The 288,358-nt window shown below is 43.8% G+C and overlaps 3 protein-coding genes and 1 non-coding gene across 5 annotated transcripts; 2 read left to right on the top strand and 2 right to left on the bottom strand.

Moving 5' to 3' along the window:
- Positions 1–4,679: 4,679 nt before the first annotated feature.
- Positions 4,680–70,702, top strand: KDM1A (lysine demethylase 1A). Its single transcript, XM_070382852.1, is given in 21 exon segments — positions 4,680–5,174; positions 15,651–15,816; positions 30,085–30,144; positions 36,895–37,028; positions 40,173–40,251; positions 40,898–40,990; positions 42,249–42,355; positions 43,895–43,976; positions 47,053–47,147; positions 56,679–56,821; positions 57,198–57,288; positions 58,317–58,451; positions 59,143–59,216; positions 59,990–60,101; positions 64,195–64,327; positions 66,217–66,351; positions 66,354–66,403; positions 66,734–66,848; positions 68,394–68,521; positions 69,188–69,334; positions 70,197–70,702. Coding segments are annotated over 21 exon segments (2,619 nt in total). The 5' UTR covers positions 4,680–4,820; the 3' UTR covers positions 70,383–70,702.
- A 1,315-nt stretch (positions 70,703–72,017) lies between these two features.
- LUZP1 (leucine zipper protein 1) lies at positions 72,018–168,230 on the bottom strand. The gene is given in 6 exon segments (XM_070382851.1): positions 72,018–76,105; positions 77,763–78,769; positions 78,772–80,940; positions 102,690–102,793; positions 105,061–105,265; positions 168,115–168,230. Coding segments are annotated over 3 exon segments (3,213 nt in total). The 5' UTR covers positions 80,822–80,940; positions 102,690–102,793; positions 105,061–105,265; positions 168,115–168,230; the 3' UTR covers positions 72,018–75,949.
- A 25,677-nt stretch (positions 168,231–193,907) lies between these two features.
- Positions 193,908–217,193, bottom strand: HTR1D (5-hydroxytryptamine receptor 1D). Of its 2 annotated transcripts, none has more exons than XM_070379305.1 (2): positions 216,970–217,193; positions 193,908–196,654 (listed from the first exon to the last, which is right to left on the bottom strand). In XM_070379305.1, exon 2 carries the CDS (start codon positions 195,939–195,941, stop codon positions 194,808–194,810), a length of 1,134 nt encoding a protein of 377 aa, XP_070235406.1. In that variant the 5' UTR covers positions 195,942–196,654; positions 216,970–217,193; the 3' UTR covers positions 193,908–194,807. The 2 variants fall into 2 exon arrangements, 1 of the variants encoding a protein (XP_070235406.1); XR_011466021.1 differs by lacking the exon at positions 193,908–196,654 and adding an exon at positions 199,559–201,927.
- Positions 217,194–229,129: 11,936 nt separating this feature from the next.
- On the top strand, positions 229,130–229,202 carry TRNAV-CAC (transfer RNA valine (anticodon CAC)). The gene has a single exon. It is a non-coding gene; the product is annotated as a tRNA-Val (tRNA).
- Positions 229,203–288,358: the final 59,156 nt, after the last annotated feature.

The following is a 288,358-nucleotide window of genomic DNA, read 5'->3' on the forward strand; positions in this document are numbered from 1 at the left end:
GTCTGGAGGTTGTAAAGACCTCATCAGACCTACTCCCATAATTTACATTATAAGATAACAGAATTAGCCAGAAGGTTTAATCCAAAGACTGTCCTTAATCCTGTCCTCAGGCAGGATACATTATTGTTATATAATCCTAAGGAATGTGGAGAAAGAAAAAAAGTTTGTCCTTTCTTCCTCCTTGAGAATTCCAGACCCCTCTCTCCTTGGGGACCCCTAGATTTCCTATCAACCTGCCTAGGAAATGACTCTCTCACTACGATGCAGGAGACCTGGGTTCGATCTCTGGGTCAGGAAGATCCCCTGGAGAAAGAAATGGCAACCCACTCCAGTACTCTTGCCTGGAAAATCCCATGGATGGAAGAGCCTGGTAGGCTACAGTCTGTGGGGTCCCAAAGAGTTGGACACGACTGAGCAACTTCACCTTATACCTTATCTAAATAGTAACTTATATGCAGAGTACATCATGAGAAATGCTGGGCTGGATGAATCACAAGCTGGAATCAAGATTCTAGGAGGGAAAGATCAGTAACCTCAGATATGCAGATGACACCACCTTTATGGCAGAAAGTGAAGAAGAACTAAAGAGCCTCTTGATGAAAGTGAAAGAGGAGAGTAAAAAACTTGACTTAAAACTCAGCATTCAGAAAACTAAGATCATGGCATCTGGTCTCATCACTTCACGGCATCCCATCACTTCATGGCAAATAGGTGAGGAAAAAGTGGAAACAATGACAGACTTCATTTCTTGGGCTCCAAAATCACTGTGGACAGTGACTGCAGCCATGAAATTAAAAGACGCTTGCTCCTTGGAAGAAAAGCTATGACAAACCTAGACAGCATATTCAAAAAAGAAACATTATTTTGGAGACAAAGGTCCACCTAGTCAAAGCTATGGTTTTTCCAGTAGTCATGTATGGATGGGAGTGTGCGTGTGTGCTAAGCTGCTTCAGTCGTGTCTGACTCTTTTCGACCCTTTGGACTGTAGGCTCCTCTGTCCATGGGATTCTCCAGACAAGAGTACTGGAGTGGGTTGCCATTTCCTTGTCCTGGGGGTCTTCCCCACCCAAGGATCAAACCCGAGTCTCTCAGGTCTCCTGAACTGGCAGGTGGGTTGTTTACCACTAGCACCACCTGGGAAGAGAGCTGGACTATAAAGAAGGCTGAGCATTGAAGAATTGATGGTTTTGAACTGTGGTGTTGGAGAAGACTCTTGAGAGTCCCTTGGACTTCAAGGAGATCAAACCAATTAATCCTAAAAGAAATCAAACCAGAATATTCATTGGAAGGACTTGATGCTGAAGCTGAGGCTTCAATAACTTTGGCCACCTGATGTGAAGAGCCAACTCATTGGAAAGGATAGCAGGAGGAGAAGGGGACGACAGAGGATGAGATGGTTGGATGGCATCGCCGACTCAATGGACATGAGTTTGAGCAAACTCTGGGAGTTGGGGATGGACAGGGAAGCCTGGCGTGCTGCAGTCCATAGGGTCGCAAAGAGTCGGACAGGACTGAGCAACTGAAAAACAACAAGACATCTCAATAGTATGCTTATTCTGTTATTTCAGAATTTCTCAGTTTTGACATTATAAATGATAGTGGGGGTTAGACTGCTTGCCACTCAAAAGCCATTAAAGAGGCCAGGTTGGAAAGGAAAGTTTTGGATGCTGGCAAGAGGGGAATGTGGGGGGGTTGATGCCAGCCTGAGTGGGGTGGCTACATGTAGAAATAGCACAGTCATCTCTGACAGTCATCTTGAAATTGATCATCGGTGAAGTGACCAGTTTCATCTTGATTGTTTTAAGTACAATTAGTCTTCAGTTCTATGGTTGTTTTGTTCCCATTTCCTTGAGGCCAATTCTCAGAACTGTGGCAGCTTATGTCATGGTTATAATCTGGTCATTATGTAGTTAACTTCTTCCACCTAGTGGGAGTTTCAGAATCTTTAAGACAGCTCACAGGATATGGCCTCAGAGTATTATCTATAGCCTTTGGGAAGGAACTAAAGGTACTTACTTCATGGCAAATAGATGGGGAAACAGTGTGAGACTTTATTTTTTGGGCTCCAAAATCACTGCAGATGGTGACTGCAGCCATGAAATTAAAAGACGCTTACTCCTTGGAAGGAAAGTTATGACCAACCGAGATAGCATATTCAAAAGCAGAGACATTACTTTGCCAACAAAGGTCTGTCTAGTTAAGGCTATGGTTTTTCCTGTGGTCATGTATGGATGTGAGAGTTGGACTGTGAAGAAGGCTGAACACCGAAGACTTGATGCTTTTGAACTGTGGTGTTGGAGAAGACTCTTGAGAGTCCCTTGGACTGCAAGGAGATCCAACCAGTCCATTCTGAAGGAGATCAGCCCTGGGATTTCTTTGGAAGGAATGATGCTAAAGCTGAAACTCCAGTACTTTGGCCACCTCATGCGAAGAGCTGACTCATTGGAAAAGACTCTAATGCTGGGAGGGATTGGGGGCAGGAGAAGAAGGGGACGACAGAGGATGAGATGGCTGATGGCATCACTGACTCGATGGACGTGAGTCTGGGTGAACTCCGGGAGTTTGTGATGGACAGGGAGGCCTGGTGTGCTGCGATTCATGGGGTCGCAAAGAGTTGGACACGACTGAGCGACTGAACTGAACTGAAAGGTACTTGACTCTGCTTAATGACTACACTATTGTTATTTGGTCTCTTTTGACCATTTTCCTTTGTTTCTGCATTTACTCACTTCTCTGATTAAACTTGTTCTTTGGCTAAAGATTTTCCACAGACAAAAGGCAGGTAGAGGACAGGGAGGGTCTTACTCGGTTTCAACATTATATACTATCATTTTATGATGGATGATGGGAATTTAGCTTTGATACAGAACCTCATCCACCCCCATTCTGACTCTTCTATAACCTCTCTCACCCCCTCTCTCCTCCATAAACTTTCTCCTTTCTCCATTCTCTCAATATAATTCTATCCCTTTGGTTAAAATAATTTTCATTGTTCATGTTATTTTGGACATGTGTCGCTCATGGCTGAACCATGTGCTGTACTATGATTTTCTTTCTGGCAAAGCTTTAGTTTCCCTGAACTTAATTTTCCTGAAGTTGATTTTTTTCTATGTACTTAGTAAAAAAAAAAAAAAAAAAATCAACTTCTTTAACATACAATCAACATAAAATAAAATATACCTATTTTACATGTATAATTCAATGAGTTTTGACTCATGCATACACACTCCAGTCAAGATATAAACCATTTCCATCACTGCCAGCAAATTCTTTATGGCTCTTTTGAAGTCAAACCCCACCCTCATCCCAGGCAACCACTGATTAGATTCTATCACTAGAGGTCAGTTGGACTAGTTCTTGAACATCATGTAAGCAGAATCATTTTTTGAAAATTATACTTTGAAGACACAAACTTATAAGAAAAGCAATGATAACTCTGTGTCTTGATGGAAATAAGCTTGAAGAACACAAGGCCTGTTTCATTGTTAAGTCAGTGAAGTATTCCTGGAAGAATTAAAAGAACACACGACCTCCACCAAACAGCATATTAAAAAAGCAGAGACATTACTTTACCAATAAAGGTCCATATAGTCAAAGCTATGGTTTTTCCAGTAGTCATGTATGGATGTGAGAGTTGGACCATAAAGACAGTTGAGTGGTGAAGAACTGATGCTTTTAAACTGTGGTTTTGGAGAAGACTCGTGAGAGTCTCTTGGACTGCAAGGAGATCCAACCAGTCCATCCTAAAGAAAATCAGTCCTGAATATTCATTGGAAGGACTGATGCCAAAGCTCCAACTTTGGCCACCTGACGCGAAAAACTGACTCATTGGGAAAGATCTTGATGCTGGGAAAGATTGAAGGCAGGAAGAGAAGGGGACGACAGAGGATGGGATGGTTGGATGGCACCACCGAGCCAATGGACATGAGTTTGAGCAAGCTCCTGGAGTTGGTGATGGACAGGGAGGCCTGCAGTCCATGGGGTCACAGAGTCAGACACGACTGAGAGACTGAACTAACAATCTGGGCCGACATTAGAATTAACCTGGAGTGGAAAGCTGTCCTGTGCAATGGGGATGGGGAGCATAGGAGTGTGAGGAGGTGCAAGTGCTAAAGTGCAAATGTGGGCGGGGCGGGGGGGGGCGGTCCACATAGACGGAAGACTATGAGCAAAGTCCAGTAAGAAATGACAATTCCATTTGGACTCACTGTGGATTTCCTAACTTTTGTCCATTTTATTACCATGAAATTCATTTGCTCTCAAGATTTTGCCAGTCCATCCAAGCAGGACAATTATGACTAGTAAATAAGTTGATCTACCAGCTACATTTCAGTGTCTTCCCCTCACTAGACTGTAAACTCTTTGAAAGCAAGAACTTCATAATTAAACTCTTGTCGCGTAGTAAGCATATTAATACTAGTTGAACCAAAGAATGAGTAAATGAACGAATGAATTTATAAATACATGCAAGTCTCTGGAGGAAATGGTTGCCCTCGGATGTACGGTCTGGCCCAGAAGCCCTAGAACGAGAACCGTCCCGGGACAGATCCCCAAAGCTAAGGAGACGCTCTAGGAAAGCTTCGCGCAATTTGCCGTGGTGCCGCTCTAGCCTCTAGGACGGCACTCTATGGCAGCGGGAGGGCGGGGCCGGGGGCGTCCGGGGCCTTATTGTCCGGGCGCGGCGGGAGCGCGCGCAGCGCGTGCGTACGGGGCGGCGGTTGGCAGCGCGCGGACTGTGTGAAGTGAGGCGAGGCGGCTTCGGACCCACGGACCGACAGATCGGGCGGCCCCTACGGCCGTCAGCGGCCAGGCGGCCCGACATGTTGTCTGGGAAGAAGGCAGCGGCGGCGGCGGCTGCAGCGGCGGCGGCTGCGGCTGCCGGGTCGGAGGCCGGTGCGGGGGTAGCGGGTGGCGCGGAGAACGGCTCTGAGGTGGCCGCACCGCCCGCGGGCCTGTCCGGCCCTGGCGAGGCGGGGCCGGGGGCGGCTGGGGAGCGCACTCCCCGCAAGAAGGAGCCCCCGCGGGCCTCGCCCCCCGGCGGCCTGGCCGAGCCGCCGGGGTCCGCCGGGCCTCAAGCCGGGCCTACCGCCGTCCCTGGGTCTGCGACCCCCATGGAAACGGGAATCGCAGAGACGCCGGAGGGGCGACGGACCAGCCGGCGCAAGCGGGCGAAGGTGAGGCCCGACCCCCCACCCTCGACACAGAATCCCGGTGCCTAGCTCCCCTGAGTTTGTCCAGCCCGCGTTACCCCGCCCCCACCTCCGCGAGCCCGGGTCTTGGGCCTTGAGCCCCACGCCCACCCCGACCTCCGGTCGCCGACCTCCACCCACCTCCCGGCTGGCTGACTGGGTGGGGTGAGCGAAGGGAAGGTGTTTGCCTGTGGTGAACGCGTCTTTGTGCAGGGACCCGGCCGTCCCAGGAAAAGGGGCATCTCGGAGGGGAGTCTTTTCACTCATATACTTTTCGTCTACCTTTTCGTTTTCTTGACTGGGGGGGGAAAAAAATGGCTCCCTGACGTGGTGTTGTGGCTGGCCTTGTCGGGGACATTCATCCCTGTTTGTCCACAGACGTGTCTGGAAGCTGCTCGGCGATATTTATGTGTTTGAGCTGGGAGCACGTTGAGGCTGTAGGATGATGGTAAAGAAATTGTCTTTGCCGGAGAGATCGGGAGGGTGGGGGAAGGAACTTTTTTTTTTTTTTTTGAGCACTTTGCTTGGTGCTAGCGAGTTTTCCCCTTTTCATTCTATCAGTGATCTTTTGATGTGGATTTTTACAGATGAGGAAGCTGATTAATATCAATTAGTCAAGGCACTGTTACAAGGACAGTATATACAGACAATAGTTGCCTCACAATTCTGGATGCCAGATGCTGTGTTCAAAGCGTGACCAGCATTTTTATGTTTGTTAAAATAATAGTAACTGGCAGGTGTTGCTAGCCTCATTTCAGGAATGAGTAAGCTGAAACTCCCAGTTTAAGCAACTTGTCCAGAGTCAGAAAGCTAAGTAAGTGGTGGAACTGGAATGTAAACCCTACACTTAGAACAGGGTAGGGTATCATCAACCTCTGAAACAAAGGACCACATGGGACACCAGTGAGCAGGGCACTGGGGCAGTGCGAGAGCGCAGACTTCAGGCGTGGGCCTTTTCTGGGATTTCACGGTACAGTTGAAAAAACTGGAAATATATAGTTCTAAGTAACTAAATATGTAAATCGTAGCTTATGCCTATGATATCTATAATTTAAATGGGTGAGCCAGTTCAGTGTGCACGAGGAGCTTCTTGAGTATTGCCTATACTGAGAGCCCTCAGAATAGATTGCCCAGTTTTGAGAGCTCTCTCACCAAGAATACCCTGCCCTAGGGATGTCTTGAGGGGAGAGGAAGTTTTAACCAAAGCACAGGTTGGCAACTTCCAGCTCTGAAAAGAAATAGAGGGCAGAAGTCCAATTGGGTTTTGATTTTACTATTTCAACAGATAATGTGGCCAGAAAACCAGAAGATGAGATTAAAAAAAATTTTATTGAGGGAATTCACAAACAATAAATTTACCATTTTTGAGTCTATTCAGTGATTTTTATCATATTCACAAAGTTGGCAACCAGCACAACAGTCAATTTTAGGATGTTTCATCATCCCCTAAAGACACTTGTAACATTAGCAGGCACTCCCCATTCCTCCTTAACCCCAGCCCTTGGCAATAACTAATTTCTGTCACTGTGGATTTGCTGTTTTCTGGACATTTTATGTAAATGGAGGCATATTTGGCCTTTTGTGTCTGGCTTTACCATGTTTTCAGAGTTCATCCGTGTTGTAGTACTTCCATTCAGAACTTAATAGTTCACAGGCCAAATAATATTCCAGTGTAGGAGTATAGCACGTTTTGTTTATCCATTCATCATTTTATAGACATTTGGGGTGTTTCCACTTTTTGACTATTAAGAGTATAGCTGCTGTGAACATTTGTGAAGTTTTTTCTGTGAATTTTTTTTTTAATTTATTTTTGACTCTGCTGGGTCTTCGTTGCCACACATGGGCTTTCTCTAGTTGGCAGTGCCTGGGCTTCTTATTGTGGTGGCTTCTCTCTTGGAGCATGGTCTCTAGGTGTACGGCCTCAGTAGTGTGGTTCCAGGCTTAGTTGCTCCGAGGAATGTGGGATCTTCCTGGACCAGGGATTGAACCTGTGTGCTCTGCATTGGCAGATGGATTCTTAACTTCTGGACCACCAGGGAAGCCCTGTGTGAATGTTTTTGGTTCTCTTGGATTTGATACCTAGGAGTGGAACTAATGGGTTGTTTGGGATGCAACTTAGCAAGCATGGGTTGTTAACCTTTTGAGGAGCTGCCAAACAGTTTTCCATAGCAGCCTCATCATTTTACATTCCAGCTATCGATATTTGAGAGTCCTAATTTCTCCAATCCTGTTTACACTTGATATTGTCTTTTTATTTATAGCCATTCTAGTGGGTGTGAAGTGGTATCTCATTGTGGTTTTTTTAATATGTAAGCTAAAGATGTTGACTTGAGTATTTTCCCATATACTTATTGGCCATTTGTATATCTTTTTTGGTGAAAGTTGTCTTTCTATCATTGGCTCTTTTTCTGTTTGTTTCTTTATTTTTGGCTGTGTTGGGTATTCATTGCTGGAAGGGCTCTTCTCTAGTTGCAGCTAGCGGGGGCTACCTGATGCAAAGAACTGACTCATTTGAAAAGACCCTGATGCTGGGAAATATTGAAAGCAGGAGAAGAAGGGAACGACAGAGGATGAGATGGTTGGATGGCATCACCAACTCAATGGACGTGAGTTTGAGTAAACTCCAGGAATTGGTGAGGGACAGGGAGGCCTGTCGTGCAGCCCATGGGGATGCAGAGTCGGACACGACTGAGCAGCTGAACTGAACTGAGCGGGGCTGCTCTCTAGTTGTGGTGTACACGCTTCTCATTGCAGCAGCATCTCTTGTTGCAGAGCATGGGCTCTAGGGCACACAGGCTTCATTAGCTTCGGCACATGGGCTCAGTAATTGTGGCCCCCAGGCTCTAGAGCACAGGTCAGTAGTTGTGGCCCAGGGCTTAGTTGCTCCAGGGCATGTGGAATCTTCCAGGATTAGATTAGGGATTGAACCCGTGCATTCTGTGTTGGCAGGTGGATTTTTTTTTTTTCTGCTGAGAGCTTCCTGGTGGCTCAGACAATAAAGAATCTGTCTGCAGTGCAGGAGACCCAGGTTTGCTGGATCAGGAAGATCCCCTGGAGAAAGAAAAGACAACCTACTCCAGTTTTGTTGCCTGGAGAGTTCCATGGACAGAGGAGCCTGGACAGGACTGTAGTCCATGGGGTCACTAAGAGTTGGATGTGACTGAGTGACTAACACTTCTTTATCACTGAGCTACCAGGGAATCCCTCCTTGGCTCATCTTTAAATTGTGTTGTATTTTTATTGTTGAGTAGTTCGAGTTCTGTATATATGGTGATTACAAAAGTTTTAATTTTGGTTTCCAATTTATTAACATTTTTTCTTTTGTCCCTTTTGCTTCTAGTGTCCCATCTAAGGAACTGTTGCCTAATTCAGTGTCATAAAGATTTACTCCTGTGTTTTCTTCTAACAGTTTTATACTTTTAACTCTTTTAGGTCAATGATCATTTTGGAGTTAATTTTTGTAGATGGCTTTAGGTAGAAGTTCAACTTCATTCTTTTGCCTGTGTATATCTATTTGTCCCAACACAATTTGTTGAAGCTATTCTGTCTCCCTGTGGATGGTTGACACCCTTGTTGATTGACTATAAGTGTGAGTTTATTTTTGGACTCTCACTTCTATCCCATTGTTCTATATTTCTGTTCTTACACCAGCAACAGACTGACCTGATTACTGTAGGTTGACAATATGTTTTGAAATCAGGAAGTATGAGTTCTCCAACTTTATTCTTTTTCAAGATTGTTTTGGCCATTCTTTATCTCTTGCATTTCCATATAAATTTTAGGATCAATATGTCATTTCTGCAAAAAAGGCAGCTGAAATTCTGATTGGCATCACATTGAATCTGTAGATTAATTTGGGTCATGCTATAAGACTTCTGTCTTGTAATTCTCCTGTGTTTGTTTTAATTTTCCTTTGTGATTAGCTCTGAAGCTCCCAAAAGAAAAATGAGTTGTGTGTGTATTTGGAGAGCACCTAGAAAGTAAAGAACTGGGGAAGCTGACCTATGTATTCAGAGCTAGTCTTGGGAGCCAAAGAAAACAGACTTCAAGGGATAGAGTGTCCAAAAAGGGGTAAAATGTAAGCTGAGTCCAGTGTAAATAGGCCTTGCTTCAAGAGTTCTGAGGTTTATCCAGGGGATATATATCTGTATTTTTTGCATGGGAGTTTATTCAGTTTTTCTGGGAGATTTAAAAATTATATATACATAATATATAATTATATAAATAAGTAAATGTATATATAATTGTGTAATTGAAATTACACAGTTGTATTGTATTGGAAGGAATCCAGGCAACTGAAGTTCCCTGATGCTCAGGTTTCATTAGTTTCAGAGTAAATTTACCTCTGAATGTGTGTGCTAACATTATGGCAAACTAAGGTTTGAAATTGTTGGGTTGGACTGAGGCTTTGGGAACAACACACAGCTTAAGGAATGGCGTCCTTGAGCTGAGCCTTGAGAAAGGACAGAATTTTTTATAGTAGTCTGGAAAAGGATGAACTTCTGGAATTAACTCATCCTCCTGTGATTGATTCCCTTTCCTCAGGAAAATAAATCTATCTATAACATTATTAGGTTTATGTATAATGTAAACAAAATGCTTATTTCAGTGTCTGGCACCCAGTGATTAAGTGCTACGAGCTGAGAGAAGGAGGTGAGAAATGCTTGGAATATAATAGGAAGTGGTCTGAAAAGCAGACAGGAAATCCAGAGTGGACAACTGAATGTTGGAAACAGTGGGCAAAAGAATTTAATTGCAAATGAGATTTTTCTAGGAGCGAGATAAGTTAGAGGGATTGTAGTCGGAGTGTTGTATAGAGTTGGGTCTAGATTGTAGAGATCTGTACTGTGCAGTATGGTAGCCACTGGGCAATTGTGGCTATTGAGCGCTTAACATGTGGCTAGTAGATTGCTGCTGCTGCTAAGTCGCGTTAGTCGTGTCCAACTCTGTGTGACCCCATAGATGGCAGCCCACTAGGCTCCCCCGTCCCTGGGATTCTCCAGGCAAGAACACTGGAGTGGGTTGCCATTGCCTTCTCTGGCTAGTAGATTGAGGAAACTGAATTTTTAATTTTAATTTAATCCTAAGTAGCCACATGGTGAGGGGCTTCCCTGGTGGCTCAGTGGTAAAGAACCTACCTGCCAATGTAGGAGGTGCAGGTTCGATCCCTGGGTCAGAAAGATCCCCTGGAGAAGAAATGGCAACCTACTCCAGTATTCTTGCCTGGGAAATCCCATGGACAGAGGAGCCTGGTCACTACACTCTATGGGGTCATGAAAGTCAGACACTACTAAGCAACTAAACAGCAATAACAAGTGCTCAGTAGCCACGGTTAGTGCTACCTTATTGGAAGCACAGATGCACAACTTTACCATTATCACAGAAAATTCTACCAGACAATATTGCTAGATTATGAAGGGTAAGTACTATGAAAATTTAGAGAAGGGAAAGATATATTTGTGAGTGTGGAAGACTTAGGGAGTGGTTTGCAGAGGAGGTGTTCCTTGGTGAGGGTAGCTTTTAGGGAATTTAGGGATGATTTTGACTAGTATGTTAGAAAATGATTAGAGGTAAGTTTGACTAGCTAGAGCCAGAGAGTTCTTACGCTGCTATGACAGTTTGGGCATTCATCTGTTAAACTGTGTGAAATATAACATATTTGGAAAAATTAATCTGGCAGTTGTGTCCTTAGGTGAATTATAAGGAAAAACTGTTAAAACAAAAGATGAGCTTTAAGGTGATTGGGAAGTGAATGAATCACTGTTGTGAGGGTGTGGAGGAGAGAAGAGACTAGAGATGTAAATTTGAGAGTCATGGGTGTACAGGTAAAAACAAGTACCCTTCTGACTCATATCTGCCTCTTGGGGCATCTTTTGTCCTTGAGTATAAGTAGTTGTAGAACCTCTGAGGTTCTGTTGTTGTTCAGTCTCTCAGTCACGTCCAACTCTTTGTGATCCCATGGACTGCAGCACGCCAGGCTTCCCTGTCCTTCACCATTCCCAGAGCTTGTGCAAACTCATGTCCACTGAGTCGGTGATGTCATCCAATCATCTTGTCCTTTTCTGTCGGCCCCTTCTCCTCCTGCCTTCGATCTTTCCCAGCATCTGTATTTTCCAGTGAGTTGGCTACTTCCCATCAAGTGGCTAAAGTATTGGAGCATCATCCTAGCCCCTCCAGTGAGTATACAGGACTGATTTCCTTTAGAATGGACTGGTTGGATCTCCTTGCAGTCCAGGGGACTCTCAGGAGTCTTCTCCAACACCAGAGTTCAAAAGCATCAATTCTTCGGTGCTCAGCTTTTTTTATGGTCCAACTCTCACATACGTACATGCCTACTGGAAAAACCATAGCCTTGACTAGATGGACCTTTGTCCCCAAAGTAATGTTTCTGCTTTTTAATATGCTGTTTAGGTTTTGTCACAGCTTTTCTTCCAGGGAGCAAGGATCTTTTAATTTCATGGCTGCAGTCACCATCTGCAGTGATTTTGAAGCCCAGAAAAATAAAGTCTGTCACTGTTGCCAGTGTTTCCCCATCTATTTGCCATGAAGTGATGGGATCAGATGCCATGATCTTAGTTTTTTGAATGTTGAGTTTTAAGCCAGTTTTTTCACTCTCCTCTTTCACCTTCAGCAAGAAGCTCTTTAGTTCCTCTTTGCTTTCTGCCATAAGGGTGGTGTCATCTGCGTATCTGAGGTTATTGATATTTCTTCCAATAACCTTGTTTCCAGCTTGTTCTTCATCCAGCCCAGCATTTCACATAATGTACTCTACATACAAGTTAAATAAGCAGAGAATTTTACTTAAGGATAAAAGATTCCCAATCCTTTGTGTTCAGAGCATTCAGTCTTTTGAGTTGGTGCCGCTGGTAAAGAACCAAACTGCCAGTGCAGAAAACTTAAGAGATGCGGGTTTGATCCCTGGGTTGGGAAGATTCCCTGGAGGAGGGCATGGCAACCCACTCCAATAATCTTGCATGGAGAATCCCGTGAACAGAGGAGCCTGGCAGCCTATACTCCATGGAGTCGCACAGAGTCAGAAACAACTGAAGCCACTTAGCACAGCACACAAATGAGTCCCAATTGTTTGTGTTCACAGCATCCATTCTTTTTCTCAGGGTGACAGTTTTTATTTTTTAGAGTTTGTATGATTCTTTCAGATGGTTTTTAAACTTTTTTTAGCAAGTGGAAAAATCCTTTTTTACAAAATAGAATTTTATGTTGTTGACCAGTTGCTCAGTCGTGTCCGCTTCCCTGTCCTTCATTATCTCCCAGAGTTTTCTCAAACTCAAGTCCATTGAGTCAGTGATGCCATCCAACCACCTCATCCTCTGTCCCCTCTTTATCCTCCTGCCCTCAGTCTTTCCCAGCATCAGGCTCTTTTCCAGTGAGTTGGCTTTTCACATCAGGTGTCCAGAGTATCAGAACTTAACTTTAATCTTGTATTCTTTTTTCCTTCAAAGGGCTTGATGTCTTAGGCAAAAGCTGAACTACTGCAGTAGAGAGGATCTTACTGTTGGTCTTTGTCTCAGAATTTGCATATTGCCCAGTTCCATAGTAGGCCCTTGTTAAGTGATTATTCATTGAATGTTTTGGACTGATACACAGGGGGATTAAAGGGCTGAATTTTGGAGACAGAGGGGTCAAGCATTGTTGAGGGGTAAAAGGAGAAAGGAGGCTACATACTGTAAACATATATTACATTTTCTAACCCCTTCCCTCTCTGAAACTTTTTTCCCCTCCTTGCTGCTTTACCCATTACCCTGAGGTCTGTTCTGTAGTTTATCTCAGTCAAATAGGATAAAGTTTCAGTTCAGCTCAGTCAGTCAGTCGTGTCCAACTCTTTGCGACCCTATGGACCTCAGCACGCCAGGCCTCCCTATCCATCACCAACTCCCAGAGTCCACCCAAACCCATGTCCATCAAGTCGGTGATGCCATCCAACCATCTCATCATCTGTCATCCCCTTCTCCTCCTGCCCTCAATCTTTCCCAGCATCAGAGTCTTTTCATATGAGTCAGCTCTTCACATCAGGTGGCCAAAGTATTGTCAGCTTCAACACTCAGGACTGATTTCCTTTAGGATGGACTGGTTGGACCTCCTTGCTGTCCAAGAGACTCTCAAGAATCCAACACCGCAGTTCAAAAACATCAATTCTTCAGCCCTCAGCTTTATAGTCCAACTCTCACATCCATACATGACCACTGGAAAAACCATAGCCTTGACTAGATGGACCTTTGTTGGCAAAGTAATATCTCTGCTTTTTAATATGCTGTCTAGGTTGGTTATAACTTTCCTTCCAAGGAGTATGTGTCTTTTAATTTCATGGCTGCAGTCACCATCTGCAGTGATTTTGGAGCCCAGAAAAATAGTCAGCCGCTGTTTCCATTGTTTCCCCATCTATTTGCCATGAAGCGATGGAAGTGGATGCCATGATCTTAGTTTTCTGAATGTTGAGCTTTAAGCCAAGTATCTACATTTCTGGGAGATTTTATTGTAAAATCTCTATGAGATGTTTACCTGATCAAGTTTATTTTGTTTGCCACTAGAGTTTCAGCTTATTAAGGACAGAGAGACTCATTTACAATCATTTTCTCCATTGTGCCGTGTTCTCAATGTTTAGTGTTTGATAGATAAATTCATGTGTTAAATAAGATTCTTAGAGCACATCAAAACTGTTCAATTTATCCATAATTGTTTCCATTTTCTAATCCAATCCATGTTTTCAGTAAAACTCTTATGTCTACTCCCTTGGCTCTTGACTCCCCAAATCTGTGGTCATGTCATTTAAAAAAAAAATAATAGCAGCCAGCCATCTGGAGCTATTTCAGAGATATTTAAAAATTAAAATAGATTATACTCTCTCTGATCCACAAGATTTCGCATTTCAGAAGCCTAATAAGTTAGCTGTGTTTATGTGGAAGCCATGTTGTCCTTGCCCTGTCTCCACAGCCAGTAAGTTGTTTATTTTATTCATTTTGTCTTTTCATTGAATCCAGGATAGAGAGCTGTTGTTTCTGTGGCTTCTTGAAATCTTTATTGGGATGGGAGTCGAAATGATGATTTGACAGTGTTCCAAGGTGTTTTTCCTATTTCCTATGGAATAGTAATTGGAAGTACAGATTGGCATTAGACAGACTTGTTATTCTAGTTGACTATATTTTTGTCTGACTGAGGACTATTTTAGTCTTTTTTCAAAGCTATGGTTTTTCCAGTAGTCATGTATGGATGTGAGAGTTGGACTATAAAGAAAGCTGAGCGCCAAAGATTTGGTGCTTTTGAACTGTGGTGTTAGAGAAGAATCTTGAGAGTCCCTTGGACTGCAAGGAAATCAAACCAGTCCATCCTAAAGGAAATCAGTCCTGAATATTCATGGGAAGGACTGATGCTGAAGCTGAAACTCCAGTACTTTGGCCACCTTAAACTGACTCATCTGAAAAGACCCTGATGCTGGGAAAGATTGAAGGCAGAAGGAGAAGGGAACAACAGAGGATGAGATGGTTGGATGGCATCACCGACTTGATGGACATGAGTTTGAGCAAACTCCGGGAGTTGGTGATGGACAGAGAAGCCTGTTGTGCTGCAGTCCATGGGATCACAAAGAGTTGGATGCGACTGAGCTGAACAAGGTTGATGACTGTTTGTAATATCACATTACACATTTTAGCAGAGAGATAGATCGATAATAATCTTCGCTATCCTAAATTGCTCTGCCCCACAATAAAACATTCAGTAGGACTGCTTCCTCTTTCTACTTGTGACTGGATTTCCTCTTTATAACCAGTGTTAATTAGTAGTAAGGCTTGTAGTCTCCATTTCCCCATGACTTACTTCTTAGTTTGTGTTCATATGGATTCTTTGCTGTGATCATTCGACTCTCTTGAGTCACCAGTGTTTTGTTTCTTTAAGCATATGTACCTGTTTATTGTTTTTGACTGTTGCCATTTGCAGCTTTTATTCCCTGCCCACCATCCGCACCTCTGATTTGGTTTCTGAAATTCTTTTGCTGTTTTCCTATTTTTCCCTATTTCCTATGGAACAGTAGTTAGAAGTACACATTGGCATTGGACGGACTTGTTATTCTAGTTGACTGTATTTTTGTCTGACCGAGGACTATTTTAGTCTGTTGTTGAAACTTGCAGTATGTGAACATAACATATATGTACATACAAATGCACGCACAAACAGTTTGTAGTTGCAGAGAGCGTCAGAGTCGTTAATTTGAATTTCAGTACTATGATGTGAAAGTTAGTTTGGGCTAAATCTGAACTGACAAAAGATTGTTTCATGAGTGATTTTGTTTTAACGGTTACCTGTTAGGAGCTCACCTGTTCTTTGTTATTTGCTTATTTCCTTTTAAAATTGAAGATAGAAAGCAATTCACATTTACTTACAGTTCCAAATTGAGTTTCTGACTTTAGACGTCCACTGTATTTAGCTTTCCCTGGTATAATCTCCATATAGGTAGAGTATAGAGAGATGGATGAAAGTTTGGCCAACCTCTCAGAAGACGAGTATTATTCAGAAGAAGAGAGAAATGCTAAAGCGGAGAAGGAAAAGAAGCTTCCTCCACCACCCCCTCAAGCCCCACCTGAGGAAGAAAATGAAAGTGAGCCCGAGGAACCATCTGGTGAGTTGTAGTAACTAACCACAGTTTTGTTTTATCTTAGAAATAAGAATAAATGAATTTACTCTTATTCTGCAATGTTATTGATGTCTTTGGTTTATACTCTGATATTGGCCATGTGTATTTTAGTATGTGTATATGTGCATATACATGTTTACACACATACATATACATACGTAATGGTACTGACATTCTTTTTGTGTGCATTTGTACATATAGGAGGAAAGTAAAGAAGGAGGGTAAAAGGATAATGGCTATGTAAGGCAGTTGGAAAGTTGGAGAAAATGAACAATTGGAGAAAACATACAAAAGTCAAACCCAAAGAACCAAACCTCTCACTGGTAACTCTGATTCAGAATTTAGAGGTAGAATGGTTCAGAAATTATTCTAACTAAATTGTGCCACTTACTTTATGGTTAGATACTTTCTGATAAAACTGTCATGGTGTGTATCAGTTTTGAAGAGGGTCTTTCTGGTGAACGAATGTAAAATGTAGTCTAAAGTCAAAAAGAAAAGGCCTGAATGCCTGTCGTTTAGTTATTGAGCCCTGTACTCAAAAGAATGTGGTGAGAAAAGGCTATGAAGAGATTCTAAGGTCACAGTCTTCCTGTGACCTGGAAAGATTGCTGGAGTCTATGGTACTGTTTTCAGAGCTATAAACATCTTTAAAAATTCTCACTAACATCCCTTCATGAGTCCTGCTGAAGATACCCAGGCCAATCAGGAATGCCCTTTTGTTTTGCAAGACCAGCCAAAGTAGAATCTTAGTTAATATTTCATATCTTCTGCCTTTAAAGGCATTTCATTAACTCCTCTTGACTTTGGATTTTTACTAGTTCTTCTCTTTAAAATATTTTCTGTATTTCCAGTATCAGCTCCAGGCCCATTCACCTCACCAATTCTTTTAGTTCTGCACCTTTTAAAAATAAAGTACTTGTTTCAGATCCCATCTGTTGTATGTTGCATCACTTTCATAGGTACCCTGATTAAGACATACTATCTTTAAGAAATTTTATCATTTTTTTAGTTTTTTTGTGGTTGTTGCTGTTTTTCTCCTTTATTATGTTATATAAATACCCAGAAGTTACTGTATTTTTTTTAAAGGGATTAATACTGATGTATCACTTGAGAGTGTAACAAATCAGATATTAATTTAAACTTAGAACTTATCAAACAGGTTCTGAGGTTAAAATTCAAAAATAAAAATTTATAATTTATAATAATTGTAAGTACGTGTAATGAAAGTATACAATTTGAGTGCATTTAGAAAAAGATTCTGGGTTTAATTCTTCTTAAGAATCAAATTTTCTAAGAATGGTTTTCCTAAAACTTTCTTAAAATGACTTATCAATTACTTCCTAGGAGTGGCATATGGGAGTAATGTCCCTGTGGCAAATGTACCTCAGCAACACTGCCTCTCTTTTTGTTGATTTATTTTTCCTCTTCTTTCTAGTCTTTTACATTTAGCTCTCTCCCCTTCTTTCTGTCCTTACTCCCAACTCTCCCCTTGACTCTGCCCCTTTCTTCTATAACTTTCTTTGATTCTTGCCTTTCTTTTCTTCTGCCTTTGCTGTAGATTTGCTTATGCAACACGTGGTAATAATCAGATAATCTGATATCTCTGATACTGCCTCCCTCTCTTTTTCGTGTGGTTGTCAGTGTCTCCAGGAAGAAGCTGATTTACTGGTTAAGTTGATACACACTTAATCCTCTGAAAATTTTAAACCAAGTCTTAGGGTTTTCTTTCTTGTAAAAGAGGTTTTTTATTTTGCTTTCTTTTCCCATAAATGTCAGGTACTGTTTCTACAAAAAGTAAATATCTTAGCAAAGGGATTTAGGATCTGTGGAACTGTTGTTATGCCTTTATGTTCTAGTTCGTTTTAATCCAGTGGTTTAGTTTAAACAAGTCTTAAACTGTTTAATAATTTGGAGAAAGTTAAAGTTTATTTTCTCAAGTTTAGGGTATCTTCAGTGCTCAGAAGTTTGTTGATTACAGCCAAAACTTCTAACCATTTGTGCTTATGAAAGTAGTTATCTTTCCTCTAAAACAACTTAAATTTTTTAAAACATTGTAGGGTGAATTAGCAAAGTACTTTCCCTGGGAAAGTAGTGGTAACTTACTGGCCTGCAGAATTTAGAAATAGTTTGGGTCCTCATGGTGAATAATTAAATATTATCAGGGGAGTTCAAATACGTAGTAACTGTCCAGGTTTTCCAAATCTCGTGTCCTATCTGAACTAGTTCTGTCACTTAAGTTTTCATTCAGGAATGAGTGGTGGCTTTGTCCTATGGGTATCTTAAAATCTTGAGAGACAATGTGGGTTTGATTCTTTATATGTGTGTGTATATATATATCTATATATGAAGATTTGTTTACTTACCTTTAGCTGTGCTGGGTCTCTGTTGCTGAGTGCCATCTTTTCTAGTTGTGGTAAGCGGGACTGCCCTTCACTGTGATGCGTGGGCTTGTCATTGAGGTGGCTTCTCTGTTGCAGAGCACAGGCTTAGGGCATACTTCGGTAGTTGCGGCCCATGGGCTCTGTAGTTGTGGCTCCTGGGCTCTGGAGCGCTGGCTGAGTAGTTGTGGTGTGCCTGCTTAGTTGCCATGCAGCATGTGGGATCTTCCCAGAGCAGGGACCAAACTTGTGTCTCCTGCATTAGCAGGTGGATTCTTAACCACTGTGCCACCCAGAGAAGCCCTAGGTCTGGTTCTGTGCCAAATCTTTTCAGTCATTTTAGGTGATAACTAGATATTAACTTGGAGGAGGAAATGGCAGCCCCCTCCAGTATTCTTGCCTGGGAAATCCCATGGACAGAAGAGCCCGGTGAGCTACAGTCCATGGGGTCTCAAGTGTCGGACACAGCTTAGCTACTGCACAACAACAACAAGACGTTAACTTAGTCTCTTAAAATATAGCAGGTTTGAATACATTTCATTCTTACCAATTTTTAAACATGTTTAGAAAATTTGCTTTGCTTTCCATAGTGTTAATCTTTAGAATAAGCTATTTTGTTAATTATGAAATCACAATGTGATATTCTGAAGTCAGTGGGTCAAATGATTTGATTGGAGAAGATTCCTCTAGGAGAGTTCTAAGAGGAGGCTAGAAAGGGAGGTTGGAGCCTTGGGTACCAGGCTAAGGAATTTGAACTTAATGTCCTTTGAACTCTGGGAGGATGTGGTCAGAGGTAGTAGCACTGAGGTCTTTTGAGTAAAGGATGTTTACCAAAATACATGTTTTGGAAAAATCAACCTATCTGCTATTTAAAGGGGAAGTAAAGGAGTAAAGAGACTGGGATTGGAGAGATGATTTTTAGACTTTTTAGTAATTTAATTTACTGGATCTTGATCAGAAGAAAAATGCTGTCAATATCAAAGTTGAATTTCTGTAGAAATAAGAGGTTTGGGTTTTGGGAATTTCCTGGCAATCCAGTGGTTAGGACCCCACACTTTCACTGCCAGGGCCTGTGTTCGATCCCTGGCCAGGGAACTAAGATTCCGCAAGCATGTGCCATGTGCCCCTTCCCCCCAACCAAAAAAATAAAAGTTTGGGTTTTTTTATCTTTGAACTTACTTGGGAAAAAAGCTTTCTGTTCTGGGTTAAACATTGTTTGTAGATTTGTCACTTTTTAATTATAACTTAATGTGGCATGTAGTTCCGTGTAGTTACTTGGGTAAATGTATTTTTTGTACTAAATATTGCTGCTTATATTTAAAATTCACCTAATTTATTTTCTTAAAAATTTCCCATCTATTTTTACATTTGCTGTACACTTCTGAATATATTTTAACAAATGATGGTTTTATTTGGTTTTCTAGAACCTTTTCTATCAAGATAAAAGTGGTTTGTGTTTTGGGGAGTCATGGCAACTCAGCCTGAACAGGTTGTCTTTGGCATTGCATGTTTGGTTATTAGTGGTGTCACATAATAGTAGAGCTTTGATAAAATAGAGTGAAATCTCAGTGGGAGTTTACATACTGATTTAAAATAATTGCCCCTCTGTTAAAGTAGCTTTCTGTTGGAGAAAAGATTTCTTCCCCTTTTGAATCAATTGTTACCCTCTGTACCTTAGATTATTCCTCAGTGAGGTTTTACTATGTTAACTAATTTGCTAGCACTTTGTTTTTTATTTTCATACAAAAACATAATTTTTTTCCCCTTCACTGCTTTTCAGCAATTGAAATTTTCCAGGAAAATCTCACTAGTAGTTCCTGGATTTAAATTTTGTATTGGATTACTATTTAGGGACTCTGGTTTGAGATTACTGTTTAGGAACTCTTAACTCTTGAGGTTAGAGGTAGCTTAGTTGTATATAGCTTAAGACTTTTATTCCCCAAACCCAAACCCTTTTATGGAAACGTATTCTAAAATAAAATGAAATTTAAAATATGTTATTAAGTTGCCTGTCTTAAGATTTCTTCACAGTAATGAATTTCTCAATAGAAACATCAGAAGTATGTTTAAAATATATGTATGTGTGTGCATGTGTCTTTTGGGTACCATTTTTCCAGACTCAGTGCTACGCTAATACTCTGTAATGAAACTCGAAGGCTTCCTTCCATTAACCATTGTTTAACTCTTTAAATCAATTTTGTTAGATATTGTTTGCTGGTCAGTGACTACTCTAAATGACTGGGAAGAATCACTTTACCTCCTTGTTTAAGGATTCTGGTAAGAACAGGAAGGAAAGTATTTCTCTTTATTGTACCTGGTAATTTTGGAAGTGTGTGGTGTATGTGTTTGAAAGAGATGTAAGCTATTAAGCAAATTATAAAACATTGAGACACGAGAGACTGGTATGACAGTTTTGTGTAGTTTTAATAATTTGAGGACCTTGATCTTGTAATAATCATGCTGTAGATTGAAAGTATATTTTAAAAATCACACAAAAGGAGATGTAACCTTAAGTAGTAAAAATACCCAAAAAACCCCACTAAATTTATAGAAAATATACCAAATGTATCTTTATGGGTTGACGAATTTAGCTTAAAACTGAGTGAAATTTGATCACAAGTAATAATATAATGAAAATATCCATATGACAAAAGATTGATGACCAAATATTTGGTGAATTGCTTTATTTGGTTCAGCAAAAATCCAAAAGACAGAATCTTTTGGATCATGCTTTAGACCTTGATACAATTAAATTTGACCAGAGAAGAGCTGAAGATGGACCTTCCTTCAAAAGGAAAAATCAGTGGTCAGTCCCAATGTTTGTAAATGGTCCTTAGGTTTTTGTTCTTCTTTGTTTACAACATGCCCTGGCATCTTCTCTGTGAGGCAGTCACACTGATTGCAATCAGTAAAAGTGCTGGATTCAGCAGCATGGATAGTTACGGTCAGAGTTCAGGTGAATATTTTTGTTTTTCGTGCTATAAGTGCTCTCTACTGGCTTATCCCAGGCTTCTCTCTGTCCATGCCTACAAGTGCACAGCCCCCATACCCAGCAACAGACCCTCTTTTATAGATTTAATAGAAGTTGCTAGGAAATTCATTCCTGAAGAGTTGTATATGTTGCCATTTTGGCCTGTAGTGTCAACTAAGTGCCTGAAATCATTTGATTTTTCTTATCATATGACGTGTGATGCATACATTTAGAAAACAGACCTAGGATTAATTTTCTTGCCTTTTTTTTTTTTTTGTATAGCATCATTTCAGTGTTCTGATTTGGAACTATGCTCCAGAATAACTTACTAGAGATCTGGGGGAAAATGTCACAGCCTGAAAAGGTAATCTAGATCAATTCAACGAAATTTTTATATTTTGAGAGATGACTAAAAATGGACCAACGTGTATATTACTATCCAATACATGGTCCCCACTCTTAGATAATTTGTAGCTTGATATGAGATACAGCTGTATTATTGTCAGTGGCAAAATACCCTTAAGTGTTACATTATAGAATAAGAATTTGGAGAGAGAGGCAGAAAGGGTGGAAAGGAAGGAAGTCTTCAGATTCTTCTTTACTTACTGGAAGAATTAAAAAACAAACAAAGAAACCCAACAAGGAAGGGGATTGGTAGTATAAAGGAGAAAAATGTATTACAGAGACATTTTCTACACAAAATAAGATTCCCTCAAATGTGCAACTGCTCATTCTCTGTATTTTACATACATTAATTGTAAAACTATAATGTTTTATTCCAGGCATGGTGCTAGATTCTGAGGGTTCAAGGCTGAAGACTAAGTCGTACAAAAAATTCACAGTCCAGTTTAGGTTTATAGATATATTAATCGACAGTAATGAAGAAACAATACAGTAAAAGTGTATTCAAAGTTTGATGAGATCTCAGAAGTTGTTTTCAGATGTTTTTCCCAAAATTGGATTTTGGAAGTTGTACTTTAAACATAAAAGAATGAAATTAGGCTTTTATGAAGCAGTTTGAGAGCCTTGATTTTTAACTGTTTACTGCTTTTGGCTGATAAGAACCTTTGAATGAGATGCTACCAAGTTACATTTGGTGTTTTAGAGATTGTGCTGCTTTTCTTAATGACTGATTTTATTTTATTATTTTGCTTTATTTTCTATTAATGCAAAACAGTAATTTGTTTAGTTGAACAACTTTATTTTTATAATCTCCTTGTGTTCTTTTTGCTGCCATGGTTTATTTGGTGTGATCATGGATAATAGAAGAGCAGGATGGTTTGTGAGGATTTTGTCATCTGCAAAATGGGTCTTGATATGAGGATCAGATGAGAACATATGCACTCCACTTTTGTGTACAAACATCTTGAATTTATTAAACACAGAGTTGAACCAGGAATAAAGTGGATTGGTGGAGGTATTTTTATTGAAGTATAGGTGATTTACAATGTATTAATTACTGCTGCGCAGCAAAGTGATTGAGTTATACGTACAAATATATATATGTTTAGTTATATGTATATTCTTTATTTAGTATTCTTTTCCATTATGGTTTATCACAGGATATTGAATATAGTTCTCTATGCTATACGGTAGGACCTTATTGTTTATCCATTCTGTATATAACAGCTTACATCTGCTAACCCCAAGCTCTGAGTCCATCCCGCCCTGAAACCCCATTCCCTTGGCAACCACTAAGGCTGCCACAAAAACCACACTGTTCTCAGTGTCTGCGATTCTGTTCCATAGGTAGGTTCATTTGTGTTATAGTTTAGATTACACATATAAGCGATGTCATATGGTATTTGTCTTTCTGACTTGCTTCACTTAGTATGATAATCTCTAGTTGCATTGGATTGGCATTTTAATCAGGAGAAAACCAGGTGAGGTTATGGATTAGGTTGGCATATATATTCTGTCACTTTTGGAAACTGGGAAGTGTTTAGGCCCATTTTCAGTAATGTGAATAGATCTTTCTTTGCAAGATAGATCACTCTTTAAGCTTTCATATGTTAAATCATCAGAAGAATGGCAAATCTTGACAATGTAAACCTATGTATCAACTATTGAGATATAACATGTTAAATTTTGCCATATTTGCTGATCACAGAGGTTTTAAACATTTGAAAGTAGGATTGTTTTTACTTTTGCTATTTTTTTAGCATTTTCTGATATTTGAAGATAGAAGAGTACATATGATTAATTTATTTCTAAGAAGTTGTATGTTTTTCATAGTATTAGACTCAAATTATACTTCAGATGGAAGTATAATTTAATCTAATCATAACCCAGGAAGGTGCAGATAGCCAGAATTCTGAAAAACCTACCTGAGCAGGAAAAGGGAATTCTCCTATTGGGAAATACATTCATGGTTATCAGTTGTGTAAAGGTATAATGGTTCTTTTAATAGCCGGTCCAGAATAAAGTTCCATATTGGCCTTTTTAAAAGCAGGTAAATAACTATAAAAATAAGCTTTGTTTTTAACTACTCGGACATAGATTAAGCTTGGTAGTTGAGGAACATAGCATCCAAATTGTAGATTTTCCTTGCAACATTTTGAAAAGTAAACTACAAACCAAGATTTTGCAACAAAATAAGGAAAATCTGCTGTATGCAATGTGGAGGGAAATAACATGTGAAGAACTCAGTTCTTGCAATTGGTTTCTAAAAGCTTTGCTTTCATCCCTAGCTTGTAGGGCTTTTACTTTCTTCTATGTAGGATCCCTGCTGCTGAGCTTCTCAGTTGGTCCCACGTTTAAGTTCTGGAGCAAATCTGTGCTACACCTTTCCCAGTAGTACAGTGAAAAAATCCCAGGCAGGCTCCTACCTCAGGCAGCAGTTTTCTTGCTTTTCAGACTTTAAGGTTATCTATTCTTAGTTCATTAATTTAAATAACAGTGTAACCCTAGAATTGCTGCTCTAATTGGAGATTTCGTTTTGGTTAATTTTGTTGGAGAGTATTGATCAGTGTTTTGTGTGTGTGTTAGTCGCTCAGTCATGTCCAACCCCACGGACTGTAGCCTACCAGGCTTCTCTGTCCATGGAATTCTCCAGGCAGGAATACTGGAGTGGATTGCCATTCCTTTCTCCATCGGTCATTGTTCAGTTCAGTTCAGTTCAGTCGTTCAGTCGTGTCCAGCTCTTAGCGACCCCATGAATTGCAGCACGGCAGGCCTCCCTGTCCATCACCAACTCCCGGAGTTCACTTAAACTCATGTCCATCGAGTCAGTGATGCCATCCAGCCATCTCATCCTCTGTTGTCCCCTTTTCCTCCTGCCCCCAATCCCTCCCAGCATCAGAGTCTTTTTCCAATGAGTCAACTCTTCGCAGGAGGTAGACCCCAAAGTATTAGTTTCAGCTTCAGCATCAGTCCTTCCAAGAACACCCAGGACTGATCTCCTTTAGGATGGACTGGTTGGATCTCCTTGCAGTCCAAGGGACTCTCAAGAGTCTTCTCCAACACCACAGTTCAAAAGCATCAATTCTTCGGCGCTCAGCTTTCTTCACAGTCCAACTCTCACATCCATACATGACCACTGGAAAAAGGTGTTTTTAAATACCTTTGATGTACTTCAAAGGAACCCCTGAGGCTCCTTTAGGCTAATTTAGATCTACCTTTCTGAGCCCTTACATTTCTTTCAGCTGCTATAGATCATTTATTCTTCTGCTGAAAATCATAGTAGAAAAGTTAGCAGAAAATAGTATATACCATTTTTAAGCCACCTCTCACTAAAGCAAGGACAGAAAGGCAGCATGAAGTGGTTGGTGCTGGTCACCAATAACTCAATTTTTCTCAAATTTTTTTTTTTGTCATTTACATGGACCAGTTCCTCTTTGTGTCTTTCCTTATGAGATTAACATATAGCTGCTTCAGACTCTTTTACCTCCATGCTAATTTAAAATTTCTTAGTCCCATTCTCACTTGTGAGCTCGTCTTTAATTTCCCACCATCTTTAGAGTGAAGCGAAGTCGTTCAGTCGTATCCGACTCTTTGCGACCCCATGGACTGTAGCCTACCAGGCTCCTCCATCCATGGGATTTTCCAGGCAAGAGTACTGGAGTGGGTTGCCATTTCCTTCTCCAGAAGATCTTCCCCACCCAGGGATTGAGCCTGGGTCTTCTGCATTGTAGACAGACGCTTTACTGTCTGAGCCCATTTAATTTTACTAATTTTACTAATCTGTCTCCCAGATTTACTGTTTATACATTTTATTATTACTGAAGTCCATTCTCCTGAACTTTGGAAGCTTGCAGTCATCTTGAAATTCCCTTATCTCTTTCATCAAATCTCTTGAAAAGTCGTGTCTTCCTGTGCAGTTTCTTCAACTTGTTATATGCCTCATCCATTTTTACTGTCTCCTTTTTAATTTTAGTGGATTTTGCTTCATATCCAAATTATTTCAGTAGTCTTTCTATTGAATCTCCTTCATCTAGATCACCTTTCCCCTCTGATCTCTCTGGTACAAAGTGACCAGATTAGTTTAATTAAAATGTCACTTGTTTTATTGTTTTCTTGGTAAAAATCATACTGTTCTCCTGCATTACTAATAAGACCAAGTTTAAGTTTTGGCCCTGAAGTGGGTACATTTTTGCCTATCCTGTGTGTTTCCCACTGCTCTTTGAGATCATCTCCTTCATTAAGCAGCATGCTGTGTGCAGTTCTTTGCACATACCATATCTCTGCTTTTCTCCTTGCTTTTGTAAATGTTTCGGCCCATGCCAGTGGTTTCACTGCTCCCCCCACCCCCAGTCTCTCCAAATCTCTCTGGGTTTGTTCAGAAAAGCTTCAATGATTCCCCCAAGTCTGTACTTGTTTCCTCTTAAAAAATAAAAGTTTCTGGGTATTTTTTCATCTTTCCCCAAGTAGATCGTAAACCGTTTGAAAGTAGGCACTCAGGTCTTCCCGAGTAGTGTAGTTGTAAAGGATTTGCCTGCCAATGCAGGAGGCAGGAGAGACTCAGGTTGGATCCCTGGGTCAAGGATATCCCCTGGAGTAGGCTGGGAGGCTACAGTTCATGGGGTCACAAAGAGTTGGATACAACTGAGTGTGCCTGTGCCCGCGCGGGTGCATGCACGCGCGCGCGCACACACACACACACACACACTATTCTACCTTTGATTTTGTGCATGGCAGTTTTTGTTTGGGTTTTCAGTAAACATTAAATTTGTGAGGTTATTAAGAAATTCAACTTGAGTGTTAATATAGTAGACACTTGTGTATTCAAAGATGGTTTATTGAAAATTTTTTTTTTCCTTTGCTAGTTTGATTGAAGTCAATCCTTGGCAGTCATTTTTATTCTGTAAATTTTGTAAAATTTTGATTAATTGATTTTCTGTTTAAAAACGATTGCTTCCTCTAAGATTTAGAAGTTTGTCAAAATGTTTATAAAAATTATCAATGTGTTTCCAAGAAACTAGTCAAAATATGATGAATATGTTGTTTAGTATGTTAATGGGAACAATAATCCAGTAATTCTCACTTCCATGCCTGGCTAAATGAAAATATTTGGAAGCAACAGACTTCCTCTGAAGATGTTGTAAGAGTATGAATTTTAAATTAACAGTTTTGAATTAAGATGAGAGTTTGAATTAAGATGAAAAAATACTCAGTAGTGTGACTATAACTAAAATACTTCACTGTTTTTCAAGAATAACTTAACATATTTGCAGATTTACTAGAGGATGACTGAAAGACTGCTATGTAAAATAAACCGAAAAGATTTTCAACTTGGAGAAAATATGCACAAATAAACTGTGTTAAGAGTCTGTGCTTTAGACTTGAGAATTGTGTGTGTGTGTGGTGGAGGGAAGTGGGGTAAAAACAACAGGAAGTATTCTCATGCAGGAATACCAAATTAAGTTAATATTAAAAAGTTGCTTTGTGTAATTTTGTCTTCTGTTTTGGATTTGAGCTCATGGAAAACAAAAACCATATTTGCCTGATGTTCCATGTCTTTGTACCACTGTAAGAAGAAAAGTTCTAGGCCCGAAAGACCCAAAGAACAAATGAATACAGCATTTTACGTGTTGTAGTCAGAGACGCTACTTGGATGGAAAGTTAGCTACAAGCATTTTTCTGTGTGAAAGTGAAAGTGTTAGTCACTTAGTCATGTCCAACTCTTTGAGACCCCCTGGATTATAGACCACCAGGCTTCTCTGTCCATGGAATTCTCCAGGCAAGAATACTGGAGTGGGTTGCCATTTTCTTCTCTAGGGGAGCTTCCTGACCCAGGGATTGAACCTGGGTCCTCCTACTTTGCAGGCAGATTTTTTTTTTTTTACCATCTGAGCCACCAGGGAAGCCCCATTTTTGTGTGTATTTTCTTAATGAAATGATTAATACTCTGTTAAAAAATAAAGGAAATTAATATGTAATTATAAAACTGTTTCTTATGCCAATTGTATTGCATGATTCTGTGCTTTAAATATTATATAGCATTCTGGCAAAATGAATCTGAGAGCTAGTAAAGTGCAAAAAAAAAAAAAAAAAGATGAAGAATTGGCCTAGAATACCACTAATAAAGATGATGCTGTTTTCCACTGTCTTGGAGAAGTATTCACCATCACAATACTCATGAGTATATTGTGATTAGAGAGAAAACAGCAACCTTATCTTTACTTTCAAACAGGTTATCAGTGTTTGCCAAGAGATGTATTGTTCATTTACCTAATTTAAAGCACTTTTTGTTTTTCATCATTTCTTACATGTTTATATCACCTTCTGCTTGGTTTTTTCCTGTTTTTCTGCTTAAGTAATACCCCAGAGTTTCACTTCTTTTTTTTTTTTTGACTGCTGCTATAAGAGATACCTTTTAAAAATCTTTCTAGGATATTTTTTTCCTTGTTTCTCCTACAATTTTTTTTTTAATCAAAGAACAGTCTCAAAAAAAAAAAAGAAAACAGTGTCTTTATAAGAATTTTGTTAGTTACTCTTCAAAACCAGAAGACCAAAAAGATTGCCTTACCTTGTTGACCTTCTGAGTACGTAAGTCAGGGGTAAGAACTCCATATTTCTATGAAGTACCATTGATAGAAAAAATTGGTCAATAAAGTACATAGCATGTTGTATGACATGTAGTGGGAGAAGAAGGAAAATCATAGAAATAGGAAGGATTAAAATAATTAATACTTAATGGCAGGCTTGAAGGTGTTTTTTGTTTTTACTTATTAAGAAGTGATCAGATGCCATCATGACAAGAGATGGTTATTTTCATTCTTTGTTAAGCCAGAAACATAATTTGCGAAAGAGCTATATTATTATTTCTAATACCTAAATGTTCTTCTTGGAAATGATTTCATTGTTTTGAGCCCCTTTCCTCTCTTTTCTAAAATATAGTTTAATTTTCTGATCTAGTTTGGTTCTATTTTGGAACCAAACAAAATTATGACAATAATTTTTACTCAGAAACTTTTCAACTCTGAAAGTTTTTTAAATTAATTAATCTGTGTTTATTAAGAATGAGCATTTTTTTACTTAAACTTTAAAATATTAAATGTAGAGCTTGCATTTTCAAGATAGGTTTACAGATTGGATTTCATAATTGGAGTTATCTCTTCATACGTATAAGCCCTTTTTCAAAGGCTGTAAACAGTAGATCACACACCTTGTAACTTGTCTGAGAAGCATAATCCTCTGGAACCTAAAGGACACTCTTCATGCAAGAGCAATGTGAAATAATTTTAGAATGAGATTCTATTCTCCTTTGAAAGCAGATCATCTAGCAGCATATTATAACATTGTAAAAAATCATTTATGTCTGAATACCTTCATACACTTAAGATGAAAGTGTTACCACAGTCATAGGATCGTTCTTACAGTAAGGGGGTAATGTTAGTTGTATTTTCCTGCTCTCTCAACTCAAATGATGGAATACTCAGTCTGCTTTCTAGTTGAGATTCTTTTAAACTGTTGAATGAAGCTTGTCAAGTTTTAGATTTTTGGGGGATGGTGTCTCATATCTTCCAAAGATCACACTGGTTTTCCCATAGTGTATCAGGTGGCTGGAAGCTTAAGATGACCATTACATCTGTCTTGGTGATTGACTTTGGAAGAGTCTTGAAGATGATCTAACTTTCTCAGATTGAACTTTCAAGCTGTGATACTTTTCTTGAAGCTATTTGTACATTAATTAATACAGAAAATTTCTTAGCAGGCTTATTGTGTAGCTTGAGGTAGATGCTCCCCCACAATCTTCCCTGCTTCAGCCTTTCCCCTTGTGTCTCTCTACAGTACTTGGCATATAACTACAAGCTGTCTTATGTTGTGTTTTAAAGTTTTCTAAGGAAGCTCTGGCATGTTCCCATCTGGCACTGTGTAGTATGTATAGCGAATGAAACTTCTTGTGGAACTGAATCTTGTAGTTAATATCCTTTCTTTGAAGTCAAGGGAGAATTTCTCATTAAAATTACATCTTTTGCTTATTTTCTTATATATATATGTGTGTATATATATATATACTTTTTAGGTAGAAAGGTAAAGTTTAAGAGACATTGAGCGAATGCTGAATTGTTGCAACTCCAGATCCTAGAGCCCATACCACACCCACTCTCAGTCTAGCGATAAGTAGTAAGACATTTGGAAGCCCTTTTTCCCCATCCAGTCTTGACTGTTAAGACTGACATCAAGGATTTAGCAATGAGAAATACTATGTACTTTGTTCTGCTACCTTTCAACAAGAATCAGTATGCAAAGTTGACATTTCCTGACCAGAATTTGGAAGACTATAATGTGATTCCCTGGGCCTTGATTCCAGAAGAAAGAGCTCTCTGAATATGGGTTTACTAGTTGGTGGTGAAGTCATGAGTCACCAACTGTTAGGCCAGATATTATCCCAACTATATGTCCAGATATTATCTCAATTTATGGAGTAAGGTCCCTGAGTTCTCCTCTTTCCTTCCACAGGGCAAGCAGGAGGACTTCAAGACGACAGTTCTGGAGGGTATGGAGACGGCCAAGCATCAGGTGAGGGTGGCATTAGATGCTTGCCACTTAGCAAGAGCCGCCAAGTCAGGGATTGATGCTTGCTAGTGTCTTTGGCTGTGGTACCCACATTTTAGCCAGAAGCGCAAGGGAAGAACTATAAGCCACAGGATAGAGTAGTATAATAGAAAGTGTAGCCAGAACAAAGGCAAGCAAAATCTTTTGAAGTCCTCAGGCCGATCTCAGCCCTCCACTCTTCTTCATGTTTTTGAGGAGATGGCGGGTACTTTTCTCCCCAGCAGACTTTATAGTAACAGCAAACATGATATAAAACACAGCTTAGGAATCATGGGACCTTTACACAGAACTATAACTTAATAATACACAGAGAGGGGAAGCCATAGACTGAAAAATAAGATGGAAAGGCATTCTAAGATTAGTCAAAGGAATTATGTGGGCAAGTGACTCTTTAGAAATGATTGTTAAGTGGTATTGGATACAGTTTTTTCAACTAACATTATTACATAGTTAATTTTTCAGTTTTAAACATTTTGTTTCTCACATGAAAATTAATTTTTTAAAAAAAGTCTGCTCAAAGTGCTCTTTATTTTCAGACCAAACTATGAGATTTTTAACTTCTAGGGAAAAGTAAAGGGTTAAATGATTTATAGGGGCCCATTTGGAACAGTTAAAGTTTGTTCCAGGAATCCAAAGTAGAGTTGTCTGGATTTCATCCTTTACCTCTTAAAGGATGTTATTGTATATGCCAGTGCTCAAAACTATTTTGCATGTACATTTTAATAGACTTGGAATAGGTATCATTTTTGGAGTTTGTCACTTTTCAACTCTTAAATCTACTTCAAAATTATTACAATTTGTGTACAGCAGGTCCAGGGAATATTTGTATTTTACTCTCTTGGATCAAAGATACTTCAGTGGTAGTATCTAGGGGATCCAGAATGTTAGAAGTAGACTTCTTTAAATGCTGTCCAAAGAATTGAAGTTTGATAATCAGTACATGGTTGTCTTAGAGGAGTTAAAATTGTCATTTATCTGGCAGATGAATCTTCAACAATGCTTTTCATCAAATGATGCATGATTGGATCTTCCATGGAACTGCCGAGGAGCAGGGATAGCTTTTAGAACTTTTAATCTTGAAGAAATAGAGTTTTCTTGTTGCTTTTTGTTTTTACGTGAATAATTAATAAATTTACTCTTTCGCTTAAGAAAACAGTGTGTTGTATTGCTGAAAGTAAAAGCAGACTTCCATACAAAACTGGTGCTACTAATTTAATACTAGTAGAACATGAGCTTTAGGTGTTTCCAGGAATGGTGGTGACTATTCTGAACCCGTCAAGGTCTCTTTAGATCTTTATCTTGTACAGCTTGTTCAGAAGCATGCATTTGTGATATGATCAGTCTGAGTTAGAAAAGTATGCTTATAAGTAATCAGTGTTCTTCTCTTAACAAAACCATGTGACCTTCATGAGTATCTTGGGACCAGTATCATATCTTGACCTTAAAAAATCACATCAAGTTGGTATTTACATCCTAAACCTTAAAAGTTAGTGGGGAACTTGAGGTCATCTTACCTAGTTTTCTGCCTTCAAACATATGGTATTTGTATCACCCCTGTTTTATCATTTAGGTCCTGAAACACAAAGTTAAATGACTCGGCCGGGAATATACCAGCAGTGGAGGAGTCTTGTTTCTTATGCATATACTGTTCCTTACACTCTGCCTCATAGAATCATTTAAAGTGTGCATTTACCCTAAAAATTAAAAATCTAAAGCGTAAGAAATGCTCTCCTTTTTCTTCCTTTTTCTGTCTTTTTATTCTTTTATTTTTAAGCTATTAGTAGACTGGATATAGTGCATCAGGGCTTCCCTGATGGCTCAGACAGTAAAGAATATGCCTGCAGTGCAGGAGACCCAGGTTTGATCCCTGGGTCGGGAAAATCCCCTGGAGAAGGGCATGGCTACCCACTCCAGTATTCTTGCCTGGAAAATCCCATGGTCACAGGAGCCTTGCGGGCTACGGTCCATGGGGTTGAAGAGTCAGACCTGACTGACTAACACTAACATGTGGTGCCTCTGTAGTTACTAATTTTAGGAAGTTCATATGTACTTCTTAGCAGGCTCTTGTTTCCATCCTTTAGCTAGAAATCTAGTTATAGGTAAATTTTATCTACTTTAATGAAGGTGGGAAAGCCAAGAAACTCTCATGGAGTTCTTCTTTTCTTTTCTGTTGTCATATCTCTGTTACTTTATTCAAGATGCTGCCTGTGTTCTAACAGAATTGGGGGGAAATGGTTTCATGGAATGGAGGTCCTAGAGCCTCACTTCCCCCTCCCTTTTTCTGTCTAATTAATAGATCCACAAAGGTCTAAGTCATTCCCTTAAATATGTAACTACTTTTAGTTTGTTTTCAGAGAAAGTATGAGCCAGTCAGACCCTTAGACAGGGCAGTTAAGCTTTAGCATGACTGCATTTTGAAAGGTGATGCTGGGAATATCCTGTGTTGAAGTGGTAAGACAAACAGAGGGCAAGACTGGTATGTAGGCAACCTTGGGGCTTTTAAAAATGTTTTGAAACATTCTGAATTTCCAGAATACCAGGCTCTGTTAAGTACACACAGACACCAAAGTATAAAACTATTCCAGAGCCAAGTGTAAATTACTTGTGAATTGTGTGTACTACTGATACTTTTAATAATGATATTGTAAAGACAATTGTATTCTGTAAGATTCTCCCCATTAAAGGAGATAGCAGTCTGTTCATTTTGCAATATTTGTAAAAGAAAAAATGTTTTGATTTAGCTTCTGAGCAGTTTAATTTCCAAATTTTTTGTTTCTTTGGGGAAAAGTTAGATTTTTAAATCTTGTACTTTTCATCTTGATTTTGATAATGGTTTCCTTCTCTGAAATACTAGTCTCATCCTTAAAAGCTAGAAGGAAGGCAGTAATTACTGAGATTTTTAGTAATTTAGTAATTACTAAAGTAATTTTTAGTAATTTAGTCCGTTTTTCATGTTTTAAAACTTTAACTTTAAGAATAATTGGGTTGTTTTTTTTTTAGCTATTATGCAGAAGTTAGGGATGGAGAATATTGTTATTCCACATGTACATTAATGTTACAACTTTGGGCTTCTTTAATTCCTTTTGTTAAACTTTTGATGTTTGATCAAAAGATAATTTAAAACTCATGACTGATATAAAATTTGTTGTTACATTTTCTCCAGATTTCTCAAATTAGACAACTATATTAAAGTGATTTCTGTTGATAACACTTGGAATGAGAAACCATATATAATGTAAAATTTAGTGGGTCTCCCCCCGCCCATCCCCCCCCCCCCACACACACACATGGTTTTTCTGGCTGTCATGACAGTAGTATTTTGCAATGGCATTGATAGTCAGGGACCACTTATTAAACATATGTATAGAAGATATATAACTAAGAAAGAAAACTACCCTGTTTGGGGGAAGGAAAAGTAAAGTTTATAGAGTTCATTGGTTTTCTTGTTAATAGTATACACTCGTGAAATATACCAAGATATAACCTATATTTGGTTCAAATACTCAGGGTAATTGAGTAGATAATATTTCTTATAAATGTAACATGTTTTTAGACTTGGCTTTATTTTTCGTTTAGTTTATTTATTATGATTTCGGAATACAGGACTGGGGACTTGGAAGCTGTAAAGTATTGGAAACTTTCAGTTTACAGAAACTGTCAGTTTACTTCTGATAGTCACCATTTCTTCTTTTCATGCCTTGATTTCCTGCTCTACCCTCCACAGTATGGCCGTTATTCTTTGTTTTTTTCTTAGAGAATAATTTCCCTGAGAGTCTTTAATTTTAGGTTGTGATTCATTGACTATGAGGATTGTTAATTTGATCTAGTGTTGTGAATACATTATTTGTGCCCTCATTACTTACTGTGGATGAATGGGTTTTAATGTTTGTCTCCAAGAACAGCATTCCCTAATGTACAGTAGCATTGGGCATTTTTGCTTATCCTCTTGTTAATCATTGTTTTTTCTAAATCATGTTTAGACATCTTTACGGAAACAGTGCCTCAGTAGCTTAACTGTGGTTCTCTGAGCCCCACCTTGCCTGCTTTCTTCTCTTTGTTCTCCTGATCTCACCAATGCCTTTTCTTTAGTGTTGCTTTCATCATCAGTGCTTTCAACTTCTTGTTTTTTTGTGCTTTTAAATGATTAAATATGGATATCTGGTACCTATTTTATTACTTACATAATTACTTCAATGGTACTGAATTTTTAAACTCTTTAAATTGTGTCTTGATATGTGCAGAAGCTGATGGTTAAGTGTATATTTATAAGATCACCCTAGATAGAGAGCACCAAATCCTAACCCCTGGACTAGCAGGGGAAGATCATCTTAGAAATAAAAGTAAAATATATGAAATGTATTTCTTAGGACGTCTTATAAAGATGTACTTAACCCCCAGCTTATAAAAATTTCAATTTAATACCCAATTTAAGACTTACACTTGTTAAATAAATTATATATATGTATATGTAGTACTATCACTGACTTAGAGCCAGACATCCTGGAATGTGAAGTCAAGGGGGCCTTAGAAAGCATCACTATGAACAAAGCTAGTGGAGGTGATGGAATTCCAGTTGAGCTATTCCAAATCCTGAAAGGTGATGCAGTGAAAGTGCTGCGCTCAATATGCCAGCAAATTTGGAAAACTCAGCAGTGGCCACAGGACTGGAAAAGGTCAGTTTTCATTCCAGTCCCAAAGAAAGGCAATGCCAAAGAATGCTTAAACTACCGCACAATTGCACTCATCTCACACGCTAGTAAAGTAATGCTCAAAATTCTCCAAGCCAGGCTTCAGCAATATGTGAACTGTGAACTTCCAGATGTTCAAGCTGGTTTTAGAAAAGGCAGAGAACCAGAGATCAAATTGCCAACATCCGCTGGATCGTCGAAAAAGCAGGAGAGTTCCATAAAAACATTTATTTCTGCTTTATTGACTATGCCAAAGCCTTTGACTGTGTGGATCACAATAAACTGTGGACAATTCTGAAAGAGATGGGAATACCAGACCACCTGACCTGCCTCTTGAGAAACCTATATGCAGGTCAGGAAGCAACAGTTAGAACTAGACATGGAGCAACAGACTGGTTCCAAATAGGAAAAGGAGTACGTCAAGGCTGTATATTGTCACCCTGCTTATTTAACTTCTATGCAGAGTACATCATGAGAAACGCTGGGCTGGAAGAAGCACCAGCTGGAATCAAGATTGCTGGAAGAAATATCAATAACCTCAGATATGCAGATGACACCACCCTTATGGCAGAAGGTGAAGAGGAACTAAAAAGCCTCTTGATGAAAGTGAAAGAGGAGAGTGAAAAAGTTGGCTTAAAGCTCAACATTCAGAAAAGTAAGATCATGGCATCTGGTCCCATCACTTCATGGAAAACAGATGGGGAAACAGTGGAAACATGTCAGACTTTATTTTTTGAGGCTCCAAAATCACTGTAGATGAATGACTGCAGCCATGAAATTAAAAGACGCTTACTCCTTGGAAGGAAAGTTATGACCAACCTAGATAGCATATTCAAAAGCAGAGACATTCATTACTTTGCCAACAAAGGTCCGTCTAGTCAATGCTATGGTTTTTCCAGTGGTCATGTATGGATGTGAAGAGTTGGACTGTGAAGAAGGCTGAGCACCAAAGAATTGATGCTTTTGAACTGTGGAGTTGGAGAAGACTCTTGAGAGTCCCTTGGACTGCAAGGAGATCCAACCAGTCCATTCTGAAGGAGATCAGTCCTGGGTGTTCATTGGAAGAACTGATGCTAAAGCTGAAATTCCAGTACTTTGGCCACCTCATGCGAAGAGTTGACTCATTGGAAAAGACTCTGATGCTGGGAGGGATTGGGGGCAGGAAGAGAAGGGGACAACAGAGGATGAAATGGCTGGATGGCATCACCAACTCGATGGACGTGAGTCTGAGTGAACTCCAGGAGTTGGTGATAGACAGGGAGGCCTGGCGTTCTGCAATTCATGGGGTCACAAAGAGTCGGACACGACTGAGCGACTGAACTGAACTGACTAATATAGTATATGCAGTAACATATTTTACTTGCAGTTAGTAGTAAGGCATTTATAGTGTTTCTACCAGAAAAGATGGATTTCTTGCTTTCTTTTGTCTCTTCATTGTAGTCGCCTTCGTTTCTCTCACTGCTTGCCAGCAGTTGAACTATGAGAACTAGTGGATGGTGCTGTTGATGAGACCATATGTTCGTTATTAAATGTTAGATCCTCTTCATGTTCCCTGTTGTTGTCCTAAAAAAAGTATGTGATTGTGTTTTTCATTCCGTAGCCTCTTTTGCTTTCTTGTTAGTCTTTTCTCCTTTACTCTTGTTCTTTAGTTTTAAAATTTATTATATACTGTTAATAGTGCTAATTTTAGTTAAGAGTGTCCTCAAGTATTTTAAAGCTTTTTGTGGATGAAGAAAAGATTCTAAATGCCTTGTTACGTTTTTTAACGTATATTGTTTCTCTCATTAGTAAACTGATTTTAGGAATGTTAAGCTCAAAAGAATGACTACTTTTTAAGGGTGTTTCAGCTTTTGAGCAAATTGAAAGTTTGTTTTTTTTTTTTAAAAAGGAAGTGAGATCAGTCTGTGAACAAGCCAAAGCGCTACAGAAGTTCTTCAGGCAGAAAAGGAGTTTGAGGCATAATCATTATCCCTAGTTCTATATTCACTTGCACGTTTCCCAGAAACCCGTTGCTTTTTTTTGCTAGGTGTGGAGGGTGCAGCTTTCCAGAGTAGACTTCCTCATGACCGGATGACTTCTCAAGAAGCAGCCTGTTTTCCGGATATCATCAGTGGACCACAGCAGACCCAGAAGGTTTTTCTGTTCATTAGAAATCGCACAGTAAGTTTCCTTGTTAGTTTTTTCCCACCTGAATTCTAAAAGGTACATATTATTTTATATAGAATACAGGGGGGAAAGTAGAGAGGAAAGAATTTTTAAGTTACCTATAATACTATTATCCAGAGATAAACACTGTTAAAAATTAGTTTTTTTCCTCTAGGTATTTTTTTAAATGTATATAATTTTTCTTACAAAATTGAGATCCTCCTTCCATGCATTCTTTGGATTCTTTTCATTCTTCAGTAGCCTTATAAACACACAATAAGAATCTTTATAAGCTTTTTAAAAATATACTTTAAAAATAATCACTTTGTCTTTCCTTCTCAGCATAAGAGAAGCCCTTATTCTGTTCTGCTCATCTGGGTCATCATCTTCCTCTGGCTAAATGATTGTTTTTAATATCTGTGTAATATTTATTTGATAGGTGGGTCATACTTTTAACTGTTGGGCAGTTAAATGTCCATTTTACTTATTAAAGTGAAGCTCTGAACAGCTTTATACATTGTTGACTCTCATCTCTGATTATTTCCTTATGATAGAATTCTAGATAGAGTTCTAGAAGGAAAACTACTTTCTCAAAAAGTATGAACACTTTTTAAGATTTGATACATGTTGTCAGATTACTTCCCCGAGAACCTGACCCAGTTAATGCCCTCATTGAGTGAAAGTGAAAGTGTTAATTGTTCAGTCATGTCCAACGCTTTGCGACCCCATGGACCGTAACCCACCAGGCTCCTCTGTCCATGGGATTTTCCAGGCAAGAATACTGGAGTGGGTAGCTATTGCCTTCTTCAGGGGATCTTTTCAACACAGGGATCTGAACTCAGGTCTCCTTCATTGCAGGCAGATTTTATGGTCTGATTGATGATAATCTTTGCTGCTGTAGTAGGCCAAGATCATTTCATTTATCTTCCATTTCTTTGATTACTTAGACTGATGGCTTTTTCATATTTGTTAGTCATTCGTATTTCTTCTGTGAATTTTTCTTTTACATTCTTTATTCATCTGAAGTTTTTTTTTTTTTTAATTTGGCTGCCCTGGGGTCTTAGTTGGCCTGTGGGATCTAGTTCCCTGACTAGGAATCAAACCCAGGTACCCTGCTTTGGGAACACAGTCTTAGCCACTGGACCACCAGGGAAGTCCCATCAGAAATTCTTTAACTGTATACTGTCAGAACATATTTGTTAAACTCTGAAAGTGAAAATGTTAGTCACTTCAGTCGTGTCCAGCTCTTTGCGACCCCATGGACGTAGCCTGCCAGGCTCCTCTGTCCATGGAATTCTCAAGGCAAGAATACTGGAATTCTCAAGGCAAGAGCCATTCTTTTCTCCAGGGAATCTTCCCGACTCAGGGATTGAACCAGGGTCTGCTGCAATGCAGGCAGATTCTTTACCTGCTTGGCCGAGCCACCAGGGAAGCTCCATTAGTTATACTCTGGTGAAACAGAGTAGAAGAAATTCATGTTGAATTTCAGCTATTTTGGATATAGCTGAATAAATACTCAGAGATGTCTTTTTATTCACCACTAACATCTTTATTTTGACCATTAGATTGTAGAACTACTGCTAAATTTGGATTGTTAGATGCCATTTAGCTAGAGTGATTGGTAGGTTTGTGTAGTAGTGAATAAAGGTTCTTTTTGTGAAGAAAAAATTGGGTGATTTTTTAAAAAAGTGAATGGAAAAGTCCTAATGTGCATTTTTGAGGCTGATTTGTCTTATAATTGAATCAGCTTCTGTGTATAGCTTGTTAACATTTGTTCTAAGTAGATTTCAGACAAAATTGTCATTTTGTTGTTTCACCTGAGGGAAGTTTTCACTTTTACTTGAATTTCAGTGGTAGATTATAGCGATCTCTGTTTCCTCTGATTCATTCCCTGTGACAGAAGTCCAGATTTGGGGAAGGACTAAGCGCAGATTTAAAGTTGTGGTCTCTGGCTATAAAACAGAATTTAAGTTATTCTTTCCTATAAGAACTGTGTCACTTGTCTCATGTTAAATTGCATCCTTTGCTTCCAGATTTTAAAACCACAATTTTAGAATTATTCAACTAGAACCTGTAATGTGAGCTTTGTATTATAAGATGGAAGGAGGAAAAAGGCTTATGTTGAAGTTTGATGGGCTTGGGCCCACGGCATGATTGAGGAATTCCATTTTCCTTTTGACAGTAGCCACAGAGAAAAGCAGAGGGTCCATATGAATTTGGTCATATCTCTTTGTAACTGAATTTATTTACACATTAACTCCTTTGAAATTTGATGGAGCAGTATTTATTAACTTTTAGCTAAGATTTAAATATGATAGTATTCCACTGGTCTTGCCTTTTGTAGGTATGTATTCAATTTGAAGAGAATTCATGTTAGAGGCCATTGATTGTACCTTAATATTTGTCATTCCTCATTTTACTGCTTTTTCAGCAGTATTAGAAATAATTGACTCCTTTCTTAAATACACAGCTTCCTTAGCTTAACACAGTATTCTAGTTTTTCTGTTGTTTCCCTGGTTGTTGTCTTCTCTGAATGATTTGTAGGGTTGTCCTTAACAACAGGCCAACTATGTGAACTGGTTGGAAGTCCTTAAGGTCCTCTCCTCTCTCCCCTGTTCTTTCCTGCTAGGAACCCTTCTTCTGCACACTTGACTTCAGTTATTCCCATAAGCAAGAGGCTCTAAACCTCAACTCTCTGAACCCCAGCTGCGTATCTAGATGCCAGTCTTTCAGCTCCTCTTATTGTCTTTAAACTCAACTCATGATCTCTTATTTCAGTGTCCCTCATTCAGTAAATGGTATACCAATTCATTTAGTTGTGCAGGCTAATAACTGAGGAGTTATCTTTTGCACACACACGTCACCACATATCTAAATGATCATTTAATTTTGTATCAACTCAGTATCTCTGGAGATATCTAATCCAGGTTTAAATCCTTGTTGCTCCCAAGCTGAATGATTTTGACAAGTTACTTGGTAGGCCAAATATTTCCCAGCTTCTTTAATTATTCCCTCATTTGCCATGGTTTTGTGTTTCATTAGTTTCTTTGTCAGAAATAAAACCCTTACTGTTTCATTGAAAGGAAAACCCATATTTGAGGCAATCAAATAGTGTATGCCTATTTGTATGTAATACAATTTTCTGTCATTCAATTACAGTTGCAGTTGTGGTTGGATAATCCAAAGATTCAGCTGACATTTGAAGCTACTCTCCAACAATTAGAAGCGCCTTACAACAGTAAGTAGTATGTTCCATAGGACTGATCTTGAACTGGATTGTGAAAATTGATATTTTTTTGCAGAAGCTCATGGCTCCTTGATATTGAATTTGTTAATTAATTTTCATACATATATTCATTTTATTTCACGCCTGTGCTGTGCAAAAGTGAGCCTTTTAGCAAAACTGTTTTGTGTGTTTGTAATTGTTCTTCTGAATTTTTATTTGTGATGACAGGTGAATGAGTTCAAGAAATTGCTAATAATCTCTCTAGACCTGTGTTCCAGCTTTAATCCACAGAGCACTTTGGTGGCATTCAGTTGGCTGTATATTTGGCTTTTTCATTTGCCACTTGCCACCAATGGTGTTGTAAAGATTTTCCCAAAGTAAATGAGCATACTACTGCTATTTAAAGGGTTGGTTTTGTCCTTCATTTCATCTGTATTGGAATGTCATTCTTAAAAATTGAAGATTGTGTGATAGGCTTTTTGGACTACCACACAGACTTAACAGTTCTCAAAATCACTTTCCTAAAGGAGTCATATGACTTGAAGCTTATGGAAAAGATGAATAGAATGACTTCATGATGGAGAAATAAAGAAGAATCAGAGTTTTCCATTTAAAGTGCTAAAAAGATAAACATGTATTTAAATTCATTTTTCTGTAGGTGATACTGTGCTTGTCCACCGAGTTCACAGTTATTTAGAGCGTCATGGTCTTATCAACTTCGGCATCTATAAGAGGATAAAGCCCCTCCCAAGTAAGGACTGGCCAATGAATTTCATTGTTTTAGATTAGATTCCAGGAGGCTTTATTTTGATTTCTGATCCATATTTAGAGCCAGAATATTCCCAAGCTTATCTTCTTATAAGTTAAATTTAAACTAAAATCTCCTTATAAATATGAATTTCCTATAATTTCTGGTTTGATAAATACTTGGTAAAAGAGATGAATTTCCAATTTAAGAAAAAACAAAAACAGTTTATTAAAAATGAAAAATCAGTTATGAAAGTGGGAGGTTTGTTTTCTCTCATTGAGCAGTTCTTTAATGCAGTGATAGGGTTGCATTTTTATTTTTTTTTAATGCTGTTTACCCCTTTAATGGTGTCTGGATAATGTCTGCCAGGAGTCAGAAGATAGGGATAATCTGAGAATTAATACATCTATCTGTTTATTTGCACTTCCCTGGTGACTCAGATGGTAAAGAATCTGCCTGCAATGTGGGACACCTGGGTTCGATCCCTGGGTTGGGACAATCCTGTGGAGGAGGGCCTGGCAACCCACTCTAGTATTCTTGCCTGGTCCCTATAGACAGAGGAGCCTGGCAGCTACAGTCCATGGGGTTTCAAAGAGTCGGACACAACTGAGCAACTAAGCACACACATCTGTTTATAATACATTTATTTTTTTGCTTTAATAATTTTTTACAATGTATATTTTTATCTGGCTGTGCCTAGTCTTGGTTGTGGCCTGTGGGATCTTCAGTTGCAGCATTCGAACTCTTAGTTGTGGCACGTGGGGTCTAGTTCCCTGACCAGGCATCGAACTCTGCATTGAGAACACAGAGTTCCAACCACTGGACCACCAGAGAAGTCCCCTCTGCTTTAATAATTTTTAAGAAAAGGAAAGACTGCAGAAGTACAGCTTATAGAAAATAGCTTTAAGAATCAGTTGGTTGACTGCTCAAATTGTCCTAGTATAATTGTGAGGTAAATGTGGGAGATTATGCATAATAAGTTTACCAAGGATCACAGACACTGAAGCAAGCATGTGACTGAAGTAATGAGAAAGTAAATTTTAAGGTAAAGAATTCCATTTATAAATTTTAAACATTGAGTTAAAGTATAAGTCTCAGATATTTGTTAATTTGTATTCATATAGTTTTCCTATTTTGAAAATAACTAAATTATTTGTGAGACATCATAACGTAAAGAATTTAGAAATTTTCTTGATAAAAAAATGATAAAAATATTAAAACTGTAACAGTGTTTTAATTTTTGTTCATTTTTTATTTTCAGCTAAGAAGACAGGAAAGGTAATCATCATAGGCTCTGGGGTCTCAGGCTTGGCAGCAGCTCGTCAGTTACAGAGTTTTGGAATGGATGTCACACTTCTGGAAGCCAGGGTAAGAATTTTAGTTTGGGTTTAGAAGCCCAACCTGATGAAAATATGGTAAGGAAATTATCTGTGGTAAATTAAGGAATCATACAAATTGAACTAAACCAAATTGATTTAAATAATACTCAGAAGTATTTTGATGGTGTTAATAACTACATCGAATAAAGCATTTTTGACAATAAGACTTTGAAAAGGGCTCAGTGAGTATTTAGAGTTTATATAATCTATATAGCCCTCTAGTGTATATTTTCAGGTCATTGTTTCCTACAATTAGCAACTTTCAATTTGTGGGCTTTGTTGAAATACCCTTTATAGAATGCAGTTACTTTTAGTGGTGGCTGTATTCTGTTCGATAGTAAAGGGAGAGGAGTTGCTTCTCAGGCAGCAGCTGTCTTTTACAGCCTTGGTAAATCCAAGATTCTGGCTCTTTACCATTAGTCCAGAGAGAGGAATGGAAGCTGAAGGAGGACGAGGATGATGGCACAGAGTAGGAAAAAAGAGTATCCCAATAGGACATCACTGTTCAAATCATTTTCATGAGTAATGTTTGAGATTGAATTATCTTTCAGTGGCTTAAAGACCTCTGTGGGCTCCTGCCACTTAAAATAGCAACAACAAAACACTTCTCACATAACCTAAATCATCTAAAATTTTATAAAAGCTTTCAAAATGTTTTGTGCAGTACAATCGAAATTTAATTTTTTTTAATGTTCTTTTCAGATAGTATGGGGAAATCAAAATAAACAATTTGTGATAGTCTTACTAAAAATAATATTTTATTCCTTAATTGGAAAATATCTGTGTGCCTGTGTACCCTATGTACTGAGAATACAGTAAAGAATAATGGAGGGTCATTATGGTTCCTACCCATGTGTATAGGCTTTTGTCTTGTTTTGCTTTTTTTCATTCGTTGGTCTGGAGTTTACAGAGTACTCACGTAACTCATGACTGAGGTTTCGCTGCAGCTCAGTAAGATTTCCCTATATTTGAAAATCTCCAGTCAGCAAAGATAACACTTGGGCCTTTTTAGAAATGAGAGGTATTGTCAACGGTTCATGTTCAGTAGACACTGCCCTTGGGCATGAGGCTACATTGAAGAGGCCTTTCTCAGAGAAGTTGTCTATCAAATCAGTCACACCTGACTTTGACACTGGGGGACAAGAGTCAGAACACGGTGGTAGAAAAATGACCTTAAGTGTTGAAATTTGTGTGCAGGTGTTTTCTTTGTGGGTGGCCCTTGCTCAGCCTGTACAATAAGTGGTATTAGAGACATTGGGGTTGAGAGCTAAATAGTACCTATAACTGATATCTTCTGGCTATTAAATTTTTTCCTATCTCAGCACTTAATTCTGTTCCTTTTATGTGTCATTATCTCCCATTCCCTCAAATAGTTAAACTTCATTTCCTCTTTGAGCTAACATCATACTCCCATGTAAACTCTACACCTTTTTCTTTTTAAGTTATCAAAGAGGCCTGAGATGGTATTTTGCCAGGTTATTATGATTAAACTAGAATTAATTTTAGCCATTTAATTTTTAAAAAACAGGATCGTGTGGGTGGACGAGTTGCTACATTTCGCAAAGGAAACTATGTAGCTGACCTTGGAGCCATGGTAGTAACAGGTCTTGGTAAGTAGTTTAGTTTTGTGCTACGATTTCAGGGTCTGAGACTCATAAAATGGTTTAATCTTATAAAGTCATAGATTCAGTTTTTAAATACATTGGTTTGGATTCTGTTCTTAGTCTTACATGTATGTGCTCAGTCGCTCAGTCATGTCCAACTGTTTGTGACAACCTGGAAGGTTCTTCTGTCTATGGAGTTTTCCAGGCAAGAATAGTGGCCTGGGTTGCCATTTCCTTTCTCCAGGGGATCTTCCCCACCCAGAGATCAAACTTGTGTCTCTTGTGTCTCCTGCACTGGAAGGTGGATTCTTTACCACTACACAAGCTGGGAAGCCTGTTCTCAGTGTTAGTGAAAGGTAAATTGGCAAACAGTTCTCTGAAAAGATATATCAGTATGTGCATAATTTAAAATGTGTGTAGATTTTGCCCTGGCAGATCTAGTTCTAGGAAATTAACCTAAAGAAAATAGACAAGTGAACCATATTGTGTTCAAAACATTTTCAGTATGGGGTAACAATGTTAGAAACTGCAGATTAGAAGATTAAATTGTTATTCAGTGAGAACTCTCCAGCTGCTAAAAATTTGTAGCTCCATATTAACATGAAATTATGTTCACAATTTATTGCTAAGTTGAAAAATGATTATAAAACAGTGCATGTGTTATGATCCTTTTGTGTGTAATGTCTAATCTTACGCACATAAAATCTAGAAGGATCTGTCAGTTCATTCGCTCAGTCGTTGTCCGACTCTGCGACCCCATGAATCGCTGCACGCCAGGCCTCCCTGTCCGTCACCAACTCCCGGAGTTCACTCAGACTCACGTCCATCGAGTCAGTGATGCCATCCAGCCATCTCATCCTCTGTCGTCCCCTTCTCCTCCTGCCCCCAATCCCTCCCAGCCTCAGACTCTTTTCCAATGAGTCAACTCTTTGCATCAGGTGGCCAAAGTATTGGAGTTTCACCTTTAGCATCAGTCCTTCCAAAGAACACCCAGGACTGATCTCCTTTAGAATGTACTGGTTGGATCTCCTTGTAGTCCAAGGGACTCTCAAGAGTCTTCACCAGCTCCACAGTTCAAAAGCATCAGTTTTTTGGCGCTCAGCTTTATTCACAGTCCAACTCTCACATCCATACATGACCACTGGAAAAACTACAGCCTTGACTAGACGGACCTTTGTTGGCAAAGTAGTGTCTCTGCTTTTGAATATGCTATCTAGGTTGGTCATAACTTTCCTTCCAAGGAGTAAGCGTCTTTTAATTTCATGGCTGCAGTCATTCATCTACAGTGATTTTGGAGCCTCAAAAAATAAAGTCTGACACTGTTTCCACTGTTTCCCCATCTGTTTTCCATGAAGTGATGGGACCAGATGCCATGATCTTAGTTTTCTGAATGTTGAGCTTTAAGCCAACTTTTTCACTCTCCTCTTTCACTTTCATCAAGAGGCTTTTTAGTTCCTCTTCACCTTCTGCCATAAGGGTGGTGTCATCTGCATATCTGAGGTTATTGATATTTCTTCCAGCAATCTTGATTCCAGCTGGTGCTTCTTCCAGCCCAGCGTTTCTCATGATGTACTCTGCATAGAAGTTAAATAAGCAGGGTGACAATATACAGCCTTGACGTACTCCTTTTCCTATTTGGAACCAGTCTGTTGCTCCATGTCTAGTTCTAACTGTTGCTTCCTGACCTGCATATAGGTTTCTCAAGAGGCAGGTCAGGTGGTCTGGTATTTCCATCTCTTTCAGAATTGTCCACAGTTCATTGTGATCCACACAGTCAAAGGCTTTGGCATAGTCAGTAAAGCAAAAGTAGGTGTTTTTCTGGAACTCTCTTGCTTTTTCCATGATCCAGCAGATGTTGGCAATTTGATCTCTGGTTCCTCTGCCTTTTCTAAAACCAGCTTGAACATCTGGAAGTTCACGGTTCACATATTGCTGAAGCCTGGCTTAGAGAATTTTGAGCGTTACATTACTAGCGTGTGAGATGAGTGCAACTGTGCGGTAGTTTGAGCATTCTTTGGCATTGCCTTTCTTTGGGATTGGAATGAAAACTGACCTTTTCCAGTCCTGTGGCCACTGCTGAGTTTTCCAAATTTGCTGGCATATTGAGTGCAGCACTTTCACAGCATCATCTTTCAGGATTTGGAATAGCTCAACTGGAATTCCATCACCTCCACTAGCTTTGTTCATAGTGATACTTTCTAAGGCCCACTTGACTTCACATTCCAGGATGTCTGGCTCTAGGTGAGTAATCCCACCATCGTGATTACCTGGGTCGTGAAGATCTTTTTTTGTACAGTTCTTCTGTGTATTCTTGCCATCTCTTCTTAATATCTTCTGCTTCTGTTAGGTCCATACCATTTCTGTCCTTTATCGAGCTCATCTTTGTATGAAATGTTCCGTTGGTATCTCTGATTTTCTTGAAGAGATCTCTAGTCTTTCCCATTCTGTTGTTTTCCTCTATTTATTTGCATTGATTGCTGAGAAAGGCTTTCTTATCTCTCCTTGCTATTCTTTGGAACTCTGCATTCAGATGGGAATATCTTTCCTTTTTTCCTTTGCTTTTCCCTTCCCTTCTTTTCACAGCTATTTGTAAGGCCTCCCTAGACAGCCATTTTGCTTTTTTGCATTTCTTTTCCATGGGGATGGTCTTGATCCCTGTCTCCTGTACAATGTCACGAACCTCCGTCCATAGTTCATCAGGCACTCTATCAGATCTGGTCCCTTAAATCTGTTTCTCACTTCCACTGTATAGTCATAAGGGATTTAATTTAGGTCATACCTGAATGGTCTAGTGGTTTTCCCTAGTTTCTTCAATTTAAGTCTGAATTTGGCAATAAGGAGTTCATGGTCTGTAATGTTAACTAATTTTTGGTAATAGGTTCAGTGACTGAGCACACACGCACACACTGTTTTGCTTTCTTCTTTATGCTTATATGTTTGTTTTACTTTGGGCATTTTTTTGGTATTAATTCATGTACCCTAAGCTTTAATATTTTAAAATTTGAGTAAAAATATTTTTTCTTTGAAGTTTTTGTTGCCTTTTCATAAGGTATGTGAATTTAATTGTTGAAGTTTTTTCTAGGAGGGAATCCCATGGCTGTGGTCAGCAAACAAGTAAATATGGAACTGGCCAAGATCAAGCAAAAATGCCCACTTTATGAAGCGAATGGACAAGCTGTAAGTTGACAGCAAACAACTTTATGCAATTTCTTTGGTTCAGTTGAAAGCAATTTTGGGAAAATATGTGGATGAACATGCACACATACAAATATGAACTGAGGGTAGAAATAATGTGGCTTTATTCAGATTCTTAACTCTGAGCTATATAGGATGGAGTTATAACAGCTGCTTAGGTATTTAAATACTTAATGAAAGTTAGGCTAGCCAAGTGATTAATTTTTTTATTTGGCTGTGGCCACCTATACCCTAAGAGACCTGTAGAATGACCACCTGATTGTTCATTTCTTTGTGTTGTGCCTCCCATCATGTGCTTTAGCTTTGTGTGCTCTTCATGATTTCAGTTTTATGTTCATAGGATCAAGTTTCTGATGGGCTAATAGTGAATGGCAGTACTAAATTGATGCTTAGGTAGGTTAAAGTATTTGTTTATCAGAGGCATTTGTTGTTGTTGTTTAGTCACTAAGTCACATCCAACTTTTTGCAACCCAGGAGACTGTAGCCCACCAGTCCATGAAATTTCCCAGGCAGGAATACTGGAGTGGGTTGCCATTTCCTTCTCCAAGAGATTTTCCCAACTCAGGGATCGAATACACTGGGCACCAGGGAAGCCCAGATAGGAGCTTCCTATAGTTAGCATGGCAGTAACATGAAAGTGATGTTTAATATGGGAGAGTGGGAGTGTTTTAACAACTGCCTGATAGGTTATGTGTCAGTTCTAATTTTTTAGGGGTCTGTGAAACTCAAAAGTTTGTTTTCAGTGGAAGTTTGCCAGCTCCCCTGTTAGGAGTAAAAGAGACTGTAGTTCTCAGAATATAAACACATTATCACCTTTATATTTCAAGGAAGAAAAGGTTTGCTATGTATATGGCAGTGTAGCTACTGTTATTGAAAGTGGTAATATTCCAACTCTAGAATTTTTTGTCATAGGTCCTGTGGGACATCCTTGCCTTTTACTATCTACCTTTAGGAAAAGACTTTTTTATAGGGTTCATATCAGAGAAGTACAGACTTTCAGGGAATGCTTTGGTTCCCATCCCCACCATTCTGGATCCAAATTTACTTCTAGGGCTTTTCTGGGGGTGAGGGAAAAGGGCAAGCAGCCTTCTAACAATAAAATAGAAAAAGATGAAGTAGACGTTAATTCAGCAATTCTATAAACTTCTATTACTTGCAAAGATCTGTTAAAAAAAAAAAATGCAGAGATGAATAAGACAGTCCCTGCCATATAAGACCTACAGTCAGGTGGGACTTGTACACAAATTTTCAAACTTATATAAATGTAGAAAGAGTACTATAAAAGGCTCCCATTTTTCCAGTCTAGTTTCATCTATCCAGTCTTGTTGAGAGCGGAGGAAGTGACATGACCAGATAGATGTTTTAGGTGGATAGACAATAATATAGAGAATTGAATTGCGGAAGCAAGGTCTTTGAAGTTGATATTATATCCTCAAGAAGTAATGGAATCCAAGCCAAAGATTATCACTAGTCTTTGAGACACTATCTTTTTTTTTTTATTTTCCTGAATGTAGAACAGGTTCATTTAGTCTTTCTAACAGTAAAATGTGAGGTTTTTTCCCCTAGTAGAGATATCCAGAGGAATGGTCTGCTTTTGTGGTATTAGATAAGCTGTAAAACATTCTAGAAAACATTTGTTTCCAAATAAATGCCCTTCTCCAGGGGAATCGTCCCAACCCAGGGATCAAACACACGTCTTCTACAGGCAGATTCTTTACCATCTGAGCCACCAGGGAAGCCCATAGTATAGCAACATTCACTCAAATATGGCCTACAACCAGCTGCCAATTCATGAACTGTTGGTTACTGATATGGGATGAGAGAAATATCTTGTACCAGAATGTAAATAAACTGCATCCTTTTAACCACAGTGTTAGTTCAGATGGCTTTGGTAGCAGGACTTTTCTCAGTGAAAGAAATGTTGCTTTAGTTTATGTTCTGGCATAAGCTCCTTATCTCACCAGGACCAGCTCTTTGAGTAGCATTCTAGTAAACAGTTGTTAAGCTGGTGTGTGGTTTTCAGCATTTTGTTGTTATTCAGCTCTGATCTTTACAGGATTTTTCTTGGTTGGTTTGTATTTGGTAATGCAGCTAAATGGTAAGGAGGATTCTTCAGGCATTACTAAATTTGAGGAAGGAATTTCTTTGTAGCTTTGAGTTCTGCTTGCCCTGTTAATGTTTCTGTATCTTGCTGTTCCCAGTAATCTAGTTCAGAGGACGAATGGATACCTATTGACTAGCAGACTGGCTTTTGGCTTATAGCCAGATTAATTTATACTCATAGTCAGATATGTTTCATGGCTTTAGAAATCTAAGGAATCTCACTCGGTTGCTTCCTTTCCTCATTTTGCAGGGGAAGAATCTAAAGCACACACATGTGTTTGCCTGACGTCACCATAGTCAATAAATTGTAGAGTCAGGTCTCTTGTCTGGTGTTTTAGCTTTTTTTTTTTTTTAACTTAAAAAAAAAAAGGTTTTATTGGTATATAGTTGCTTTACAGTGTGGTGTTAGTTTCTGCTGTACAGCAGGGTGAATCGGCCACATGTGTGCATGTATCTCCTCTTTTGGATTTCCTTCCCAATTCGGTCACCACAGAGCACTGAGTAGAGTTCTCTTTGCTATACAGTTGGTTCTAACTAGTTACCTACTTTATACATAGTTGTGTCTATATGTCAATTCCAGGGTCCCAATCCATCCCACTTCCCCTGGTGTCTAATGCCGTTCTGCCTGGCTGAGAGCCCAGGGAAGTTTGGGGCAGGAGAGGTGTGCAGTTCTGTCAGTGTGACTGCATCAGCTGAGTCTCCTTCTTTTATTAAAAGAACTTTTTTTAATTGTTACTCTAAGGAGGCCCACCTAGAATACTCACTCAGCCATTGCTTTTTCTTTAGTAAACTGTTGTACAAAACGGGATGTGTTGCTCTATTCTCTCTGTATAGCATCAGTAGAAAAGAGGGTAATTAGATGGTTCTTTTGTTAGTACACAAAACTTAAGTACTTCATCCTATACAAGAGCAGCAGCAAACTCAGTTATAAATACCACTTGTAATATTGTCTTAAGGGCTTCCCTGGTGACTCAGTGGTAAAGAACCCACCTGACAATGCAGGAGTTGTAAGCTCAATCTATGAGTTGTGAAGATCCCCTGGAGAAGGAAATGGGAACCTACTCCAGTATTCTTGGCTGAGAAGTCCCATGGACAGAAGGACCCTGCAGGCTATAGTCCATGGGATTGCAAAGACTCAGACATGACTTAGTGAGTAAACAACAGTGTTGTCTTAGGAACATATTACCATATCCAGGCATTTTGCTGCTATAGGAGAAACATCATGTAGTAAGTAGTTTTTGTTACATTACCTTGTTATTGTTTTAATCACAGTCACAAGAATCCCTGAAAGAGCTTGCCTCTCCCTTCTCTCTGGTCTTACACTGGCAGCTAGGATGTTGAACTAATAGAAGTATCTTCCAAGCCTATAAAAACAGTCAGAGTTAATGAAGCAGCTGCCTTGCTCATTGTCATTATTAATTGATGATGGAGTCATACTCTGAATTATGCTGTAATTAGTTTTGAATGGATAAGGTTGGAAAATAGGGTAATTCATGTTTTCAGTAGCATTTTGGGAGTCACCAGTGGGAAGTCTGAAAACCTGGATTGTGGGGGAGACTAGAGAAATGGCTGAGTGTTTTCTGCATCTCCTATACACCAGCTAGTAACTCAGGGGCTTTAGATTCTTGTTTTGTTTTCAGCTGTTTTTGAGTCATGAGTGTGAGAGAGAGGGGTATGTGTGTGTTGTTATTATCAAGTGAGATCCAAAGGCTCAGTAACTACTTGGAGAAACAGATCCTGATTTTCTACTTGGGAATGGCTCAGAGGAAGAAAGATAACTCTTGAAAGGTAATGCATACCAGGCTTCTTATAAATACCACTGATTGGGTACACTCAGTACCTATCGTAACTTACCAGGTATCCAGTTGTGTTCATATAGAGTGGTGTCTAGGTTATTATAGTTTTGACACAGGTGTCTTGGCCTTTTCAGTTTTCATCCTTTTTGGAAACATCTTTGGTATCTTTAAGGCAGTCTTTCTCTACCCTTGAAAATCATGACTGCCAGTCTCCGCTTTTTATGTAAAAATCTCATGCCCTTCTTTAATGTTTTTGAAGTTGCAAAATAGTTATTTTTCTCTCAAATATAGTTACAATACTGACTTTACTTTTCCAAACTATATTAATTTATTCATTTAACAAGAATTTACTGAGCACGTATGTGCTAGGAATTGCTAGAGTGTACTCCTTAGACATGCCATGTGTTCCGTCTCCATATGGCTTAGTCCCTGCTCTAGGAAGGTCAGTTATTTACATCCCCTATTCTTAAGAGAGAACGGGAGGGAGGCAGCAGTCTCCATTTATAGAATCACATTGAATTTTATTGAGTTGGCCAAAAAGTTCATTTGGGTTTTTGTATGGTGTTACAGAAAAACCTGAATGAACTTTTTGGCCTACCCAATATTTAGATTACAGATATACCCCTTGCCTTATTCTCCCTTTAGGGTCAACAACTATCTTTCATTTCCCTTAGCTATTTCAGAATCTGAGTTGGAAACCCCTCAGATGTAAATTTGTTCTTCCACGATTTACCAAAGGAACCAGTGTTTCGTTTTGTAGTTACAGAAGTGCATGGAGATGGGAGAGGTGGAGACTGACTGTAACCTCTGTTGGCCGGATTTGGCCATTACAACTTTTTTCAGGGTGTTACTTTTTCCTGAGAATTTCTCTTGCTAAATGTCAGAACTTTTAAGTACCTGGAACCTAGGTGTACCTTAACCCCATTTTTGCTCTGCTGCTAGAGAACTTATGCAGACTGAAAGTGTGACAGATGGGCAGTGTTTTTGAAGACCTACCAAGCTTGTAATGATAGAATGCAACCAGAGATAGAACTAAGAGCTATCTTTTCTTTGCGATGACTTCTTGCAGAATCAGGGACCCTGTCCAAAAAGTTGCTTGGCTTTCCCAAAATTTATTCTGCATGGGCCAGTCACATGGTCTCCCCAACCCATGACCATGTTCAGGGATGCTCCGTATAATCTACAGGACCAAAACAGTCAGGATTATAATCCATTTACAGGAGTGAGACTCACCAAATTTTTCATCTGGAACCATTTATTTGGAGACTTTTGTAGAAAAATAAATGGTTTTGAAGAATCACAAAATCTGTTTCAAGTGATAGCATTTTTGTTTGATTCTTTGCTAGAAAACTGTATCAGTGATTCTTTCCCAAAAGAATACATGGTTTGTTGTTTTGTGTTCTCACTGTGGTGTAATAGAGAAATCCAGCTGCCAGCAGACATTTTGCTAATAACTCTGGTAGTCATTTGCTGAGTTCCTTTCTCAGAATGCAACTAAGAGTCTAGAATAGAATGCTCAAATTAAACTAAAATTATTGAGACTTGTATTTAAAGACTGCCAATATTTCAACATCCTTTCATAATTATTTGTGAAACTAACAGAGTTCAAGGGTTCTCACCAAAAGGAAAGAAATGACGTGAAACAGTATTTAAGGACTGCTTAAGGTAGTCAGTTGCTAAAATTCTTTCATTGTCTGAGTCAACTGGAACATAGGTAATTAGCTTAATTTTAGAAACAGATTCAAGGTTTAAATACATCAAACATTTTGGTTTTCTCCCAGTCAGTATTAATTTTCTAATGGACAAATATTTTATTTACTCTTTTCCAAATAATTTATTTAATTTCAAAGTGGAATTTTTAAATTAATGGGAAGACAGTCCAGGTATCAAAGGTATCCCTGGTCTCACTGCCAACATTCCAATAACTGCTTAACTAGCAGATAACGGATGGGGCCTTACTGCTGACTGGAACCCTGAGTCAGAGAGATGCACTAGGGCTGCAGTCGTGTCATTCTGGTGTCGGTCAGATGTGGCAGTGAGCTTTTGGTTTGCTGTTTGTTTGTTTGATTCTGTTGTTCTTGTTACTGTTCAGTGTTTTTCTTTTTCTCTTTTATTGAATTTTACTTTATTCTCTGCTTTCTGGCACCATCTCCCTTGACCTCCCTACCCTCCACCACCACCAAAAGTGCCTTTCTTCTGCCCATTTCTCTGCCTTGACTCTCCCGTTTTAGTCTCTGTACAGTCTGTTCCTTATTTCTCTGGTGGTTGCAGCTTCTGAGCTAACAATGCTTCTGTCATGCTATGTGTTTAAAGCCTTGATTTTACAGCTGTCTCACAAAACTAAACTTGACGTGGCTGTTGGGCTGTTATTTACAGTTTATTTCTCTCTCTGCTGCACTGGTTAAAAGGACACTGTCAAGGTATTTTTTTTTTCATAATTTTTCAAGTCATTTTCCTCACTGTTTACAATAACCCATTAAAAGCTTGAAACTTAAATCTTTCGCTTCCAGAGATCCTCTCCATCATACATTCACACTGGTTTGTTGTTGTAGAGTTGCGCCTATATGTTGGACTGGTGCCATTTGAGTTTTTGTCATTAAAAGCGCATGTAAAAAGTCAAGTTTTTTGTGGTGGCATGGGTGGGCTAAAGGGGAAAGTGTAATGAATCAAGTGGGCTGCTCAGCAAACAGAGGGAAGAAAAAAGGTCAAATTTGGTCCCTCTAACCTTGACAGTGTCCCTTTAAATATTTCTCTACCACACACCCTGGAACCCAGTTACTGAGCCTTGAAGTGCTGTGTACTTTTTCAGTATGAACTTCCCTATGTGACTGTCACTCTAGCTGTAAAGATTAAAGCTTGTCTAAAGCAAGCCACACAGTTGGCACTGGAAGAGCTTTAATCAGTACCATTTGCACACATATGTATTGGCACATTCTGCCCTATTATAGTGGCATATGTGATCTGGCCCCCCTTGCTGCTATAGCATCCTCTTGCTAGGCATTTTAGAAGCCATGTATAGAAATATCACCATTTGTACTCCAGGAAAAGCAGTCCTTCACATTGCATCTGTGATCAGTTAGGATTTCATAAATATGGAGGTTTCATATTGAAAATGTAATTGATTCCTTTTTAAAGGAGCACCAGATTTAGAGTTTTTAGAATCATCTTTTGTAACATCATTGAGGGAATTAACACCAAGCAAAATTTCAGCTTTGTTTTAAGCTTCTCTGTATATGACCTGTATACACCCTTATGCCAGAAAGTGAAGAGGAACTAAAAAGCCTCTTAATGAAAGTGAAAGAGGAGAGTGAAAAATTGGCTTAAAGCTCAACATTCAGAAAACTAAGATCATGGCATCTGGTCCCATCACTTCATGGGAAATAGGTGGGGAAACAGTGGCAGACTTTATTTTTGGGGGCTCCAAAATCACTCCAGATGGTGATTGCAGCCATGAAATTAAAAGATGCTTACTCCTTAGAAGGAAAGTTATGACCAACCTAGACAGCATATTCAAAAGCAGAGACATTACTTTGCTAACAAACGTCCATCTAGTCAAGGCTGTGATTTTTCCAGTGGTCATGTATGGATGTGAGAGTTGGACTGTGAAGAAAGCTGAGCGCCAAAGAATTGATGCTTTTGAACTGAGAAGACTTGAGAGTCCCTTGGACTGCAAGGAGATCCAACCAGTCCATCCTAAAGGAGATCAGTCCTGGGTGTTCTTTGCAAGGACTGATGCTGAAGCTGAAACTCCAATACTTTGGCCACCTCATGTGAAGAATTGATTCATTGGAAAAGACTCTGATGCTGGAAGGGATTGGGGGCAGGAGGAGAAGGGGACGACAGAGGATGAGATGGCTGGATGGCATCACTGACTCGATGGACATGAGTTTAGGTGAACTCCAGGAGTTGGTGATGGGCAGAGAGGCCTGGCGTGCTGCAATTCATGGGGTCACAGAGTCGGACACGACTGAGTAACTGAACTGAACTGACCTTCACTGTATCATGTCGGTGAGGAAAAGTAACTGATGGGACAGTAAATGAAATTCCTAACAAGATCACTTCCATCAGCTCTGGTAGCTGTGAAAACAGAGCAAGTAGGGATGTCACCAAGAGCCCCCCTCTGGCTGTGGGATTGAAGGGGTAGGTCAGGTGTGTTTGATCCACCAAGTCCCAGGTACCACCCTGATACATAAATGGTACCAAGCTCCAGAGCCTGATTCACAGCCTTGTTTCTCAACATAAACCAGAAGATTCTCCCAGGTATCTATTTCTTAGGCTCAGGGGGATTCTCTAATTCATAAAGATTTCCTGATGTTTTCCATGTGTAATCTTTTAGAACTTGATGCTTTAAAATACTATTTTGATTGAGTCAGTTATAGTGTCTTTCATATTTACAGTTTGGAAGGAGAATTGCCATCCTTTCCCCTTTGTTTTGGTGCAGATTATACTTCTCACCATATTCTTTTTGCCACACCACGGCTCATCTGATAGAGTTACTTGTGTTGGCTCATCATTGAGAGGGCAGAGGCTAGTGCTTTGAAACCATCTGTTTAATTGTGAAGGGCACAAGTGAAGGTGTTTCAGATGAGAAGCGAGAGTTTTACTGTGATGGTCTGATCCACAATAATTACCTCTGTTCTTCCTCACCTTAGTAATTATTAGGACTTTCGTATTTTGTTCCTTATTACCAATTTTAGGTTGATTGTAAAGTCAAATTCCAAATTTGGAAACCCATTTCCCATGCCTAACTTATTATGGCAAGAGATGCTTTCTTTAGACATACTTTATTCTTCTCACTGTCCCCATGAATTCAGCAGTGGAACTGCAGATACAGTTTACTTTGGGGCTGAATTGAGTATTAGCAGAGGGATTTGTGTCAGCTAACTGATGGCATCACTATGCAGGGGCACAGCAGGGATTTAGGAGCATGTTCTTGCAGCTTAATGATCTGCTTTGCAATCTGTTCTCTTCCCCCACAATAGTGAGCCAGACTTGGTACCTCAGTTACTCGTAGTCTTAAGAGCTTTGGACATTCAACCTTGAACTTAATTGGTGCCATAAAACACTAGTACTCTGAGAATTAAGATGCTATTGTGTTCTTATTAATAGCCATGAATTTCACTTCTGTCTTCACTACCCCTATCTGAAATTGTTATCTTAGAGGGGAAGCAGATACCATGTTGTTCTTATTTTTTTCATCCTGCCCTTATTTACAAGGTGCTTGGGTGTGTTGACAGTCTTTGTTCTCCAGAACTTTTCCAGTGTGTTGTCTGCATGTCAGCCCGGCTTATCTCAGTGCATGTCAGCTCCAGGGCACCTTGTGCTCCACATGACTTCACTCACCACCAGTGTGAATCCTGTGGCTGTTCATAGAGGTGGAGTTCCAGCTCTGAGGGCCAAATCATGAGAATAGGGAATATCTGGGCTGAAACATTTCATATCTCATTTAATGGAATTGACCACTTCATAGAAAAGATAGTTTGAATCATTGTCCTCAAAGGCCTCTCCTTTGAGATACATATTTTGACCTTTTAAACTGTAGAGCATTTGTGTTTTCATGGATGGCTATGTTTAGTCTTGTAAGGACCAACTCTGCCCTACTTCGAATTTTCAGGTTCCTAAAGAGAAAGATGAAATGGTAGAGCAAGAGTTTAACCGGTTGCTAGAAGCTACATCTTACCTTAGTCATCAACTGGACTTCAACGTCCTCAATAATAAGCCTGTGTCCCTTGGCCAGGCATTGGAAGTTGTCATTCAGTAAGTACTTTGATACTGCTTATTGTATTGTGGATTTTGTTTATAGATTGCTGGGTAGTGTTTTAAGTTTCCATCAAGTCTTATTTGAGCTAGTTTTCACTTATTTTCATATGATAGTTAAATCTAAAAATAAAGCTTTTTCAAATAAGTCCATACATGATCCTTAAGGCTCTCTCAATTGTAAAATTCATATCTTTTATGGTATTGAATTGATTGTACTTAAATAACCTACAAAATAATTTGCCACCAGCCAACTTTCTTATTCCAAAGTCTTAGAAATTTTAGTGGGCCTTGATACCATCAAATGTTGTGGATGGGCACCTGTCTACACAGCACGGGTAGCTGTGTGAGCAAAGCACATGTATTGTCTCTCCAGGTTACAAGAAAAGCATGTCAAAGATGAACAGATTGAACATTGGAAGAAGATAGTGAAAACTCAGGAGGAACTGAAGGAACTTCTTAATAAGGTAAAATTCTGTATTTTTATCTGTCAGTCTTTCAGTATGACATTATTGATAATTGTTGCTGGGAGAAATAGATCTTTGCTGTAACAGATTGCCTTTGACTGTTGCAAAGCTGGTCTAGTGCCCTCTGCTGGAGTCTAGGATGAAAAGGGAGATCAGCTGTGCTGGGGTCAAGTTCCCACTGATGAAGACAACATGTCAGTAGCCAGGATCATAATTCGTTGGCCTAAGGATTTCACTTGAGGTGCCAATATGAGGATATTCCTCAGTGGTACGAATAAGGGGGCCCTTGTGTATTTCACCTTCCAGAGCCCCAGCTCCAGACTGGGAAACTGTTTCTCCGCATCCTGCCAGCTGCAAACTTGGGGGCTTTATAATTGCAAAATCTGGGTGCATCTTTTGGCTGGGCTCTTGGCCTCCCTCTTCGACTGTGCTTCATGTCTTTATCTTGTCAAATGAAGAGGTCTCTGGCACACCTCCTTCACGAACTGTGGTGTGGAGGACGCGAGAAGAGTGGCAGAGAGCCAACGGCGAGAGCTGGTGTGGTGCTCCTAGTCTCAGGCTTTAACCTTCCCTCAGAAACCTGGAAGGGCTGACATTGGGAATGGTTCCTTAAGGTTCTTGATGTGATGACCGGACCTTTTGCGTTCTTAAAAGACAAATCATGATAATTTGTTTCCCAGAACTGTTTTATTGGTGACAGTTTCTTTTACCTGGTAGTTAAATTTTGAATCAATTTTTATTTGGGGGACATTATTTTTATCAATGGGGTACTCCTGGTTCTTCCATTTGCTTTGGAAGACAGAGTCAGTCCTGCCTGTTTGATAGTGATTTGATGCCTCTGTGTTGAGCCATGTAGGATTTTTTCCTGTTTTAAATATCATCATTTGGAAGAGGTACTTAATTCCATACATGTTGCAGTGTAACCCTGTTTTGGTATAACAGCAGTTTAGGGGAGGAGCCAAAGTACATGCTTTGGTGATGACTTATGTCACTGTCTGCAATGGCAAATTTGTGTTTTTCTCTCTTAGATGGTAAATTTAAAAGAGAAAATTAAAGAACTCCATCAGCAATACAAAGAAGCATCTGAAGTCAAACCACCCAGAGATATCACTGCTGAGTTCTTAGTGAAAAGCAAACACAGGGATCTGACTGCCCTGTGTAAGGTATGATGTACATACATGCCTCCTGATTTTATTTGGAATCCTAAGTGATCATATAGATCTGGGAAATTTTGGCCATTAGCCAGTGACAGGCGCCTAGAATAGTAAGAAGAGGGTTTGGTACACAGGAGCCCTGGGGACTTAATGGGTTAGTTTTGTCTGCTTTTTCTGCAGAATTCCTACCTTGTTTTCACAATATCATCCTTTAGCTTACCTGCATCTCAGGTTAGCCCTCCGTGATAGTTTATCCATGACAGTTTAGAGTAATGTTAATGAAGGTGGACTTCAGAGTTATTGGAGTCAGACTGTCTGGTTGAAATCTCTTAACTTAGTATCTCCTAGCCATGTGACTTTCGACGCCTTAGTCACCTCATCTGTGACATGGTCTTAAGTACTACCTTACTTGTAGAGGGATCTGAAGGGCTTATTCATACTAGAGACACAGTAAATGCATGAGAAGTGACAGTCACTGTTCTTTTTTATCCTTCCTGTGTAGCATACTAGTGTGTTTCTTCTTCATCCTCTTCCCCCACCACACCCCCCTGTTACGTTGCATCGTGACCCAGCCTTGGGCGAAGGCACTCTTGTAATTGACCTGAACAGGGGCGTGGTGCAGGCCTAACCCTCTGTGTTGCAAATAACTAGGTGCATCTCTGACTCATCCCGACCAACCTGGTTCTCTTAATTCTATTAGGAATATGATGAATTAGCTGAGACACAAGGAAAACTAGAAGAAAAACTTCAAGAGTTGGAAGCCAATCCCCCAAGGTAAATAAATGCTCCAACAGATAGCTTTTACTCTTCTCTCCATTAAATTTAGAAGGAAGATTACAAAGACCCTGGCCTCCTATGTATGCTCAGTGAATGCATTGTAGACTATTTCATGAATGGAAGGTGTCTGTGCATGCAGAACAGGGTCCTTAATACTCTGTTCTTATATGGTAATATGTAAGAGTGTCCTAGATGCTTAAATCAAGGTATCTTTCTTAAAACGATAGCTTTTTCCCATAAGATTTGATATTTGAATGCAAATTGTCTTTGAGTGAGGTAGAAAGTGGTATTGCTTTAAATTTCAAAATTCTGAGGATCAGAAAAGTGTTACACTTAATTTCTGACAGTGCACCCTTACATGGTGACAAGTGCTCCATGTGGCATCCGGCATCCACATACATCTGCTCTTTTCTCCAGTCAGGGATGCCACCCGTCTTGCTTTTTTAAAAAATGCTTTATTCAAAATATAAAACACACAAAAAAAGGATACAAGTAAGCTTTTATAATACAAGGTAAATAGTATAAAGAAGACTTTTTTCCAGACTAATTTTTTTATCCGAATTACAGTTAGGCCTTTGCTTTATGTAGGAAGCTTGGCACTGCTCCTAGGCACTAGCAATAAAGGGTTTAATAAGACAGATGAGATCCTGTTTTTGACTTAGAATTTCTTCACATAAGGCATAGTCCCACTGATATCATCAACATCAGCCCATTGAGAATGGTAGTAATGCCCTTTAGTAACCTTGAGCTCCTTCGTTGTCATTTTGCAGTGATGTATATCTCTCATCAAGAGACAGACAGATACTTGATTGGCATTTTGCAAATCTGGAGTTTGCTAATGCCACGCCTCTCTCCACACTCTCCCTCAAGCACTGGGATCAGGTAAAAACTCCTTTGCCATGTATTTTGTTGCACATGTCTCTGAGAGGCTCCTAAGAGAGACTGTTAATTTATCTGATGTGTGTTTTTAAACAGCTTTAGTTAGTTATAATGTATATACAATAAAACCTATTTTAAGTGAGCAGTTTGATATTTTGCCAAACTTAAATGATTATGAACCACCACCACATTTTAAGATATAGAACGTGTCTGTCATCCTGAAAAGTTCTCTCTCACCCCTTTGCATTCAGTCCCCAGCCCTTCAGCTCCTGGCCCTGCACAACCACCAATTTGCTTTCTGTCGTTACAGTTTTGCTTTTCCTAGAATTACATGTAAATTGAACCATGCAGCACATAATTGCACTGTCCGTAGCCTTTTGTGTGTGACTTTTCATTTGGAGATTCATTGTTGTATGTTTCCGTAGTTTGCTCCTTTTGTTGTTTAGTAATATCATATCCATTGAATGGATATGCCACAATGTATCCATTCACTGGTACATATTTAGACATTTAGGTTGTTTTGTTTTTGGCTATAAATACTTGAAGCTACTATGAACATTCATGTCTTTCTCTTGGGTAAATATCTAGAAGTAAAATTTTTACTGTGGGAAGTAGATTTTTAAAGTGTTTTCGAAACTACATTCTCAACAGTAGTGTACATAAGTTCTGTTGTTCCACACCCTCACCAGCACTTGATACTCTGTCAGCTTTACATTTTTTAACTGTTTTAATGGTTAGTAATTTTTCATTGTGGTTTTAATTTGCACTTCTGTGATGACCAATAAAGTGAAGCATCTTTTCATGTGCTTACTGCTGCTAAGTCGCTTCAGTCATGTCCGACTCTGCTCGACCCCATAGACGGCAGCCCACCAGGCTCCCCCGTCCCTGGGATTCTCCAGGCAAGAACACTGGAGTGGGTTGCCATTTCCTTCTCCAGTGCATGAAAGTGAAAGGTGAAAGTGAAGTCATTCAGTCGTGTCCAACCCTCAGCGACCCCATGGACTGCAGCCTACCAGGCTCCTCCATCCATGGGAGTTTCCAGGCAAGAGTACTGGAGTGGATTGCCATTGCCTTCTCCGTTTTATGTGCTTATTGGCCATTCATATGTCAGTTATTTGGTGAAAAGGCTGTTAGATCTCTTGCCTACTTTTAAAAAATCTAGTTGTTTGTTCTCTTGTAAGAGTTCATTATGTTCTTCAAATCCTGGATATAATTCTTTTGTCAGATTTATGGTTTGAAAATTCTTTCTTCCAGTCTGCAGCTTGCATTTTCCTTTTCTAAGTGATATCTTTCAAAGAGAAATATTTTTAATTTTATAAAGTCCTATTTGTCGACTCTTTCTTTTAGGCTTTGTCCTTTTTGTATCCTGAAAAATATTTGTCTAAACCAGGACTGCAAAGATTCTCTATTTTCTTCCTAAAGTTTTATGAATTTAGCTCTTATGTTAGGTCTATGACTCATTTTCAGTTAATTTTTGTATATAGTGAGAGGTGAGCGTAGTTCATAGTCTTCTATATGGTTATCTTATTAATCTAGCACCATCTTTTTTCTTCATTTGTCACATTTGTTGAAAATCAGTTCTTCCATTCAACAACTGTCTCTCTCCGTGCCACTGTCACACTGTCCTGATCATGGCTGCTTTATAGGACAATTTGAAATCAAGTAGAACTTCACCTTTGTTCTCTTTTGAAAATGTTTTTGACTAGTTCAGATCTCTCAACTACAAATCAGCACTTGCCATCTGCCTCTACAAGGATTAAATCTTGTGCTGCTGCAGCTAATTTTCAACACCCTCTGAAAGGAGTTTAGGGCAGACAGCAGAAATGAGGCACTCTGTGCTCTGGGAAAAGCTGGCAGAACAGGTCTTCAGATAGTTAATATTTTCCAGAGCTGATTAGCCTACCTCTTGTATCTCTGGGATTCCCAGATGGCTCAGAGCTAAAGAGTCTGCCTGCCAGTGCAGGTGACACAGTAGATGTGGGTTCAATCCCTGGGTCAGGAAGGTCCCCTGGAGGAGGAAACGGCAACCCACTCCAGTATTCTTGCCAGGAAAATCCCTGGCAGAACAGAGGATCTTGGCGGGCTACAGTCTGTGGGGTCCTAGAGAGTCAGACACAACTGAGCAAGTACGTACACTCGCATCTTCTCGTATCTGAAGAGCACTGAATGCTTCATGGTGATGTCTGCTTCTTGGGACTCGCAGTAACGAGACCAGCAGTAACCTTCTGTAAAAAATACGTGCTTTGATTGCATGTGCTCCCCAATTACCAGAATCAGTGTGTGCCGGCTTTCCTCCCTGCCTCTCTGAAGTGGTTTCTCAGAGCTGTCTGAAATGCTGCCTCCCTGACTATAATCCTCATTTTGCCTCAGATAAAACTTGCAGCTTGTACATTTTTTAAGTTGACACCTCTATAAAATTTTAGAACCAGCATATCAGTTTCTATAAAAATTACCTTCTACGATTGTCATCTCAACAATAGTGAGTCTTGAAATGTTTGAACATGGTCTGTCTCTCCATTTATTTAGGTATAGTTCTCAGTGTACCAGTCTTACACATCTTTTGTTAAGTTATTTTTAGGTGTTTTCAGTGTGATTTAGTCTTGAACTTGTGACAAATCACAGCATTTCTTAGATGTTAATGAACCAGTCTCTAAATCTGAGACTTTGGCCAGACTTAAGGAGATCCAACCAGTCCATTCTGAAGGAGATCAGCCCTGGGACTTCTTTGGAAGGAATGATGCTAAAGCTGAAACTCCAGTACTTTGGCCACCTCATATGAAGAGTGGACTCATTGGAAAAGACTCTGATGCTGGGAGGGATTGGGGGCAGGAGGAGAAGGGGACGACAGAGGATGAGATGGCTGGATGGCATCACTGAATCGATGGACGTGAATCTGAGTGAACTCTGGGAGTTGGTGATGGACAGGCCTCCCTAGGCCTGGCGTACTGCAATTCACGGGGTCGCAAAGAGTTGGACACGACTGAGCGACTGAACTGAACTGAAATGAAGATTGTATAGGAGTAAATATTATATTTTACCTACATATTTTCATTTTCATTATGCATTTTCCTAGTAAAATTGTTTTGACTTCCTCATCTTTAGAGCATGTCCTCATAGTCTTTAGAATTTGAGTTATGGTAAGGATTGGACTTGTTAGTGGTACATATCTTGCAGAATTTCCATTTTCCTTATGGTTTTTCATGTAAATACTGAATTACTCCTATCCTAGTCACTGATCTATCATTTGAAGTTTTGATATATATTCATTTCAAGTTGAATGTAGGTGATGATCCATATGGAGAACAGATGAGTCAGTCACTTAAGTAGTGAGTGTTCTGCTGCCAACCCAATATATTTTTTTATCTAATTCCTAAGAACTGTGGTATGTTTTTCCCAGAAGTTTAATGAAATTAGAAATATCAAATAACCTTCAAAAGTTTTTCTGTTTGGAAGATTTTTCAGTAAATTCAGAGACATGAAATCATTTTGGGAATTCTTCCAGGTGAAATCTTGACTTCTTCACTCTATGGATTATCTTGAGCGAGTCTTTATAATCCTGTATTGCCTTCATCTAGTTTGACCAACTTTAGTTTTGGAAGTTTTCCTCGACTTTAAAACTTGTACGTTTAGGGCATGAAAACTGATTTCGCTGTTAATGTAGCAGAAAATGTAATTAGGATGGTGATCCTAATGTCCTGCCAAATCTGTAGTGCAGGTGAAAATGATAACTGTTGTGGTAGCTAATCATCTGAACTTACTGAATCAGCTTTCTTCCCTCTCCTGCCCTCTAGGGACAGTCTGAGCTTGGTGGTGTAGGGCTTTGATGTTAGAAAGTCTGTCTCAGGAAAAAAGAAAATGCCCTAATTTCACTGCCCACAGTTAGGCGTAAGCGACATTTTGGCTTTTTTTCCCTTTTCCCTTCAGTTTCCTGGGGCAGCCGTAGTTGAAGACTGAGGGATTGTCCTTTAGTTTCTGTCTTAGAATACTAACTTTTCACAAGCTTGTGTTTTTCCAGTGTTGTTTTATAGGACTCAGTACAAATGACATCAGTTAGACTAAGAAAGTGTGAACGAATGCCCTTTTCTGTCCTCCTTAGGATGATGACTTTGAGTTTACTGGCAGCCACCTGACGGTGAGGAATGGCTACTCGTGTGTGCCTGTGGCTTTAGCAGAAGGCCTGGACATTAAACTGAATACTGCAGTTCGGCAGGTTCGCTACACAGCTTCAGGTAAGTCTCTACTAGTAAGATAAATCTCTTACTCTGAAATGCAGTACTGGTCTTCTGTTGAGTTTGACCTACTGAAAAAACATTAGTTACTTTTCCTGATAGAATGTTTTATAAGCTATGATTCCTGAATTAAAATTTTTTCATTTACAAAAGTATTGAGCCATTAGAGCCTTTAGAGGTTCTGACCCCATCATAGTACAAAGCAGAAAATGGGGCAGTTTTCAGAGTCTCTGGTTTGAATGGATTAGCAGTTAGTGTGAATGTGTTTGTTACCGTTGTTCAGTTGCTAAGTCGTCTGTTTGCGACCCCATGGACTATAGCATTCCAGGCTTCTCTGTCCACCATCTCCTGGATCTGCTCAAGGTCTTGGCCATTGAATCAGTGATGCTACCTAACCGTCTCATCCTCTGCCACCCTCTTCTCCTTTTGCCCTCAGTCTTTCCCATCATCAGGGTCTCTTCCAGTGCGTCAGCTCTTTGCATCAGTTGGCTAAAGTATTAGAGCTTCAGAACCTTTAGCATCAGTCCTTCTAATAAATATTTAGGGTTGATTTCCTTTAAGATTTGCTGAATTAGTTTGGTATTTAGATCCAGTGAGTTTGGGTCTAATTTTGCTAAGTAGATTCTTAAATACCAGGAATTGGGCCCCGAGGCTCCACTGAGAGCCACCCGTTGCATTTTACCGTCTGCACCTTCGTCTTTGGCTTTTCCTGTTCAGGTGGGCTAACTGCTTAGGCTGGTTTCTCGTTTTGGGAGCAGTTTTGCTGATAGGTTGACCTCGGAGCCTGAACTGCCCTTTGATTCCTATGGCAGTGGTCTCTGTGCTCATTTTTGCTGCTTTCAGGATACATTTCATTTGGAGTGCAGAGAACCCGTCATTCCAACCACTTTTGGAATTTACTTGAACACCTTAGAAAAGCTTGTTGATCCCCCTCTGTATGGACTCTCATGACAAGTGGAGATGTGGCCACCAATCTTGCCCTCCATGGCCCCTTTTCTAGAGTTGCTAAGATCACCACAGATTTTTTTTTTTTTTTAACAAAGGAAACAATTTTCCATTTAATTTTCTCTTCAGAGGCAGCTTTTAGCTGATGGTGTTAAGATCTGCGGCCTTTAAATAGCCATTTTCAGGCAGGTGGGGAATAGTGAGACTAGTTTCTTGTGTCATTTCCCTTAATTCTGCAGCCACAGAAGATGGGCGCGTATGGAGCACTCATTCTTATTTTGAGCTGTTTGTGTATTTTTTGGAAATTATGTGAAGAGGCATTCATTGAGGAAAAAAATGGAACACAATTGAGAGAAAACTACACTACCCGACTTACAGCACCTTTTCTGTGGTCAGCCTTGAGCTCGCTCACGTCCTGGCAGGCTCAGCACCACACCCTGGTGCGTCTCGAGCACAGCAGCTCTGGTGCAGGCTGCGCCCCAGGCCAGCACAGCGGTCTTCTGTCTGCGGGCGCCACTGGCCTCCTGGTCCTCAGGAGCTCCCTAACCGCAGTGGAGAGGCATTGCTTCTGCTGGAATAGGCATTTTACTCTTATTTAATTTTGGTCTAAATTTATAAAACTTGGTAAATGATAAGGTCTTGTTAGTACAGAAGAGCACTAGGGTCAGTCAAGAAGGTGTGGGGGTGGTATGGTGGTGAAGTTCGAGGACTCTGAAGTTGACTGTTGGGTCTGAATCCTGGCACTTGTTACCTATATGGCTTCAGACAAGTTACTTCACTTCTGCCTCAGTTCTCTTTTGTAAAAAATGAGTAGAACTGATGTCATAGACAGGTAGTAAGAGCCGCCTGAGGCAGCATGTGGAGTCTGCTGTGCACGAAATGTTCAGTGCCCTTGTCAGTCTCATCCTATCACCAAGAAAGCCTTTTCCCTCCAACCTCTCTAGGGTGCGAAGTGATAGCTGTGAATACCCGATCCACAAGCCAGACCTTCATTTATAAGTGTGACGCGGTCCTCTGTACCCTTCCCTTGGGCGTCTTGAAGCAGCAGCCACCAGCTGTTCAGTTTGTGCCGCCTCTTCCTAGTGGAAAACATCTGCAGTCCAAAGGATGGGGTTTGGCAACCTCAACAAGGTAACTGGGCACCTCTCTACATTCCCAGTGCGCAGGCACCACTCTGATGCCAGGGTGAGGGCTGTCCGTTCATGCCCTTTACGTCCTAATTATATATCCAAGCATCCACGAGGCCTGCCTTCTGAGGTCACTTCTCAACCCCAGGCCTAGAGAAGCGAGTGCTAAAGGTCCTCCTGAGTGGTTATTTATAATAGGGACTTCTAAACTTACATTGACAGTAGAGTAGAGGAAACTTTCTGAGGAAGAAGTACTTCCCTCTTGGGACACAGCTGTGCTTACAGCCCTGTTCTCTGGGTTCCGCCACCAGCTCATGTGCTCCTCTCCCCACAGGTCGTGTTGTGTTTTGACCGGGTGTTCTGGGACCCAAGCGTCAATTTGTTTGGCCATGTTGGCAGCACAACTGCAAGCAGAGGTGAACTCTTCCTCTTCTGGAACCTCTATAAAGGTAACTGCTTTCTAGTTTTCATCTTTTTCACATCATTATAGGAACAGAGAATCAGTAATATTATACTCGCCTTCAAGGAGTGCACAGCTTAGTGGGAAGTATGCATAGTAAGGAGGTAGGCAGCCTCAGGAAGGGGCAGTAAGGAGAGGAGTGAGGGTGCGAGCCCCAGCGCCGCAGGAGGAAACGTAGGAAGGAGGACTCTGCTCAGCCAGGGGCCAGCCCCGGGAGAGCTTCTGGGGAAGGAAAACGTGAACTCCTCATGCTCAGGTGCTTGTGTCTGACCTGCCCGAGTCTTTGATCACTTCTTGTTTTATATTCTTATGTAATTGGGTTGCTCTTAGCTTTATTTAGAACTTTTTTTAAAAAGAGAAAGAAAAGTATATTTAGATACTACCTCATTCTAAGAAAAAGGTGTAAGACATGCTGTGCAGCAGTTTCAGGAGGCCTGGCCTTGACGGTGCAGACACACGGATTACCCAGTTTGACTGCCACCCTGGTTCTTGCCATCACTCCTTACTGCCTGATACCGAAGCATCCTGCACGTGGCCATCCTTCATCCTTCATTTGCTCCCTGGGCACGGCGCTTCCAATGACCGCTGAACGCTCTCTCTTTCAACTGCCCACCTCCCAGTCCAAGCCACTCTTACCTGTGCATACCTGTCTAATCACCAGTAACCACTGACTGCTATGCCTGCTTCTTTCTTTTGATGGTTTTCATTTTCATGGCCAGCATGAAGGGTAATTAATCTAACCCTTCTTTTCTATCAGCTTCCTCATTGTCCATCCCTTCCCCAGCCTCCAGGCACACTTGTCTGCTCCCCCGGAACCCTGAAATGCAGCATCCTGTCTGCTACTTCTGCATTGTACTGGGGCCTGGGCCTGGGCTGCTTTTCTTTTTCTCCTTTTCTTTCTTGCCAGCCTGGCATACTCAACCCAGCCTTCAGTCTTGACCTAAATGACTCTTTCAAAGAGACCTTCCAGGATACATCTGTCCCCACAGCCTCAAATGTAAATGATGTCCTGTGTTCTTTTCTCTCTAGTCTGTGTTTTCGTAGCTTTTATCATAGTTCGTAATTACATATCTGATTTTTTGGTTGCTCTTTGGGGTCTGTGGTTTTTATATCCCTAGCATCTAATACTGTGCCTGTCGCATAGCCTGTTGCACACTGGGCCATGAAATGGGTGAGGAAGGGTAATGGTGAGTATGGAAGGCCTCAGACGACAACTAAGAGGCTGCAGCCCTGGTCATGGAGATGTCTTGAAGGATTCTGTGCCTAAATAAAGGGCCACTTGTTAGCAGGGTCTGAAGTGTATCTTCAGGACTTCGGTATTCTGCTAGGTTACATGCAGTGAAGTACATGAGTCACATTTCACTTACAGCTCCCTTCAGGGGGCAGGATTCAAGTTGCTAGTTCAGAAACATGCGTGGTGCATATCTAGTCTGTTGGCCGTCATATTTCAAACAGCCACGAGTAATGTGGGACCTGACAAGGAAGTACTTGGAAAAAGTCTGTAGGACTCTAGAATCGTCCTTTGTTTCTTCAGCTCCAATACTGTTGGCACTCGTGGCGGGAGAAGCTGCTGGCATCATGGAAAACATAAGTGATGATGTGATTGTTGGCCGATGCCTGGCCATTCTCAAGGGGATTTTTGGCAGCAGCGCGGTGCCCCAGGTGAGTAAGCGGGGCGGGGCAGTCAGGGATCTGGGGCCGTAAGACTACAGCAGGGTTTGATGGATCTCCAGTTGCAGCATAGATTCTTGGTCAGGGCAGTTTCAGCCAGAATCAAGTGTGTGCTGGGTTTACTGTGTAGAGTTCATGTCCCAAGTAGTTTTGAGAAAAGCCCCCCAGTGCATGGGCCCGGGGATTGAGAAGGCTGTGTGCTGCCTTTGCTCACTTGTGTTGTCTGTTGTCTCTATGTGTGAAATCACACTCCTCACCTGCCCCCCAACTTCCCCAACCACCTTTTAAAGTGGCCAAACTCCCTTAAGGAAGTTTTAAGAGATTATCTTGATACTTCTTTCCTATTATTTAGTCCATTGAAACACTCTTATGATTCCTTTGAGATGAGGCATATTAATGCTTCATGTGAATTTTAGAATCAAAGGGGAATACAGGTCAAGCCCTAGGTGGATCTCTGGATTCATAGCAAAGGCAGCCTGGAACCTCCTCTCAGCCTAAGAAGGCATTTGTGTTTTGTTTCCGAGCAGCAGCGTTCATCACTTGGCCAGCGCTCATGTCTCACTGTATCCCAGCCCATCACAGTTTTTCCACCTTTCAGAAATGCATGATTTGTCCTTGGTGTCCAGTAATAACTTCCACTCTTATCTTTTTCTTTAGCCCAAGGAAACTGTGGTATCTCGCTGGCGTGCTGATCCCTGGGCCCGAGGCTCCTATTCTTACGTAGCCGCAGGATCATCTGGAAATGACTATGACTTAATGGCTCAGCCAATCACTCCTGGCCCCTCAATTCCAGGTGCCCCACAGGTGAGAAACTGGCAAACTCTACCTGAGCTTCTTTGGAAATAGGCCAGTATCCCAGGATTTCGGGGTAAAAATAGTGCTACTGGTTTGATTGTTTTGTTTTTTCGTGTGTGTTTTTTTTTTTTTTTTAAGATTTTAATTTTTTTAAAAAAGATTTTCTTCAGATTTTTAATTTGTTCTCGAACCTTTCAAGAGCAGAGGGGAAGGGAGGAGAAATATTTTGTGTGTCTGATTTGTTACTTATTGGCTTTGTCTAGTCTTTGTTCAGAATGGAAGAGTCCAAAGTATAGACCAGTTACTTTTTCCTCATTCAGATTGTGTGTTTTAATCTTTAATTGTGCCCCATTTTGTACTGGCTCATAGGATTGTTGCAGCATCCCAGTTACTTAGGGGGCTCCAGGAGATGCCCCTGAGAAATAACCTGAGGTCTTTATGAACAGTCATGGTTTCCCAGAACCCTGTGGCGAGTGACGTCTGCTCTAGACTGAGGCAGGTGTCCCAGAATAAGAACAAGTACTGTGTTCTCTGTGGTACAGAGTAGTCAGGACACCATGCCCCCAGTACACGCTACCTCAGGCAAAGGAAGCTCCAGAACTGGGTGTTCCCCAGATTAAACTGATAAATAAGTCCAGCTGCATCACCCTAGAATAAGGCTGCACTGAGTTTTAGTGCCCCATCTCTACCTCTCTGTGCTTTGGGGAGTTGCCTGCTAAGAAGGGAGAGACTCTTTTTGGTGGGATGATTGACCAGTAATGGAACGGAGGTAGTGAGCCTTCAAAGGCCAACAGGAGTTTGGCAGTTCAAATACAATAATAAGGCATACTTGCAGCCTGCTGATTTTCTCTAACTTTTTTTCCTGAAATAGCCTATTCCACGACTCTTCTTTGCTGGAGAACATACAATCCGTAACTACCCAGCCACAGTCCATGGTGCTCTGCTGAGTGGGCTGCGAGAAGCAGGAAGAATTGCAGACCAGTTCTTGGGGGCCATGTACACCCTGCCTCGCCAGGCCACACCCGGCGTCCCTGCACAGCAGTCCCCGAGCATGTGAGACAGACGTGTTAAGGGAAGAAGCCCGTGCACGTGTCTTTGGCTGCATAAGCAAAGCTCTTCTAGCAATATAGATTCCACTGAGAAACTCACCCCGCATCTGGGCTCCAGTTCAGCTGCTAAAGCAAAGCCCATGATGGTCAGGTGGCCGAGGAGGTTGCCTCCTCTAAGTGACTTTAGAGCCAGGGAGGCACTTGTTGCATTAGTATGAGAGTCTGTGTTCTTCATTAGGACTGAGGGAAGCAAGTACTGGGAGAGAACGTCTTAGTCTCTTTGTCTGTGGTGGTTTTTTATATTTTGAGAATAAAACTTCATAGAAAATCAGGACTGATTTTTGTTTCCCCTTGGGGTTAGAGTTCTATCTAAAGCTGTTACTCCTTTGAAAATGCCAAGTTTATCCATGTTAAAATGAGATAAAGGAGAAAGTGGTTTGGTGTGATCAGAAGACAGGACCTAGGGTTTCACATGGGAGCAAAATGCTTATCTGTGGGGCTAGACTCACCCCCACTGGGACTGTGGGGTGACCCTGTGCCAGGGGTATGAACTTGCAGGTCATGCATATGGGTGTTAGGAAGCTGAATGAATTTTCAAGATAAAACACAGGCCTTGACACAAAGTTTGGCTAGGCCTCTGGCAGACCATTCGGGCTTTATTCCCCTAGATTCCCTCCCATGGGTATATGCTAACTTTCCATGTCTCTCCAAGGTACTGATACAAAAGTTTAAGATCAAGGGTTTAGACAACAGCTACGCAGACTGTCGGGATATTCCATTTCCTTGCTCCTTCAGCTTCTACTGACTGTATTCCTTGGCTTGTGGCCCCTTCCCCATTTTAAAAACACATTACCCCAATCTCTGCTTCCATCATCACGCTATCTTGTTCTGGTCTCCCTCTTATAAGGATACTTCTGATTTAAGGTCCACCCAGATCACCTCTCCTGTGTCAGAATGCTTAGTCACATTTGCAAAGTCATCTTCGCCATGTAAGGTTAAAATGTTTTTACAAAGAAGGAACTGCACCTGTTTCTTCCAAAGGGCTCCAAACAATGTTACCGTTAAGTGTAGGTACATAATCTGCTTCAATAAGTTGGATTTTACTCCTGTTAGTCAATTCTTTCCTAAGAATAGTTTAAATGAGGTTTTATCCTTAGTAAGATTTAAGGACATTATAGTCTGACTAGAAGGTGGAGATGGAGAGGGCATTTTCCCTAGTTGGAATGAATGACAACCATGGGAGAATTTGCACACCAGGATTAGGACAAGTGATGTAACCATGACGTAAAGCTGAGAACATGGAGGAGAAAGTATACTGACTTTGGAATACAACCTATATTTGAACCCTAGCTTTGCCATCAACATCTGTGTTCATGAACCTCAGGGGCTTAGGTGTCTGATGTAGTGATACGTGCTTTTTAAAGAGTTTGTGTTATTTAATGACACAGGCAGCCTGGGAGATACAGATGGTGGTTTTGTATGTATCTGATGACAGATAAGCCTAAAAGTAAAATGCAGCAATGAAATAACTGCTTTATGATTCTAACTCCACTTACATGAGTCTGAGGAAACATCCATAGCCTCAGCTATGTTTCCAGTCCTTAATGACATCTGTAATTGGCTGAATATTTTCAGTAAAACACAGTGAAATATACTAGCTGCACCAATGCATAGCAACAGTTGTACACAGAGATGACATCAAGGAGAATGGCATCACTGACGCACACTCACACAGAGCATGTGGAAACTAGGGAGCTTTATTGGTTACATATTGTGCTGCAGAGCCAACAGACCGCATTAGAGCCAGAGGATACATGCAGACAGGCAGCTTCAACTATACACATGCACCCCAGGAGCCCTGAGTCATTGCTCATGGCTTTGCCCTGGTTTCCAGTGACAGGGTCTGGCCTCCTCGGTCCCGTGCTTGGAGCAGGAATGTAAGAGAAGCTGCTGCACCAGCCTCCAAGGGGCAAGGGAGCGGCCAGAAGACCTGTCTGAGCGAGTAGATGTAGACCGCCACACTGGTGTGTCCCCAGCGAGGGGGCCTATAAGGTAATAACAGTTTATTTGAGGGCTACTTCCCTAGCCCTCCCATCTTTAAAATACAAAAAAAAAAAAAATAGACTTTATTCTCTTAAAAATACATTCCATTCAGTACATGTTCTGAGCTGTGAAGCAGCAGGAAAATAGGGCCCCTTTCCTATGCTCTTGGCTGTGAGAACCCTGTTCCCAACCTGGAGTACTTAAAAGGGAATCCCTAAAAGCAGCTCTTCCAAAGCAGTCCTGTCAGAGTAACAATAAGCCCACACCAACAAAGGCAGCTGGGGACCCGGACAGGGGGTCCCCAGTCCTTTCCTGGGGAGTGGGAGCACTTGGCACTAACCCACTGAATGTAAAGAAGTAAAACTACCCCGAGATGACAAGTCTAAGATCAGTACAGACACCCCCACCCCCGTGAGAGGATGATGTTATGTGCAAGCTCGCCTGTGGCTGAGGTTGGAGTCCTTGGCCCCACTGCAGAGCCCTTCAACCCACCCTGTAACTGTTTGCTTGCCACACAAAAGCAGAACAGCCACGGCTTCCTTGTCCACCATCCCCACCCTTTCTTTCTCTGGTTGTTCCGCATGTCACGAGTGGTGAGACAGGTGGCAGCAGGTGGCGGAGACCAGCTCCTTGCGTGTAGCCAGCTCTGCCTCCAGCGCCCCTTCCTCCAGCCGAGCAGCTCTTGGAGTGCCAGGTTCCCCGACCCTCCTAGGAGCGTCCCGCAACCACACATCTGCCAGGAAAAGTCCGAGTCAGAGCCAGGCTGTGGAAGAGACTGGTTGTACAAAGTGGGTGTGTTGGCTGGGACAGTGGGAATATTTGGCTTGATAAGACAATTATTCAACTCCTAGGTCTCCCACTTGGAAGTTTCCTCCAGGACCTCTGATGGTGAGGTCTGGGGCCAGACAGTCACGCCTAGATTGCTTTTCGGAAATGGGCCTTCCAACTTTGGAATCTGAGAGCCAGCCTTGCCAGCCATTTGAAGCGCAGAGGAACTGCGCCTCTAGCCTTCACTTGCTATTACAAGTAGTATTTTCTGCAATGTTGAGGACATTTAAAAATAAAATATATTTTACAGCGGGCTCTAGAAAGTGTGCAGAATAAGGAAACTATTTATCCTGAAATAATTGTACAATCAAACCCTATTGCACTCAGAGTTTAAGTCAGCAGCCCCAGCAAGAGGGCACCACGGCTGTCCCTCTCCCACAGAGCATTCTGGGCGGTGGCAGATGCTGGTGCTGCTGAACTGTGGAAAGATCCAGACTTTGGCACCAGGAGCTACAGCACCAGAATCCAGGGCTCCAGACGCCCAAAGAGACAAGAATTATTGCCGAGACCTTTGCCGGCATGGTCTGGTGCCTGTTTCCACCCGTAAAGAGCCACAGACCTAACTTCTATAGTCTCAGTTGACTACCACAGAGGTCTGTTTCCTCTGGACTCTCAGGGTTGCTGACCAGTGAAGAGTGGCAGGGAGGCTACAAGTGAGGGGTTGCAGCCTTGACCCAGGAAAAGCAGCAGGAAGAGATTCTGAAAACAGCATCTTGAGCATCTGAGGCAGCGATGAGGAGAAAAGGCAAACCACATTACAACCCTTGGACTGACAAACCTCCGGGAAATGAAGTATGAGCAAAACACTCCTGTCCGTGAAAGTCAGGTAGGTGCTCCCCAAGCCTCCTCCAGGATCACCAAACCTGATGCAGACAAGGGAGTGGTGAATGCTGGTTCCCACCCTGAGTGGAGGCAGAGAAGATTCAAGAAGCACTGGAACCGGAGATAAACCACCTCATGTCATGGAAAGCACATGGCCTGCTGTGCAGCCAGCACTGGGCAAGGTTGGTGTTGAGAAGGGCCACAGAGACCATCTAATCTAACCCTTCCATTTTACAGACTGGAAAAACAGGGCCAAGGTAACTTCTCTGAGTTCATCCTCTCGACATTAAAACACAGGAAACTGGAAAGAATAAGGCCCAGAAAAACATAGGCAGTGGGAAGGACACATGTAAACCCATTTGGACAATACCTTCCAACAGTGAGAATTAACCCCCTACAGGGTGGAAACAAAACTTACAATGCCACGTTTAGGACCCTTAGAGACTATCCATTTTAAAGAACTAATTTTATAGATAGGGAAACTGAGGCCCCAAGAGGACAATGATTTGCCCAAGGTCACACAGGAGGAAGTATAAAGCCATGAAGAAAATAGCTTTCTCAACTTCTACTCCAATGCAATTTTTCATTACGAAGGAAGTGTCGGCTTCATAAAGGTAGCCTTTGAAAAGGGATCGCTTTGAACTGATAGAATGCTATAGAAAAAGCAGTGTGAAGAATACATCGTTCTTCCCCAGGGGACTGGTACAAGGATGTACCAGGTTTTTTTTCCGTTTTTCTTTCCATGGCTTCCTGAAAGGCTTGCTGCTTTCTGAACCGTGTAAGCCTGGGGCTCTCGATGGGCATGTTTACCTTTCCTCCAATGTTGTCACGACAATCGCTGGTTTGCAGTGCTCAGGGGCCCGCTTCTGGTAGGATGCATCAGCCTGGTAAAGTGCGATACCTCCTCCTTGGGGGACCAGGAGAAGGAACAAAGGTCATGCCTTTTTCATGGAGCTATTGCTTTGTAGAGTGACTGAAGGGAAATCGCTTCTTCCTGTCCACTCTCCCCACGCTGGCACTTCCTAGGAGGCCTCTAGAGGATGCTGGGTCTGGCCCAGTGGAGTCTGGGAATACTCCAGAGGAGATGACGCAGTCAGCCTGAGGTCTCCAGCCGCAGGAGAAGAGCAGGCCGGGCCAGCAGCACGGTGGTGCCCAGGGAAGGAGACACATGAGGCTCGTGCGCTCCCGGGTGCCTTAGAAGGTGAGCAGAGAGCCGGGGTTGGTGACGAGGGACGATGCCATTCCAGTAGGCAGGTAGGGTACCCGTGTGCTCTGCCCCTGGAAAACGATGGTCAGCCAGGGGGACAAGTCAGAGAAACATCAACCTACAGGGTAGTTCCGTAAACCCTTAGAGGCGACACAGATCTCTCTTGCTGTAAAAGTCTGAGGAATGCCACAGGGGAAGAAACGGAGGACCCCCAGATGGAGCTGATGGCTGGTGGGTGCACAGGCCCCTTGGGCAAACGAGTGAGCTTGGATGCGGTGAGGATACTAAGGAATCAGAATGTTAACCACACAGAAGGGGTTGCCCTACGACACAGACCCCACTGAGGAGCTGGGAAGAGATTTGGCTGCTGTTGTGTGGTGGGGATCCAAGGGGTTTTCTAGGTCTTTCCTCATTTGGGGGCCAGACTGGCCCATCCTACCTGGGGGGCGGGGACAAGGAGAGAAAACTCATGCATCAGGGAAGGCTGGGCCCAGGTGGCCACGCAGCTTGTAGTTTCTGATCCCCTCTGGCCAACTGGCAAGCAAGGGGCCACACCCAGGCTCTCCGCAGTCTCCCAGCCAAGGCCTGGGGTCTGGCCTGGCTCCTCCTCAGGGCGGGAAGGTGGATGAGCTGAGAAGCAGGGGCAGAGGAGACGGCAGGCGTCGCCCGGCCGGCTCAGTTGTCCTCCGCACAGGGCCTGGTGGGCCGCAGCCGCTGCTCAGCCCGCGTGCGCCCAGGCTCTGGTGGCCCCTGCGTCACGGACAGTTCAGACCTCTCAAGGGAGTTGTGCAGTCGTCTGTAGATGCTGAGGGTGCAGTCATCCCCTTCCTCCTGTGCCAAGAGGACAAAAGTCAGCCGCACAGGACAACCCAAGTGAGGATCAAGACGCCCGCACACCCAGCCCCATGGTCCTTCCCTGCGAGGGGAGATGGGGTACAGAAAGCCCGCAGCAGAGCTGGCAAGGGGAGGCCGGCAGACAAGCTCCTGCGCCAGTTCCGAGCTGCTCAGGGCTCCCGAAGTAGACTGGAGGCCCACAGCTGAAGGGAACCCCAAGATGGACATCGCCGGAAGCAGGGGCACTGAGGCGGTGCCCCCAACAGGGGCCAGCAGTCCTGGAGGGCTGCACGTGCAGGCTGCCTACCTCTCAGGGTCAGGGCCAAGTGCTCAGTGGACAGGCAGGGAGGTGTGAGAAGGAAGATGGCCAGCTCTTATCCGACTTGCCGCCCACAAACTACCAAAGGCTCGCGTGCCTTTCCTGCCGTATCCCGTACGTGCCCTTCACCCACGCTTTTCAGACACCCAAAGCTTAGCTTCATCCAACCATCTCCACTCCTCGCAGAATTCTGCCTTTGGAATGTTCTTGTTGGTCCTCCCACCCAAGTGAATGCAGATCAGAGAATGCAAGTGTGAGTGAGAAGGTCCAGCTGGCAAGGTGAACAAGCGCTGGGTTTAGAGGTCAGAACCGTGGATTCAGATCTCAGCTCTTCCAGTAATTCACCTGGGTGGCCTCGGGTGAGGCACCTCGTGTCTCTGACCCTCAGCTTCTGTGTCTAAAACAGAGGAGTAATATCGCCCTCCACACACCCCAGGGCTGTTGGAGAGAATGAACGAGACGCTGGGTGGAGAAGTGCTTTGTCCGGTACTGTAAAGACTGCCTGGGCTCTTAAACTCAATATAGTCACCCCCTACCTTTTAGAAGAACAGAACAGTATCTTGGGTTGAAGATGTCTTTCTTCATCATAGGACTCACATCTGAAAGACTCCCGGGGGGTTCCCACCACACGCTGATCTGGCGCTCTGACCCTCAGGTAAGGGGAGATTCTGGATCTGTGTTCAGTAACAGGCCACATGGAGCCGACCAACCCTGCCCTCAGACTGGTGGTGTGATGGGCTAGACAGATGCGGGGGACAGTGATGCTCGGGCATAAAGCTTATCACCGTAGGCCCAGTGGAAGCCCTAGCTCTCCTCAGCCCCTACATGCCAGCGGCTGGCAAAACTCTGTGGTCTGAACTGAAGAGGCAGCCAAAGAGCTCCCTGCCTCGGCCTGCCTCTGCCTACAGAGAGGGCGCGGGGCTTTCCCCATTTCACCAGCGCCTCCCTGTAGCCCACGTGCTCCTCTGCGGGGCCAGGAGCCCGGCGCCTCTGGCTGCTCCAGCAAACTGCGTGAACAGGCCACAGCTCTCCTTTCCTGTACCCTTCATGTATGGAAGCAAACGGAAAAGATAAATTGGGGAAGAGGATTTTGGAAATTCATGCTGCTCTCTGCCAAATACCTTCTTCAAGGTACTTCCCTCTTCTCTCCGGCCCAATCCGCCCTATGTTCAGCAGTCCTCTGGACCACTCAGGTCTTGCTCAGTGTTTCCTAACCCCAAAGTCTCCAGCATCCCGAGTCACACAGGCCGGGGCAGAGGAGAACCAAGAAGAAAGCACAGAAGGAAAGGGGGAAGGTGGGAGGAGAAGGGGGCAAGGGGGAGAAGCGGGACCTACCGTGCCTGCCAAGTGGTTCCAGGCCTCAGCCGGAACGGCGTCCCCTGCCCGACTCCGCCGCGTGAACACCTCCGACACAGCAAGGCTGCTCTGGGTCCTTCTGGAGGCGAGCTCGGGCACTTCCCCCGAGGTTCCGCCCCTTCGAGTGCCCTGCTCAGAAAGGTACGAGCCGGGCTGTTCAGGGTCTGAACAGTCTGAGGACGATCTCTGGGTGTGGGGGTTGGGAGACTCCACGTGTCTACCTACTCGAGCTGGGGAGTCTTCTGAAGAGTTCAAGTCTCGCCTGCTCTTCCAGGCGTTGCGCACAGTGATGTGCCTGGCATCCGGAGAGCCTGCTTCCAAAGGGGCACTATGGCTTTTCCACCTGATTGTCTCCACTGTGGGTGCATGGCTGTTCCTCTCCACCGGATCCGATGGCTTGATTATAATGCTGCTCCGAGAGACGACAGTTTCCGGCCTGTTCTTCAGGGACCCATCTCCCGTTCTCTCCGCTTCGCTGAGCTGCAGGGTGATGTCATGTTTGTGAATGGAGAGCTCAAAGGGGGAGCTGACGTGGTTGCTCACCGAGGCGAGCTCCGGCAGCCCGACCTGGATGTTGCTTGTGGACGTGTGCCTCTCCCGCGCGGCCTCGCCCGGAGCGGCTCGCGGGCTGCCGCTGTCCGAGGGGTAGATAGTTATGCTGCTGGTCACTTTGTTTGGCCCTGGTTTGGAAGCAGATTTCTGTTTTTCCAGTGCGGCCTCGGTTCCAGATCCTCCCATGATTTTTTTCACATCCTTATCAATGATGACAGGTTTGATGATGGCTCTAGACCGCAAGGCCTCTCTGGGGCTGAAGGGCCGCTGGCTTTTTGCCCCGGAGCCATTGGCCTCTGGGAGCTCCATGGCATTGGCGGAGGCTCTGACAGCTTTCCCAGATTCATTTTCTGTTCCAATATCCTTATCGTTCTCAAACAGGGAGGCTCTAACCGCTCCTCGGGATTTGGCCTTTTCTCTCGACTGGGGCTGATGCGGGGCTCTGGCTCTGGAGTGATGGTCGTGTTCACCAACTTGGCAGTAACAAGAGACACCATGTCCATGTCGTCGTCCGAGTCTGGCTTCTCCCTGCCACTGGACTTGGTGACTCGACACCTCAGGGCCTCGTGCTGACTACTGTCTTCCATCACAACTGCCACAGGTTGTTCAACTCCTTCTTTACTTGGGGTTGAAAAGCCCTGAAGGATGTTCTCTTGGCTTCTGGAGCTATAAGGATACTTTGATAGAGGTGGAGTCTTGGAGCTGGGGAAACTGGTGTCAGCCTCCAGGCCACTGGTGGCCTTTTTCCCCTTAGAGAGCCCTTCTGAGGAAGATCGTCGAGATGTGGCCAGGGCTCCAACGGCTTTAGAACTGCCAGCATCTGCAGCCTGAGTTATTTGACTTCCACTGCCAGGCACCTGCCCCCTCTTGCCAAAGGGGGCCTCAGTGGAGGTGTCAGAAGCCTTGTCGCCTCTCCCCGACACGTCATTGGAAACAGATCCATGGGTGTTATCACTAAACGTTCGCGTTGCCTTCTCTACTTTTCCCTTCAACCCACTCTCAGTACCTGGCTTGGGAGTGCCCTTCCAGACCTTACTGTGCTCCTGAGCGGCGGGCGGGTAGCGGCTGAGCACCGGCGGCTGCTCCCTGGACTTCTTCCCTTCGCTCTGCGAGGAGCCAGCCGTGAACCGGTCTTCAGTTCTCCTCGTCTCCTGAGCCCCACTGTCGGCACCTGCCCCTGCGTGGGAAGCTTTGGCCGTCCTCCTGTTGGTAAAGCTGGGAGAGGAGACCTGCCTGTTGTTCAGAGGGTTTTCATTGCTGAGGGTCAGTTCCCTGTTGCGGTGCCTTTCCCGCTTATGCTGTGGGGACAGTTCCCGGGCCATGTGCTTCGCTGATGCCTCATTCCCGTGGCCTCTCAGCTTAGTCCTCTCGTGCCTGCCTCTGCCGGACAGGAAAGTGTCTTCCCCTTCCACCTCCCCGTTCTCTAATTCTTTTTGTTTCTTGATTTGTAGCTTTATCTCCTCCAGCTGGCTGGCTAAGAGTTTGTTTTTATTTTGTTCACTTAGGTAATTATCCTGCAGATCATTATTTTTGGCCCTCATTTTCTTAAGCTCTTCCTCTAAGGATTCAAAATGTTTGATTTGCGTCTTAAGTTTCTCAATCTCTTGGGTAAGGTCTTTTACTTTGTTGTCTTCCTGATTGCGGTTCTTTTCGTTTTCTGACTTGTTTCTTGTTTCATTCTCTGCCAGCTTTAGATAGTCCAGAGCGCCCTTCCTTCTTGATTCTTTGGACGGCAGTGGGGAAGAGATACCATCCTCAATTCGCAGGTCGTTCCTTTCCAGAAGATTCGAAGCATTCCTGGTGTAATCTCGGTTCATTTTTTTGTTCTGCTCCAATTTTTGAGTAAGTTCTTTTATCAGTTTCTCGTTTTCTTTCTCCTTTTCATTCAAGTACTTTCTCTCACTTACAAAGCTCAGAGTTAGTGATTTCAGCTTTTCTAACTCCGACACTAAACTCTGCTCAGTTTTATCCAGCCGGTCCTCGGAAGATTCCAGTTCTTTCACTTTGATCCGGAGCATTTCCAGCTCAGAGGAGATTTTCTTCGTCAGGTTTCTCTCCTCGTTCAGGCTCAGACAGAGCTGGGTACAGTCATTCTTACTCCTGCTAAAGGCCTCCTCTAGCTTCTCCAGTTCTGCCATCCGTTTCTGAAGCCGCTCAATCTCAGATTTCAGCTCCCGGGTGAGGTTTTCCTCCTCTTCAAGCTTCTCCTTCATCAGCTGACAGAGGTCCTCTGCTTTCTTAATTTCCTCGTCTTTGCCTTCAATTCTCAGCACTCGCTGGCGCAGCACTTCAACCTCAGCTAACATGCTGGAGTTGCTGCCTTCCGCCTGAATCACCTTGTCCTGGAGGTCCAGGAGCTCATCCTCTGCTTTCTGGAGGTTTTTTGTGGCTTCCTCCAACTCATCAAGGCGGCGGCTTAGACTCTGTAACTTGAACCGCAGGTGGCGGCTGGAAGCAGTGTCTTTGTAGCTTGTAAACTCAGCCATGTCTACTGCCAGCCAATGTGGGCTCCCAGAGGCAACCAATTCCACTCGAGGGGATGAGAAACGGTTACCTTTCTCTTGGCATCCACAATCTTCTTTGGCAGCTGGAGACCATTCTCAGTCTACAGAAGAAAAGCAGAAAGCATGTTAGGCGGCAAATCTAAAGTCTCCACCTCAGCTCCCAGTTGCAAGAGTTCCCATATGTAAGTCTTGAGCCTAGAACATGGTAAGTATTCAGATTTACTGAATGACTAAATCTGACTAAACCTGCAGGAAAGCACTGGTTCTTGATGGCTGATGCCTAGTTTCACCCTAATGAAGAATGCCACCAATGGCAGCATAGCAAAAAGACACAGAAAAATGCCTCGTTCACATGACCAATTGTTCCATATTCAGGAAGCAAACTCCCAACCCAAGAAGGATAAAAATACAATCTGCACTTATACATCATAAGGATATGGCAGAATACCACCAGATCTTTTTAAAAGCAGTAAGTTGGGGGGAGAAAAGGGAAAATATTCTATGAAGAAAGAAATAACAACTGAACTGGATTCTCAGCAGAAACTTTTAAGTCGGTGTCAAGTAGAAGAAACTTATAAGAGAAAATAACTGTAGCCTAGAAGCAAATGGCACCCCACTCCAGTACTCCTGCCTGGAAAATCCCATGGACGGAGGAGCCTGGTCCATGGGGTCGCTGAGGGTCGGACATGACTGAGCAACTTGACTTTCACTTTTCACTTTCATACACTGGAGAAGGAAATGGCAACCCACTCCAGTGTTCTTGCCTGGAGAATCCCAGGGACGGGTGAGCCTGGTGGGCTGCCGTCTATGGGGTCACACAGAGTCGGACGTGACTGAAGTGACTTAGCAGCAGCAGAAGCAAATACCCAGAGGAACTATGAAAAAAAGATACAATTAGAGACAGTTTTTGAGACTAAGAGGAAAATAAAGTGTTTATTATTAACAGACCATCACTGAAAGATCGATTTATGGATATACTTCAAAATATAGAAACTGATCGCTTAAAGAAGGCATGAGACGCAAGACAGAAAAGAAATTAACCTGAACAAGCACTGATTCAGTAAAACAATAAAGATCACCTGAGGGCTGGGGAGAAGTAACAGGATAAAACCAAAGTGGAACTAAAACACTAAACAATAACATGTGAGTCATAAAGACAAATCAGAATTCAAGTGTTCTTAAAATGTTATATTCTTGGGGAAGAGGACAGTGCTACTACAGCTAACCTTAGAACCTTATTAAGAATAGATAGTAATCACATATCTGATAAGGCATTAATAAGCAGAACTTATTAAAGAACTCATACTACAACTTAACCAAAAAGAACCTGATTTTAAAATGGGCAGAGGATTTGCATAGACATTTCTCCAAAGATGATATCCAAAGACAGCTACTATCAAAAAACAAGAAGTATACAGATGTGAAGAACTGGAACCCTTAAACACTATTGCTGGGAAACTGTTATATGAAAAAAAATGATGGTTTCTCAAAAACTTAGTAGAATTACCATATGATCTAGCAATTACCACTTCTGGGTATATATTCAAAAAAATAAAAGAATGATCTCAGATATTTGCACACGTGTTTTTTGTTTTTCCCCCTCTTGGTGGCGCCATACCACACAGCTTGCAGGATCTTGATTCCCCAACCAGGGCTCGAACCCCAGGCCCCCACCAGTGGAAGGAAGCACAGAGGATTCTACCCACTGGGCACAAGGGGACTCCCCATACCTGTGATCCCAGCAGCATTTTTCACAAAAGCCAAAAGGTGGAAGCCACCTAAGCGTGCACCGGTGGATGAATGCGCACACAAACGTACATACATGCCATGAAGGGTTATTCAGTCTTAAAAAGGAAGAAAATTCTGACACATGCTACAGCATGCAACACAGATGCACCTTGAGGACACTGTACTAAGTGGAACAACGCTGTCACAAAAGACACAACAGCGTATGATTTCACTCATACGAGGCATCTGGGATAAGTCTTCCCCGGTTGCTCAGACAGGAGAGAATCTACCTGCAATGTGGGAGACCCAGGTTCAATCCCTGGGTCAGGGAGAGTCTCTGGAGAAGGAAATGGCAACCCACTCCAGTATTCTTGCCTGGAGAATCCCATGAACAGAGCAGCCTAGTGGGGTCGCAAACAGCCAGACACGACTAAGCAACTAACACTTTCACTTCACTGGAATAGTCAGATTCATAGAAACGAAATAGAATGGTGACTGCCAGAGGCTGAGGGAAAGAGGAAAGGGACTTGTTCAATGGGTATAAAGTTTCAGTTCTGCAAGATAAAAAATGTTCCAGATATTGGCTGGACAACAATGTGAATATATCAGATCACATCAGTCGCTCAGTCGTGTCCGACTCTTTGCGACCCCATGAATCGCAGCACACCACGCCTCCCTGTCCATCACCAACTCCCGGAGTTCACCCAGACTCACATCCATCGAGTCAGTGATGCCATCCAGCCATCTCATCCTCTGTCGTCCCCTTCTCCTCCTGCCCCCAATCCCTCCCAGCATCAGAGTCTTTTCCAATGAATCAACTCTTCTCATGAGGTGGCCAAAGTACTGGAGTTTCAGCTTCAGCATCATTCCTTCCAAAGAAATCCCAGGGCTGATCTCCTTCAGAATGGACTGGTTGGATCTCCTTGCAGTCCAAGGGACTCTCAAGAGTCTTCTCCAACACCACAGTTCAAAAGCATCAATTCTTTGGCGCTCAGCCTTCTTCACAGTCCAACTCTCACATCCATACATGACCACAGGAAAAACTACAGCCTTGACTAGACGAACCTTTGTTGGCAAAGTAATGTCTCTGCTTTTGAATATGCTATCTAGGTTGGTCATAACTTTCCTTCCAAGGAGTAAGCGTCTTTTAATTTCATGGCTGCAATCACCATCTGTAGTGATTTTGGAGCCCAGAAAAATACAGTCTGACACTGTTTCCACTGTTTCCCCATCTATTTCCCATGAAGTGGTGGGACCTGATGCCATGATCTTTGTTTTCTGAATGTTGAGCTTTAAGCCAACTTTTTCACTCTCCACTTTCACTCTCATCAAGAGGCTTTTGAGTTCCTCTTTACTTTCTGCCATAAGGGTGGTGTCATCGGCATATCTGAGGTTATTGATATTTCTCCTGGCAATCTTGATTCCAGCTTGTGTTTCTTCCAGTCCAGCGTTTCTCATGATGTACTCTGCATATAAGTTAAATAAACAGGGTGACAATATACAGCCTTGATGAACTCCTTTTCCTATTTGGAACCAGTCTGTTGTTCCATGTCCAGTTCTAACTGTTGCTTCCTAACCTGATACAAATTTCTCAAGAGGCAGATCAGGTGGTCTGGTATTCCCATCTCCTTCAGAATTGTCCACAGTTTATTGTGATCCACACAGTCAAAGGCTTTGGCATAGTCAATAAAGCAGAAATAGATGTTTTTCTGGAACTCTTGCTTTTTCCATGATCCAGCGGATGTTGGCAATTTGATCTCTGGTTCTCTGCCTTTTCTAAAACCAGCTTGAACATCAGGAAGTTCACGGTTCACATATTGCTGAAGCCTGGCTTGGAGAATTTTGAGCATTACTTTACTAGCGTGTGAGATGAGTGCAATTGTGTGGTAGTTTGAGCATTCTTTGGCATTGCCTTTCTTTGGGATTGGAATGAAAACTGACCTTTTCCAGTCCTGTGGCCACTGCTGAGTTTTCCAAATTTGCTGGCATATTGAGTGCAGCACTTTCACAGCATCATCTTTCAGGATTTGGAATAGCTCAAGTGGAATTCCATCACCTCCACTAGCTTTGTTTGTAGTGATGCTTTCTAAGGCCCACTTGACTTCACATCCCAGGATGTCTGGCTCTAGGTCAGTGATCACACCATTGTGATTATCTGGGTCGTGAAGATCTTTTCTGTACAGTTCTTCTGTGTATTCTTGCCATCTCTTCTTAATATCTTCTGCTTCTGTTAGGTCCATACCATTTCTGTCCTTTATCGAGCTCATCTTTGTATGAAATGTTCCTTTGGTATCTCTGATTTTCTTGAAGAGATCCCTAGTCTTTCCTATTCTGTTGTTTTCCTCTATTTCTTTGCATTGATCGCTGAAGAAGGCTTTCTTATCTCTTCTTGCTATTCTTTGGAACTCTGCATTCAGATGTTTATATCTTTCCTTTTCTCCTTTGCTTTTCGCTTCTCTTCTTTTCACAGCTATTTGTAAGGCCTCCCAGCCAGCCATTTTGCTTTTTTTGCATTTCTTTTCCATGGGAATGGTCTTGATCCCTGTCTCCTGTACAATGTCATGAACCTCATTCCATAGTTCATCAGGCACTCTATCTATCAGATCTAGGCCCTTAAATCTATTTCTCACTTCCACTGTATAATCATAAGGGATTTGATTTAGGTCATACCTGAATGGTCTAGTGGTTTTCCCTAGTTTCTTCAATTTAAGTCTGAATTTGGCAATAAGGAGTTCATGGTCTGAGCCACAGTCAGCTCCCAGTCTTGTTTTTGCTGACTCTATAGAGCTTCTCCATCTTTGGCTGCAAAGAATATAATCAATCTGATTTTGGTGTTTACCATCTGGTGATGTCCACGTATAGAGTCTTCTCTTGTGTTGCTAGAAGAGGGTGTTTGTTATGACCAGTGCATTTTCTTGGCAAAACTCTATCAGTCTTTGCCCTGCTTCATTCTGTATTCCAAGGCCAAATTTGCCTGTTACTCCAGGTGTTTCTTGACTTCCTACTTTTGTATTCCAGTCCCCTATAATGAAAAGGACATCTTTTTTGGGTGTTAGTTCTAAAAGGTCTTGTAGGTCTTCACAGAACCGTTCAACTTCAGCTTCTTCAGTGTTACTGGTTGGGGCATAGACTTGGATTACTGTGATACTGAATGGTTTGCCTTGGAAACGAACAGAGATCATGCTGTTGTTTTTGAGATTGCATCCAAGTACTGCATTTCGGACTCTTGTTGACCATGATGGCCACTCCGTTTTTTCTGAGGGATTCCTGCCCACAGTAGTAGATATAATGGTCATCTGAGTTAAATTCACCCATTCCAGTCCATTTCAGTTCGCTGATTCCTAGAATGTCGACATTCACTCTTGCCATCTCTTGTTTGATCACTTCCAATTTGCCTTGATTCATGGACCTGACATTCCAGGTTCCTATGCAATATTGCTCTTTACAGCATCGGACCTTGCTTCTATCACCAGTCACATCCACAGCTGGGTATTGTTTTTGCTTTGGCTCCATCCCTTCATTCTTTCTGGAGTTATTTCTCCACTGATCTCCAGTAGCATATTGGGCACCTACTGACCTGGGGAGTTTCTCTTTCAGTATCCCATCATTTTGCCTTTTCATACTGTTCATGGGGTTCTCAAGGCAAGAATACTGAAGTGGTTTGCCATTCCCTTCTCCAGTGGACCACATTCTGTCAAATCTCTCTACCATGACCCGCCCGTCTTGGGTTGCCCCACGGGTGTGGCTTAGTTTCATTGAGTTAGACAAGGCTGTGATCCTAGTGTGATTAGATTGACTAGTTTTCTGTGAGTATAGTTTCAGTGTGTTTGCCCTCTTGCAACACCTACCATCTTACTTGGGTTTCTCTTACCTTGGGCGTGGGGTATCTCTTCGCGGCTGAATATATATGTGAATATATACATAACACTAATAAAGCGTACATTTAGAAATGGTTAAGATGACACATTTTATGCATTTTTTGACAAAATAAAAAATATTTTTTAAAAACGTTAAGGCACAAAAGAAGTAAAAAGCATAGAGAAGTAGGGTAGAATTTCAGTTTTGGGCCCAGCATGTAAGGAGCTTCTTAAACCATCACTTCTTCCTGACAATAAAAAGCTGAACAAACAACATCAACAACTCTTCTCAGATCCATCAGAGAACTGAGGTCTCAGAGAAAACTGCTTCCCCCAAGTTAGACAGACAAGCTGATACAGAGAATCACAGTTTACCGGAGCATAAATGCATAGGTAGAAACCTCCATGGGAACTAGTTAACAGAGTAGGAAAACCTAAACTGCAACGGAGAGTCTGCTGGAGGCTCAGTGTGGACAGCTTTGGGAGTCAAAACCAACAGGCAGTTTGTCTCAGTTCTTTTTTTTTTTTTTGGGGGGGGGGGGTTGTGGTGCCCAGTGGGGAGGGATGCACCACACTTTGTGAGCTGTACCTCCAGGAGCTGTACCAGGTTCCACAGTAAAGATGGGAGAAAAAAAATCCCCTCGTGCTGCCAGCTGGAGGAGGGTAAATTTAACCATTATGGAACCACTGTCACAGCTACTGGACTCTTATCCAAACCTAATTGACCTGGGGGAAGGAAAATACCTAACTCCAGCTCCCTCTAACCTTCTACATGGAGGAAGGACTATGCCCAACTCCAGCCACCCTGTATTACCTAGGGAGTGGGGTAGGGAGAGGGGTGGCATGCGGACCCGACAATGAGAAGCACTTGTGAAATTCACAGCCAGGAGGCCTCAGGCTCACTGAAAACTGAGACCTAATCATGGAACAAGAGAATACGTCCCCTACACCTGACCACCACATCATTAAAGGCCTACTCACCTAAGTGCTTTTTCCCCATCATGTTCAGCTTTCAACAAAAATTACAAAGTGTACTAAAAACTAAAAATACAGTTTTTAAAGAAACAGAGCAACAATCAAAACCAGACTCAGATATGGCAAAGCTGTTGGAATTATTAGACAGAAATTCAAAACTATAATATGCTAAAGACTCTAATGGAAAAAGTAGACAACATCCAAGAACACATGGGTAAGGCAAGCAAAGAAATGGAAATTATAGTAAAGCATCAAAAGGAAATGTTAGAGGTCAAAATCACTAAAGAATGAAGAACGTCCTTGACTGTCTCATTAGTAGACTAGACACAGCTGGTAAAGAGTCTCTGCACTTGAGGATACGTCAGTAGAAACTTCTAAATCTGAAAAGCAGAGGGGCGAAAAAAAAAACGGGGAAAAAATAAGTGTGGAATAGCTATAAGAAGTTTAACACAAATGTAATGGAACTACCAGAAGAAGAAAGGAAGAGAAGAAAAATCTGAAGCAACAGTGACATCACTTCCCAAAATGGTCATACAGCAAACCACAGATTCAGGAAGCTCAGAACACCAACCAGGATAAACACTAAAACGAAAGCACCAAGGCATATCATATTCACACTGCAGAAAATCAAAGATAAATGGGAAAAATCCTGAAAGAACTCAGAGAAAAAATACCTAACCTATAGAGAAACAAAGATAAGACGTAACACCTGGCTTCTCAGAAATCAACCCCGTGAGAAGAGTGTAAAGTAAAATGTTTTAAATGTTGAGAGAAAACACCACCAATCTAGATTTCTGTACCCTACAAAATCGTCCTTCAGCGATGAAGATGAAATAAACACTTTGGAGGAAGAATAAAAATTGAGGGGATCTGTTGCCAGTAGATCCACCTTACAAGAAATGTTAAAAGACATTTTCAGTTCAGTTCAGTTGCTCAGTCGAGTCTCTTTGCGACCTCATGAACCGCAGTGCGCCAGGCCTCCCTGTCCATCACCAACTCCCAGAGCCCACCCAAACCCATGTCCATTGAGTTGGTGATGCCATCCAACCATCTCATCCTCTGTCTTCTCCTCCTGCCCTCAATCTTTCCCAGTATCAGGGTCTTTTCAAATGAGTCAACTCTTCGCATCAGGTGGCCAAAGTATTGGAGTTTCAGCTTCAACATCAATACTTCCAATGAACACCCAGGACTGATCTCCTTTAGAATGGACTGGTTGGATCTCCTTGCAGTCCAAGGGACTCTCTAGAGTCTTCTCCAACACCACAGTTCAAAAGCATCAATTCTTCAGCGCTTAGCTTTCTTTATAGTCCAACTTTCACATCCATACATGACCACTGGGAAAACCATAGCCTTGACTAGACGGACCTTGTTGCCAAAGTAATGTCTCTGCTTTTTAATATGCTATCTAGGCTGGTAATAACTTTCCTTCCAAGGCATAAGCGTCTTTTAATTTCATGGCTGCAATCACCATCTGCAGCAATCTTGGAGCCCAGAGAAATAAAGTCAGCCACTGTTTCCACTGTTTCCCCATCTATTTGCCATGAAGTAATGGGACCAGATGCCATGATCTTAGTTTTCTGAATGTTGAGCTTTAAGCCAGCTTTTTCACTCTCCTCTTTCACTTTCATCAAGAGGCTCTTTAGTTCTTCTTCACTTTCTGCCATAAGGGTGGTGTCATCTTCATATCTGAGGTTATTGATATTTCTCCAAGCAATCTTCATTCCAGCTTGTGCTTCTTCCAGCCCAGAGTTTCTCATGATGTACTCTGCACAGAAGTTAAATAAGCAGGGTGACAATATATAGCCTTGACGTACTCCTTTTCCTATTTGGAACCAGTCTGTTGTTCCATGTCCAGAGGAACTAAAGAGCCTTTTGATGAAGGTGAAAGAGGAGAGTGAAAAGCTGGCTTAAAAGTCAACTTTCAAAAAACTAACATCGTGGCTTCCGGTCCCATCACTTCATGGCAAATAGATGGGGAAACAATGGAAACGGTGAAAGTGAAAGTGAAAGTTGCTCAGTCATGTCTGACTCTTTACAACCCCATGGACTATACAATCCATGGAATTCTCCAGGCCATAATACTGGAGTGAGTAGCCTTTCCCTTCTCCAGGGGATCTTCCCAACCCAAGGATCGAACCCAGATCTCCCACAAAGCAGGTGGATTCTTTACCAGCTGAGCTACAAGGGATGTTCAAGAATTCACTAGAGTGGGTAGCCTATCCCTTCTCAAGCAGATCTTCCCAACCTAGGAGTTGAACCGGGGTCTCCTGCATTGCATGGAAACAGTGACTGACTTTATTTTCTTGGGCTCCGAAATCACTGCAGATGGTGACTGAAAGTGAAGTCACTCAGTCGTGTTCAACTCTTTGCAACGCCAAAGACTGTAGCCTACCAGGCTCCTCCATCCATGGAATTTTCCAGGCGAGAGTACTGGAATGGGTTGCCATTTCCTTCTCCAGGGGATCTTCCCAACCCAGGGACTGAACCCAGGTGTCCCACATTGCAGGCAGACGCTTTACCTTCTGAGCCACCAGGGAAGCTTGCAGATGGTGACTACAGCCATGAAATTAAAGGACACTGCTCCTTGGAAGAAAAGCTATGACAAACCTAGATAGCATATTCAAAAGCAGAGACATTACTTGTCTAACTCAACAAAGGTCTGTCTAGTCAAAGCTATGGTTTTTCCAGTAGACGTGTATGGATGTGACAGTTGGACCATAAAGAAGGCTTAGCGCCAAAGAACTGATATTTTTGAACTGTGGTGTTGCAGAAGACTCTTGAGAGTCCCTTGGACTGCAAGAAGATCAAACCAGTCAATTCTAAAGGAAATCAGTCCTGAATATTCACTGCAAGGACTGATGCTGAAGCTAGAAGCTCTGATACTTTGGCCACCTTATGTGAAGAACTGACTCATTTGAAAAGACCCTGATGCTGGAAAAGATTGAAGGCAGGAGGAGAAGGGGACGACAGAGGTGAGATGGTTGGATGGCATCACCGACGCGATGGACATGAGTTTGAGCAAGCTCCGGGAGATGGTGATGGACAGGGAGGCCTGGCATGCTGTAGTCCATGGTGTTGCCAAGAGTTAGACACGACTGAGCAACTTAACAACAACAAAATGCATGCTAAGTCACTTGAGTCATGTCTGACTCTTGGACATGCAGCCCGCCAGACTCTGTCCATGGATTCTCCAGCCAAGAATACTGGAGCGGGTTGCCATGCCCTCCTCCAGGGGATCTTCCCAAACAAGGGATTGAACCAAGGTCTCCCACTTTGCAGGTGGATTCTTTACCATCTGAGCCACCAAGGAAGCCCAAGAGGGATTTGAGGAGATGACAAATGTTACTACCTCTCTCCAACCCCAAGATCTCCCCCATTAATTATACTTTAAGCCTACAGCCACCAGGTGGAGCCCATGTTCAGCTTTTGCAAACACTAAGGTCAGAGGTGTTGGAAATGGTCTCCCTCCCTGGGCCTCTCAGATCATGCCCACTCCAGGATTATTCTTCCCTCTCCACCACTTGGCTCCCCTGTATATTATCTTTGTCTTCTCACTTTTGGTTCTTTCAGTCTCCCCTTCTCCTTTCCCCAAGCTTACAGGCTTCCTCATTCTCAAGAATGGAGAGTAAAACACCCCTTCAGTGGTACTTTTATAAGAAAGAAACCTCTTTCCTTATTCCCATCAACATTTCCACATACAAAAGCACTTGTTTTGGGACCTCTCTAGTGGTCCAGTGGCTGAGATTCCAAGCTCCAGTGCAGGAGGCCCAGGTTCAATCCCTGATCGGGGAACTAGACCCCACGTACCACAACAAAAGAGCTCCCATACAGCAACGAAGATGGGAGATCCCACATGCTGCAACCAAAGCCGAGCACAACCAAGTACATTAATGTAAACACACACACACGTTGTTTTCATACTTCCCTGGTGGCTCAGCAGAAAGAAGCCACTTGCCAATGCAGGAGATGCAGGTTCGATCCTTGGGTCAGGAAGATCTAGAGAAGGAAATGACAATCCACTCCAGTATTTTATTTTTTAAAACTGCTGTGGAAGAAGAGAGGGAAGAAATCCCACATGTACATGGGAAGAGTGGCAGACTGTGAATGAACAGGAAGCAGGCAGGGCTGACCACCTTACAGGACCTTATAAATTATCTTTGGGCCACTTCAGTATTCTAGACTGGGAAATCCCATGGATAGAGAAGCCTGGCAGGCTACAATCCCTGAAGTCTCAAAGACTCAGACATGACTTTAAGAGACTAAACAACAGCAGTTAAAAAAAAAACACACACAAAGCCTCTTAATAAGGGTAAAACAAGAGAGTAAAAAAGCTGGCTTGAAACTCAACATTAAAAACACTAAGATCATGGCATCCAGTTCTGTAACTTCAGGGCAGACAGAAGAGGACAAAGTAAAAGCAGTGACAGACTTTATTTTCTTGGGCTCCAAAATTACTGCAGACGGTGACTGCAGCCATGAAATTAAAAGATGCTTGCTCCTTTGAAGGAAAGCTTTAACAAACCCAGACAGTGTATTAAAAAGCAGAGACATCACTTTGCTGACAAAGGTCTGCGTAGTCAAAGCTATGGTTTCTCCAGTGGTCATGTATGGATGTGAGAGTTGGACCATAAAGAAGGCTGAGCACCGAAGAATTGATGCTTTTGAACTGTGGTGTTGGAGAAGACTCTTGAGAGTCCCTTGGACTGCAAGGAGATCAAACCAGTCAATCCTAAAGGAAATCAATCCTGAATATTCATGGGAAGGACTGATGCTGAAGCTCCAATACTTTGGCCACCTGATGCGAAGAACTGACCCTGATGCTGGGAAAGACTGAAGACAAAAAGAGAAGGGAGGCAGCAGAGGCTGAGATAGTTGGATAGCATCACCAACTCAATGGACATGAATTTGAGCAAGCTCTGGGAGACAGTGGAGAACAGGAGCCTGGCATGCTGCAGTCCACGGAGTGAAAAAGAGCTGAACACAACTTAGAGACTAAACGACAGTAAAAAAAAAAAAAAAAGAAAATTACAATTTTTAAAAATTTATTTTTTAATTGAAAGATAATTGCTTTATGAATTTTTTAACTACCAATTTTATACGAAGGGTGGAGGGACAGGGGACTGAACTAAGTATGGGCCATAAATCACTTTTAAGTGAATAGATACAAAGGATCTATATTGGCATAGCAGTTATTGGAGGACAAATGATATATGATGCTTCAACAAAATGCTTTAAAACAACTTATCCTCATAAATATGATAGACAGCCATTAAATTGTATACTTTAAAGACAGGAACTTCATGAGAGGAACTGTTCAGCTTATCCCAAACTGAAACATTCTCCTCAATATGTCTTATTTATACTAATTTATACTACATTTTTCATAAACAAATCCCTTTCTCAGAAGAGGGAAATGTTAAACTTAAGTACAGTCCCATCTATAAATTAGAATTCTGAATTAGTAGAGTCCAGGAATAACTGATTTTTAAAATTCATTTGGATTTAGTGTTAATTCCACCTACATGTTTTGTTCAAGACTCTGATATGAATCAAAGAATGAAGAAACTAAACCCATGGAATATGTCGGGCTTCCCAGGTGGCACTAGTGGTAAAGAATCTGCCTGCCAATGAAGGTGACCCAAGAGTTGTGGGTTCGATCTCAGGGTTGGGAAGATTCTCTGAAACAGAAATGGCAACCTGCTCCAGTGTTCTTGCCTGGAAAATCCCAAGGACAGAGGAACCTGGTGGGTTACAGTCCATGGGGCGGCAAAGAGTCAGACACAACTACACAGCTGAGCACACACCGCTGTGGCTGTTGTTCACTCAGTCGTGTCCAACTCTTTGCGACCCCATGGACTGCAGCAGGCACTGATTATACAGCAAACATCAACAGAAAATTATCACACACCACTACTCAAAGTCCTTTTAAACAGCCTTATTGCTCTCAGGGCAAAGCCCAAACCCAAACTCCCCAGCATGGCATGTGAGTGAATCGCTCAGTTGTGTCCAACTCTTTGTGACCCCGTGGGCTGCAGCCTGCCAGGCTCCTGTCCATGGAATTCTCCAGGCAAGAATACTGAAGTGGGTTGCCATTTCCTTCTCCAAATGGCATGTGAGGTCCTTCACAATCCACCTTGCCTATCGCTTCAGCCTCATCTTCAAACTCCACATAGGCTCTGCATTCTCCAAGTTCCACAAACCGTGCACTCTATCTCACCTCTAGGCCTTCACTAGGTTGGTAATCATTCCTTCTTATTTGCTTCAAATCCCACCGTAGGCACCTCCTCCTGGAGCATGTCCTTCCTGAAACCCTGAACGAGATCGGGCACCACTTTCATGCACTTTAGTCTGCTGTGCTGGTCCCACCACAGCACTCACCACAATGCATTCAGGTTTTATTTACTCATCTTATCTCTCCAACTTGTTCCTTATTCATCACTGTATTCTCAGCACCCAGCAAGAAGCCTAGCACATAATTAATGCTTAAAATTTGATGAATGAATGGCTGAATGTGCCCCCTAATTATTAAATAGCTGATCAGTCCTTTGGCAATAACCATTAACAGAAAATAATAATAATAAATGATGTCAAGGAGTCAGTTACTCGTGAATTACAATGCAGAAAACAACCGACAAGAACAGACGCAGCCAGCACAGATATCAGGTCCTGTGGTGATCCTCTGGAAGGTCTCCTCCCAAGCCCCAAGCCACCTGCACAGTACTCCTCCCTGCTGGGCAATGACCCATCTGGCTTTCAGGTCTATGCCATGGAAATAGGACATAAATACCAGAACACCACACCATTCACACAGACTCTCACTACTGGAGAAAGTTGAAGCAAAAAATACTTTGGATCTTCTTCCTCTCCTTAGAAAGTGATTTCAGAGCCAAAATTCAGCTAAAATATCATTCAGTCCATTGACTTTCAAACTGGACTCGGCAACTCCCATCCTGGGGTCCACCTCAGGGAAAAGAGAGGGGCAAAGGTCTGAGCAGGCTGTCAGGGCCCCTCTCTCTTGTCAACCAAAGAAACTGATTTTAGTTTCTTAACATATTGAAAGTGAAAGTGAAAGTCGCTCAGTTGTGCCCGGCTCTTCGAAACCCCATAGACTACACAGTCCATGCAATTCTCCAGGCCAGAATACTGGAATGGATAGCCTTTTCCTTCTCCAGGGGATCTTCCCAACCCAGGGATTGAACCCAGGTCTTCCACATTGCAGGCAGATTCTTTACCAGCTGAGCCACCAGGGAAGCCCAAGAATACTGGAGTGGGTAGCCTATCCCTTCCCCAGCAGATCTTCCAGACCCAGGAATCAAACCAGGGTCTCCTGCATCGCAGGACTCCCGCAATGGTAGGAGTTGGTAAGACTCCTCTTTACCAACTGAGCTATCAGGGAAGGTCCTAACATATTGGGCTTCCCCCACATGACTGTAACGAAAGAGTTCTACCGCTTTTATTTAAAATAAAACTGCTTGTTTGGCCTAATCCTCTAATTTTAAAAATGAAAGAACTGAGACTCGAGATCTCTCCAGCAACTTAGCAAAATCAAGGACTTTAGTCTCCTGACTCTACCCAGAACTCTTCGCACTGGGTTAAATCACTTCCCTACAAATTCTTCAGCATTTTTACAAAGTGAGGAGTTCTGATTATATACAGATCAGTAACAGGTACAAAGGGAACAAATACAGGACAGTCTCAAACTGAGCACAACTATATATTAAGTAGTTACTATATGGGTCACTAAGACTCAGACATGACTGAGTGACTTCACTTTCACTTTTCACTTTCATGCACTGGAGAAGGAAATGGCAGCCCACTCCAGTGTTCTCGCCTGGAGAATCCCAGGGACGGCAGAGCCTGGTGGGCTGCCGTCAATGGGGTCGCAGAGAGTCAGACATGACTGAAGTGACTTAGCAGCAGCAGCAGCATACAGGCTTTCTCTAGGAATCCCTAATCTATCTACTTGAATAAATTAGTTCTCTGATGTTTTTTCATCCATCCAAAGACAATATGGTAATCCCCTGGCATGGAATGCACTTAGCACTTAGCAGAATGCCTCCCACACAAGTACAACAAATAGTAGCTATTACTATTACTTGTGGCTCAGATGGTAAAGAATCTGCGTGCAGGGCTGGAGACCCCGGGTCAATCCCTGGGTCTGGAAGATCCCCTGGAGAAGGGAATGGCAACCCACTCCAGTATTCTTGCCTGAAGAATACCGTGGACAGAAGAGCCTGGCCCGCTACAGTCTATGGGGTTGCAAAGAGTTGGACAAAGCCCAGCAGCTAACATTAACCACTCAGCTTACGCAGTAACCTTTTGGAATAGGGACCCTCAAACCTGCCCAAGGTCACACAGCTAGTAAGCAGGACAGCTAGATGGTGAACCCAAGTTCCAAAGACCACATTCCTTTTAGAATGCTACCCTCTTTGGCAGACTCATTTTTCTTCTCCATGCCTTATCAACCCCACCTACCTCACAGCAAAAGTTAAGGTCAGCAAAAGCTCTTTGGGAAAGTCCTATGCATCAGATCAGATCAGATCAGTCACTCAGTCATGTCCAAATCTTTGCGACCCCATGAATCGCAGCATTCTAGGCCTCTCTGTCCATCACCAACTCCTGGAGTTCACCCAGACTCACGTCCATCAAGTCAGTGATGCCATCCAGCCATCTCATCCTCTGTCATCCCCTTCTCCTCCTGCCCCCAATCCCTCCCAGCATCAGAGTCTTTTCCAATGAGTCAACTCTTCACATGAGGTGGCCAAAGTACTGGAGTTTCAGCTTCAGCATCATTCCTTCCAAAGAAATCCCAGGGCTGATCTCCTTCAGAATGGACTGGTTGGATCTCCTTGCATTCCAAGGGACTCTCAAGAGTCTTCTCCAACACCACAGTTCAAAAGCATCAATTCTTCGGCACTCAGCCTTCTTCACAGTCCAACTCTCACATCCATACATGACAACTGGAAAAACCATAGCCTTGACTAGACGAACCTTTGCTGGCAAAGTAATGTCTCTGCTTTTGAATATGCTATCTAGGTTGGTCATAACTTTCCTTCCAAGGAGTAAGCATCTTTTAATTTCATGGCTGCAGTCACCATCTGTAGTGTTTTTGGAGCCCAGAAAAATACAGTCTGACACTGTTTCCACTGTTTCCCCATCTATTTCCAATGAAGTGATGGGACCAGATGCCATGATCTTAGTTTTCTGAACGTTGAGCTTTAAGCCAGCTTTTTCACTCTTCACTTTCACTTTCATCAAGAGGCTTTTTAGTTCCTCTTCACTTTCTGCCATAAGGGTGGTGTCATCTGCATATCTGAGGTTACTGATATTTCTCCCGGCAATCTTGATTCCAGCTTGTGCTTCTTCCAGTCCAGCGTTTCTCATGATGTACTCTGCATATAAGTTAAATAAACAGGGTGACAATATACAGCCTTGACGAACTCCTTTTCCTATTTGGAACCAGTCTGTTGTTCCATGTCCAGTTCTAACTGTTGCTTCCTGACCTGATACAAATTTCTCAAGAGGCAGATCAGGTGTTCTGGTATTCCCATCTCTTTCAGAATTGTCCACAGTTTATTGTTATCCACACAGTCAAAGGCTTTGGCATAGTCAATAAAGCAGAAATAGATGTTTTTCTGGAACTCTTGCTTTTTCGACGATCCAGCGGATGTTGGCAATTTGATCTCTGGTTCCTCTGCCTTTTCTAAAACCAGCTTGAACATCAGGAAGTTCACGGTTCACATATTGCTGAAATTTCACTAGGAAGAATCCTCCTAAAAAGAGCAACTCACTAACATCAGCCCTCCACCCTGGGAAAACAAGGAAATGGACTGAAAATGGGGTTAGTGTCACTTATCTCTGACCTTTCAGCCCTACAAACAGCCAGAGAAAGAGATGCTTTACTCTTCCAGGACCATCCACAAAGGGAAGAGACAGATGCCTTTGCTTCCAGTCCTACTGCATTCCCCATCAAGTATGTGTCTCCAGTTAAAATTCATTTATTTTGGAGACATCTATGGAACATCCATGATGAACCCACCATCTAGCCAAGTGCTAGAGAGAGATGGTTAAAACTCAACCCCTGCCTTTAAGGAATCAGAAAACTAGACCTAACTATAAAACAAGAATAAAGAGGCCTCCCTGACCATCTCACAAAACACAGCACCCACTCTTCTGGATCCTTGTTCTCTTTTCCTGTTTGTTTTTTTTTTTTCCACTTAATACATTTCACCACCTGATAAGTGTGCTGGGAGCTTAGAAGAAGCAATTAATTGTGCCCAAGGGTGTGGGTCTGGGAAGGAAATTATGTATATTAAGCCTCAGAAATCATGGGAAAGTGAGGAACAGGACAGGGAGACCATTCTTTAATGCCAACTTCCCCCTCCCCACCGGTGTCTCCCTCAGCTCCAACTCATACTAGCAAGATGCCCCACCAACTGTCTCTCATGAGCCCCTTTCTGCCAAAGGTTTTGAACCTAGTTCCAAGGGGCTCTATCCAGCATTCTGGAAGCTGGCTCTTTTTCCTGTCCTGGTGGGCCAGGAAGGTCTGAAATAGTACATAGTCAAACTTGGCCTGCCCTTTCCCCCAACACAGCTGCCATGATTCACTTCCTGTTCCCAACAGTCATTTAAAGTAGAGGATCTGCAAATTTTTTCTTTCAAGTTTGATGGTATCCATATAAGTATATGACTTAGCTTGACAACAAGTATTTTAGGCTTTGTAAGCCCTAAGGTCTCTGTCCAACTACTCAACTGCCATCGCAGTGTGAAGCAGCCATACACAGTACATAAGCAAATGATGAATCTGTGTTTCAACTAAACTTTATCTACAAAAACAGGCAGTGGGCCTGTGGACCAGTTTGCAAGTCCCTGATCTAAAGGAAAATGGGAGAACTATTTTAAAGCAGCTTCCTCCTGACAATTCCTAGTTGCCCGTCTTAAAACCTTCGGCTATCCACATCTCGCCATCACTTCTTGAGTGTTTCTATTTAATTACTAAACTTAATTATTTTTCCCAGAATCATAAATTCATTTTAGACAGGCATTTTTGGATTTTAGATTTAGATATGCATATTTTAGACATGCAAACCTTGGGGTTGGTAGCCCAACTAGCATATAGACATTTTCCGGGTTGGATAGTATTTAGAGATCATCTGATCCAACCTCCCACTCAATGAAGAAATTATCTAGCGAGTAGTCATTCAGCTCCTATTCAAACAATTCTAATGACAGGAAGGATACTCATTTCCTCCCAAGGCAACTCATTTCATCTTCAGACAGCTCTATGGCAAGATACTCTACCTGTTTCTTCTCAGTACATTTTACCACTTAATTCTTTGTGTATTTGCTTACTGTCTCTTTACTAGACCGTATGATCTACGAGGTCAGGAACATGGTTTGGGGTTTTTTGGGGGGTGGACCTCTTTTTTACTGCTGTCTTTGTAGCAGTTTGAACAGCGGTACAAAAAAGGTATAAAGCAATCATTTACAGAGAGGAAGGGAGGGAGGGCAGGCGAGTAAAACAATGATGCACTTGGGGACTTTGAGTGACTCGGCAGTACTGCCATGCCAGGCGCAGGGGAGCAGCAGGGCAGGTGAACTGGCATCGCTGGCGCAGCACAGAAGCCCCTGCAATCTCACAGCAAGCGCAGAGGCTAGAGTGGTAATGTTTGAGGAGCACATGTAGAATTCTCCCCTTTCCCTCTGCCTCTTTCTTCCAAGCCTCCCCTGCCCCATTCTGATAGTTGGTAATCTCTCACTGCAGTTTTCTGAAGTCTGTTCAGACAGCCCCTCCTCCAACAAAAGTACACAGCCCTCAAACCTGTAGATAGAAAATTCCCCTCTTATGCACAAGTGATATGTTTCAAGACCCCTGGTGGACGCCTGAAACCACACCCAGCACCAAACCCTATATGTACTATGTCTTTGCTATACACTTGACCCTGGAACAACACGGGTTAGGGGCAACGACCTTCTAAGCACTCAAAAATCTGTGTGTAACTTACAGTTGGCCCTCCATATATTCAGCTCCTCTGCATCCTGGGTTCTGGGTCTATGGATTCAACCAACTGCAGCCCATGCTGTACTGCAGTATTTACTATAGAAAAGCATCCACATAAAAATGGACCCATACAGCTCAAGCCTGCACTGTTCAAGAGTCAACTGGATAAAGGCTGGGTCAAGGATTCATTCACATTACTCAGAACAGCAGGCAACTCAAAGTTATAAATTCTTTATTTCTGTGCAGTGTCCAACTCTTTGTGACCCTTTGGACTATAGCCCACCAGGCACTCTGTCCATGGAATTTTTCAGGCAAGAATACCAGAATGGGTTGCCATTACCTCCTTCAGAGGATCTTCCTGACCCAGGGATCAACCCTGCTTCTCTGGCGTCTCCTGCACTGCAGGCAGATTCTTTACCTGCTGAGCCATCAGGAAAGCCTCCGTTTATTTCTGGAGTTTTCCATTTAATATTTCTGGTTGACCTGATCCATCTTACAGTTACATTATTTACCTTTTTTTTTTAAAATTTCAACCTGAAAGTCAGTTTCGATCAATAGTTTCAACTGTCTAAATATTTTCTACACCTTCCAATTTATAAGCATTCACTGTTTATCTAACAAGTACATCTTTTCTGTATCTTCATCCAAATTGATTTTCAAATTGTTAAATAAAATATAACCAAGAAAAGCCCTCCAGAACACCATTAAAAACAACCCCTCTAAATAAACATCAATCTATTAACCAGTACTTGCACATCACCTACATGCAAGCTGGCCCCAAATTCTGTCTTGGGGTCACATGAGAAAATGTTAAATACCTAATTTCAGCACTTTAGACACATTACGTTTTTAGCACATTTCTGAACCCCCAGTCCAGCCTAGGAGCCTTTTCAAAAAATGAACTGCCCTGATATACATCAAAGTGCTGGATATATGGTTAATTATCCCTGGATGGTGTGATTTCCCACCCCCCTAATACTTCAATAAAAAACTTGTGCTGATTTTACAATTTACACAAAATCATGGCAAAACCTAAAGGAAAAAAAAAATTATCAGTTCGTATGAGTTAGTGACTTGCAGGGTCCTCTCTCTGCTCTTATCCTTTGCTTAATCTGTTTTAGAATTCTACCAGGGATCACTGTCAAGTTTCTAATGATACTCTCAAGCCCATGTGACCTAAGGGTTAACTCCAGATAAATCAAACATATCTACAGCGACAGTCAGAACTTGACTCTGCCTTCAAACGACATCCAGAATCCATTCCTTTCTGGCCACGCAGCACTGCCACCCTCATCCCTGTCCTGACAACTGACAGAGGCAGAAGCTTCCTACCTGTCTCCTTGCTTCTGCCATTGCCCATTTCCCCCCATCCTCCACAGTCTATTCCCCAGCGGGAAACAGAGTAAGCCTTTTAAAACCTAAGTCAGGACTTCCATGGTTGTCCAGTGGCTAAGATTCCGTGCTCCCAATGCAGAGGGCCCAGGTTTGATGCAGGAACTAGAGCTCACATGCCGCCACTGAAGATCCTACATTCACAATCAAAAAAGACCCTGAGTGCTACAACTAAGACCTGGCACAGCCAAATAGATAAGCATTTATTAAAAAGAAAAACAAAAAACAAACAAGTCCAGTCATGTCTCTCTTCTGCTGTCCACTCCTCAGTGGCTCCTATCTCAGAATAAAATGCCCTGAGTGCAAAGGCCCTTCCCCAGCTCTCGGGCCCGGGGTGGGCTGCAGCCAGCTCTGCTCTGTCCGGTCCCTACACGCTCTCCCATACTCCTCTCCAGCCCCGCTGGTCCTGCGACAGGCACACTCACGCTTGTGTCTCAGGGCTTCTCCATCTGCTCTTCCCTCCGCCTGGAATGCTCTTCTCCCATGTAATTCCTTGGGTGTGTTTCTCACTTCTTTCAGATCTTGGCTTAAAGTATCACCTCATCAGAGACCTTTCCAGATGACCTGACAGAAAGTAACAGTCTCTCCGCTCCTCATCAGTTCCAACTGCCACCTTAGCCCGCTCTTGTTCTTCTGCGCACCTATCACATGTAGGTGTTACTTATTTACTGTATCTAACTATTCACTTTTTTAATGTTTTGACCCGTTAGAGTATATTCCCTGAGAACAAGAATTTTTTTCTGTTTTGTTCAATGCTGAATACTTAGCTCTAGGCATGCGGTAAGTGGTACCCTCAGGACATAAGTGCAGTATATGGCAAAGTATGTATGAGAGGTACATGTAATAAATTTTATTGATGAAAATGATTACTCCCCCCTCCCAAATTCACCAAGTATATTAAAAAAAAAAAAGGGTGCTCCAATAAAGAGAGACTAAAGCACCCTCAGAAAGATCAATGAACAAATGAGTACTGACTGCCACTCCACCCAACCAAAAATGAATTTCATTACCTACCCAGTTCCCTGAGGTAGGAAAAACGCTCCAGGGGAAGGAACAGAACAAGAATCCTGAACCAATTAACAGATCAAGAATTTGTCTTCAAGTTTCCCACTCTCTCAAGAAGAGCCTGTCCTGTCCATAACTGTGCCTGCTTCCAGGAGCTCCCGTGAGACTGAGAAGTCTCACGAAAGATTCCTTTCCTATGTCCAGCCACTCCTATGCGTAGAACCCATTTCCCAGACTCACCCTCTGGTTGCCCCATTGCCCCACCTTCCAGAGAACCCTACTCTAATGAGTCCACAGCTACCATAGGGACCAAGACCATGAGGTCCTCTGGCCACTCTGCTCAAGCGTCTTCTGTTTCGTCAGTACCCTCCACTTCCTTATTCAACACCACTAATAAAACACTGGCACACAGAATCCAGAAAGGGCTAGGAAGGAACTAGCTGGCAGTCACTCCCTCAACCAAAAAGTGACGTGCTCAGAAGAGAAACTTAGTGAAATGAAAATAACCAGGTTTAAAATCTAGTTCTGCCATCGGCCACTTGTATGAACTTAGAGAAGTTACTTAAACCTCTCAAAGCTCATTTGTTTGTGGTGACAATAACAACACTTACCTCACACTTTGGTGTAAATATTAAGGGATATAATGTCTCTCATATAGTAAGTGTTCAGTAAATGGTAGACTGGCTGGTAGACTGAGTGAGAAAACATGTGAGGTGCTTAGCACAGTACCTGGTTCAGAAGGGATCATCAATAAATACCTCCCCCTCTCTCGCAATGGTGGAAAAACTGTAGAGACTACAGAAACTACTCCCTCGCCCCGCGTGGCTGCGCACACTGTGTCACACTTACCATCCTCGCCCCAGTGTGGCTGAGCACACTGTGGCACACTTACCATTTAGGGGACTGAAGTTTCCTGTCAATGCTTCTGCCTGCTCCCGATGCTTGCTGTCGTGGACACGGTCACGCACTATACTGCAATGGCAGCTGCCTCTTGACCTGGAGAGAATATAAATAGAAGGCAGAGAGAGGTAAAATGTGAATTGCACAAGACTGGGCTGAGCCTGTCTCCCTCCTCAGGGAAGAGGGGGCATCTGGCTCTGGAAACTTCCCCTTTCCTATCGGATGGCATGGTCCCAAGACTACACTGTCATTCCTGAAATTAACAAACCTATACATTCCCCAATGGTCTAAACATTCATATGACAGCTTACATCCAGAAGGGATCTCAGAAATCTAGTTCAATGCCCTCATTTTAAGGAAGGAAACTAAACTTGGAAAGAGTGAGTCACATAACTGCTTAGGGCTGAAGCTGGGATTCCACTAAAAATCAGATGTTCTGGAATATGGGCAAGGAAAAAAACCCAAACATCTGTGGAGTATCCACCACACCCTGGACAATATGTTTTACGTTTTACACCAGACAATACCACAATAATGTTACTCCCTTATAGACAAAGAATCTAAATTTCAACAAGACAAGTGACTTGTCCAACATCTTAGTTGTGAGTGACAGAGACTTTAAATCCAAGACTGTCCAATTACAAAAGTCATGTCACCATGCTGACTCTCACTGGAGTACCTTCTAGACTTGGTTCTCAAAACAGCCCTGAACCAGCCAATATCAATCAGAACAAAAAGAGAGCCTCTTGAACTTTCCTGGTGGCCCAGTGGTTAAGAATCGGCCTGCCAATGCGGGGGACATGGGCTTGATCCTACGTGCCTCGGGGCCAGTAAGCCCATGCGCAGCAACTACTGAGCCCGCCCACTGAGCTACTGAAGCCCATGTGTCCTAGGGCCCACGCTCCACAAAGAGAAGCCACTGCAAGGAGAAGGCTGGGCACCAAAACTAGCGAGCTGCCCCTACTCACAACTAGAGAAAGTCCGTGCAGCAGCCAAGACCCAGAGCAGCCAAATAGAAAATAAAACAAAATTTAAAAAATAGAGCCTCTCTGCCTGCAAACTTTACCCCCAGTTTTGTAACAAACCTTCTACAAGAGAGTTGAAAAGCCTCCTAACCCACTGAATCTTACCCCAACTCTGGAGAAGAGTAAATGAAGGTGGAAGATCTGGGTTAAACATCTGTCTATCCCGGTCTTAAGAAAGAATGGAAAGATGGCTTCTAAGCTAGTGGCAAGCTTAGAGGTTTTCGTACGTGGTCCTGCACCCATGGCACCTCCTTTCATCACAGCTGCCCACCCCTCCCTTGCATACCCCCACAGACCACCCTGTGACCTCCCTGCAAGGTTGCTGCTGCTGCTGCTGCGTCGCTTTAGTTGTGTCCAACTCTGTGCGACCCCTTAGACGGCAGCCCACCAGGCTTCCCGTCCCTGGGATTCTCCAGGCAAGAACACTGGAGTGGGTTGCCATTTCCTTCTCCAATGCATGAAAGTGAAAAGAAAAGTGAAGTCGCTCAGTCGTGCCCGACTCTAGCGACCCCGTGGATTGCAGCCTACCAGGCTCCTCCGTCCATGGGATTTTCTAGGCAAAAGTACTGGAGTGGGGTGCCATTGCCTTCTTCTGTTGCTAGGTCCCCTTTAATCCAATTTCCATACCTCTATTACCAACCCCATAACACATTCAAATATACAGAATCTGCCTGTACCTCCATCCTCCTGGGGAGAAAGGCTAGAATAAAGATGGAGAAGTAATAAAATGATAGCTTTTCCCAAATGGCCTTTAAAAAGATGAAGGCTTGAAGTCTCAAGCCAATAAGACCTAAGAGAGAATTATTGATAAGCAATGAACACAGCTAGAAAAGAAGAAGAAAAAGGACCTGTATTAAGGGCAGCACCTGAAGGATGGCTTGGGTGGGCGGGCTTCAAAAAAAGAATCAATCTAAGCAGATTAAGTGTGGTTGCTATTCAAACAGCAGGACTGGCCCACAGACCTTCTGTCCTGCCCCCTCCACCCTTTTTACACACATACACATCCCTTCCTTTGTATAGCCTAGAACCTTTCCTACATAAACATTTTAAACTCCAAGAAATGGCCACATAAATCTGGTCTGTCACCACCATGGTCTCTGCAGCCCTAACAGTGGCAGCAGCGCCTCTACTGAAGCCGCTGCCCCCACCTCCAGCCAAACCTGCTGGCGTATTAATAAAGCCTAGGAGCCCGTCTCTTCAAAACAGGATGGAATACCCTGCCAAAAAGCAAGCAAACAGGAACTCCAGATGATCCTCATTTGTTTTCCATTGACACAGACTCTCTCCTTATTTCTAAGGGCAAATGATTTCTTTCCTTTGCTCCTGAATGTCACTTACTTCTTCCATCCTCGGTGTACTGGTCCTCTGTCCCCAGAAACAAAGGATAACTGTAAACATCCTCCAACTCTTCAGCGCTGCCTCTTCAGAGCCTTTCCGCCCTGACAGATCTTGCCAGGCCACTTCCCCAAGGCATTTCTTCTGGTGCTTTGTGCTGTTACTGTTGGTGCTAATGGTGGTGGTTCTGCGTGTATGTGCTATCTGTCTAGGAAAAGAGATAAAAGGACCCTTATAGATCAGGGAGTCCAACTGCCTCATCTCCCAGAGAAGAAAAGGAGTCAGCAAAGGAGAAGAAACTGGCCCAAGGCAGCAAAGCTGGCTGAAGTGAACACATTGAGTCCACCTGAGATAACTAACAAGCCACAGAAAGGAAACCATCAGTCCATCCTCACTTGATTGCTGAACGTAAAGTTCTCTTACTCTTTGGGCTCAGACCTAGGTTGCGGTGACATGACTAAAGGCATCAAGGTCAGAATTGTGGGTAAACACAGGACGCATTATAGTATTAATAACTCCGTCAGGAGAATGGTGAAGTTGCAACCAGCCAGCACACCAAGCACACTGCTCCTTCTGCGGCAAAACCAGGGTGAAGAGACGGCCTGTGGGCCACTCGCCCTGTGCTTCTGCATGAAGATGTAGCTGGTGCTGTAATGTGCGGACCTACAGCACTATTTCCGCTGTCACAGTACAGCCAGCATCAGAAGCCTGAAGGGACTGAAGGGCCAGGAGAAGCACCACCACCTGAAATGCTGCTGACCTATAATACATGAGTCATTTCACGCAACAACAAAACTCTCTTAAATGTGTATCACCTCTGTCCCAAAACACTTTAATAAGGACTGGCAGGGCATGAATTCCCCACTTTTGGAGCTTTGACTTGAGGGCTGTCCAGCTGAAGTTCCAATTAAAAATCAAACCCAAGGCTTTCTGTTCATGGGAACCGGAGGACAGGGAGACCAGGGCAGCCACAGACACCAAGAAGAAGACAGCCAGACATGGAGAGCCCAGGTTCTGCTTGATGCTCTGCCCGGACTCCAGCTGACCCTGAACCACAGCTGCACAGGGCAGAATCCAAGGACGTCCGCTAAGGACAAAAGGACCGGACTGAGCCGTGCACAGCCACCCGCCGCACGTGAGACGGAACGTGCAACTGAAGTCTGCCCAAGGCGCCTGTGCTGAAACAAACACAGCAATGGGACAGTCTCTATAACATAGCATTCACACGCATCCATGCCAAGGACACAAGCCCGAATTACACGAAGAACTGAAAGAAGTAAACCATCTGCAAGAGTTAGGAAACAACAACAAATCCACAGAGGCAACACTAAGATGACCCAGATGCTGGGATTATCAAACAAGGACATTAAAGCAGCTATTGTAACAGCTATTAAAAGCAGAGAAATTGGTGGTGGCGGGGGAGGGGTGGTGGTGTGGTGGGGGGGACAGGGAGGGGGGAAGGAAATTTTAGAATAGAAATGCAGGATCTGAAATTTTAAAGTTCTCTGAATGAGTGGGCTTAAGAAGAGAATGGAGATTACACAGAAAAGACTCGATGAAACTTGTAGATCAACAGAAATTATTCAAACTGAAATAAATGGGTCATCCACAATCTCTAGAAAATTCACTCTCAGGCCTTTCACCTAAGTGTATGCGGTGATTACTTTCTGTTATCAGAAAAACAGGTTATCAGAGAGAACCAGAATGACTAAGGATCACAGAGAAACCATTACCTGCAATTCTTTTGGACCAGGTTACCCCCGTCAACTAATTAACCTCCTGTGGCCTTTCAAACATAAGCAAAAAAGAAAGTATAAAGGTGGAAAATGAGAAGGCAGGAGAAAAAAATGTAAACCTGAGACAACCATACTGTTCAAAGTCCTAAGATTCAAATCTAATGCTCCACTGTCTGTACTGAGAAGCCAGGAGATAGTCATGTTTTCCCCTATAACTGCTGAGGTGGCATTCTCAGGATTATTAGTGAAAAAAGTCAGGAGGGATTTTAACCTTTCTCTGCCCTGTGTGGTCTCTTCAACAAAAATCCAACCTAGGAAACAGGCTCCTAGCAGGATGGGGTGGGACCAATCAAACGGCGGTCGGTTGGGAGCTGAAGAGAGCAACTTGGCGACAGCCAGCCTCGTGCCAGAACCCCACTGAGGTCATCATGTTGCAGTTCAGCTGCAAGACTTGTCAGTTTCCGTAAGCCCTGCCCTCCTACCTGGGCCACCTACCCGCAGGCAACAGAGTCCAGTGCAAGTGCTCTGTTCTCAAGTGCTGTGATTAATTCTTAAACTGTGTTAATAACAGAGATTTCAACACTTATCTCTGATGGAGGATAATGTCTGCTCGAATAATGTCTTTCCTTTTCTGCTCCTCCCAGGATAACTTATTACTCCTGAAACTCTTAAGATGAGAAGAAGATACTCTCTTATCCTCCATATGACAGATGAGCAAACAGACTGAGAGCCGTGTGACCCTTTTAGGAGACCTTTTAGGAAACAGAGACAGGACTGGTATCTAGTCATCCCACCTCTGAGCTACAGGGCTTTTCTTCACTTCACTAAAGAAGCTTTGCCCAACAAAGGGTCAAAAATACAGGCTGGAATTGAAAAGAAAGGGCTTAGGCTCTTAAGAACTTATTACTAACAAACAACTGGTAAGACTAGCTTGCGATTAGCATTTCTGTTTAAATGCAGGCCCTCGAGGATGCCACCTGGCTCTTCTGCTTCCTTTCCTAACTAGTAGGTTATAATTGAGACTAGGCCTCCTTGCAATTAGCCCATGTTTGTGGGGTTTAGCAACCGAACCACATGCCTGAAATTGTTGGTTAGTCACCTGCTTTAACAAAGTTGGCTGCTTCAGAAGAACATGCTGGCTGCCTTTAACCTCTAGAAGTCTATCATTAGGGTATCAAGGAGCCATAAGGACTGTAACAAGTAATGGCAAATGGGCTTCCCTGGTGGCTCAGTGGTAAAGAACCTGCCTGCCAATGCAGGAGATGCAGGTTTGATCCTTGGGTCGGGAAGATCCCCTGGAGAAGGAAATGGCAACCCACACCAGTATTTTTGCCTGAGAAACCCCATGGACTGAAGGAGCCTGACGGACTACAGTCCATGGGGTCACAAAGAGTTGGACGTGACTGAGCAACTAAACAACATCAACGGTGAATGTAGTTAAACAGCAAGTCACAGAAACCAACCTAAGAAGCAAGGAACCCAATGCTTCTGTCACCTAATTTAATCCTCACAGGAACCCTATCAGGAAAATACCATCATGCTTATTTTATAAATGAGACAAAATTAAAGGTTCGAAGTCATGGAGCTAATAAGTGGTAACTGATAAGTGGAGTCTCACCTAGCTATTTCTGTCCCAAAATACGCTTTCTCCTCTCCTTTATAACTCTCTAAGCAATCAGCTCTCGGATCTCACCCAAAGAAAAGTCAGTCCTGATCCACAGTCCAAATGTCACAAACCTTCATGAGGTTGATGGGTACTTTGTTCATTCATTCATTCATTCATTCAAATATTGACTGATAATGCATTAGGCTCTAGGGCAAGCACTGGGAATAAAACAGTGAGTAGAAACAGATTGTCTTCAAGGCATTTACTGTTTAATACGATACTTTTCTAAGTTCTGACTGGACTTTGCAACCCATGGACTGTAGCTCACCAGGCTCCTCTGTCCATGGGATTCTTCAGACAAGAACACTGGAATGGGTTTCCATGCCCTCCTCCAGAAGATCTTCCCAACCCAGGGATCAAACTCGCGTCTCTTATGACTCCTGTCATGACAGGCAGATTCTTTACCGCTAGCGCCACCTGGGAAGCCCAGAAAGTTCTTCCTTCCCACACTGGGAGTCAAACCCTGGTCACCTAGGTAAAAACCAAGAATCCTAACTGCTAGACCATGTGGGAGGGACTAAAGAATCATATAAAATACAAAATACATGAAATACCATTAATAGAAAGTGACCCGCTGGCCTAGGTCTACAAAAGCTCCAACCAGGGTGAGAACGTTCCAAGTAGAAGAGGGAGCACAGTGAGCTAGCGGAACTAAAGTAAATCTATGTAACCAAAGAAGGGAGAAACATTAACTACAAGAGACGCAATGAGGTGGAGACATTTGGAGAGAGTCCTACCATGTAGCCCCTGGAGCCCAAATTATGGGTTTGCATCTTTATCCAAACAGCTTAAGTCATCTAAGTGTTAAAAAGAGATAACTTTTGAAATGTGTACACATTTCAAGAAGATCACTTTGACTTCAGTATGAACAACAGATGGAAGGAGGTGAAGATGGTGCCAAGAGATCAGAAAGGAGGCGGGTCCTGTGGTCCAGAAGCAGCAGTAACAGGGCACATCACGGATGCCCCAGCGCACCCGATGCTCCAGGCCCTGCTTGCGGCCATTTATATGAACGAACTTAATCCTCACAGCAACTCTGTGAAACAGACAATTATCAGTACTAAACAGATACGACTTGATATAAGGTTAAGTAACGTAACGGAATTACACCCCTCCCCGTTGTGCCCTCACTTCCCTCACGGTTGGTCCTATGCATTCCTTCTTCATATTCAACCAGTAAAACTTCAGCCCTTGTTAAACCAAACTAACAACCTCTCCAGGCCAACACCAAAGCATCTAAATTATAACCTAACTTGTATCTCTAGAGAAAATATAACCATATTGACTGATAAGATTTTAAACTGATCACCACAAATTTCCAACAATTTTCTCTCAAAGCTGCCAGCAATCCTGCTACATTTCCCTTAGTAGGTTCACTTTTCTACTCCCCAAGATGATTCACATCTTTTTTCCCTCCCAATAAACCTCCAGCCCCCAGCAGCTAATAACCCTGTCACCAAGAGGAAACATTCAGTAGTATCCAGTTCACTATGTTCTTTATCTGATATGCATGTATCCTTGCTGAAATGGAACTTTTGTTAAATACAGGCTGATATCAAGGTGGCTCCCCAGTCAAATCTGAAACAGTATCAAAACCAAGAAGCAACAGTCAGACCATGATTTTCCTAACTTCAGATCTAACCACACACCAGCATTCTGCTTCTCCTACTGTGATAATGAAGTCTCCACTGGTATATAAAGTACAACCTTTCATACCTACTATGGCTCTAGTTTCCTCTTAGCTTCATATACAGTTATCCCCACTCCCTCTTACATCGTTTTCTCTCTTTAAAGATTCACGTCCACCAGCATACAAACAAGCTCAAGAAATTAGCTACTTGAAGTCGGATCCACAAACTTGGCACTGGCTCACGAACTGTTAGCAGGATGATGTCACTGTTCAGTCATTCAGTCACGCCCACCTCTTTGCAACCCCATGACTGCAGCACACCAAGCGTCACCATCTCCCAGAACTTGCTCAAACCCATGTCCACTGAGTTGGTGATGCCATCCAACCATCCTGTCCTCTATCGTCCCCTTCTCCTTCTGCCTTCAATCTTTCCCAGCATCAGGGTCTTTTCCAATGAGTCAGCTCTTTGCATCAGGTGGCCAAAGTACTGGAGCTTCAGCTTCAACATCAGTCCCTCTAATATTTATTCAGGATTGATTTCCTTTAGGACTGACAACTTTGATCTTGCAGTCCAAGGGAGTCTCCAACACCACAGTTGAAAAGCACTGATTCTCTGGCACTCAGCCTTTGTTATGGTCCAACTCTCACATCCATACATGACTACTGGAATAACCATTTGACTATTTCTGTACCAGTATAGGTACAGCAATTGAGAGGAAGTATGTAGACATTCGTGTGGCAATGTGACACTGCTGTGACATCCAAGCACATGATCAGTGGACTTCTCCAATGGTAGGCCAGTAAGGGTACTGGTGAACTCAAATAGCGAGTCATGTGTCAAATGAGCTATGTACAGATCATACACAGTACTACCACATATGGGCTTCCCTGGAGGCTCAGATGGTAGAGTCCGCCTGCAATGCAGGAGACCTGCGTTTGATCCCTGGGTTGGGAAGATCCCCTGAAGAAGGACATAGCAACCTACTCCCAGTATTCTTCCCTGGAGAATCCCACGGACAGAGGAGCCTGGCAGTCCACGGGGTCGCAAAGAGTCCGACACAACCAAGCGACTAGCACTTTTACTTTCACACTTCCAAGTCCGAGACCACATTTGAGAAGCAAGATTCTAGAATTTCTGATCTTAAAAAACAAGACCAAAAAAAAAAAGAATAAACTCTCTCTCGAGCTCACTTCCTCCGCCACTCCAGCTCCAATGTCTCTTCTCTTGAAAGGTTGTCTACATTCTCTGTTCCTCCTCTTTCCTCCTCTCAGTTCACTCCAGTCTTCTATCCTCAGCACACCAGACTGTTCATAAGGGTCAAAGGCCTCAATGTTGCCGAATTCTAGACCATCTCTTTGACCTCTAAACAGCATTAACACAAATAACCACTCTTTCTCCATCAAAACACTTTCTTCCTTAATTCCAGGATATCATACTTTTCCTGAGCTTCTTCCTACTCCACTGGCTCACTGTTAATTCATTTTTGTTGGCTCCTCCTCTACTCAACAAGGGTCAATCCTGGGCCTCTTTATCTGTAACCTCATTTCTTTGGGTAACCTCATTCAGTCCCAGCACTTTTGAAGCCCAATGGCTGCAAAAGCTTTCCTCAGCAGTGACCGACCCCCGCCCCAAACTCCAGTAGCATATCCAACAAGTTACCTGACATCTCTACCCAGACATCTAATCAACATCAAATCCACAGTCTCATGTATTTTTTAAATTTAATGAAAACTTTTATATGTGGAATTAGCCAGCTCAGTTTAGATGATCCCAATTTTGCTGGCAATAGCCAAAGCACCATAGTCAGAAGCCAATCAAACAAATGGCTTCTCTCCATCAGGCCTGATCAGGGTGTTGACCTTAGCCACATCAGTGTTCTAGAGCTTCTCACAGCCTGTTGAGTTTGGCACTTGTTGGTCCCGACATCCACAGTGAACACCAGTGTGTTGCTGTCTTCTGTCTTCTTCATGGCTCATTTGGGGGCCGGGGGGGTGGGGGTGGGGATTTGATGGTGGCATAGTGAGTGGTCAAGTCTGTTCCTCCAAGGGGCAGCTCTTCCAAGAATATCTGGGCTGCCTCCTTAGCTGCAGTGTTTTGGGCCACTGGAAAGCGGGCAACGTCTGGATCTTCTATTTTTGTGGTTGTAGATGCCTTTTAACACTGCTTTCTTGGCCTTAATAGCCTTTGCTTTGGCTTTGGAAGGGGCAGGGGCTCCCTTCTTCACCTTCGGTGCCATTTTTGTGAAAAGCTTCTTATACTCTTGTTGGTCTTCACTGTCCACTCTTCCCTCCCCAGCGCCATTCCTCTTTCCCCATCTCAGTTCACAGCCACACCATCCACCCAACTGTCCAGGCCAAACACCTGGAATCATCCTGGATTCTTCTTTCCCTCACGTGCCACATGCAAATCCACCACCAAGTCCCATCAACTCTGAGATTTTCTGGAGTCTGTCCCTCTGCCCTCTATACTCCAAATAAGCACTCTGGTCCAAACACCTAGACTCTGACCCTACCAACTGCAATAGCCTTTCCTTAAGTCTCCCTGCTACCGGCTGTCCCCATTCACCAAATAATAGTGAATTAAATTTCTAAAAATTTAATCAGATCAAGACTCTAATCTCTAATGGCTTTCCCTTTCACTTAGTATAATCCAAAGTCCTCATCATGGCCTACAAGACCCTACATGATCTGGCCCCTTCCTCTCAGACCTCATCTCCCACCAGGTTCCCCCTCACTTCCTGTTCCTTGCACACAAATTGTTCATTCTTGTCTTAGGGCCTCTGCACTGTTCCCTTCCCTTTGTAAGCTGGCTCCTTTTAGTCACTGAAGAGTCAGCTTAAATTTCACCACCTCTGTGAAGACTTGACCAGCCGATTTAAAGTAGCTCTCACCCTCTAACCTATCACCCTAGTTATGCTCACCTTAACACTCAACCCTGTCTGACACTTTGTCTATTTGTTTATTGCTTGTCTCTTCCTCCCCACCCCTACCACCGCCTTCTGTTTGCCCTTCACAGTATCCCCAAGGTCTAGAACAGAGACTGACTGACAATAAATAGATGAGTCTTCAGCACAGGGAAGTGATCTAGGCTGGAGACATGCGTTTATGAGTCATGTGTGAGAGGTGTGGCGACTAAAGTCAATGGGGCAGATGATATCGCCCAGGGAGAGTGTCCACTACAAGGAGAGAGGAGGGCCTGGGAGAGCAGAGCATTTAATAGCTGAGGAATGGAGGATGAGCCTGCAAAAACAACAAGGAAGACAGTATGTCACTGGAGCCAAGAGAAGAGAGGGTTTGTTTCCGGAAAAACCAGGTGGTCAACAGTGTCATCTTCACTGAGAAAATTAAAGACGGAAAGTGTTGAATTCAGCTTCATGGAGAACATCAGTGACCTTAGTAAGAGGTGTTGCACTGAAATGATAAGCACAGAAGCCAGACTGGAGCTGAGTGAGTAGAGACAGGCCGTGAGTATAGACAACTTTTTTTGAAAAGTTCGGCTATTTGAAAGCAAAGATGATGGATTACAGAGAATGTGGGGCTGAGGAAGAAGAGTTGTTCTGTTTCTGTTTGAAGAGTTGCTTTGTTTCTTGTGTTACTCATCCAAGCAGCACCGCCGCATGCACACGCTGCCAGTCACCCAGAAGTCTGACGCCCTCACGGCCAATCAGGACGCCGCCTAAATGACCTCGGGACCGGCTCCTAAACGCCCAGTCCCCATGAGTTTCCGTTTACGTGTGCACCGCATCTGCGCTTCTATACTCTTTCACTAAGTGCCGTCAGGAACAGAGTACTGGGCTTTCTTACGAAAGGCCTGCGTTTAAAAGGTTTTCTGCTGCCATTTTAACTTCAAGGCACAACTGGGGGTCATTATTTCTACCCCAACAAGAAGTCTGTTTCCATTCTACAGCCCCGAGAGCACTTACCTTTGTCTTTCTTCCACACTCCCTCTCCACCCTGCCTGCTCCCCAGGCAACACACTATAATGGGAAGAGCACACTTAGTCTTAGGAGCTGGGAATCTGGGTTCCCACTATAATTCAGTCTCCTATCAGGTCAGAGGCTAAATCTCACGATCTCAGTTGTTTTCAGGTGGATACAGAAATGATAATATCCAAACTTCATGAAAGGGAAAGCCATTAGAGATTAGAGTCTTGATCTGATTAAATTTTTAGAAATTTAATTCACTATTATTTGGTGAATGGGGACAGCCGGTAGCAGGGAGACTTAAGGAAAGGCTATTGCAGTTGGTAGGGTCAGAGTCTAGGTGTTTGGACCAGAGTGCTTATTTGGAGTATAGAGGGCAGAGGGACAGACTCCAGAAAATCTCATGTGTTTGTTGTAAGGGTTATATAAGTGCCTAAGCACACAGGCCTAGCATCAAATACATGCTGCTAAGTCACTTTAGTCGTATCCGACTCTGTGTGACCCCATCGATGGCAGCCCATGAGGCCCCCCACCGTCCCTGGGATTCTCCAGGCAAGAACAGTGGAGTGGGTTGCCATTTCCTTCTCCAATGCATGAAAGTGAAGATGCTCAGTTGTATCCGACTCTTAGCAACCCCATGGACTGCAGCCTACCAAGCTCCTCCATCCACGGGATTTTCCAGGCAAGAGTACTGGAGTGGGGTACCTTCGCCTTCTCCGAAATACATGCTACAAATGTTAATTCAATTTTCTTCTCATTACCATTCTGATTAAACCTTACATCCCCTGCCCAAGTTCATTTAGTTTCTCTTTTCCTCTGTCTATGCGCACCAAGAAAAGGAGAAGCAGCTTGAGAAACTTACTTGCCCAGTTCCAACCTAAAGAGTTTTAAAGTAGTACTAAAAAAGGTGGGTGGGTGGGGCCAGAGGTGGAACCAAGCAGCATCTAAAAGGGCAGGGAGGACCCCTGAGTGAGAAGAAACGGGTCAGGCTCCCTGCCAGGGTCTCCCATGACCCCCTCCAAGCTCCTTCTTGCAGTTGAGGCTGTGTCTCTGTATCATGCTCTTTTAGTAAGTCATGCCTGCCAACAAGTCTCAAGCCAATGTCTTCAGTATTAAAAACAAACAAAACACTCATATACACACACTGGGATGTACAGAGGGTGATGGGATCCTAGGTCCTAGTATTTCTCCAATTTATTAGTTCTGGACTCTTGTAGAGAATTATTCTAATTTTCTTACTCAGAAAAACTTCACTCAAAGTTTCCTCATTTGTTAAGACAGAAACAACAATCTGCCATGCCTACAAGAGTGGCAGTATCACACGCAACAGTGCGTGTGACAGTGCTCTGCACACCTAACATGCGGTTACTGGTACACGATAGGTCCACAAAGCAGGTAGAGCTTACCTTTGGCCAGGTTAGGGGTAAGTTTGACTGACAAGGTCCCCAGTTCCGGTGTCCTCTGTTCTATGACCCAAGGCTACCTATCTCCAACCCAAGTCCCTCTGTCCCTGGCACCTGAAAAACCTATATTCTTTCTAATTCCACATGATTTCCTTATCTTAGCAAGGTTTCTTGAACTTCTCTGACTAAATTGCTCCATGTCCCCAAAAAGGTAAAGACATTAGACTTGATCTCAAAGGGCTTGGATATTCTAAGCCTCTCCATCCTATCTTTCAAAGCACTTCATCTCTCTACTTGAGCAATTTCCAGTCTGCTTTGCATTATAGCTTTATCTTATATCATCTCCTAAGGAGAGAGCAGAAGGATGTCTCACTGAGTTTAACATTCCCCATAGCACTTAACATAGAGCTTTGTACACAGAAAGAACTCAAAAAGTACTGGTTGAATTGACTCCATGCTGATTTCTCATTTTTTGCACTTACTGTCCATTCCACACAATAAGTATATACTATCTTATCCTTTCATATTCCTTTTGTAGCTCCCTAAGCCTGGTACAATGTGAAACACAGTCAGTATTTTCTTAAGAATTGGTGACTAGTTCATTTCTTAAGATTTTTTACCTTGATCAACCTCTGAGCCAATCAACCTATCCTACTTGTGATTTTTAACAACTGCCGATGGTTACTAACATAAATAAACACGACATTTATCAGACTATCATAGAAGGAAATTGCATAACAGAGTTATTACATGGATAGAAGTGGAATGCAGGGGTTAGAGGCACTTTTTCTCCCCAGTGGCATCAATAACATGGTCAAAAGGCAAAGTCAGCAGACCTAGACTCTAAGTTCATCTCTAGAAGGGAAGTGATCTTCCAAATTGGCTCCCAGTGATGTCTACCTCCTAGTATCCATGTTCTGTGGGGGCTCCTCCCCTTGAGTGTGGGCTGGACCTAATGACTTGCTTCTAATAAACAGAATATGGCAAGAGTTATGAGACGTCATTTCTGAGATTAGGTACAAAGGACTAAATTCTTTCTTGCTGCCTGTCTCGCTCTCCTTCTCACTCTTCACTCTCTTGCTACCTCTTGTCTGATGAAGCTAGTTGCTACCCTGGAGAGGCCCATGTGGAAAGTATAATGTCTGCCTGCAATGTACGAGACCCAGGTTTGATTCTTGGGTCAGGAAGATCACCTGGAGAAGGAAATGGCAATCCATTCCAGCATTCTTGCCTGGAGACTCCCTTGGACAGAGGAGCCTGGTGGGCTACAGTTCATAGGCTCACAAAGAGTCAGACACAACTGAAGCGACTCAGAATGCTCATAACCACCCACCAATCAACAAGGAACTGAGGTCCTCAGTCCCACACCCCAAATGAATTGAATCCTGCCAATGACCACTGAGAGAACTCTGAAGCTGGCACATGATGAGGTGACTGCAGCCCTGGAGGACACCCTGACTGCAGCCCTGGATGAGATCCTGAAGCAGGGGACCCAGCTAAGCCCTGCCCAGGCTCCTAACCCACAGAAGTTGTGATATAATAAATGCATATTGTTTTATGCTGTTAAATTGTGTTATGTGGCAACATATAGCAAAGACACTCTGGTATTAAAAAAAAAAACAGAACAAAAACAGGGTGGGTGGGTGGAAAGAAGCTATGGATTAAAAGATTCTTAAATGGCATATCAATCACAAAGTATGGACCACATTAAAACTGTAAAAAAAACAAAACAGAATCATTACATTGATGAAATAATTAGAAGTTGAATGACTAGATATCCGATGATATTAAAGAATTCTTATTAACTTTTTGACATGAAATTAAAAATGTGGGTTTGCTTGGTTGGTTTTTTTGTTTGTTTTTTGGATTGCACCGTGCAGTTTGGGTGGGGGGCGGGCAGGGGTGTGTGTCTCAGTGCCCAGACCAGGGACTGAAACCAGGCCCTTGCCAATGAGAGTATGGAATTCTAACCATTGGACCACCAGGGAATTCCCAGATTACTTTTTTTTTTTTAAGTTAACTTTTATTTAAAGATACACATCGAAATGCTTACAGATGAAATGATATGATGTCTGGAATTTGCTTCAAAATAATACAGGATGGGGTTTCAAAATAATACAGGATGGGGTCAAGTGGATGAGGGTATAAATTATAAAAATGAAACAAGATGGCCATAAGTTTATAACTCTTGCAGCTGTGTGGGTACATGGGAGTTTGTTATGAAGTTTCCTTTTGTTTAAGTTTGAAACTCTCTGTAACAAAAAGCCTAAGAAAGAGGCAGAGATGGGTAAAATCCAAAACCCAAGGGTCCTCCTAGTTCCAATAATCTGGGCCACAGCACCTCAAACCCTATGCTCTAACCTTCCCCAGGTTTCCTGAACTGGATTTAACATTTCAGTCCATGCCAGTGACCTACATTATCACTTTCCCACAAAAACTCCACTGAGCACCTACAGCTGAAGAGTTAGTTAAAATAATTTAAACAACGCAGCCCTGGTGGGTGGAGTCATGTGATGGCTAACTGCTAGAAGGTCCTTGAGACAACTGTTTGAACTGTGGTGCTGGAGAAGCCTCTTGGTCCCTTGGACTGCACGGAGATCAAACTAGTCAATCCTAAAGGAAATCAACCTTGAATATTCACTAGAAGGACTGATGCTGGAGCTGAAGCTCCAATAATTTGGCCACCTGATAGAAAGACCTGACTCACCAGAAAAAACCCTGATGCTACAAAAGACCGAGGGCTGGAGGAGAAGGGAGTAACAGAGGATGAGATGGTTGGATGATATCACTGACTCAATGGACATGAGTTTGAGCAAACTCCAGGAGATAGTGAAGGACAGGGAAGCCTGGTGTGCTGCAAGTCCATGGGGTTACAGAGAGTCAGACACAACTTGGTGACTGAACCAACCACCTGGCAAAAACTAGGAGGAACCACCCTAGGGCTTCCTCATGTAGGAAACCATTACCTGCTGTACTTTACTTTGTCCACCCTTAGGGCACATCAGTCTCTGGCCAGTATAAGTATTTTAACATTTGCTCCCTATGCTGTGCGCAAATTTAACTTTTTAATCCCTTACAGTTTTCTTTCATTACACCTCAAGTATCTCAACTGGTATGACCTATTTTCTAATCTTCAATTTTGTTCAGCTAATTAAAAAAGAAAATCTCAGATCTACAGTTCCCCACAAAAAAACTTCAACAAGGAAGAGATCGTATCTGCTTTTTCTTGTCAGAATCTCTGATTCTTAGGTTGGAGAATCAATCTTTGAAGTTCATATTGACACTAGTAAAGTAATGCTCAAAATTCTCCAAGCCAGGCTTTAGCAGTACATGAACCGTGAACTTCCAGATGTTCAAGATGGTTTTAGAAAAGGCAGAGGAACCAGAGATCAAATTGCCAACATCCGCTGGATCGTCGAAAAAGCAAGAGAGTTCCAGAAAAACATCTATTTCTGCTTTATTGACTATGCCAAAGCCTTTGACTGTGTGGATCACAATCAACTGTGGACAATTCTGAAAGAGATGGGAATACCAGACCATCTGACCTGCCTCTTGAGAAACCTGTATGCAGATCAGGAAGCAACAGTTAGAACTGGACATGGAACAACAGACTGGTTCCAAATAGGAAAAGGAGTACGTCAAGGCTGTATATTGTCACCCTGCTTATTTAACTTATATGCAGAGTACATCATGAGAAATGCTGGACTGGAAGAAACACAAGCTGGAATCAAGATTGTGGGGAGAAATATCAATGACCTCAGATACGTGGATGACACCACCCTTATGGCAGAAAGTGAAGAAGAACTAAAGAGCCTCTTGATGAAAGTGAAAGAGGAGAGTGAAAAAGTTGGCTTAAAGCTCAACATTCAGAAAACTAAGATCATGGCATCCGGTCCCATCATTTCATGGCAAACAGATGGGGAAACAGTGGAAACAGTGGCTGACTTTATTTGTTTGGGCTCCAAAATCACTGCAGATGGTGACTGCAGCCATGAAATTAAAAGACGCTTACTCCTTGGAAGGAAAGCTATGACCAACCTAGACACCATATTTAAAGCAGAGACGTTACTTTGTCAACAAAGGTCCGTCTAGCCAAGGCTACGGTTTTTCCAGTGGTCATGTATGGATGTGAGAGGGACTATAAAGAAAGCTGAGCACAGAAGAATTGATGCTTTTGAACTGTGGTGTTGGAGAAGACTCTTGAGAGTCCCTTGCACTGCAAGGAGATCCAAACAGTCCATCCTAAAGGAGATCATTGGAAGGACTGGTGCTAAAGCTTGAAACTCCAATATTTTGGCCACCTGATGTGAAGAGCTGACTCATTTGAAAAGACTCTGACGCTGGGAAAGACTGAGGGCAGGAGGAGAAGGGGACAAGAGAGGATGAGATGGTTGGATGGCATCACCTACTCAATGGACATGGGTTTGGGTGGACTCCAGGAGTTGGTGATGGGCAGGGAGGCCTGGCGTGCTGCGGTTCATGGGGTCGCAAAGAGTCAATGATGACAGAAGTCAGAATATGTGACTACTTGAAAGCGTGTTAGTCGCTCAGTCGTGTCCTACGTTTTGCAGCCCCATGGACTGTAGCCCACCAAGTTTCTCTGTCCATGGCATTCTCCAGGCAAGAATACTGGGTTGAGTAGCCATTTACTTCTCAAGGGAATCTTCCTGACCCAGGGATCGAACCCAGGTCTCCTGCATTGCAGGCAGATTCTTTACCATCTGAGCCACAGGGAAGTGATTACTTAGGCAGCCAGTAATTGATAAGGAAGAAGCATTAGGTGGGTGAGCACTTCCTGCCCGAATGCTGAGTTCGTGTTCAAGGGCAATGATGATGTTTTTGTGAACACCCATCATCTCCTGAATTACTTGAATAGCTTATCCAGGAACAAAGCCAAAGATTTGTTTATTGGTGACGTGATTCATAATGCTGGACCTCATCGGGATAAGAAACTCAAGTACTACATCCCAGAAGTTGTTGACACTGGCATCTACCCGCCTTATATAGGAGGAGGCGGATTCCTCTACTCCAGCCACCTGGCCCTGAGACTGTACAATGTAACTGACCGGGTCCTTCTCTACCCCATCGACGATGTTTATACTGGAATGCGCCTTCAGAAACTCGGCCTCGCTCCAGAGAGACACAAAGTCTTCAGGACATTTGATATAGAAGAGAAAAGCAGGAGTAACATTTGTTCCTATGTAGATTTGTTGATATTTGGTCTCGGTTGCAGAGTGCTCATTTAAAATGCTGAATTATGTGTAAACTACATTTTACATAGAAATGTATCTCAAATAGTTCCCATTTGTGTTCTCTTCCATTAGAGGTCATTTCTACGTAAAAACCATCAAAATTGCCTTTATAGGTCATGTCCATTTGACAGCCTCTAAACTCTTCAGTTCAGACGGTAAAGCGTCTGCCTGCAATGCAGGAGACCTGGGTTTGATCCCTGGGTCGGGAAGATCCCCTGGAGAAGGAAATGGCAACCCACTCCAGTATTCTTGCCTGGAGAATCCCATGGACGGAGAAGCCTGGGGGACTACAGACCACGGGGTCGCAAAGAGTTGGACACGACTGAGCAACTTCACTTCACTCACTCAATTGATAAGGAAGAAGCATGAGGGAGCCTTCTGGAGTTTTGAAAATGTTGTGTATTTTGATCCAGTGCATATCTTGATGTGAGTAGTCCTTACATGACTGCTTACAAATACAAAAATCATTGAGTATTTTTGTGTACTTCAGCGTAGATATATTCAATAACAAACAAATATTGGAGTAAAAACCAGAATCTTAGGTGTCGTATTTTATAAAAGCTCTAAGAGCAATCCTAATGTGCGACCAATGGTAAGAAACATTCTTCTACCTCAACAATTCAGTCACTCAGTCGTGTCCAACTCCTTGCGACCCCATGGACTACAGCATGCCAGGCCTCCCTGTCAATCACCAACTACGGGATCCACCTGAACAAGCTCAAACTTAAGACTCCCGGGTCTTCCTAATCCTATTTCAATAGTAACTGTGAGAAAATTAAAAAAAAAACAAAACAAAACTGAAGCTTGGAAAGATCGTGGTACAGGGAGTGGGTGAGGGGTACTTTTGAAATTTAAAAGTAAGAATTCAGAACAAAGGAGGAAAAATCGAAGTCAATGCTGACAGAGCTAAAAAAAAAAAAAATACAGCTGAAAGAGATAGTGAGCCTGACAACTCAGATTCTAGTTCCAGCTTCATTTCTGACTAGCTATGGCCGTGGCCTTCCACAAACTGCTTCCTTACTCTAGGCCGCTGCTGCTGCTGCTAAGTCGCTTCAGTCGTGGCGACCCTGTGACTCTGTGCGACCCCATAGACGGCAGCCCACCAGGCTCCCCCGTCCCTGGGATTCTCCAGGCAAGAACACTGGAGTGGGTTGCCATTTCCTTCTCCGATGCGTGAAAGTGAAGTCGCTCAGTCGTGTCCAACTCTTTGAGACCCCACGGACTGCAGCCTAAGCTCCTCCGTCCATGGGAGTTTCCGGGCAAGAGTACTGGGGCGGGTTGCCATTGCCTTCTCCGAGGCCCTGCTAAGATCTCTTAAATTTTTAAGCAGTTTGGAGAGGAAGGTGAGAGGGATCGAGTAAGAACAAGCCTTTTTGAAGGACCCTAGGTTTATCTCTAGCATAGCACTTATCATTCTGTACTGTAATTACCTACTGGTGGGTTTATCTCCTCCCACCAAACCTAGAGCTCTTGAAAGGCCAAGATTATATATTTTGTTTCTGAATCGAAGCATATGCATAGAATCTGGCACACAATAATAATTCATTAAATGTTCAATAGTTAAATAGCTGCAAATTATGAGTGCCTGTACTTTTGTTCTTGTAAGTATACATGTACTTATATAGCTCAGAATCTGTCGTGTCTGACTGACTCTGCAACCCCATGGACTCTAGCCCGCCAGGCTCCTCTGTCCATGGGATTCTCTGAGCAAGAATAATGGAGTGGGTTGCCATTTCCTCCTCCAGAGGATCTTCCCAACCCAGGGATCAAACCCATGTCTCTTATGTCTCCTGCATTGGCAGGCATTTTACCAATAGCTGGCACACCTGGCAAGCCCCAAAAGTTCTTCCTTCCCACACTGGGAGTCAAACCCAGGCCACCTGGATGAAAACCAGGAATCGTAACCACTAGACTTATAAGAATGATTCATCTCCCGCATATAGACCCCTTTCAAAAAACACTGAATAATATTATTTTCCTTATTGATACCAACTAAAGAAAGTCCAGATTCTAAAATAACCCAAAGGCTCCCTAGCAATGTCCTACCAGAAGGCCTCAAAAGTCCAGGACTCCTCCTCCCCCCAAATAATATACCTAATAATTTCTAATATTTATACCTTATTTCATAGTTCAAAGTACTTTCACTTCCATAATCTCAATTAGTCCTCATAACAAGTCTATAAGGAGGTTATTATCAAATCCATTTACTATAATGAGCAAACTGAGGCTCTTATCTTAATTCTCTAACCCAAGGTAAACTGAAATCAACAAAAGAGGCCTTATGTGGCCTCTTTCTTCAGTGCCCGGAAGGAGGAAAAACAGGAGCATCACCACTCTGCTCCCCGGGCCTCTCCAAACGAGCGCGGTATCAGTCCCCTAGCTGCTTTTGCTTTATGGAGCTGACTATCTTCTAAATTTTCCTTGTCCCTTATGAGAATCAGTCATATGGATTATTTTTATGTTTTAAGAAAAAATAAATCAAGTCTAAGGAGAAAAATCTCATGTCTACAAACAGCCATACTCAAAAGCTTCTTGCTAATGTCCTTGTGTGTAAAGCTAAAGGGATAAGAGCAAAACTTGCTCCGCATGGAGGTGTAAACCTACTAGCCAACACCCCTGCAGCAACCAGGCAGCGATGCACAGCGGATTTAGGCTGTACTTGTTTTTATATTTTCTTCAACAATTTGTACTGTCTACGTTTTCTCCTCACTACAGCAAATTCTTCAAGAGCAAAGGTCACCTATTCCAGTTAGGAAGGTCTGTCTCCTATAAATGAGCACACAGTACCCAAACCAAAAGTGGACCATGTTTTTCTGACCTTGTAATTTACATAAACTGCCTTTCCCAAAATTAAAAATTTAAACTTTTTAAAATTACTTAAGATATTAAATACTTTTAAGTAATTAGAAAGTTGACATTCTAAACAGAATAACAAATAAAATCTAGTCTCTAAAAAACAAACACGAAAGGACACGGCACCTGCAATGAACCCAGGCACACATTTGAGTGGGAACTCGATAACAATGAACTGAGTGAATGATAACTGAGAGCTCAAAATCCATTAAAAATCATTTAAAGCAGGATAAGTAACCAAGAACCAGAGAAATGGAAACAGAATGCCAAATTGGGAAAAAAACAAGTTGGATTCTAAGTCAGTCCCACCCAAAGTCATAGTTGGGGGTCTCACAAGGAATCACTGGTTTTAAGCACTGCATGCCACCCACAGCAGACACTCCATAGCCCAGGAGCTTGCATTAGGGCAGGAAGCTACCTCACAATTCTCTCTCCTCTACTAGCAGCTAGATCAGCAGTAGCTGTCCCTCCCCCTGGTTCCACCCAACAACCACTGTCCTGAAGTCCAGACACAGGACTGTAGGAGTTAAACCTGGCAACACTAGAAGTGAGGAGGAAATGAGCCTGCCACCTGACACTTTTCTGGCACAACCTAAGCCGATTAGTTTAGGTTACAAACACAACTGCAAGATTCCACTACACTGATTAAATTACTTTTTCAGCAAACTAAAAATAACCTATTTATCAAATCGGGAGCATTCCTCAACTATTTTTGCCCTGTCAGCAACCCAAAATTCCATGTCCTCAAATCCTTCATCCAGAGTGTTTTACTAGATCCAAGTCTCCCCATGTCCTCCAGCTTCTCTCTTCATCCTAACCTTGTGACTGCAGCAAGAGACCTAAACCCTTTTTCCAACTCAAGCTTTTAAAGTTTCTTTTCTAACAACAAGCATGTACAAAGCTTTGTGGCCCCTGCCTGGTGTTGAGCCACAAATGGACGATGGGCTGAGCTGCAGCTAGTAATGAAAAGCAAAGAAAAAATGAAGGACAAGACAGGGCATGATCAGGAAGTTGGTACATGCTTTTCATTCAGGCAGAAATGGAAGGAACTCCACCCACTTAGAAAAATAAAGCTTAAGGGTGAATGGTTTCCAGCACAGAGTAAGGCTGTACCTTATCATCTGACAACATAGCCATCAAGACTCCTCTGGGGACAAATGCATACCCAAAGAGCCCTGAGTATCCCACAAGAACCATTAGTCTGTCCTAGGTTGAAATGACATTTTTAGGGGAAACAAACTTCCATAACTTAAACCAAACAAGTCAGGGTTAAACTACAGACTTTCTAGTCATAAAGTGCTGAGTGGTGGTGGTTTAGTCGCTAAGTCACATCTGGCTGTAGCCCGCCAGGCTCCTCTGTCCATGGCATTTCCCAGGCAAGAATACTAGAATGGATTGCCACTTCCTTCTCCAGGGGATTTTTCCAACCCAGAAATCAAGCCCAGGTTACCTGCACTGCAGGCAGAATCTTTACCAACTGAGCTACCAGGGAACTACAAAGTGCCGAGAGAGGGGCTCGAATCATCAGGAGCTCTCCTCCTCTCCTGTCCTGGAGATAAACCAGCACTCCTTTTCCAAGTGAAAGTTGCTCAGTCATGTCCGACTCTTTGTAACCCCATGGACCATACAGTCCATGGAATTTTCCAGGCCAGAATACTGGAGTGGGTTGCCTTTCCCTTCTCCAGGGAATCTTCCCAAACCAGGGATCGAACCCAGGTCTCCTGCATTGCAGGTGGCTTCTTTATCAGTGGAGCTACAGGGAAGCCCAAGAATACTGGAGTGGGTAGCCTATCCCTTCTCCAGGGTATCTTCCTGACCCAGGAATCAAATCGGGGACTCCTGCATTGCAGGAGGATTCTTTACCAGCTGAGCTATCCGTGAAGCCCTGATATCAGGGAAGCCTTTTCTAGAGATGGAAACTAACATGGACTTTGAACTTCCTTATGGCCCCATTTTCCCTGCAATAGCATCAGGAGAACGCCACAATACTCAGCCACCCTCTATGGACCTAACAAAGCATCTGTTGTTGCACAACAGTTACTTTCCAAAGATCCAACTTTTAAGTCTTCTCTATTTTTTTATTTGTTTTTGGTTGTGTTGGGTCTCTGTTGCTGCGAGAGGGCTTTCTCTAGCTGTAGTAAGTGGGGCTACTCTTCACCGCAGGGCTCAGGCTTCCTACTGCGGTGGCTTCTCTCGTGGAGCTCTGGCTCTAGGCATGCGGGCTTCAGCAGCTGCAGCATGTGGGCTTAGTAGCTACGCCTAGAGCACAAGCTCAGTAGTTGTGGCATGTGGGCTTAGTTGCTCCACGGCACGTGGGATCCTCCTGGATCAAGGATGGAACCTGAGTCCCCTGAACTGGCAAGTGGATCCTTAACCACTGGACCACCAGGGAAGTCCTCTAACTCCTATTTTTAACCTTTTACTATCTCTTCCCAGATGGCACTAGTGGTAAAGAACCCACCTGCCAGTGCGTAAATGTTAAGAGATGCCAAGTTTGATCCCTGGGTTGGGAAGATCCCTTGGAGGAGGGCACAGCCACCCACTCCTGTATTCTTGCCTGGAGAATCCCATGGACAGAGCAGCCTGGTGGGCTACAGTCCATGGGGTCAAAAAGAATCGGACACGACCTAAGCGACTTAGCATGCACATATCTCTTTAAAACAAAACAAAAACTAGCTTATCTATAAAATGTATACTCTCAGAAACATTATTCCTGAAAAAAAAAAAAAAAAAGCCTTCACTGTGGTAAAGTTCCAATGCAAAATCCTATGTTGTGAGAGCAAAGTACAAGTTGTGGCCCTTCTAGGATTCATGAAATCAAAGAACTATCAGAGCTGGAAAGACCTCTGGGGGTCAATTATCCAGTCCTGATTTTCACTTTATTTATTTTTTGGCTGTGCTGTGTGGCGTGCAGGATCTTAGCTCCCCAACCAGGAATGGAACCCGGACCCCTGCAGTGGAATTGCAGAGTCCTAACTCCTGGACTGCCAAGGAATTTCCTGATTTTCATTTTAAAAATGGGAAAAATAAGGCCAAAGGAAAGGAAATAAGAGGCTTGGAGCAAAGTTGAACCTAAGACCTAGGTGTCCAGACTCCCAACTCAGGACTCTTACGCCACACCATACCTCTGCTGAAGACTGAGTTTATGGGAGTCAAGTGGCTACGGGGAAGGAAAGGAAAAAAAAGGTGCCCAACAGAGACCAACTCTGAGAACTCTCCTCTGCTGCTGGAGCAGGACAATTCGCAGGGCCAGTTACTGCTCCTCCAAACGCCTTTAAGAGCTTGTCTCTTAAATATTAAATTTCCATGCTCTGTGCTCTGTGCTCAGTCACATCCAGCTCTTTGCAACCCTTTGGACTGTAGCCTGTCAAGCTCCTGTCTATGGGATTTCCCAGGCAAGAATACTGGAGTGGATTGCCAATTCCTCTTTCAAGGGATCTTCCCAATCCAGGGATCAAACCTGCGTCTCCTGCATCTCCTGCACCATCAGGTGGATTCTTTACCACTGAGCCACTGGGGAATTTTTACTAAAAGCCACAATATGTACTGCCATTCACACACTAATAGGGCCTCCTCATCACTGGATGGGCAAAGTCAAAAATCAACCAAGGGCCTTCCCTGGTGGTCCAGTGGCTAAGCACGCCAATGCAGGGGAGCCAGGTTCGATCCCTGGTCAGGGACCTAGATCCCATGTGGCGCAACTAAAGAGCATGCGGGCTGTGATGAAGACTGATGATTCCACACGCCACAACCAAGACCTGGCTCAGCCGGGTACCCACACGAATGTTTTTAAAAATCAGCCAAACACAGGGATGGAACAGCTACAAGAACCCTTAAACACAACAATAAAATCCTCTGGGGGAAGAGGGCATATTTTTAAAAGACGACTTCTAAAAGCCTGTAGCCAGCCAGGGTCCTCTGTCCAAGGGATTCTCCAGGAAAAAATACTGAAGTGGGTTGCCATTCCTTCTCCAGGGAATCTTCCTAACCCAGGGAAAGAACCTGGGTCTCCCACATCGCAGGCAGATTCTTTACTGTTTGAACCACCAGCGAAACCCTATTTATTGAGTGTCTACCATTAGACGTATTAAACACTTTCTCAATATCCTCACTCTGTTTTTCTCTTTCATTCAGCATTTTGCATATTAGAGATTTAAAGACCTATGAAAGAAATTCTAAAAAAACTTTAATCACAAATAAATAATTAGAGGGACTTCCCCAGTGGTCCAGCAGCTAAGAATAATCTTTGTGATGCAGGGGACATGGGTTCGATCCCTGCACAGGGAACTAAGATCCCACGTGCCTCAGAGCAACTAAGCCCACATTCCACAACTAGAGTCCACGCACCACAACGAAAGATCCTACATGATGCAACTAAGCCCCAACGCAACCAAATAAAATTGTAAAAACTCTAATGTTCAATTAATAGAAACTGAAAACACTATTGAGTGTAAGCAAGCTTTGTTCTAAATCATATCAGTCTACATAGCCAACTCAGTGTTCTCCTTGCTCAGTGGGTGCTCCTTCCCAGCAATGTGGCTGATGGTGAAAATGCCAAAAAATATAAGCAAAGAGGAAAAGAGTTTCATTTTCTGCTCTCTCATCAACATATCTTAATATGGAAGTTATAGTCTATCAGAGATTTGACAAGAATTAAATCAATATAAAAGGAAACGGAAACTCCAGCATAAATTATGAAAAGTAATGAATCTTAACTAAGCAAGGACTTGCCTACCCACCCACTAAGCCGGAAATAAAGATGATTCCTATCAACAAGGTAACGAACAGTAATTTTCAAATTTCAGTATGGATATGGAATTACTTGTTAAAATTGCAAATTCCCAAGTATCATCCACATAAACTCTGGTTAATTGGACCTGTTGTGGAGGTCCAATTTCTATTGTCTGTTCCCATTTGTATCCAGATTCAGATGATACGAACACTATACTTTTAAAAATACTATTGGGGGGGCAGTGGGGGGAATTGTTAGGTTTCCTAGACACCAAAGTGTACATTTTTTTAAGTGGTACAACCTACAATATATATTCCAAAGACAGCATGCAGGCTGATTTTCAATAGAACTGAACCTGCTCCTTCCCTGAACAGGTTCTTGAGAATAAATACGGGTTGATTTCAATCACTTAAGGTCATTTTACCTTCGAGCTCCTAAAGCAACTTCTCAAGTCAGTGCTACTTCCACTCCTTATATCAAAGAGCCTCGCTCCATATCGTAGAGGGTCACTCACTGGCTTCATTCTGAGACCTCTCCAGGAAGTCTTCCATGACACCCTATCTAAACCTGGGACTTCCCTGCCGGTCCAGACTCTGAAATCCCATTGCAGGGGGCCTTGGTTCAATCCCTGGTCAGGGAACTATATCCCACATGTCACAGCTAAGATCCAACAAAATAAATAAATAATAAATCAATTGTAAAAGTCTCTAAAAAAAAGAGATCCTATCTGAAAATAGGCACCCCTTCTCTAACCTGCAACCTGTTTCTCCTGCTTTATTTCTCTCGACAGTACTTAGCATCACCTAAGATTCACTGCACTTTATATTTAACATTTATTTACACTCTTCCTCATTGGAAGGTAAGCTCTATTAGAAAAGGGGGTGCCCTCCCTCCACTGTATTCCCTGCACCAGAACAGTGCCTAGCATATAGTAGGTACTCAATAAATGTTTATAAAACAGCACCATTTCAGAAAACAAAGCAGGTTCTTGGTCTTTCATCCTATTCGATTTACTCACGGTCACAGGACTTTACAGCCTGGGTGATAATTCTTCTTCCTTTCAATGGTTACATCATTCAGAAAACTGAATCTAGGTGTCAGCCCAGGGAGGCTCCCCATCATGTGACTTTCATTACCCAATGGTAATGTGAGATTTTTTCCAGCTAAACTACAATAGAGTTTTCAAAGGTCTAGGCTACAGATGTTTCCAAATGACTTACACTCCATAGGAATGACTTGACTCCTGTCATGTGAGAAGTCAAACACAGTGCTGGCAAACACCAACGTGAAAGCTGCAAGTTTCGACAAAGCAGAACATAGTATGCTGGCAGCCAAAATCACCTTACTCTATTACATTAAGTCAGCCAAACACTTTCTGTCAAAACTCAGCTCTCACCACACGTTCGTCCATTATGTGCAACAATATCCTACAGAGCACATACTTTATATGCCCTATAAACATCACCCTAATTCAAAACCCTACAGAATAGGTCTTACTATCCTCAATTTATAGACTAGAAAATGGATATTCCAAGAAGTTAAGCAATTTGCAACTAAAAAGTTAAGCAATTTGCAACTAATAAGTAGCAGGCTGGGATTTGAATGCAGGTCTACCCAACTTTTTACTGTATTTCTTACTTTGGGCTGTGCAGGGTCTTCGTTGCTGTGTGTGGGCCTTCTCTAGCTGCAGCAAGTGGAAGCGTAGCTTCTTCACTGCCATGCACGGGCTTCTCAAGGAGATGGCTTCTCTCGTTATGGCTCACAGGCTCTAGAGCGCAGGCTCAGTAGTTGTGGCCCACCGGCTTAGTTGCCCAAAGGCACGTGGGATCTTTTGGAACCAGGGATGAAACCCATAACCAAAAAGGGAAGTCCCTCTACTTGACTTTAAATTCTTGCTTTTTTCATTCTAACACTTTGACTCTTAGGCCCCACCACACCCCTCCCCACAACCTACACACACTAATATCTCCCTCGCCCTGTACTGAGCCTGGCACATAAAAGACATGTGATACACATTTCCCGAATCCATGAGTGTTAAATAGGATATTTTAATTCAAACTCAAAAAATCACCTAAGAAATTCTTCAGTCCTTCAGCTTTTAAAAACCAAAATTATCAAGTTCATTCAATTCCCTTTGAATAATTTTTAAAAATGGAATGGAAAATACAGCTTTTTCGGTTTAAAAAATATTGGGTTGGGGCTTCCCTGGTGGCCAACTGGCTAAGACTTCAGCTTCCCAATGTAGGGGGCCTCGGTTTGATTCTTGGTCAAGGAACTAGATCCCACACGCCATTACTAAAGATTCTGCATACCACAACTAAAAGAGCCAACATGCTGAACAAAAATCAAAGATCCCGAGTGCTGCAAGTAAGACCCAGTACAGCAAATAACTTAAATAAATAAAAATATTGGATTTACTCCAAAATGGAATCAAAACATAATTCATTACTATGGAGAAATGTATATAAAGCAAGTGAAATCACAGAAGCAGTGCACTTTCCAAATTCTCTTGCCCCTCCAACAATGGTGCCCTAAAATGAAAACATGATAATGCCTATAGAAACACTTCAAAAACTGTAACATGTTCAGTTCAGTTGCTCAGTCGAGTCTGACTCTTTGCGACCCCATGGACTGCAGCACGCCAGGCCTCCCTGACCATAAACAACTCCCAGAGTTTACTCAATGTTCATTGAGTCGGTGATGCCATCCAAACATCTCATCCTCTGTTGTCCCCTTCTCCTCCTGCCTTCAGTCTTTCCCGGCATCAGGGTCTTTTCAAATGAGTCAGCTCTTCACATCAGGTGGCCAAAGTATTGGAGCTTCAGCTTCACCATCAGTCCTTCCAATGAATATTCAGGACTGATCTCCTTTAGGATGTACTGATTGGATCTCCTTGCAGTCCAAGGGACTCTCAAGAGTCTTCTCCAAACCACAGTTCAAAAGCATCAACTCTTCAGCACTCAGCTTTCTTTACAGCCCAACTCTCACAACCACACATGACTACTAGACAAACCGAAGTTTTGACTAGATGGACTTTTGTCAGTAAAGTCATGTCTCTGCTTTTTAATATGCTGCCTTGTCATAACTTTTCTTCCAAGGAGCAAGCATCTTTTAATTTCATGGCTGCAATCACCATCTGCAGTGATTTTGGAGCCCCCAAAAATAAAGTCTGTCACTGTTTCCCCATCTATTTGCCATGAAGTGATGGAACCAGATACCATGATCTTTGTTTTCTGAATGTTGGGTTTTAAGCCAGCTTTTTCACTTTTTCACTCTCCTCTTTCACTTTCATCCAGAGGCTCTTTAGTTATTCTTTGCTTTCTGCCATAAGGGTAGTGTCATCTGCATATCTGAGGTTATTGATATTTCTCCTGGCAATCTTAATTCCAGCTTGTGCTTCATTCAGCCCAGCGTTTCTCATGACGTACTCTGCATATAAGTTAAATAAGCAAGGTGACAATATACAGCCTTGATGTACTCCTTTCCCAATCTGGAACCAGTCTGTTGTTCCATGTCCAGTTCTGTTGCTTCCTGACCTGCATACAGATTTCTCAGGAGGCAGGTCAGGTGGTCTGGTATTCACATCTGTTTAAGAATTTTCCACAGTTTGTTGTGATCCACACAGTCAAAGGCTTTGGCGTAGTCAATAAAGCAGAAGTAGATGTTTTTCTGAAACTCTCTTGCTTTTTCGATGATCTGATGGATGTTGGCAATTTGCTCTCTGGTTTCCCTGCCTTTTCTAAATTCAGCTTGAACATCTGGAAGTTCATGGTTCACATACTGCTGAAGCCTGGCTTAGAGAATTTTGAGCATTATTTTGCTAGTGTGTGAGATGAGTGCAATTGTGCAGTAGTTTGAAAATTCTTTGGCATTGCCTTTCTTTGGGATTGGAATGAAAACTGACCTTTTCCAGGCCTGTGGCCACTGCTGAGTTTTCCAAATTTGCTAGCATATTGAGTGCAGCACTTTCACAGCATCATCTTTTAGGATCTGAAATAGCTCAACTGGAATTCCATCACCTCCACTAGCTTTGTTTGTAGTGATGCTTCCTAAGGACCACTTGACTGCATTCCAGGATGTCTGGCTCTAGGTGAGTGATCACACCATTGTGATTATCTGGGTCCTGAAGATCTTTCTTGTAGTTCTTCTGACTATTCTTGCCACCTCTTCTTAATATCTTCTGCTTCTGTTAGATCCATACCATTTCTGTCCTTTATTGTGCCCATCTTTGCATGAAATGTTCCCTTAGTATCTCTAATTTTCTTGAAGAGTTCTCTAGTCTTTCCCATTCTAATGTTTTCCTCTACTTCTTTACATTGATCACTGAGAAAGGCTTTCTTATCTCTCCTTGCTATTCTTTGGAACTCTGCATTCAATTGGGTATATCTTTCCTTTTCTTCTTTGCCTTTCGCTTCTCTTCTATTCAGTTATTTGTAAGGCCTCCTCAGACAACCATTTGGCCTTTTTGCATTTCTTTTCCTTGGGGATGGTCTTGATCCCTGCCTCCTGTACAACGTCAGGAACCTCCATCCATAGTTCTTCAGGCACTCTGTCTATCAGATCTAATCCCTTGAATCTATTCGTCACTTCCACTGTATAATTGTAAGGAATTTAATTTAGGTCATACCTGAATGGCTTTCCAGTGGCTTTCTAGTGGCTTTCCCTACTTTCTTCAATTTAAGTCTGAATTTGGCAATAAGGAGTTTATGGTCTGAGACACGGTCAGCTCCCAGTCTTGTTTTTGCTGACTGTATAGAACTCCATCTTTGGCTATAAAGAATATAATTAATCTGATTTCCGTATTGGCCATCTGGTGATGTCCATGTGTAGAGTCTTCTCTTGTGTTGTTCGAAGAGGGTGTTTACAATGACCAGTTTGTTCTCTTAGCAAAACTCTCTTAGCCTTTGCCCTGCTTCATATTATGTTATACATATATATATAAAACATGTTATACAAAGATAATTACTAGTATAATTTGAACCTGATGACAGGATAAACACGTGATATAAATAAGACTATTAACCAATAAGGCCAGCATTATTAAAAGTCCCACTATAGCTGGAGTGCAGAAAGAGGTAAATGTCCTAAACTCCAACTAGTTTATCCTTAATAAAGAAAGGATATGGCTTACCCATTATTAATCTTTTTATATCTAAGTCTTGGGCTTTCCTGGTGGCTCAGACAGTAAAGAATCTGCCTGCAATGCAGGAGACCGGGTTCGATCCCCAGGTTGGACAGATCCTCTGGAGAAGGGAATGTCTACCCACTCCAGCATTCTTGCCTGCAGAATTCCATGGACAGAAGAGCCTGGTGGGCTACAGTCCATGGGATTGCAAAGAGTTGGACATGACTGAGCAACTAACTCTTTCATGGCTCTTACCCACTGTTAATCTTTTTATGTCTAAGTCTTATCTCTTCGGCTGCCATTTTAATAACAGAGAACTAGGATGTGAACATCAATACCTTGCTATGTTTTGAGAAGGATGAACAATGACTTCATTACAATGCACAGAGGGGAGAGACAGGCTCCTCTATATCCAAATAATAATTCCCTCCTTCCGGATAAGGAACAACAGTTGTCAGATCTATAAAATGCAGTGGAAAAAAGAGTCCAGATGATTTCTTCCAGCCATGAAAGCTATAATTCTTAGGAAAGCCAATAAACACTATCAGCATATGCCTATATTGGCTCAGTGCTCCATAAGCTAAAAAGAAAATATACAAGACTCTCAATAATATTAAATAAGAGACTATAGCAATGGTCCTAATTAATGCCATAAAGTGCATTTATCAATGACATCAATGCAATTGGTAAGGAATGATAAATGCCTTTTTAAAGCCCGTGGGGCTTGGGTAGGAGATATGGGGAGAGGGAGAAGGAAAAGGGGAGGGAGAGGGAAGGAATCAATTAGATCAGGAGCTATTGGGACTGCATGTTTGTTACACATGGTTGTATTTTTTTAACATTTATTTATTTGGCTGTGTCGGGTCTTAGTTGCAGCCCATGGGATCTTCGTCGTGTCATTCGGGATCTCCCACTGCAGTGCACGGACTCTCTAGTTGTGTCACGAAGACTTAGTTGCATGTGGGTTCTTAATTCCCAACCAGGATTTGAACCTGTGTCCCTTGCATTGATTGCAAGGCAGATTCTTAACCACTGGACCACCAGAGAAGCCCCTGTGGTTGTATTTTAAATAACGAACAAGATAAGAAAGTCTCATCATTAGGCTCACCATTGTCTTATTTTCAGCCCCTTACATGTTAACAACCATTGCTCTATCAAGATTCAGAATATAAAGATAACAATGAGATTTGGAATCTTGCAACATATTTTTACATCGGCACAGCCTTCTTATAGTTCCAACATTTCCCCCAATCCATCACTCAATAAAATCCTATAACTAACTCTTCAGCACTTACTAGTGATACAAATCCCACTCCATCAAACTTGCCTATGGAAATAAGATCACTTAAAAGTATTTTTTCCCTGGTTCATTCATTTTTCTGCATGTTTCTCTATCTATGTACCAGAATCACAACTCAATTTTATATCTACAAGTGATCAAGGCTGTTACAATTTTACAGAATACAAGTGCAAACAGAAGACCATAAATATTAGTTGAATAAACAGCAAACAAGTGACTAAAGCACAAATCAGATTTGTGAGGTACGCCCACTACAACAACAGATCACAGTCTAAATTCCTTAGTCTGTTATCCCATGCCACTACCTTTTTCCTTCTCCAGAAGAGTGACCTACTCATTATTTCCTAAGGACCAATTGCTCACATCACATCTTTACTCAGACATTTCCCCTGCCTGGAATTACCTCCACCTGGGTCAAATCTATTGAAGAAAAAATCCAATACCACCTCTTCAGTGCAGCTCTCCCACACCCACTGTACCTTAACCCCTCCCTTCCTGAGCACCTTCTGCTGTTCAGCATATATATGACAGATGTACTGTTCTCTTATACACTACACAGACATATTTTTTGCATTTACACCCTATTACTCCAACCACAATGTAAGTACAATGTCCAACTAAGATGCAGTATGGACTTATTGCTTCTTTGCATTTCCACCAGTACCATGTTATAAATGTAAGAGTTTTTCAATAAAGGAAAGTAGAGGGCAGTATCCTCAGGATATATCAAGTTAATATTAAAATCAGGCCATTATCAATGACCTAAATCTTTCAGTTATTTTAAACAGTACAATTTGTATTTCTCAATGGTTTCCTATCACTTAAAATAAAAACCCTACACAATGTGGTCATTGCCTTCATCTCCTATCATATTCTTCCAACACTCTCTCTGATCCCTCTCTGCTCCCTACACACCGGCTTCCTTGGCTGCTCACCAAGGCCAGCTCGATTACAACCTTAGGATCTTTGTACCTTCAGCTTCCTCTGCTTCTAATTCCAGAAATTCCCATGGCTGCTGCCTCCTTGCAATTCTAGTCACAGTTCGAATGTCATTTCCTCGGGACGCCTTCCTGACAACCCTAGTTAAACGTATACTCCCTTCCTCCCATTACTTCCTACTGTATCAAGCTATTTTCTTTTCCTTTATGTCTATCTGAAATTATTTCGATGACATAGGTCTACTGCTTATCTCTCCCAACTAGTATATAAACTCCACGAGGGCAAGAACTTTGCCAGTCTTGTTCACCACTGTATCCCAGTGCCTAAAAAACTACCCAGCACATGGAAAACAGTCAATAAACATTAACCAAAAAAAAAAAAAAAAAAAAACTAGAGAGCTTCCTCTCAGCTAATACTGTAGTTCTCAACAGTGTGAATACTGTTTTCTATGTCTTTATCTCCCACAGCACCTAATGGACTAAATGCACTAGAATCACTCAATAAATGATTGCGTACACACGCCCTTCCATTTATCTTTAAGTCAACAGATTTTAAGTACTTACTATGAGCCAGGCACCAGCATTAGGATGAGGTATCATCCTAATTTCTTACTTTCCTAATTTATCATGTTCATGACTGATGTTCTCAATGATCCAATACTTGATCATAAGCTAAAGACCTGAATCCCCTCCCTGACAGTCAGATGACCTCATTTTTTTGATCAATGAAATGTAACTTATTGCAGCTACCTGCAAAACACCATATAAACTTAGTACATTTGAACTTGGACTGATATTACACATTAGAAACATAATTTTTAGGTGTAATAATGGTATGGTGACTATGGAGTGAAGTGTCCTTATTCTAGAGAGTTACATATCTGCAGATATCAAGTAATTAAGGAAAAAATGGATATATATACAGATTCACAACTACTATGGCACCCTACTCCAGTACTCTTGCCTGGAAGGTCCCATGGACAGAGGAGCCTGGTGGGCTGCAGTCCATTGGGTCGCTAAGAGTCGAACACGACTCAGCGACTTCACTTTCACTTTTCACTTCCATGCATTGGAGAAGGAAATGGCAACCCACTCCAGTGTTCTTGCCTGGAGAATCCCAGGGATGGGGGAGCCTGGTGGGCTGCCATGTATGGGGTCACACAGAGTCGGACACGACTGAAGCGACTTAGCAGGTATAATAAAACCAACAGTTAATTAATGAATCAAAGTAAAAGATATGAGTATTACTTAAGACTATTGTATTAGCTTTCCTTTTATATATATATAATTTTACTTATTTATCTATTTATTTTTGGCTGTGCTGGGTCTTCATTGCTGCGTGAGTTGTTTTCCAGTTGCAGTGAGCAAGGGCTACTCCTCGCTGCGGTGCACAGGGCTTCTCACTCACGGCAGTGGCTTCTCTTGCTGCTGAGCATGGGCTCCAGGGCACTTGGGCTTCAGCAGTTGCAGCTCCCAGGCTCTAGAGCACAGGCTCAAGTAGCTGTGGTGCATGGGCTTAGCTGCTCTGCAGCATGTAGGATCTTCCTGGACCAGGGATGGAACCCATGTCTCCTGCATTAGCAGGCAAATTCTTCACTACTGAGCCACCAGAGAAGCCTAGCTTTTCCATTAAGTTTGAGATTTTTCCTAATAAATTGATGGGGAAAAAATGTTTCTCTTAAAACATTAATATGTGCATTTCTCTAAGCTACAACTACTGGCTGGTTTTCAATACAAGCTTTAACATATAATTGGTCCAGAGAGTACCATACGATTCACAACCATTACATCACAAGAAGTAATGACAAAAGAGGTAAGGGAAAGGAAAAACTACCCTAGGCAAAGACAATTTCTAGTCTAGACTAGACCAGTCCCTTCTTCTTAAGCAGTCTTGGAAGAAAAAAGATACTTTGAAATCCTGTTTCTAGAAGGCAGTTGTTCAGCAAAACACATGCAAACCCAATCTTTCAGCCTCACTCTCCCACAGATAGTCTATGATGGGAAATTAAACCACAGAACCACAAGAACAATATACATGAATAGGGCTTTCTAAATAAGCTCATGAGAATTTTGAAAATACAATTTGATCTTTATCGCTGTTGTTACTTAAGCAGTTATTAAGAACTATAATCACAACCACCATAGTAATAACTGATTCAGGGAATTCCCTGGTAGTTCAGTGGTTAGGACTCAGTGCTTTCACTGCTGTGACCCAGGTGCGATCCCTGTTCAAAGAACTAAGATAAGATAGCACAGCCAAACAGCACAGACAAATGACAACAACGAAAACAAAAAGACTGATTCAGGCAATCCTCAGCAGTGGATCCTAAAACTATTTGGTAGAAGAAAAGATATTCACATTGCCTCAAAGTCACCCCACAGATTACTTACAAAGGGGATTAAGTAGGTCCCTTTACAATGATGAGATCACACTTATCATCAATGTGCCTCCCAATATGACGCAAGGGGAAGTGGACAGCATCATCCATGTAATATTTCTCACCAAAAATGTTTACCCTGAATTTAAGCATGAGAAAACAATAAGAAAAATCCAATTTATAGGACACTATAACTGGCCTTTACTCTTAAAAAAGAAAACCATTGTTAAAGACATATACAGGAAAAAAAAGAGTGGGGCTGTTCTAGATTAAGGGTCTTCAAACTGAAGTTTTATTGGAGTACGATCATACCCACTGATTTACACATTTGTCTATGGCTGTTTTTCTCTTGCAAGAGACAGTATGATCCACAAAGTAAAAAATACTTAATCACTAAAAAATTTAAAATTTTAAATAAATTACAAAAAAATATTTTACCATCTGGTCCTTTACAGAAGTTTGCTAATCTCTGCTCTAGACTAAGAGACACAACAATAAATGTAACAAGAAATTCTTAAAGTGAATTCTGAAGGGGAGGGAAAGCTTCAAAGAACATTTATGGACCAAGGGCGAGATCTGAACATGAACTAATCATGATTAGACATTGTTGAATGCAGAAGTATTTTGGTGGTGTAAGTCATGATGTACTTGTTTTCAAGTGTTTCAGAAAAAAGCAAATAAAGCAAATGTTAACAAAATATTAACTGTGAATCTGAGTTAGTGGTTCTCAAACTTCTTTATCTCAGGACTCATTTACACTCTTAAAAAGACTGCCAAAGACCCCAAAAGACTTTTGTTTATATGAGTTATATCTACGTATATTTGCTGTCTAAGAAATGAAAACTGAGACAGTGTTTAAACGTGTCAATTTTAAAGTAACAACAAGCTCATTCATTATATGTTAACACAAATAAGATATTTTTATGAAAAGTAACTACACTTTTCAAAAACAAAAAACTTAGTAAGAGTTACATTGGCTTTTATACTTTTGCAAATTTCTTTGAATGTCTGTTCCATTCTCATCTGCTTCTGCATTCAGGTCTTAAGGTATTTTGTTTGAAGTATATGAAGAAAATCCAATTTCACAAAATATGTACCCGTAAATTGAGTATTTTAAGTCTTTTAAGATGATGAGATAATTCTTCTTTGATAATACCACTTGACAAGTGGTATTTTCTTACACATTAGTTGCAGTGTAGAATCTGAAGCCAAATATATCAGCTATTCATACTTTGTTACATTAAAATCCATTGGTCTATCCTGCAGTTTGAATGGATCTTTTACCCAGGCATGATCTTAAAAAACCATGCATTGATCATTTGGAAAATACTGGTTCACTAAGTTGACAGATATGCAGATCTCTTGGCACATTTCATCGTACAACATCAAAAAAAAAAAAAAATCACTTTTGTTATTATCACCATCAATCTCATCAGAAGAGACTTGAGCACTGGACTTCTCTGGTGGTCCAGTAGTTGAAAACCCCCTTCTAGGGCAGGGGACACGGGTCCCATCCCTGGTCTGGGACGATTCCACATCCTGCAGGGCAACTAAGCCCATGTGCCACAACTGAGTCCGCATGTCGCAGTACTGAGGCCCATGCACCCGAGAGCCTGTGCCCTGCACCAAGAGAAGCCAGCTCACTGAGAAGCCTGCACACGCACCTAGAGAGCAGCCCCTCACTCAGTGCAACTGGAGAAAGCCCACTCACAGCCACAGAGCAGCCAAAGAAAGAGAACAGACTAAGGACTGGGAAGCTGCCAAGCTCACCAAGGCAAAAAAAGTTACACCAATTCTAATTTTTGCTTGAAAGTTCTGATCTTATCATTGACAACAGATAGTCAGTCATTTTCCTTGAAGCAACAAGCATCATTTCATTCATTCCCAAGAAAATGTCTGCCGAATACCCAGATCTGAATAACCAGTTAATCTGTCAATCATTATTTCAAGTAAAAATGATGTTTCATGAAAAAGGTTAGTTTAGCTTGCAACTCAAACACTCATACTAGTATTTTTCCTCAAATAATCACGCTATCTTGATATGCAAGGAAGTACTTCTCATTTCATCACAAAGAATATTAAAAAGATGTTTACTCAAAGTTCAAGATTAATCATTTTTACTGCTTCATCAAGGATATTCTTAAGTGAAACCAGCATTTTTGTTTTACAGCAAGTATGTTACAAACACAATTATTACTATTACAATTTGATACTGCTACATTGGTTTGTGCTGATACACAAGCAGCTTTATCCACCACTGACTGTTTTTGCATCATCAGCACAAATGTCACCACAGTGAAAAATGCAAATTATATCTTAGTATTATGAAAGTAGTTTGATTTTGCAAATCCCCTTAAAGGGTCTTGGGTACCTACTGACAACCTGTGAATAACCCTTCCAGAACCACCAATGTAGGTGGAAAGATATATGAGTATTTATAATACTAACTACCCAACTGAATGTAGAGTTCCAGACAATAGCAAGAAGAAATAAGAAAACCTTCTTAAGTGAACAATACAAAGAAATAGAGGAAAACAATAGAATGGGAAAGACCAGAAATCTCTTCAAGAAAATTGGAGATATCAAGGGAATATTTCATGCAAGGATGGGCATGATTAAGGACAGAAACACTAAGGACCTAACAGAAGAGATTAAGAGGTTGCAAGAATATAAAGAACATCAAAAAAACGGTCTTAATGACCTGGATAACCATGATGGTGTGGTCACTAACCTAGAGTCAGACATCCTGGAGTGTGAACTCAAGAGGGCCTTAGGAAGCATTACTATGAACAAAGCTAGCAGAGGTGATGAATTGCAGCTCAGTTATTTCAAATCCTAAAAGATGATCCTGTTGAAGTGCTACCCTCATTATGTTGGCAAATTTGGGAAACTCAGGAATGGCCACAGCCCTTGAAAAGATCAGTTTTCATTCCAATCCAAGAAGGGTAATGCCAAAGAATGTTCAAACTACCATACAATTGTATACTTATTTCACATGCTAGCAAGGTAATGCTCAAAATCCTTCAAGTTAGACTTCAACAGTACATGAACCGAGAACTTTACAGACGTGAAAGGATTCAGAAAACGTAGAGGAAGGAATCAGAGATCAAATTGCCAACATTCACTGGATCACAGAGAGAGCAAGGGAATTCCAGAAAAATATCTACTTCTACTTCATTGATTACACTAAAGCCTTTGACTGTGTGGATTACAATTAGAAAATTCTTAAAGAGATGGGAATACCAGACCACCTTACCTGTCTCCTGAGAAACCTGTATGCAGGTCAAGAAGCAACAGTTAGAACCAGATATGGAATAATCTTATGTGAAAGTCACAACAGACTGGTTCAAAATTGGGAAAGTAGTATGTCAAGGCTGTATACTATCATCCTGCTTATTTAACTTAAAGGTAGAGCATATCATATGAAATGCCAGGCTGGACAAATCACAAGCTGGAATCAAGAATGCCAGGAGAACCTCAGATATGCAGATGATACCACTCTAGTGGCAGAAAGCAAAGAGGAACTAAAAAGCCTCTTGATGAGGGTGAAAGAGAAGAGTGAAAAAGCTGGCTTAAAACTCAACATTTAAAAAACGAAGATGGGGGCTTCCCTGATGGCTCAGTGGTAAAGAATCTGTCTGCTAATGCAGGAGACATAGGTTCAATCCCTGATCTGGGAAGATCCCATATGCCATAACTATTAAGCCTGTGCTCTAGAGCCTGGGAGCCGAAACTGCAAGAGAAGCCACTGCAATGGAAGCCCACTCACTAGAGAAAAGTCCATGCAACAACAAAACGACACAGCACAGCCAAAATGAATGAATAAAATTCAAAAAACAAAAACAAAATGAAGATCATGGCATCTGGTCCCATCAATTCATGGCAAATAGAAGGGGGAAAAGAGGCAGCAGTGGCAGATTTTATTGTCTTGGGCTTCAAAATCTGCAGATGGTGACTGCAGCCATGAAATTAAAAAATGCTTGCCCCTTGGAAGAAAAGCTATGACAAACCTACACAGTGTATTAAAAAGTAGAGACATCACTTTACCGACAAAGGTCTGTATGGTCAAAGCTACGGTTTTTCCAGCAGTCATGATTAAAGATTAGAACTATGCATCAATGTGCATCTTAAATATGTAACAAATATGCCAGTTCTATTTGATACTACAAATTATTTGGGTTTCCCTGGTGGCTCAGACAGTAAAGAATTTGCCTGCATTGCAGGAGACCAGGTTTCAATCCCTGGGTCAGAAAGATCCAAATTAATTAGGAATCAGAATTCGGAGGCAAATTATTGTAGATTTAGTTGAAATACTAACAAATTCCTGATACTACATCTCAACTAAATTCCAATTTAATTATCCATGACAAAGTAGTATTCTACAAACAGTAGTGAACTGGAGTCCAGGACACCTCAATTCTCATCTCAATTCTGCCACTAACTAGTCAAACATCCTGAGCCAGGATCATAGTAAATACCCAGCACATGGGATGTTAAATCCATAAACCTAACTTTTTTGAACCTCTAATTCATTTGTAATAGAGAACACTGGATTAAAAAATCTCTGAAGGTCTCTTTTAAGCTATAAAGTCTTTAACGAAACCTAGGGTTTATTAATACGACTGGAGGTGGTCAGAATTAATTATGACTAATTTTAAAGAAAGAGAGGGTCCTGATCAAAGAGAAAAAAAGTTTTCCAGCAAAAGTAACAACATGAAGAAGAGTTATGTGTTAACAAATGAGATAAAGGGAGATCAAGACAGTGGAAGAGGACAACGTGGAGGAGGACAACGTGGAGCTCAGCTCCCCCATGAAAACATGAAAAACTCACCTAACTGTGGAGCAGGTCTCACTGAAAACACACTGGTAAGTGGCAGAAAGCAACTATTACCACAATAAACACGAAGTGATAAACATGAAGATATAAAATATGACATTAAAAACATAAAACAGGACAGGGATGTAAAAACTTGTAGATCTTTTTAAGAACAAGTGAGATGGAATATAGTTTGACTTACAATGCATGTGCCCCCAAGGACCTTATCAACTCAAACTTTAGTGGTGACCTTAATTCAGCTCAGTTCAGTCGCTCAGTCATGTCCAACTCTCTGCAACCCCATGAACCGCAGCACACCAGGCCTCCCTGCCCATCACCAACTCCCGGAGTTCACCCAAACCCATGTCCACTGAGTCAGTGATGCCATCCAACCATCTCATCCTCTGTTGTCCCCGCCTTCTCCTGCCCTCAATCTTTCCCAGCATCAGGGTCTTTTCCAATGAGTCAGCTCTTCGCATCAGGAGGCCAAAGTATTGGAGTTTCAGCTTCAGCATCAGTCCTTCCAATGAATATTCAGGACTGATTAATAACTATCATCTAATCTGAACCACCTTAAAATGAGAAAACTGAGACCCAGAAAAATTACATGATGTGCTCAAGGTCATATTATCTGGGTGTGGTAATGCCAAGACTAAAACCCAAATTTCCCCAGTTCCCAGTCAAATGCTATCTTTCCTGTAACCCAAGGCTTCTAAAACTACCTAACTGCAGTGCTACTTGTAGTATGGCAACCACTTCAATCAATATATGCTCTTTCAGGACCTCTAGTTCTACTATATCATATGTATGTATGAGATGGGCAAAGAATTCTAGGCAAATAAATCCAAAAACTCCCAGAGAATACTTGCAAATATGTGATAAGACACTAGTACCCAAAGTATAGAGAGAACTCTTATAATTCAACAATTAAAAGGCAACAAATTTTAAAACGGGCAAAGGATTTGCACAGGCATTTCTCCAAAGATAAACAAATAGCCAATAAGCACATGAAAAGATGCTCCAACATCATTAGTCATTAAGGAAATGCAAATCAAAATCACAATGAGACACCACTTTACACCCACTAATATAGCTATAAGCAATCAAAAAGGAGGACAATAACAAGTCTTGCGAGAATGAGGAGAAACTGGAACCCTTGCACATTATTGGTGGGAACGCAAAATGGTGCAGGTGCTGTGAAAAGAGATTGCTAGCTCTGCAGAAAGTTAACTACTGTCACCATATGATCCAGCAATTCTACACTAGGTATACACTGAAGAGAAAAGACAACTTACATCCATATAGAAACCTGTACAATAACATTCGTAACAGCCAAAAGTTAAGGCAATCCAAATGTCTACTAACTGATGAACAGATCAACAAAATGTGGTATATTATACAACAGGATACTATTCAGCCCACAAAAATGAATGAAGCACTGATACAAGCTGTAATACAGATGAACCTTGAAAACACTGTGATAGGTGAAAAGAAGCCAGACAAACAAAGTCTACAGGTTGTATGTTTTCATTTGTATGGAATGCCCAGAACAGGTAAATCCATAAAGATATAAAGTACATTATGGCTGCCAGAGACTGGAGGTAGAAAAGAATGGACAGTGACTACTAATGGGCATGGGGCTTCTTTTTGGAGTGGTGAAAATATTCTGAAATTAGATAGTGACGACGACTGCACAAACTCTGTAAATATACTTTTTTTTTAACAAGTGAATTGCGTGCCTGCAAATGGTGAATTTTATGGTTTGTGAATAAAATCAGTATATGTTTTTGTTTTGTTTTAAAACACACAGAGAAACATCAAAGTGAAATCCCCACTCATTCCCTCTTGGGTTGTGAAAAGAAAAATACCAACACAAGGTTAATGCATCAGTCTCAGTAGTTACTGAGCAAGGCATGTGTTGTAAACGAGAATTCAGGGGCTTCCCTGGTGGCTCAGTGGTAAAGAATCCACACACCAATGCAGAGACTGGAGTTCGATCCCTGATCCAGAAAGATTCCAGATGCCACGGAGCAACTCAGCCCATTGGCTACAACTACTGAGCCTCTGGGGCTAGAGCCCAAGAACAACTCTCGAGCCTACTTGCCACAACTACTGAAGCTCGGTGCCCTCAAGCCTGTGCTTCAGAACAGAAGAAGCCACTGCAGAGCCCGAGCAATCCAATGAAGACCAGTCCCCACTCATGCAACCAGAGAAAAGCCCACGCAGCAACAAAGCACCAGCGCAGCCAAAAATAAATAAATTTTTTAAATTATGTTTTTAAAAAGGTGGGAATTCAGAAATATCCTGTTCTCAGGATATTCATAAGACTGTAAGTATACAAAGGTAAGCAAATAATTACAACACAACAGGATACAACCACAACAAAAGGTGAAATTTAAGTTGATCTTTGAAAATGAGTAGAATATGATTATGTATAAAAAAGAAGGGACTGGACTTTGAGACAAACTGAGGAAACAATGAATCAAGGGCAAAATACCATTAGAAATGCACATATTTAGCTCAGCACAGCAAAAGAATCCTAAACAGACCGCTAAAGTAGCACTGACTAGGTACTCGTGTTGGTATGCCCTGGGCAGCATTTTAATTTGTTTCTTCCAAAGAAATACTGCCTATAGTAAGTATTTCAGTTGTTTCTTGCACATGTAAAATCTATGTCAGCTATCTATCTTTCTGTCCTCATTTAATCTTTACAACAAACTTGAACTAAGGCCTAATGATTTCAAAGAGGAACTCAACTTCAGAAAGTTAGTAACAGCTCACAATACTATACCTATGCATTCTGCTCAGTGTCATAAATTCATTCTCTCAGTTAATCCTGAAAACAACCCTAAGGGGACTTCCCTGGTGGTCCAGTGGTTAAGACTCCACACTCCAATGCAGGGGAGCCAGGTTTGATCTCTGGTCAGGGAATCTGATCCCACATGCTGCAACTGAAGATCTTGCATGCTGCAATAAACATGGAAGAGCCCATGTGCCACAACTAAGACCCCGTGCAGCCAAATAAATAAATTAAAGGAAAAGAAACCCTCAGGACCACGTATTACTAGTACTTCTGTTTTGTATATAAGAAAACTAAGATTCAAGGAGTTAAAGCAATTTGCCTGGAGTAGCACTGGTAATAAAAAGGCAGAACTGGGAATTAAGTCCAGGCCTGCTTGATCCTAAAGCTTTTTTTTTCTAGATATATTGCTTCATCTATGCATGTATACATGCTAAGTCACTTCAGTCATGTCTAACTCTTTGCGACCCTATGGACTGCAGCCCACCAGGCTCCTCTGTCCATGGGGTTCTCCAGGCAAGAATACTGGAGTGGGTTGCCATGCCCTTCTCCAGGGGGATCTTTGCAATACACGGATCATCTGCTTCATCTATCCTTAATCATTATTCAGTCTAATCCAATATGCTTCCATGTTTATACTCTGTACTTCCAGTGACTAGGAGCAGTGGTCTCTTACATGAACAAGCACAACATACATCTGCTGAAAACACTGTTTCCCTGTATTCAGTTCAGTCACTCAGTCGTGTCCGACTCTTTGAGACCCCATGAACTGCAGCACACCAGGCCTCCCTGTCCATCACCAACTCCCGGAGTTTACTCAGACTCATGTCCATCGAGTTGGTGATGCCATCCAGCCATCTCATCCTCTGTCGTTCCCTTCTCCTCCTGCCCCCAATTTCTGTATTAGACCTAAGTAAAGGTTAACAGGAGAAATCCTAGCCATGAAACACCACCAAACAAGGTGACTTCTCGAAAATTCTTTTCTCTTCCGATTTTTCCAAGAGGTAGGAAACAGGCTCCAAAGCTACAGCAGACTACAGCAGACCCGAGTGAGCAATGCAAAGAAATCTTTTCATCAAAAAGATGGAAAGGGCAAGCCTGACCACGATCTGGTTACAGCAATGCAGAGCTCATGTGGTACACACTGCAGCAAAATCAGGTGCTGACAGCTGAGAGATAACAAGCCATGTAAGGCGGAGGGAAGGGAAACACAGACGCCCTTAAGATTTAAACCAGAGCAGGAAACTGACGCAGACAGAAGAGTGGGATGTGGTATCAAGCTGAAGCAGTGCAAGAGTTAAGCCGGTGAAAACAACTCACCACAGCCAGCAGCTCCTGCTGGCGACTCCCACTCATTTCACCTTGTTTTCCCTCATAGAAAAGGTAAGCTGTTTTCTCAGTTCGCAGCAAATCAGACAGTTTCTCAGCTTGCTAGATGGCTAGACTAGGACCGAGGAATGACGCAGCAACATCCTCCTCAGCTCCCTTCTAACAGCAGGAAGACAGCCAAGGACCAGAAGGAAAAAGAGTAGCTGGGAATGATTTTCTTTCCCATTCCGAACACCTCAGATTTGTCCAACCTATATAAAACAGGCGACTATTGGGACACTCATTTCAAACCAATTTCTTCGTCAAATACTCTTTTAAATTTTATTCCATTTAATTTTGTTATCATATCCTTACACAAGTTTCTTCATGAATTTCTTATTTGTAAAACAGGACTAAATATGCTTGACTCCGTATGTTTACCCCTTTCATAGTAATGTGTGAAGGAAACGTTATTTAAAGTCCTTGGAAAAGTTAAAAGCATAATATAATAACAATAACTAGCACTTACTGTATGTCTACTTAGTGTCAGTCTAAGCCCCTCGCGTGAACTCCTTTATTTCTCACAACGTCATGAGGCAGATGACACTAACCTCATTTTTTAGATGAGTAAACTGAGGCACAGAAGTGGAGTTCTTTTCCAAGTTTATGCAAATATAATATGGTAGAACTACAAACCGAGGTGTACCGGAAAACAATTGTGAGTATATATTTCTATACTAATGTAATATGTAATGAAAAGTATGTTAGAATATTATAACACATGGCTTAAGGAAGCAACTCAATGACCTAGTCAAATATGCAACAAATACCTGAATTCTACCTTGTTCCCAGCACCATATGCCATCATCCGTATGCATTATAAAATTAACATGTAACAGAGACAGCCATGCAGGACCCAGGAGCTGGTCACAGACAATATGTCACTCTGAAGAGGAGCACAGACAAGTTACTTAACTGTGCCTCAAGGTCCTCGTGTGTAAGACAGCTATAATACCTACCACAAAGAATCCATGCCACACTGTATTTCTTACATGTCAAACAACATATTGCAAAACTCCTCAAATTAAATGGTAGTATCTTCTTAGAAATTAATTATTCCAGCTTCTCATTTGACAAATCTGAAGTCCAAACTATAAAGTAACTTGCTCAAATTTGTAGAGCTAGATAATGACAAAGACTCAGCCAAAACCTCCAGACCCAGTCCAAAGTTCTTTATCATCTCTCTGGGCTAAATAATTCCATTTCCTCTCAGGAAAAGGTGATAAACATCAGAGAACAGAATGACTCAAAACCTCTAAGGATAAAAAAAATACAAACAAACAGGATGCAAGGCTTCAACGTTCATTTAATATAGCAGAAACAAAAAAAAAGTGGCATTACTCAGTACTGTTTCCTTCTCAAAAAAATCATATCATTTCAAAAAATTTACTCTACTATATTTGTGTTCAGTTCAGCTCAGTCGCTCAGTCATGTCTGACTCTTTGCAACCCCATGAATCGTAGCACGCCAGGCCTCCCTGTCCATCACCATCTCCCAGAGTTCACCCAAACTCATGTCCATTGAGTCGGTGATGCCATCCAGCCATCTCATCCTCTGTCGTCCCCTTCTCTTCCTGCCCCCAATTCCTCCCAGCATCAGAGTCTTTTCCAATGAGTCAATTCTTCACATGAGGTGGCCAAAGTATTGGAGTTTCAGCTTTAGCATCAGTCCTTCCAATGAACACCCAGGACTGATCTCCTTTAGAATGGACTGGTTGGATTTCCTTGCAGTCCAAAGGACTCTCAAGAGTCTTCTCCAACACCACAGTTCAAAAGCATCAATTCTTCGGCGCTCAGCTTTCTTCACAGTCCAACTCTCACATCCATATATGACCACTGGAAAAACCATAGCCTTGACTAGACGGACCTTTGTTGAAAAAGTAATGTCTCTGCTTTTAAATATGCTATCTAGGTTGGTCATAACTTTCCTTCCAAGGAGTAAGCGTCTTTTAATTTCATGGATGCAATCACCATCTACAGTGATTTTGGAACCCAAAAAAATAAAGTCTGACACTGTTTCCAGTGTTTCCCCATCTATTTCCCAAGAAGTGATGGGACCAGATGCCAGGATCTTAGTTTTCAGAATGTTGAGCTTTAAGCCAACTTTTTCACTCTCCTCTTTCACTTTCATCAAGAGGCTTTTGAGTTCCTCTTCACTTTCTGCCATAAGGGTGGTGTCATCTGCATATCTGAGGTTATTGATATTTCTCTCGGCAATCTTGATTCCAGCTTGTGCTTCTTCCAGCCCAGCGTTTCTCATTATATACTCTGCATATAAGTTAAATAAGCAGGGTGACAATATACAGCCTTGACGTACTCCTTTTCCTATTTGGAACCAGTCTGTTGTTCCATGTCCAGTTCTAACTGTGTTAGGCTAACCCATATGTACTCAGGTTACTCCTTCCCAGCTGTTTCTGCAACTTTCTGAAACTGTCTTGGCAAAGTCAGGTCAAAATCCTAATAAGCTCCAGAGAACAGCACAGTGTTACTATAGCAAATTCTCCTGAAAATATTAAAAAGCAGGGCTTAGAAACTCTACTGACATTCTCAGTATAGTTATTTTGGCTGTGATAGAAGCCAATCTGTTTTTCTAGAAATAACTTTTCATGAAAATCATTCTCAAGTAAGAAAGAAGACAAAATTTTTCTCATTCATCTCATTAATTTTCATTCAATTTTCCCAAATTTTCTGGAGCATTTCAAATCTCACATGAGTTTACCAGAGACCTCAATCCATACCACTCTTTCCAAAAGTCTGCTGTAAAAGAGATATGTTTGTTTTGGTATTATAGTATAACCAGAGTCAAGACTAGAATCCATTTTACATGCAAGCAGAATCAGGGAAAGAGAAAGAGACAGGATGACTGGCAAGTCAAATCAATTATTTATTTAAAAGTCCACAAGGTACAGAGCTCTGTAAGGTGCACAGTGCCAATCTGCTCCACCCCTTCTCTGCTAGTCAGTAGAGGCTGCAAGATGAACACCAGAGTCCTCAACAAGCAGCCAAGTTCTGAGTAAAACGGGCCTACCAGGCTCGATGGGGTCAAACACATTTTTTTAACTCTGAATCAAAGAACAGAGGTTCAAGGAGGAAGATGATCAATATCTTAAATACTGCAGAGAGATTAAGGATCAAGAGATTAACGTTATGAAAATGCCTGAATACAAGGACAATGGATCTTCTGAAAGGGTCTTTACAATAAAATGTTAGGGACAGAAACAAGACAGGAAAGATGTTAAAGAATAAGCAAATGAGCGTAAAAGAAAAAGCTGCATACAAAATGCCCCCTTTTTAAAGATGTTTCAGAGTGAAAGAAAAAAATCCCAGTAACTGTAAGACACAGAAAGGCAAAGGGATTTTTATTTCTCTGTTTTAGGATAGCAAAGACCTCAGTGTATTTATAATCTGAAAGGAAAGACTCAATAAAGAGTGAAGCCAGACTTCCCTGGTGGTCCAGAGGTTAAGAATCCAACTGCCAATGCAGAGGACATGGGACTGATCCCTGGTCTGGGAAGATTCCACATGCCACGGGGCAAATAAGCCGTGGGCCACAACTACTGAGCCCACACGTGCCCTGGAGCCCACGCTCCACAGGAGAAGCCACTGCCGCGGGAAGCCCACACACCCAGTGAAGAGGACACCCACTCACAACTAGAGAAAGCCCAAGCGCAGCAAAGACCCAGAAATAAACATCTGTTTGTTTGTTTTTAAACAGTGAAGCTAAAAATACAGAGAAAGAGAGTAACTGCTAAGAGGGAGGTACTAAACAAAGTGGATACTAGGGACTGGAATGGAGAGGACAAGTAATTCATGTGGATCCTAAGAGTCACCAGACAAATGCAATGAAAATGCAGAGAGCAGACGGTAGGGGCTTTGAAAAATCAAAAGCCACAAATAATGGCAAAGTGAAGAACCAGAAATACGTATAGTAATCTATCCCTGTATTCAATCAGCAAAAATAGGAATAACTCTTCTCATCAGAGAGGAGTTTTCAGTTATGGGTTAGGAGATGGAGAAATACTGGGAGAAAAGAAGAGCCTAGGACTCAGCTCACATTTGTGCACAGGTTTTACCAGGCTCAGAAGCAGCAGCTCGTAAAGGAACACCAGAAATGAGGTGTAAATGGATAAAGCTTAGATGTATAATGTTGAGGAGACAGTAAAAATAGAATTTTGGAATAATTATCAATGGCAAACATGAAGAAGAGCAAGCTAAAGAATTTTATGGCTGCATTTGACAGAGGAATGAAGAGAGGAACAGACCGAAAAAGAGCTGAGGATCACTAACAGTGTGTCTCCGGTGCTCACTATGCTTCCAAGTAGAATGATCTTCAGTCCCACTTTCCCAGAAGCTGGGCCCTGAAACTTCCTTTTATTTCATTTGCCAAGATTGGCAATTTGCTGAACTGTTTCAAAAGTTTGGGGTTTTTTTGTTTTCTGAATTGAACATTTGTTCTTAATAAGGATTTCCTAAGCACTCTACAAAAGGACCTGAGGAACATTATCCAAGATGTAAGTGAGTATGACTGACTAGACCCTATTTGGTCTTTTAAGCTGACTCCACCCCACTCCACCCACACAGACAGGATGGAAAAGGGTAGATAACAACAGTTAAATCTGGGGAGCACTTCACTAATCTGAGTCACTACCTAATCAATTCTCTCAACCAACCCATGCTTTATTTTTATTCTTAAGAGGTCTGTCTAATTCAAGAACAGAATAGTATAAAGGACACAAAATACCGAAATCCGATTGATTTGATTATATTCTTCATAGCCAAAGAAAGAGAAGCTCTATGCAGTCAGCAAAACCAAGACCGGGAGCTGACTGTGGCTCAGATCACGAACTCCTTATTGTCAAATTCAGATTTAAATTGAAGAAAGTAGGGCAAACCATTCATCTATGACCTAAAATTCAAATCCCTTATGATTATACAGTGGAAGTGACAAATAGATTCAAGGGATGAGATCTGATAGACTGCCTGAAGAACTACAGATGGAGGTTCTTGATACTGTACAGGAGGCAGGGATCAAGACCATCCCCAAGAAAAAGAAATGCAAAAAGGCAAAATGGTTGTCTGAGGAGGCCTTACAAACAGCTGTGAATAGAAGAAAAGTGAAAGGCAAAGGAGGAAAGGAAAGATACACCCACTTGAATGCAGAATTCGAAAGAGTAGCAAGGAGAGATAAGAAAGCCTTTCTCAGTGATTAATACAAAGAAGTAGAAGAAAACATTAGAGTGGAAAAGACTAGAGAGCTCTTCAAGAAAATGAGATAACCAAGGGAACTTTTCATGCAAAGATGGGCACAATAAAGTACAGAAATGGTAAGGACCTAACAGAAGCAGAAAATATTAAGAAGAGGTGGCAAGAATAGTCAGAAGAACTATACAAAAAATATCTTCATGACCCACAATGGTATGATCACTCACCTAGAGCCAGACATCCTGGAATGCAAAATCAAGTGGGCCTTAGGAAGCATCACTACAAACACAGCTAGTGGAGGTGATGGAATTCCAGTCGAGCTATTTCAAATCCTAAAAGATCATGCTGTGCAAGTGCTGTACTCAATATGCCAGCAAATTTGGAAAACTCAGCAGTAGCCACAGGCCTGGAAAAGGTCAGTTTTCACTCCAATCCCAGAGAAAGGCAATGCCAAAGAATGCTCAAACTACCGCACAACTGCATTCATCTCACATGCTAGCAAAGTAATGCTCAAAATTCTCCAAGCCAGGCTTCAACAGTACATGAACTGTGAACTTCCATATGTTCAAGCTGGATTTAGAAAAGGCAGAGGAACCAGACATCAAATTGCCAATATCCACTGGATCAATGAAAAAGCAAGAGAGTTCCAGGAAAACATCTACTTCTGCTTTATTGACTATGCCAAAGCCTTTGAGTACGTGAACCACAACAAACTCTGGAAAATTCTTAAAAAGATGAGAATACCAGACCACCTGACCTGCCTCCTGAGAAATCTGTATGCGGGTCAAGAAGCAACATCTAGAACTGGACATGGAACAACAGACTGGTTCCAAATCAGGAAAGGAGTACATCAAGGCTGTATACTGTCACCCTGCTTATTTAACTTATATGCAGAGTACATCATGAGAAATGCTGGGCTGGAAGAAGCACAAGCTAGAATTAAGATTGCCAGGAGAAACATCAATAACCTCACGTATGCAGATGACACCACACTTAAACGGCAAAAAGTAAAAAACTAAAGAGCCTGTTGATGAAAGTGAAAGAGAGTGAAAACGTTAGCTTAAAGCTCAACATTCAGAAAACTAAGATCATGGCATCTGGTCCCATCACTTCATGGCAAATAGATGGGGAAACAGTGGAAACAGTGACAGACTTTATTTTTGGGAGGCTCCAAAATCAATGTAGATGGTGACTGCAGCCATGAAATTGAAAGACACTTGCTCCTTGGAAGAAAAGTTCCAACCCAGACAGCATATTAAAAAGCAGACATTACTTTGTCAACAAAGGTCCATCAAGTCAAAGCTATGGTTTTTCCAGTGGTCATGGTATGGATGTGAGAGTTGGACTATAAAGAAAGCTGAGCGCCGAAGAATTGATGCTTTTGAACTGTGGTGTTGGAGAAGACTCTTGAGAGTCCCTTGGACTATAAGGAGATCCAACCAGTACATCTGAAAGGAACTCAGTCCTGAATATTCACTGGAAGGACTGATGCTGATGCTGAAACTCCAATACTTTGGCCACCTCATGTGAAGAACTGACTCATTTGAAAAGACCCTGATTGTGGGAAAGATTGAAGGCAGGAGTAGGAGACGACAGAGAATGAGATGGTTGGATGGCATCACCGACTCAATGGACATGAGTCTGAATGAACTCTGGAAGTCGGTGATGGACAGGGTGGCCTGGTGTGCTGCAGCCCATGGGGTCACAAGGAGTCGGACACGACTGAGCGACTGAACTGAACTGAACAAACACGTGTTTTCTGTCATGGTGATCTAGAGTCGTAACCCTACCAGTCCCCCAGGGATATTTCTTAAGCCCTTATGAGTTTCAGTTTCCCCCTCTATAAAGTAGAATAACAGTACCTGTTTCATGAGGTAGTTGTAAAGAATTAGACAGCAAGTATGTTACACAGCAGATGCTAAAGAAATATCAGGTAATACATTCTACTAAAACTTGTTATAACAGAAACTGGAAGACTATTTCAACTAACATTATTATAAAGTAAGCCATCCAAGGTGAACAAGTTTATTGCTACGCTGCTAATATACACAGGACAAATTCTGTTCTAAAAATTCTAAAGGAAAAATGTGTTCCAAAAATTCTGTTGCACTTGATAATCTAATGATGATGTTATTTTGGGGGTATAATGTCCATAACTAAGAACTTAGTGTTTTGAAACGTACCTTCCCCCCCACCCCCAGTAATTACTACTTCCATAATAGAGGAAACCTTCCAATTCAACCCCAGGGCAATATCAGATTTTCAACAAATCTCAAATAAATGGAGTTGTAAAAACACATAGATGTAAAGTAGCCTGCAGAAAACTCGAGGCAAAAGGCTACATCCTGCCCCTTTCCCCAACATCAGTTAACATCACAAATGTTCCTCAGTTTTACCAGTCCTAACATCTTAGAGTTATCATTTCTTTCTTTCTCTACATCAGCAGTAAGTCCTATCTCTTCCTTCTTCAAAACTTCTCTCCAACATATCCCCCTCTTTCAGTTTTCACTCCCAAAATTCAGGTCTCAATAGTGTTCACAGATGAATTTCTAAAACAATTCTTAACTAGCCTCCTTTCTAACAATCTACATAATGAAAGTGAAAGTCACTCAACTGTGTCTGACTCCTTTCCACCCCAAGGACTGTAGAGTCCATGGAAATCTCCAGGACAGAATACTGGAGTGGGTAGCCTTTCCCTTCTCCAGGGGATCTTCCCAACCCAGGGATTGAACCCAGGTCTCCTGCATTGCAGGTGGATTCTTTACCAGCTGGGCCACAAGGAAAGCCACTCCTGATTAATCAGCCTATAATTCCAAGTTTATCAAGTCATGGTCCTATTCAAAACTTTCAATGATTCCCAAATGTTGGCAAGATAAGTCCACATTCCTCAGTATAACTGTCAAGACTGTTCATAATCTGACTGAGCATTACCTCACTAATCTTATCTCCTCCCTGTCCATAATCTAAACTCTATTATAGGATCAAACAATAAATATTACAAGTTTGTTCCAATCTCAGTGTCTTTGCTCTTGCTTTGCTGAGGCCTAGAAACCTATCCCCTTCCTTTCTGCCTATTCAAATCCTATCCATCCATCACTGTAAGTGAAAGTCGTTCAGTCGTGTCTGACTCTTTGCAATCTGGAATTCTCTAGGCCAGAATACTGGAGTGGGTAGCCCATCCCTTCTCCAGGGGATCTTAACGACCAAGGAATGGAACCAGGGTCTCCTGCACTGCAGGAGGATTCTTTACCAACTAAGCTTCAGGGAAGCCCTTCCATCACAGTAAACTCCAGTCTAACTGCCTCCATGAAGCTCACTGACTACTTCAGCCCAGACTCATCTCAGTAAACTAGGACCTATCATTTTGATATGTTAGTAGCATAACAGACCTCCTAGAGCAGTGCTGTTGTACAATAGACCCAATGGCATTTTCACACACACACAAAACCCACCAAAGTAAACTTTTCATGAGGCTAAATTATTCAATATAAAAAACTCCTTTCATCTGAGATGATGCCCTTTCATTTCTGTTTTAAAATGTTTCATCTTTTACAAAATGGTGGTATTAGATGAGAAAATTGTTTTTCATTTTCATGTCCTTACTTGGAAAACAAAAACCTCTTTTGAAATATGACTGGTTTTATGAAACCCAAGTTCTGGAACCACAAGTCTACATCCCCCATTTTGGCATTTATATATGCTCCAAGACTTGCAGAACTATTTTAAAAACTACATACTGTCTCCCCAATGAGGTTTTTTAATTCCTTAAGAACACAGGCTACATTCTGCACTTCCTTTGTCTTTTTGTTTCCTCCACATTAATTAGGCCTGGATCAAATATAACACCAGAACTATAAAATGAATAAAATTCACAAAATTCCTGGCTTTTAAATTTAATGTGAAACTGGCCAAAAATGTAACTGAAACCTGTGTTCTTTGTCTCCTCTCCATTCCTCTTCTCTAAAGGTTCTCTGCATCCCTGTGGATTGCAGAACGACTACTATTTTCCAATATTTCTGCTCAGATCCCACCCCTCTTACCTCTCTTTATAATCTGAAATTTTATCCCTGTTTCCTTATTATTTCTCCTTGTTCCATTAACTGCCTCACTACCCACCCATCTAGTTTTCCAACATACTACTATAAGATCCTTGGGATGGAGACTTAAAAACAAATGTCTAACATAATCACCAGTCCTCAAGTTCCTACCCCCCCCTCAAAAAAATTTAACAAATGTTAAGAAGTACATTGGAGAAGGCACTGGCACCCCACTCTAGTACTCTTGCCTGGAAAATCCCATGGACGGAGGAGTCTAGTAGGCTGCAGTCCATGCAGTCGCTAAGAGTCGTGTCACTTTCCCTTTTCCCTTTCATGCATTGGAGAAGGAAATGGCAACCCACTCCAGTGTTCTTGCCTGGAGAATCCCAGGGACGGGGGAGCCTGGTGGGCTGCCGTCTGTGGGGTCGCACAGAGTCGGACACGACTGAAGCGATTTAGCAGCAGCAGCAGCAAGCGGTACATAATTTTATCAAATTATATTAAAACCATCCCATACTGCACTCCAGGACAGCTGTGGTAGAAAGCATTAAAATTGGTATTCCTGACATAAACTTACCAGGGTCCATTACTCTGTTACACAAACAGCCTGACTACATTGGTTATATCTTCTATCTTTAATTAGCTTCTGTATATTCCATAACAGTCTTTCATGTTAAAGACATTTACTGTATCTTTAAGTTTATCAAGACCTAAAAATGATATTCTTCCTATCCTAAGGAACATAAGTCAAAGCTGACCTCATTTACTCAGGGAATAAAGATCTGAAATGCACACAGTTCATAAAATCATCTCGTCTTCTGGTTTAAGCAATGTAATTTTCAAGAGCAAAGACAGAGGCAAAACCTAGCTTGGCATTCACCAGTTGTGTTGACTTTGGGCAAACTGAGCTCATATCTTAAGGCTTTTTCATCTATTAAATGGCGATAATTAACAGGATCCACCCCCAAAGGGTTGTTAAGAGGAAGATTAAATAAAGACATTAAAAGCACTTAAGTACAGTGGCTGGAAGACAGTCAACAAGTGCAAGGTTTTATTATTAGTCCTCAGTAAGAAAGAATCCTTAGAAAAATTTTCACGTATAAGACTTAAATAGCTGCTGATTCATTGATATTAGATATAAATCACTCAGATGGCCTAAACCAGATAAATTATCCCAGGTAACTAGAAATAGACAGGGTATTTGTGATAAATCTGTTTCAAGGTTTAAAGAGTCAAAAACTGCTTCTATTATCTTGTTTAGCATTAAACTTTTCCAGTTAAATGCTTGAAACTGGATGAAAGTAGAGATTTCATTTTTAAAAACAGGAAAATGCTGTCATTTTTCTATCTGAACTCTTTAGCCTCTGCAGAAAGTCTATACAAATAATGCCTTGCTAAGTGGAAAATACCTTTCATTTTTTTATTGTTCAGTTCAGTTCAGTCGCTCAGTCGTGTCCGATTCTTTGAGACCCCATGAATCGCAGCATGCCAGGCCTCCCTGTCCATCACCAACTCCCAGAGTTCACCCAAACTCATGTCCATCGAGTCGGTGATGCCATCCAGCCATCTCATCCTCTGTCGTCCCCTTCTCCTCCTGCCCCCAATCCCTCCCAGCATCAGAGTCTTTTCCAATGAGTCAACTCTTCACATCAGGTGGCCAAAGTATTGGAGCTTCAGCTTCAGCATCAGTCCTTCCAAAGAACACCCAGGACTGATCTCCTTGAGAACGGACTGGCTGGATCTCCTTGCAGTCCAAGGGACTCTCAAGAGTCTTCTCCAACACCACAGTTCAAAAGCATCAATTCTTTGGCACTCAGCTTTCTTCACAGTCCAACTCTCCCATCCGTACATGACCACTGGAAAAACCATAGCCTTGACTAAACGGACCTTTGTTGACAAAGTAATGTCTCTGCTTTTGAATATGCTATCTAGGTTGGTCGTAACTTTCCTTCCAAGGAGTAAGCATCTTTTACTTTCATGGCTGCAATCACCATCTGCCAGTGATTTTGGAACCCAGAAAAATACAGTCTGACACTGTTTCCACTGTTTCCCATGAAGTGATGGGACCGGATGCCATGATCTTAGCTTTCTGAATGCTGAGCTTTAAGCCAACTTTTTCACTCTCCTCTTTCACTTTCATCAAGAGGCTCTTTAGTTCCTCTTCACTTTCTGCCATAAGGGTGGTGTCATCTGCATATCTGAGGTTATTGATATTTCTCCCCGCAATCTGGATTCCAGCTTGTGCTTCTTCCAGCCCAGCGTTTCTCACGATGTACTCTGCATAGAAGTTAAATAAGCAGGGTGACAATATACAGCCTTGACATACTCCTTTTCCTATTTGTAACCAGTCTGTTGTTCCATGTCCAGTTCTAACTGTTGCTTCCTGACCTGCGTACAGGTTTCTCAAGAGGCAGGTCAGGAGGTCTGGTATGCCCATCTCTTTCAGAATTTTTTATTGTAAGTAATTTCAAATCTGTTCCCATATTGATTTGACTCTCAGCACATTAAAAATGTTCCTTTTCCCCCTTTTCAAAAACGTTTTTTAGTAAAAAAAAAAAAAAAAAAAGAATTTTTAAAAGGCTACAAATAAAACCATGTTAATATTAATATAAGATAATGCTTTCATTAGAGAGAGTTTCCACTCAATCATAATACAAGTTAAATAAGTTCACGTAATTATTTTTATTTTTAGAGGGTCGAAATGAGTAATATTATACAAGTCATCTTGGAAAGCAAGTTTTGCTTTCAACAATGCTGCCAAGGCTCAAAACCTTTTTGAAACTTCATTTCTAAGATTCTTAAAGACAAGCCTCATACACGCAAAAATTCCTAGTCTCCACCTTGAGAATTACATCTCATTTATAACCAACATAATTTTGATTACTCACTTCATTCACCAGACTTATCTCCAAAAATTAAGTATAATTCCCCCAAACGAAGACTTAACAGGATTAAGACATGAAATATGTTCTATAGATAAGTTCAAAAGAAGTATAGCAAATATTTCAGTTTGGAAATCCCATTAAAATAAATATATAACTATTCATTTTGGAAACTGTTTTTAAAAAGCAGTCATACTCCCTTACACATACCCTGCAGACAGACTTCCTGGTGGTCCAGTGGCTAAGACTCCATGCTCCCAACGCAGGGAGCCCGGGTTCAATCTCTGATCAGGGAATTAGATCCCACATGCCACAGCTAAGATCCAATGCAGCCAAACAAATAAAAATTAATATTTTTAAAAAACTACATAGTAACAAAACTAGAAATCTGAATTAGTACTGGATCTATGTAAAGCAGGAAAATAGTACTGTGAATAATGACTAAAGTTTTTCAGTTTGAACCATTAAACTATCATGCTTCCTTATTTGCTCCCTTGAGTGCCTCTGAAGGAACAGCATTTAATAAGGTTATTAACATCCATTTCTCTTGAAAATTTAATTTGGTTCACACCAGTCTGGGTAAACTGCGTGCGTGTTAAGTTGCCTCGGACTGTAGCCCACCAGGCTCCTCTGTCCATGGAATTCTCCAGGCAAGAATACTGGAGTGGGTTGCCATTCTGTTCTCCAGGTGATCTTCCCAACCCAGGAATCAAACTCAGGTCTCCTGTACTGCAGGCAGATTCTTTACCATCTTAGCCACGAGGGACCCACCCTAACATTATGATCTAAGTGTTTTTATCCATTTGTTTTGTTTAGTTACTAAGTCTGTGTTCAACTCTTTTGCAACCCCATGGACTGCAGCTCACCAGGATCCTCTCTCCATGGGATTTTCCAGGCAAGAATTCTGGAGTGGGTTGCTATCTCCTTCTCCAGGGATATTCTCAACCCACAGATCTGGATCAAACCCGTGTCTCCTGCATTGGCAGGCGGATTCTTTACCATTGAGCCACCAGGAAAGACTTTTATACGTTCAATTATTTAATCCTCACAACCACTCTCACCATCTTAAAAATAGGGAAATGAAGGCTTTCTGAGGCTACAGAACTGAAATCATAGAGTTTTACATAATCTTATTATAAGGTAAGGTGCTATTTAACAAAAACAAAGTATGAAAATAAGACACAAATGAATAATCTGTCAAAGAATCAGAAAACAATAAACCACATTAATAAAGCTTTATTTGAATAAAATCTAATGATTCAGAAATGTACTTCGAGATCTCATGATGCTTAGAAGCCAACATTACAAACAATTCTACAGTGAATGTGTAAAGTGTAGGAGATTAGGTTGAATATATACTAACTTTGTAATATATTCTGAAAAAAAAATGTTTTAATGAATTCACCACAGTTTATCATTTGCTTCTTCACACTTCAAAAGAAACTTCTGATTACTGAAGTTTACAACTGTTTTGAAGTATGGATAAATGTAAATGCATTTCACCCATACTTATTATCTTGACCTAATTGGAGTAAAAGATAAAATAGACTGATTTTATAGACTTTTATAGTCTATTGATTGATAGAAATCAATCAATAGACTGATTTCATAAAATATTTCTAAATTGCTAAAGAATAGTGCAACAGTGAGATGATGAAAGTTAAAAAAATCACTCCCATGTCTCAAAACTTCCTAAACATCTCTGTCCAATAACTCCAAAAAAACAATTATTAAGCTACCCTATAATCTTCTGATATAGTTCCATCAGAAAAGTCAAATGATCACTGCTTTAAAACACGTAGTATCAGGAATCCCCAAGCGGTCCAGCAGGTTTAGGACTGTGCTTTCACTGCTGAGGGCCTGAGCTCAATCCCTAGTCAATCCCCAAAGTCGTACAGGCAGCCAAAATAGAAGAAAAGAAACTTAGAATACATAGTAGGTATCTCTTAAAACAGATTTATATTTACCACACAATTGTGTTACACTTATATTAAATTAAACTCTCCCAGTTACTACTAATTCAAATTTGCACTTAAACTGGCTTAAAGTAAATACATAGGAAATTCATACATACATTCTTCTACCTTTTTTTCTTTTTTTGGCCACACCGAGAAGCATGTGGGATCCCCTTGAATTGGAAGCATCTTAACCACTGGACCAACAAGGAAGTCCCCCATTTTTCTACCTTTAATAAAAAAGAATAACTACTGAGAGAGCTTATCGGCAAGTCAGAGAAGGTGGCTTTAAACAGATTTAAGTGGCTTACATTTTTCTTTGTTGATATCAAAATAAAATGTTATTCAACAAAGTAATTCAAATGATGTGTATACCCAATATCTCATTTCAGTTAAGAGCTTAATCTGAGCATTAGACAAACACTTGATTAAGGGTCACTCCAAGAAGAAACTGTACACTTTTTGCCAGTGAGATTCCAAAGAAGGAGCTGCACCATGAATGGACTCGTGTACCTTCTCACCTGAAGCAACTGGGGCATCTCAGCCTTTTGATTAGAGAAAACACAAAGCAGAATTCTCATTAAAATGTTAATAAGCTTAAGCAACTAAACTGTTACCTATACATAAGCATCATTATGATCAATCACCTAAAACTCTACTGAGGGTCTAGTATGTCCAAAACTCAGTGAAAGGAATTGAGGTGAGTACCAGTTAAGACAAACCCCGCTTCTGATCAAGAACCTTATGATCAAATTAATTAATTAAGATACGAACTAATCAGATTAACCAAGAACACGAAGGGTACAAGCATTACAAGCCACAAGATTTTTGAGAAAGTAAGAAGCTTCTGACCTAAGGAGATACAAGCTAGTGTGACTTAACTAAGAACTTGAGGAGTATCAGCAATAAATGTCAAAATTTTGGAGAAGAAACACTACTGCAAAGTCAGGACAGACTTCAAAGATGAGGAACTGAGCTGAGCCCTGAAGGATGGAAAAATGAAATAATTAAACAGCAAAAGAGAGAAAAGGACAAAAGATAGTGGAAATAAATGTGCTAAATTGTGAATATGGTCATTAAATATTTATTAAATACTTACTACATGTCAGTCACTGTGTTACGTACTAGGTGAACAAAGCAGATGAGTTTCCTGGCCCTGTGAAGTCTACTGGGGAAGACAGATAATAATCAGGCAAGCAGATATATCATTATAATTGTAACAGGTGTTATAAAGGGAGGCAACAGACACCAGTAACAGGGAATAACGAGAAAGGACTAGCAAGATAAGATGATGAGGGAAAGTATCTCTGAATCATAAGCTGAGGCTGGAAGGAGACAGCCAGGCAAAGTGCAGGGGAGAGAGTGTTCAAGAAAGAGCGAGCCCCATGTACAAAGGCCCTGAGACAGGAAAAGAACTTGTGTTTAAAAATAAATAAGCAGCTAGTGTGAGAGAAGCGTAACAGATCATGAAACTAACGTAAGATGAAGTGGTACCCAGGGGCCAGGTTATACAAAGCATTACAGGCCAAGAGAAAGTTCGAATTTGGATCTTATTTAAGTCTCAAAGAAAGTTAAAACCATTAAAAGTTTCTGCAGGACTTCTCTTGTGTGCCAGTGGTTAAGAATCCGCTGGCCAACGCAGGGGACATGGGTTCAATCCCTGGTCTAGGAAGATTTCACATGCTGAGGGGCAACGAAGCCTGTTCCACACAACTACTGAGCCCACCTGCCACTACTACTGAAGCCCGTGTGCTCTAGGGTCTGTGGTCTGCAACAAGAGAAACCACTGCAATGAGAAGCCCACACACCACAACTAGAGAGGAACCCCCGCTCACCCCAACTACGAAAGCCCTTGAGCAACATGAAGACCCAGAACAGCCAAATAAACAAATAAAGGTTTCTACATACTCACATACTGCTGAATAAAAGGAGGCAGACCCAAAAGGGTATATGCTGTACGATTCCATTTTCACAAAAGTACAAAACCGGATCTAACAGAAATCAGGATGCTGATTACCCTTGGTGGGTGGAAGGGCTGCAAGAACCTGAAGGGAACTCAACAGGGGCTTCTTCTAGGTCCCGGTAACAGTTTCTTGATCTGCGTGCTGGTTACATGAGTATATTCAGTTTGTGAAAAAATCGTCAAGTTGTACTCTTAAATGTACTTTCCTACATATAAATACTACATACTTCAATCAAAACTTGTAATAATGTTTCAATTTTTTTTGCAAGTTTTTAGTAACATGTTTTAAAAATATTACTCTATCCAGATAAAATGGCAACAGAGGAGCACATGCAAATACTTGGAAGGACTTGACTGACAAATTAACCTGGTGGAAGTTTTCAGAAACACATAATACAGGGGAAAGGGTAAGTCAAGCAACCAGTGAATACAAAGTACCATGTTCATAAAGAATAAGGTCCAGAAAGGGAGTTATGCAATAAAAGATAAGCTATAAATTCCTTAGAATGTAAGGAGGTACCTCTAGAAATTAAAAAAAATTAAAAAGTAATAGATGAAAATAGCAATGCCTAAGAAGTTTAGCAATGCTTGTTATCTTTTAACTTTTATTTTTATATGGTATTTTCAAGCTCTTCTCTTGCTGTCCCAACTCCAAACCAACCGTGTGATGAAACAGAAAGATTCTAAACTTGAGCATCAATCATATCTGAGCTGAAATCAAGTCTGCCCCCACCAGCTCTGGCAGTACCTGCTCTGAGCTCAGCTCCCTCATGTACAGAGGATAATGACCACCTCATAGTTATTATTTTCTATCACCACCTAAAATGTGGAGTTGGTAGACTGTATTTTAATTTATCATTTCCTAATGGTATATGGCTGAGTGACTAAGCAGCAGCAGCAATGGTATATGGAGGGTCAAATGGGTTTCCATTCACAAGATTCAAAGGTGGGAGAAGAGAATTATATAAGAGTCAACATAGAGAAACAGCATGGATAAGGAAAAACAAGAAAGGAACTTCCCTCGCAGTCCAGTGGTTAAGACTCTGCACTTCCACTGCAGGGGGCACAGGTTCAATCCCTGGTTGGGGAACTAATATCCTGCATTCCCATGCCGTGCAGTGGGGGAAAAAAAATAATACAAGGGGGGTCAAAGATAAACACGTGTCTTCTAGCACTTCAGATAAAGTGGTTTCAAGCATTTTCTAAGACAGCTGCTGCTGCTGCTGCTAAGTCGCTTCGGTCATGTCCGACTCTGTGCGACCCCATAGACGGAAGCCCACCAGGCTCCCCCGTCCCTGGGATTCTCCAGGCAAGAACACTGGAGTGGGTTGCCATTTCCTTCTCCAATGCATGGAAGTGAAAAGCGAAAGGGAAGTCGCTCAGTCGTGTACAACTCTTAGCGACCCCATGGACTGCAGCCTACCAGGCTCCTCCATCCATGGGATTTTCCAGGCAAGAGTACTGGAGTAGGGTGCTATTGCCTTCTCTGTTCTAAGACAGAGACTTGTCCTAAAGCAGATTGGGACAGGTGCAGTGACTTGAGAAATTAAGAGAAGAAAAAGACACTCTATGTTTCCCCAGCAAGATGCAATTCCTACCTAATGTATTCCCTTTGTGGAATTAGCTAAAACAAGTTAGAGATTAACACTAAGGATATTCTATCGCAGGTGGAAGGGCAAGGCCTTTAATCATTTTATGGCATCCCCACCCTTCAGAATTATTTGAACAACCGTAATGTGTAAAGTACTCCTTAAGTATAGCCAAAGATGTTAAGTTTCATATTTCAAGAGCTACCATTTCCAAAAAGATACAAAAATAAAAGTTCAAGTCATTAACAAATTTTCAGGTAATTTTTATTTTCCCCACAGTGTACCCCCGTCCTAAAAAGTAATGAAAACCTGGTTCCTCATGAATTCATCTTTCTGCTGATCTGACAAGTGTCCCCATCTCTGCCTCTCACTCTTCTCATCCACCTCACCATTAAACACTTAAGAGTTCCCGCTGTTTCCTACAAAGTTGGCACGCTGACTCTCTAGTATTCACTCTGATCTCACCAGTATTGATTCTAAACATAGAAACTTCACAACATTCCCAACTGATCATTCTGCTAACCAATAGCTAAGAGATAACACACCGTTTAAACAAACAAAGGTGGTCCTGGTGATTACGCAACTGTATGTGTTTATCAAAGCTCATTAAACTGTACATTTCAAACTGGTGAATCTTATTGTATGTAAATTATACCTCAATAAAGCTGACTTTTTTTTTAACAAGAGAATGCATGCACTCATTCATCCAGCAAATATTTACTGAGCATCTACTATGTGCATCAAAGTTTATATCTTTCAGCTTGACTATCTGGGTCCTACCTGTATGTAATGTGTATGCTCTACTCATAAACTAATACTGTCCTCAAAAGCCATGTTCCATGAAAAATGGCTCCATTTTTTATTATGAATGTCACCTTAATGATGGCCTCTACAGCAGAAGGACCATTAGCTATCCATCATCTTCCATCACATCAATGAAATCTATGCTATTTTAATACAAATGCTTCCATCACAAGAAAAAAATTAAGCACCTACTGCATATATCACCACCACAGCCTTATGTTTATCTTTCTATCAAAAAAAAAAAAGAAATATCTCAAAACTTACTGACAACATTGCCAGAAGACAGTATTATCGGGGAATAGACTTAATTGACTCATTCTAGGATCCATGGTGACCCAGCAGCTGACTCAAAGGCCTAGAAACTAGGCTCCTGGCTCCCAACTCCAACTCCCAATATGCACAGTGGACCTTAGAAACAAACTTGGGTTTGAATTCCAGCTCCACTTCTTACTAGTTATACGCACACACTTAGCAAAGTCAGCTTCAGTTTGCTCATCTGTGAAACAGGGATGCCAACTACCATCTCACAGCATTGTTGTGAAAACTAAAGGAGACCAGTATCACCCAGCACAATTACTGGGCACATGATTAGTTCCCTTTCTTGGTCTTCAATTATTTAAGAGTAAGAAAATATCTATTAATCAAAGTTAATTTACAATTCCTATTTTCTGCCTTGTTCATACTTTCCTCCCATCCCACCATTTCCAGTTCTTCAAACTTCAGTTACTATGTTTAGAAGTGATTTAATTTTAGAAACCTGGAAAATTCTTCTGAGTAAATTGAGCAAAACCTTCATCTGCCCCAAGGGGAATTCTGAGCAAAATAATTATTTCTAACAAGAAAAGAATTTTTTCTATGGGGGTTATTCATTTTAACCACATGAATGCCACCAAGGCTGCACACAAAGTAACAGAAAATCATCTGGAACATACTGTACAGATCCTCCGAAGGGAAACATCCCCCTAAAATCCAAACACCTCCCTCCCTAATCTTAGGTAGTAAAATCTTAACAGGCGATCTGAATTCCCCTGGCACTGACACCAGTTCAACTCCTTAGGCCAGAAGTGCAGCAGTCTGTAAAATGCCCTGAACAAACCCCACCTCTCGAAATATCCCTAAAAGGCAGGGAGGTCCAGAGGGTATTTTCTCCTTCTTCGACAGATAAAGCACTAGAGGCACAATTCCTTTCATTCAAGGTCATTCATGTCAGTGGAGGTGCGACGGGGAATCTGCAGTCTCTGTGGCTTTCTGGAGATCACACTGCAGGGAATTTTTTTTCTTTTTCTTTTTTTTGGAAGGGGGGGGGGGGCTGCCTATTCTCTTCCCCTCTCCCACCCTTCAAGTGTGAGCACTGGTCTCGGCATTTCCGAAACAAGCCACAACAAGCTCTGCAGCGTAAGGAAAGGGGCTGACGCGATGAAGAAACAGATGCTCCAAAGCAAGATGGTCTTTCTCGGCTCGCAGAGCCTCCTCCAAGGTTATTAACAGAAACCGCAGGCACCCCAGGGAGCTCTCTACTCCCGGCTCCGAACACCCCCAGCCCGGCCGCCCAGGGGACGCCGAGCTTCCTTCAGCAGCCTTCGCCGCCCGAGGCCACCGGCCCCAGAAACCGCACTTCATTCCTGCGCTCCGGGAAGCCATGGCTCCTTCCCCGCCCCGCGCGGGGCTGGAGGGGGGGCAGTGCGCGGAGAGGCGGGCCGCGCGCGCTGCGGAAAGTTCACCGCGGCGGCCGGCCGGCCGGCGGGCGGGCGAGGGGCGGCCCCGGCCCGGCTCGCCCGCGTCCCCCAGCAGATTCCACCATTAATTAGTCCTGAGGACTGTCTACTGGCAACTTAAACAAAGCGAATGCCTCGAATTCCTTCCCGGCCCAGCGGTCTGGCCGCGAGAGCAGCATCGGGCCGGGGCGCGCGGGGCCGGCGCTGCGGGCCGACCGACGGCTGCGGCGGAGCCCTTCCCCCGCCCGGCCGGCGCCCCCGCCCCCGCCGCCGGGCCCAGCAGCCCTGCCCGCAAGCCGGCCCGCGCGCTCCCAAATCTCTCCTCCTCCTCCTCCTCCTCCTCCTCGGGAGCTCCCGGGCTCTTCCTGTAAGATCACTTCCTTCCTCCCCGGGTGCCCGCGGGCCCCGCGCAGCCCCCCTCCCCGGCGGTCCCGGCTCCCCCCCACCCCTCCCGGCCGAGCCGCTCCCCGCCCCCCACCGGGCCCCTGCGCCCCGCGCGTCTCCCCACCACCACCCCCCACACACACAACTCCCAAACTCGACCCCCAAACTCCTCCTCTGCCCCCTCAAACACGTTCCCCTCAGCTCTTGGCCCCAAACATTTTTTTTTAACCTCAGATTCTCGCTCTCCCACCAAGAAGTCTCTCAGAACCTTCCCTCCACCCCCCCACCCTCCAAAGGAGAAAAAAAAAGAAAAAAAAAATCTCTCAACTCTAAAAGAATTCTCAAGGTCTGGCTCCAGAGATGTCCCCTTCGGAGCTCTTTCTCCGAAATGCCGCTCAAACTCTACCCCCCACTTCAACTCCACACACCTCACCCGCGCCCGCCCTCGCCGGGGTGCGCCCGCCGGTTCTGCCCGGTCACCCCTGGGTGCCCCGACCCCCTTTGGCGGGGCAAGCCGCCCCTCTGAGCGCTCTCCTCTCTCCGCCCGCCAGCCCGGCCGCCCGGCCTCCCGCGCCGCCCTCCCGCCACTTCACCGCGGACTCCTCACCTCAGCGGCTCCGGCCCGCACTCCCGCCCGCCACGGGATCCGGCGCTCAGCTCCCGGCGGCCGGCGCCTCCTCCGGCTCCCGGGACTGACAATGAGGGGCGGGACTATCTTGTGACGTCAGGGTTCTGGAAGGCGTGGCTTCTTTGAGGGGCGGGGCTGATCGACGGTCCCGCCCCTTCATCTTGCCTTTTCCCCCCTCTCTAGGACTTGAACTATTCCAAGTTTCTACTGCCGGTCTAGCCAGAGTGCCCAGCGCCTGTGCTAGGCGCGGTGGCAAATCGAAATGGAAGACAAGACTTGTTTTCAAGAGGGGCATTCTCAGGGGATTGTGGGATTAAATGAGATAATCCATGTAAAGGTATTTAGCCCAGAGCCTGGTATGGAGTAATCTCTCAACAAATACTATTTCTATTACTCAGCAAAATGTAGAAAAGGAACTCAGCTTGAACTCAGAAGGCATGGTGGGTTCCAGTCCCCACCTCCGCTATTAATTCCTTGTGTGATCCTAGGGAAGTCCTTTGCTGTCTGCGTTCCCTCCTGTTGCCTTTAAAATGGGAGGGGGCCATGACCAGATGGTCTCAAAGGGCCCTCCAATAATACTGTGACTTTCCTGTGGAACTATACTATGTGCAAAGCACCCTGGGGGCCCAGAGAAGTGGGGAGGGGGGCCTTAGAAGGGAGTTCAAGACCTAGCCCCAGCGTGGTACAGGACACAGCTCTAGACGCTCTCCTGGCTGGTGCCCTCCCACGTACTGGCACAGAGTTGCATTCACAAGCCGGGACACAGATGCACGGAGGCCCTCTTCCTCTCTGACTGCAGCAGCATGGCTGGTCTCTTGAGACATCGCTTGTGTAAGCTCCTTATTGCCTATGGAATAAAGGCCAAATGCCTGGCCTGGTCTGATCTCTTCCTACCTTTACACACACACACACACACACAGTTTATCCAAACTTCCCCTAGCACACACCCACTGCTTTCCCATATCTGCCCATTGCTCATGCTCTGCCCTTACTGTCTCATCTCAGTTTACAACTCCTCCTAGTTTCCCCCAGCCAGAAGCTGACTCTCCCTTCCCTGAATGCCCATGGCATTGTGTTAACTCTTATGTGGGCACAAACACATTTTAACTTATGTCAAACTGACCTCCCCTTTGTTTCTTAGCACTTCCTCACTTCCTTGAGGTCAGAACCCACACATAAGTTTGTGGAGCTCAGGTTCTGATGTCAGAAAACCTTGGGATGATATATCCATGTTCTGGCCCATACTACCTCTCTTTGAAACTCATTCTCCTCATCTGTCAAATGGGCATATTAAGACAGTCACTGTGCTGTTTGTTTTAAAATCATAGAAGACACTGTGTGGAAAGCACCAACCACGGTGCTCCACAAATGATGTAGCTGCCATTCTTATTTATTATTGTTGCTGTTATTATTATTATCAGCAATACTGTTTCTAGTTCCTAACACCAGATAGCATCCCTAGTGATGATACACTCAATCATTTCATAGTGGGAGACTTTAAGGAGCTGAGAGAGAAATAGACACTCTGAGAGGGGCCCTCCCCAGCATGGCCACTGGGATAGGAACTCCAGTTTCTAGACCCCCGGTGGATTCTGCAGAGTCACAGCTGATACCCAGGGGTGTCTCTGTCACTCAGCACCCATCCAGGTTGGGGACTCCTTCGAGTTCTCATCTTTGGCAGCAGAGCTGACCTGGTTCTCCCTCATACCTCTCTCCTCTCATTTTCCTTACAGAGAGATGGATCTGTGTTAAACTGCCCTTGACACCCCCACAGTCTTCTAGCAGAGCTGTAGCAAGGCACTGGGCGTTTCCAGAGTGCTGGCCTGTGGGAAGAGGGAAAAGGCTTTGGGGTTCTGATTAATTTCCTGCGAGGCTGACAGGCAAATGGCTGTTCTGAATTGCCTGGGCTGGTCCTCAAGGGCTCCTAACAAATTGCAGCTTATTTTTAGAATAAGAGATTCAAAAATGCCACTTCCCATGAAAGGAAGGCACAGCCACAGGATTGCTGCCGGCAAAGAAAGGGCCTTGACTAAGTCCCTCCTATGTGCTGATTCCAAGCATTGCAGACACTTGAAAGTGAGAACCCAGGACATACAGGGGAGGTTCTGAAGATAGAACTTTCTCTCCAGGACCCATGACCCCATCAGCCACCTATTCATTCATTTGAGCCTTGGCACAGGACAGATCAGGATTCAAATCTCAATTCTACCACCTACCAGTTGTGTGACCTTGGGCTTTCAATTGTCTGCACCTCAGTTTATCATCTGAAAAATGTGAATAATAACAGTACCTATTTCATACAGTGGCACAGGGGCTGTGAGGATCAAATGGCATAACGTGTGAAGGAGCTGAGTTCAGAGCCTGGCATCTAGTTCATGTCAGGATATGGCGGCTGCTGTTACTACTCCAGCAGGACCTCCCGGTAAGGCCTCTCATGTGCTGGCGTGTGGACTGGAAGTAACAGTCCTGACCATGAGAAGCTCATTTGGTAAAAGGAATGGAGGAGATTTTCATGAATAACCAATAAAAGGTGACTACTGGATATTGTTAAACAAACAAAAGTTGCAGAATTACAGGTGTAGCAGGATCTCATAATTATAATTATATACTTAGTACATGCACTAAAAAGGAGAATATTGGGGACTTCTTTGGTGGTCCAATGGTTAAGAATCTGCCCTCTGATGCAGGCGATGCAGGTTCGATCCCTGGTCGGAACTAAGATCTCACATGCTAAGTAGCAACTAAGCCCATGCACCACAACTCCTGAAGCCTGTGTGCCGCAGCTACAGAGTCTGTGTGGCAAAGAAGATCCGGGGCACCACAGCTGAGACCGGACACAGCCAAAGACAAAAGAAAGAAATTTTTTAATGGAGAATATAAAAAACTAAATAAGGAATCTTCACCTTTTCTCCTTGCTTTTTGCTTTGCTTTCTTTGTATCTGTGCCTGTGTGTATATATAGCAGGAATTTTCAAAAAAGACTCTACTGAATGCTAAGAGAGGGGAAAAAGGATGAAGACATAGCTACAAGGTGTATTCAGCAATGGACATCTGGGCCAACTCTTCATAAGCCATAGAAAATTCTACAGGTTCCATCTCATTCTTCATGGCATTCCAAGGAAAGCCCCGCCCAGACAATTCTCACCTTCTCCATCTCCCCAGCCCTTAGCTGCAGTTGAACTTTTCAATGCTATAGTCAGAGGCAGGACTCTGAACAGAATTCCCAGGAACCACGGCAAGGCCAGGAGGAGAAACCTTTACGCAGGAAGATTTTTTTTTTTTGCTCCCTGTCCTGTGCCCCATTCCCACCTCCCAAGGAATAACAGTCTGTCAGCATCTTATACCCACAGTGCCTAAACCTGTCTGCAGTCTAATTTCTCTCATTATATCCTTGTGTAATTTAAATTTTTACAAGGAGGATGTATTACTTGGTCATCAGAAAAGAGGCAGTAAAGACGCATGTAAGAAGAAAGCTAACCAAGCCCAAGTTCCTTCACTTCTGTTGGTTTGCAAACGATGCATCGAACAATGTGGTTGAGGCCAGTGCTTAAGTCTCACAGGATCATAGAAAGTGAGGGTGGAAAGGGATAAAACCACCCTCAGTTTCTCCTACCAGCCCTCAAATGGCAGGCTTTTAAGTCTCCTCACATTTCAGACCACGCATCAACACATGCATTTGTTGAGTGAACACATTCACTCAACAAACACCTATAGATCTTTTACTATAAACCAAGCACCATACAGGTTAGGAAAGTCATTATTCCCACCTTGCAGATTAGAAAAACAAGGCTCAAGGAAGTAAAGTAACTTGCCCAAAGTCTCACATCTGCAGGAATCTAAAGGAAGACCTTCACAACATTAAAACCCAGTTCCTAAAGTAGGAGAACTGAATTCCAAAGTGAGTGAGCCACTGTGGTGGCCTGGGTGACTTCGGGCAAGTCACTGAACTCTTCCAGGAGCAGTTTGCCCATCTCTCGGGAGTTAGGATATTTTACGTAAGTTAAGTGCTTTTGCCAACATCCGATGGATCATCGAAAAAGCAAGAGAGTTCCAGAAAAACATCTATTTCTGCTTTATTGACTATACCAAAGCCTTTGACTGTGTGGATCACAATCAGCTATGGAAAATTCTGAAAGAGATGGGCATACCAGACCACCTGACCTGCCTCTTGAGAAACCTGTATGCAGGTCAGGAAGCAACAGTTAGAACTGGACATGAAACAACAGACTGGTTCCAAATAGGAAAAGGAGTACGTCAAGGCTGTATATTGTCATCCTGCTTATTTAACTTCTATGCAGAGTACATCATGAGAAACGCTGGGCTGGAGGAAGCACAAGCTGGAATCCAGATTGCGGGGAGAAATATCAATAACCTCAGATATGCAGATGACACCACCCTTATGGCAGAAGGTGAAGAGGAACTAAAGAGCCTCTTGATGAAAGTGAAAGAGGAGAGTGAAAAAGTTGGCTTAAAGCTCAGCATTCAGAAAACTAAGATCATGGCATCCAGTCCCATCACTTCACGGCAGATAGATGGGGAAACAGTGGAAACAGTGGCTGACTTTACTTTTCTGGGCTCCAAAATCACTGGCAGATGGTGATTGCAGCCATGAAATTAAAAGACGCTTACTCCTTGGAAGGAAAGTTATGAGCAACCTAGACAGCATATTAAAAAGCAGAGACATTACTTTGCCAACAAAGGTCCATCTACTCAAGGCTATGGTTTTTCCAGTGGTCATGTATGGATGTGAGATTTGGACTATAAAGAAAGCTGAGTGCTGAAGAATTGATGCTTTTGAACTGTGGTGTTGGAGAAGGCTCTTGAGAGTCCCTTGGACTGCAAGGAAATCCAACCAGTCCATCCTAAAGATCAGTCCTGGGTGTTCATTGTAAGGACTGATGTTGAGGCTGAAGCTCCAATACTTTGGCCACCTCATGCAAAGAGCTGACTCATTGGAAAAGACCCTGATGCTGGGAAAGATTGAGGGCAGGAGGAGAAGGGGACGACAGAGGATGAGATGGTTGGATGGCATCACCGACTCAATGGACATGGGTTTGGGTGGACTCCAGGAGTTGGTGATGGACAGGGAGGCCTGGCGTGCTGCGATTCATGGGGTCACAAAGAGTCGGACATGACTGAGTGACTGAACTGAACTGAAGTTATATCACAAAGAGAAGTTGTTACATCAGCTCTTCTGGGAATGATTCCGCTTGGCACATTCCTGTTTCTGTGTATCCCCATGAATGTTTTACTCCCCGTTAACACATTTAGGACAGTCTTCCTCACATAAATGCATATTATTCCCGCCACTAGCCTGGGACCTTCTCAAGGAGGGAAACGATGCTTATTCATTTCTGTTCCCTTTCTGCCTCCAGGACAGGGTCTGGTGTTTCCTCGGTTCCTTCATTCTTTTCTTTATTTCATAACAAATGGTTGAGAGCCTAACATGTGTAAGACAGCAAAGGTCCCTGCCTTCTTGGACCTTAGGACTGATGAAGGGACTTCCCTGGTGGTGCAGTGGTTAAGAATCCACCTTGCAATGCAGGGGCTGCAGGTTCAATCCCCGGTCCGGGAACAAACATCCCACATACTACAGAGCAACTAAGCCCATGCCACAACTACAGAAGCCCATGTGCCACAGCTAGAGAATTCATGAGCCACAGTAAAAGATCCTGCATGATCCAACAAACATGTCCTATATGGCAACTAAGACCCAAAGCAGCCAAATAAGTAAATTAAAAGTTTTTTTTTTTTTAAGCAGTGCTCAAAAAAAAAGTTTCAAAAACCAAAACAAACAAAAAAGACTGGTGGGTGGAGGGACAAGAAAATATTAAGCACAATTAATTACTTCATAACAACTGCATTAAATCCCACAGAGTATCAGGCCAGGTGCAGTGAGAGCTTGGGGAATGTGGAGTGGGGACTTAATTGAATTCTGGACACAGGGAAGGTTTCCTAGAGGAGGTGGACTTGAGACTCAGAGAGGTTAAGAAATTTGGTCAAGGTCACACAGCTGGTAAGTGGTCAAGCTGGGATTTTAACCCAGAAGGCCTCACTCCCAAACACATATTCCTCTGCTAGACAACACCGCCTTTTATCTCCTCTCTCCTATTTTTTCCCGACTCTTACTAGGGAGAGGGAACAAGGCCTAACATAGGATGCTCCAAAGCAATATTTTCCCCAGATTGAGGGGTCAGAGCCCTCTTAGAGAATCTGGTGAAATCCAAGAAACCTCTCCTAGGAACTGCATGGACACAGACAGACCCACAGAATCTTGCCTGCAATTTCAGGGGGTTCATAGGCATCATGAGGCCCAGGTTTAGAACTCACACCATGGGAACCTTACAGTGAGATTCTCAGAACCTCAGACAAGACACCAGGGCCCCATGGGGACCTCACATTCAGAGACAGACCCCGGAACTCCATAAAAAGATTCTCAAGATCCAGGAGAAAGATCCTGGGAACCTTTAGAGATCCCAAGCCCCTCCCCTGCAGAGACATTCGTAAGATGCTACAAAGACTATAGAGGAGGATCAGGCCCTCAAAAACCCAGCATCAACCCCTGCACCTTGGAAAGCTAAGACCGTTTTGGAGTCACAGACACTTTGAGGGAAAAAAAAAATGCAACCTACAACATGCTTTGCACAAAATCCAGGCGTTCACAGACCTCTATGAGGTCATCAATTACCCCCAGAATCAGGCCTCCTGTTCTCGGGCCTCCATAAAACCTGGACCCTCCCGAGCCCCTCACCAACCTGAACAAGGTCCACAGACTAAAGACACAAACTTTAGATTCAAGCAGCCCATGGGTCGAATTCCGCCCTATAGCTTACTAGCCGTGACCTTGGACCACTCACCTACAAACCCTGGGGCCTCAGCGTCTCACTCCGCAAAGAGAGGCTCGGCCACCTCTCCCTCCCCAGTCCGGCCCCGCGCGGCGCGGGCTCTGTGCCGTGTGGGCGCTGGCGCCCGCGGGACCCAGGCCGCTGGGCTCGGGCGCCCGTGACCGGGGCTGCGGCGCTTGCCTGCGATCCTGATGGACCGACTGCAGCGGGAGCGCGAGCGGCGGGGGAGGCGGCGCGCCTACCGCAGTGACAGCTCCACGCCGCCGCGGGCCTGGGAAGCCGGCGAGGCCGTTCCCACCCGCCGGGCAGGGCGTTCCCGCCGGCCGGCTTCCTGCAGTCGGGGGCAGCCGAGTGGGGGAGGCGCGGAGGGGCCGCGGGGCCCGGCAGGCCTGGTTCCTGGCTTTCTCTCCGCGTTTCCTGAGGCGGACCGGCCGGGGGATGGGACCCAGCACAAACGTCCTTCCCGGGAGCGCAGCCAGGAAATCGCGTCCTGGTTCGCTCAGGTTCCTGCTGTGTCCCAGGACGATGCCGGTTGTGGTCCATGATCTTCTCGTCCTGACATAATGAGTACGATGCAAGAAGAAACGGCAGACCCCAGACCCCACAGCCCAGCGAGATTCCAATCGCGTGATGGAAGTTGGTTAATTTCATTCTACGGATGAGAAACCGAAGGCTGGGAAAGTGAAGTGACATCATAAAAATATTGCTACAGATAAAGAAGTGCTCACTACTTACCAGGTGCTATGCTACAAATGCGCTAAAGTAACTGTGTCTCTGAGCGCTCAGAATCTATGAAGATAACTATTGTCCCTATGTTATAAATGAGGAAACTGAGAACCAGAGAGGTCAAGTGGTTTCTGCAATGTCACACAGCTAGGAGTTCAATGCCAGTCTCCTGTTTCTGGAGCTCAAGCCATTCCACTGTCCTGCTTCCCAGATGTCCTATTTCAACTCATTACAGTGAGTAACCTGAGAGTCAGAACCCCGTCTCCTTTGTTTCTGGGTCCCCCAAACGCCACTTGGAACTTGACACAAAATAAGTGCTCAGAGGTGACTCTGGAGCCTAGCGCGTTGCATACATGCTCAGTCGTGTCCGACTCTTTGCAACCCCATGGACTATATAGCCCACCAGACTCTTCTGTCCATGGGATTTTTCCAGGCAAGAATACTGGAATGGGTTGCCATCTTCCCTACCTAGGGATCAAACCTGCATCTCTTGCCTCTCTGCATTGACAGGCGGATTCTTTACCACTGCACCACCCAGGAAGCCCCCTGGAGCCTAGTAGAGCAGCTCAAAGTTAGCAGGACTAGTAGGAGGCATCTTATCTGACTCCTTCTAGACCCTTCATCATAGGGAAAATTCAGCCTCTGCTTCAATAGTTCGTAGCATGACGAACTCTCTCTCTCCCACCATAATCCTTTCCTCTGTTGAACAAATATGTTTGGTCTAAAATGTGAATACTTCATTTTGCTCATGGTTCCTTGTAAACAGAGGAAGACCATTGCCCTTCTCATGACCATAGTATACACCGCGTGGTATTCTTAGCCATTTTATAAAGGTTCAATAATTTTAAGTCTTTGTGAACTGAAACAACACCAGCTATTCACCAAAGACGTTCCTCTTCCATGTGCAGAGTTGCTTCAGAGAAAAGCAGCCCAGACTACATTTTCCAGCACCCCTTGCAACTAAGTATGTGACAGTGGGCTATGGGCAGGACGATGTGTGCCGTGTCCAGGCCAAATCCAACTTAAAAACTATGTATGCTTTCTCAAAGCTCTGTCTTTTCCCTCTGTCTGCCAACTGCATGGGCTTCCCAGGTGGCGCTACTGGTAAAGCAACTGCCTGCCAATGCAGGAGACACAGGTTCAATCCCTGAGTCAGGAAGATCCCCTGGAGGAGGGTGTGGCAGCCCATTCCAGTATTCTTGCCTGGAGAATCCTGTGGACAGAGGAGCCTGGCGGGCTACAGTCCATAGGGTCTCAAAGAGTTGGACACGACTGACTTAGCACACACGCACGCCAACTGCATGCCAACACAGGTGAACTTGGGAAATCACGTGTTGAACACAGGAGAACCTTGGTCAGCCCGGGTTTCACTCAAGTCGCTTGACTGAATGGTACCACGTTGAACCAACTTCTACTTAGTGTTCAGACACTGATCTCTCAGGATTTCTCTATTTCAGCAGTTAGCATCTCTTTAACAAACACTGGGACCAACGTGGGTTCATTGTTATGACCTCCACTTCACAAAGCAAGGTGTTGGTCATAGAAAAGTTGCTTAAAGACGTCCATTTGGTACTGACTGTGTCCAGCTGGATCAGTTGGGCAAGAAATAGTCTCTGTTCATCTCACTGATTCACTTCATCCTTTCTATTCCCACAAGGGTTTTGAGATGGTTTCCATTGTAGCCACAAGCCTATTTGATGGTTAATTAAAGAGCAAGAATCAAGGAGTAATGAAAGCCTGGACCAAAGGCCAGTGGAGAAGGAGGCAAGAAAAATGAAACATTGACTAATTATAGCAGAAATGCTAGGTCAAGTTTTCTAAGAATAGCAACTGTGACAGAGCAAAAAAGAAGCTGCAGCTCCAAGTTTCCTGGCAGTCAAAGCAAAGAGGGAAAGAGGATGCTACAAATTATATAGGAAGCAATAAATGTTTGATTAGCCACACAAACCCCAGAACCAGATTGTGTTGCTTTGAAGCCCAGCTCTACCACTTACTTAGGCAGTTACTTAACTTCTGTGTGCTTCTTCTTTTTTTTAATTTAAAAAATGGGGATGATATAAAATAAAACCCCACCCTTATAATACAGGAGCCGAGGCATATTCAGATCTCATAACAGGCCTATTACATGTGGTGAATTCTGTATAAGAATTAGCTATTGCTACAGTCTAATTGGAAGAATCAGGTCAGTGATTTGCAAAAGACAATTTTTTCCCCTTTACTAAACTCTCAGAGGAATGTATTCTATAAGGGACCCCAACTAATACAATGAACTATGCCTTAATCAGATTTATAACAACTGCTGGGCCCTGTATCACACAGTCATTTCTCTTATTGGCTTTTGGTCCAGACAAGCCTTAGCATTCTATTCATTAGGTAATCTGGGGGGGGGCAGATTGTTGGGGTGCCCTAGGTGCTTTATGGATAACCTGCCCCCAAGGCAGATAAGTGTTGTGGTGACGAGCAAAGGGGCTGGTATCAGACAGACTCAGGTATGTTTGTCAACCTTTTCAAGCCTCAGTTTCTTATCTATAGAGCGGAGACAACAAGAAATAGTATCTACCCAAGACAGTAGAGAAGGCAATGGCACCCCACTCCAGTACTCTTGCCTGGAAAATCCTATGGATGGAGGAGCCTGGTAGGCTGCGGTCCATGGGGTCGCTAAGAGTCAGACACGACTGAGCGACTTCACTTTCACTTTTCACTTTCATGCATTGGAGAAGGAAATGGCAACCCACTCCAGTGTTCTTGCCTGGAGAATCCCAGGGACGGCGGAGCCTGGTGGGCTTCCATCTATGGGGTCGCACAGAGTCGGCCACGACTGAATCGACTTAACAGCAGCAAGAGAGTTGCTACAAAGACTATGGGAAAGGATAAATGCAAAACCATTGCCACAATGACTGGGACTATGGGAAGACTGTGCTACACTGACACTCACAAAATAGGGAAGAAACTGCCAAATTTAAATAGGGAGCCTCACCTGAGACCCCTGGGGTAAGGAGAATCTTTTTTTTTAAGGTTTATTTATTTGTTTATTTATTTATTGGCTATGGAAGGCCTTTGTTACTGCACTCAGACTGTGGGGAGCAGGGGCTACTGTTTGTTGCTATGCACGGGCTCCTCATTGCAATGGCTCTTGTAGCGGAGCACGGGCTCTAGGCACACAGGCTTCAGTAGCTGCGGTGTGTGGGCTCAGTAGTTTTGGCTCTCGGGCTCCACAGCGCTGGCTCAATAGTTGTGACACACGGCTTAGTTGCTCCGCAGCATGTGGGATCTTCCAGGACCAGGGGTCAACCAGGTGCGCCTTGCATTTCAAGGCTCTTCTTAAACACTGGACCACGAGGGTAAGCCTTTTTTTTTTAATTTAAAAAATGGGGATGATATAAAATAAAACCACGCTCTTATGATAAATGAGCCAAGGCATATTCAGATCTCATAACAGGCCTATCACATGTGGTGAATTCTGTATAAGAATTAGCTATTGCTACAGTCTGATTGGAAGAATCAGGTCAGTGATTTGCAAAAGACAATTTGCAATTGCAGGTGTCCCTTGCATTTCAAGGCGCATCTTAAACACTGGACCATGAGGGAAGCCTGAGAATCATTTTTAATGCTTCAAAAAGCAGAACAGGTAAGACTCTGAGTTTTCACTACAGGGGGCTCAGGTTCTATCCCTGGTCAGGGAACTAAGATCCCACATGTCATGTGATGAAAATAAATAAATAAATAAAAATTTTTTAAAAATTGAAACAGAATTGGTACATTTTCCCCAGGATGTGTCCCTGGGGCTAACCAAAGCATTACTTTTTTGCTTGTGGCTGGAATTCCCTTGGCCTAATTTGGTGTGTTGTGCAGCACAAGCTGGTCTGTTTTTGGAGCCACCTCTGCCCGGTGAGGCACTGCAGAGCCAGAATGACTACCGTGTGCTCCGTTGCTCAGTTGTGTCCAACTCTTTGTGACTCCATGGACTGTAGCCCACCAGGCTCCTCTGTCCATGGACTCTCCAGACAAGAATCTTAAAGTGGGTTGCCATGCCCTCCTCCAGGGCATCTTCCCAACCCAGGGATCAAACTCACGTCTCCTGGATTGCAGGTGGATTCTTTACCACTGGGCCACCTGGAAAGCCCAGAATGACTACTATGCTACAGGAAAGACTGTCTTTGAGGGGAAATGAGAACTGACCCCTCATAGCACGTGTTAGGTGCTTCACATATTATCTTGCCTAACCGCCACAACAGCTGCAAAGGGTAAACCCTGTCGACAATCGCATTTTATGGATGAGTAAACTGAAGGACTTCCCTGGGGGCTCAGTCTATAAGCGTCTGCCTACAAAGCAGGAGACCCGTGTTTAATCCTTGGGTTGGGAAGATCTCCTGGAGAAGGAAATGGCAACTCACTCCAGTATTCTTGCCAGGAAAATCCCATGGATGGAGGAGCCTGGTAGACTACAGTCCACGGGGTCGCAAAGAGTCAGACACGACTTCACTTTCACTTTCACTTTCTTTTCAAACTGAGGATCAGAGAAGCAAAGTGATCTGTCCAGGGTCACAGAGCTAAGAAGTGGCAAGGCTGGGACATGAGAGAGCTGCGTCTGACACTAGCATGTACTTCTCGCCACTAGGCAACACGGCCCCTCCCCTCCACCCTGGGCCAGGATCTCCTCTCTCCCATGAACCTAAGCTGTTTGTTTTTCTCAAGGATCTTCTGGGAAACACATGTAGGAACCAACGTATTCCTCCTGTCGGGGCAGTCCCTTCCCCTGTGAGAACCATCTCCTGGGTAAGACACGCAGTGTCAGTGGAGTGACTCAAGCTGGTTGTAAGTTCTGAGTGGGTGGAAAGCCAGCCACCGACATCATCACCACGTCCAGTCTCGTCTCTCAGCCTCCCGGTTGGTCTCCTTTTCAGTCTCAAGGCTCCCCCACCTCCCTTCCTCCTCTCACAGCTCTGGTGATGGTTTTCAACACTGATCTAACCAAGTCATTCCCCTGCTAAATACCCTTCAGTAGCTCCCTGTTGCTCCCAGGATAAAGTTTGAAGTCAATTGTTTGCTGTGGCCCTCAAGGTCCAGCCTACCTCTCCAACCCTCCCTTTGCTCTCAGGCATGCTTGGCCCCCATAGACCCAAATATCCATGGTTTCCAGCCCCCGGGCCTTTGCGCCTGCGGTTCTGTGTGACGCGAGGTGAGCGAGCTGCCAGCCTGAGCTGGGCATCTGTCCGATTCTGTCCGTCTCACCTTCAGCCTGCCCTCCGACCGAGACGTCTTTGCCAGGAGGAATTGCTAACCATCGACCTGGCAAAGGGACCAGTTGGGAAGACAGCACCGGCCACTCAGGCGCTGTGGAGAGCCCTGGGAAACGAGGACATTATCCTGCATCCATTCTCTGTTTCCGAGGCTAACTGTCTGGGAGGTGACATGATAAAGCGGCGAAGGGACGCTCGATTTCCTTCCAAGTCTCCATGATGCCTGTGCCCAAGCCTTTAACAACTCCCTTATGTGGTCTCCTTGGTGAAGACAGAATTCACCCGCTGTGTATGTCCATAATGTACACAGTTGCCTGATGCTGTCCCCGAGCACGCAGTCTTCCCACCTCATTATTCCCTCCAGCCAAAGAAAATTGCTCTGAATGAGGAAGGCACCCGCCCGCCTTCGATTTCTGTGCGTTTCTCTGGTGTCCTTCCGCCCCCTGGTGGTCATACCTGGAATAGAGGGATTTCTGCTCTGAGGATGGAAGGGCGTTAAACAAATTCTCCAGGGTAAAAGCATTTTCATCTCAGTCTACATTCCCCCCAAGAACCCAGGGCTCACCTGGACCTGAAATTCGGAGAAAGGCAGACGTTGATTCCATCTCACTGTGGAATCTTGGGCCTGTCACTTCCACTCTCTGGGTTCAGGATCTTCATTTATAAAAAGGGGCCTAAAGAGATTGGGCCCTACCAGCCCTGATATTCTAGGATTATGTCTGAAGTTCACTAAGTGACCTGTGACTCTGCCTCCTTCTTTAGCTCAGTGGGAAGAATGTAAATTCCAGGAAGTCAGGGAAGCTGCTGGCTTGTTCCCTCTCGTTCACAAGCGCACCGGTCAGTGCTTCATACCTAGATGCGTTCCTGGGTTTGCGGCTGCATTCATAGAAAGACTGCATATACCATGTGGGGCTTCCCTGGTGGCTCAGTGGTAAAGAGCCCACCTACCAATGCAGGAGCCACAGGAGACGCAGGTTTGATGCCTGGTTCGGGACGATCCCCTGGAGAAGGAAATGGTGACCCACTGAGTTCATGGGGTCATGAAAGAGTGGGACTTGAAAGAGATAGGACTTAGCCACTAAACAACAACAGCAATATGCAACGAAGGAGGTGAAAGTCATTCTGCCCATGTCTGAGGTCCCATTTGGGATCAGAACTTGGAAAATGACATGGAGAAAGCATAACTCATTCATGGGAGGATGAACAAAATAATAGCTGTAAGAGGGATCCCCCAAAGCCACATTATATGGGGGAACAGTTGAAGGGACCAGAATATTGACTCTGGTCTGAAAAAGACTCAAGGGGCACACATGTTTTCCTTCAAATATCTGGAGAGGGCATCTGGGGAAAAGAACTGGGAGAACTAGGAACAAGGGCTGCTGCTTCAAGGGGACAGATATTTCTCCCCCCTAACCAAAAGAAGTTTTCAGTCTGAGCTAGAAAAAAAGAACAAACCTGAATTTGAATCCCCGTCTGTCCCTAACTAGCTATTTTTAAAGAAGAGATTATAGTTGCTCTACAAGGTTGTGGCAGCCTCTGCTGTACAAGGTGAATTAGTTACGTACACACATATATTCCCCTCACCGTTGGATCTCCCTCCCACCCCGCCCCACCCCATCCATCTAGATCACTGCAGAGCGCCGGGATGAGCTCTCTGTGCTATGCAGTAGGTTCCCACTGGCTGTCTGTTTGTGACCTTGGACAAGTTTCTTCATCATGTTAAGCCTTGGTTCTCTCATCTGTAAAATGGGTATAACGTGGAGTACACAGGACTGTTGCAAGGAGAGAATGATACAAGATATTTTTTAAATGCCTAGCGCAAGGCCAAGTACCCAGTTGGTGCTGGGTGAGTATAGCTGTGGTTAAAAACACAGAGAGGGAGTGAGCACCCTGTCACTGGACGTGTAAGCAGAGGCTCGAGGATAACTTGGTAGGAATGGGAAGGAGTCAGGCAGCTAGCAGCACTGTGGCTCAGGGAGGCAGTGTAGGCTGGTAGTTAGCGGTACTGGTTCTTGGTCACACAGACTAGATGTCTATCCTGGCTTTGCCATTTAATTGCTGTGTAAATCACTTCACCATTCTGAGTCTCAGTCTCCCCAGCTGCAGAATGGGGATAGGTAGTTCCTGCCTCACCAAGTTGTTGGGGGATGAAGAAGGTCAAGCAATCAAAACGTGCACTGCTGCTTTGATGTTAGTGCTCTGATTGGGGTTGTCCTGGATGACCTTGAAGGTCCCTGCCCGTCTGATACTCTCCAGGTCTGGATTCTCTGCCCTTGCCCCTGGGAGCAGAATGCAGGGGACCCTGGGGAAGGAGGTAAATGCACTGTTCTAAGACTCCAGAGGCATTACTTTGTCAACAAAGGTCCGTCTAGTCAAGGCTATGGTTTTTCCAGTAGTCATGTATGGATGCGAGAGTCGGACTATAAAGAAAGCTGAGTGCTGAAGAATTGATGCTTTTGAACTATGGTTGCAGAATACTCTTGAAAGCCCCTCAGACTGCAAGGAAATTCAACCAGTCCATCCTAAAGGAGATAAGTCCTGGGTGTTCATTGGAAGGACTGATGTTGAAGCTGAAACTCCAATACTTTAGCCACCTCATGTGAAGAGCTGACTCATTTGAAAAGACCCTGATGCTGGGAAAGATTGAGGGCAGGAGGAGAAGGGGACGACAGAGGATGAGATGGTTGGATGGCATCACCGACTCAATGGACATGGGTTTGGGTGGACTCCAGGAGTTGGTGATGGACACGGAGGCCTGGCATGCTGCTGTTCATGGGGTTGCAGAGAGTCGGACACGACTGAGTGACTGAACTGAACTGAAGACTCCTAGAGGAGCGCTTGCATCTGCTCCTTGCCAGGGGCATGTAAACAGGGCACTGTCCCTTCCCCTCCTCCACAAGCCAGCCCTTCCTGTGTTTTGAGTTTGGCATCTGAGGAAGCTGAGGGGGCAGACACAGGATGGGCTATGGGACAGTACAGCAGTGAACAGGCTGTCTGGCTTTCTAATCTGCTCATGCACTTTGGTCCCCAGATAAACCATGAGCCCTGTGAGCGATCCAACGGCTGTCCAGGGTACAAAAATTAACCAATGGCCGGGGGAGGATTGGAGGTTGCCAAATGGTGGCCCAGGGGCCAGATCGGGCTCTCAGATTTGATTTGTGGTCTGGATAGTTGCACAGTGGTTTGTTTTTAAACCAGTTGTCAACATTTAAAAATAAGGGAATTGCATAGAAAATCCCAATTCCTTCCTCTCTTCAAAGTCAATAGAGCTGGTATATTTCTGCCTGGGAGAGTTCGTAGGAGAGGAGTAGTGGCTGCCACCTTTAGTCAGGGCATATGAGCTCCAGTCACCAGAATCCCCATACCTTCTAGTGGTATCACACCGGTCAGCTTCACTCACTTATGACTGCGCAAAGTACTTAACCATTCTGAGCCTTAGTCCCTTGAGTTTATGATTCTTGAGATTCTTTGTGACCCTGGGAGCAGAATGCAGGGGACGCTGGGGAAGAGCATTGGCTTTGTAATATCTCAGGACAACGGGATAAATCCCAGCCTGGTATGTGACTCACGAGTGCTCTGAACTCCATTTCCTCATCTGTAAGAAGGGGGATAAAGACACAGACTCCTCCCAGAGCTGAGGTGAAGATTAAATACGAAAATGTATGTAAAGCATCTGGAACATAGCAGGTGCTCAACAAAAATTCCTCATGAGTAAACCATGGCCCAGCCTCATTCAGTGTTCTCCCTGCTGCTGCTTTGTTTTACATGTTTATTTATTTGGCTGTGCGGGGTCTTAGGTGCAAAGTGCAGAATCTTTTAAGTTGTGGCATGTGTAATCTTTAGTTGCGGCATACAAACTCTTTATTGAGGAATATGGGTTAGTTTCCTGATGAGGGATGGAACCCCGGGCCGCCTGCATTGGGAGAGTTTTAGCCACTGGGCCGCCAGGGAAGTCCCAATAGTCTGCCTGGTTTTGAATGCACAGTCCTGGACACCATGTCAGGTCTCAACCACCCTATGAGGCCAGCATTATTGTTATCTGTGTTATACAGAAGAGCAAATTGAGGTACAGATCAGATCAGATCAGTCGCTCAGTCGTGTCCGACTCTTTGCAACCCCATGAATCGCAGCACGCCAGGCCTCCCTGTCCATCACCAACTCCCGGAGTTCACTGAGACTCACGTCCATCGAGTCAGTGATGCCATCCAGCCATCTATCCTCTGTCGTCCCCTTCTCCTCCTGCCCCCAATCCCTCCCAGCATCAGGGTCTTTTCCAATGAATCAACTCTTCGCATGAGGTGGCCAAAGTACTGGAGTTTCAGCTTCAGCATCATTCCTTCCAAAGAAATCCCAGGGCTGATATCCTTCAGAATGGACCAGTTGGATCTCCTTGCAGTCCAAGGGACTCTCAAGAGTCTTCTCCAACACCACAGTTCAAAAGCATCAATTCTTCAGCGCTCAGCCTTCTTCACAGTCCAACTCTCACATCCATGCATGACCACAGGAAAAACCATAGCCTTGACTAGACGAACCTTTGTTGGCAAAATAATGTCTCTGCTTTTGAATATGCTATAGATATTAAAGAAGTACATGGAAGAGCTGGCTTATGTGGCCCCATCTGTCTGATTCTCAAGCCTGTGCTTCCCCTCACAACCACATGCCATTTTGGCCCTGGACACATGCACTGGGGTTGAGTGTGAACTCTAAGTTATAACTGTAGAGCTAGAATTCAGGCTCCACCACTAACTAGCTTCCCAGGTGATGCTGTTGGTAAAGAATCTGCCTGCCAGTGCAGGAGATACAAGAGATGTGGGTTCGATCCCTGGGTTGGGAAGATCCCTCTAGAGTAGGAAACGGCAACTCACTCCAGTATTCTTGCCTGGAAAATTCCATGGACAGAGGAGCCTGGTGGGCTACAGCCCATGGGGTCACAAAGAGTCGGACATGCCTGAGCACACTTGCACTTCAGTTGGCACTAACAAGCAGTGTGACACTGGGCAAATTATCTAACCTCTCGGGACTTCTGGTGTTTCATCCGGAGGATAATAAAAGGACCATGTGCATGCGGGTTAAATGAGTTAAAGCTCATAAAACACTTAGGGCTGTACCTGGGTACACAGTAAGAGCTTGATAAACGCTAGTTATTGTTATCGTCAGCTGAGCAGTACCTGGCCGTGTGCCAGGTACTGAAAGTGCAAAGATCAGTGAGAGGCCCTGTGGCGCTCAAGGTCTGGTGAGAGAACAGAGGTCACAGTGACTACTGTTGGGGAGCCTGGCTGTGGAAGCAAGGCGGGTGGTGGTTAACTCTACATGTCAGCTTGTCAGGACCACAGTGCCCAGGAATTCAGTCAAATATTGCTCTGGATGTTTCTGTGAGGCTCTTTTTAGATGAGATGGACGTCTAAGCCAGTGGACTTTGAGTAAAGCAGATTGCCCTCCATAATGTGGGTGGGCCTTATCCAATCAGTTGAAAGCCCAAATAAAACAAAAGCAAGAGCGACTTCCCAAGAAGATGGCCTTTGGACTTCATCAGCAACGTTGGCTCTTCTACAGCAGACTGCCTTTAAACTCAAGGTGGAACTTTCTAAAAAAAAGTGTTTATTTATTTACTTAGTTGGCTGCACTGGTTTGGTTGTGGCCCACAGGATCTTCGATTTTCATTGCAGCACATGAGATCTTTCAGCTGAAGCATGTGGGATCTGGTTCCCTGACCAGGGACTGAACCTGGGCCCCCTGCATTGGGAGCGCAGGGTCTTAGCCACTGGACAATCTGGGAAGTCCCCAAGGTGGAACTCTTTTGTCTGAATCTCCAGCCTGTTGGCCTCCACATCAGATTTTGGATTTATCAAGCCTCCATCATAAGTCGATTCCTTGAAATACATCTCCTCTTATATAAATGCATGCCCTATTTGTTCCATTTCTCTGGAGAATTCTGAAAGAGGAGGAGTTGTACCAATACCTTTGCCAGAAGAGTTATCCTTCTTATGTTTAGCTCTCCTAGCCTGAAGAAGGTCATCCAAGGGCCTTGACCCTGTCCCCAGTAGATGTAACGGTTTGTTAATATTTGGGATGCATTTACTACAAGGATCACACAAAGCTGGGAGAGAGAGCAAATAGAGGCTGAAATAATCAGGATTCAAAACCCACTTAATCTTCAGAACAGTGTGTAGGAATCTACAAGAAGAAATGTAACACAGATGAGTGAAAAGTCCTCCCCTTGGGCTCTATTATGCAGAGATAGAGTCAGGGGTCGGGGTGGGAGGGTGAGGGCAGGTGAGAAACACTAGGTATGTATGACGCTTGGCACTTTCAGGAACTTCCCTGGTGAGCCAGTGGTTCAGAATCCACCTTGCAATGTAGGGCACACAGATTCAATCCCTGGTCCAGGAACTAAGATTCCGTATGCCACAGGGCAACTGAGCCTGGGCACCACGGCTGCTGAGCCCGCACTATGGAGCCCACGTGTGCAGCTAGAGAGAGCCCTTGTGCATGCCACACCTAAGACTCGGCACGGTCAAATACACAAATATTAAAAAAAAAGACGTGGGACTTTTAGTTTGACTAGCAGTCAAACTTCGATTCCTTCCTGGGTGAAGTCATGATGAGATATGAGGCTGATCAGCCTGAGGAGACACATCTCTGGCCTCCAGGTTTCAGAAAGTCAAGATAGGGACAGAAGGGCTTCCCTGGTGGCTCAGTGGTAAAGAATCCGACTGCCAATGCAAGGGACATGGGTTTGATCCCTGGTCCAGGAAGATCCCACACGCTGTGGAGCAACCAAGCCCATGTACCACAGCTGTTGAGCTCTTGCTCTAGAGCTTGGGAGCCAAAACTACTGAACCCACGTGCCATAACTACTGAAGCCCGAACACCTTAGAGCTTGAAACAAGAGACAATACTTCAGTGAGACACCCATGGACCTCAACTAGAAAGTAGCCCCCATCACCAAAACTAGAAGAAACTGCTCGAGCAGCAACGAAAACCCAGCACAACCAAAAATAAATAAATTAAAAAATTTTTTTCTTAAAAAGGCACAGGCAAGTGGAAGTTACCAGAAATCATATTTGGGCCAGAGGGAAGAACAGTCAGTGCTGACCAAGATGGCCTGGGTGTCTCATGGGCACTGATCTCCCTGTCACCAAGAATGTTCTAGGAGGTATCCCTTCTTGGAGATGTAACCAAGACAGTGTTGTGAAGAGAAAGAAAAGAGTATGCACTTTGGATGGGACAGACCTAGATTCAAACTAGTTAATGTGAGTGTGACCTCAGATGAGTCATCCTCTCTGAGCCCGTGGACCTCAGAGAGTACTCGTGATGCACTGGAAATCCCTGGGTCGCCTCTCAAAGCAGCCAGGGAACATTAGCTGTTTACCCCACGGACTGGCTCACACTGACAAACATCCTCTGGCTATCCCCAGATCCTTCCTCAAGACATCAACCCTGTGCCAACCTGAGAGTGCCTCATGCTGCCCAACCTTGCTGCCATCCAACCTCTGGGAGGACCGGATAGCAAGAAAGAGGTATGTCCTCCTGGTGTCTGTCTGGATGCGATCAGAAGCAAGTCACAGAAAAATCCAGCGAACAGTGTTACTGTTACAGGATGGTTACTACTCACTTAACAAGTAATCTGAGACAGGTGGTCCCAGGGATGCTTTGGTACCTCAGTGATTCAGTCAAGGATGTTGCTTTTTCTCCTCTGCCATCTTCAGGGCATCCTCAGTGTTTTCCTGCAGGATCAAAGGATGACTGCCTAATCTTCCCAACCTCAGACAGCATTCAAGCAGGAAGAACCTTTTTCCCTTGCATGTCTCTCTTTTCCTGTAAGGAGGATCTTTCCCAAAGCCACTAACAACTTCCCCTTAAGTCTTCTTATTTATTAATTTTAAAAATTGAAGTGGAGTTGATTTACAGTGTTTGTTAGTTTCTCCTTACACCTTGCATAACCAGTTTGTCCCAGTTTGCCAGGTACTTTTCCACTTTTTACCTAAATTCACAGATCCTGGGAACCCCCTCCTCCCTGGCAGATCTGACCAGTTGGGTGTCCCTACTTATATCCCATTGGCCAGAACTGGGTCAATGTCCATCCCTTGACCAATCACTAGTAGAGACAATGGATGTATTCCAACTGGTTCAAACCAATCAGGATTTACTTCCTGGGGGAAATGGCATGTTGCCAGTTGACCTGCTGTGAGGTTCTGTGAGCAAGGAAATAGGATTGGCTGCTAGACGGGCATCTGCAGTGTCTGCCACACTTGTGTGCATCAGAAACCAGCAAATTCCCATCCTAGACTAGGCTCTGCTCGCCCCGGCATCATCACCGCCATGCTGTGTGTGTGTTTGTGACTAAGTGTGAAAGAATTAGGAGCATGACAAGGATGTTGGGGGAGGGGAGACAAGAAAGGCTCTCAAATACAGGCTTCCTCTGTGGTCATGGAAAACAAGTTTATTTTTAATCTGACCTAATTAGTGTGCAATTCTCCAGGCATGATTTCTAAATGGGCAACTTTCAGGTAATACTAACAAACCCAGAAAACAGTTGATTTTTCTCCTAAGCTGGACTTTCCTTTGACTGTCCCTGGGTAGAGGCTGGAGGAGGGGACATCTGAGCAGGACAGAGGGGCTGGGCTGAGTGCAGGCTAAGGGGTCAGCCCCTGCTCCAGCTCCAGCGGGATACTGGGGTCACCTAGCCTCCTCCCTCGCCTCTTACCTTAGCTACACTGAAGACAGAACCACCCTGAGTCTGATTGACGTTTACCTGACACCAAAGCTCATGATTTGTGAGGTTCCAGCCACAGGAACCAGTCACCGTCTCTTAAAACTTTAAAGACAAAGACTTTGAGAATAAGTCATTTGTAAACCTGGAAACGACATTTCATTCATTCAAACAAACAAATGTTCATTGAATACCTACTACGTCTAGGCACTGCGGTGTGCTGGAGATCAAATTATGATACATAAAGACCCTCACCCTTGTGAAGCTGACATTCTAGAGATGGCAGACAGACAATAGGCAAGAACTAATATGTATCATCATCAGTAATAAATAAAATAGAGAAAACCAGAGAAGGGGGTAGAGATGGTTAGGTAGATGAAGGAAAGGGGTGCCTGCTTTTCTGGATCAGAGGTCTTCTTACCTATTTTAGTAAATAACATTTTATTGGAATACAACCAAGCTCATCAATTTATGTATTGTTTATGACTGTTTTCATGCTACGGTGGCAGAGTTGAATAATTACAACAGAGGTTATACGACCTGTGAAGCTGAAAATATTTACTATCTGGCTCTTAAAGTTAGCCATCACAAGGAGATACCATTTCACACCCACTAGAATGGCTATCATAAAAGACACACGGTGACAAGTACAGATGAGGATGTGAACACACTGGAACTCTCACACACTGCTAAAGAGAATGTAAAGTGGTGCAGCCGGGGTGAAAACAGTCTGGCGGTCCCTCAAAGGGGAGACACAGAGTAACCATGTGACCCAGCAGCTCGACTCCTCAGTATATGCCTAAGAGAAATGAAAGTACATGTCCACACAGAAACTTGTACCATAAATTTCAGAGCAGCGTTATTCATAGTAGACAATGATGAATGAGTGAATAAATAAAAAGTAGTTTAGCTATACAATGGGATATTATCTAACGATAAAGAGAAATGTAATAGTGATACATGCTATAACACGGGCAAATGTGAAAAGATTATGCTAAGTAAAAGCAGCCAGTCACAAAGTGACATAGTGTATGATTCCATTTATGAAATATCCAAAAGAGTCCATCTATAGCAAAAACAAACTACGGATTGCTTAGGACTAGAGAGACTGGGCAGTAATGGCTAAAGGGTGAAGGGTTTCTTTTTGGGGTGATGAAAACTGAATGTGTCATAGTTCTGTGAAAATACTAAAAGGCCTGGAATTGTACACTTTAAATGAATGAGTTATGTGGTATATGAATTATATCTCAATAAAGCTGTTTTTAAAAGGTTTACCAGAATTCCCTGGTGGTCCGGTGGTTAAGAACGGACTTCCACTGCAGGGGGTACAGGTTGGATTTCTGGTCAGAGAACTAAGATCCCATATGGTGCAGCCTAATGCCAAAGCCTTTGACTGTGTGGATCACAATAAACTGTGGAAAATTCTGAAAGAGATGGGAATACCAGACCACCTGACCTGCCTCCTGAGAAATCTGTATGCAGGTCAGGAAGCAACAGTTAGAACTGGACATGGAACAACAGACTGGTTCCAAATAGGGAAAGGAGTACGTCAAGGCTGTATATTGTCATCCTGCTTATTTAACTTATATGCAGAGTACATCATGAGAAACGCTGGGCTGGATGAAGCACAATCTGGAATCAAGATTGCCGGGAGAAATATCAATATCAGATATCAGATGACACCACCCTTATGGCAGAAAGTGAAGAAGAACTAAAAAGCCTCTTGACGAAAGTGAAAGAGGAGAGTGAAAAATTTGGCTTAAAGCTCAACATTCAGAAAACTAAGATCATGGCATCTGGTCCATCATTTCATGGCAAATAGATAGCGAAACAATGGAAACAGTGGCTGACTTTATTTTTCTGGGCTCCAAAATCACTGTAGATAGTGACTGCAGCCATGAAATTAAAAGACATTTGCTCCTTGGAAGAAAAGTTATGACCAACCTAGATAGCATATTATAAAGCAGAGACATTACTTTGCCAACAAAGGTCCGTCTAGTCAAGGCTATGGTTTTTCCAGTGGTCATGTATGGATGTGAGAGTTGGACTGTGAAGAAAGCTGAGCGCTGAAGAATTGTTGCTTTTGAACTGTGGTGTTGGAGAAGACTCTTGAGAGTCCCTTGGACTGTAAGGAGATCCAACCAGTCCATCCTAAAAGAGATCAGTCCTGGGTGCTCATTGTAAGGACTGATGTTGAGGCTGAAACTCCAATACTTTGGCCACCTGATGGGACCAGCTGACTCATTGGAAAAGACCCTGATGCTGGGAGGGATTGAGGGCAGGAGGAGAAGGGGACGACAGAGGATGAGATGGTTGGATGGCATCACTGACTCAATGGACATGGGTTTGGGTGGACTCTGAGAGTCAGTGATGGACAGGGAGGCCTGGCGTGCTGCAGTTCATGGGGTCACAAAGAGTCAGACATGACTGAGCGACTGAACTGAACTGAAATAAATAAAAACTTTTGTCCTAGACAGTTGAAGAAGGCTGAGCCTCTTTTGGAACTGGCTCAGAGTTCTCAAATAGTAACAGGTAGCATTTCACTGAGCATTTAGTGTCAGGCACAGTGCTCAGTGTGAGAAGCATTTTGCAAATCACTGCCTCATCTAATCTTCACAGAGATCTTATGACTTAGATACGGACAACTCCACTAACCAATGAAGAAACCGGAGCATGGAGACATTAGGGACTTGCCCCCAGGTCACAGAGCTGATAAATGGCAGAACTGGGCTCCAACTGCAGGTATTTCTGACCTCACAGCCTGTGCCCTTAACCACTGATACATACTGTGTGTACATAGATTCCTGTCCAGTCTTTGGTTTCCTAATCTTTCCCAGACCAGAAAGATGGCCCTAGGTGACACAGAGCTGGTGAGGAAGAGTACAGCCTTAAAGGAAAGTCAGGAAGGGCATGAGAGAGCAGAGGAGAGGAGTGAGTGTGCAGAGACGTGTCTCTGGGCTCAGGGAGCACTCCCATGGGGTGACCTAGACAAGGATGCAATCATTTTAGAAACTTTAGAAAATTGGAAACAACCTAGTGGATAGAATTGACCTGATGCAAGAAGTGAAGAGAAGTTTATTTAAAACCCAATTCCTGGGTTTAACTGCCAGAGATTCTTATGTAGTGGGTCTGAGTTGGGAACCAGAAATTCAGGGTTGACAGAATCTCCCTGGGAGATTCTGATGCAAATGGTCAGCAAACACACTGTGAGATGCCGAGCAGAAACTTAAAGGTCAGCACAAGACTCCCCTGGGTGCTCCCCCTACACCAATCTCGGCCTCCCTGCTTATCTCTCCCTTTCTGATATTCCATATTCCTGACTCTCCTCCATGTTCCCAGAGATCCCATGGAGCCTTACAGGCCTCCTAGGCTCTGTCCTTGCTCTTTTCTTCACCTGGCATGACCTTCCCTACCTTCCTTTTGCTCTGAACCAACTTCCCCTGAAGCTTTGTCACACCTCCCCTTTCTCAGTTTCCCATCCCCTAAAAGTTCATCAGCTCATGTGTCACCTTCTTATGAAACCTTCCCTAATCACAGGCAAGTTTCTTTGTTGCATCTGTAAAACGAGTTTGGAAAGCAAGACAGAAATTGTATGTGAGGAGCATTGCAGGCACTCAGTACATAGTAGCTATTTTTATGTTGCTTAATCTTGGGCAGGTGAGTTTCTGCATCTCTGAAATGATAAGAGCTCTTGTGCCAACCACTGTGTTAAAATATACAATAACCACCCGATATTTTCCTCATTTTACATTTGAGGAACATGAGGTAAAAAGAGATTAAGAAACTTGTCCAAGGTCATTCATCCAGGTAGAAGTTGGTAGTACTTGGATTCGAACTGAGGCATCAGGTCCTCAGCTCTAATCATCACGTTATACTGACTTCCACTGTTATGGGACTTCCCAGGTGGTGCTAAAGAATCCACCTGCAATGCAGGAGATGTAAAGAGATGGGGCTTCGATCCCTGGGTTGGGAAGATCCCCTGGAGGAGGGCATGGCAACCCACTCCAGTATTCTTGCCTGGAGAATCCCTTGGACAGAGGGGCCTTGTGGGCTACAGTCCATGGGGTCTCACAGAGTCAGTCACAACTGAAGTGACTTAGCATGCACCGTTATTATCAGACTCCAATCAAACAATAAATACCAGGATTCTGGCACAGGGACCAGAGTGTGGTAGGTGCTCAGTAAATGCTAGAGATTAAATTGAATTGGGAAGCCCCTACATCCAGGGAGGGAGTAAAAACTACTCAAAGACTTTACTGATAATGATGTCTCATGCTTTTTATTTGACAAGACTCAACACCTTAAGATCTCTAATGAGAATGGGATGTAAAAAAATAATTCAGGAAAAAAGTTCAGAATGGTGTTCCATTGAAAGCCTGGTAGGTGCCAATTCTGTCAGTCTGCTTCAATGGGGGTAAATTGTGGGTTTTAACTTCAGAACATTCAGATGGTGCAGGAGGAGGACGGGTGGCTGATCTGGTCCCAGCCATCCACTCCCCTGCCCCTGGCTTCTGAATCTCTCTCTGTCGCTCTGTATCCATCACTCTATATCATTGGCACTTCAAATGCTGACTTCTTCCTCATGATCAACTAAGGGAGATTCAATCTAAGAAGGACTCAGTGGAAGAAATACTTGGGTGTTATTTTCCAACTAAGGCACCGCATGGAATGGAAACCCTCCATCCAACTCCAATTCTGTTTCAACTCAGGTCATTCATCTCACTGACTCTCTTTAGTGGTGGTGGTGGTTTAGTTGCTAAGTCATGTCTGACTCTTGCAATTTAGAGCTCCATGCAAAACTTAGGTAGACCAGAAAGTCTCCCGTTTTGAACTTGGGGTCTTTCTACAGAGTTAGCCAGTTTTCTGCCCAAATAGCATCAATAGGGAAACCTGTAGGTCACATTCTTTCCAACATGGATGAACCATGAAAATATTACACTAAGTAAAGTCTTGCCCCCTTTCACACAGCTGCCCAGCTTTTGGTGGCTCAGAAGTCAAGACAACAGCAAAAAAGAACACCAGACAATTCTATCAACTGGACCAAACCCTAAGATATCGGAACTAACCCAACTCTCAGGAAAAATAAAAAAGACAATTTCCAGTTGGTTTTCAGGACATAAAAGATATCAAGAGTCACCATCAAATAAGACTAAGAGGTTTTCCTGAAACGGACAACTTTCTGAAACGCTTGCCGAAACTCTTCGTTAAACATAGTGTAGATTATTGGATTGATGAGGGAGTTCAGATAGCCTAGCCAGGTGAAAAAGTCAAAAAGTGCTGGGTGGATCCAGCAGGAGCCTCTGCAGATGGGAAGGACCAGAGATGCTACAAAGAAGGGCAGCCAGCAGACGATAAAGGCCCCCAGAATGATCCCCAGGGTTTTTGTGGCTTTCCTCTCTCGAGCAGCAGAAATCCTCTTGCGTTCCAGGACACTATCGGCAAGCTTGATTTTCACGTGGTTAAAAAAGAGAGGGGAGCCGGCGGAATGAGAATGCCCCTCGTGAAGGCTGGGGTTGAGCGAGCACAGCGAGGACCCTGCAGAGCCTGTGATGAGGTGCGCGGTGGTGAAGCGCTTCCCGTAGAGGGACGGCGGGTTCAGGATGCGGTTTCGGGCGGCCATGTAGATACGGCCATAGAGGATGATGAGCAACACGGACGGGATGTAGAAGGCCCCACAGGTGGAGTAGATGGTGTAGGAGATCTGAGACGTGTTCACCAGGCAGTCCGACATCTCTTCATGAGTTTTGGCCTGCCGCCAAAAGAGGGGTGGAATGGAGATGCAGACCGAGATGGCCCAGACCACGGTGATCATGGCGGCTGCGTGGCCCACAGTCCGGCGTTTGCTGTACTCCAGGGCATCTGTGATGGCCCAGTACCTGTCCAGAGCAATGACACAGAGATGCAGGATGGAGGCCGTGCAGCATGTGATGTCAGAAGACAGCCAGATGTCACACAGGAGTTGGCCGAAGCTCCAGGTGTGGGTGGTGGTATAGGCGATGCTGATGGGCATGACCAAGATGGAAACCAAGAGGTCCGTCATGGCCAGGGAGCCAATGAGACAGTTGGCTGGGGTGTGGAGCTTCCTGGTCAGGAAGATGGTGGTAAGCACAAAGGCATTGGACAGGACTGTGGCCAGGGTGATGATGGAAAGGAGCACGACAAGAGCAATCTTGAGGGCTTGGAGAGTCCCCGGGTCCCAAGCCCCTGGAGTTGCTGTGGCATTCAGGGATCTGTTGGGAGCCCCCTGCAGAAGACCTTCTGCTGACTGGTTTGGGAGGGACATTCTAGGTGGCTCTGTCTTTCCACAGACTTTCACATACACAGCTCCTTTCACAGTTGTCCTGCTCACAGAATAAGGTCATCCTTCTGTTTCACACTGGTGGGAGGCAGCTGTCAGAACAGAACCCAGCGAAAAGCCCTCAAAACTCCACCGTTGAACACTGAGGTAACTACCTTTAACTGGTAGTTAAAGGTCTTTCCTAAATCAGATGATTCCCAAGAGGTCTCACTGTTCTGGAACTTTGCCCAGCAACTGATCAGGCGTTGAGGACACATGCTGGATTTGTTAGACATTTACCAGGATATCAAAACAGTCTCTGCAACGCTCTGAAATTCTTGCTTTTGGCATTCTGGCTCCTTCCAAAGCTTGAGAGATAAATGTGTTTAATGAGAACTTAAGAATTTCCTCCATTCTATTCTGAGAAGATTCTGGATTTCAGGTCACCCCTGGGAATTTTTTTTTTTTTTTAACCAGAGACAAAAAGAAGTGCCAGCTGATTCAGAGAGACAGCGCAGTCAACAGCTCACAGTTTTCCCAGGTTCGTCTGCATGTGTCATGAGGTAGTTAACTTTGGTCCCTGTCCCACTAAACGTCTGGAGCCTGAACAGACAGACAAAACATTCCAGTTACCAAGACTCGAAGAATGCCTAAGCTGGGAGAAGGCAAAACAAAGAGATCACTGTGGGTTCATCCCGAAGGCCACGTGTTCAGAAGTTCTGGGGGTTAAGGAAAGACAAAAAGTAGAGTTAGGTTCTAGAAGGACAGTTTAGACGTTTGAGATTAACTATAAGATTAAAAGGATACTGCTTAGTGCTGGCAGTCGTGCAGCCAAACTGGCATTTCCACACAGGTCTGGAGAAGGCGGGGGAGGGCAAGGAGCCCCACCCCCACAATTCTCAGAGGGGGCACAGGATCACAGCTGCTGGACATATCACAGGTTTCTTACAGGTACATGAAACTAGCTCTGTGCATTGTGAATCAGAAATCATCCTATTTATTCAGCAACAATGGAACCTAAATAAAAATAACTACACACACACACACACAGGCCACTGGGAAAGATACCAAATTGTTACCATGTACTTCTCTAGGAATTGGGGAGGGGGTGGTGACCTTTTCCCTATCATACGAGTTTTCCAAATTTCCTAGAGTGGGCATGTATGACTCTTAAAATCAAACGTGCAAACAACACGTTTTCATTAAGCAAAGAAAGTGAACTGCAGGGAACTCCCTGGTGGTCCCGTGGTAAAGACTCCTCACTTTCATGACTGTGGGCCCAGGTTTGATCCTTGGTTGGGGAACTAGGATTCCACGAGCCATGTGGCCAAAAAAAAAAAATTAAGTGCAAAAATAAAAATCCTGTGCTTTGTTTCATGGTGAAAGTTGAAATACAAAAATAAAATTGGCTTTGCAAATGAGAATTGGAAATTAAGTCACAAAACAATCTTGAAGAATCATTTTCTTTTCTTTGTGTCTGTGGACTTGAATCTGGGTTTCAGTATTTGGGACACGGGCAAGTCCTGGTATCTGAAGTCCACAGGGTCTGGCAGGAAGCCCCTGGGTGTACGGGGTTGGCGAGAAGAATGCTAAGACCTCTTAGCCCCATCAATAACCTTACTCCGTCTCCCCTTGTCTTGTGTGGAGTGCTACTACTCCACTAGGAATCCCTATGATTCATTTATCATTATCTCTTCCAGCTCAACTTAGCAAAGAGGTCTTGCCCTGAGAACATTCACAGCCCAGGAAGGGAGGCAGACATGTAGTGTCAAGGACCCTGGGATGGAGCTGGCAAGGCAGAATATATATTATACATACATGCTTTTCTAAAAAATGTGATATCACTTTCTTTACTGGCGGCACCGAGCAGCTGGTAGGATCTTAGTTCCCCTACCAGGGTTCAAACCCGAGTCCCCTGCGTTTTGCAAGACAGATTCTTAACCACTGAACCATCAGAGAAGTCTCCACAATTTCATTATTAAGGACTGCATATTGTTCCATTGGTTACCTACATTAAGGAGAAGGGTCTCAGTAGTCAAAGTCGAGAGGGATGGCATTCCTGGTAGCTGGAAAGATAAGAGTAAAGGCCTGGAGGCTGGAGTGCAGAGAGTAGAGGATCAGGCTCTAGGCGTGGGGGGGGGGGGTGGGGGGCAGCAGGGCACGGGATAAAAGTTTCGCTTGGACTGGGGCAGTCTAGGCTCTAATCCTTGTTCTAGCCCAACCTTCCTGTATGACCTTGGGCAAATCCTAATGTCTCAGATTTCTTTCCCAAAACAGGAGCCAACCCACCTGCCAACCAGAACTGCTTCGGGGCTTTCATTGCTCCTGGCAAGGTCAGCCTTTGAAACCCACTAAAAGCCCGAGAGATGCCAAGAATCATTGTCATCCTACTTCCTTCCTTCTGCTCGGCCCTGGGCTTTGTTGGAAAAGTTCAGTCTACGGCTGTTGATTGGCTTTATTTTTGATTTAATTAATTGATTTGGCTGTGTTGGGTCTTCGCTGTGGGACACAGGGTCTTTGTTGTGTCACGTGGGATCTTTTGTTGCAGCGCAAGAATTCTCCTGATGTGGCCCATGCACATAGTAGCTGTAGTATGCAGGCTTAGCTATTCCTCATGACATGTGGGATCTGAGTTCCTGGACCAGGATCGAACCCACATTCCTTGCATTGGAAGGCGGATTCTTAACGGTTGAACCACCAGGGAAGTCCCTATTGATTGATTTTAAATCATTAAGAAGCTGAACGTGCAAAATGGTAGTTTCCCTCTCATGCCCCAAAAGTGTGCTTTGTCTTTAAAAAAAATATCTGCCCAGAGGAGAGAAAACAGCCTGAGTTAAGAAAACCCTTCTTAAGCTACCTGTTCTGAAACATTCCCTGAATTTGAGGAATATTATCATCACACCTTTGATGGAGCTCTTCGTATGTTCCAGGGTGGGACCCACTCCACCCATGGCCCCCAACTGACAAATGAACCAATCAGCGCTCAGAAAGGTGATGTCACCTGCCCCAAGGTGACCAGGTGGAAGTGGAAAAACCGGGTCCAGGGTCAGCTCTGACATTTCCACTCCTCTCCACACTGCCTCAGTCCAGGAAGAAAAGCCTTCCGGCACGTTTGCTTCTAGGCATGAAGCTGGTTTGGGATCTCCTGGAGATACAGGAAAATGGTGATTCCTTCCCGCTACCCCACCAGCCTCCTTGCCCCATCCTCCACTCCCAAAGGCCTCTGGCTGAAGCTCTCCTTTGGTTCACAGGGAAAATGTGAAGTCAGGTTGGACTGTTCGGAATTTTCTTCCCTCCAGACGGTCTGGGTGAGCGAGGTGGCGTCATTTCCCACGGAAGGCTGGTGTGCTTGCCCCACAAACCCAGGGGGTCACTCCTTGGGTTCCAGGCATTCCAATGACCTCATTCCAGTGAAAGGTGTGGGCTCAGAAAGGCCCGGGAGGCTGGTGGGTGACATCTTGGGAAGAAGGACAGTGTGGATTGCCTTGGACAGGAATGCCAGACTGGAGCTTTGTAGGAGGCCACATGATTCTTTTTTTAATTAATTTTTATTGGTGTATAGCTGCTTTACAATGTTGTGTTGGTTTCTGCTGTACAGCAAAGGGAATCAGTTATGTGAATACATCTGTCTTCTCTTTTTTGGATTTCCTTCCCATTTAGCTTGCCACAGAGCACTGAATAGAGTTCCCTGTGCTATACGGTAGGTTCTCATTAGCTATCTATTTTATACATAGTACTGTATATATGTCGATCCCAATCTCCCAGCTCATCCCTTCCCCATGCACTCCTTGGTATCCATAAGTTTGTTCCCTACCTCTGTGTCTCTATTTCTGCTTTGCAAATAAGTTCATCTGTACCAAATCTTTGTAGATTCCACATAGAAACATTAATATACAATATCTGTTTTTCTCTTTCTGATCTACTTCACTGTGTATGACAGCTTCTAGGTCATCCATGTCTCTGCAAATGACACTGTTTTGTTCCTTTTACGGCTGAGTAATATTCCACTGTTTATACCTGCCGCTTGGGAGTCACACAATTCTGAGGCTGTCTCCTGCCTACTGTTCTTCCCCAACTTGAACAAAGTTGGGGGAATTTCCCACAATCCAGCTACCTTTGGAGATATAGACTCTAGGTCCATAGTCAACCCTCCCATCAAATAATAAGATAAAAAACAGAAATCGTATGTAATTTCAAATAAGGTAAAAAACCAAAAATTCAAACAATGAGCTACTGTCTTCAGTCAGCAGGTAGGTAAAAAATTTTAATCTAGTTGAGTCATGTCATTTGGTAAAGGTGGGAGCAACAGAAATTATCACCTCCCACTGGTTAAGTATACTTTGGAGTACACTTGTTAGCAAACAATTTGGCCTTATGTCATAAATCTAAAACTGTAATGACCACCTCATGACCCAGTAATTCCACTCCCAGGTACATAAGACAGAGAAACTTTTCAGTGTGTTCCCCGGCAGACAGCAACAAGAATAATCACAGTAGTAATGATTGTAACAGCAAACAACTGGAAAGCACCCAAGCATCCATCAGGAGCAGGATGGCAGAATACGGCGTATTCCTGTGCCGGCTGCTAGAGCAGCAAAACTGGGTAAATCAAAGCGCGTGCATAACAGTGCCAACAACAAAAACATGCCAGAGGAAACAAACTGTTTAAGGATATAAATATATGTGGCAAAGCCATAAGGAAAAGCAAGGAGACATTCAACATAAAACTCAGGGAATTCCCTGGCGGTCCAGAGCTTTCATTAGAGAGGGAATGGGTTTGATCCCTGGTCACGGAATTAAAATCCCACAAGCGGTGTAGTAAATAAATAAATAAAAATAGCAATAAAATTAAAGCTAGTGTTTACCACTAGAGGGGAAAGGAAACAGGGATTTGATCATCACGGAGGGGTTTTAAAGGTATCAGCGATGTTTCTTAAGGCAGTAGTGAGTACATGGTTGTTGTTAGTCTTTAATCTGTAAGTATGTTTTATAAATACATTCACACACACATATATATTCTTTCGTAGGGAATTGAGATTTTCATATTTTTTCTTAATCAGTTTTGTACATTATAAAAAAGAAAAGCACATGACCAGCACTCGTAGTATTGGAACCAGCGTTGATACCTTGATTCTGACACGTTAATACCTATCCATACATCCTAGTCCCAAATTTCTGAGTTCTGAGCCCAGCTCTGCCACTGATCAGCAGGGTAATCATGGGCAAGACATGATTTCTCTTTGACCCTCAGTTTGTTTGTAACAAACGGGAACATTAGCATGGCTATGCTGCCCCAAAGGGGTGTTCCAATAAGATCATATATATGATAAGATGTAATTGTAGCATCCTGGATAAATGTAACCATAATAACAGAGCTGGAGGGGAATGGCAATAAGCACACATTTTGGGTAAGGCAGGCTCAAGTCCCAGTCCCTCTCGCTCCACTTGCTTGCTGTGACCATTGGGTAAGTTACTTAAGCTCTCCGAGTTCCAGTGATGAAGGTGATAATTCACACCTCGCCAGAGTTTAGGGAGAACTGATTAGAGCATGGATCTTAATGCCCAACATAGTAAATGATGACTTCTCTGGTTTCTCCAGGATGGATCCAACCATGTTCAGGTCTCCAGGTGACAAGGTCTCTTCCCTCGCTAGAAACAAGGCATCGCTGTCCGTTTTAGCCAGTGATGTCACCATTGTCAGAACTACCAGCCGTACCCGGGAGCTTCTCCCCTGCCCACCACAGTCCTGGCAGTCATCAAAGCGAAGTTAGGCCCTTCCTCAGCCTCTCCTGGGAGAAGGAAACGACAACCCATTCCAGTATTCTTGCCTGGAACATCCCACGGTAGGCTACAGTCCATGGGGTTGCAGAGTTGGACATGACTGAGTGACTTCACTTTCACTTTCAGCCTCTCCTGAGCCCAGTAGCATCTTCCCTGGAGTCCACATCATACAGACTCTAGCCGTATCATATGCTTCCCAGCTCCAACGTCTCTGCAGAGGGGTAGAGAGGAAAAAGCAGCGACGCCTGGGTCCCAGTTCCAACTTGGTCCACAGGCTACCTCTGACCACAGCTGGCTGGACCAGGGTGGACTTGTGAGCCAAAACAAACCAGCAGGTTCTCTCTTGGGAATTTAAATTGGAGACTGTGAACAGCTGAGTGGAGGGAGAGATGATGGAGGGGGAGCAACTCGAATGCTAAGGATTCTGGGGCAGGAATCAGGCCACAGCCGTGACCAAGGGGCACATGGTGGTGGGGGGTGGGGTGGGAAAAGCCATCAGTAAACAACCAACCAACAGGTCTGCAGAGAGAGGCAGGAGGACAGGGGACCCGGAGAAGGGAGCAGGGAGAGAGGAGACCCACCTGCCCCAGGAGAGGAGAAGGAAGGAGCCTTCCAAGCCCAGTGAATACTCTTTACCCTTAGACGTCCATGAGCAGCCTCTGCACCAAGGAAACCTCATTTGTAGCAACTTACACTTTTTCTGTTGAGCCAGTTCAAATGGACACAACAGGCCGGGAGAAAGAGAAATCAGACAGAGGATTTTCAGCTCCTTCCCACCAAACGATCCCCGCTGGGGACGAGGCAAGTCACTTCACCTCCTGTGCTTTTCTTTCTCATCTGTAAATTGGGGTCCTAACGCCTTTTGCCCAGAACTGCTATGTGGATTCCGGGAAGGCACAGTCACTGCAGGCATCCTTTTTAACCCCTCTTAACTAAGGCTTCCCACCCAGGGCTCAACTCCTCCAGCCTGCAGAAGAATCTGTCACTTCCCTTTCAGAAGGAGCTTTATTTTAACTGAGTGAGTCATAAAGCCTTGCCAGAAACAAAGAGGATGTATGGGTTTAATGTATCCTCAGAAGTCTGTCCCATCTTTTTGGAGGAAAAAAAAAAAAAAACCAATAAGCTGTGATAAAGATTTGATGCAGCAGAATCAGTGCCCCACAGAGGAATTTCTGTCTGTTCTTTCTCTGGAAGCTGTGCGGTACGGATGAGTGAGCCCTGACCAGGGAAACCATTCTCCTCAAATCTGAACACTGCTTTTTATTTTACAAAGCACATCCACAGCTGTTATTTCATCTGTTGCTCATGGGACCTCCCACAATCTCGGTCTTTGTAAAATCAGGGTATCAAGTCTATCTCCCATGAGTGAAATAAATATGAGAGGAAGATTAAAAAATTTTAATAGGAGCGTGTGTCCATCTATCCATCAATCAGTATATCTGTAAATGAATGGAAGTTTTGAAATCTAGTCAGTTTCTTGAGCGAGTCAACATTTCACCTCAATTAAAATCTAGAGAATGGGGACTTCCTTGGTGGTGCAGTAGCTAAGAATCTGCCTTCCAATGCAGGGGACATGGGTTCGATCCCTGGTCGGGGAACTAAGATCCCACATACTGCTGGGCAGCTAAGCTCAACTGCTGCAACTGGAGAAGCCTGTATGCTGCAACAAAGACTCAATAGAGTCATAATAAAATAATAACAAAATAAAATGACCTCTTAAAAAATCTGGCAAATGTCGAAAAATCAAAAGCAGCCAAACCTCTGAGCTAGAACTTCTGCTCCCAATAAAAACAATAAAAACATGGACAAATGTTCACCAAAAGGCATGTGCAAGAGTTATTCATAACAGCACTATTGAGCAACCCCAAACCGGAAGCCACCCAAACAAAGGTCAACAGTCTAATGGATAAATCCACTGTGGCGTATTCCTACAGCAGAATACTACAGGCCAGTGAGAATGAGCCCCACCTCCCTGCCACACTCAGCCATGTGGATGAACTTCACGGAACAGAAGACACTCAGTGCTATGACCCCACGTGTGAGTCAAGCTTCATAAAGTTCATGAACAGGCAAAACTGATCTGCTGTGATGGGAGTCACGCTAGTGTGTTGTGTTTGAGGGGAAAGAGGCAGTGATGGGGAGGGAATATGAGAGGGGCTGCTGGGTGAAGGTCATATGGTCTGCCCGCTACATGTGAACTTTCAAAAATGCCTGCATCTGGTTCCAGCAAGGAACCAGAACCTGTGCCATCAACATCAGGCGTGAGTGAAACTGCAGCTTGCCCTCTGTCTCCTGTTGCTGACGATCCTTCAGATCTACCACCTCCCACCTCTCCTCCCGCCTGCCGTCGGTAACTCTTCTCGCCTGTTCACTCGATGCCAGCCCTTGGATGCCAGCTGTTATGCTCTACCACTGTACTTCTCTAGGTACTGTACTATAAAATTTTAAATGCTTTATTTTCTGTTTTTAAAAAGGTATTATTTGTGTGAAAAGTACTATAGACCTATCACACAGTATTCTATACCTGATTGTGTTGGGTACCTAGGCTAACGGGATTGGACTTACAAACGAATTGGACTTGTGCTCTCAGAACGGAATTCGTTTGTATGGAGGGGACTTACTGTATTCTGTTTCCTGAGCTAGGTGCATTCACTTTGTGAATATTCATCAGTCTGTGCATTTGTGTTTGGGGTACTTTTGTTTTTGTAAAAATGTTTACCCCCCAAAATTAGTGGTTAAGTGCCTAAGAACTGGGGTACCAGTTCTGTGCTCAAAGGGGGCCTTGAACTCGTCATTTAACCTCTTGAGTTCGGTTTCTCCGTGTGGCAAATGGGTAGGGTAACAGTACCAACACTACAGGGCTATTTTGTTTGAATGAGCTGAGTGAAAAGCACCCGCCATGGAGTGGATGCTCTGGACATTTTAGTTAGTTGTAATTAACAGTCCCTCCCTAGCAAACATGATCTTGAAGGAACTTTTATTTTTTTGGTTTATTTTTAAAAAACATTTATTTATTTGACTGCATTGGGTCCTGGTTGTGGGGGATCTTTATTTGCAGCACGTGGGACCTAGTTTTCTGACCAGGGATCGAACCAGGGCCCCTTGCACCAGGATCATGGACTCTTAGCCACTGGACCACCAGGGAAGTCCCTTGAAGGAACTTTTAAAATGATATAAACCAACATAACGAGCTGAGATGCTAAGACCCAAAGATTACAGATGTCTTGCCCCAGATTTCAGAGGAAAGTTCCACCTCCCTCCCAGCTCAGCTCAGCGTCCACCTCCCCATGCTGTCCCCATCTTCCCCTGTCAAGAGAAGGCATGTATTTCCTGGACCTGGGCTCAGCATGGATCAGCCATGGCCAGCAGGGTCAGGCAAGGCTGACAGTGAACTTGTTCTAAATCTAGTTCTCAAGGTGCTGTGCATATTTCTGCTTGTGGTCCATCATCTCCATGAGAAGACCATGTATGGGCTTACCACTGGCCCCAAGAGGAGGGGACAAAGACATGTGGAACAGAGCTGCTTATACCAATGGCCCCAGCAAATCCCCACGGAGAATAGAGCGCCTCAGCTGACCGGCAGACACACGTGTGAGCCCAGCTAAAATAGCAAACATGCCCAGCCCATTTCAGATTAAATCAGCCAGTCTCCAGACGCATGAATTTTAGTAGTAAATGTTACTGTTTTAATCCACGGAGTTTGGGGGTGGCTTGTTACACAGCCATAGCTGACTGGTATAGTCTCCTCTCAGTATAGTAAGGATAGTACGGTAGTACTGAATTACTGAATTCTACCAGCTTCACTGTCTAAACCTAACTCTGCCTTGGCTGTCTTTATTCTTCTTTACCCCTGTTGCCACTTCCTGTTTGGGGCCAAAATTTTCTCTGGCTTAATACAGTATTTATTCATTAATTTATTTTGTTGATCTATTTATTTAGCTGTACCAGGTCTTAGTTGCAGCACACAGGATCTTCAATCTTCTTTGCAGCATGCAAGATCTTTCGTTGAGGTATGTAAACTCTTGTCTGTGGCATGTGGGATCTAGTTCCCTGACCAGGGATCGAACTCGAGCCCCCTGCACTGGAAGCATGGAGTCATAGCCACTGGACCACCAGGGAAGTCCCTCTGTGGCTTAAATGGTCTCCCTGCCTCCACTTCCTTCCATTCTCTTACCACGTAACACCTGGAATCTTCCTTTTAACTAAAAGTCTGACCATGGCACTCTTAAATCCTCCAGTGGCTCCCCTTGCACCTGGGATTAAGTCTCAGCTCCATCATTTGGTCGAAGAGAACCTTCATGAACCTTTAATCACATCTGCAGCATCGCCTCTGAACCTCGCAGGCTGTGACCTTCCCCATCCAGCATCACAGACCTGCTTGAGTTCCTGCTGGCACCCTCCTGCCGTACCCAGGTCCCAGAGCTGTGTCCTGCTCTACACCATTGTCTTTGCTGTGTCCTCCGCCTAAGTCACCCTCCGGGACTAAACTCTGGCATCTCCTCAGGGAGCCTTTCCTAAAGGCTTTCCCCCCCAGCTTGGGTGAGGTCCCCCTCTTCTGGATGCCCACCACCAAGGCTCTTACCACACCAAACTCTCCACCACTGAACATTGAGTGCAGGGACCATATCTTATTTAGCTCCTATAACCATGACACCTGGCCCACAGCATGAGGTCAATAAATGGTTATGAAAGGCTCCATGAGCCGAGGAATGGGCCCTGAGAACAGGGTACTGGACTGAGAGACGGTGGCCCTGGACTTTAGCTTGGTTCTGCCATGAATTCTCTGCAACCTTACAAAAGACAGTTCCTCCTCTGGGCCTCAGGGTCTTTATCTTGAAAATGAGAGGGTTGGGTCAGATCAGAGATTCTCTTGCTGTGCATCAGAATCACCTGGGGGAACTTTAAAAAAAATACAAATGCTGTTACAAACAACAAGAAAATACAGATGTCCAGGCTTAAACCCCCGAGGGCTAGAGCCCAAGCAATGTAATTGTTCAGAGCTCCTCATGTGTTTCTAAGGTGCAACCAGGTTTGGAAACCACTGGCCTGGATGATCTCTGGTGATCTTCATCACTGGCGATCTGGTTATCTTGAAACAAGGTAAAGGTTGTTTCCAAGGCCTTTATAACATGGAAATATGAGAATTCAAACCTGTCTTACTTTCAGCCTTGCACTGTGTCAATTACCAGCCTTCATCAGGGAAGGGACCACTTTGAATGACCAAGTTGCACAAAGACTCCCACTGGGTGCCCTGACTCTTTGTGACCCCATGGACAGTAGCCTGCACCAGGCTTCTCCATCCATGGGATTTTCTAGGCAAGAGTACTGGAGTGGGTTGCCATTTCTTTCTCCAGGGAATCTTCCCGACCCAGGGATCGAACCCAGGTCTCCCACATTGTAGACAGACACTTTTACCGTCTGAGCGTCCAGGAAAGTCCATTCATCAGGGAAGGGACCACTTTGAATGACTAAATTGCACAAAGACTCCCACTGGGTGCTCTCATGCTTGTGAGAAAGAGGCCAGAAAGGTTTTAAACTCTCACCATTAACCTCTCACACTACCTCTTGGGGTAGAAATTCCCCCATATTACAGATGAAGAAACTGAAGTTCAGAGAGGTAAAACGCCTAGCCCAAGGCCACATAGGCACTACATAAAATAGCTGGAAGTCACAGCCAGTCCTGAGAAAGTGTAGAGCAGTCGCTACTGGCCACATGTGGCCCCTGAGAGCCTGAAAGTGCGAAACACACTGGGTTTCAGACTTACTTCAAAAAACAATGTAAAATACCCCATTAATAGAATAAATATTTATATCAATCACATGATAACATTTTGGATATGTTGAATAAGTAAAATATAAATCAAAATCAATTTCACTTTTATTTTAAAGTGGTTACCTCTAAATTTTCTAGATCTACAATTACATCTGTGGGGTCTTCCCTGGTTGCCCAGTGGTTAAGACTTCGCTTTCCAATGCAGGGTAAGCTGGCTCAATCCCTGGTCTGGGATATGCCAAAAAACAAAAACATAAAAACAAAAGCAATATCACAGGGGTGGTATCGCCCCCTAGGGGTCACTTTGGGACTGTTGTCTCAAAAAAGAAAAAGAAATGCCAAGTAGGCAAAGTGGTGATGGCACCCCACTCCAGTCCTCTCGCCTGGAAAACCCCAGGGACGGAGGAGCCTGGTGGGCTGCAGTCCATGGGGTCGCTAAGAGTCGGACACGACTGAGCGACTTCACTTTCACTTTTCACTTTCATGCATTGGAGAAGGAAATGGCAACCCACTCCATTGTTCTTGCCTGGAGAATCCCAGGGACAGGGGAGCCTGGTGGGCTGCCGTGTATGGGGTTGCACAGAGTCGGCCACGACTGAAGCGACTTAGCAGCAGCAGCAGAGGAAGCCTTAAACAGCTAAGAAGAGAAGTGAAAGGCAAAGAAGAAAGGGAAAGATATACCCAACTGAATGCAGAGTTCCAAAGAATAGGAAGGAGAGATAAGAAAGCCTTCTTAAGTGAACAGTGTAAAGAAATAGAGAAAAACAATAGAAAGGGAAAGACTAGAGATCTCTTCAAGAAAATTGGAGGGGTGGGAATATTTCATGCATAGATGAGCACAAAAAAGGACAGAAATGGCAAGGAACGACCTAACAGAAGCAGAAGAGATTAAGAAGAGGTGGCAAGAACACAGAGAAGAATTATACAAAGAGGATTTAATGATCCAAATAACCACGAAGGCGTGGTCACTCTCCTAGAGCCAGACATCCTGGAATGTGAAGTCAAGAGGACCTTAGGAAGCATTACCACGAACAAAGCTAGTGAAGGTGATGGAATTCCAGTCGAGCTATTTCAGATCTTAAAAGATGATGCTGTTAAAGTGCTGCACTCAATATGACAGCCAATTTGGAAAACTCAGCAGTAGCCACAGAACTGGAAAAGGTCAGTTTTCATTCCAATACCAAATAAAGGCAATGCCAAAGAATGTTTCAACTACCATACAATTGTGCTCATTTCACATGCTAGTAAGGTAATGTTGAAAATCCTTCAAGCTAGGCTTCAACAGTATGTGAACCGAGAGCTTCCAGATGTTCAAGCAGGATTTAGAAAAGGCTGAGGAACCAGAGATCAAATTGCCAACATCCTATGGATCACAGAAAAAGCAAAGGAATTTCAAAAAACATCTGCTTCATTGACCACACTAAAGCCTTTGACTGTGTGGATCACAACTGTAGAAAATTCTGAAAGAGATGGGAATACCAGACCACCTGACCTGTCTCCTGAGAAACCTGTATGCAGGCCAATAAGCAACAGTTATAACCAGATATGGAACGATGGACTGGCTCAAAATTGGAAAAGGTGTACGTCAAGGCTGTATATACATTGTCACCCTACTTATTTAACTTTTATGAAGAGTACATCATGCAAAATGCCAGGCTGGATGAAGCACAAGCTGGAATGAAGATTGCCAGGAAAAATATCAATAACCTCAGATATGCAGATGACACCACCCTTATGGGAGAAAGCAAAAAGGATCTAAAGAGCCTCCCGATGAGGGTGAAAGAGGAGAGTGAAAAAGCTGGCTTAAAACTCAACATTCAAAGAACAAAGATCATGGCATCCAGTCTCATCACTTCATGGCAAATAGATGGGGAAACAATGGAAACAGTGACAGACTTTATTTTCTTGGGCTTCAAAATCACTGCGGACAATGACTGTAGCCGTGAAATTAAGAGACCCTTGCTCCTTGGAAGAAATGCTATGACAAACCTAGGCAATATATTAAAAACCAGGGATATCACTTTGCCAACAAAGGTCTATAGTCAAGCTATGGTTTTTCCAGCAGTCATGTACAGATGTGAGTTGGACCGTAAAGAAGGCTGAACGCCAAAGAATTACTGCTTTTGAACTGTGGTGCTGGAGAAGACTCTTGAGAGTCCCTTGGACAGCAAGGAGATCAAACCAGTCAATCCTAAATAAAATCAACCGTGAAAATTCAATGGAAGGACTGATGCTGAAGCTGAAGCTCCAGTACTTTGGCCTGGTGTGAAGAGCCGACTCATTGGAAAAGACCCTGATGCTGAGAAAGACTGAGGGAAAGAGGAAAAGGGGGCGACAGAAGATGGGATGGTTGGATGGCATTACTATGTGAGCAGACTCTGGGAGATAGTGAAATACAGGGAAGCCTGGTGTGCTGCAGTTCATGGGGTCACAAAAAGTCGGACACAACTTAGCAAGTGAACAACAATTCTCATGAAATTCAATGCAGTCCCAGGAAGGGGGTTAGGACAGTACCTGGAGCTTGTGGACAGGGGCTGGAATAGCAGTAGTAGTGAAGTAATGGGCAACATTATTAACAGCTTACTATGTGCCAGGCACTGTGCTAAGCACTTCCCCTATATCAACTCACTGAAGTCTGACCACAACCCTCTGAAGTTGGTGCTATTATTAAATCCATTTCCCAGGGAAGGAAGCTGAGGCTCAAAGAAATGTTTTGTCTAAAGCCCCAAAGCTAGAACACATAGATCCAAAATTGGAACCTGGCTTGGTCTGTTCCAAGCTCCACCACTCATAAAAGGTACTGAGTCAAGTCAGTTCCACTTCCTTCTTCATTCACAGCTATTAAACTACATGTGAGGCCACACATTCAAAAAATCTCCCCTGGGTCCCTGATACGTTCTGGGCTCCATCACTCTCGCCTGAAGGGGGTCTCTCTCTGCCAGGTAGAGGGAGAGACTTGGGTCCAGAGGAGGGTGTGCAGACACCTTCCTTTCACACTCTGCACGCAATCCTCTGCTTACTTTTCCACCACAGCCCAAAGAGAAGGGCGGGAAGGTGGTTATAGCAGCGCTTCTCACACTTGAATGCACACATGCATTACCGACCATCTTTTTAAAAGTGCAGATTCTGGGACTTTCCTGGTCCAATGGCTAAGACTCGGCACTCCCAGCACTGGAGGCCCAGGTTCAAACCCTGGTCAGGGAACTAGATCCCACATACTGCAGCTAAGAGATCCCACCCGCTGCAACTAAGACCTGAGGCAGCCAAATAAATTAATTAAACATTTTTTTAATTCTAAAAAAAATATTTATTTATTTTTCACTGTGCAGGGTCTTTGTTGCTGTGCGGGCTTTTTCTGCAATTGGGGTGACTCTCTAGTTACGGTGTGAGGGCTTCTCATTGTGGTGGCTTCCCTCGTTCCAGAGCATGGGCTGCAGGCGCGTGAGCTTCAGAAGTTGTGGCACGTGGGCTCAGTTGTTGCCGTTTCTGGGCTCCAGAGCCTAGGCTCAGTATTTGTGGGGCAGGGGCTTGGTTGCTCTGTGGCACGTGGGATCTTCCCAGGCCAGGGATCAAACCTGCATCTCTTGCATTGGCAGGCAGACTCTTTACCACTGAGTCACCAGGGAAGTCCCAATAAATAAATACTTCTTAAAAATGCAGATTCCAATTCTGTGGGTCTGGAGCAGGAGCTGAGATGCAGCCTTTCAGACAGGCTGTCAGGCGATGCTGCAGCTCCGCTGATGCCACTGACTCGCATGAGGGTAACAGTAATGTCAGCCCTGGGGTTTAAGGGGGATCTCAGCGTGTCAGAGCAAGAAGGACCCTTAGGAATGACCCACTCCAACTCCCTGGTGGTGCTGATAGGGAGAGAAAGGGCGAGACACTAGCCAAAGGTCACACAGTGAGTTACAGGCAGAGACTGCATCTTCGGAGTCCCATCCATGCCCCTTCCCATCCACCGTCTCCAGTTGGCGGCAGCATTCAGGACAGGTGTATCCAGACGCTGTCACAGCCAAGTCACACCACACGCTTTTGGCATTGTCACATCCTCTCCCCGCTTCCCATTTGAGCTTCCACACGAGGGAAGTAATCCTGGGAGCAGACTTGCAAAGCAGACCACACTCTGCAAGAAACCTTTAGGGCCGCAGCCTCTGGTCCTGGAGCTCAACTTGCCCCTTCCCGCCAGATGCTACACATCTGGGTCCCCAGAAAGCAGTTGAGCTGATGGATGGAGTGAAACCGTTTTCAGGACAGGGGAGACACTGACTTCTCCAGACTGGATGAGCAGGGTACTTACAACAGGAATTCATTTCCTAGAAATTAAACACTGAATTTGTTGGTGTTTACAGGATTCACCACCTGCTTTCCCTGCTGGGAAGCACAATACAAGCCATGATGAGAATATAAACTTTAAAGTCAGGTAGGGCTTTGGAGTTAGGGGAATTTGTTTCCCAGCTCAGCCATTTATTAGCTCTGTGACCTTGGACAAACTACTCCACCTGTCTGAAGCTATTGACTCATCATCGCTTCAATAGTGAATGACTTAAAGCCTATCACAGGAATTCCCTGGCAGTCCAGTGGTTAAGAGTCCATGCTCCTGTTGCAAGGGGCATGGGTTTGATCCCTGGTGGGGCAACTAAAATTCCACAAGCTGTACAGTGTGGCCAAAAAAAAGAAAAGAAAAGCCTATTACATGTTGCCAAGAGCAATACAGATGTGGGTCCTGCTCTTAGGAAGACACCGCAGCCCTGGGGAAACCCTCCTGGAACCTGCGACCACAGAGAACTAGCACCTGCAGCAGCCCTAAGATCCCTGCTGAAAGTGGCTTTGAAGGAACTTCCTTTAGTGGTGCAGTGGATAAGAATCCTCCTGCCAAGGCAGGGGACATGGGTTCGATCCCCGGACCGGGAAGATTCCACATGCTGTGGGGCCACTAAGCCCACGCACCACAACGACTGAGCCTGTAAGCCGTAGCTGCTGAAGCTCTTGACCCCTAGAGCCCACACATCGCAACGAAGAGTAGCCTCTGCTTGCCGCCAACGAAAGGAAGTCCACACAGAGCAAGGAAGACTCAGTGGAGCCACAAATAAATAAATAAGAAAGAAAAGGCGGCTTTGAAACTGAGCATTGGCAACAAATAGAATCAGCAAGTGAAGAGGACCTGGGGCCAATGACATCTATTCCATGAGACTTCCCTTCCAGGGAAAGCAAAATCTTCCCTGCCATGCACCCCAAATTCTTTTCCTTTTTCTTTTTTTGGCTGCACCATGGTGGCATGGGGGATCTTAGTTCCCTGACCAGGGATCGAACTCATGTCCCAGGTAGTGGAAGCATGGAATCTTAACCCCTGACCATCAGGGAAGTCCCAGATCCTTTTTCTTCACTTCCTGCTACTTATCTCTCCAGAGACTGCACAGTCCAGTCCTCTCCTCTCATCCTCCTGTTGACCTGCACTCAGCAAGAGACCTCACCTCCAGCCTGGCTGAGACCTCCTCCTACAAAACCCTGTGCTTCTCTCTCTCCTCTGAGCCTTCGCATGGGCGAGTCCCTCTACCTGGAATGCCCTCCTCTCCACTCCTCCACCCTCTCTGCAGGTTTCTCTGGATGGACTGCTCCCCCCTCCTCCCCGTCCCTTTGGTCTTCTTATGACTTATCACACTGGACTCCCCTACCCTGGGGGCTCACATGCTGACTGCCTGACTCCCTGTTGGACTTGAGTCTGGAAGGGAGGGGGACATGGGGGACACGAAGCCCAGGGACCTCTGTGTGGGGTACCCTTCCGCCCTCACCCACCTGTCCAACTCCAGTGTCCCCCTCAGGATTGAATTCAACTGTCTCCTCTTTGCTGAAATGTGTTCACCCCTTCCACCCAAGTGGGGCCAGTCTCTGCTCAGTGGTGCCAGCTGAGTCCTCACGGCAGGATTCACACCATACAATTCTCATCATCCTGCCTCCAGTGTTGTGGGTCTTTCTCCCCACAGGATGGTAACTTCCTGGAGCAGAGTCAGGTTTTGTTCACAGCTGTATGTTTGGGCTTAATAATGATTCAGTAAGGATTGACTAAGAATGAATGAAAGAAGCACACTGACAATTTTATGTCTGTCCCCCAAGCCCTTGCTTTGTGCCAACTAGTCACAAATATCTTGTGTTCATCCCCCCCGAATGTCTCACAGGGAACCCAGACTCAACTGAGCCACGACGGTCCTCGCCCACCCAGCCCCCCCTGCCTGTTTCTTCCTGTGTGGGCATTATCCTGTTCTTATTCATCCATCCCCAGCACTTGGAAGAAACCTCCGTCCCTCCCTCTTCCCAGCATTTAACTAGTTATTTCCCTTCTATGAATTAGGAAGCTGAGGAGGTCACACAGCAAATAAATGCCGGGTCCGGGCCTTGCCCATCTGGACTCCCTACCTATCTAGCCTGACTCTTGCTCCCCACAGGTGCTTAGTTGTCCTGCAGCACGTGGGATTTTATTCCCTGACCAGGGATCAACCCCGAGTCCCCTGCATTGCCAGGTCGTTTCTTAAGCACTGGACCACCAGGCAAGTCCCTCTCCAGGTTTGTTTGTGCTCCTTATTCCTCTGGCTGGAAGCCCCTTGAAGATCTACCCGTTTCCTCCCCATTCCAGCGACCAGAGCACAACAGGCTTACAATCAACATAGAGGAACACTTCACGTAAGGCTCAAATGGGCTGAAGAAAAATAACAGCATTCCTTTTTCTCCTGTTTAAAACTCTCCATTCAGAATAAAATCCGAAAGCCTCACCATGGCCTGCAGGGCCCTAGATAATTCCCCCGCCCCCCTCAGCCACCTCTCTGACTTCATCTCTTACCATCCCCTACTCCCTGCTGCCCATTAAATATCACCTTCTTGGCAAAGCTTTGGACCAGCCAAGCATAAAGTAGTCCATCCTTTACCATATCACCTTGCTTCACGCTCATTTGAGCAGTTAATCGTATCTGATATTTTCTGCTTGTGTGTTTATGGCCTGTCTCCCCTCCTCCCCCATGCACTTTCTAGCTCATCGCTCTCTCCCCAGGGCCTAGAACAGTGCCGAAAGTGAAAGTGAAGTCGCTCAGTCGTGTCCAACTCTTTGCTACCCCATGGACTGTAGCCTAGCAGGCTCCTCTGTCCATGGGATTTTCCAGGCAAGAGTACTGGAGTGGGTTGTCATTTCCTTCTCCAGGGGATCTTCCTGACCCAGGGATCAAACCTGGGTCTCCCACATTGCAGGCAGACACTTTACTGTCTGAGCCACCAGGAAAGCCCCGAACAGTGCCGGACTGACAATAGATTGGTGGATCTACAGCCTGAAGAGCTATCTGGGCTGGAGACATGCATTTATGAGTCACGTGCACAGAGGTGGGAACTAGAGCCAATGGAGAGGCTAAGATCACCCAGGGAGGGTGTCTACTATGAGGAGAGAGGAGCGCCTGGGACAGCAGAACAGCTAATGGCTGTAGAAAGGAGGCTAAACCTGCAGAAAGAACAGATGAAGGGAAAACACGGGAGGGTCAAGTCGCAGGAGCCAGAAGAAGAGAGTGTTTCCAGAGCCAGGAGGGTCATCAGGAAGGAAGTCAAAGACTGAACAGTTGCTGCTGAATTCAGCTTCCTGGAGGCCGTGGGTGACCTTGGCAGGCCGATGCCCCCTTCATGAGGGCTATCTGTGCAATAAGAGGGGTCTCTCAGGTCCTAGGAACTCCTATTTCTGAGAATCTGAATTTCTGCTCACATTCACATCACCCTCATCAAAAAAAAAGAAAAAAGAAAAACAATTATCTGCCTGTGGGCTAGGAGAGAAGGGATGACCCGGGGGTGGTCACCCTCATTATTTATCCATCAGACAACTGACAAACTGAGGAAGCATCTCTGTATTCCCCAACCTGTCCTAGGCACCACTAGGAGATGAAGAGGCCCCAATGTGCCAATCACATCCAGGTGGCTCCCCCACCCCCATGCTATCCTCTAAGTACTGGCTTCCCAATGCCTTCACGCCAAAGGCCACCCACGTCTCCCCTCCACCTGGACAGGACCGAAAACAGCAAAAGGCCCAATTGCCCCAGTGGCTTTTGCTGGCGGCTCTTGGTAAAGAGTATCTTGATGCCCTGGTGAGGAAGGCCAAGACCCTGGGCTGTGGAGGAAGAGAGCCACCTGAAGGAGAGCAAAGACCCACAATGTGTGGTGATTAGAAAGCACCGGAGGGACTTCCCTGGTGGTCCAGTGGCTTAGACTCCATACCCTCAAAGCAGGGGGTCCGGGGTTCAATCCCAGCTCAGGGAGCTAGATCCCATGCTGCAACTAGGAGTTGGCATGCCACAACTAAAACCTGGAGAGTCAAATAATAAAAATCAATGAGTACTGGAAAAAAAAAAAGCATTGGAAGCGGATTCCAGGGAGACAGTGAGAGGTTGCTCCTACCAACCAGAGCAGTGACAGCCACAAGTGCCTGAGCTGCTGTCTGCAGCCAGGTGCTGCGCTCAGGAATGGCCTATTTGATTTGCACAGCAACGCTGTGAGGTGGACGCTGGAATCCCCTTTTGACATAGCATGAAATCAAGGCTCAGAGAAATTAAGGGCTTTCCCAAGGTCACACAGCTAGTAAATAGCCAAGCCCTGTGTGCTAAGGCAGCCAATCTGAGAGCCCCTGCTCTTAACCTTAGACCTTCCCCAGCTAGTGAGGCAAAGGGACTTTAGTCTTATCTTCTCTTCCACGCAGTGTGACCTTGGGCGAGATTTATTCCCTGCTCTCTGCATCTGCAGTAAAGCAGGTTTCTTAGTTCTCTTCCATGTCTGTTATGTAATTAACTGGGATTTGGACAGAGCTTTACAGTATATAAAAAGACATTCATAAGGCATCTCATCCCCCCACCCCGCCAATGGACCCTGTAGGATGAAAGAATTATCCTCTCCATTTGATAGATGTGCAAACTGAGGCTCGAGGAGACTCAGTGAGTGACCCGCCCAAGGTCACAAAGCAAGTTAGGGCCGCCGGGTTTCGCTCTCCACACTAGACGTTCCTCCAACTCCAGAAAGGAGCGGCCCGCGGCGCCCGGACCTGGCGGACAGGGGGCGGTGCCCGGCCACCCTCGGCCGCCCCGGGCCACTTGGTGGGGGGTCGCAGCCCCCGGCCCCGGGGATGGGGGGAACGCCTCCCGCCCCGCCAGATCTCCGGGAACGCGCGCCAGGCAGGCATCCCGCAGCCGGCCCCAAGCGCTGCCTCGACCCACCCTCCATCCGGGGGCTCGGGACGGCGCCCCCCGCGACGCGCCCCCCTAGCCGGGCAGGTCCTCCGGGAAGCCCCTTCCGGCGTTCGGGCACTAGCCCCCCGCGTCCGAAGGCACCGGGAGGCGAGACGCTCGGGCCCGCGGGGCGCCGAGGAGGGCGCCGCCTCCCCGCCCAGCTCCACCTGGGTGGCCGGACTGCGAGCCGCAGGGGCCCCGGCGCCCCTCCCTGGGGCGGCACCGGGCTCCGAGCGCTTACCCGCTCCCGGGCACGCAGGTGCGGACCGCGGGCTCGCCGGCCCGGGTCCTCGTCTTCGGCCAGCGCTTCGTCTCCCCGCCGGCGGCCGCCGCATCTCCGCCGCGACCTCCCCAGTGGAGCCTGGGGCGCGCCGCCCGCCCCGCCGCCCCGGGGGCCCTGCCCTGGCCCCGCGCCCTCGCGATGCCCACCTCCCGGCGCCCTGCGGCTCCGGCTCTAGGCTCCCCTTCCCGCGCCCGCCGCCGCTCCTCGCTCCCTGCCCCCAGCTCCTCCCCCGCGAGGCGCCCTCCCCACTCTGCCCGCCGCCCGCCCGAGGGAGGCTCGGCCCCCTTCCGATCCCGGACGCGTGGCCCCAGCTCCGGGCCCCCGCCTCCGCCCTCGCCGCAGCCCTAGCTTCAGGGGTAGGTGGGCGACAAGGAAGCGGGGTTGACGAAATCCCCAGCCCGGTAACCCCGGGCCCCCACCTGTAGGGGAGAGGGCGGACTGGGTCCAGAGGAGGGGTGGTGAGAGGTGGTGAGAGGTGGGCCCTGCCCAAAGACCTTGGTGAAAGCCTAGCCTCCCCCATTTGTCCCTGCCCCCTGTCTTTCTCTCTAGGTAGGGATCGAAGCCGGTCTCCCGCACTGCAGGCAGACCCTTTAGCATCTGAGCCATCAGGGAAGCCCCTTTCCTTCATTTAACAAATATTGATGGATGTGTGTGTCAGGCACGTTCTAGGCAGTGGGGACAGACCAGTGAACGAAACGGATGTTGACCTAAAGGAGGTGACGTGCAGGTAGTGAGTAAAAGGTAAGAAGTGATTTTAGAGGTAAATGGTGTGGAGGACGATGAAGCATAGAAGGGAGATAGAGTGAAGTGCAGGTTCGAACAGGGAGGTTGGAGGAGGCCTCCCTGGGAAAGTGACATCCGAACAGGAGGTGAGGGAGTGAGCCCTGCAGAAATAAGGGGGCACCACACTCCACATGAGGGCAGCCCAGGGCAGTGAGGAGTAGGAGTTGAGGTCAGGGAGGCAGGGGAAGGGGCAGTTGCCACCCTCTTTCAAACAGCAAATTCTCAACCCTCAGGTTCCAGCAGGTGTTGGGGTGCCTGGTTCTAAGAACAGGGTCAAGAGAAGACTTGAGCACAAAGAGCAACCACGGGAAAGGTTCTGGAGGAGGTCCAGGCCTGGCTAGGTCCAGGTTTCACGCCTTCAGGGGGAGCTGGCCTCTGTCTCCTTATGAGCTTTCTGTCTCCTTGTTCATGTATTTCCAGGCCATGTTATTTGGATTATTTCCAATCTGTGTGTCTGCTGCTAGGATTGTCCTGTCTTCTTGATGAACTGATCCTTTTAGCATTATGAAGTGACCCTCTGTCCCTGGTAACAGCTCTTGTGGTGATGTCTCCTTAACTGGCTGTCAGGAGAGGCTGGTTTGCTTACAGCGCCCACAGCTGTTCGACATCTGGTATACCCCAAACTCAGCAGCTCCTCCAGACTTCCTTCCCAGTGTCCTTCTGTGCCCTTCTGCTTCACACTTTCTTTACCCACCTGGCCCTCCCCTCCTTCCTCCACTCCTCACCCTTCTGGTTTACCATCTAATGGTTGGCCTGGAACCTTCAGCTCTCTCCATCTTTCTCTGTTTTGGAAGGCTGTGATCGATGAGCATTAATAATGCAAACGTTCTTTTTGTCTTAGTGCAAATCCCAGGCAGATAAATTACTGGCAAATAGAAGTTACCGGCAGCCACACCTCAGCCTTCTCCACACTATTGAGGCCCTGGGCTCTTCTCCCAGCAAGGAAGTGGAAGACGGACCAATGAATGCCAAATGTAGGCGTTGCCCAAAATGGGTATGCTGCTGATGACCCAAGTTGAAGACTTGTGGAGGAAGGGGTCCTATTCACACAGCTCGAGCGTTTGTAGGTGCTGCCAAAACATCAGCCTGAGATCAGCAGGTGGAAATCAGAGCCGGGTAAATATAGACACGCCGGGGTGTGTGTCCTCACTGAAAAGACCCTGACAGCCCCAGAAGCGGCTCTGACCAGGGATGAGAAACAGAAGGGACGGGAGAGAGGGCAAAGAGAGTGAGACTGCAGCCTCTCAGCAGACAGCTGACATCATTTAACAATAAAAGAAGCCAGAGATGCGCAGTGCTGTTAGAGAGATGGTTTAGGGAAAAGGCTGGGTCTGCGGTAGAGGGTTCACTTCAGCTTCTCAGCCCTCACCCAGGGCCAGCGGATATGTGAAGCCCAGTCCCAGCTCTCAGGAAGCACACAGACCAGGAGAGAAAACCCACAGGCAGTTACGCATAGCACCATGTCAGGGGAGGGAGAGAGGTGGGAGGGCGTGGTAAGGAACTCAGAGGACTGCATGCCCCTCCTGGGAGGTGAACAAGGGCCAACCCCATGCTGAGCCTTGAAGGGCGGGTAGGAGGCTTCTGAGCAAAGAAGGGGAAGGAGAGCAGAGAAATTCCCTAGTAGTTCAGTTCAGTTGCTCAGTCCTGTCCGACTCTTAGCAACCCCATGGATTGCAGCACACCAGGCTTCCCTGTCCGTCATCAACTCCCGGAGCTTGCTCAGACTCATGTCCATGGACACCGTGATGCCATCCAACCATCTCATCCTCTGTTGTCCCCTTCTCCTCCCGCCTTCAGTCTTTCCCAGCATCAGGGTCTTTTCAAATGAGTCAGTTCTTCGCATCACGTGGCCAAAGTATTGGAGTTTCAGCTTCAGCATCAGTCCTTCCAATGAATATTCAGGACTGATTTCCTTTAGGATGGACTGGTTGGATCTCCTTGCTGTCCAAGGGACTCTCAAGAGTCTTCTCCAACACCACAGTTCAAAAGCATCAGTTCTTTGGCGCTCAGCTTTCTTTATAGACCAACTCTCACATCCATACATGACCACTGGAAAACCCATAACTTTGACTAGATGGACCTTTGTTCCTTCCCTGGTAGAAGGAACAGCATAGGGGTGCAAAGGGGTGAAAAGAGTGAATTTGGTTACAGAAACTGAAAGCCTGCAGATACTGCTAGAGTGGGGAGAAGTAGTCAGGAGGAGGCTGGACATAAAAGAGAACAAACTATGTCCTGTGCAGAGATGCAGATGGACCCAGAGACTGTCACAGAGTGAAGTAAGTCAGAGAAAAACAAATACCGTATATAAATGCATATATGTGGAATCTAGAAAAACGGTATAGATGATCTTATTTGCAAAGCAGAAATAGAGACACAGATGTAGAGAACAAACATATGGATACCGAAGGGGAAAGGGGGTGGTGGGGGTGAACTGGGAGACTGGGATTGACACATTTACACTATGAACACCATGTATGAAATAGATAACTACTGAGAACCTGCTGTATAGAGTAGAGGATGCTACTCAGTGCTGTGTGCTCACCTAAACGGGAAGGAAATCCAGAAAAGAGAGGATGTATGTAAACATGAAGCTGATTCCCTTTGCTGCACAGCAGAAACTAACACCACATTGTAAAGCAGCTATATTCCAATGAAAACTGAGAATAATAACAATAAAAAGATGAAGCTGGAGAGGCAGGAAGGGACCAGGAGAGCCTCGACTGCCAGGTAAAGGTGCTCATGTTTTATCCTGAGAGCTGTGGGAGCCAGGGAAGGGCTTTGAGCAAGGGAGAGGCATGACTGGACAGGGTAGACTGGCAATCCATAGTATCCTGAACTCCGACGACCACGATCCCCACTTCTGCTACTGTGATGAAAAAACCTAGGGGCAATTTCTGATGGGCTCTACCCCACTCCAAGCCATCCTCCGTGTTTGAAGAGAGCACGTTTCCTAAAACGCATGGACCCACTGCCCAGACAGCCCCAGTCCCTCCCCCCTCCCTCCTGAATGGTCCTAACTCCCTTGCCCCGGCATTCCAGACTCTTCCCAGTCTGTCCTCTCTGTATCCTACCTTCTCAAAGCTGGCCCATGCTCTTCCTCCCGTGTGGAAAGTTCTGACCTTCATTTCCATTGCTCAGAATGCCCCCCCTCATTCCAGAAGCTTTCACGCCTCCTTGGCTCACCATGACTCATCCTCAAGGCCAAGCTCCAAAATCCCCTTCTCTGCCAGGTCCTTCTCCTTCCTTCTGAACAGAAATGGTGGTTCTCTCCTTGAAGGGCCGAGTGGGGAGTCGAAAGTGTTGACTCAGTGATCAGACTGAGTTGGAATCTTGATCTCACTGCTCAGTAGCTGTGCAACTCCAGACAGGTTATCTCAATTCTGTGCTGCTGCTGCTGCTATTTAATCACTAAGTTGTGTCCGACTCTGTGACCCCATGGACTGTAGCCCACCAGGCTCCTCTATCCATGTGATTTCCCAGGCAAGAATACTGGAGTGGGATGTCATTTCCTTCTCTAGGGGATCTTCCTGACCCAGGGATCGAACCCAGATCTTCTGCTTGGCAGACGGATTCTTTACTGCTGAGCCACCTGGGAAGCCCATCTAAATGCTCTGAGCGTCAGTTTATTCATGCGTCAAAGGATCACAGTAACAGTCCCTGCTTTGTGGGGTTATGATGAGGGCCAACTTGAAGTCGTGTATATAAGTTCATAGCCCAGTGCCTGGCGCACAGTAAGCCCTCCACGAGTGTTCACTATCACTGTCATTGTGACTGGAATGCCACACTTTTCACAATTATGTTGGATCCACCTCCCTCAATATCAGGAGTTCCCCAAGGGTAGAGGTTATTCATCTAACCATGCTCCATGTCCAGCACTGAGTTTCGGGCATTGTAGGCACTCAACCAAAGATGGATGGATGAATGGATAGATGATGGATGGACTGATAAATTAATGAAAGAAGCCACCCAGACACTCCTGCTCCCCTAGAATCCACCCCGACTTGCTCTTTTCTGAAGAGGGCTGAATGAATTTGTGTGTCGAGGACTAGTGTCTGGGGCAAGCTTTGTCATCACACAGTCTGCGGCTTGTAATTTCTTCAGGGGAGAGCAGTCTAGACAGAGACAGCTGTACCAGGGAGGAGCAGGCACTGCCTGGGAATCAGAATCCAGGGTATTTCAGGGAACCAGAAGACCAGCCTCCTCCCTGTTTTCTTCCTTCCTCGTCTCTCAGGAGCTGGCTAAGAAAATTGGCTACTAGTCCCCAGCAGTGGAAATTAGTTCTCAGCTTTGACCTGGGGAGGGGTATAGCATGGCCCCTCATCAGCTGGTGTCAAGAGTCAGGGGAAGGATGGAGAATCCATCAAGGGAAAGAACCAATATTTACTGAGCAGTTCTTATGGACTTCCCTGGTGACTCAGATGGTAAAGTGTCTGCCTGCAATGCGGGAGACCCAGGTTTGATTCCTGGGTCTGGAAGATCTCCTGGAGAAGGAAATGGCAACCCACTCCAGTACTCTTGCCTGGAAAATCTCATGGATGGAGGAGCCTGGTAGGCTACAGTCCATGGTGTTGCAAAGAGTCGGACACAACTGAGCGACTTCACTTTCCTTTCCTGTGTGCCAAGCACTAGGCTAAGGGTTTGATGTGTATTTCCCGCTCCATAACCCTGCAACGAAGTACCAGTGCGGATTGCTGCTGGATAAGCAACCAGACACAGAAGTTAGGCGGTTTTCTCCTGCAAGGGTAGTAAGCAGATGGGACCTTGGCTTTGTCTATTTATCACTTTTTTGACTGTGCTAGGTCCTCATTGCTGGGCCCGGGTTTTCTCTAGTTTCGGCACGTAGTGGCTTCTTATTGCAACGGCTTCTTTTGTCATGGAGCGCAGGCTCTAGTGCGCTTGGCCTCTGGCAGTTGAGGTGCAAAGGCTTAGCTGCCCAGTGGCATGTGGGATCTTTCCAGACCCATGTCCCCTGCACTGGCAGGCAGATTCTTAACCACTGGACCACCAGGGAAGTCCTTCAATTATATCTAAGTCCCTATGCCCGTACTCCCCCATGAATCATATGTCTAGTCAACAAATACTCTGAGCAACTTCTCTGCAGAGTGGCTGAGGGAAGCAGTGCAGGTCAGTAAGGATAATTCCGCTGCGATTTCTACTCTCAAAGAGTTTATAACCTGATGACAGAGGTTAAGCCTCACAGTTCTTTTTGTATTCCCAGCCTAGGGAATTGCCTGTGAATATTGAATATGGAGCAGATTGTCAGAGATGGGAGGCTCTTTGGAGTGCAAGAACACCAATCCTGTTCATTTACAGATGGAGAAACTGAGACCTCGACAGAGGAACTAACTAGAGGATATGGTCAGGAGCTTGGGCTCTGGAGACTGGTTTGATCTCCCTGCTGTACCACTTACGAGCTGTGTGATTTTGGGTTGGTCACTTAACCTCTGAGCTTCAGTTTCTTTGCGGGGGGGGGGGGGCGAAATTAGGGGTAAAATTGTAAGAATGAAGTAAGATTATCCACATGTGGGATTAGCATAACACTTAACAGGTAACCCCATAACACATTTTGCTCTGATTACGATTAACTGGTCACGCATTGAGTTAGTGACAGAGCTGATCTAGACCCCGCGCTTCCTGATTCACAGTCCAGTGCTCTTTCTAGCTCTTCGTGGCTGCTTGTGTCCATTCGAGTGTAGTCGGAGGAGACTGGGAGTCACCTGGGGAGGAAGGATGTCTGTGATCGGGTATCTGCTGTCCTTGGGGAGAAGTGCCCAGAGGTCCCTGAGCCCCCGTCACAGTACTTCCTGCCGCTGCTCCTCACCACTTTTGAAACCTTCCCGCCCCCACTTTCCCGGCTTGACTGGAGTCCAGAGACTCACTCCTCACTGGAACACGCGTGAGACTCTTGATAACATCCCACACCCCCTTTGCAATTTCCTCTGGGCCAGACAGGGTGGGGCCGCGCCGGGGAAGGAGCCAACAGGAAATGCCCGGGGAGCATCGAGGGGTGGTTGTCCGAGTGCAGCTGAGATCGTATCTCCAGCTTCAAACGTCCGTGCAAGGAAGAGACAGGTCCCACAGGAGAGGTTTTTCTGTTTGTTTTACTCCGGCTTGACTTCTAACCAGAGAATTTAATTAAGAGTTTGATTGCTTTCCTCAGGGAATAGAAATCCGAGGGGAGGAGAGCGCTGAGGCTGGTGATGGCCAGGGAGGGAGGCAGGGCCTCTTTTGACTCAGACCAACCCATGATGGGGTTAAGCTGCAGCAGAGAAGTTTAGCTCACAGAGGACATTTGGTGTGACGGCCCAAGACAAGAATCTTTCCCTACAGGATCTTGGGAGGTTTCAGATTCTGTGATACAAATTGTAAGAAGTTTAAACCAGCCACAGAAATCGGCAAAGTTTGATATTTCTCATTGTTCCCATTCACATCACTCCAACTGTCTTCCTTGGGGCTATTGGGCTGTAGTGGAAAGCCAGTGGGCCTGAGTTCAAATTCTGATACTTTAACTTCCTGAGCCTCAGTATCCTCATCTGTAAAATGGGAATAACTTCACCCATGCATTCATCTGACCTACCTATAAAATGAGAATAACAGCATCTTTCTTGTCACTGGGGGACAGGGAATAAATAAGACAGAAACTGGAAAATAGAAGGGAGACAAGTGTCAGAAAAATGGACTTGGAAATTAGGCCCTGGAGAAAATCCCAGTGCTGCTATTCTTTTACGGTGAGCTTGGGCAGGTAGGGTACTTCTCTGGGCCACAGTTTTCTCACCTGTAAACTGGAGATGTTAGTGCCGACTTCACTGTTTTATTGTGAAAATAAAATGAGACATGGATATGGAAATACCGCCCACAGAGCCTGGCCCACAGCAGGCACTTCTTGCTGTTACTGCTGCTGCTAAGTCACTGCAGTCGTGTCCGACTCTGTGACCCCATAGACGGCAACCTACAGGCTCCCCCGTCCCTGGGATTCTGGAGTGGATTGCCATTTCCTTCTCCAATGCATGAAAGTGAAAAGTGAAAGAGAAGTTGCTCAGTCGTGTCCGACTCTAGCGACCCCATGGACTGCAGCCTACCAGGCTCCCCCGTCCCTGGGATTTTCCAGGCAAGAGGACTGGAGTGGGGTGCCATTGCCTTCTCCGAGGCACTTCTTGAGTGTTTGTTAAATCTGAACACCTTTCACTCCTTCTATCATCACCAGGTCCTCAGGATTTTTCATGGAGGGAAGAAATTTCTGAGGAAAGATTGTGGTTTAGGATAACTTCCTACTTCTCTGAACCTTCTACAGGCTGGGTTGGAGAGTTAGTCATTGGCAAAAAAGAGGGCGCATTTTCCTCACTTCCAGCAGGGCTGACTTGGGGCTGGGGCCAGATTAGTCATTTTAACAAAATCTACTGATCAATTCCGTTGAAAGGAGAAAAAAGGCAAAATTGAACTTGGTCTAAATGTTTAATTATTTGAGGGTGGAAGTATGTCCCTCAAGAGGAGCTGATTTTCTGGTTCAGTTCAGTTTAGTCAATCAGTCGTGTCGAACTCTTTGCAGCCCTGTGGACTGCAGCACAGCAGGCCTCCCTGTTCATCACCATCTCCCGGAGCTTGCTCAAACTCATGTCCATAGAGTCGGTGATGCCATCCAATCATCTCGTCCTCTGTCGTCCCCTTCTCCTCCTGCCCTCAATCTTTCCCAGCATCAGGGTCTTTTCAAATGAGTCAGTTCTTCGCATCACGTGGCCAAAGTATTGGAGTTTCAGCTTTAGCATCAGTCCTTCCAGTGAATATTCAGGACTGATTTCCCTTAGGATGAACTGGTTGGATCTCCTTGCAGTCCAAGGGACTCTCAAGAGTCTTCTCCAACACCACAGTTCAAAAGCATCAGTTCTTCGTTGCTCAGCTTTCTTTATAGTCCAACTCTCACATCTATACATGACTACTGGAAAAACCATAGCTTTGACTAGATGGACTTTTGTTGGCAAAGTAATGTCTCTGCTTTTTAATATGCTGTCTAGGTTGTTCATAGCTTTTCTTCCAAGGAGCAAACATCTTTTAATTTATGGCTGCAGTCACCATCTGCAGTGATTTTTGAGCCCAAGAAAATAAAGTCTGCCACTGTTTCCACTGTTTCCTCATCTATTTGCCATGAAGTGATGGGACTGGATGCCATGATCTTAGTTTTTTGAATGTTGAGTAAGCCAGGTTTTTCACTCTCCTCTTTCACTTTCATCCAGAGGCTCTTTAGTTATTCTTTGCTTTCTGCCATAAGGGTGGTGTCATCTGCATATCTGAGGTTATTGATATTTCTCCCTGCAATCTTGATTCCAGCTTGTGCTTCATCCAGCCTGGCATTTTGCATGATGTACTCTGCATATAAGTTAAATAAGCAGGGTGACAATACATAGTCTTGACATACTACTTTCCCAATTTTGAAGCATTCCGTTATTTCATGTCCGGTTATAATCGTTGCTTATTGGCCTGCATATAGGTTTCTCCTTACCTTGGACGAGGGGTATCTCCTCGCCACCGCCCCTCCTTTCCTTGAACGCGGGCAGCTGCGACAGTGCACTAGCGTGGGAGCTGCGATGGCACACAAGCACGGCCGAGAGGAGCTACCCCACGTCCAAGGTCAGGGGCAGAAGCTGGGAGGACCCCATGCCCGAGGGGCAGCGGCCAAGAGGAACTACCCCACGTCCGAGGTCAGGGGCAATGGCTGAAAGTGCCAGGCTGCGACGGCGCAGGAACAGCGGAGAGGAGCTATCCCATGTCCCATGCCAAAGTCTTTGACTGTGTGGATCACAATAAACTGTGGAAAATTCTTCAAGAGATGGGAATACCAGACCACCTGACCTGCCTCTTGAGAAACTTGTATGCAGGTCAGGAAGCAACAGTTAGAACTGGACATGTGTTGAGGTCCTTTAATAGACCGGAACCTGGTGGTCTGGAGTCGACTGATAAGAAAGTAAAGGAGAGAGAGACTGATATTCCTTGGTTTACACAGAAAGCCAATAAAGCTCCTGACATGGGACTTGCTCAGTTCACGGAGGCCTCAGGCGCCCTCTCGATGGGGTGAAGATGCAGAGCACCTTCTCTAGAGGGTCTTAGAAGCCCAGGCAGGAAAGTGAACTCAGAGAGCCTCTGCGCTCCAGGGGATCAGCCTGAAAAAGAGAGAGAGAGAAAGAAAGAAAGACACGGGGACCAGAGCTCTGATGGAGCAAAGGTGTTTTAATCAACATGGTGTGGGCATATATACTGTCTTACAAGGTAGTTATTCTCAGCAAAGATAAAGGTTAAAATTCCAGACTTACAAAACATAGGTGATCCATACTAAAGAGAGAGAGAGTTGTAAACAATCACTTTTACCGTATGGTTCACAAGAAGGAAGAGGGTACTTATCACCATATAGAAACACTAATGAAGGAAATGCCTGGATTCCTCAGTCCTGGGAGAGGCTTGCCTCTCCTCTTAATTCCTGAATATTCAGGAATTAATAAGGAGCAGAGAATTCCTGACAGATCCAAAACAGCACACAGGAAGCCTCCTGTTAAATGCTTCCTGACAGACATGGAACAACAGACTGGTTCCAAATAGGAAAAGGAGTACGTCATGGCTGTATATTGTCACCCTGCTTATTTACTTATATGCAGAGTACATCATGAGAAACGCTGGGCTGGAGGAAGCACAAGCTGGTATCAAGATTGCCGGGAGAAATATCAATAACCTCAGATATGCAGATGACACCACCCTTATGGCAGAAAGTGAAGAGGAACTAAAAAGCCTCTTAATGAAAGTGAAAGAGGAGAGTGAAAAGTTGGCTTAAAGTTCAACATTCAGAAAACGAAGATCATGGCATCTGGTCCCATCACTTCATGGGAAATAGGTGGGGAAACAGTGTCAGACTTTATTTTTGGGGGGCTCCAAAATCACTGCAAGTGGTGACTGCAGCCATGAAATTAAAAGACACTTACTCCTTGGAAGAAAAGTTATGACCAACCTAGATAGCAAATTAAAAAGCAGAGGTATTATTTTGCCAACTAAAGTCCATCTAGTCAAGGCTATGGTTTTTCCAATAGTCGTGTATGGATGTGAGAGTTGGACTGTGAAGAAGGCTGAGCGCTGAAGAATCAATGCTTTTGAATCAGTGGTGTTGGAGAAGACTCTTGAGAGTCCCTTGGACTGCAAGGAGATCCAACCAGCCCATTCTAGAGGACATCAGCCCTGGGTGTTCTTTGGAAGGAATGATGTGATGCTGAAGCTGAAACTCCAATACTTTGGCCACCTCATGCGAAGAGTTGACTCATTGGAAAAGACTCTGATGCTGGGAGGGATTGGGGGCAGAAGGAGAAGGGGATGACAGAGGATGAGATGGCTGGATGGCATCACCGACTCAATGGCCGGGAGTTTGAGTGAACTCTGGGAGTTGGTGATGGACAGGGAGGCCTGGCGTGCTGCGATTCATGGAGTTGCAAAGAGTCGGACACGACTGAGCGACTGAACTGAACTGAACTGATAGGTTTCTCAGGAGATAGGTGAGGTGGTCTGGTATTCCCATCTCTTTAAGAATTTTCCACGGTTTGTTGTGATCCACATAGTCAAAGGCTTTAGTCAATGAAGCAAAGATATATGTTTTTCTGTTTTCACCTCATTCCTCCACTCACCAGCTGTATGACCATAGATGAGTTAAATCTATGCTCATGTGTTAAATGGGCATAATAAAAGTATTTGCCTATACTGTGAGGGGCACATGAAATGATGCCTATAAAGTCACACATTGTTGGGCACATAGTATGTGCTCAGTAAAAATCAGTTATTTGAACAAGTAGTAGTTGAATTGAAAGGTTTACTCCAAATGTAAATAAGCAGGACCCTAAGGAGTCTTCCTGGGATGGCTCCCCACCCCCTCAACCCTCCCAACCCCCCGAAATGCCCTCTACTTGACTCTTGTTTGTAGAGAAACTTTAGTTTCCTAGGCCTTCCCCAGTTTCCAAAGAATACATTTAATCAGAGAAGTGAGAAAATGCAGAACAAAGGGAAACTGTCAAGCAAGACAGAATAATAATAGTTTAGCCATTAAACAAATCAAGAACCTTCAGTTCCTTCTCAAGTGCTATAGATAATATTCTGACCTATATCCTTTGAGCTGTCTCGCAGAGACTAAAACCTCCACCAGATGGAAGAGATTAACTGCGTGCTACCCATAAGCCTGTAGACCCCAGAAGGTTGATGATATTGACTCCTGATGACCTCAGCACCAATCAGTCAGAAGAATTGTCCACAAGCTGATCACACACTCCACAACTTCCCTCCCTCACTCTGTATTTAAAAACCTTTCCCTAGGACTTCCCTGGTGGTCCAGTGGCTAAGACTCTGCACTCACAGTGCAGGGGGCCCAGGTTCGATCCCTGGTCAGGGAACAACATCCCACATGCTACAAGTAAGGGTTTGCATGCTGCAACTAAGACCCAGCACAGCCAAATAAATGAATAAATATTGAAGAGAGAGAGAGAGAAAAAACCCTTTCCCTGAAAACCATCAGTGGCTCAGGTCTTTGGAGCATTAGCTGCCTGGACTCCTTGCTCGGTGCTCTGCAAGGAATGCTGCACTTGGCTTCACAGCAACTCCGTGTCAGCTGACTGGTTTTACTGCCCAGGTGAGTGGACCCACGTTTGGCTTGGTAACACAGACTTGGTGTGTGATATGGAGAAACCTCCAGAACTAGGGTAAAGCGTGGGTGAAGATGAGGATCTGCAGAAGGGAAGACGGGGCAGGATGAAGCATGGGGCCTGACTGCAGGCAGTGGTTGTGGGGAAGATGAGGGAAGAAAAACTAGGACTATTTCTGAGAATCCCAGTAGGTTCACAGGACCAATTTTAGACTCAGGGAGAGACACAGAGAGCATCCTCAGTCAGTCCTGCCGCCCTCCACAATCTTGTAGTTCCCAGAGAATTCCAGGACACCACTCCTCTCCACGTGTCCATCGATGAGAGAAAGAGCTGAGGCCAGAGAAACAGATGAGGCTGGGAGGGTGTCAAGGCACTGGATGCAGCACTCAAATAATTCCTTAATTAATCTTACGACAGCGTTTGAGGATTGGACTCTCATTCCCATTTTTTAAAAAATTTATTTATTTGGCTGCACTGGGTCTTAATTGCAGCATGTGGGATCTGGTTCCCTGACCCTGGGTTTAACCTCAGATCCATTGGGAGTTCAGAGTCTTAGCCATTGGACCACCACGGAAGTCCCTGTCATTCCCATTTTACAGATGGACTATCTGAGGCTCAGAGGGGTGAAATAATTCTCTGGGGCTCCCTGGGGAGAGCTGGGAAAAAACAAGAGCTGCCCACTAGGGCCCATTGGATGCTAACCACAGCCTTGAGGCACACTTTCCATGTAATAGCTCCCAACTGATCATGAGGTCGGTACTTGATTATCCCAGTTTTACAGATGAGGAAACAAACCAAGGATTGAAACCCAGCCCCTTGCTTTAGGAACTCTAAGACTTAGCCTCTGGACCACCAGGGAAGCCCACAGATTCTTTCTTAAAGTTGGACTGAGCAGAAACAAATGGGGCTGATGCTGTAAACCCACACATCTACCAGTCTCATTACTTTATAACCCCATCATACCACACCCACTGGGCCCCAACTAAGCTGAAAGGCAGAATTTAATTCTACAAAGTGGTTTGGAAGAAAAAAAATGCACGGATGCTTCCGAATTTAATTGTCAGGTAAAGATCAGCTCTAATTACTCCAAAAAAAGAGAAAGTTTGACAGTTTCTGAAATTCAAGGCAACTTTCTGACATGGATAATGACTTGACAGATTCATTTGAGATTCCCAAGCATCCTTTTAAAATCTCAGGTGTTCCCTTCAAAACGTTAAAAAAAAAAAAACCTCTGAAATCCATGCAGCTATAAACTTTCATTTGAAACACAATTTGTAAAATTAGAACTGACTTTCACCCATCAGAGAAGAAGTTTTAAAAGATTGGTGATACCCAAAGTTGGCTAGGGTGTAGGGAAATGGGACCCTCATTCACTACTGTGCTCAGTCACACCTGACTCTTTGCAACCCCATGGACTGTGGACTACCAGGCTTCTCAAAATTCCATGGAATTCTCCAGGCAAGAATACTGAAGTGAGTAGCCATTCCCTTCTTCAGGGGATCTTCCCAACCCAGGGATTGAACCTGAGTCTCTGGCATTGCAGGCAGACTCTTTACTGTTATGAACCTTCAGGGAAGCCCTATTCACTACTGAGAGAAGTGCAAATAAGGGTAGTCTTTTTGGAAGATAATTTGGCATCAAGTGTCAAAAGTTTGAGTAAGCATGCTTTGACAATTCCATTGCTAAGTATCATCCTAAAAATAAACTCTCCCATGTGTACACAGATGTATGTTTATCACTGTAAAAAAAATGAAGATGACTTCAAAGCCTTTGTATTCCTTTAGCTAAATAAATTATGTCTACTTATGAGTTACCATAAAGCAGTTAAAAATAGTTAGGCAGATCTCTGTGTATTGGTGTGATAAGCTCTTTGAGTGAAAAAAGCTAAAGTGAGAAAAGTAAGTTACAGAACAGTGTATGGTGTGATCCCACTCATGTACCAAAACTATGTCTGTGTATATGCAAAACTTTAAAAATGCACATAACTGCTAGCAAAGCGACCTGGAAGGAATCACACCAAGTTATTAACGATGGTCAGCTGGGGACTGCCCTGGTGGTCCAGTGGCTAAGCCTCCTTCCTCCCAATGTAGGGGGCCCAAGTTTGATCCCTAGTCAGGGAACTATATCCCATGTGCTGCAACTAAGACTTGGCACAGCTAAAATAAATAAAAATAAATATTTTTTTTAAAAGTCAGCTGAGGAGGGAGGGGAACAGACTGAGTGCAAAGGAATTTCATCTTTTACTCTCTTATATGTTGGCATTTTCCTCTTATTGTTGGCATTTCTTTTAACAAATGTATAACTTATGTGTATTCGAAATACATACAGAAAATGATAAAAAATTTAAATTTCACACTACTTGTACTTTGGGATTTTTTTGGATTTGTTATGTCTTTGTGCGTTTTAATAAACTGTCAATGAACTTTAAAAGATACGTATGCATATACAAGAGAAAAATTAATTATGAAGCTTTTGAGCAAGCTACATTACATTAGCAAGCTTCATGTGCCACACTATTTAAGAGAAGCTATGTAAAATTGTGGCTCTATAATTCTACAAACACAAAAAATAAAAGCATTTTCAATAAAGCAAAGGATAGAGTTGACCCTCCTTATCCAACGGGTTCCACACCAGGGATATGCAGGGCTAATTGTAAGGGACTTGAGCATCATCATTTCTTGGTGTTAGTGCTAGAAGGTCTTGTAGGTCTTCATAGAACCGTTCAACTCCCCTTCTTCAGCATTACTGGTCGGGGCATAGACTTGGATTACCGTGATATTGAATGGTTTGCCTTGGAAATGAACAGGGATCATTCTGTCGTTTTTGAGATTCTATCCAAGTACTGCATTTCGGGCTCTTTTGTTGACTATAATGGCTCCTCTGTTTGTTCTAAGGGATTCTTGCCCACAGTAGGAGATATAATGGTCATCTGAGTTAAATTAACCCATTCCAATCCATTTTAGTTCACTGATTCCTAAAACGTTGATGTTCACTCTTGCCATCTCCTGCTTGACTACTTCCAATTTGCTTTGATTCATGGACCTAACATTCCAGATTCCTATGCAATATTGTTCTTTACAGCATCAGACTTTACTTCCATCACCAGTCACATCCTGGGTATTGTTTTTGCTTTGGTTCTGTCTCTTCATTCTTTCTGGAGTTATTTCTCCACTGATCTCCAGTAGCATATTGAGCACCTACAGACCTGGAGAGTTCATCTTTCAGTGTCCTATCTTTCTGTCTTTTCATACTGTTCATGGGGTTCTCAAGGCAAGAATACTGAAGTGGTTTGCCATTCCCTCCGGTGGACCATGTTTTGTCAGAACTTTCCACCATGACCTGTCCATCTTGGGTGGCCCTACATGGCGTGGTTCATCATTTCATTGCAGCCATGAAATTAAAAGATGCTTGCTCCTTGGAAGAAAAGCTATGAACAACCTAGACAGCATATTAAAAGCCAGAGACATTAGTTTGCCAACAAAGGCCTGTCCAGTCAAAGCTATGGTTTTTCCAGTAGTTACGTATAGATGTGAGAGTTGGACTATAAAGAAAGCTGAGTGCCAAAGAATTGATGCTTTTGAACTGTGGTGTTGGAGAAGACTCTTGAGAGTCCCTTAGACTGCAAGGAGATCCAACCAGTCCATCCTAAAGGAGATCAGTCCTAAATATTCATTAGAAAGACTGATGCTGAAGCTGAAACTCCAATACTTTGGCCACCTGATGCGAAGAACTGACTCATTTGAAAAGACCCTGATGCTGGGAAAGATTGAAGGAAGGAGGAAAAGGGGACAACAGAGGATGAGATGGTTGGATGGCATCACTGACTCAACGGACATAAGTTTGAGCAAGCTCCGGGAGTTGGTGATGGACAGGGAAGCTTGGCATGCTGCAGTCCATGGGGTGGCAAAGAGTTGGACATGACTGAGCGACTGAACTGAACTGAACTGAGCATCATGGATTTGGGTATTGATAGGATGTCCTAGAACCAGTCTCCCAGGATACTGTAATTCTGAACCAGAGAATTCCCAGCCTGGCTTGAGTCAGGATCTATTGTGAATCTTGTTAAGCGTCTCCAGGGATTCTGAATCAGTAAGGCTGCTCCTCAAGCTATTGCTGAGTGGTTGTTTTATTTTTACGTCTAAAAAACAAATGTGGTCACTGAGCCTCAGAAAGGGAAAGAGACCTTCTCAGAGTCACAAAGGAAGCCCCATCCCTCTCTTCTTGTGTCCCCTCCCCCATATCCCACCCCAGGGGGAAAAATGCTTCCCCCACCACCCCTCTAGATTAGACCAGCTGTGAGCATCACAGAATTAAACTTCAAACATTTTAACGCAGCTCCAAAGTTATTTCCTCCCATGTGGAGAAAGAGCATCCCTTGAGAAAGATGCTAAATTGCCTTAATTATGTTTCTTTCAAAGGCACAGAGTGCCCATCTGCTTTCAAGGTGGGGGCTGTGGATGCACGCTGAGCACACATACAAATCAACCCCAATAATGCAAACACTATGAACAGGTCCATGTAGCAGGTATCATAGCACGTGATAGTCGCTCAGTCACATCTGATGCTTTACAACCCCATGGGCTGTAGCCTGCCAGGCTCCTCTGTCCAGGGAATTCTCTAGGCAAGAATACTGGAGGGGGTAGCCATTCCCTTCTCCAGGGGATCTTCCTGACCCAGGGATTGAGCCAGATCTCCTGCATTGCAGGAAGATTCTTTAAGGTCTTAGTCCCCAGAGAAGCCCTAGCAGGTCCATGCAGCCCTGTCTGAGAGATAGAAAGAACGGTACCCATGGGGCAGGCCACTGATCAACTCAGCTCCAAGGCTCCCCTTGAAATCGGGTTCCGGTTGAAGCAGACATGGACTACAGCTGGCACCAGCTCTTGACTCTGGGGTTTGGGGTAGAGGGCACAGTGTTGTACACGTGAGAGACTTCAGGAGTGAGAGTCTCCCACCCCCCAGGCACAGCGCTGACCCCAGACAACAGCATGAGTGCAAAGCACAGTGTCACTGGAACTCAGTAAATGTGAGAAGCAGAAGAGGCTTTGGAATGTCATCCAGAAAAGAGCACAGCTGCTGAGCCAGCTCAGGATTCAAACCCTGGCCCTGCTCACTCGCTGTATGACTGAGGGCAAGATATGTGTCCCTCTCCGGGGTGTCCTCTTCTGTAAGATGGGGACAGTAATGCCTGCTTCCTAGGTTGGAGCAAGCTGGTGTGAGGGGCTGTGTGTCCAGCTCTTAACACAAGGCTCAGTTCAGTTCAGTCTCTCAGTCATGTCGGACTCTTTGTGACCCCATGCACTGCAGCACACCAGACCTCCCTGTCCAGCACCAACTACTGGAGCTTGCTCAAACTCATGTCCATTGAGTTGGTGATGCCATCCAACCATCTCATCCTCTCTCATCCCCTTCTCCTCCTGCCTTCAATCTTTCCCAGCATCAGGGTCTTTTCCAATGACTCAGTTCTTCACATCAGGTGGCCAAAGTAGTGGAGCTTCAGCTTCAGCATCAGTCCTTCCAATGAACACCCAGGACTGATCTCCTTTAGGATGGACTGGTTGGATCTCCTTGCAGTCCAAGGGACTCTCAAGAGTCTTCTCCAACACCACAGTTCAAAACCATCAATTCTTTGGCACTCAGCTTTCTTTACAGTCCAACTCTCACATCCATACATGACTACTGAAAAAACCATAGCCTTGACGAGATGGACTTTTGTTGGCAAACAAATGTCTCTGGTTTTTAATATGCTGTCTAGGTTGGTCATAACTTTTCTTTCAAGGAGCAAATGTCTTTTAATTTCATGGCTGAAGTCACCATCTGCTGTGATTTTTGAGCCCAAGAAAATAAAGTCTGTCACTGTTTCCACTGTTTCCCCATCTATTTGCCATGAAGTGATGGGACCAGATACCATGATCTTCATTTTTTTAATGTTGAGTTTTAAGCCAGCTTTTTCACTCTTCTCATTCACTTTCATCAAAAGGCTCTTTAGTTCCTCTTCGCTTTCTGCCATAAGGGTGGTATCATCTGCACATCTGAGGTTATTGATATTTCTCCCAGCAATCTTGATTCCAGCTTGTGATCATCCAGCCCGGGATTTCATATGGTGTACTCTGCATATAAGTTAAATAAGCAGGGTGAAAATATACAGCCTTGACGTACTCCTTTGCCTATTTGGAACCAGTTTGTTGTTCTATGTCCAGTTCAAACTATTGCTTCTTGACCTGCTTACAGATTCCTCAAGAGGCAGGTAAGGTAGTCTCATATTCCCACCTCTTTAAGAATTTTCCAGTTTGTTGTGATCCACACAGTCAAAGGCTTTAGTGTAGTCAGTGAAGCAGAAGTTTTCTGGGATTCTCTTGTTTTTTTGATGATCCAATGGATGTCGGCAATTTGATCTGTGGTTCCTCTGCCTTTTCCAAATCCAGCTTGAATATCTAGAAGTTCTCTGTTCACATACTGTTGAAGCCTAACTTGGAGAATTTTCAGCATTACTTTGTTAGCATGTGAGATGAGTGCAATTGTGTGATAGTTTGAACTTTCTTTGGCATTGCCTTTCTTTGGGATTGGAATGAAAACTGACCTTTTCCAGTCCTGTGGCCACTGCTAAGTTTTCCAAATTTGCTGGCATATTGAGTGCAGCACTTTCACATCATCAGCTTTTAGGATGTGAAATAGCTCAACTGGAATTCCATCACCTTCACTAGCTTTGTTCGTAGTGATACTTCCTAAGGCCCACCTGACCTCACACTCCAGGATGTCTGGTTCTAGGTGAGTGATCACACTACTGTGATTATCTGGGTCGTGAAGATCTTTTTTGTATAGTTCTTCTAACTATTATTGCCACCTCTTTTTAATATCTTTTGCTTCTGTTAGGTCCCTACCATTTCTGTCCTTTATCAAGCCCATCTTTGCATGAAATGTTCCCTTGGTATCTCTAATTTTTTTGAAGAGATCCCTAGTCTTTCCCATTCTGTTGTTTTCCTCTATTTCTTTGCATTGATCGCTGAGGAAGACTTTCTTATCTCTCCTTGCTATTTTTTGGAACTCCGCATTCAGATGGATATATCTTTCCTTTTCTCCTTTGCCTTTCTCTTCTCTTCTTTTCTCAGCTATTTGTAAGGCCTCCCCAGACAGCCATTTGGCCTTTTTGCATTTCTTTTTCTGTTCAGGTTTATGAACCTCCATCCATAGTTCTTCAGGCACTCTATCTATCAGATCTAATCCCTTGAATCTGTTTCTTACTTCCACTGTATAATTGTAAGGGATTTGATTTAGGTCATACCTGAATGAGCTAGTGGTTTTCCCTGCTTTCTTCAATTTAAGTCTGAATTTTGCAATAAGGATTTCATGATTTGAGCCACAGTCAGCTCCCAGTCTTGTTTTTGCTGACTGTATGGAGCTTCTCCATCTTTGGCTGCAAAGAATAATCAATCTGATTTTGGTATTGACCATCAAGTGATGTCAATGTGTAGGGTTGTCTCCTGTGTTGTTGGAAGAGGGTGTTTGCTATGACCAGTGTGTTCTCTTGGCAAAACCCTGTTAGCCTTTGCCCTGCTTCATTTTGTTCCACAAGGCCAGGCATGATTAAATGCGTGACAGTTGGCTCTTTTATTATTCCTCATTATTATTCACCTACACCTTCTTGAAATGCCTACACTTTCATTCTTTTTCAGGGAGGAAGGATGCAGAGAAAAGATGAAACAATTTCTAGAAAAGATAGCAACTTAATCTATGTTCTTGAAGGAAATCTGCACAACCTTGAAAAAAAAATCTCTTTATTCTCATAGGACTCAGTTTCCCCATGCATACCACAAGGTCCAAAGGTCATTTCAGCTCTGACCACCTAGTACTTTATGCATGAGGACAGTACCAGACTGCCTCCAGAATTATCCTGAGGGAGTGACTAGGGGAAAATCAGGGAGGAGAAATCCCCAGATGCTTACCCAACACTTAGAAGAGGTGACTAAGACCATTAAGGGGTGAGCTCAGGATGAGGCTGGTTCTCTGGCAAAGCAAGGATAACTTGGGCACGTGCTAGCCAGTGTCCGGCTTTTTTTTTGGATAGAAACTGTTGTGACTGTTGGTGATGAGAGCAGCTTCTATTTTTTGTTTTTAATATTTATTTATTTGGCTGTGCTGGGTCTCAGTTCTGGCATGTGGGATCTAGTTTCCTGACCAGGGATGGAACCCGGGCCCCCTGCATTGGGAACACAGAGTCTCAGCCACTGGAACTACAAAGGAACTCTGTAGCTTCTATTTTTCAGAATCTCCTCTGCTCCAGGCACTATATGGGACATTTTAAATATATAAAATCTTTCATGCTTGTAACACCACTGGAAAGAAATGACCCAATTCAACAGTGAGGAAGAAGACTTAGAGAACTAAGATCACACAGCTAATAAAACAGCAAAAGTGGGATTTGAACCTGGGAAGTTCTAGAGTTGATTCCCTGTGCCTTATGCTGCATCACCAGCTAGGAACTGCTGGAAATGAAGAAAGGAATAAACATGCCCAGATGCCCTCATGTGTATTAAGCAGCAGGCTAGATACTAGGTTTATGTCATTTAAACATTACAATTATCTTGTATTTTTTAAAAAACATATATTTATTTATTTGGCTGTGTCAGGTCTTAGCTGAGCAATTTGGGATCTAGTCCTCTGACTAAGGATTGAACCCAGACTCCCTGCATTGGGAGTGCAAAGTCTTAGCCAATGGATCACCAGGGAAGTCCCACAATTACCTTGTAATATAGGTATTCCTGTTCCTGTTTATAGGTGGGTATACAGAAGTTCTCTGAGGCTAAGAACTGGATTCAGGGAATAACAAGACAAAAGGGCTCTTTTTGGGCTTCAGACCCTTTGACAATCTAGTGAAACCTATAGATTCCTCCTCAGAATGTGTTTTTAAATGCCCAAAATAAAATACATAGGTTTGCAAAGAAAACAAATGATAATGAAATATAGTTGTCAAAATACTTTTTAAAAGCCCCATGATATAATAAGAGTGTTTCTTTATTAACGCATTAAATAACAAGATCTGGCATTCTCATTTCAAAGTTGTAGTGACATAAAGTGGCTTTCCTAGTAGCTCAGTTGGTAAAGAATCCACCTGCAATTCAGAAGACCCTGGTTTGATTTCTGGGTAGGGAAGATCCACTGGAGATGCGATAGGCTACCCACTGCAGTATTCTTGGGCTTCCCTTGTGGCTCAGCTGGTAAAGAATCTGCCTGCAATTTGGGAGACCTGGGTTGGGAAGATCCCCGGGTTGGGAAGATCCCCTGGAGAAAGGAAAGGCTACCCATTCTAGTACTCTGGCTTGGAGAATTCCACGGACTACAGTCTAAGTGTTGCAAAGAGTCGGACACAACTGAGCGACTTATACATCACTTCAGTGACATAAACAATATTTCAGGGTACCTGCAATAACCATCAGTTCAGTTCAGTCACTCAGTTGTGTCTGGCTCTTTGCGACCTCGTAAACCGCAGCACGCCAGGCCTCCCTGTCCATCACCAACTTCCGGAGTCCACCCAAACCCATGTCCATTGAGTCAGTGATGCCATCCAATCATCTCATCCTCTGTTGTCCCCTTCTCCTCCTGCCCTCAATCTTTCCCAGCATCAGAGTCTTTTCCAATGAGTCAGCTCTTCACATTAGATGCCCAAGTATTGGAGTTTCAGCTTCAATGTCAGTCCTTCCAATGAACACCCAGGACTGATCTCCTTTAGGATGGACTAGTTGGATCTCCTTGTAGCCCAAGGGACTCTCAAGAGTCTTCTCCAATATCACGGTTCAAAAGCATCAATTCTTTGGTGCTCAGCTTTCTTCACAGTCCAACTCTCACATCCATACATGACTACTGGAAAAACCGTAGCCTTGACTAGACGGACCTTTGTTGGCAAAGTAATGTCTCTGCTTTTTAATATGCTGTCTAGGTTGGTCATAACTTTCCTTCCAAGGAGTAAGCGTCTTTTAATTTCATGGCTGCAATTACCATCTGCAGTGATTTTGGAGCCCAAGAAAACAAAGTCAGCCACTGTTTCCACAGCTTCCTCACCTATTTGCCATGATGGGACCGGATGCCATGATCTTAGTTTTCTGAGCTTTAAGCCAACTTTTTCACTCTCTTTTCCTCCACATGATAGTACCATCATGTGGAACCAAAATATCTGTGATTTTTATTGGAACCAAAGGCACAGGTATGACTATTGCCCTGATTCATTCTAACTTTGGGATAGAAGATAGTGAAAACTAAGGCATAATTTTTTCCCCTATTCAAGTCCATGTCCTGCCTGAAATCTGTCCATGGAACTCAGGAGTCCATAGACCCAGGTTAGCAACGCCTGCAAAGACTGTGACTACAGTCACTGGATTGAGTTACACTAGGAATCAGTCATAGTTGTGCTTGGGTAACTTGTCAACGGCTTGTTTCATGGAAAACCAAATATTTGGCCAAGTACGTGATACTCTCCAACCACACTGTGCACACCTGGGAGAAAAAGCCTTGGGCTTGAACGATTCATCCAAGGGAACAGGACCACCAGCAGACACGTGATATGATACAGGGAGGCTCCTCCCGGGTAGGGCAGTCCTTCCTGGTCCTGTGTCCTCAGTGGGTGGCTTGAGTAATGAAAACATACAACTCCTCTCCCCCCAAATTTCACACACATCTTAGATTTCTTCTATCTGCTTCCAGCAGGTAAGGTTTCTTCTCTCTTAAATGGATGACTACCAGATGCAGCAAGCACTGAGGACGCATTTATTCATTCAGTTTATATTCACTAAGCATATTGTTAGCCAGCACTTTTGAGCTAAGCAAAAGAAAGAAAGGGGGAGGCTACTTATTGACTCACAGAACTTAAAATGTCTAAGAATGGTACCACTTCACGTGTAGCTGGATCCAGGCTCTGTTTTCCACTGCATCAGCTTCATTCTCAAACAGGCTCCCCATGAGTGCAATAAAGCAGTCACCAGTAAATTCTGGTGGTTATCTTACTTGCTCAGCCACCTTAGCAGAAAGAAAGTGCCTCTTTCTCAATAGCTTCAGGAAAAAAGTCCTGGAATTGACTCTTGGTGGATCAAGCTGGGGCATGTGTCTGTCTCTGAACCAATCACTGTGGCAAAATGGATGTGATGTGCTAACTAGCCAGGTCTGAGTTATGGCGGGAGCCAGTCCTAATTGAACCACAAGGTCTGAGTTGGGGGGTGGGTGTTCCCAGTGGAAAATCAGATCATCAACACCAGAAAATGATGCTGGGGAAGGGCAGGGGATGTCTTCTGCTTGCCCTGTTTGCCAGGCTGTTGAGAGAGGAACTCTGCCCTAAATAGTATAGATAGCTGAACGCAAGACATCTGAGAGCGAACAGATGAGCTCAAACAGAAGGTAATGTTAACCAAACATACAGCCCAGAAAAGAGCATGGCCGGTCTCAGAGGGCCACGTGGGGGTTACATGCAGGAACAGAGTGAGCCAGCAGGAGCTGTGGGGGGTGGGCTTTATAGTAAAAGAGAGGGTGAGGTGACCCCTGGTTTCCTTGGGAGGAAGTGATTGGCTTGTCTGAATAATTTCTCAGGCTGGCAGGGAGTTGGAATAGGCTAGGCTGAGGGTCAGATTGGGCAGCTGATCTGGCTGGTAGAGGGATTAGCAGGCTGGGGAGCCTTTCCCTGAGGGTGGTGGGAAGTAAGTCTGGAGCAGGGGAGCTAGACTTTGGTGCCCTGTGAGACTCAGAGATGCCAGGGCAGCACGTTGATGCTGCGGACCTTACAACGCACCCTCTGAATGGCCTGCTGTATGCCACGAGTGCTCTTAGGCGTGGAGCTTACAGGGGAGATTTCTCACAGACCTGGTGCTCTCTACTTGGAACTGGAGTCTCTGGCTCCAATAGATCTACTCTGGACCCAACCCTTTAAAACTGTTTCTTACTTTCCTGCTCTCTGCTTGAATACCTCCCTGGAATCTAGACTCATTTTTGGGCATTTAGACATTTCTTCTTAATATAGAGTTATCCTTCAGTTCAGTTCAGTTCAGTTGCTCAGTTGTGTCCGACTCTTTGTGACCCCATGAATCGCAGCACACCAGGCCTCCCTGTCTATCACCAACACCCGGAGTTCACCCAAACTCATGTCCATCGAGTCGATGATACTATCCAGGCATCTCATCCTCTGTCGTCCCCTTCTCCTCCTGCCCCCAATTCCTCCCAGTATCAGAGTCTTTTCCAATGAGTCAACTCTTCATATCAGGTGGCCAAAGTATTGGAGTTTCAGCTTTAGCATCAGTCCTTCCAAAAAACACCCAGGACTGATGTCCTTTAGAATGGACTGGTTGGATCTCCTTGCAGTCCAAGGGACTCTCAAGAGTCTTCTCCAACATCACAGTTCAAAAACATCAATTCTTCAGCGCTCAGCTTTCTTCATGGTCCAACTCTCACATCTGTACATGACCACAGGAAAAACCATAGCCTTGACTAGACGGACCTTTGTTGGCAAAGTAATGTCTCTGCTTTTGAATATGCTATCTAGGTTGGTCATAACTTTCCTTCCAAGGAGTAAGCGTCTTTTAATTTCATGGCTGCAATCACCATCTACAGTGATTTTGGAGCCCCAAAAATAAAGTCTGACACTGTTTCCACTGTTTCCCCATCTGTTTCCCATGAAGTGATGGGACCAGATGCCATGATCTTAGTTTTCTGAATGCTGAGCTTTAAGCCAACTTTTTCACTCTCCTCTTTCACTTTCATCAAGAGGCTTTTTAGTTCCTCTTCACCTTCTGCCATAAGAGTGGTGTCATCTGCATATCTGAGGTTATTGATATTTCTCCCGGCAATCTTGATACCAGCTTGTGCTTCCTCCAGCCCAGTGTTTCTCATGATGTACTCTGCATATAAGTTAAATAAGCAGGGTGACAATATACAGCCTTGACGTACTCCTTTTCCTATTTGGAACCAGTTCCATGTCCAGTTCTAACTGTTGCTTCCTGACCTGCATACAGGCTTCTCAAGAGGCAGGTCAGGTGGTCTGGTATTCCCATCTCTTTCAGAATTTTCCACAGTTGATTGTGATCCACACGGTCAAAGGCTTTGGCCTAGTCAGTAAAGCAGAAGTAGATGTTTTTCTGGCACTCTCTTCCTTTTTCCATGATCCAGCGGATGTTGGCAATTTGATCTCTGGTTCCTCTGCCTTTTCTAAAACCAGCTTGAACATCTGGAATTTCACAGTTCACGTATTGCTGAAGCCTGGTTTGGAGAATTTTGAGCATTACTTTACTAGCGTGTGAGATGAGTGCAATTGTGTGGCAGTTTGAGCATTCTTCGGCATTGCCTTTCTTTGGGATTGGAATGAAAACTGACCTTTTCCAGTCCTGTGGCCACTGCTAAGTTTTCCAAATTTGCTGGCATATCGAGTGCAGCACTTTCACAGCATCATCTTTCAGGATTTGAAATAGCTCCATTGGAATTCCATCACCTCCACTAGCTTTGTTCATAGTGATGCTTTCTAAGGCCCTCTTGACTTCACATTCCAGGATGTCTGGCTCTAGGTGAGTGATCACACCATCATGATTATCTTGGTTGTGAAGATCTTTTTTGTGCAGTTCTTCTGTGTATTCTTGCCACCTCTTCTTAATATCTTCTGCTTTTGTTAGGTCCCTACCATTTCTGTCCTTTATTGAGCCCATCTTTGCATGAAATGTTCCCTTGGTATCTCTAATTTTTTTGAAGAGATCTCTAGTCTTTCCCATTCTGTTGTTTTCCTCTATTTCTTTGCATTGATCACTGAGGAAGGCTTTCTTATCTCTCCTTGCTATTCTTTGGAACTCTGCATTCAGATGGATATATCTTTCCTTTTCTCCTTTGCTTTTCGCTTCTCTTCTTTTCACAGCTATTTGTAAGGCCTCCCCAGACAGCCATTTTGCTTTTTTGCATTTATTTTCCATGGGGATGGTCTTGATCCCTGTCTCCTGCACAATGTCACGAACCTCCATCCATAGTTCATCAGGCACTCTGTCTATCAGATCTAATCCCTTAAATCTATTTCTCACTTCCACTGTATAATCATAATGGATTTGATTTAGGTCATACCTGAATGGTCTAGTGGTTTTCCCTACTTGTTTTGCCCTAAATTCAGTGAAAAGAATATTTACCTACTGAGTGATTCAGAGTCTAAAATATTTACCATCTGGCTCTTTAAAGAAAAAGTTTGCTGATCCATGGTCTAGAATACTGGATCTCAGTTAGGAAGATGCCATCCCAGGCAATGGGGCTTCAGTTCAAATCCAGACCCAGCTGTGTGATCTTGGCCAAGTTACATCACCTCTCTGAGTCTGTTTCCTTATCTGGAGATGAGAACAGTTTACCATGATATTTTGTTATTTTGAGGGGTGGTGGTGATGAAAATGTTCTAGATTTAGACAGTGGTGATGGTTACCCAACTTTGTGATAGACCAAAAATCACTGAATTATACATTTTATGATTTGTGGGTCTTGTGAATTATACATTTTAAAAGGGTGAATTTTATGATCTGAGAATTCTATTTCAAGGAGAAAAAGCAAAACAAAACCCTACCTACCTCCAAAAGCTGTTGTCAGGTGAAATGAGATAGTGCAGAGTAGAGCATAATGAAGAGCGTGGCGCAGCACGTGACGCAGAGCAGGTGCTTTTGTCGTCGTCTTCGTCGTCATCATTATCAGCTCCATCATCCGAAGGTGGGGGCGTTATCTGGTACAGAGCAGCGTAAAAAGGTTTGTTGTATCCAATGACCTCTGTCCTTTTCTCTTTCACAATACCTAGAATAGTAAAGCATCTGGCAACCAAGCAAAATCGGCAGTTGTGTCTAAATTAAAAACGTTTATCTTGTAAGATAAAAATGAATTTCTTTTCCTTAAAATAGTATCATCCTGAACAGATTTGACAACACACAAAAGTAAACTTTTTTCTTTGGCACATGACAGTATACACAAACTCAAGGTAAATTAGGGGAAATACTTGCGCATAAAACAAAGGGTTAATGCAAAAAACAGTCCTAATAAGTAAATAGGAAGAAGACAAAGAACTCACTAGAGTTCTAGTGAGTGAACCGGTGATAAATGGGCTAAAGACACAGACAGTGGCAGAAATTGACTGCCAATGGCCAAATGCTAATGAAAAGATGCTCATCCCCACAGAGAAGTCAGGGAAAGGCACATTCTGAACCAGGAGATCCTATCTTCTTCTCTCATCAGATTGGCAAAAAATGTAAACAACTCATAAAACACAGAGCTCACAAATTGCTACAACCTTTTGGAGAATAATCTGGCACTACTTGTTAAAATTTAAAGCCTGCCTGCATCATTTTTGACTCAGCAATTCCACTTCTAGCAATCTGTCAGTCTGAAATAAAAGCATGGCCACACATGGGTAGGCATACAGGAGAGTCACCAAAATAGATTCTGCTATTCACTCTTTGTAATAGCAGGACAAAAGAAATGGAAAGCAACCTAAAGGCCCATCCATGGAAGGGCTGCACAAATCAGTCTACAGACCTCCTGTGGAATGTTATTAATGACCAAATAGAATGACACGTGGCATATGGATACGACCGACTTCTAGACATGACATTAAGAAAGAAGGAAAGGCGCAGAACAGAATGTATCATATGGACAATATATATGATATATGCTGATACGTAAACTGAGAGGGACAATGTATGTACACATTTGCTTGTCCATGCTCAACAGATCTGGAAAGATACACGAGAAAGGTAAAGCTCATTGCTTCTGGGGAGCTGGCCAGGCACCAAAAGGCAGGGCTGGGGCGAGCCCCTCTTTTGAATACTCTTTGCACCTTTGGAATTTTCAACCAGGTGAATGTGTTGCTTATTAAAATTTTATTTATTTATTTTAAAAATATCTTTTGAGAACTCACCGTGTACCAGGCATTAGTGGTCTCTCTGTGTTTTATTTTTAATGTTTATTTACTGGGCTGCACCAGGTCTCAGTCGTGGCGTGTGAGATCTATTTCCCTGACCAGAGACTGAACCTGGGCCCCCCGCACTGGCAGCATAAAGTCTTAGTCGCTGGACCCCCAGGGAAGTCCCTTATTAAAATTTTAGATTAATTAAAAGAATACACAGATCTAAAAAATATTGGAAAGATGTCCATAGTATATTATTAAATGAAAACAGTATGTTCTAGAACAATAAAAATGATTTTTTTGGGTAGAGGAAGAAAGCAAAAGAAACAAAAAGCCCTAACACTACACACATAGACACGCACATATACTTGTTTAGGCATTAAAAAAAGAAAACTTTTCTTCACACATGACCAGGCATAACTTGGGCTTTTCAGGTGGTGCTCGTGGTAAAGAATCTGCCTGCCAGTGCAGGCAGATGTGAGAGACATAGGTTTGATCCCTGGGTTGGGAAGATCCCCTGGAGGAGGGCACGGCAACCCACTCTAGTACTCTTGCCTGGAGAGTCCTGTGGACAAAGGAGCCTGGCAGGGTGCCTTCCACAGGGCTGCAAAGAGTCGGACACAATTTAGCACGCATGCACGCATAACATTTCTAATTAAAAAATAAATAAACTGCCATTATTTGATTTTTTTTTTTTTTGGTCACAATGCTTAATTACTTTTGAGCTGAGCACCCTGGTCAGGAAGACCTTCACGCAAACCTTTGGTGCTTCAGACGTGGTGCCGACAGCTGCTGGCTTCTTGAGCCTGTTCTGGCAAAACGTATGTTGCTTTCCTCGTCCTCAGAAGTTTCAGGTTCTGGGTTTCTAACCCAACAGGGCTGGCCCTCCAAGCACCTCCTTGGCCCTGCACAAGAGAAGCATGCAGACTCTCCAGTGTGTTAGTGGGATCTGAGGGGCGAGCTTCAGGAACAGAAGGGGAGGAGCTCCTGGGGCCCCCTGCAGCCTCTGTCCTCATGGAGGCTGAGCAGGAAGAGGCCGTTCCAGCTGCCCAGGGTCTCCTGGGTGTATGGTCCCCAGAGAGCTGCTTGGACCCCCGTGAAAGGGAAACTGTTAGTCATTCAGTCGTGTCCGACTCTTGGTGACCCCATGCATGGTAGCCTGCCGAGTTCCTCTGTCCATGGAATTCTCCAGGCAAGGATACTGGCGTGGGTTGCCATTTCCTTCTCCAGGGGATCTTCCCGACCCAGGGATCGAACCTGGGTCTCTGGCATTGCAAGCGGCTTCCTCACCAATGGAGCCACCAGGCTTGGACCCCTAAGAGATGCAGATTCATTATTTTTGCAAGGAGATAGTTGAAGGCTTTGTTCACCCCTGAGATGCTTTGCTCAAATGGTCAGTCCCATTTGAGATTTCCATCCAGCTTGGTTTCCACTGACCTGCTGGCTCTCCCGGATTCATTTCCTGGCTCCAGGGTCAACAAATCTGCCATATGCTATGCATAGAGTTCTGGGCAGGCGGTTTACTCTCTCTAAACCCGTTGCCCCATCTGAAAAATGGGGGGTGAAGTGATAAAACTCCTCTCCGGGCAGATATTGCGAGAGGAAATATGCTGCTAGTGAGCCTAGCACATGGTAGGGGTGAGGCCTAAGCCGCTGGCTTTCAGCACAGTGAGGTTTCAGCCAGGGGAGGCCATGCGTGGGGGTGCAGGCTGCCTCTGGCTTGAATGGTACTGTGATCCTCGGCGTGACTTCTGGGGTGTAGCTGATGGGGACGGTGCACAACTGCTTGTGTGTGGCCTGAGTATGGGGAAAGCGTGTCTTGAACTGTCTCCTTAGGGGAGGTTCACACAGAACCATCTGCCATCTTGAAGCCACCCAACAGGGAAGGAGGGCTGTCTCTGCAAAGGCTCTGAGGCTCAACTTATAAAAATAACTCTCCCAGTCCCTCGTGGGAAGAAGCAGCGATCCCCCACTTTTCCTGCTCCTGACACCTCAAGTGAGATGAGACAAGCACAGTCATTAATTATTTCAGAAATAACTGAGGCAGCACTTGCCACCCCAACAGCTGAGGCTGCAAATGCCCTGTGGATTTTAATTATTTTTTCAGGGCAATGGTTGCATTCATCAATCACAGACCCATTCCACTGAGTGCTCAGGGATGGGTTGGGCAGGATGAGGGAATATACCTGGTTGGGCTCTCAGGGAGCTCCCAAGGTGGTCAGGATGGGTAGGGAGAAGGTGGGGTGTGATGGGACAAATTTAGGGAAACCCCCTGAGAGCAAACGGATCCTTTGCTCCACGGGGTGACTCAGTCTGGGAGCCCGGCCTTTGAATGTGAAAAGGATGGAGACACGTGGGGAGGAGAGCCGGGGTCTGTATCCAGGCTTCTCATGTCTTAGCCACAACCTTGAACAAGGTCACACACCTTTCCTCTAGGCTATTGGTCAGGAATTTGGAGACATCACACTGTGGAAGCACTGGGAATAGTGGGAAGAAGAAACCAAGGCCTAGGGAGGTACTCCGGCTGCCCGAGGTCACCCAGTGGTCATTGGCGAGTGGGCTCCTCAGGGGTCGCTCCTCTGGATTGTCGCCTCCATGTCTCCTGGGGCCTCCCCTGGTTCACTCCTTTTCCAGGTCTGTTTCTAGGAGCCTCATGTGCTTGATGGCTGCTCTCTTTCGGCAGTGATGCTAGAAATAGGCCTGCTGTGTACCCAGCAAACCCAGGTGTCCCGCAAGCCTCCTTCCTCTCTGGCTCTTTAGACTTGTTAACTATTCCTGGCTGTTCAGGGTTTTTTGGAGCAGATCCAGGTGGTGGCTTGCCCGAAGAGTGAGGAGGGAGGTCCAGATGCGCTCCTACACTGGGGAGTGGAAGGGATTCTCCTTTTACCCAGGAGCCCCCCTGAACCCTGGGGATTTCTGTCCTGATTTCTGGCTATTCCCACCAATTCTACTGGATGACTTTTCCAAATGCCTGACCAACAGCCTCTGTCCAAAATAGGTTAAAAAAGCGGCTCACACCACTGGATTAGCTGCAGAGAGTACAGACAGCTGAGCCCTGGAAACCCAGTGCCTGGGTTAAAATTCCCACTCCGCCACTTTCTACCTGTACAACCTTGAGCTAGTTGCTTCACCACTCCGTGACTCAGTTTCACTACATGAAAAATGAGGCCAATACCGACATGACAATGTTGTTACAAAGGCTAAATGAGATAACACACGTCAGTGCATAGCCTCGTTGCCAGGCCCATAAGAAGGGCTCAGTGATTGTGAGCTAATAACAGGACTATAGTAGGTCATGTCCACATATCTGCCTCCTGACATGGTGTGCAAGCTTTTGGAAGGCAAGGTTCACATCTGTTTTGGGACTTCTTGGTGGTGCAGTGGTTAAGAATCTACCTCCCAATGCAGAGGATATGAGTTCAATCCCTGGTTGGGGCACTGAGATTCCACACGCCAGGCAGCTAAGCCTGCTGGTTGCAATGAAGACCCAGCACAGCAAAAAGATCACATCTGTTTTATACCTTCCACATAATGGATACTAAAAAAAAAAAAAATTAAATTTGCTGAATTCAGAAAGCAGGCGAGTAGGAGTCTAGTTCTTGGAATTCATGCTTTGGAGTTCTGGGATCATGTTCTACATGAGTGATATTTTAGCACTTAATTTTAGACTCATACTGCTCATATTCTCCTTGCACAAAATTGCACTTCTCCAGACTTATCTTTTTTACTGCAATTATAAGACAACTCTAATTTTTCTTGAATTTTACCTCCCTTCCTAGACTATAAAATCCATGAAGGAAAGAACCCGGCTTACCTTGATTATCTCTGACTGTACCCATCGGTCCAGCTTGGGGTCTGGCAAACAGCAGTGAAGAGAAGTGAAAGTGAAAGTTGCTCAGTCGTGTCCAGCTCTTTGTGATCCCATGGACTATACAGTCCATGGAATTCTCCAGGCCAGAATAGTGGAGTGGGCAACCTTTCCCTTCTCCAGGGGATGTTCCTAACCCAGGAATCGAACCCAGGTCTCCCACATTGCGGGCGGATTCTTTACCAGCTGAGCCACAAGGGAAGCCCTGACAAACAGTAGACACTCAGTTAATATTTGTCAACTGGCTGATGACTCAAATGCTTAGCAGAAGGGGTGGTTAGTGAATAGAGAACCTTGCTTTTTTTTTTAAAGATTTTAAAATTATTTTTCAAATTTGTACTTATTTATGTATTTTTATTTTTGGTGGTGCTGGATCTCCACTCCTGGGTGGGCTTTTCTCTAATTGCAGCCAGCAATGGCTGCACTCTGGGGCCACTCTGTTCTTGCAGTGTGTGGGCTTTTCACTGCAGTAGCCTCTCCTGGTGCTGAGCACAGGCTCTAGGGTTCTAGGGCTTCAGTAGTTGTGGCTCCCTGGTTCTAAAGTACTGGCTCCATAGTTTCGGTGCATGGGCTTAGCAACTCCATGGCACATGGGATTGTCCTGAACCAGAGATTGAACCCGTGTCTCCTGCATTGGCAGGTGATTCTTTACCTCTGAGCCCCCAGGGAAACCCAACTTTGCATTTTAGGAAGACCAAAGAAGCACTGGCAAAATGTTACTGTTCTGTATAATAACATATTATATTAAAATAATAATAATAATTCTATATAATAATAAATTATATTATTATGGGACTTCCCTGGTGGTCCGTGGCTGGAACTCTGTGCTCCCAATGCAGTTTGGCCAGGAACTAAATCCCATGTGGTGCAACCAAAGATCCTGCATGCCAAAACTAAGACCCTGTGCAGCCAAATAAAATAAATATTAATATATATATGCAATCAGAATAACAATTAATTTAATCACTTATCTTATTAGGTATCACTAATTCTTAACCATTATTTATTATTGCTAGTTTTAACCTTGACTTAGGGCTCTGGCCAGAACAGAAAGTATCTTTAATTCATTCTTCATCTCTTAACAGTCTGAAACTTCCTGGGATGTAAATCTAAATATCTCTGTGGGGCTTGAAAACACCTTTACTACAAAAGGCTGTACACGTGGCTTTTCTTACTTGCCAGCAGTGTTCTCATAGCCATAAAGACTACATATTTTTAGTTGGGAGTGCTAATTGACTTTACTGTTTTCCCTTTTTTCTCTACTCCTATTTCTGCCCCTGTATCTTAATCCATAGACAGAAGAAAACACAAGAAAAGAAAGCCAGGTCTGCCTCACGTGGCCTCTACCCTCACCAGCAGCATGAACATTTTAACTACCTTTTCCCTGAGCAGAAAAACATTACTCTTCACCCACCAGCCTTTCCCTAATTATTATTTCTCTCTCTTTCTCTTTCTTTTTTTGGAGAAAATTGCTTCTAGCCTCTCTCCTCCCCTTCCCGACCAATTACCTAGCTGGGTTTACTGTACAATAAAGTTTACATTAAATTGTTTCCATGGCAACCTCACACATGGGTTCTCTGGTTCTAAAGCAATCATATCCCTTCTCTGGTTATAGACTCCGGCTTGCCAGAAAGTAATTTTTCCTTAAAGTACACAGACAGAACCTAACAAGGTTTGTAAAGAAAGATAAAGTCGTTGCATAAGATAGGAGTCCCTTGATAGGGGGCATGAGATGAATCCCTGAAAAAATCCTCTGTAAGTCATGGTTATTTACCTTGCACTAGAGCCATTTTAAGTCTACATAAGAAAGCTTGTTGAATTATAAATATCAGGGAGAGCTCTCATTTCTGGAGCACCACCCGCTATGTGCTAGCCGTTGGACAGAGCACTCTGACACATGAATTGCTTCGTTTAGTTTAATCCTCTTTGCATCCTGCAGAGACTTTTGCCCACAGACTGTCATTAGAGCCAGTGGGCATCTGCTCCCATGGAAAATGTCTCAGCCCCTGAAATTAACTAGTTGGAATTGAAGCAGCCATCCATGGACCTCCTAATAAGAATAACAGCTGCCATTTACTGTGCCAGGGCGGTGCCAGGAGGTTTGGCCGCATCCTCCCAGTTATTCAGTATTAGTACAGGCTGCAGAGGTGGGGTTAGCTCCCTATCACAGGTGGGGAAACAGAGGCTCAGGGATGGAAAGCTACTTGCCCACACAGCTAGGAAGTTACCAAGCTAGAATTTGAACCCAGGTGGGTTTAGTCCCAAGGCACATGAAATGCTGCCAGCCAGAGAGCTAAGGGAGAGACCAAAATCACTGCTTGGAAGACACAGGCTTCCAGGTGGGTGTGAATATCCTGGGCAAATCCTGTACTGGGGTGGGTAACTCTAGGTCATGGGAGGTGGGGAGGGGGGAAAAGGAAGCTCTCCTCCCCATTCCATGAAATTGCTGAGCTTCTGTTGGTTCCCACCAACGGGCGGGCTGTCTTTCTCTCCCATCCCCCTCAGTTTCTCCTTCTGGCCATCTCCTACTTCCTCTTCAAGGCTCAATTTAAAAGCTGCCTCCTCTGGACATCCCTGGTGGCCCAGTGGTTAAGCATCCACCTGACAATCCAGGAGACACGGGTTTGATCCCTGATCTAGGAGGATCCCACGTGCTACAGAGCGACTAAGCCCTGTGCTGCAACTACTGAGCCTGTGCTCTAGAGCCCAGGAGCCCCAAACACTGAGGCCACACGCTACAACTACTGAGGCCCGCACCTGCCGGAGCCCGCGCTCTGCAACAAGAAGCCACAGCAAATGAGAAGCCCGTGCACTGCAGCTAGAGAGTAGCCTCTGCTCACCACAACTAGAGAAAGCACACACAGCAACGAAGAAACAGCACAGCCAAAAGTAAGTAAATACATAAAAAAAAAAAAAAAAAATTCTACCTCCCAATACAGGAGACATGGGTTTGATCCTGGTTAGGGAAGATCCTGCATGCTGCGAAGCAAGTCAGCCTGAGGACCACACAGACTGAAGCCTGTGCTCTAGAGCTCGAGCTCCGCGATAAGAGAAGCCACTGCAATGAGAAGGCTGCAATGGAGCGTAGCCTCTGCTTGCCACAACTAGAGAAAAGCCAGTGCATAGCAATGGCACCCCACTCCAGTACTCTTGCCTGGAAAATCCCATGGATGGAGGAGCCTGGTAGGCTGCAGTCCATGGGGTTGCTAAGAGTCGGACATGACTGAGCAACTTCACTTTCACTTTTCACTTTCATGCGTTGGAGAAGGAAATGGCAGCCCACTCCAGTGTTCTTGCCTGGAGAGTCCCAGGGACGGGGGAGCCTGGTGGCTGCCGTCTGTGGGGTCGTACAGAGTCGGACACGACTGAAGCGACTTAGCAGCAGCAGCAGCAGCAACAAAGACCCAGAGAAGCCCCAAAAAACCTGCCTCCTCTGTGAAGCCTCCCTGACTTCTCAGGCAGATTTGAGTCTGGTAAATCTGGCTCAAGCACTCATGAGCTGTGGGACTTTTCAGATTGCTTTTCCTCCCTGAGTCTCAATTTGTTCCTCTGTAAAATGGGCATCTCACAGGATCAGCATGAAGTTCCAATGTGATAAAGTGTAATGGAAGTACGTAGCAGAGCTCCTGACAATAGGAAGCCCTGGGTAAATGTCAGCTCCGACGACTGGCCTCCCATAGTACCTCATTCCCATTTCCGGTATTGCAATGATCTTATTTTGAATGTCTCCCTAGTTATTGGTGAGGCCTTGGGGCAGTATCCTCATTTTCTCCACTGTAGCTCCAGCTCAGGCACCAGTGAATGTTTGTTGATTGAGTTCGTAAAATTATCTAGGACCATCTGCCAGAACACTGGGCTCCTGGGAACTGTGGCCTGGAAGAAGTAAGATGCTGGGACTTCCTGTTCTTCTCAAATGCAGACATCCTGAGGAAAGGTCATTGACCAGTCAAGCTTCAGCTGGGCTTGGATGACATGCAGCTGGGAAGGACCACAGTCTTGGGGCCTGGAGTAGGAAGATGCATGTCCTGGGGACAGGAAGAGGGAATTACATCTTAGCTCAGTGCCAACCCAGGCGAGGTCACCCTGAAAGACCTCTTGGTGCTTCAGATCTATTTTGGGGAGAAAACAGAGTATATAAAATAAATCATCTTATAGGCCACCTGAGTCACGAGTTCCTCATCCCTTGATGTCATAAGTTCCAAAACTGGCCCACCAAGACAAGAGATAAAAAAGGGGGGTGGTCATTGCCAATAGGTGGGCTTCCCAGGTGGCACCGGTGGTAAAGAGCCTGCCTGCCAATGCAGAAGACTAAGAGACAAGGATTCATTGCCTGGGTCAGGAAGATCCCCTGGAGGAGGGCATGGCAACCCACTCCAGTATTTACATGGCAACCCAGTATTCTTGCCTGGAGAATCCCACGGACAGAGGAGCCTGGTGGGCTACAGTCCATAGGGCCACAGAGAGTCAGACACAACTGAAACGACTTAGCATGCGTAGCCAGGGCACAAGTGTGTGTGGGGTGGGTGGGCAGGTGGGGGGTCTGTTCCCTCGCAGCTGACTCGAGGCCTCCCTGCAGAGCCGCAGGTCCCCTCTGGCCCAGGCTCCTCCTCGCGGGTGACTCAGCACTGTGGTCTCCTGCGGACATTGAGGACCGGACAGTCTCAGGTTGGTCAGTCAATGACCTGCTCAGTTCATGACAGCTTTCAGGATCCTAGGAGAGCATCCACCAGGGCAGCTGAGACTGAAAAGAGAAACAGAAGAGGCTGAATCCTTTCTGGGAAAAACTGTTATCACAGATGAAACACGTGGCTAAACGCTGCTCCTCCCAGACTCCAAGCCTGGATGCTCTCAAGTCACCATGCATTTCCCTGCGGCTCTTCCTTGGCCTCTCCTGCTCCAGCTTGTCAGTTCAGTTCAGTTCAGTCACTCAGTCGTGTCCAACTCTTAGAGACCCCATGGACCACAGTATTCCAGGCCTCCCTGTCCATCACCAACTCCCAGAATTTACTCAAACTCATCTCCATTGAGTTGGTGATGCCATCCAACCATCTTATCCTCTGTTGTCCCCTTCTCCTGCCCTCAATCTTTCCCAGCATCAGGGTCTTTTCAAATGAGTCAGCTTTTCGCATCAGGTGGTCAAAATATTAGAGTTTCAGCTTCAATATCAGTCCTTCCAATGAACACTCAGGACTGATCTCCTTTAGGAAAGACTGATTGGATCTCCTTGCAATCCAAGGGACTCTCAAGAGTCTTCTCCAACACCACAGTTCAAAAGCATCAATTCTTTGGTGCTCGGCTTTCTTTATGGTCCAACTCTCACATCCATGCTTGTTACCGACACAAAATTGGAAAGGAGGGAGAACTGGAAAGGACTTGGAAAACATCTGGGTCCACTCAGTGTTCCCAGGAGTGCCCTCTGTGTGCCAGGCTCCAGGATACAGAGCCTGATAAGACAGTCATCAGCACCTGTGCCAACCTCATGCCAGGCGCTGCTCTAAGCACTTGACAGATACTAGCTCACTGAGTGATCACAATCACGTTGTTCTTATTCCCGTTTACAAAGGAGGGAAGTGGAGGCGCAGAAATGGTAACTTGCTCGAGGCTACCCAGATAGTAAATGGCAGAGCCTGGACTGGGCGGCAGGCAGGCAGGCTCCAGGCTCTTGGTCACTATAGTGGTCCTTGCAGTTGGCCGCAGTCTGCGAGCGTGTGCAGACAACAGACAAGGAAACCGGCCATTTCTGGGGCACCGAGAAGCCCCATCCTGGGAGCTAAGAAAAGGCCTTCAGGAAGAGATACTATTTTTTAAGATTTTTTTTGATGCTGACCATTTTGCTGACCATTTTTAAAGTCTTCATTGAATTTGTAGCATATTGCTTCTGTTTTATGTTTTGTTTTTTGGCCATGAGGCATGTGGAATCTTAGCTCCCCAGCCAGGGATCAGACCCACACCCGCTGCATGAGAAGGCAAAGTCCAAACCAGCGGACCGCCAGGAAAGTCCCTGGAAGAGATATATATGTCAGCTGAGATTTGAGATACTCGAGAGAGGGTGTAAAGGAGATCCGAGCAGGGGGAATAAGGTGAGAAAGGCACTGAGGCGGAACGAGGCTCAGAGAGGAGCAGCAATCTCACTGGAGATCCTACGGAGGGTCCAAGCACAGCTGACCTGGAACCGCGCCGGGGCCTCAGACCTTCAGCACACAGTCCAGGGGGATTCCCAGCAGCAGGACAAACCAGCAAGAACCGCAGCACTGCTGCTGCGCCGTTGGGCCTCAGGACAGAATCTACTCACTTCACCAAGTGAAAGTGAGAGTCACTCAGTTGTGTCCGACTCTGCAACACTGTGGACTATGCAGCCCACGGAATTCCCCAGGCCAGAACACTGGAGTGGGTGGCCGTTCCCTTCTCCAGGGGATCTTCCCAACCCAGGGCTCAAACCCAGGTCTCCCGCATTGCAGGTGGATTCTTTACCAGCTGAGCCACAATCCGAGAAGGTCATACAAATCCGCATAGGCAAACTAAGGGAACAGGACACCAGAGAGCCGTTACTAGGCAGTTTGGCAGGGACCAGGGCTTGAAAAATCACCACTCAGGTAGACCCCCCGCCCCCCGCTTTCATTTGTCCCTCTTTCTGGCTCCTCTTACCTTGTGCTTCTTTCTTGCTCCTCTTACCTCGTGTGAAAAATGCCCTTCAGGACTTCGCTTGTGGTCCAGAGGTTAAGACTCTGCCCACCAGTGGAGGTACGGGTTTGATCCCTGCCCTGGTCTGGGACGATTCCACATGTCAGGGGGCAGCTGAGCCTGCTCTCCCCAACTACTGAAGTCCACGCACCCTAGAGCCCGGGCTATGCAACAAGAGAAGCCTCTACAGTGAGAAGCCCTCAAAGCACAACGAAGATTAGCCCGCCACTCGCAGCAACTAGAGAAGAGCCTGTGCACAGCGGCGAAGACCCAGCAAAGCCAAAAAAGAAGATAAGAAAATGTAATAGAAAAAGAAAATGCCCCCCACCAACAAAGATAGGTTCATATCCTAATTCCCAGAACCCGTAAATGTTACCTGATTTTGAAACTGGGTTGTTACAGATACAATTAATTTTAGGATTTTGAATTTGAGAAGATCATCCTGGATTGTCCCTGTGAGCCCTGAATACAATCACAAGTGACTTTGTAGTGGAATAGCAGCATTACTCACAATAGGTAGTGTGGAAACAAGTGTCCTTGCATTGAATTGCTAAGCGAAATGTGATATAAACATGCCATGGAATATTATTCAGCCTTAAAAAAGAAGGAAGTTCTGACACATGCTACAACATGGAGAGAACTTGAGGATATTATGTTAAGTGAAACAAACGAGTCACAAATGAAGTTCCACTTAAATGAGATACTTAAAGTAGTTGGATACATTGGGTAGAAAGTGTAACAGTGGTTGCTGGGAGCTGGGCAGAAGGGCAGGGTGGGGAGTCATTGTTTAACGGGCACAGTTTTGTTTTACAAGATGAAAACAGTTATGGAGATGGACAGCGGTAATGGTTTTAGGGCATCATAAATGTATTTAATGGTACTGAATCGTACACTTAAAATGGTTAAGGAAGTGAATTTTATTTTATGTGTATTTTATCACAATAAAAAATGGGGAAGAGGGCTTCCCTGGTGGTCCAGTGGTTAAGACTCTGTGCTTCCCATGCAGGGGATGCTGGTTCAATCCCTGGTTGGGGAACTAAGATCCCACATGCCGTGCATTGTGGGCAAAAGATAAAAAATACAGAGATGTTAAAAATGGGGAAAATGTATCCATAAACAATGGAATTAATAGTAAAGTCACAAATCACCAGTTTGGAAAAAATATATATATAGAGAGAGAGAATATAAATATATTTATATATAGAGAGAGAAGGTAGAGGGAGACAAAGACAGATGTACAGAAGAGCAGGCCATGTGCAAGTGCAGCAGAGAGAGATGCGGCCACAAGCCAAGGGATGCTGACAGCTGCCAGGGCTGGAGAAGACGAGGAACATATTCTTCCCTAGAGCCTCATGAAGCAACACTACTCCTCACACTAAGATTTAAATTTCTGGCCTCTAGAATCGTTAGAAAATAGATTTCTCTCATCACATTTGTGGGAGTTTGTTACAGCGATGTGTGCTAAGTCACCTGAGTTGTGTCCGACCCTTTTCCTGCACCTTGTACCTGTACAAGATGAAAAGAGTTATGGAGATGGACGGTGGTAATGGTTTTAGGGCATCATAAATGTATTTAATGGTACTGAATTGTACACTTAAAATGGAATGACCCTGTACCTGTACCCTTTTCCCTTTGACCTTGGACTGTAGCCCTCCAGGTTCCTCTGTCCATGGGATTCTCCAGGCAAGAATGCTGGAATGGGTTGCTCTGCCCTCCTCCAGGGGATCTGCCCTACCCAGGGATCGAACTCGCATCTTTTATGTCTCTGGCATTGGCGGGTGGGTTCTTTACCACTAGCACTACCTGAGGAACCCTCACAGTGGTGACAAGAGACTAATGCCTCCCCTTCCCACCACTCCTTTTCCTGGTCTTTCTCCTCTGGGAAGAAGTGAAGAGACGAGGATAGGGGGCTTCCTTGACTTAAGCCATGGGGCATCTCCACCCTGGAGGTCCTCTGTCCTCCTTGGGAGTCTGATGCAGCTGGATCATCTCCTCCTTTGCTCCTTGTCAGGCCCTCATATCCTTCTCACACGTCACCAGACATGTCCTGGCCACAACTCGGAGAATACACGACTCTCATTTACAAATGGGATTCAGGGGCCCAGAGAGGGGCCCTGACTTGCCTGAGGCCACACAGTGAATTAGTGACAATTCCAGAGCAAAGACAGCTGTGTCCTGCCTGGCAGCACTTCCACAACTTCTCTTTCCTGCTTGTGTTTCCCCAGCTGCTCCCAGCACAGAGCTGGGAACACCACGTCTGCTTGGTAACCTACCCAGAGAGGTAATGCGGGGTGATGGTGAACAACGTAGTCTTTGTGTGTTTCTTTTTTTAATTTTTTTAAAATTTTATTTTATTTTTAAACTTTACAATATTGTATTAGTTTTGCCAAATATCGAAATGAATCTGCCACAGGTATACCCGTGCTCCCCATCCTGAACCCTCCTCCCTCCTCCCTCCCCATACCCTCCCTCTGGGTCATCCCAGTGCACAAGCCCCAAGCATCCAGTATCGTGCATCGAACCTGGACTGGCGACTCGTTTCATACATGATGTTATACATGTTTCAATGTCATTCTCCCAAATCTCCCCACCCTCTCCCTCTCCCACAGAGTCCATAAGACTGATCTATACATCAGTGTCTCTTTTGCTGTCTCGTACACAGGGTTATTGTTACCATCTTTCTAAATTCCATATATATGCGTTAGTATACTGTATTGGTGTTTTTCTTTCTGGCTTACTTCACTCTGTATAATAGGTTCCAGTTTCATCCATCTCATTAGAACTGATTCAAATGTATTCTTTTTAATGGCTGAGTAATACTCCATTGTGTATATGTACCACAGCTTTCTTATCCATTCATCTGCTGATGGGCATCTAGGTTGCTTCCATGTCCTGGCTATTATAAACAGTGCTGCGATGAACATTGGGGTACACGTGTCTCTTTCCCTTCTGGTTTCCTCAGTGTGTATGCCCAGCAGTGGCCCGGGACTGAATCCTGGTTCAGTCACTTAAATGCTACGCAGCCTTCAGTCCTTGACCTCTCTGGGCCTCAGTTTCATCATTCATGAAATGGAAATAATAATGATAGCACTTCCTCCAGAACAATCCTGCAAGAGAGCAGAGGACAGACGTGAAGAGGGTAGCAGTGAACTCAGCTGAAAAATGGGTAACCATAGTATTTACCTTACAGTGTGATTGTAAGGATTCAGAGTGATCAGGTACATACCCTGTTTAGAATGGTGGGTGGCATGGAAACGCTCAAAAATATTTACCTTTGCAATTACATTGCTGTGTCCTTTTGTGAACTAAGAACTTGCTGTCTCTTTAGAATCAGTTATTTTAGGATAAAGTGAATCTGTAATAATTGTTATCGAAACTGTCTGCATTGGGAATTCCTTGGCAGTCCAGTGGTTAGGACTCAGAGCTTTCACTGATGAGGGCACAGGTTCAAACCCCGGTCTGGGAACTAAGATCCCACAAGCCTCACTGCAAGACCAAAAAAAAAAAAAAAAAGTGTATAGAAGTTAAAAGCATGAACGCTGGAGCCAGGTTAATCGATACAGGTCCCAGGTCCACTTACTCTCGACTTGGGCAACTGTACCTTAGTTCCTCATCTATAAGTGAAAGTGAAAGTCGCTCAGTCATGTCTGACTCTTTGCGACCCCATGGACTATACAGTCTGTGGAATTCTCCAGGCCAGAATCCTGGAGTGGGTAGCCTTTCCCTTCTCCAGAGGATCTTCCCAACCCAGGAATCCAACCGGGGTCTCCTACATTGCAGGGGGATTCTTTACTAGCTGAGCCACCAGGGAAGCCCCTTCCCAACTGTAATTTGGGTATAACAATAGTATCTACCTCACAGAGGTAAGGGGACGAAATGAGATATTTTACATGAAAAGCTCAGCATCGAGCTGGCACAATTATGTTCTCAATAAATGATATTCGTCATTAGGTATGACCATAGGGTCATCAGGAGCAGTACACGAGATAATGCACAAAAGCAGTTAGTGCAGGGGGGCACAGCAAGTGCCCTCTGAGTGGCACACATTGTCTCTGCTGTCACTTCTTGCCGGGAGGCTGTGGAGGACCGGGCCGCCGTTCCCAGGGCCCACAGGTTCCTGGCCAGGCAGGCATTCTCCCCACCGCCCGCAGGCCCCCGGCTTCACTCTCAACTTTCGAGAGCAGCATCTGATGCCCATTACAGATTGAGCTCTCCTAATCCACCCCAACCCCTTTACCAGTTGTCAGCCGCTTATCAGCAATTAAGCTTCCGTTTTAGATGCCAAGACAGAAATACATTTTGCTGCTGAGTGGGGAGGCGTTCAGATGGGCTGTCAGACTAATGTTCTTTTCAGTTTGGCAAAGACTTTCATAGACTTATATGGACTGTTAAAAGCAGAAGGGACCCTAGAGAGGCCCATTTTACATGAATGAAAACTGAGGCTGAGGAGCAGAACCAGGTGAGCCAGAGGCAGAGGCAATATGCACAGGGAGAGACCTGCGTCTATTCACGTGAGGCCTGACAAATAGCGGGCAGCTGGGTAGAAATTGCTGCTGTTGTGTGTTAGTTGCTCAGTCGTGTCCAACTCTTGCAACCTCATGGACTGTAGCCCACCAGGCTCCTCTGTCCATGGGATTTCCCAGGCAAGGATACTTGAGTGGGTTGCCATTTCCTTTTCCAGGGGATCTTCCCGACCTAGGGATCGAATCTGTGTCTTCTGCATTGGCAGGAGGACTTTTTTACCCCTTAGCCACCAGGCAAAACCTGCGTAGAAATATGACAGGGGATATCTGGCATGCCAGTTTGTTAGGATTCTTCTTTGCGTCCCTTTTTATTCAGAGATAAGGATTCTCCTTTCCTCTGGGTAGAGAGAGGGCACCCCTTATTGAGGGTTTTATGGGAGAATCTTTCAGGGAAGAAGGGTTAGGGAAGGAGGTCAGAATGACCTTCCTGCTTCCGGTATTTTCTCAAATCCTTCAGCTTAAAATATTCAATATGCCAAGGTGCCATAGTTGGGAGCAGTATGTCCTGAACCCCACCTGGGGACAATTTTTAAGAAAAGGAAATAAATAAGCAACAGGGGTATATTTTTATAAAATATAGGGAAATATAGCCACATTTTCTAAGAACTTTAGTTCTTTATTTATAGCCACCCCACATGGCTTGTGGGATTTTAGTCCTTCAGTCAGGGATTGGACCAGGGCCTTCTGAGTGACCGTTCAGAGTCCTAACCACTGGACCACCAGGGAACTCCCTGTAATAACTTTTAAAAAGCGACTTACTTATTTGAGTGCACTGAGTGTTAGCTGTGGTGTGTGGGATCTAGTTCCCTGACCGGGGATCGAGCCTGGGCCCCCTGCATTGGGAGTGCAGTCTTAGCCACTGGACCACCAAGGAAGTTCCCCCCACAGTAACTTTAAATGGACTATCAGTTCAGTCCAGTTGCTCAGTCGTGTCTGACTCCTTGCGACCCCATGAACTGCAGCACGCCAGGCCTCCCTGTCCATCACCAACTCCCGCGGTCCACTCAAACCCATGTCCACTGAATCGGTGATGCCATCCAACCATCTCATCCTCTGTCATCCCCTTCTCCTCCTGCCCTCAATCTTTCCCAGCACCAGGGTCTTTTCCAATGAGTCAGCTCTTTGGATCAGGTGGCCAAAGTACTGGAGTTTCAGCTTCAGCATCAGTCCTTCCAATGAACACCCAGGACTGAGCTCCTTTAGAATGGACTGGTTGGATCTCCTTGCAGTCCAAGGGACTCTCAAGAGTCTTCTTCAACACCACAGTTCAAAAGCATCAATTCTTCAGCGCTCAGCCTTCTTTATAGTCCAACTCTCACATCCATACCTACATACATAAATATTGAACCCACATACCTATGATCCTTTTTTTTTTTTTGATCCTTTTTAAAATTATATTTATTTATGTTTGGCTGCTCGGGGTCTTCCCTGCTGCCCACGGGCTTTCTCTAGTTGTGGTGCGTGGGCTTCTCATTGTGGTGGCTGCTCTCGTTGCAGAGCACAGGCTCTAGGGCATGCAGGCTTCAGGAGTTGCAGCGCTCAGGCTCTAGAATGCAAGTTCAGTAGTTGAGGTGCATGGCCTTAGCTCTCCCGTGGCATGATCTTAGTTCCTCCACCAGGAACTGAACTCATGTCCTCTGCACTGGCAGGTGAATTCTTAACCACTGGACCACCAGGGAAGTCCAGAAGTCCCTGTGATCATTTAATCTATGACAAAGGAGGCAAGAATATAAAATGGAGAAAAGACAGTCTCTTCCACAAGCAGTGCTGGGGAAACGGGACTGTGACACTTTAAATAATGAGGTTAGAACGCTTCCTCACATCATATACGAAAAAACCCTTAAAACAGGTTTAAAGACCAAAATGAAAGGCCTGAAACCACACAACTCCTAGAAGAGAACATGGGTGGAACGCTCTTTGACATAAATCGTAGCAACATTTTCTTGGATCAGTCTCCAAAGGCACAAGAAGTAAAAGCAAATGTAAACAAATGGTACTTAATTAAACGTAAAAGCTTTTGCAGAGCAAAGGAAACCACCAACAAAATGAAAATGCAACCTAGAGAATGGAAGAGAGTATTTGCAAATAATGTGACTGACAAGGGGTTAATATCCAAAATATGATCAACAACTCCAACGACTCAATATCAAAATACACAAACGACCCAATCAAAAAATGAGCAGAAGAGTCGAATAGATATGTTTTCCAAAGAAGACATATAGATGGTCAACAGGCACAGGAAAAGATGCTCAGGGAATTCTCTGGCAGTCCAATGGTTAGGACTGCCAAGGGCCCGGGTTAAATCCCTGGTCAGGGGAACTAAGATCCTGTAAGTCATGCCCTGGCAGCCAAAAGAGAAAAGGCAAAGAAAGAGAAGAAATGAAGGGTAACATTTCTAACAGAGACAGGCAAGTCAAAACCACAATGAGGTATCACCTCGTGCATGTTAGGATGGCTATCATCAAAAAGAACATAGACAACAAAAGTTGGTGAGCTCGTGGAGGAGGGGATCCTCATACACGCCGGTGGAGAATGTAAATTGGTGCAGCAACTGCAAAGAACAGTGTGGAGGTTCCATAAAAAATTAAAAACAGAGCTACCATATGATCCAGTAATCCCACTCCTGGGCATGTTGTTGTTTTTCCGTCGCTCAGCCATATCCGACTCTTTGTAACCCCATGGATTGCAGCACGTCAGGCTTCCCTGTCATCAACTCCCGGAGCTTGCTCAAACTCATGTCCATGGAGACGGTGATGGCCATCCAACCATCTCATCCTCTGTCGTCCCCTTCTCCTCCCACCTTCAGTCTTTGCCAGCATCAGGGTCTTTTCCAATGAGTCAGCTCTTCACATCAGATGGCCAAAGTATTGGAGTTTCAGCTTCAGCATCAGTCCTTCCAATGAACACCAGGACTGATCTCCTTTAGAATGGACTGGTTGGATGCCCTTGTATTCCAAGGGACTTTCAAGAGTCTTCTCCAACACCACAGTTCAAAAGCATTAATTCTTCTGTGCTCAGCTTTCTTTATAGTCCAACTCTCACATCCATACATGACCACTGGAAAAACCATAGCTTTGACTAGATGGACCTTTGTTGGCAACGTCTCTGCCTTTTAATATGCTGTCTAGGATGGTCATAGCTTTCCTTCCAAAGAACAAGCGTCTTTTAATTTCATGGCTGCAGTCACCATCTGCAGTGATTTTGGAGCCCAGAAAAATAAAGTCAGCCACTGTTTCCCCATCTATTTCCCATGAAGTGATGGGACCGGATGCCATGATCTTAGTTTTCTGAATGTTGAGCTTTAAGCCAACTTTTTCACTCTCCTCTTTCACTTTCATCAAGAGGCTCTTAGTTCTTCTTCACTTTCTGCCATAAGGGTGGTGTCATCTGCATATCTGAGGTTATCGATATTTCTCTTGGCAATCTTGATTCCAGCTTGTGCTTCTTCCAGCCCAGCATTTCTCATGATGTACTCTGCATATAAGTTAAATAAGCAGAGTGACAATATACAGCCTTGAGTTCACCTTTAATGCTGCTTTATTCCTTACCTTCTCTCCCAAGCACAACACTATGATGGAGCTTTTGTTTAGTCTTTGCTGCATTTAGGATGAATGAAGCATGGAGCCCAAAAAAACCGATTTGGGGAAAACCTGTTCTAGGCCAGTTTCCAGGATATATCCAGCCCCAACCTCTGTCCTCCCACAGAAGGGGGCTGAGATATCCCACTGTATGTATACACTACACATTGCTTATCCAATCATATATCAGTGGACGCTTGAGTTGCTTTCTCAAACATAACTTTATTAAATGCTTTAAAACAGTTGCCATTTTAGACAGAAACCTCTTTAAAAGTTCATGTGTCCCAGCTCTACTATATGAGAAAGAAGTTGGGTATGGAGAGGAAATCTCTAGACCTTTAGGCTTCGACTTAAGAATCAGAAGTCTTGTATAGCCTTTCTTAGCTTTGAGCTAAGAACCAGAAGTTCCAAATCCAAGTCCTAGTTTTGCTATCAAGGCAATTTAGCCTTCTAGGCCTCAGTTTCCTCACTTGTAAAGTGAGTGATGGTATAAGTAATCATATCTTAATCCATGTGCTCATATTTTATTCCATACACATACCCATTATGTGCTAGTGAAGTTGCTCAGTCGTGTCTGACTCTTTGCAACCCCATGGACTGTAGCCTGCCAAGGCTCCTCCGTCCATGGGATTTTCCAAGCAAGTATACTGGAGTGGGTTGCCATTTCCTTCTCCACATTATGTGCTAGGCAGCATAATTCTTTTTTTTTTTTTTTTTTTACTTTGGCTGCACCAGGCCTAAGTTGCAGCACTTGGGATCGTCCATCTTTTTTGAGGCAAGATCTTTAGTTGAGGTATGCAGGATCTCGTTCCCTGACCAGGGATCAAACCCTGGCCCCCTGCACTGGGAGTGCAAAGTCTTAGCCACTGGGCTACTGAGGAAGTCCTGAGTATACAGTTTCGATTCAGAATGAAGTCCTGTCCTTATCACTTACTTGACCCTCCCACAGCCCTCCTTCTCTGAATCTGTTCCTTTATCTGCCAAATGGGCTCAAAGAATCAAAATGAGGTCCTGGGTGACTTGCAAGTGTGTACAGATGTGAGCCACTATCATGATCATCCTGAGGCTAGTTCAGTGTCTGCTGTGGAGCTCTATTTGCAAAGGGGAGAGGGTGGTCTGAGCCAAAGAGATGTGACATCACCCTTTTGCAGTCACACAGGAGAGACAGGACTGTATGTGGGACAAAGAGACTGAGTATGGGAAGAGCACACGGAATTTAAGATTTTTCAGGGCAAGGATCTGAGCTGGAGGCAGACTAGATGTTGAGGGGATGGGGGTAAAGGTAAGATAGCTATCAAGATGCGCTAAAGTGAGGGGCCCTTGGTGGTGATGTAGCCTTGGGGGGCTGAGCTTTCCTGAGGGCTGGGATGGAAGGCAAAGTCTCCCCACCCTCTTCTCCCTCGGTCTCCCCCTGGCTGCTTCCCTTCCCAAATTCCCCCAGGGCTCTGGCCTTTTTACAGGCACTTTTACAGTTGCTGGTGAGAATTGATTTCTCTTCTAGTGTTGCTGGCACAGGGTTTTCTGGCTTTCACATGCAGGAACATGTGCAGGAATCCTCACGCAGGGGAGGCCCTCTCCAGTATGTCCCAATACATCTACTTACATTCCAGAAACATCAGGCAATCATCTAGTTCCAGTCCTACAGGTTTTTTCCCCCCCTTTTCAACACTCATGCCTCAAATAATATCTTTGAGATCATTTTGGGGTGCATTCAAAAGGAACACACTCAGAAAGCTGGATGACTTGCTCTCATTCACTCACTCATTAAACATCCAGAGAGCCCCTCCTTTGGGCCAAGTTTTGTGCTAGGCTAGGGTTTCCCTGGGATTCCCAGGTGGCACAATGGTTAAAGAATCTGCCTGCCAATGCAGGAGCCGCAAGAGACTTGGGTTGGATTCCTGGATCAGAAAGAGTCTCTGGAGAAGGAAATGACGATCCACTCCAGTATTCTTGCCTGGGAAATCCCATGGACAGAGGATCCTGGGGGGCTACCGTCCACGGGGTCACAAAGAGTCGGACACGACTGAATGACTGAGCACACACACGTGTGGAGTTACACAGGAAGCATATCACAGGGGAAATGGTCACCTCGGGCTCCAAGAGATCAGGCAAGAGCTAAGGCTTGAAAGAGAAGTAGAAATTAACAAGGTAAAGAGCCTTGTAATGGGAGTGAGAAAAAAATCATTTCAGACAGAAAGAATAGCACGGGCAAACGCTCTGTGGTTTGGGGGAGCGCAGGCTTGAGAAGGACCAGAGTGACTGGAGTTCAGAAAAGAAGAGGCTGGAGAAGGAGAAGTAGGGGCCAGGCCAGGCAAGGCTTCATAAGTCAAGGCAGACACTTGTTAAACAGCAATGGGAAACCACTGAAGTGTGTTAAACAAGACACGGGCTTTCTCAGTGCGATGTGCCAGGCTGAAGACTTCTTCCCCAAATGCCAACAGTCTGAGAGCACTCCAGACTGGCTGCAGTGGTCCAAAAGGATCCTCAAAATCGTCTAAAATCGCCCTCTCCTGGGGGACTTTGCTGATGGTCCGGTGGTTAAGCTGCTGCCCTGCCAAGGCCGGGGGGCACAGGTTCACTCCACGGTCAAGGGGCTGGGGTGGATCCCACATGCCGTGCGGCACAGCCCAAAGAGTAATAGTCTCTGTCCATGCTGCTCTGTGTGCCTCCCTTGTACAGGCCCTTGAGTCCTGGTGTTGGCTATATCACCAGTGCTCAGGTGCCCAGTTGTATCCCACTCTTTGAGACCCCATGGACGGTATGCAATATAGCCTACAAGTCTCCTCTGTCCATGGGATTCTCCAAGCCAGAATACTGAAGTGGGTAGCCATTCCTTTCTCCCGGGAATTTTCTTGACCCACGGATCAAACCCACATTTCCTAAGTCTCTTACCTGGGCAGATGGATTCTTTACCTCTAGCGCCACCTGGGAAGCCCAGCTATATCACGAAATAGGCCCCAAAGCAGAATGATTTCTGTGGTATCTCTGGAAACTTTGGGAACTTTAGGGCCAAAGCAGGGGCCAGGCAGAGCCTGGATTTGGAGCGGCTGAGACTGGGTCTCATGCATCTTTGCATCCCTCACTGAAGAGTTAAGGGATTATTAAAGGATTATTTTCAAAAAAGGGTAAAATCATAATGGGCATCTAGGTATAAAATGAACACGTTAGAGATTTCATTTCACTCATTATCAGTGAAGGCACTGGTAAGATGTTACAACTAGTTTAAAGGAGAATCCAAAGGACACATTTATTGATCAGGAATATTGACATAAATGCCCAAATGGAAGACAAACCAGCTTCTTCCACAGGAAAGGAGTAAAGTCCATGGAGTGTTGGCCAGACAGAACTTGCATGTTGACAGACCAGAACTATTTTACTTTGCTCTCAGTTCTCTATATTTACAGAGCTATAAAGTAGTTCAAAGGCAATAAAAAGCTAGAATTTCCAGCTAGACAGCATGGAAAGCTGTGCACCAGACCAGCGTCAGCTTTTACTGTTAATGGCCAGGTAGTAAATATTTTAGACTTTGTGGGCCATATGGTCTTGTTTCAACTATTCAATTCTGTTCTTCAGGTGTGAAAATAGCTGTAGATAAGACCCCAATAAGCCTGCTGTGTTCCAATAAAACCCAACTCAGGGCAGTAAAATTGGGATAGCATGTAGTTTTCACATGTCACAAAATATTCTTTTAATTTTTTTCAACCCTTTGAAAATGTAAAATCCACTCAAGGGATATGAAAGCAGGTGCTTATTGGATTTGCTCAATATGTAATATTTTGCCAATGCTTGCTCTAGACAAAGCTGTTTTCCACTGAAGCATGTTTTTCTCTATGGTCTCTCAATTTGGTAGGCAGAATAATGCCCCCCTCCATATATGTGCATATTCTAATCCCTGGAACCTGTGAACAGGTATATTGTGTAACAGCAGAGGGGAATTAAAGTTGTTAATCAGATGATTCTGAGATGAGAAGGCTACCCTGGATTATGTGGGTGAGTCCAGTATAATCCCAAGTGTTCTTTTTTCTTTTGAAAAAGCATTTTATTTGGTTGCCCCAGGTCTTAGTTGCTACATGTGGAATCTTTAGTTTCAGTTTATGGAAAACAGTTCCCCGACAAGGAATCAAACTTGGGCCATCTACATTGGGAGCTCAGAGTCTGAGCTACTGGACAACTACGGAAGTCCCCATAAGGGGTTCTTAAACATCGAAGAAGGAGGCCAGAGTCAGAACACAGAGCTGGCATCATGAGAAAGACTCGACAGCCATTGCTGGCTTTGAAGATGGAAGAGGACCGTGAGCCAAGGAATGCAGGCAGACTCTGGAACCTGGAAAAGGCAAGGAAATGACTTTTCCTCCAGAGCCTCCAGAAGGAACACAGTCCTACTGACAACTTGATTTTAGCCCCATGAGACCCATTTTGGAGCTTCTGACTTCCAGAACTGTAGGGTAATACATCTATATTGTTTTAAGATACCAAGTTTGTGATAATTTGTTACAGCAGCAATAGGAAACTTATATACCTCCTTTAATAAAAAATATAATTTCAAAGAAAGATTATTCTTGATCACAGAATAAAATTGGTCTCATTCAGTTTGGCTTGATTATGTACACAGGTGCAGCGAGAATGCTCATTTACCAGATCTTATCAATTTGTTTCAAATTTTCAAAAGGAATCTCAGATTGGGCTTTAAATTTAGGTAAATTCCCCTCTTCTTGAGTCCTCAAATATCTAAGAGTTTGGGATTTGCCAGGAAGTAAACTTACTGATTCACCTATAAGGTTGGGAACGCTCTTTGTTGGGTGCCAGGTCACCTTTACTGGGAGAGCCGTGGAAGCATTAACTTCTATTTCTTTAAAAGTGTTAGTCATATCACAAGTGGTAACTAGGGGCTTCCCTGGTGGGCCAGTGGTTAGGATTCCGTGCTTCCAATGCAGGGGGCACAGGTTTGATCCCTGGTTGTGGGGAACTAAGATTCCACACGGTGTGGCATGGCCAAAGAGGAGGGGGAGAGAAAGCAGTGACATCAAAAGCCTGCAACTAAAGACTATTCTTTAACATGTTAACAGTTTGAGGTAAGCATCACAGTCCTTTTTTACTGGGAGGGGAAAGGAAAGACTCTGAGATGGTCCTTCTTGGCTGAATACATAAACTCTTGCCTGATGACTGATCACTGATTGTTGAACCTTCAGAGAAGCATCAGAGTAAAGCAAAATCTAGCTGTAGGTGCCCTCACAGTGAAAAAGATCACACTTCTGTTTGTTCTACGAGTGTAAAAAAATCACTTTCTTCTTTAAATTGCAAGTTTATGGAAAAATGAAATTGAGTAGGCCTAGGATCCATGAATAAATTTCTGAACCCCCCTTTTCTGAAGATGATTTTTCAAAATCTACAGAATAACTTCTGAATTTTTAGGTAAATATGTTTGTACCTAATACTGTATGTGCATTTTGAAAGAGAAATTGTTCACAGCTTTCATCAAATACTGAGAAGAGACGTATCCTCAAAGAGATTAAGAAGAGCTAAACTAAATGGTTTTAAGGCTCTTTCCAACACTGACGTTCTGACTTTATGATCAGCCATCACTACTCCCATCACGTCCATAGGCTGCCCTTGCCCACAGCTATAGGGCAGAAATGACTCTTTAGTTCAAGCAACATTTTTCTCTTTCTTCTTTAGAATAAGGACACACCCATCCTCACCTGCTGGACTGAAACTGCTCTGATCACTGCTGGTGACTGCTATTTTTCTTGCTATTTTAACACATTTCAGTGTATAGGGTATTCTTGTCACTGTAAATTTTCCAAAGTGGTTTTCCTTACCTAATTATTTCTACCTTCCAGTAACCTAAATTCTACCTTTTCAATTAGGACCCATTTCCTCTTAAGAAATCCTGCTTGAAGACTATACGGTTCATGTAAAATTGTTTTCAAGGCAAATGGCTGGTCAGAAGTCTGGGATAGTTTGAGCAGTAAAATAAAGCATGGTAGTAATGGATTATAAACCATAGAATAAAATAAGAATCCATGAGTCCATACTGATAAATGAATAGAGAAGGAAAACTTCTTCCTTATAGTAGCCTACCTATAGACTTCCTTCCTATAAGGAAGTAGACTTCTGTCCTTTCCATAAGAAGTCGACTTCCTCTCTTCCTATAAGTCTTCCTTATAGCAGACTATATATGCTATATTCTTTATATGCTAAAACTAGTGGGTGAAAGTTCAATGAGGAACCGCGTCTCAGTGAATATCCCCACAAATGACTTATTAATTTCAAAGTGGAAAATGGTAACTTTACAAGGGAGGAATCCAGCAGACAGCATCTTAACCGAGTGATTGAAGCCAACAGCAATGTTGAGACAAACCCACAAACATGCCTCCTGATACGATGCATGAAAGACATGAGATCACTTACGTGGTACTTCTGCTAAATAGGCACGTACTGCCCGAACCCAATCATAAGGAAACATTAAGACCATCCCAAGCTGAGGAACACACTACAAAAGCAACTGGCTTGTACTCTTCAAAAACTCCACAAAGAAAGGTTGAAGAACAATTTCAGCTTAAAAGAGTCTAATAACTAAATGCAACACGTGGCGGTGGCTTGAATCCAAGATTGGGGGGAAATAGCTATAGGACATTATTGGAATGGCCGATGAAATCTGGAAATGGGCTGTGGATTAAATAACAGTATTCTATCAATGTTCAACTTTTTTTTTTTTTTTTTTTTGATGCACTGCATGGCATGTGTGATCTTAGTTTCCTGACCGGGGATCAAACATGTACTCCCAGCATTGGAAGCTGAGAGTCTTAACCACCCAGACTGCCAGGGAAGTCCCAATGTTCAACTTCTTGACTTCTACAATTTTACAGCAAATGTCTGCTCTCAAAATATATACATGAAATAGTTATGGTTATACAGATACAACGTCTACAACTTACTCTTCTAAAATTTATTTAATCGAAGGATAATTACTTTACAGTATTGTGACAATTTACTCTTTAAAATATGCCAGCAAATTTGGAAAACTCAGCAGTGGCCACAGGACTGGAAAAGGTCAGTTTTCATTCCAATCCCAAAGAAAGGCAATGCCGAAGAATGCTCAAACTACCACACAATTGCACTCATCTCACACGCTAGTAAAGTAATGCTTAAAATTCTCTAAGCCAGGCTTCAGCAATACGTGAACCATAAACTTCCAGATGTTCAAACTGGTTTTAGAAAAGGCAGAGGAACCAGAGATCAAATTGCCAACATCCGCTGGATCATCGAAAAAGCAAGAGAGTTCCAGAAAAACATCTACTTCTGCTTTATTGACTATGCCAAAGCCTTTGACTGTGTGGATCACAATGAACTGTGGAAAATTCTGAAAGAGATGGGAATACCAGACCACCTGATCTGCCTCTTGAGAAATCTGTATGCAGGTCAGGAAGCAATAGTTAGAACTGGACATGGAACAACAAGACTGGTTCCAAATAGGAAAAGGAGTACGTCAAGGCTGTATACTGTCACCCTGCTTATTTAACTTATATGCAGAGTACATCATGAGAAACGCTGGGCTGGAAGAAGCACAAGCTGGAATCAACATTGCCAGGAGAAATATCGATAACCTCAGATATGCAGATGACACCACCCTTATGGCAGAAAATGAAGAACTAAGAGCCTCTTGATGAAAGTGAAAGAGGAGAGTGAAAAAGTTGGCTTAAAGCTCAACATTCAGAAAACGAAGATCATGGCATCTGATCCCATCACTTCATGGGAAATAGATGGGGAAACAGTGGAAACAGTGTCAGACTTTATTTTTCTGGGCTCCAAAATCACTGCATATTTTGGTGGCTGGTGATTGCAGCCATGAAATTAAAAGACGCTTACTCCTTGGAAGGAAAGTTATGATCAACCTAGACAGCATATTAAAAAGCAGAGACATTACTTTGCCAACAAAGGTCCGTCTAGTCAAGGCTATGGTTTTTCCAGTGGTCATGTATGGATGTGAGAGTTGGACTATAAAGAAAGCTGAGCGCAGAATTGATGCTTTTGAACTGTGGTGTTGGAGAAGACTCTTGAGAGTCCCTTGGACTGTAAGGAGATCCAACCAGTCCATCCTAAAGGAGATCAGTCCTCAGTTCATCGGAAAGACTGATGTTGAGGCTGAAACTCCAATACTTTGACCACCTGATGCAGAGAGCTGAATCATTGGAAAAGACCTGATGCTGGGAAAGATTGAGGGCAGGAGGAGAAGAGAACGACTCAATGGACATGGGTTTGGGTGGACTCCAGGAGTTGGTGATGGACAGAGAGGCCTAGCATGCTGTGGTTCATGGGGTCGCAAAGAGCTGGACACGACTGAGTGACTGAACTCTAAAATAAAAAGCTTTTCATTTTATATTGGAATATGTAGCTGGTTAACAATGTTGTGATGGTATCAGGTGGACAGGAAAGGGATTTAGCCATCCATATATGTGTATCCCTTCTCTCCAAAATTCCCCTCCCATCCAGGCCGTTGCATAACATTCAATATACTCTGAAGTTTTAGAAACCACACATTCAGAGAGAGGGAAAGATAAAGCAAATGAGATAAAATGTAAACAAGTGATAAATTTGGATAAGGCTACAAGGAGTTCCTTGTACTAACTTGAATTTTTTCTGTAAGTTCAAAATTATATGAAAATAAACTATAACAAGCAGAATTGACCAGAAACCTTTTATTTCACTGCCCAGTGCTAAAAATATCCCTAGGATTTAAGGCCACTTTCTTGGCTTGGTAAACACCTCTAAGCAACATAACTGGAACTCTATGAAATAATTCAGAGGTTCTTCAAGATCCTAAATCTTCAATAGCCATTTATTCATCATTGCTGAGAAAAAAACTAATTTTCCATGTAATCAAAATTTATTCAAGTCAGGTAAAAATAAATGTCTATCTTTCAGCATATATGTGGGAACCTTTGTGCCAGACACATTCTAGATGTTCAGTGGGCCAGAGACCAAGGTCCCTGCCTTCAGGAAGCTTATGGTCTAGCAGGAGACAGACAGTAAGCAATGTTCATAATTAAGAAGTAAATGATATCTTATGCGTTAAGTGGTGATAAGTGCGGTAGAAAGAGTAGACAGGGCATGGGGGATCAGAAGCGCAAAGGCAGAGTGAATCAGGCCAGGCTGCCATGTTAAATACTGTCACTTGTGTTAGAGTTTGAGCCAGCTCCAGGAGTTGGGGATGGACAGGGAAGCCTGGTGTACTGCAGTCCACGGGGTGGCAGAGTCAGAGATGACTGAGCAACTGAACTGAACTGAACTTGTGCTAGTTGCTTAGTTGTGTCCGACTCTTTGTGACCCTATGGACCCCATCAGCCTCCTTTGTCCATAGGCTCCTCCAGACAAGAATACTAACGTGGGTTGCCATGCCCTCCTCCAGGGGATCTTCTCAACCCAGGGAGGGAACCCGTCTCTTAGGTCTCCTGCATTGGAAGGCGGGTTCTTCCCACCTGGGAAACCCATAAATAGTGTTAGAAATGGCCTTATTGTGGAGAAGCACAGGCTTGATAGAGACAAGTTTGCAGGCATCTGTGGAAAGAGCAAGTCAGGAAGGAACAGTGAATGCACAGAGTCCTCACCACTGGACCACCAGGGAATTCCCATTTTGTTTTTGCTTTTTGGCACAAGCTGCTTGTTTTCAAGGAACAGAAACAACCCGTGGCTGTAGTGGAGTAAGAAAGTTCTATTTCTGCTGAAAATTCTCTTCTGACTTTCCATTTCTCTCAAACATTCTTGCAACCCCCTTAAAGTGCCTATGGACTTCACACTTCTTATCTTTCTGATTTCATCTCCTACTTTACCTTTAAGTTCACAAACATCTTTGGGACTTCCCTGGCAGTCCAGTGGTTAAGACTCTGCACTTTCATTGCAGGGGTTGAGGGTTCAGTCCCTGGTCAGGGACTAAGATCCTGTATACTTCGGGATATGGACAAAAGGTCTGAGTTCATAAAATGTTTTTGTTTTAAACTATTAATATATTAGAATAAAACTGTCTTCTTAAAAATGCATTATCTTTTTAAATGCAAGCCTCACCTTTTTTGGACTGTAGGTTAATAATTATACTGTATTGTAATAGCACAAGTCACAGGTTATCCTGAGTATTGCATGTAGATTAAAACGTTAAGGTGTGTCAAAGTGTAACATGTGGATGTGTGAGTCACGTAAAAGAAAGGCACAGGAAGTCCAAAACTGTGTGTGCAGACATCCCCCCTGCTGCTGGTCCCTCAAGTACAGGGTTTTCCCCAAAATGTGCCTGCATCCTCTGCTTCAGAGAATCAAACAATTTCCGGTTATTGCCAAGCTCCCTCCTAACTCTAGACTGACACCCCATTTTCCAGAAGAGACAACTGGAGCTCACAGTAGACAACCTACCTAAGGGACACATACCAGGGAAAACTGGGAGTCTATCTAAGCTACCTGAAGCGACCTTCTCACAACCCACCACTTACCCAGAAGCAGCCCCAAGGACAAAAGCACAGAAGCTCCCTCTTCTAAGAATAAAACAGTTCGCCCTATTATTCCCCAGGGACAATTATGGCGTGTTTCAGGTTGTGTCACTGATTGCTTGCTGCCATTTTGCAACTCCAAATAACTTCAGGTTCCCATAGCAACACATTCTTGCTCTGGAAACTGACATTGTTCCCTAATCCATGTGGGAAGGAACAAGAAGCTTCTCCCAGAAAACACAGCAGGTGGGAGAAGCCACGTCATGGGGGTGTGAAGGGTGGGGATTGTTACTAAGGACTTTGTCCAGCCAGACAATGAACCTAACACGGTCACCACTGAATGACTAACCAATCCTTGACCATTCTCCATGGGGCCCAGGGAGAGATGTCTGCCAAGAAAGTATCTATTTCATATTGCAAGAAATGTTACAATGCTTGGCAGGACCAAGGCAAAAAATTAAGAACCTAAGCTCCATCAAGGAAAAAAAAAAAAAAAACTTCCACTAAACTTCATTAAAAGTACACAGCATTTTTCATAGAAAAGCTGTTGCAAACCCGGAAGATTCATGTTGGCAGATGAACTGAAAGGTCTATCACACACAGAATTATTTGGGAGGTTGTTTACTGATGTCTGCAACTTTGAAATGGATCACAGAAATAAGATGGATCAATGGAGGAATGGACAGATACGTACTAAAGCGAGCATAGTAAAATAATTGTAGAAGCCTAGTGGTTGGTATAGGCGTAGTCACTGTAAAGTCTTTCAACTTTTCCCTACGTTTGAAATTTTCATAATAAAATGTTGGATTAAACTTAAATGCGTATCATGAGACCAGCAAAGAAAAAAAAAAAAGTGTGAGAGAAAAGATGGTTGGGAAAAGAGAAAAAGATAAAAAAGGAAAAGAATCTTCAGTGTTCTTCCTAAGCTGATTCCCTTTCTCATTTCTGTCCTTGCGTTTATTGAGGCAGATTTTGGTTAAATTGGGCTGAAATTATTGAAATATATCTTGGTGTTAAAAGAAACCAAAGGATTTTTTTTTTTTGTGTACTGCACAGCATGTGGGATCTCAGTTCCCTGATTAGGGGATTGAACCTGCACCCCCTGCATAAGCAGCACAGAGTCTTAACCGCTGGATTGCCAGGGAAGTCCCAGGAACCCAAACGAATTTTTGAAAAACATCAATTCACTAATGTCTTTTGATGTTTTGAAATTGGCTGCTGTTATTGAGATGTTTATGCAAAATAAAATAAGTGTGGGGTAGAATTAAACAAGTGTTTTTTTTTTTAAGCCAGGAAGCCCAATATCCCCAAAAGAGAAGCTAAAGCTGACAGCTTTTGAATGTAGGGTTTATTACTCAAGTCCTTAGGGCTAGTGGAATATACAATGGAAAAACTTCAAGGCTCATGCTCATTCCTTTATACACAGAGTTCAAAACAGTGACTGTCAAGGTAAAAACCAAACTTAAAGTCTTTGATATTTAAAGAAAATTTTCTGTGAGCTGTTTCATAAACATGCTCTACTCATAAAAGGATGTAAACGAAGACCTATTACCTGTGAAAGTAGTGCCACCTAGTGGACAGAGCTGAGACTAGTGTAACAATGTCTTTCTTACCAACTAGTTTTCTTCTTTAGGGAAAGATTGTTTAGTCGCCAAGTCATCTCCAATTCTTTTGATCCCATGGATTGCAGCCTGCCAGACTCCTCTGCCCATGAGATTTTTCAGGCAAGAATATTGGAGCGGGCTGCCATTTCCTTCTCCAGGATATCTTCCTGACCCAGGGATTGAACCCGTGTCTCCTGCATTGGCAGGTTGATTCTTTACCACTGCGCCACCAGGGAAGCCCAAGATTGCCTACTAGTTCTTTATTTTTTCCATTATTCTTAATTGCTCAACAAATTACATATAGAATTTGGTATAAAAAGAACCTCTGGAATACGAGAAAGAACACAGGACGTGGAACCAGAATGATGTGTTCTTGTATTTCTATTTCTTTATATTCCTGTTTCCAGCGTTAGTTTTGAATATAATTTCTCACAAGGATTTGCTCATTAATTATAAAATGGCCCACAAAATGGTATTTATATGATGGATTGTGGTATTAGCTGATGCGAAGTGATCATCTTTTCACAATGTATTAGTGTATCCAATCAAGACACTGCACACCTTACATTTACACAATGTTATATGTCAATTGTATCTCAAAACAGCTGGGGGCCAGAAGGTGGGGGAGTGGGAAGAAGCCCAGAGATCCAACTGCCTTCCGTGTGGTGTGCTCACTCAGTTGCGTCCGACTCTGCGACCCCACGAGCTGGTGCCATTTAATACTCCAGGGGATCTTCCCAACCCAGAGCTGGAACCTGGCTCTCCTGCATTGATAGGCAGATTCTTTACCACTGCGCCACCTGGGAAGCCCATATACATCTTCATATACTTAAGATGATTGCAGTCACCTTGGTCATGCCATGCAAAACCCCGCCTTTAAACAATTCCTTTCTGAGGGTCTGGAAAATTCTCGTTTTCTAATTAAGACTGGCCACGGGTAGAATAACACTTCACATGAAAAGGCCTGGGTTCTGCTATCAAGTTACTGTGTGGTTTGGGGAAATCACTCCCTTTGAATCCACTGTTTAAAAAGATACTTGTTTATGATTTACTTATTGGGCTGGCACATGGGATCTTCGCTCTTCATTGCAGCATGCGCGATCTTGTATTTGCAGCATGTGGGATCAAGTTCCCTGACCAGGAATCAAACTTGGGCCCCTTGCATTCAGAACATGGGAGTCTTAACCAGTGGACCACCAGGGAAGGCCGAGTCTGCTTTATTTAGATGTCTTTTGCCCACCCTACTTCAGAGTTAATGGATCTTAAATCTGATGTCTTCTTTGTAACATCCATGTCTGGAATTAGCAGCCAAGGCCTAGAATGACTCTCCTCCCTTCTTCCCTGAGCAGAGAGGGAGCATCTGCTTCCCTGTTTCAACTGCCTTTAGGGTACAGCAGCAGCTATAGCAGGAGGGAGTTGGGGCAGGAACAATACTGTGAGGATGCTAATTATTTTGCTCAAGATTAAAGTTAATAAGTTTAGATACAGGTCTGGCTCCAAAGCCCATACCTTTTTTTTTTTAACTTTTTGATTGTGAAACATGACACCAATAACAGACAAGTGCATTAAACAAATGAGATTAGTAATTATAAAGCCAACACCCATGGAGACACCATGCAAAGCAAGAAATAGAACTCTACAAGTCTCTTGTGTTTCTTCCACAACATTCTTGTACGTGAAGCCTGGTGCATGGGTACCTCAGTTTCTCTAAGGTACAGCTTTAAGGAGTGGTAATACTGTATCACACTGTATATGTGTATGGATCTTCAGATTTACTAGGTAAAGCCTAACCATTTATCAAGTGGCTGTTCTGATGGACTCTGCCACCACCGGAATGAGAGTTCTCACGGCTTCATGTCCTTACTTGCTCTTGGCAGACACTTCCCTGCTAATGAGGTTGAGCGCTTATTGATGCTATCACAGAAATATCTTTATTTGGCCGCACTGGGTCTTAAGTCACGGCACGTAAGATCTTCATCGGGGCACGTGGGCTCAGTTGCCAAACGGCACGTGGGATCTTAGTTTCCCGACCAGGGATTGAACTGCATTGCAAGGTGGATTCTTAAATCTCTGGACAAACAAGAAAGGTCTCCCAGATATCTCCTTTAAGATGTGCTGACTCGTGACTTGCCTCTTGCCCAGTCTCGTCCAGAGTTATGCTGTGCTCCTTGTTCGGCTCTGAGCCTTCGAAGAGGTTGTAGGTGTGTCCAACCGGCAACGTGCAGAGGCAAGACAAGCACCAGAGCTTACTCTCTGCGATACTCAAGAGTGCTGCATGGAGCTGGCCGCAAGGCAGGGCTGAGGAAACCTGCTGCCTGACAAGTACATAATCCTTACTGGCAACCCCCAAACACAGACTTGTGAAAAGCAAAGGTCTCTTAAGTTTGGTACAGTGTTCCTCTGGAGGCAAAACCTGATGACACAAGGCTAATTAGAGCTTTTACTCATATGTTTCCTGCAGAAATATTAAGTTAACTATGGTGGCTGTCCATAGACTGCTGTCAGACAACATACAATGTTAATTACTTATGTTCCAGAACAGCTTCCTAAAATCTGAAAATTCCTGAATTCTTAACACATCTGGCCACAAAGATCTCAAATACAGGATTCTGGACCTGCCATTTATTGAATCCCTGCAATATTTCTAGCACCATGGATAAGTAGATGCCTTACACACATAATAGACCTGTTGGGAAGATTAGATAAGGAAGTTACAAACCTACCTTATTTTACACAGGAGACACCAGAGGCTCAGACTGGTTAATATGCCTAGTCCACACAGCAGAGCTGAGATTCGTGTTTCTTGAAATTAGTGTATCTTACACAACACATACATGGTATATTAAAGCATAAGCGGTAACTACAGTCACTTAAAGATATCAATGAAGCACACTTAAAAGTAGTTATATTAGTGAGCCAGACTGAATGCCTGCAGCACACTCACTGGGAAACGTGATTTAGATGGATTAGTCACACTAACACAAATCAGAGCCCCTGAGTGTACACACACTTTTCAGAGGCGAGGACTCTGTCCAGAGAGGTCAAAGTGCACGCCCAGGGCCTCAGAGCTAGTCACTCAGGAAGAGCTGAAGGCATTCATTTTAGTCTGCTGAACTATAACCAAGCTTCCTGATACAGATACCAACAATCAACACGGCACTCCTCATGGACTTGTAAAGCAATGTGAAACTGCTATTTCTGAAAAATTCAATATTTGAAGCAAACAAGGTTAAATAACGTAGACTCACATCTCCCTTTCCACTTTGCAAGCTTGCAAAGCTCTTGCCTCCAGCCTTGGCGGGTGAGATTGACTTTCTGTCCAAGGTCCACTGCTTCATTGGGGATGACCATTTCACTCCCTCCCTCCCATCTTCTCTGGGGCCTTGGTTTCAGTCATCATCCCCTTTCATACTTTTAAAAACATTTAAAATTTTTTATTTTTGGCTGCACTGGGTCTCTGTGGCCACACAAGGGCCTTCTCTAGTCGCAGAGTGGGGACTACTCTCCAGCTGCAGAGTGCGGGCTTCTCATTGTGGTGGCTTCTCTCGTTGCGGAGCACAGGCCCTAGGGTGTGCGGGTTTCAGGAGCTGTGATGCTCAGGCTTGGCTGCCTCTTGGCATGTGGGATCTTCAGGGACCAGGAATCAAACCCGGGTCCCCTGTATTGGCAGGTGGATTCTTAATCACTGGACCACCAGGGAAAGCGCCCTTTCACATTTTTAACCTTGCTTTCAATTGACCCTTCCAACCTTCAAAAGGCAGGGAGGGCCTCCTCCCTTCATTCCTCTAGTCACCCGTGTTCCTCTTTACCTTTTCAGAAGCCTCAGAGTCGTCTACCCCACGCCGTTTTCTCACCTCCTACTTATCCTCGAAGCACTAGCAACTTACCATCCCCGTGTTCCTCTGGCATGGGACGGCCGACTTCTGGGGACACACCTCGGTCCTCTCTCTCTCACTCTGCTCTGCTTGGTGCTGTTGACCATTCCCCTCCTTGAGGCTCCTCTCCCTTGGCTTATTGCTGCTCCTGTTTCCCAGTTCTCTTGGAGGTTTGTCTGTAGACGTGATCTCACTTGAGCTTCACACTACATGCAGGCATATTCCAAATTCAAGTTTCTGGCTTCTCCAAAGACACATCCATCTGTCTTCAAACTGCTTAGTCTCTCCTTTTGATTCCAGGCCTGCTCCTGAATTCTCTCAGGAAATCACTGCTACCTACCAAATAATCTTAACTAGAAACCTAGTGGTCACACCTGACCCTTCTTTCCCCTCCTCCAAATCAAGTCCCTAATTCCTGCTGGTAGCCCATCAAACAAGCTCAAAGGAGAAGAGAATTCTTTCTTGACAGTTCAGTTAAGCAAATATTGAGCAGTTCAAACACACTTAAAATGAATTAGAACTCAGTGTACAAATTAAGTAGCCTACAAATCTTAGAAAATGCTGAACACTTACCAATTTATTTGGATAGGTCAAAACACTTGGAGAAATCACTGCAGGTAACTAAAAATGTACCAGGAATCATAAAAAGGCATTTCTAAGTTGACAAGGGCCAGCTTTTCCGCATTTGGCTTAAAATAGGATAACAAATAGCTCAAATTCACCCCAAGCTGTGGCAGCCGGCTCCCAAGGCAGCCCCTCTGTCTCGCCTCCTAGTAGGCTTACTCTTGCGTAGTCTCTTCCACTGCACAGGGCCGACTGGAGTGATCAACAGCGTATTGCGGAAATGATGGAGTCTTGCTACATTATTCCCTGGGTGCGTGCGGAGCTACGAAGAGGTCCACTTGGCTGGGACTGAGCTTTCCTGCCAACTACCAGCACTAATTCCCAGGTGTGTGAGTGAGCCACAACAGAAGCAGATTCTCCAGCCTCAGTCAGGGTTCCCAGTGACCAATCTTCTGAGACTTGAACCAGATCACTAAGCCACTCTCGAATTCTCGACCTAGTTTAACTGTATGAAGATTAATGTTTGTTTTAAATGGCTACATGTTGACCCTCATATAAGAAACGTGGAAAGCCCTGTAGCACAAGCGTTCACATTACTGACCAAATGAAGATACTCTGAATGTAATGGCTATGGGAAAGTTCTGAAAGTTCTCTCAACTTTTACAGATATGAGAATTCATTCTGGAGAGAATTCATTCTGAATGATATCAGTATTGGAAAGTCTTCCATTTTTTCCACATGCCTTAAAAAATTTGAGAACTCACACTGCAAAGGAACTTGTGAGTATAAAGAATGAGGGACAGCCTTTAACGATGTCTCTTACATTAGGAAATACACAAAAACCCTGTCTGGATGCAAAATCTCTAAATGTATCAGCACTGGAAAAATTGTCAGTTATTCCTGTCTTCACTGACACGTGAGAACTCATACTGGAGGGGACCCTAGGAATGCAATCGATGTGGTGCAGTCTCAGCCTCGGTTCTGCAGAATGGTCACAAAATATACTGAGAACAAAATGTACAAATATTGTTAAGTACAGGATTAACTTTATCGATATCCCATTCTTAGTCTGGGCCACTAGGTCATTCCAAGATAAACATTGATGTCTATAGCTATCCTCTAAAATAAACCTTAAATCACATTCTTAAAAAAATACAAAATAAACTACTAAGCTTTGGGGGTAATTTGTTATGCCACAATAGATAATACCACAGAGAGTTCCCAAGACATGTGAAAACCTGCTCAACTATGCATGAAAATTTTGTCCTCCGACTTTACCTGCTGGAAAGGGGAAAACACACTCTTGGTTGTGAGCAGCCAAGAAGAGGTTGAAAGTACCTAAGAAGTTTGAGGAGTACTCCATAAATCAATCCCTGAGGGAGAGTTGATGATTTCCAACTGGGGGGGCGGGATCAGAAGTCCTCCAGTATAGAAACTGACGACCAGACCAAGTACCCTAAAGGCGTCAACTTACGACTGTAGCTGACAGTCATACAAGAACTGAAGACCCCAACTCAGACTTCCTATGTCTCTCTCTCTCCTAGTACTAGCCACATATTTGGTTTTCTAGACCATTTCTGTCAAAAGAACAGGCAACAATAACATCCCAATTTATTTTTACATTCGTATTTCCTACTCCTTTCACTTCACGTACCACTGAGTGAAGCTACAATAGCCAGTCCAGAGAAATTATACCTTCTTGGACTGGCCATTATACCTCCACCACTCTTTATATAGATCACGGTTGTGCTACACACAAAATCTCTTGATTGCGAATTATGAGAGTAAAGGTCTAGTTTTGTTCCTTTTCATAGCACACATTGTTGCTGTTCCATAAAGGATAACTTTAAGTGCTACCATTTAAAGCATGTTACCATTTATGACCTCAATATTTTAGTGCCTTTTGGTCTATCATTTTGGAATACACCCTTCTCATACACCTCTACTCCTAAAATTCTGGCTTACTTCAAGTATCATCCCCTATCTTTTCTAATATTTTACCACTTCCTACTGGCAAATTATTACCTGACCTCACCCAAGATAGGTAATTGCTATTCACTGGAAACCTCACAGACCATTAACCTATACTTCTCTCATGTCCTGACATCATATTTGCCTTCTGCTCACCTAGTCCTCCCCACCAAACTATGAACCAAAGCTCAGAACCCGCAAAGCTCAGAACCCGCGTTTCCCACAATTAGGTCACAGCTGGATGATGAAAGACTCGAGCCTAGGCGTCCCAGCCTCCCGAGTCTCCTGTGTGCCTGCTGTCTTTTTTGTCTATCCTACTGTTCACCGGTGTATTATACCATTTACTCAGACACTTCCACCAATGTACCCTTCATTCCCTGAAGACACCTACAAAGGATCAAAATGTTTAACTGGGAGAAAATGTCCACATCCTCTCATTCTGATGTTCGTTCAATTTAATCAGCATAAACTTTTGTAGAACTTTTGTAGAACACTACCACAGAACGATCGCTATTAGCATTCTATTTACATAAGTATTCTCAACCTAGAGCTGCCTCTTTCACCTCACAATGCATATTCTCTTCTCCTTTAGACATCCTTACATGAAGAGTTTAAAGACTAGATGAAAAAGCCCAGGCACAGTAAGACCAGTGTTAAATGAGGCACTATGACCTTGAGAAAGCAAAACACCTTGTTTGCTGCTGGTTGGACACTGCCAGTTGAATCAAGTTAAAGCTCATGTCCTGTTTATTTTGTAGGTGTCCAAACAGAATCTAGAGCCTGTTACCCATCATCACCTGGGAGCTTATCAGAAATGCACTCGCAAAGTACCACCACTTTAGAAACAGTTCAGAAGTCCCTCGAAATGTGGAAGTTAACATATGACCAAGATGGACTGTACAACGCTGTGCCCAGTTAACAATGCTGTATGGTGCACTTGAAGATCTACACGGCTAGGTGTCGCCGTGTCGCTCTAATTTCTTAAAAAGGTATCATGACCCAGAAATTCCAGTCCTAGTTATTTTAACAGAAATGAAGACACGTCTTAACTGAGATGAAAATGTGTCCACAAAATCTTGCACACAAAATGTTCACAGCATTATTCATAAGCCAAAAGGCATATAAGGTATAAACGACCCAAATGTTCCATCAACTGATGAATACATAAACAAAATGTGGCATGTCCATACAATGGAATATTATTTGGCCATAAAAAGAAATTAAGTACTTGATATTTTACAACATGAATGAATCCTAAAAATATCCTAAGAAGCCAGTTATAGAATTGCACATAATGTATGAATCCATTTATATGAACTATCCATAAAAGGCACGTCCATAGAGACAGAAAGTAGATTAGTGGCTGCTGGAGATTTCAGGGTGGAACTTGGGTGGAGGTGATGAATGGGAATAATTGTGAATGGACATACGGCTTCTTTCTTGGCATGACGAAAAATGTCCTGAATGAAAGACAGTGGTGATAGTTGCACGACTGTTACGCTAAAAACAAACCCACCAACCCACTGGATCGTACACTTTTAAGGATATAATTTTATATCAATTGTATTTCAATGTTATTAAAAAAAAAAAACAAGACTGTAGGTTCTCAGGCTGACCCCAGACCTACTGAATCAGAGTCTGCATCTTAACAAGATCCCCAGGTGATCCTCATCTGCATTCAAGCTTGAGAAGCACTGATTTAGAAGAAATATAGTCAAAATTGTTTCTCCAGTTCATCATTAACTATTATGGGACAGTTAACTTGATTTCACCAGGGCAGATTTTTGTCACAATTGCTTGAGATACACAATCAACCACCATGTACAGTGATTTTTATAACTTCTGGTTTTTCCTTTGAAAATCTGCAAAGTTTTAGAACTGGGTGGCACCTTTATTGAGCTAAGAGCAAAGCCTTGGCATACATACTTTTTAAACCCGCAACAATACTCAGTAGACAGGAGGCACTCCTACTTTAAGTAAACCACCAGTTCAATAACATAAAGTGACCAAAGGAGATACACCTCCAAATGGGAAATGAGACCAAAAAAACCCACTCACTTGAGAAAATAGTTTATTAACGGTCAAATCAGATTTACAGAAATGTAAAACAGGATAGAGGTGCAGAGGCTTCAAAGAAACTATACATACAATAGAAGTAAATTACCTACCTGGAGTCCTCATGAGTTTTTCTTTACTATGTACAGAGCCTGATCTATTTTTTAAAAGAATCCTAGCAAAAAATCTCAGCAGTCATATTTTCTCATGATCTGGCAGCTAAAGAAAAATGTCCACATTCCCAAAAGAAAAGAGGACTGGACGTAAGCAAAAATAGGTCGTGAACCTAACAGGTAACTGTTGATAAGCTCTGCTTCTCCTCTGCAGCCCTTGAAACTGTGTGTGCGCAAGCACACTACTGCACGGAGTGGCAGGAGGGGAAGAAGGCAGCGGCGAAGTCATCACGCTAAATGGCTGTCCTGGAGCCAAGAGTTAAAAACAGGGAATTTTTGGCTCTCCGAAAAGTTTGGTAACTCTCATCTATAGTCTTTCTATGCTACTGAAACTTTCCCTTTTAAAACTACCCAAGTTTTATTCAGAATCTGGACTATCTTGCAGGTACTCCTAGCCAGGTACCGCATATAAATATCATGCCCATATTGAGAGTCCAGGCACAATCAGCCTGTCTGGGTTCACATACTGGTTTTAGGTCGTAGCTGTACAAAGCTGAATAAGGTAATTAGCTTTTCTGCCTTAATGACTTAAAACGGATTTTAGTAATAGCACCCATTTTACAGGACAATTATAAGGATTAAAAAATAAATATGTAAAGAGCTTAGAACAGTACCTGGAACATAGAAAGTATTTAGTAAATGTCTCTCTCAAACATAAACGCTGGATCTTTCAAATACAATTTGTCATATTTAAATTGCAAGCTACAGATGATTTTTGATTGGGAAATGGAATTAGTCTCATTTTATTAGATTCGGATTCCCAAAACTAAAATTCTAACTATTTTATCAATAAAGATGAATTTACTGAGTACTTGAACTGTGTGCTATTCCATCGTTTTACTCCGGGTCTGGCATAAGGCCTATTACACAGAGATTTAATAAACGTGGAACAATGTAACCTCAGTAATTTTAAAATTATCTATAAAATCAATGTAGGTGAGGTTAACAGAGACCTATAAAACCCATTATTTTATTCTTGTTTGACTATATACAATGCAAATATAGTTCTGGTAGGAACTTAGAAGCATTTTAAAGATTTTTCTATATAGTTTAAGGGGTAAAATTAAAACTCGACTGAAAATATTTTGAGAGGAGTTGAGGACAAAGCAACAAAAACCGGCATTCTGTACACTTCAGTGCCAGTTCCAGCGTGACTGCCAGGAAGTAGAGGAAAGCTTCACGCTGGCTGGAACAACTCCATCTTCTCCACAACCAGAGAACTGCACCAAACGGGGGCAAGGTTCCTGAAGCTCCGAATAAAGAAGCCATCCATTTTTACTAACACATCTAAAAATACCTAATACAGTCTTCCTTCAAATCAGGTATCTCACTTACCTTTTCAGCACATTTCCTAAAAACATTAAGGACAGACGTAAGGTTTAGTTGGTAATCTCCATGAACTCAGTTCTTTTCCTCTGACTGCAGTGAAGCTGACGTGACAAAGCAGGTTTGGGAACGCTAGAAATGAATTCCTATTTCCCCGTGCATTCTTCAGATTCATTTTCCCCCACATTTCTGCATGGCTGGCTTCCATTTCAGCATCAGTCACGAAATCTTGAAGGTCAGACACAGTAAACAGGGAAGGACATAAAATTAAGTGACATGGGCGTAGCTTTGAGTCTCACAAGTTCAACAGGGATGAGTCACACTTTAAAGTATGTGAAAATGAATTCTATATTTTGTTCCTTTATGAAATTCAGCCCTTAGTCAAGCTAAAGGTATGTTTGGTATAGCCCAAAATGTTGTTTGTTCCTTTAATAAATGTTGAGTGAAAAAATGTGTAAATCCCATGAAGACCAAAATGCAAGTTGATCAGCTTAGTATGAGTCTGCACCACTGAGCTATTTTGCACTATAAATGTGTAAAGGAAAAACAATTCTAAGAAAAGTAATGAAAAATACTGGCAAACTACTGATTCTCTAATTTGCCGGACAAATTTGAAATGGGTATTTTACTTACGTTATCACTTAAAAGTTGGGGGCGGGGGGCAGGGGTAGGAAGTGAACCTTATATGATTATCATTAGTACAAGCTTTAAATTAAGACTTATTCAATTGCTTTCTTAGGAAATTAGCATTGAAATTCACTTAGTAAGAGAGGAGGAAAAAATACATGTGGAATTAACAACCAAGAAATGTCTTTACTGCTTTGCAAAATCAACTGAAAACCAAAACATTCTATACTTCAAGTAGTCAGCAAAGAAAACTATTTTTCTTTGCTTCCTATACATCATTGAATAGGTTTGTTGTACTCACATACTGACACCTCAACTCCCTGTGATAGCCAAGTGAGAGAATCAGGTCACGACTTTGGGAATGGAAATGAGAGTAGGTAGATCAGGGGAACTCAGGCTGACAACACTTTTTTAGGGGACTGGAAGAGAAAGCCATCGGTATGCCATCAGTTTGAGCATTCTGACCATGTATCAGGTAGTCATCCTTGTGGAATGGTTCTGGATTCCAAATGACACCTTCTTCCTCAATGTACTCACTCCATCACTGGCTGAACAGTCCACACTGGAGACCATTTAAAAACGTGCCGTGTGTAATAACCATTATCTACTTTAGTAGCTAGAAAGGTAAAACAAAAGTTAGCACATAAAACTATCTTTAGGGACTAGGACAGAATACTATTTCAGGAATAATGAACACAATGACCAGAGCAATTTTTCAAAAAGTACAATGAAAACATCCGGTACTAAGTAGCTGGCTTTTGTTTTTAAGGGTGGGGGGGACAACCCTCAAAATGTCTTTTATTCAAAGTATGGTCTAAGTACCCTCTTTCCTCCCCTCAATCTGTTTTAGGACTGGCATTCCAGACACGAATATAAAATAACATGGTTAGGTATTCATTGAACAGGAAGGTGAGTCAGTGAATTTACTGATACTGCTCAACTAAATAACACACCCTGGAATCAATATGACTTCCATCCCAGAAAAGGGAAGTTTTGGACGAAAACCAGAAATAGCAACAGTTGCTCCTGATGCCAGATTCTAATAGCAAAGGGCAAGAGGGACTCATGTTACCTACCCTTAACTTAATGAAGAAAAAGCAAAGTTGAGTTTAAGAAAAAGAAAAGGAATCACCATTTAGAACGATCTGAAGAGAGCCGAGAAATTTTATAGAACAGAGCAAGCTGTGTGAATACTGGGTTCAATGCTTCTTAGTTTGCAGTAAAGAAGTAGTATTCAAAGGGAAGATAAAATATACGTATAACTTTCTTTTCAAAGCAGAACACTGCTCAAAGCCAGGCAATAGTGTAGAGCACTTGTGTTAAGCTGGTATCTGGAAATAAGGCAAAAATAAAATACTATTTGCTGCAGGGTTAAGATGCATCCTGGATTAGATTTGTTAACCTAAGAGCCATGAGCTGGCAAGAGCAGACTTCTGTTCTTGAAGACATTCTAGTTTGTATTATAGTATTTTGTTCTTGTACCAGCCAGCAATTATTAAGTTTCAAGGTCTGTATTAATATCTTGAAGCTGATTACTCATCTTACTTTATGAATTTTCAAGGTAAATCTTACCTTTTAAGTCAGTACTTCTGTTTGTATTTTAAATCCTCTAACATAACATACTTAACCACAGCTTTACTGACAGATTTAAAAAGAGAAAGGGTAGGGATAAACTGAGAAATGATTATCATTATACCCATTCCATTA

Source organism: Bos mutus, chromosome 2, assembly GCF_027580195.1.
Source record: "Bos mutus isolate GX-2022 chromosome 2, NWIPB_WYAK_1.1, whole genome shotgun sequence".
NCBI classification, from domain to species: domain Eukaryota; kingdom Metazoa; phylum Chordata; class Mammalia; order Artiodactyla; family Bovidae; genus Bos; species Bos mutus.

Excerpts from the sequence above, each read along its gene's own strand:
- HTR1D (XM_070379305.1), bottom strand. The coding sequence starts at position 195,941 with ATGTCCCTCCCAAACCAGTCAGCAGAAGGTCTTCTGCAGGGGGCTCCC.